This window comes from Canis aureus, chromosome 11, assembly GCF_053574225.1.
Source record: "Canis aureus isolate CA01 chromosome 11, VMU_Caureus_v.1.0, whole genome shotgun sequence".
Taxonomy (NCBI): Eukaryota; Metazoa; Chordata; class Mammalia; order Carnivora; family Canidae; genus Canis; species Canis aureus.
In genome coordinates this window covers 30,489,636-30,772,963 of record NC_135621.1, presented here as the reverse complement: position 1 = coordinate 30,772,963, position 283,328 = coordinate 30,489,636, and the positions used below count along the sequence as shown (strand labels likewise).

Below are 283,328 nucleotides of genomic sequence, written 5' to 3'. Positions count from 1 at the left end.
CTAAATAAATAAAATATTTTTTTAAAAAAGTGTCTCTCTCTCTCTTTTTTTTTTTTTTTTTAAGTGACAGCTTCATTTCAAACCGTAGCTCTGCCACTCATGAGCTATGTGACCTTGGGCAAGTTTCTTTCCCTTTCTGTGCCTCAGTTTCCTTACTTGTGAAATGAAAATAGTAAGAGCACCTTAGTCAGTAAAAGGATGGTGGGGTTTCGATGCTTCCATACCAGCGAAGTTGCTCAGAGCAGCACCTGGAACCAAACAAGCACTCAACGGTGTTGGCCAGCGTTATGTTCATGCTGGTCCCTGGAGCCAGGAAAGGAAAATAATGAGTCTTTCTTCTCTAGTCTCCCAGTTACTTTCCTTAAGTTCCGCCAACCTAAGGACACTGAACTGTCTGCGCTTCAAGCCACAGGGTTGGCTCACAGGAAAGACGAGCGTCACGGCCACCCACTGAGAGGCTTCAGTGCTGCCCTGCCACCTGCTGCTGTGCAGCTTTGGGCCATTTCACTGACCTCTCTGTGCCACATTGTCCTCACCCAAGAAACGGGTGAACTACTCCCCATCTCACAGGTGGAAGTGAGGATTAGGAGAAGGAACAAAAGTGCTCGGGCCTAGCCCCCAGTAGGCACCAGCACAATCCACCCCCTTCTTCTCCCACTAATGCACAGCCAGGGGCCAGGGCGGTGTGTCCCCTCACTTCTCGGGCTGTTGCTGGTTTGTAAAGGACCCGAGAAGTGTTGTCTCCGAGAACTTCAGTCCCTGTGACCAGGATGAGAGCCATTAACAAAAGGCCACCAGCCCTCCGAGATTTTCAGAAGAGCTCTTGTCTTCCTTTTAGGGCCACAGATGGGGGTCAAGGAGATGGCCAGGGTGATAGATAAAGAGGAAGCAAAAATAAAACGAAAGAAGTGTTTACTCTGAGATGAAAGTGCATTGCTAAACCCTAACCGCAGGGACTTTTGTACAGATACCACATGGCGGGGATGCTCTAGAATGTCCCAAGCTGCAATGGCAATTGCAAGACGGCCGGGCCGGGCTGGGCCGGGCCAAGGAGGCAGGACCGGGCCAAGGAGGCAGGACCGGGACTCCTCAGGAGCAGCCCTGCCAGGCGCCCTGGCGTCTTCAGGCCCCAGTGCCGTGATCTCTTGCAGTGGAGCCCCCCGGCCTGAGCCATCCGCTACTCCCGCCTCTCCCCCTCCTCTGGGGACCCCTCTGCCCATCTGGGCGTCTTTGCCTCCCACTTTCCTTGGTTTTGCTAACTCCAACTCATCCTTCAAAACTGTGTTTAGACACCAGGTCTGCTGGTGCACCGACCCCGCCCCACGCCCAGACCCTCACAACCCCCCAGGCCCATCTCTATGGTGATGACTCTCCCAGGCACATGGGTTATCCCTACACTTGCTTCTCTGCCCTACGAAGCTGCAAGCACTTAAGGGCAGACGTCAAGGACGTGGACTTGGAGCCAGACAGCCCTGGACTGAACCCCGCTTCTGGCTCTGTGACCTTGGGTGGATGAATGAATCTCCTCTGCCTCCCACTCCCTTCTGTGTCTGTGCCAACCACGCACCCTAGAGCTGGGGATATAACCATGGGATGGGTCTGGGCACCCATTTGGCCAAGTGGGAGACACACGTGAGCTGACGCTCCATTGATCACCTGATCTCCCCAAAGGCCCTTGCTCCGACTGGTGGATCATCGTGATGCTCTGGGTCTCCTGGAGTTCATGTCGGTGCAGAGCCAGAAAAGTCTGATGATTTCCTTTCTCTAACGTGCACTCTGGTAAATGGCTGCAAGTGCCCTTGGGGAATCCTGGGAGAAGCTGTAGAGGGTAAGTTGATTTGTTTTTAATCTGTCTCTCTTGTCTCTCTCTCTTTTCTTGAATATTTTATTTATTTATTCATGAGAGACACAGAGAGAGAGAGGAGAGAGAGAGAGAGCGGCAGAGACACAGGCAGAGGGAGAAGCAGGCTCCATGAGGGGAGCCAGATGCGGGACGTGATCCGGGGTCTCCAGGATCACGCCCTGGGCCGAAGGCAGTGCTAAACCACTGAGCCAGCTGGGCTGCCCCCTCTCTCTCTCTTTTCACAGAGCTCCATTTGAAATCAGACTCAGTTACTTTATTTATTCTTTACTTTCCGTTTGGTATATGTGTGCTGTGTCCATTTTTCTTTTCAGTCCTAAATTGGCTAAATTTCTTCTCCTGCTGGAGATATGACACGCCCAATTTTCAATGGCCCACACTGCTTTTTTTTTTCATTATTATCTTTTAAATTTTAATTCTAGGACAACTAACATACAGTGTTATATTAGTGTCTGGTGTACAATGTAGTGATTCAATACTTCATACAACAGCCCATGCTCATCCTAAGTGTGACCTTAATCCCTATCACTCGTTTCCCCAATTCCCCCACCCACCTTCCCTACCAGTGACCACCAGTTTGTTCTCTGTAGTTAAAGGTCTGTTTTTTAGTTTGTCTCTTTTTTCCTTTGCTCCTTTTTTTTTTTTTTTTAAGATTTTATTTAATTATTTGAGAGAGAGTGAGAGAGCATGGGGGGTGCGGAGATCAGAGGAAGAAGTAGACTCCTTGACAAGTAGGGAGCCAGACTTGGGACACTGAGCCTGACCTGACCCATGACCTGAGCTGAAGGCAGGTGCCCAACTGACTGAGCCACCCAGGCACCCCCATTTACTCTTTCTTAAATTCCACATTCGAGTGAAATCATACAGTATCTGTCTTTCCCTGACTTATTTCACTTAGCGTTACATTCTGTAGCTCCATCCACATCATTGCAAACGGTAAGATTTCATTCTTTTAATTGCTGAGTAATATTCCACTGTAGATACACACCATATCTGCTTTATCCATTCATCAGTCGATGGACACTTGGGCTGCTTCCATAGTTTGGCTATTATAAATAATGCTGCTCTAAACATAGGGGTGAAGAGGGTGACTTTTTGGCAGTGCAGTGGGGCCCCTCCTCAAGAACCAGTTCCCCTTTATTCAGGGTGTCTAAACCGATTCATAAACGGGTTCAAGTCCAAGAACTGATTGAGGGCGGTGACTTTGTTTTGGTCAACCAAGGTAGTCTCTGTTCACTTGATAAAAAAGTCTTCCACTTCTTTAGACCAAATACAAATTCAGTAGCCCCTCCCTCCATTTCTTTTCTGGGGACACCAGGATCGACTAGCCAATGTCGTTAGTCTCTGTGAGGTTAGACGGGTGTAAGAGGGTTGATGTAAGCAAAGTGCTAGAATGAAGCCTGCCATGCTGTATGCAAAAATAGAGAGGCTTTTGGGGATCCCTGGGTGGCTCAGCGGTTTGGCGCCTGCCTTCAGTCCGGGGCGTGGTCCTGGAGTCCTGGGATCGCGTCCCGGGATCGAGTCCCACATCCGGCTCCCTGCGTGGAGCTTGCTTCTCCCTCTGCCTGTGTCTCTGCCTCTCTCTCTCTCTCACTCATGGAAAAATAAATAAAATCTTTAAAAAAAAATAGAGAGGCTTTTTTAAAAAAAGAGATTTATTTATTTATTTTGGAGAGAGAGAGAGAGCAGGGGAAGGGGCGGAGGAAGGGGGAGAGGGAAAATCTTAAGCAGATTCCATGCTGAGCCCAGAGCCCAATGTAGGACTTGAACTCACAACCCTGAGATCAAGACCCTACCAAAACCGAGTCAGATGCTTAACCACCTGCACCCCCAGGCACCCCAGTAGAAAAGCTTTGATCACTGTCATCCCTCTTGGAGCTCCTATGCCCCACAGCAAGCAGGCACTAGATAAATTATTACAAAAAGGCCAGAAAGGAGTCCTCTTGGCACATAAGCAGTGTTCCCCTATGATTCGGGTAAGACTGGAGGTCCTCAGGCATCCACCACCAGCCTCTCTGTATGGGGCCGAGGAGATTTCCAGGAAAGAACTCACTGGAAGCTAGAGTCCAAGGCGGAGGGTTGGTTTGAGGGTTGACCAACAGCAGAGGGGAGTATTTTAAACACAGAGCAGAGCAGCCTGAGGTGTGACCCTCAGGTGATCTCCCCCGGGCTTAGTTGTTTGTTGACGAGTATAGTCCTTTGTTTTTATCCTGCTTCTAAGAAACTCTATCTACAGAGAGTTGAGTAGACCTGTCTGCAGGGTATAGCAACGATCTTTGGTGGTTTACGCAAGATTCTTTTCTTATTTATTTTATGCTTTCCTTCCTCCTTGGTTCCCATTCATCTTTCCCAAACATGCGTGAATCTTGCAAATTTTCTTTTAAGGATTTCTTGTATGTGTTTTATTATTTTTTTCCTTGCATGTGTTTTAATTTTCAAAAATTCAGTCTCACTCTGGAGCACCTGCACGGTGCAGTCAGTTGAGCATCCAACTCTCGGTTTCGGCTCAGGGCCTGCTTCAGGTCCTGGGATCGAGCCCCATTTCAGGTTCAGCGCTGAGCATCCAGTCTTCTTTTTTCTGCCCCTCCCCATCCACCTCTGTGCCTGCTTGTGCTCTCTCTCTGTCTCTGTCTCTCAAAAAAAGAACTCTTTTTAAAAAATCAAATCCAAAAAATAAAATTAAATTAAAAAATAAAAAAATAAAATCCTTCTCTGTTTACTACTTTGAGATCCATCTCTCTGTGTTGCTGTATGCACGTCCTCCTGTTCCTTGTTGCTGCTCCAACTTCCCTAGAACGGATCTGAGACAGCCCGGATTCTCTGAGGGATTTTTATGAGTGTTTCTCCAGATTACCCCGGGGTGGGATTTCTGGGTTATGGAAATCTGGCATTGCCCAGATTTGGTTTTGCCAGCTACTGCCTGGTTGCTTTCCAGGACAGCTGTGCCAGTGCACATGTCTGCAACCGGGCTTGAGACCACTCATCTCCCCACGTTGTTACCACCTCTTCAGGGTACTGACCTCTCTCACTGCTGATGCATGTGAAGTGGTATCCCACTGTTTTAACCATTTTAATGGCTGTCTTCCCTCCCGGATTGTGTGTCTATGAGGATGGCGGGTCCACACAGAAGGTACGTCTGTGTCCTTAGCATTCTGCTCAGTGCCTGCCACACGAGGTAATTCAATTATCCCTTGAAGGGATGAGCAATGACTCTCCCGAGCCCCCCTCCTGAGCTCAAGCTTGACTCCTGGGGAGGAAAGACATGACCATGAGTGAGTAAAATGGAAGAGCTGATCTACTAAGGCCTCAGAAAGCCACTGGTCAAGGGGAGTTCCCTAGGGACTCCCAGGCGCAGCTGGAGGGAATGTAAAGGAGTGGACGTTCCCACAGAGCCAGGGAAAGGGACTGGGTTGCAGACTGGGTGTCTGTGTTCATCCAGAAGGGCTCTGCCGAGATCAGGGGAGACAGGCAGGAGCTGCCAGGCAGAAGGGGCCCCCTGCCCACCACCACCGAGCAGACTTGCATATCAAAGGGAAACAGAACCGCTGCTGCCAGGTGGTGGTTGGACCAAATGGGCCTTGCTCACACGTTATTATAATGATGATTATTAAAATTTGGGAGGGGGGCACCTGGGTGGCTCAGCGGTTGAGCACCTGCCCCTGGCTCAGGGCGTGATCCACGGTCTCAGGATCCAGTTCCACATCAGGCTCCCTGCATGGAGCCTGCTTCTCCCTCTGCCTATGTCTCTGCCTCTCTCTCTCTCTCTGTGTCTTTAATGAATAAATAAATAAAATCTTAAAAAATAAAATAAAATAAAATTCGGGAGAAAGGGTACCTTTCTCCAGGTGGCTCAGTCAGTTGAGCACGCGATTCTTGATTTCGGCTCAGGTCATGATCTCAGGGTCATGGGATGGAGACCCATGTTGGGCTCCTAGAGTGGCCGGGAGTCTGCTTGAGATTCTCTCTCTCCCTCTCCCCCTTCCCTCTCTCTCTCAAATAAATAAATAAAATCTTTTTAGAAAATTGGGATAAAATGAAAGCCACATGCCTCTGAACTATTCCAAGCAGAAGTGGTGTTTGCACAGAACCAATGGCTGTCCAGGGTCTGGAAGATACTTTTTTGAGGCTGGCAGCCTCAGTTTCTCATAAAATCTTTAAAAAAAATGAATAAAATGTATAAAAAATAAAATAAAAATGGTTTTAAGAAACTTTCAGGTGAAGGTGTTGTGCTCTTAGCCCATCCTTTGAGCAGGGAAAAGAATGGGGGCAATTGGTAGGACAGGGATGGGGGTGAGATTTGGTTGCCCATCCTGCTTCCTAGACTGCCAGGATCTGAGTGATGGGAGCGTCAGGAGCAGAAGCTGTCTTGCCCTCACCTCGCCTCCCAGAGATCAAGGAGCTGAGGGGCTGGGGACGCAAAGCTCGCTGCTTCAGCAAAGGGACAGTATTGGTTAGAGGGTGGACCAGGCTGCTGTCACAGAGCAGAAAACCCCGTTGCTTCAATAAGACAGAGATGTGTTTCTCTCTCACGTAACAGTCCAGGGAGGTGGTCCATCGCCGGCAGGGCAGCTCCCCAGTGCTGGGCGCCCAGGCTCCTTCTATTTTGTAGCTCAGCCATGCCCTTAGCCACAAAACTGCAATTCATCTGTCATTCCAGGCAGAGGGAGGAGCGAGAGAGGGGACTGACGCATTCCTTTCCTATTAAGGACATGTGGTGGCCAGCCTCCAAGACTGTCTCCATGATCCCTGCCTCTTGCATTGTTCTTTCCCACACCAAATAGGGATGACTGTGTAACCAATAGGATATATATATATATATTTTTTTTTTTTTAAGATTTTATTTATTTATTCATGAGAGACAGAGAGAGGCAGAGACACAGGCAGAGGGAGAAGCAGCCTCCCTGCGGGGAATCTGGTGCAGGATTCGATCCCCGATTCCAGGATCACGCCCTGAGCTGAAGGCAGTAGCCCAACCACTGAGCCACCCAGGTGCCCCTATATATATATATATATATTTTTTTTTTTTTTAAGAATTTATTTATAAAAAAAAGAAAAAAAGACTTTATTTATACATTTGAGAGAGAGGGAAAGAGTGAACATGAGTGGGAGAAGGGGCAGAGAGAGAAGCAGGCTCCCTGCTGAGCCAGGATCCCAATTCTGGACCCATTTCAGGACCCAATTCAGATCCCAGTTCAGGACCCAATTTAGGACCCAATTCAGGATCCAGAGATCATGACCCGAACTGAAGGCAGATGCTTAACCAACTCAGCCCCCCAGGCCCCTCAGTGGGTATTCTGGAAAAGACAGAGTGTGCCTCCCGAGGCTAGGTTATAGAAGAGATTGCAGCTTCTGCTTTGCTCTGTCGTGGGTCGCTCATGCTGGGGGAAGCCACCTGCAAAGTCCGGAGAACACTCCTGCCCTGCGACCGGCCCACACGGTCGGGGCCTGAGGCCTCCCCCAGGCGTGAACCTGGGGCCCGGGAAGGAGCCGCGGGGATGACCGGTGGTCCCAGCCCCGAGCAGCCTGCAGAGACCCAGACCCGGTGGACACCTTGCGGGGACTTCCTAAGAGTTGCTGAGTCACTCAGCTGAGCCATTCCTAAATTCCTGACCCCCCGCAGCTGTGTGAGATCCTAAGTGTCTATTGTTTCAAGCTGCCAAGTGTGGGAAAACCTGTTACTCAATACTAGGCAACTCCCACAGGTCAGGCTCAGAAGCCTGGGCCTCAGATTCATTCAAGTCTGTTGGCCTCCACCCAGCCCCCTGGCCACGTGTAGCTGCAAGGGAGTCTGGGAAATGTAGTCTTCAGTTGGGCAGCTATGTGGCTAAAATTTCAATGACCCAGGTCCTTAATCACACCTGCAAGGTCCCTTTTGCCATATAGGGTAACATATTCACAGGCTCCAGGGATTAGGACATGAACGTCTTCGGGAGCCAATATTCTGTCTCTGTGATGCAGAAGCTTGGACAGGACTGCTCACAGCAGCTTTGTTCGTCACAGCCTCAGAATGGCCAAATATGCTCAATGGATGAATGGTCTAAAAAAACTGTGGTACTTCAGGGGCACCCGGGTGGCTCAGTGGTTGAGTATCTGCCTTCAGCTCAGGGCATGATCCTGGGGTCCTGGGATCGAGTCCCGCATCAGGCTCACCACAGGGAGCCTGCTCATGTCACAGGTTTTCGAAGTGTTATGTGTAACAGCGAAGCCTTACGTGTAACAGCGAAGCCTTTTGCTCTGACGCAGACACGGGTAGCTCCCAGTACTGTGGTGGGCCCTCGGGCTGACCTCTGCCAGCACCCGCGCCACCTCGCTGAGAGCTCTATCCGCGCTCGGGGGAGGCTGGAACGCCCTCTGACATTACGCGTCCCTTTGGGCCCGATGACAGGGTGGGGCGTGTTCTGCTTGGGCTCCCAGAGGTGCCCTGGCCTGCGGTGGACACTGGCTTGACGGCACCTGCTTTGTCGCTTGGCAGGCCTTCCTTGTCTCACTGTCCCCTGTCCCTTACCTACAGTGCCTGGGAACATGATCCAAGCACATGACTTGTATTCAAATGCTTGTCTCAGGATCCACTCTGCTTCCTTCCAACCACGTTAGAATCCCCAAATGCTACGCCCGCAGTCCTGTGGGGCAGGAGGTCAGCGACGGCCATGCCCTGCGGGGGCGCCCCAGAGCCCTCCTATATTTTCATAAGGAAGGGAGTCCATAGGGTAGCACAGGGGAGAGGAAACCTCATGAACCGAGATGCCAGGAGGGAGCCTGAGACGATCACTTGCTGTCCCCTCCTCTGGGCTCACCCAGTCACTCGGGAGCTGTTCTTTGTGTATCTTTCCTTTTCACTCGAGACCATGTTCCTCCTTTGACCAAGAAAGTCACCCAAAAAGGATTGTGGTCACTTTCTTATCGGGCCTGTGGTGGGGACGGGGGACAAATGTCAGACCTTTCCCCAGCTCCTGTGGCCCCTGGCAGACACCAGAGCCCCACTGGAGGTCACCACTGGGCACCCCCCAAACCCTGAGCCAGATGAAGGAACCTCAGCCCAGTGTCCTGAGGGTAGGGCCCAATGGGAAGCTGGGTAGCATGGTCGTAGGAGAGTGCACTGGAGGGGGAGTCCAGTGCCTGCCCTTGTAGTTTGTCCTTCCGAACTTTAGTCTCTTTAACAGCATCCACACACTGGGATCCTGGGCAGGGGGTGTGAAAGTTCCTCGTAGACCACAAACCATAAGCAGTTGTACCATTCAGCCACCAGTTATCCTTCTAGCGAGGGCAAAGCCCTCCTTCCACACTGTGTGCCGGCAGTAGGCACAGGGCCTGCCACGTGGGAGGGGCTCAGTAAATGCTGGCTGAATTAATTAGTTGGTGAATGAATGAGAGCTGGGATAGGGCATCCAGTTTGACAATTCCATCCAACCAAGTATCACTAATGGGCCTACTATGTGCCGGTTGCTGGGCAGGAATCGTGAATAAATCAAGAATAACAAGATGGGATTTCGGGACACCTGGGTGGCTCAGCGGTTGTGCATCTGCCTTAGGCTCAGGGGGTGATCCTGGGGTCCTGGGACCAAGTCCCACATCGGGTTCCCTGCAGGGAGCCCGCTTCTCCCTCTGCCTGTGTCTCTGCCTCTCTCTGTGTCTCTCATAAATAAATAAATAAATAAAATCTTAAACAAAAACAACCAAGATGGGATTTCTTACCCTTAAAAGCTGATCGCACAAGAGGGCACAACCTCTGGTGGAGGCCCATGTGTGCTTTCCTGCGTATCCTCTATCTCACTGGAAGCTCAACCCTAGGTCACTGCTCAGGCAGTCAGTGGTGACTGAACTCTAGGGCACCCCCAAGACCCCTCCTCCTGGGGTTCACACCCTTGTGTAATAGTGCTACCATTTGCCGCTAACCAACCGAGTGAGGCAAACGTGATAGGATGAGCGAGATTACGTGTAGGTGGCTCCATTATTCACACTCGTCTTATGAGGAGGCTCTGTCTCCCTGGCTGGCTTTGATGGGGCAGAGAGCCACGTTGGGGGGACCAGGTGGTCACTGGGAGAGAGGCTTCCCCCTGACAACCAGCAGGGAATCGAGGCCCTCAGTCTGACAACAGAAAGGAACTGCATTCTGCTAACGATGGTGGGAACTCAGAATTTGACTCTTCCCCGGCCAAGCCTCAGATGAGATGGTAGCCTCACCCAGCACTCAAGCTCGCAATTGTGCTGTGCCCATATTCCAGCCCACAGAAACTGCAAGATCATAAATGTGTGTTGTTTTAAGCCTCTGAGATTGTGGTTATTTGTTACGCAGTGATAGATAACTAATACATCCTTCCTTCTTCCTGAAATGCCCTCTTCCCTAGTTACCACCTGCTCTGTCTTTGGGGGAGAAGGTGCATATTGTTTTTTGCCCCCTCAGAATCCCATTCTTCCTCTGATAACACAGCCCAACTTCTGTGCTGGGAGCCCCCTCTGTCCTATGGTCAGTCCATTTCGTTCATGTGGGGCTGACTCCACTCTCTAGCTCCAGAGTTTGACACATGACCTTGAATCAAGCCAATCAGAATTCTCCATTTGCATGCTGATAGGTGGTAGGTTCAAGGTTGAGCAAGCATTCCAAGCTGGTGCATTCCGAGTTAACCCTGGACTTCTCAGTTTGCTACACTGATACTTTAGCTTTGTGGGCAATTGGTGTCACCTTGCAGAAAGAACCCACTTCTGAATGGATCCAATAGGAGGAAAACAGAGGTAGACATGGATGGAGACAAAGCGTTCATGATATCGCTCACCTGAGTACCTGGATCCAGCCATGCCTGAAACTAGTAATCTACCCTTGGACATTCCACTCATGTGAGTGAATAGATTTTGTTGTTTCTTTAACCCAATCGAGTCAAGTTCCTGTCATTTGGAAAAGAGAAAGTCTTGATTAATATACTCATCTCTACAGGTATAGTTCAAAAACCTCCTTCCTCCAGAAAGCCTTCCCTACCTACCTCAGTAGCTTCTGCACACACTATACCACTCTCCCAACTTAGCCTTTTGCTTTATCCTCTCCTGTTGTTCTTTTTTTTTTTTTTTTTTTTTTTTAGTTTTTATTTATTTGAGAGGGAAAGAAAGGGTGAGAGCATGAGCAGGGGAGGGGCACAGGGAGGAGCAGACTCCCCGCTGAGCAGGAAGCCCAAGGCGGGGCTCGATCCCAGGACCCTGGGATATGACCTGAGCTGAAGGCAGACGCTTAACGGACTGAGCCACCCAAGAGTCCCTCTGCTATTGTTCTTTAGAGTCTTGAGTGTGAGTCGGGATACTCCAGCAAGATTTGAAGCACTTCTTTTAAAAACTTTTTTTTTTTTAAAGATTTTACTTATTTATTCATGAGAGACACACACAGAGAGAGGCAGAGACACAGGCAGAGGGAGAAGCAGGCTCCATGCAGGGAGCCCGATGTGGGACTCGATCCTGGGACTCGATCCTGGGACTCGATCCTGGGACTCCAGGATCACACCCTGAGCCAAAGGCAGGCACTAAACCGCTGAGCCACCCAGGGATTCCTCCCTGAAGCACTTTTTAAAAACCTTTCTCTTGGGGCACTTGAGTGTCTCAGTGATTGAGCATCTGCCTTCGGCTCAGGTCATGATCCTGGGGTCCCGGATTGAGTCCCATATGAGGCTCCCTGTAGGGAGCCTGCTTCTCCCTCTGCCTATGTCTCTGCTTCTCTATCTCTCATGAATAAATAAATAAAATATTTTAATAAATAAAAATAAATTAAAAAATAAAAACCTTTCTCTTGTGCCAAGCACATAGCATGTACCAAAACAAAACAAAGCCAATCCAAACCAAAGACTACCTTTTGGGCCCAAATGCCCAAAAGCCGAAGAAAGCCTGCGGGTCCAGGAAGCACAGGTGTCTCTCCGGGCCTCCTGCCCAGTGTGTTTCTCTTTGTCTAGGTCTCTTTCTCGGCCTCCCACTCGCCATTTTGTCTCTGGGTGTCTAACTTGCTCTCCCTCTCCTGTCTCTGGGACTCTCTCCTCTTGCGTCTTCCTCTGTGCATCTGACTCCCTCTCTCCCAGCAAGCTCTGCCTCGCTCCCCTCTGCCCTGTCCCTCCTTCTCTCCCTGTTCCCCCTTCCTCTCTCCTCTCCCCCCTCCCTCCACCCCTCCCTGCCCTCTGCTCCCCTGGAGCTCAGGCAGAGACCCAGCTGGCCTGGAGGCAGCACCAGGCTCCCCAGGGGCCCCGCAGGAAGCGCAGTTTCCCCTCTGACCCTGTCAGCTGGCGCAGGGGATGCAGCTTCCCTCCCACTCTGAGCCTCCCTGGGGCTCAGGATGGAGCAGCTCACTTTTGAGGAGGACAGCCTTCACCTGGACGGTGGAGGGCGAGCAGGGGCGGAGAACCCCACGTTCACTGGCCACCTCCTGGGTGCTGGCACCGCACCGGTTGCTGTGGTGGGGGAGAGGGGGAAGCGTCACAGGCCGCAGTCCAGTCCCCTTCCTGGAAGACAGCAGGGTACATAGGGCAAGGGGCTGGGGGACCGGGGTTGGCCAGAACTGAAGCCTGGCGGGGGGGTGGCGGAGGGGAGGGGGAGAACTGTCTCTGCGCGGAAGCAGGGGCCTCCAGCCCAGTCCAGAAGGATAAGAACCACCCCCATGAATTCACAGGCCATAAGGGTACTTTTACATCCACTGGGTGACTCTTGGGAGACGCAGTGTGCCGTGTCAGCATCCAGGGGGCGGAGGTGGAGGCCTAGTTTCTGACTCCATTTCCACCTTGCTGCACGTGTGACCTTGGACACGTCACATGACCTCTCCTGGCCTGCTTCTTCATGTATGAAGTGGGTGTAAAGGGTCTGCCCATCGCGGTGATGCAGAGCCCATGGGAAACTAAAGATGCTGGAGCCTGTGAAGGAACGAGCAGGGGACCGGGAGCCCGGCTTGAAGCCCCACACACTGAGGATCTCAGGGATGCAGAGGTGGGGAGTCTGGCACCGACCTCTCTGCGCAACATCAAGGAGCCACTGGGCTCCGTCCCTTCTGGAGGCTCTGGGGGGCAGCGTGCTCCTTGGCCCCTTTCTGGCTTCCAGACGCTGCAGGCTTTGCTTGGCTCCCAGCCCCTCCCTCCATCCTCTGGACCACTCTGCTGGAGCCACAGCTCCCTCTCCCCTGTTTAAGGGCCCACCCAGGTAATCAGGATGATCTCCCGATTTTAAGGGCAACTAATTCGCAAACTTAATTACAGCCTCAAGTCCCCTTTGTGTGGCACCTAACTGGTCGCAAGTTCCAGGGAGCAGAACGTCCTCATGACCATCTTTTGGGGGGCATTTTTCTGTTCACCACATCCTGGAAGGGGGACGGTTTGTTTGTTTGTTTGTTTATGAATGTGTGTGTATTTAAAGATGTTTATTTATTTATTCATGAGAGACACACACAGAGAGAGAGGCAGAGACACAGGCAGAGGGAGAAGCAGGCTCCATGCAGGGAGCCCGACGCGGGACTCGATCCCCGGGATCAGGCCCTGAGCCGAAGCAGATGCTCAACCACTGAGCCACCCAGGCGTCCGTGCAGAGGATTTAGAGTGAGCTCTACCTTCAGAAGAATCTATAATCTGGGGGCGGGGAGGGGGCAGGGCACATCATACCCCGAAGCAGGGGGGTGATGGAGAGGCAGGGTAAGGGGTGGCAGGAATGACTTCTTGGTGGCTGATTAGGTCCCCAATGTGCCAGGGTCCTTCCTGTCGCCTTACTGCCAGGAGGGCTTTGCAAATGGGCTGATCCTGTGGGTTTCAGTGCATTTATTCATAGCAAACCATTCCTCCAAGGGCACCCTCCCCGGAAGGTCCCCGGACGGGACATGTGGAAACGGAAACTCCTCACTCTGGCCTCTGAGGCCCTTCCCAACCTGGCCCCTGCCAACCCATCCAGGCTCCCCACTCTCTGTGGTCTACCCCATTTTCCCCACTGCAGCCCCACCACCTTGGTAGATAAGGCTGTTCACTCCCCCCTTCTGGGCCTTTCCTTCTCCTCCTCCCTCCCCTGAGGCCCTGGGCCTAGTGTTCCCAAGCAGGGACTCTCAAATCCCAATACTGACCCCTGCACTTATGTGCTGGGCGCCCTTGGACAAGTTACTTACCCTCTCTGGGCTTCTGGGCTCAGCCTTCTGCTCTGTGACATGGTATGTGATAGATCGTCTAGTGGAACCGGGCGTGAGGAGTAAATAGGAGATCCCAGAGCAGCAGCCCCCCCCCCGCCCCGGCCCCCACATATGCTCCAAGCTCACTATGGACTCAGGTCACAACACAGGTGTGGGGCCTCACAGAGGGGTCCTCAGATACCCCACGTCTCCCTCCCCTGCCCCCGCCTCCCTCCCTGAACCACAACCGTGTAGGAGAAGCCCCTCAGCGCCAGGCTGGGCATCAGGGGGAGACTCACGGGAATCAGGCGGGAGCCCAGATGACAGGAGTCCAGCCTCCAGGGCGGGAAGCCCCAGGAATTTGTTCTCCAACATTCCTGCCCCCAGGGTGAGGGAGCAGGGCCTCAGCCCACCAGCCCCTAGAGGGCTCAGATCTGACTTGAGAGGCCTGGGAGGCTCATCTGCAGGCGCTGCAGCCGCAGGAGCCCAGGACAGGGGCCTGGGGGGGGGTGGTGGGGGTGTCTGAGTTCACACTTAATTTTGCTCCTCTGGGTCTGGCCCGGTGCTGAGGGAGAGGAATGGCCCCTGGTCTCTTGACTCAGGAATGCGGAGCATTTCTTACCACTTAGAAGGAAGAGGTCAAGGCCTCCTATCCCAAGCTCTAGAAGGATCCAAATTGTTTGCTGAAACCACAGCCAGCCCAGGAGAGGTTAAGGGGAAAGGGAGGTCTGGGGGTGGTGGGGGGCAGAGATCCCAGCTCAGCTTGCCCCCCCGAGGGGTGGGGCATGCCCTTGAAAAGGACAGTTTTGGGGGGGACAGAGGCGGGAACAGAACTCTCTCCCTCCCACACCTCACTGGCTCTCCAGGGGTGTGGGCAAGTCATGTGGGTGGGCTGCCCCCCACCCCCGCGCTTCCGCGCCCCCAGGCACCCCACCTCCTAGCCTGGCCCCCACTCCCTCCTTTCCTCTGGTCTCAGATCTTCTTTGTCAAACGATGCCTTGTCTTCTGGCCCCTTTTGGCCAGGCCTAGTCTCCTGTGGCCTTGCTTTTCCAGAGCCTATGGGCCTGCTTGCTCCCCAGAGACCCCCACCCCCACCCCAAGCCAGGCCCTGCTCTTCCCTCCCACCTGGACCCTCCCCAGTTCTGCCCTCCATCCGTTCCAACCCCTGTATTTGTTCTGCTGCCTCTGGGGACTGCACCCCGGCCCCACCCCACCCCTGTTGAGGGGCACCTGACCTTCCAGACCATTCTTGAGACAGCTCTCCTGCCCACCACGACTTCATTCTGAGTGGTCTCCCAATATGGACCCCAGAAGACCAATTTCCCCTGACTCCTGTTGGCCTCAGGCTTCAACCAGAGAAAGAGAACCAATAGGATACCTATGTATTGAATGATTGGTTGATTAATTGATTGTAAGGCTTATGAAATGGTGGCAGCTGGCTAGGCAGATCCAAAATCTGCAAGGCAGGCCTCAGGAATGGCAGGCAGGACTTTTTTCCCTCTCCAGAGCCTTAACAAACCCATACCTGCAAAGTTCCTTTTGCCATATAAGGTAGCATATTCACAGGTATCCAGGATAAGAATTTATTTTTATTTATTTTAGGGAGAAAGAGAGTGTGTGCTCATGAGATCAGGGGAGGCAGAGGGGGGGAGGGGGGTGCAGAGGGAGAGAAATTCAAGCAGACTCCCTGCTGAGCGCAGAGCCCGACTCCAGGCTCCATCCCAGGACCCTGACATCATGACCCCAGTCGAAATCAAGAGTCAGACGCTCAACCAACTGAGCCCCTCAGGCACCTCAGGTGTCTGGGGTTAGGACATGGCCATCATTGGGGGGCCACCATGCTGCCCACCGTAGCACACACCGCCGCCGCCCGCCCCAGGCCACCACCCTGCCCATTCCTTCACCATCTCAGTTTTTCACGTGGTGCACATACGGCTGAGCCTGTGCGGGGGCGCTGGGGGCACAGAGGGGGGCAGCCTGTGGCCCTCCCCACCAGGGAGGCCACAGTCGGAGGCCAAGGCAGCCACACAAACAGATGGTTGTGGTATAGAGTGATTTTGTGACAAGGTAGGGGTCAGATCTGAGAAGGGAGGAAGGGAAGACTGGCTTATACTCAGGGGCCAGGGTGTCTGCTGGGGCCTCTCATCCAGGGGGCCTCCCCGCAGGGGTCGGTGGGGACACTGCTGTGCCTGGCTAGCAATCCTAGCTCCCTGCGCTGGGAGTCACTGCGACCCTTTATGGCAGGAGGAGAGGGAATCGCGTTATGTTAAAACAAATACAGGGGCACCTGGGGAGCTCAGTGGTTGAGCGTCTGCCTTTGGTTCAGGGCGTGATCCCGGGGTCCTGGGATCGAGTCCCACATTGGGCTCCTTGTGCAGGGAGCCTGCTTCTCCCTCTGCCTGTGTCTCTGCTTCTCTCTGTGTCTCTCATGAATAAATAAAATCTGTAAAAATAAATAAATAAAACAAACACCGATCTGCTAAGGAGTGGATGCAAAATTCACAAGGTTTCTTAAGCAAACAGTGGAGACCTGAAGGTGAGTGATCGACCTTCCCCTTCTACCTTCCAGTGTCCCCCACCCCCCGAAGACGCTGTGCTGGGTTTGACGGGCTAGAAGGGCCCAGCTGGGCCTGGACTGGGAGTACTGGGCTGTGTCCCTCCTACCACCTGGGAGAGAGGCCCAGCCAGCTTCTCCAGGCCTGGTGCACACCTGAGCGCAGGGCGGGGCCAGGTGGGGGCCTGGGCTCCTCCTTCCCCTTTGGCTCCAGGGCTCCCCTCTCTCCTTCCCCAGCTTTCTCCAGCTGCTGGAGGACTCTCAAGTGCTGGGGACTCGAGAGAGAGCCAGGGGGCCTGTAAAAGCAGACCATGTGGGCAAAGCCAGGCTCCAACCACAGAAGCGAGTAGACAGGGCAAGTCTCCTTTCCACTCCTGTCACGTTGGGGTAACTCCCTGCCCTCCTTCCGGGCCAAAGGCCACAGGCTTGGGAAAAATCCTGCCTTCAGTTACAAAGCTCCAGTTACTTATTTTAACCTCCTGCTGCAATGAACCATAGCTGCAGCTCTTCGAGAAAAATCTCCAGGAAAACGGCAACTCTATCTGCCTCTTCTTCCCCAGTGTCCCCAGTGTCCCCTACAGGGTCTAGCACATGGTGGGGACACATTAAATACCCCCTCTCTTCCTTCCTTCTTTCCAACAATGCGTATTAATCAGTCTACTGTATGATGGGTGGACACTAGGCTGAGACTTCAGCACACCTGTCTTCACCGGACAGCTGAGGAAAGGGAGACTTGGGTTAAGTGACTTGCCCACGGTCACGCACCAGGTAACTTGTAGTAACTGAACCACTCAGTTCTTCGACCAGACATTCCCCCCTTGACAAAGTATCCGAGTGTGGAAGGAGGAAGGGAAGGAAGGGGGGCCTGCTGGGGAGGTGGCCAGAACAGCAGGGGATAAGCCGGAGACCTGGGCCTGGGCAGGCTCCTGGTGATCATCCAAGGTCAAGTGAGGGACCAGACAGAGTTTGGTTTTCATCCTAAGGGCCACAGGGACCGGAAGTTTGTTCCAGCTTTGGGCCCTTATAAAACCAAAGTGGCCTTGGGGAAGGGCTTGTCACAAGTTCTGTTTTCCACCTGAAAAAATGGCCCAGGTATGTAGATACGTGCTCACAATCCCGGTGGAAAGGGTTTGTGCCTTGGAGTCAAAGATATCTGGGTTGAAATCCCAACGCTGCTACTTCACAGCTGGGGCATCTCCGCAAAAGAAATCACTTATTCTTTTCTTTTTTCTTTTCTTTTCTTTTCTTTTCTTTTCTTTTTTTTCTTTTCTTTTTTTTCTTTTCTTTTTTTTCTTTTCTTTTTTTCTTTTCTTTTTTTTCTTTTCTTTTTTTTAACTTTTTTTTTTTATTTATTTATGATAGTCACAGAGAGAGAGAGAGAGGCAGAGACACAGGCAGAGGGAGAAGCAGGCTCCATGCACTGGGAGCCTGATGTGGGATTCGATCCCGGGTCTCCAGGATCACGCCCTGGGCCAAAGGCAGGCGCCAAACCGCTGCGCCACCCAGGGATCCCTTTTTTCTTTTCTTTTCTTTTCTTTTCTTTCTTTTCTTTTTTCTTTTCTTTTCTTTTCTTTTCTTTTTTCTTTTCTTTTCTTTCTTTTCTTCTTTCTTTCTTTTCTTTTCCTTTTCTCTTTTCTTTTCTTTCTTTCTTTTCTTTTCTTTTCTCTTCTCTTCTTTTCTTTCTTTTCTTTTTCTTTCTTCTTTTTTTTAAAAAATATTTTATTTATTTATTCATGAGAGTCAGAGAGCAGAGAGGCAGAGACACAGGCAGAGGGAGAAGCAGGCTCCCTGTGGGGAGCCCGATGCAGGGACCGATCCGGGGACTCCAGGACCAGGCCCTGAGCTGAAGGCAGACACTAAACCGCTGAGCCACCCAGGCATCCCCTCCTGCTTTTTTGTAAAGATTTTCTTTAAAAAAAAGGTAATCTCGATACCCCCTTTTTAAAAAGACTTTCTTTAAAAAAAGGTAATCTCGACCCCCCCCCCTTTTTTGTAAAGATTTTCTTTAAAAAAAGGTAATCTCGGGGATCCCTGGGTGGCTCAGCGGTTTAGTGCCTGCCTTCGGCTCAGGGCCTGGTCCTGGAGTCCCGGATCGGTCCCTGAATCGGGCTCCCCACAGGGAGCCTGCTTCTCCCTCTGCCTGTGTCTCTGCCTCTCCGCTCTCTGACTCTCATGAATAAATAGATTTTTAAAAATCTAAAAAAAAAAATTATTAAAAAAAAAAGGAATTCCCATGAAATACAGCAAGAGGAGCCAGATTTGGCAAATGGAATTATGGAATGCCTGGTTAAATTTGAATTTCAGATTAAAAAACAAATAGCTTTTTTTTTTTTTTAGTAGAAGTATGTCCCAAATATTGTATGAAACAAACTTATACTAAAAAGCTATTTGTTCTTTTTCTTTTTTAAGGTTTTATTTATTTATTCATGAAAGACACACAGAGAGAGGCAGAGACACAGGCAGAGGGAGAAGCAGGATCACTGTGGGGAGCCCAATGTGGGACTCGATCCCAGGACCCTGGGATCACGCCCTGAGCCAAAGGCAGATGCTCAACTGCTGAGCCACCCAGGCATCCCCCAAAAAAGCCATTTGTTCTTCATCTGAAGTTCAAGTAATTCAAATTTAACTGAGCATCCTGCAGTTTATCTGGCAACCCTAAACACAGACAAATTAAAAAAAAAACAAGGAGGCTCTTTATGTGCCAATATGAAATGTTCTCAAGGACGAGTTCAGGGTAGAAGCAAAGCAAAGAGCAGCTGATATGCGTCTCTGTCTTAGCAAGGGAAGAAAAGAATACAGGAAGGTTGTATGCAGAAGCCCCTGGAAACACCGGCCTTCTGGGGAGAGGACCTGGGTGGCGGGAATGGGAGGAAGAAAGACTTCACTGTGTCCCCTTTGTACCTTTTGAATTTTGTCCGATGTGAATTTTTTATCCAGGTAAATAAATAAATACATAAATAAATAAATAAATAAATAACATAATCAGGCGGTTTTGCCCTGACCTAGCTCCCCGCACCCTTAACCTCCCGCATTCTAGAAATACTCCAGGGCTTGTGTTATCCTTATCAAAATTCCTTTAGGCCTTTGGACCCGTCTCAGCCTGTCTGCAGCATCCCCCGGCCTGCAGAAGAGGAGTGAGTCACAGCCACCCCCAGCCAGCTGGTTGCCAGCTGTAGGCCTTGCTGGGGAAGAGCCTTCCAGCTGTGGCCCCCATCCCTGCAAAGACTCTGGTGTTCCTTTCTTCTCTCTCTTTCTCTTCCCTTAGACTATAACTCAAGTGAATTCAACCCCCCATTATTGGGTGTGCCAGGCACTGTTCTACGAACGAGTCTGAAAGGGAGGGATGACGAGAGCCAGGTGTGGGGGTGGGAGGAGCAATTCTGTATGTGTGTTGCAGGGAGGTGGCATCTGGAAAGGCTTCCTGGAGGAGATGGCACCTTGAAAGAAAAGTGCTGGGTAGCCCTGGTGGCACAGCTGTTTGGTGCTGCCTGCAGTCTGGGGTGTGATCCTGGGGTCCCGGGATCGAGTCCCATGTCGGGCTCCCTGCATGGAGCCTGCTTCTCCCTCTGCCTGTGTCTCTGCCTCTCTCTCTCTGAATAAATAAATAAAATTTAAAAAAAATAAAAAAATAAAAAATAAAAATAAATAAAAGAAAGAAAGAAAGAAAGAAAGAAAGAAAGAAAGAAAGAAAGAAAGAAAGAAGAAAGAAAGAAAGAAAGAAAAGTGCTCTCCTGGGCAATGCCAAGATCTTTGGGAATTTACCAGCCGGTCTTTTTTTTTTTTTTTTTTTTTTTAAGATTTATTTATTTATTCATGAAAAATTCAGAGAGAGAGGCAGAGACACAGGCAGAGGGAGAAGCAGGCTCCCCCCCAGGGAGCTCGATGTGGGACTCAATCTCAGATCCCAGGATCACTCCCCAAGCCAAAGGCAGAAGCTCAACTGCTGAGCCAGCCAGGCGTCCCTATCAGCAGGTCTTTCTTGAGGAAAGGGTGCATGGAGCTCAGTGCTAAGTGGCAGGCTGAAGGCCCAACGAGAAGTCACAGACACAGGGCCCTTCCCTCCAAGAACTTAGTCATTCGGGGGAGAAAATAGCACATCTCATAGGAGGCTGCGAGACAACTCAGCAGGATGTGCTTCATCACCGTATCTGGGAGGACAGGCCCGGTTGCGGGGGGAATCCGGGGGACAGTTACGAAGCGAGTGTGGGAAGGGCCTTCACACATTCCTACATCTCACTCGTCTTTCAGGCAAGGCCTCAGGCCCAGAGAGGGACAGGGAATTGTGCAGGTCCCATCACGAGTGGGCGGCAAAGCCAGGACTGCCCACAGGGCTGAGAGCCCAGGCCGGCATCAGGGAGGGCTTCCAGAAGCAGGGATGCTAGACACTGTGACCCCAGCATTCCTCTGGCAGGTGGCACAGATGGGTGGTACAAGGCATTGTCCCAGGGAGAGACCTGCCTAACCTGGGTGACTCTGCCCTGGTCGGGCTCAGCTCAGCGCCACCCGCCAGAGCAATCTAGACAGGAAAGGGCCATTTGATAAAGGTTATCTCATGTAACCGTTTCTGTGGAACTCCACGTAGGAATCATGCCCATTTGCAGGAAAGCAGATGAAGGTGTAGGGCAATGAAGTGACTTGCCCAAGGTCGCTAGGCTGTGATGACCATGACCCAGCCATAAGCAGTGCCCTGTGCTGTTGCCACAGGACCATTCTGTCTGCACCTGGGAAATCCATAGCCCTCCCATCAACAGACACACACACACACACACACACACACACACACACACACACGGTTCCTCCGGGCACGCCTGACAAGGTGCTAAAACCCCACCAGGAACTGCTTTCCTCCTGCTTACCACAAACACCTGCTTAAAAGGAGCAGATAACCCCTGAAGGCCCTATCAGCTATTTATACTCGAGTATAAATTGGTTATCAGACTCTGAAACTGGAGCTGAATGTAGAGCCCTGCCCCAAATGACACACGACAGGTGAAGAGGGAGAGGTCCCTGGGCTTGGGTTGCGCCCTGGGAGTGGCTGGGTGGAGTTTTCCCTGAAGGACCTGGGTGTCGGGCACTGTGTCCAGGTGGCACCATGAAGGGAGGCGCCCAAGGGTGGAGGTGCATGGTGATGTGGAAAGAACACCAGCCTTGCTCAGGTTCCAACCTGCGCTGTACCACCTCCTACCTGCACCGTCTGAGGTCAGCCACTCACCTGCCTGGGCCTCACAACCGACTGCACCGGTGCAGTGGGGATACTTCTCGCAGGTGGGGGTGCATGAGAAAGTGCTCCATACTGGGGAGCATTGGAATGCCCTGGAGGGTCCCTAAAAACCCAGACTGGGACACCTGGGCGGCTCAGTGGTTGAACGTCTGCCTTCAGCTCAGGGCATGATCCTGGAGACCTGGGATCAAGTCCCTCATCAGGCTCCCTGCATGGAGCCTGCTTCCCCCTCTGCCTGTGTCTCTGCCTCTCTCTGTGTGTCTCTCATGAATAAATAGTCTCATAAATAAATAAATAAATAAATAAATAAATAAATAAATAAATAAAACCCAGACTGCAGGGCCCCAGCCCAGAATATTTGTTTCAGTTAGTCTGGGGAGAGGCCTAAAACTAACTAACTAACTAACTAATCTGTCCTAATGTTCCCAGGTAGCTCCGATGCTGCTTGTGCTGGTATCTGTCTCTATAAAAATCAGGTGATTGCTCTGAAAGCCCAGAGATTGCAGGGGGGCGGGGAGGAGGAGAGACACAGCAGAGCCTAGAAAGACCTTCAGTGCAAACTTGGCATTTGGCAGGGATTTCATAGACCAGCGCCTCGGTTGGACCGAGGGTGCCCGGGAGGAAGAGAAGAGGTGGCCCACAGGGCCAGGCTCAGGTTGGGATGCTGCTGAGCTCTCTCCAAGGACTGCTCCCGTGACGATCTCCACTAAGTGCATGACGGCCAGTGCTTCTTTCTGTGCCAGGCGCTCTGGCCAGTGCCTCGCGTGGATTGTCTCACATGATCTTCCCCACGAGTCTGTGATGTAAGTTGTCAACACCCCATTTCACAGGTAGGGAACCTGTGGCAGCAAATGATGCCCCACTGCAGAGGTGGCCGTGTTCCATGCCCCAGGTCCTACGAACACTTACCTTGCATGGCAAAGACCTTTGTCGGTGTGATTCTGATCCGGGTCTCTGGCTGGGGAGGTTCTTCACTCTGGATGATCCAAGTCAGCTGAAGGACTCACGGAGGCCCTCATCGCAGGGAGGCAAAAGGTCACTGCCTTAGTCCATGCCGGCTGCCAAAACAAAACACCACTGGCTGGGGGCTTATAAACACCAGAGAGTTATTTCTCACAGTGCTGGGGGCTGGAAGTCTGGGATCAGGGTGGCAGCAGGATCATTTTCCGCTAAAGGTTCCTCTCCCCAGTTCACAGATGACACCTGCTCGCTGCGTCCCCACCTGGTGGGAGGGGTGACAGAGCTCACTGGAGCCTCTTTTAGGAGGGCACTTATCCCATTCAGGAGGGCTCTGCTTCCTAACCTAAGCCCCTCCCCAAAGGCCCCTCGCCTCCAGATACCATCATCTTTGTGGGTTAGCATTTCAACAAATGATTTGGGGGTGGGGCAGCAACATTCAGACCTCAGCAGTGGGAGTCGGAAAGGAGGTGTGAAAAAAAAAAGGAGGTGTGACAATAGAAGGTGAGGTTGGAGACGTGAAGGGTGGAGGGTCTCTAGGAGCCAGACGAGGCAAGGCTCTGCTGTTCACCTGGAGCCTCTAGAAAGTACAACCCTGTGGACACTCTGATTTTAGCTTCATCAGATTCATCCTGGACCTCTGACCCCCATCATTGTAAGAAAAAAAAATTTGCCTTGTGAGGCACCTGGGTGGCTTAGTGGTTGAGCATCTGCCTGGGGCTCAGGTCGTGATCCCAGGGTTCTGAGATCGAGTCCTACATTGGGCTCCCCACAGGGAGCCTGCTTCTCCCTCTGCCTGTGTCTCTGCCTCTCTCTCTGTGTCTCTCATGAAGAGACAGAGGGCGAAGCAGACCCCATGCAAGGAGCCCGACATGGGACTCGATCCTGGGACTCCAGGATCATGCCCTGGGTCGAAGGCAGGTGTCAAACCCCTGAGCCACCCAGGGATCCCCTAAATCAAATTTTTAAAAAAATTTTTGCCTTGTTTTGTGGCACTAAATTTGTGGTAGTTTATCACAGGAGTCATGGAAATTTCATCCCAAAGCAGGGGCTCAGGAGGATGCAGCGATAAGACTCCAATGCAGTCTTGCTGTCTACAGGAGCGGTGCTCAGACTCCTAACCACAAAGTTGACTAAACAGCCAACCAGGGTCAAGAATCGAAGGCACCAATGTCATTTGCCCCCGCGGAGCAGAAATGACCCTGAGCGTGAGCATGGGAGGATTCTGCTGTTGTCATGATGTCAGAAGAATCTTTACAGGAAAGAGGGTGTTTGGGGCCAGGCAGGGCAATTCCAGCTGATGAGAACTGGCCGCCCGGAGCTCTGGGCGGAGCAGTGTCTTGAGGCCGAGCCCAGGTCCTGGGAATGTGTGCGGTGGTCGATTGCTGATGCCTGCCCGGGCCTCGCCTCGCCCGGGGCTGAGCCGCAGTGTGTGCATCTGAGTTAAATGGGTTCCCCAGGGCTGGCCCTGGGTCTGACTCATCTTTTTACTCCCAGGGCCTAGCAATGTGCCTGAAACAAGGCAAACCCTCAATAAATATGTGGAGGAGGGAGGGGGAGAGGGAAGAAGGGGCAGGGAAGGCAGAGAAAGAGGCGTGTGTTCTCGGGAGGCCAGGAGGAGGCCCAGTGGGTAGAGGAGAGAGCTTCTGATTCCCCCCACCTTTGTTCTGTTCACAGCAATCCCTTCCTTCGAGGGATCCCCCCACCTCATTGCATCTGGTGACGGCAGTGCTGCCGATCACCAGGCCCTGCCCCTCCTCGCCTCGTCTCCCCTGGGGCAGGTCTGGACTCAAGCCAGGCAACAGGACTCTGGTTCCCAGAATCGGAGCCCTGATGAGAGACACCGGGGAGGAGGGAGCGTCTGACGGCCACATCCTGGAAAGGTGGTCCATAAACTCAACCAGTGAAGAGGAAGTGGTGGAACTGGGCCAGAACCCTGGTCTGTGAGACGCCTCGAGCCTGAGCTTAGACGCTCCTAGCTTTAAAGTCACCTCTTGCAGGACGGCCAGCGGAAGGCACAGAAGCACCCCACGGGGTGCAGGCATCCTGCAGTGGCAGCACCAGTGTGTTCCAATGAATGCCTCCACCTCTCAAGTTTAGTTATTCGGAGTCAGTTTCTGTGAAACTGAAGGACCCCAACCCTGTACAGTCTTTCTAGAAGGAGTAGCTGGCCGATCATCAGAGCTACTCCCCTTGGGAGAACCTCCTTAGTTGGAGACTTGGAGAAAAGAGAAGTTCCTCTTCCCCCAGATTCATGTGTTGGAGCCCGAGGGGATGGGGTGGGATGGGATTTAGAGGTGGGGCCTTCAGGAAGTTGAGGTTGAGCCCGGGTGGTGGGATTACTGCCCTCTGGATGAGAGGGAGGACACTAGTGAGGATACAAGACAACAACCGGGTGTGAACCAGGAAGAGGCCTTCACCCAGGACCCAACCTTGCTGGCACCCTGATCTTGGACTTCCAACCTCCCAGTCCCGAGGGCCTGGTACAGCGGCCTGCCCTGAGACACGCGGCTGGGGGCCACTTGGTGGGAATGCTGTGGAGTCAGGTGGGGAATGAATGGGAGGGAGGCAGGGAGCCCTGTGGCCGGCGAGCTGGAGGTAGGCTCCCTCTGTACTGGCCGGGGGCCTGACCAAGTCCCTTTGCTCTGGGAGCCTCAGGAAGGCCCTGAAAATTATTTATCTCATTGGGTCTCTGCATTGTCACATAGAGACAATGCAGGTGAAGCCCTTAGCATACGTCCAGGCTTCTCTCCTCTCCCCGGTACTCACTTCATGCAGAGTAACACTAGATTAGTAGACCTGTGCAGCATTAGTGTGTGCCCGCAGGTCACCCAGCAGGTCAGCAGGGGCTGGGGCTTGAACCCAGGCACTTACTATCAATCGCCCGGATATTAACCGGTATCCATTCTGCCCCTCTTAGGCAGAGACCCAAATTCTCCCACTGTAAAACCCCTTGATTTCAGACGCAGGGTGTCAAATCCTGCCCTGAGAAGCGTGTGGTCTAGTTAGGGAGGAGATGCCCATGTGGAAAAGGAAAGTGAATTGAGAAGGCAAATCGTGCATGGCCAGAGCCCAAGGAGCCAGGAAGCCCAGTGGGAGGAGGGCCCTTCTGCCTGGATTTCAGGCCATATCCACTGTCTCCAGAAAGAAAGGACTAGAAGCCACCACCCTAATCCTGAGGCCCCGGGGGAAGCAGCAAGTTCCTGGGAGAAGACAGGTTCCCACAGGCTTTATCTCCCCTGTCACTCCTCCAGGCAGCTCTGGCTCAGGGAGGGGGGGTCTTCTCTTATCTCGGGGTGGGGGAGGGCAGGCTCCCCCCAACATAGGAGAGGAGAAGGGAGGCAGCTCAGGCTCAGAGCTGGAAGGGCTCCAGGGTCTCGCCTGGTCCTGTTCCCTCGTTCTGCAGCCCAGATAGCCCCCCAGGCAGGGGCCACAGAGAGAAGGTGGCAGAAGCAGAGTGAGGACGCAGGTCTCCCAGGCGGGGGCCTTGCAAGACACCTGCTCCCAGCCAGGACATTTCTCCAAGCTCCTTCCCGAGCCGCCTTTCCCTTTCCACACACCCTCAACCTACCACAGTGAAAAGAAGGGAAAAAAAAAAAAAAAAAAAGAAAAGAAGGGGCCTGCATTTGGGGCCGGGAGACCTGAGTCTCTGGGACTCACTCCAGGGCTAACTCCTGTGTGAACTTGGGTGACTTTCCTCCCCTCTGGGCCTCAGTGTCTACAAATATAGAATGAGAGGGTCGGACTCCATTTTGAAGCTTCCTCTGGCTCCAGTGTCCTGAGGGCCAGGAGTTATGAGTTGGGGCCACCCCCCTAGCACAGGTCTCCCCCATATCCCCAGAGGCCTCAGAAATCCCAGATGGAAGAGGAATTTAGCAGGAAGCTTGGCTAGGGGAGGGGCTCCGGCCCCTGTATTCACCCTCTGCTAAGCCAAAGTGAGGGCCTGCAGACAAGGTGGATGGCACAAGGAAGAGACCAGAAGGGAGAACTGACCCCTGGTGACCACACGGAGCCCAGCGCCCAACTGGGGCCTCCACCACCCCTCCTCCCCATCCCATCCCCCGGGGCCAGCGGCATCCTAAGCCAGCCCGTCAGGGGAACCAAAGGCCAAGTGGACACTTCTGAGAGTGGAGGTCAGGGCGGGAGGGTGTGTGTCAACAGGTTGGGGAAAATGTGGTGGGTTGTTCTTCTCATTTGGATCTCAGACCCACCTGGGAGCTCCACCCGGGAGCATCCAGCAGCCATAGGATCCTGATGGGGGGTGGGATGGGCACCTCCTCCCGGGATATGGAGGAGGCTGGGGGACCCGGCCCGCCCTCTGGGGCTGCTTTACAGGTGAAAGTAGCTGTGGAGTGAAAGAGCCTCTCTAAGGCTGAGTTTAAATTCTTTTTTTTTTTTTTAATATTTTATTTATTTCCGAGAAAGAGGGAGAATACAAGTGGGGGAGGTAGGGGGAGAGGCAGAGCAAGAGGGAGAAGCAGAGCAGGGAGCCCAACATGGGGCTCGACCCCAGGACTCTGGGATCATGACCTGAGCAAAAGCAGTTGCTCCACCGACTGACCCAGGTGCCCCAGGAGTTTAAATTATTTATGAATCTAAAAGGGCCTCTCGACTACTCCTAGACCCTTTGGTAGGACGCTTGGATCCATTGTTTTCAACGTGCAGGTCAAAGTGCAAGTAGACCTTGAAGTTAATTTGGTGAGTCATACTCAGAATTTCATAATAATAATGATGATGATTAAAAAAAACACACAAGAGAAACCATCAGAGTGAATGCTGGTAGCAAACTGTCCCATGATATGCCTGTTTCAATTTTGCACGTTGCGCCAGGTTGTGACGTGATGTGGATCTTACTGTAGGTCCGTTGGGCGGTCAGGAAACTCTGAAAAGCCACTGTCTTAGATGATGATGCGCCCTTCGTTCTCCAGCGCGAGGAAAGTGAGCGGGCACGCAGGGCCCTTCCTGTGGGGCCCCAACCTACCCACTTTGGCTCTTGCTCCCACACCCATCCAAAGGCTCGGCCACACCCAGCTAGGGCCCCACCCCAGCAACTGCACCAGCTCACACCTCTCTGCTTCCTTCCAAGTTCCTTTTCCTTCAGCCCGAAGCCCAATCCCACCTTCTCTCAAGGAGGCCCTGTTAACATGACACTCCCTCTGGCAGTTGTCCCCACAGAGGGCCAGGCAGGATGACCCATTCCTGGTTGGCTGCCCCACAGTCTGCCAGCACAGAGCTCACCCTCTGTCAATCAACTGGTTCACATTAGGGGCTTGGCGCACTCTGATTTTTTTTTTTTAAGATTTTACTTATTTATTCATGGGAGACATAGGGAGAGAGAGGGGGGCAGGGAGAGTGAGAGAGAGAGAGAGAGAGAGAGGCAGAGACACAGGCAGAGGGAGAAGAAGGCTCCCTGCAGGGATCCCGATGTGGGACTCGATCCCAGGACTTCAGGATTACACCCTGGGCCCAAGGCAGACGCTCAACCGCTGAGCCACCCAGGCGTCCCATGCACTCTGATTTAATGGATGAATGAACGAATTGAATGAAGGCCGAACTCTCTGGGGTGCGGTCCCGGTGCGGAGGCTAGCTGCTATAATAGTAGGCCCACCACTGCTGTGCACCTACTAGGCACCGTGCCCCCCAGCTACTGGCGACACCACGCCAACCAGACCAAAGTGACTTTCCCCGAGGAGCTCGTCCAGTGTTAGAGACAGGCACGTCCATTACCACCCCGATATGATAGGAGCCCCCAATAAGGATATATGCAAGGGGCCCCACGTTCCCAGTGACGCTGTATCAGCAAAGACTACCCCAGGGCAAGGTGGGGTGAGTGGGGATCTTCCTGGCAGAAGGCAAAAACTCTCTTGGTACTTCCTAAGTCCTTTACAGCACAGGACACTTTAAAAACTGTTTTCACACTTATTTCTTCAACTCCCCCACTAACCGGTGAATGCCGGGAGGACGCGGAGGACACGGAGGACACGCAGGACCACGGCTGCTGAGCTCCTCACCGCTACTGAGCTCTTTCTGCTGCTGAATCCCCAACCCCAACGCATTCGATATTTACTTAATGAATATTCAGGAAGCTGCAAATAGCTCAGGTTAAGAGTAAAGTGGAAGGAAGCAGTGCTAGGAAAAGGCACTGAGAGGTCTGTGGGCCCCAGACCCCGGAAGGCACACCAGTGCTGCTAAGGTCTGGGTCTTTGTCCCTGGGCACCGGGGAGCCCTGGAGGGGTTTCAGCAGTCTAGAAAATTCCTTTGGCTCTAGTGTGCAGGGCAGGGGCCTGCAGCCCAGGTGGGCAGTGGAGAAAGCAAATACAGAAATAACCCAGGCGAGGAGACTTGAGTCTAGAGGCAGCCGGCTGGGGCGCACTGGTGTGGAATTTGCGTGAGGCAGGTGCTCCCTGGGACGCCCGGAGCCAGGCTCCGAGATCTGGCCCCCACTCACCGCCACTCCACCGGTGGGAGGGAGAGGCCCCAGTTCCCTCCTGCAGCACCACGCAGCTCCTGCGGTCCCTGCCAAACTCCAGGCACTGTTAGCCTGCTCCGAAGCCTTGCCTCTGCACTCTTGGTACTCTTCTTCTTTCTACAAATCCGCTCCTATTTAACGCATTTATTTATGAACATTAGATGAATGTTGTACTATCATTCTCTATGCCCTTGTGTGCATTTCTGCACATTTTCATACTAAAAACAATATGTGAATATTATGTCACTACCATGTATAGAAAGCCAAGTGCCATAAAGAGTAATTCTAAACTCTCGATGGAAACTCTGAAATCACCCAAACAAGTCGTGTTATTAAATTTACCCAGCTCCTATCTCCTGCCCGGGACCTCCCAGTCTGAGGCCTGTCTCTCCTTTGCTAAAAAGCGAATCTGCTCAGGGGATGTTAGAGACGTTTTAACAAGACTCTCCTTGGCCCTAACCAGGATTTACAGAAAACTGAAAACTAAATGCTTTTAAAAACCGCTTCTAAGCCCCCTGACACTGGCAAACAAGACCAGTAATGAGGCCGAACTCCTAGGGGTAAGGGTCTCACTTCTCCCCCTTCAGGGCTCGATTATTTATCAACTCCACCCCAAATGGCTGAAAACCACGAACTCATATTAACGCATTTAGTGCTCACTCCGACCCTGAGGAATCAGCCACTATGTCCCCATTTTACAGATGAGAAAACAGAGGCACAGAAGAATTAACTTGCCCCTTGCGCACAAAGCCAGTAAGCAACCAAGCTAAATGGAACCCAGTCGTGTGGCTGCAAGTCCTGCTCCTACTAAGCCACATACCACGCAAGCTGGCTGCAAGCTGGCTGGGCGATTAGCTTTGGAAAAGCCCAGTCTAATGCTTGGCATTTAGCAGGCACCCGGTTGGGGGGGGCGGGTCCGGAAGAGAGGATGATCTTCCTCCCACCCCACCCCGGCCTGCGGGAAGCCCACCTCCCCGCCCCCAGTCCGGGCCCCCCAATGCCCCCGCTGGCGGCGCGCGGGGGCGCAGGTGCGCGGTCCCCCCCGCAGGAGGGCGCTGGGAGGCGCGGCCCCGGGGGGTGGGGGGTCCCGGCGGGCGGCGCCGGGCTCGCCGTGTAAGGGCAGGCGCTGTATAAGGGCGCCCCTCGCGCTGGCCCCGCCCCAGTCCCGACTGCCTGGGGTGGACCTTCCTAGCGAGGCGGGGCCCGGCCAGTGATGCCCCGGGGTCCCCGAGGTCCCTGTGGGGTCCCCGCCGACGCCGCGAGGCTGAGACTGCGCGGTGCAGCCCTGCGGGGCTGCCCCTGACCCGGCGCGGCCAAGCTCCGCAGCAGGTGCTGGGGGAGCAGGACCCTTGGCGGGACTTAGGGCCCTGGGGAGCCTCGCGGGCGGAGGGTGCGCCTCCAGGCCGCCTGCCCCACGTGGCACCTTCCCGGATGGGGCTTAGAGCGCCTCTGCAGCCCCAAGCGCAGCTCTGCGAGGCACAGGCGCGCGGCCTTAAAAGCAACAGGCAGTGTCCAGCGCGAGTCAGGGGCGTGCGCCTGGCCTCCACTCTTCTCCCTTCCAGCTCTCCTCAGCCCCGAGCCTTTTGTTTTTTATTATTATTATTTTTTTAATTTTCATTTATTTATGATAGTCACACAGAGAGAGAGAGAGAGGCAGAGACACAGGCAGAGGGAGAAGCAGGCTCCATGCACCGGGAGCCCGATGTGGGATTCGATCCCGGGTCTCCAGGATCGCGCCCTGGGCCAAAGGCAGGCGCCAAACCGCTGCGCCACCCAGGGATCCCTCCCCGAGCCTTTTAAAACACGATGTGTCCCGTCGCTCTTTTTTGACCTCTGCTCTACTTTACAACCTCCCAGACAAGTACGAACCCTTTAAAAAAAAAACAATTATTTATTTGAGATAGAGAGCCCAGCAGGGAGTGGGGGCAGAGGGAGAGGGAGGCTGGATCCAGGACTCGGGGATCTTGACCTGAGCGAAAGGCAGACACTTAGCCCACTGAGCCACCCAGGTGCCCAGGTATGAACCCCACCTCAGTGTGCAGGCCCCTGTGAACTGGCAGTTCCCTGGAGGCATCACGCTATTCCATGCTTCCCAACCTTTGCACCCACTTTTCCCTTCTAGAAAGCCCTTTTTCCTTGCGCACACGGAGACATACACTCATCCTTCAAAAAGATGCCTCTTAATGCCCTCTCTCTGACTTTTGTGCTGATTCCTTCATCTTTTTAGCCTCAGTTTGTTCATATGCAAAATGGGGAAAAATAATCTTGCCCTCACTGAGTTATTGTGAGGGTCCAATGGGTTAATGCCTGTAGAACGTTCGAGAAAATGCTTGGCACCTAGTAGCTGCTCATGAAAATGTGTTGCCAAACAAATTCTTCTTACCATGTTCTCATGCCACAGGCATGCGCCCTGAGTTCCGTGGGCTCAGGGCTCTGCGTCCCATCCGTGCCTGGCACGTAGTGGGTGCCCATTAGCCTTTGGCAGGAAATGAGTGAATAATAGGCGGTGGGAGGTGGGGGGAAGGAGGAGGAGATTCCCTCACCAGATCAGCCAACACTAACAGTGAGAAAACAACCCTTACACGTGCTGGGAGGTCACACATTCCAACTTTCCCCCCACAGGCTTCTGGGAACTTCATGTGAAGGACGTTGGATGCCCGTTGTCGCTGTGTCCCCCCCCCGCCCCCCCGCCACTCACTCTGAGGCCTGCAGAGGGGAACTGTCTTAGCCATGGGCACCCAGTGAGTGGCAGAGTCAAGACTTGGCCCACTTTTAGCTCTCAAACCCCATGAGTGGTGACAACCTCCTTGAGCGCAGGCAAACCAGGATGATTGGTCATCTCAGATCAAATTCCAAAGCCTAGTCTCTGGAGGCCCCCCATCCTCTGCCCCCCTGTGGGACTCCTCCACTGTCCTCAAGCTTTGTAATGAATGTTTTGAAGATACAATGCTTTCCAACCAGAAGTTCTGGGCAGCTTAAAAAAAAAAAAATCTGTCTCCTACTTCCCCAAAATCACTCATGGCATCATGGGGCTGGGGAACGGACGCATCTGAAGGACCCAGACCTGGGCTAGGAGTACAGGGCACTGACACAGACGGGCTGGCCAGTCCTGGACGAGGCCAGCCCCGCCCTCTGGGGCTCGGGCTCCTGGAGGGAGGCAGTGTGAGGACACATGGCATCGGTCTGGTTTTGGACAGCTGGGGAAGGGAGGGATGCCTCAGTGGGGGTTTCTGAAGAGCCACCACCTCCTGACTTGGCCACTCCCCAGCTGGCCTCAGCACCGCCCTGACCTCCTCCCCTTGCTGGGGCCTGGCTTCCTCAGTCAACCCCGGGGGTGGGAGCTGGTCTCTGGGGACTTCGTGCCCTGAGGTTCATGACTTGGGGAGAGCAGAGTTCTGGGAACTGCAGCCTCCAGAGAGGAGGCCTCAGAGGCCAAGCACGGCTGAGTGAGTGAGGGCGCGAGCCTGGCCCTCCTGTGCACACACAGCCTCATCTTCCCAGGCCGCCCTGGCCCCGCCTGCCTTCTCCTCCGGGGCCTCATTCAGGGAGGCCAGTTCTCTCTGCCTCCTCCCCAGGGCGCAGGGGGACCAGCACCAGGACAAGGAGGGCCTGGGCCTGGCCCCAGGACAGCCCTCCCTCCCTCTTTTTGCAGGGGAGGAACTTGCTCCTGTGGCCTGAGCACTGCAGCCCTCCAGTTGGCCCAGCTGTGCCTCAGCGGTCAGGGCCAAGCGCCAAGCAGACACCAGGCCCGCTGGGCAGCCGGTCCCCCCCCACAGCCACTGCTCTGCGCAGTCATCCCTGGGCCATGTGGGGTGCTGAGTGGGACCGACAACGTGGAAGCACCGAAGGGAGGGTCTCTCCTGGCTCCAGGGACTCAGCAGGGGCAAGGGACCCCGAGGACCAGTCCCTGCCCCCATCACCTCCTCTAGAAGGAATTGGTCCCCCTGAAGCTCTCTGCTGGCCTCAGGAAAGACCAACCGCAGGACCAGCAATGGGAACCCAGAGCCACTTCTGGATTCTCTCTTCTTGCTTGCTGGTTGACCCCAGGCCAGGCCTCTACTCTCCCTGGGCTTCCATTTCCCTCTTCTCAATCCAGACTTGGTAGCCTTCTTCCCTTCTCTCGACATCACTAGGAGCCCACGAGAAGGAAAACAAATATGGGAAAGAACGTGGGTATCATGAATACGCTTGTTTCATAGGGAGGGAGGTCACAGTGGCTCAGAGACTCAGGCTGATGGCCAAAATCATGTGGAAAGTGGCAGAGGTGCCGGGGTCCAGCTGGGCCTCCTTGGTGAGGAGAGAGGGGCCTTGGCAATGGGGTCTGGGCTGTCGGGTAAGGGTGGGGATCAGACCAGGAGCAGGGCCTGGCAGAGAACAACTCCTTGGGGGGTTACACACTTCATTAATACGTTCATGTTGCAGGGCATGGAAGGCTGCTCAAGGCACAGGTGCAATGGGATGGGCTTGGAGGGGATTCTGGTCACAGGAAGGGCATTTCTCCGAGTCCAGGGGCACCTGCATCCAAATCACTAGGGCTTTAGAAATGCACGTTCCCAGGTCCCACCCCAGACCCAGGACCCATCCCAGACGCATAACCACAACCGGACCCTCATATGAATGGTTGCTTTGGACTCCAGTTCACAGAAAGGCCAGGATTGGGTGGGCGGGGACAGGGGCTGGAAGTTACTTTATTCTTTTTTTTTTTTTTTTTTAGTTACTTTATTCTTATTCTTTTTTAAAATTGAAGTATAATTGACCAGGGCCTGGAACTTTCTAAGGTAGAGGTGGCCGGAGCTGGGGCAGGTTGGATGACATTCCTGTCGCTCACCCTCCCCTCCCCCAAAGTCAACCAGCAGGTGGGAGGTGCAGGAGCTCGCTCAGAGAGAACCTAGCTCAGGTTTCAGGCGCCGGGGACAGTCCTTCCAGCCTCTCAGTGACAATAAAATGCTCCCTTTGCCCAGAGAAACCTGCATCCATAAAATCCAAAAGAAGAAAGAAGCTCTATGTCCAAACATGGTCAACTGCGTCCAGTCTCATTTATAATGGACGGAAATATTAACTGGAAAATACCTGAATGTGGGACAGTAGGGGAAGGCAAATGGTGTGACCGTCGCTGAGCGGTCTGGGATGTGGGGGAGATGCTGCTAGAGGTCATGGTAAGGCTCTAGGGAAGGGTGAAGAGCAGGGCACCAGTCAGACAGTGGTGGGGACCCCTGGCTCTGCACCTGGGGTCATAACTAAACCATCTGTGCCTCAATTTCCCCATTCATAAACTGGAGCTGATACTGGAATCTACCTCCTAGGGTTTTATGGACGCTGAAGCAATTAATACACAGTGTTAGGACAGTGCCCGCAACCGCGGTGTGTTATTCATTGCTATTAAACCTCTAGGGACGCCTGGGTGGCTCCGTGGTTGAGCATCTGCCTTTGGCTCAGGGCGTGATCCGGGGTCTGGGATCCTGGGAGCCTGCTTCTCCCTCTGCCTGTGTCTCTGCCTCTCTCTGTGTGTCTCATGAAGAAATAAATAAATCTTTAACAAAAAATAAAGGAGGGGAGAGCTAGGATTGGAGCCGGGTCTACGTGACTCCAAGGCCTCCATGGCCGGTCAGTGGGCCCCGCCGGCCTCCTGCCTCCCAGCCTCCGTGCCCGGACAGAGGTGCTTTCCCACCCCTGTGCCTTTGCACCTGCTTTCCCCTCTGCTTGGAATGCCCTTCCCCCTGCTTGCTCTTCAGACTCCCTTCTCGTCAGTTCTTCAAAACAAAACCCGTCTGAGGTAGCCCTTGCAGATCTGCACCCCCTTGAGGACCCGCAATCATTCCGCACTTTTTCGTCATGACGCGCGTGTCCTGTGGCATCCATGCCAGGCCGAGAGAGGCACTCACAGACACCAGCCGGCTGAGGTAGGGGTGAGGTTGTCATGTTGGGACTGGAGAGAACGTTCCAGCCTTAGGAGTAGATCCTGAGGACAGGGAATCTCCTGTCTCTGGCCAGGGGTTGGTGATGGGGAAGCAGAGAAGAGAGGCCCAAAGTCCCCGCACTTGGCGGGATCCTTTGCCCCCTGGGGACAGCAGTGTGGCAGAGGGGGAGGACGGGGGATTGGGTCAGGCCACCCCGGGCCCATTCTCCGGGTATGCCTTAGGCATGGCACACCACGCCTCTGGGCCTCAGTTTCCTCGTATGTGACCCGGGAAGGACAATGGCTACGTGGGGTGTTAGATTGGGCGGAGCACCTGGCAGTGCGGGCGCCGGGGAGCGATGCTGCGGCGCCTCTGCACCGGGAGCAGCGGACCAGAGACAGACCGCTACCTGCCTCCGTTTCCCAGAACGCTGGGACCAGCTCACCCCCAGTGAGTAATTAGCAGCCGTGCAGCAGCGGGGGGCGTTCCTAGCCCGCAGGAGGTGCTCCCCGTCAGGGGCTGCGGGTGGCCCGGGGCCCAGGGGCGGGAGCCAGGCCAGAAGGCGCGGGGAACAGAGCGCCCAACTCAGGGTGAGTCCCACTGGGCAGTCTCCGCGATGAGGTCGCCACCTCTAGCTCCCCGGGGCCACAGGTGGGATGACGAGACCGAGCCAGCTCCAGAGCGGGAGGGGGTGGCGGCAGGGGTCGGGGCCAGGGCAGGGGGCCCAGCGTAAGACCCACGGCCCGCTACAGCGCCGGCCCAGCCCATGGTGAGCGCCGGGTCCTTATCTCAGGAAACTTGGTGCTTCCTGTTGAAGAGGTGGCTGCGGGGAGGGGAGAGCCAAGCAAGGGACACTTTCTGAGCCCCGGCTAGGTACCAGAGCGCTTCTGCACGCCTGGCCACGCATCCCCACGTGACCTCATGAGGAGGGGGGTTATGGCCCAGCGTGCAGAGGGGCCACTGAGGCTCAAAGTGGTGAAAAAACCTTGCCCCAAAGGGGAGGCACGCAGAGACTTTAGAGTCAGACACACCGAGTTCAGCGCCGAGCCCTGACACCTGTCAATGCCGGGTCACCGAAGTGCTCTGGGCCTCAGTTTCCTCATCAGGAAAGCGGTGATGGCCAGCCTCGCCTCTCGGGCTTGTTGAGGCCCAGTGAGATGATGCACAGAGCACGCTCCCCGAGAGCTAGCTCCCCGGCGCCTCATTTTGCTGATGTCACCATTGCGCTTCAGAATGGGGGGCAGCGTGCCCAAGGCCACACACCTAGAAGGTGGCACAGTCAGGACTTGAACCCAGACCTGATTCTTCCTGCCCCACTTAGAGCACCGTGCAGTAGCTGCAGATGGCCCTTGGCTTCCAGAAGGCCGTCAGGAGGTGGCTGGGGAGCTCAAGTTCCTTGGAAGAACCAGCGGTCCGGGTTTCCTGCAGAGCCGGGCAGCCAGCGCTGGGCCCGGGGTTCAGGGTCACCCCTGCGGCCGGCGTTCCAGGCAGCAGAGAGGAACTGCGGCAACATGCCTGGAAGCCTTGCTGGCCACCTGGCGACCTGCCGGCCACCGGGGCCCCCACATTGTTCTCTGTCCTTCCCAGGCCAGGCCCGCACATTAGGGATTTCCGGCCGCCCTGCCAGAACCGCCTTCACTTTCCGGACGAACTTTCCCCAGGCGTCTGGGGCAGGGGCTGAGCCCCCCCAGGACCCCTGGCCTGGGCAGGGACTGCTGGGAAGGGTGCTGGCAGCAGGGTCAACATCCCCTGGACCCAGCAGGTCCCGGCCCCAGAGCCTGGCCTCTGCAGAGACGCAGCATCCTCTTCACCTCTCCTGGAGCCCGGGAAGAAAGGTTGTGCGACTTTCATTTTAGGGCCGGCTCAAGTCAGGGCACTTGGCCTCGCATCCCTGCCACAAACTTGCTGTGACCTGGGCAAGTCACGCTGCCAGGGCCCTTATGAGGAAGACTGGATGACCCATGGGTCACAGGGTGACACCCTGGCATTACCTCCGGAGTGGCCTGCAGCCCCTTGCTCTGCAAACTTCTTGAGGGCACGGCCAGGTCCGGCCCCATCCTAGGGCTCGGCAGCCCCACTGGCGCTCCTTGATGGTGCATCTTGGCCATTCCAGACATGGCTCCGTCTCAGTCTCCTGCCCTGAGAAATGGGGAGAACTGCCTGGCGAGGAGTGGTGGGGGTCACAGCAGACAACGTACATACAGCGCAACAAATTCAAGCTTCCGTCCTCCACTCGTCTTGGGGCCAATTGGATAAACTTGGCATCAGGAGAATATGGTGTAGAAACGCCCCCCCCCGGGAGGTCTTGGGGCCCCGGGGACCTGTGGCCATGCCCCCTTTCCTGGGGGGGTGTCTGTGCCCGAGGAGGCACTCAGAGGGCAGCAATGGGGCCACAATGCAGAGCCAGCAGCGTCCCGGTGAGGTCAGAGGCATGGAATTGGTCAAATGGGATCACCCCGAGGATTCTGTGCTCACAGCCAGTGACTCATGCCACGAACAGCCGCACTGGCAGAGACTGCCAACCTGGGACGGCCGAGGCCACCAGCTTACCTCACCCCACAGCACACCTTTTAAGGACAGGGAGCTCGGGGCAGCGCAGAGGCCCCGCCTCTGGCCCCAGGGCCCTTTGGCAGCCCTTCACTGGCGAGGCCAGACCCCCCACCTGGGTTTAAATCTGGCATCATCACTTTTGAGACATGACCTTGGGTAAGTCCATTTCTCTGAACCGGTTTTTTCACTTGTCATATGGAAATAAGACTTGCCTCATAAGAGAGGAATTAAATGAGGTAATTTTGTGTAGAAAGTGCTTGGCAAAGGGCACCTTTTAAGGAGCGGCGGCGGCGGGTACCTTGGCAGGACCCGGGCTCGGCGTCACAGCACCGTGACCCTGAACTCTGGCCCACCCCTTACATGCAGGGCGTCTCTGGAAGACACTCAACGTCCGCATCAGCGTCTCTTCGGTCAGGCGAGCCGCCACCGCCTGCTGTGCTGGCCAGCTGTCGGCCTAAGATCGCACGTATGTTTTGTACCACGAGGAAGAGGTGCAGGGACGGCCAGCCTGCCTGGCCTCGGACCCCCGCCCAGCCGCCTGTGCTCCGTGATCTTGCGCGAGGTCCTCAACCTCTGAGAGGGTCTCACGTATAAAAGGGAAGGATGGTGAGGATGCTGACCTTGTGTGGCTGCTGTGGGGTCGGGTGCCTCGAGAGGCCTGGCACCCACTTAGTGCCCTCGGAGAGCTGGCTGCTGTTGCCCATCCTCCCAGAGCTCTCGGCCTCCCTCTAATGACAGCTGCTGGTTCATCTCCCCTCCGTATGCCTGTGACGGGTCCTGGGTCAGAGGTCTTTCAGGGGCTGCTCTGAGGCAGCCCCACTCCCCACAGCAGCCTTCCCGAGGCGGTGCTGGGGTGGACCCCTCAAAGACCCAGGTATGACACAGGCACTTTTTTTTTTTAAAATATTTTTTGTATATTTATTTATGATAGTCACACACACAGAGAGAGAGAGAGAGGCAGAGACCCAGGCAGAGGGAGAAGCAGGCTCCATGCACCGGGAGCCCGATGTGGGATTCAATCCCAGGTCTCCAGGATCGCGCCCTGGGCCAAAGGCAGGCGCCAAACCACTGCGCCACCCAGGGATCCCGACACAGGCACTTTTAATAGGAACATGAGAGTGACTGAGGGCAACGCACCCGGGAGTAGACACGGCACCCCAAGGCTGAGGGCAAGGGTGCCAGGATACCCCTGCTGTCAAACACCTGTGGTCCCTAGGAAGCTGGCACCTCGGCCCCACGAGGGAGATGGGGGTAGGCTCTCTTGGCTGGCAGGCCTGGTATCTTCCTCCTTGGGCCCCAGGGGAGCTGGGAACAAGGTGGGACAGAGCCTGGCTCCGAGGCTGAGGGTTCCTAGGGCACACACAGGAAACACAGCCCAGCCCCTAGGGGGCCTGGCTCCCACAGGAGTGGCCGTGTGCCTACTGCCTGGTGGAGAAGGAAGCCCCAGAGGTACCAGAGGGATCAGCTGGAGGAGCCCAGGCTTCAGAGGCAACCATACCTGGGTACAAGCCCCGGCTCTGCACTGCACAAGCCTCAGTGTCCCTATCTGCATAAAGGGAACAAGCATCCTCTTGCCCTGCTTGCACATGAAGGTGGTGCCCGGACAGCGGCGACCGTGACAACAGCATCAGTAACAGGAGCGGCTGGTCGAGGGCAAGAGGGTGGCAGAGCCAGAGGACGCAGGGCCAGCAGCCCAGCAGCCTGGGGAGGGGTCGCCCCTCATGCTTCCAGAGCCCAGACAGAACGGAAGCCGCCAACAGTGCAAACCCTAGCTTTATTGGTCCAGGTTGTTCACAGTGAGGCTTCCCAGGGACAGGGGTCTGGGGACACCCCCCTCCCCCTGCCCGTGTGTTCTCTGCCCTGGCACCTGGGAAGAAGGAAGGGACGTGGCTCTGGGGGGTGGTGGCTACAGGGTAATTTAGCGTGGGGCCCAGGGTCTGTTCTTCAGAGGAGGAGGTAGAAGGGATCACATAAAGTTCTTTATTACAGACCTACAAAAAATGAGAGAATTATATATTACTCTCCCTTGTTTGGGTTTCTTTTTCCTTCTTTCTTTTTACAAAACAGCAGCAGGAAAGAAAAATGCAGGAGACAGATGGGCCAGGCACCAGGGTGCAGATCAGAAGGGACCAGGGCGACGTGGACCGAGCTGTCACCCGGCACGGGGCACTGTGGGCTGGCCTGGGGCTCTCTCCAGCATCCTGGGAGGACAGAGACAAGCCCTAGTGGGAGCAGACAAGACAGTGGGTAGGAGATGGCTGTCCCCAGGTCAGTGGCAGCACCATTCCCCGGGTAGCCACCCTGGAGGTCAGCCGGGCACCCATGTTTGGGGGCCTGGTCTCCAAAGCACGGGCCCATGGGGGCCGGGCAAAAGGGAGGAGGCAGGAAGGGCCAACACGGAAGGGCTCAGAGTTCTCACGGGGCCCCTCCTCGAACTGCAGGGGCCCTGGTGGGCAAGGGCAGCCAGGCCTCTTCCCTGCTTGTCAGCCAATCAGCTTCTTCAGGAAGGCCTCCAGCTGGTCCTCGTCCTTGATACCCACGAATTTGTCCACCACGTCCCCATTCTTGATGGCCAGCACAGTGGGCACAGCGGACACCTGGGGGAGGAGATGGAGGGAGACCATGTTACCTGGAGGTGAACTGTTCTCATCGGCCATTCCCCAGCCGTCGTGGGGAAGGCTGGTGGTTTCTGCAGGGCAGTGACTGGCCGAGCGGCAGGCAGGGCCTGTTCCCTTGGTGCAGGGGTGCTGCAGGGCCTGGAGGCCCGCCCACTGGAAAGACTTTTCCACTGTGGGCTCCTGGCGGTCCCCTTCCTCCCCGAACCGCAGGACTGACTCACTGGCCCAGTGGTTTGGCTGCAGTGACAGGAGGGATGAAAATAGCCCACACAGCTGCAGGCCAGGGCTGGGGGCAGGGAGCAGCTACGGGGCCAAGAGAAGCTCCCCAAGGGGCAGCCCAGCCTGGGTGGGGATAGGGGGGTAGCCCGGAGACGTGAGAGCCTGAGTCCTGGCTCTGCTCCCGGCCTCGGCACCCTCTTCTGTAAAATGGGGGTGACAGGATCTCCCTTGAGGACATCCTTGAGGGTTTAGGACAGAGATGAAAGATTCGTATGTAGAGCTGAGCGGCGAGGAGCCCAGGCTCTGGCAGTGGCTGACCCCAGCGTCTGCCACTGGCTCACGCTGAGCTGCTCCAGGCAGGCCCCGTCAGCACGGTCTCTGTGTTCCCATCAGCAAAATGGAGCTGCTGGCAGCACTTACACCAGGTCTGGGGCTGCATGAGCATGGCGAGCAGAGTCTAACATGTGCCCTGCACCTGGCAGGGCCCTCAAGTGTCAGGACCTGGCAGAGGGCCCAGTGTGCAGGAGCCCCCGGCAAGTGGTGGCTACGGGGAGCACGTCAGGAGCTTCTAACACAGGCCCCATGTGAGCCACATGAGCTCGTGGCCGTTGAATGGCCAGCAGGGTCCAGAAACTCAGTGACTCATGCTGGACGGTGTGGGATGAAGGCCTCGGCCATGTAGGAGCTGAGGTTTATTTATTAGGGGGATGGAGGCAGCATTCTTGGCCTATGAAGCATGTTCTCAAGTTCCCTCAGGGGACCCGTACGGATTCCATGGCATGTAATGAGGCCCACTGCCCACTCTGGCATCAAGCATTTTCTGTGCCCTGGGCTCCCTGCCTGACATTTGTAGACATTTTTTTTTTTTTAAAAGGGTAAACAGAACAAGATAAACATTCTTTTCTTACACATGTTAACTACAAAGTAACAACAGCAATTTACACAAACATCTCAAGTCTTCACCAATTCCGAGTACTGTCCTGCCCATGAGTCATCCTGGGAAGCCAGACTTAGGAGTCAGGATGTTCAAACTGTGCCCAGGTCAGTTACAAAAGGAGCTGTGGGCCTGACAGGCCGCTCTCACACCTCAGCTGGGTGCCACCCACCAGGTGGCAGGCCCTGCCCTCCTCCCCTCCTCCCCTCACCGGCTCTGGGTGTTCTCAGGCTCTTGCAGGGAGTGTCCTGGGGCTGATGCAGGTGGTAACTGACACACTTCTCAGAGGGAAGATGCAGGCAGACCCATCTGGCAGGGGCCTGACCGTGGGTGCTGCTGCTTGTGGCCCTACCACTAGCTCCTGCCCTCGTTGTCCATGGCTGTAACACAAGAGGTGGCAGGAACTGCAAAGGTCCAGCATGTGGCTCACCCTGTCTCCGGGCACAGGCCAGGACCCAGAGTTGTGTATTTATTTGTTTTTTCAAGATTTTTTTGGGGGGGGGACGCCTGGGTGGCTCAGTGGTTGAGCGTCTGCCTTTGGCTCAGGGTCCCACATCAGGCTCTCTAAGTGGAGCCCGTTTCTCCCTCTGCCTGTGTCTCTGGCTTTCTCTGTATCTCTCATGAATAAATAAATACATAAATAAAATCTTAAAAAAAAAAAAAGATCTTTTTCCCAAGTAATCTCTACACCCAACCTGGGGCTTGAACTTACAACCTGAGATCAAGGGTCACACACTGGGGGTGTGCCTGGGTGGCTCAGTTGGCTGGGGGTCTGCCTTTGGCTCGGGTCATGATCCTGGGTCCTGGGATTGAGCCCCGTGTCCAGCTCCCTGCTCGGCAGGGAGTCTGTTTCTCCCTCTCCTCCCCACTTGTGCTCTATCCTTCTCTCTCATATAAATAAATAAAATCTTTTAAAATAAGGGATCCCTGGGTGGCGCAGCGGTTTAGCGCCTGCCTTTGGCCCAGGGCGCGATCCTGGAGACCCGGGATCGAATCCCACATCGGGCTCCCGGTGCATGGAGCCTGCTTCTCCCTCTGCCTGTGTCTCTGCCTCTCTCTCTCTGTGTGACTATCATAAATAAATAAAAATTTTAAAAAAATTGTAAAAAAAATCTTTTAAAATAAGAGTCACGCACTCGGAATGGGCCAGCCCGGCTCCCCAGCTGTGTTCTTATGCGCCCTCTAGTGGCCTGTGATGGCAGCTAGGGCACCTCAAATCCAGCCCCTCAACTCGGGGACAAGGTGCAATCACTAACTGGATCTTACCCAGGCCCGTTTCTTCAACTGATATAAAAACTATGTCGTATATATGAGAAGCGGTCTAACTGTTTTTGCGTGTCCTCTAAGTAGGACTATGCTCGCAGTGGACTCCATTTTCAGACCAGACCAGCTCTGTCACGATCACGTTTGTGTAAACTCATGTGTGTGTAGGCGTGCACACGCGCGCGCGCACACACACACAAACACACACACGGCCACACTGCAGTCAGACGTACAGCAAACTCTCCAAGGTCTAGTCATGACTGACCAAGGGCATTCTTTGAAGTGTCAGTCTAAATCAGACGAGTACACACAGCAACAGGCTGGCCAGAAGCTGGTTTTCCAGGCCACTGCTGTAGTACCCGGGGTGGGACTGGACCGACCTCCCTCCCGGCAAGGAGGAGGATGTGGCTTTGCCGATCCTGTGTTTGGCTCACAAATCTGGAGGGGCTGGTGCTTGTAAACACTGCCTTAAATGGAAGTGCACAGGTCCCTGGCGCATTCCTCTGGAATGTGATCTGAGTGTGAGGGGGCCGTGGTGGAGCAAGAATGCTGCTTCCCTCTGAACTCTAGCAGCACCAAGGGGACTGAGTGGCTGGAGGAAAGGTGAACAGACATGTTAGGATGCGCTGCTTCTCCTGCTCTGTGACGCCACCTGGAGCCTTCGAGGCTGAACCTGAGACCCTGAGAAATCAGGGCGGGATGAGTGTGTGTGTGTGGTTGGTTCCCACTAACTGGCAGCTCTCGGGCCGCACTGCCACTGAGCTCGATGGTCCTGCTCAGTCCTCCCCTTCTGTGAGGGCCTACCGAGGGACAGACACAGTGACAGTTGTCACAGCAGGCTGGCAACCTCCTCAGCTAAGTGCAGAGCTGACGCGAAGGAAAAGATCACTGTCGGCCAGGCTGCTAGACCGGGGGTTCCTCAAGTGTCAGGGGTGACACTAACCACTTGCATCCTCTACTTCATGAATTCTCACCTCAAGGTGGGGCTTTCAACATGAGAAGACGGAGGTACAAAAGCTGAGTGACTAAGTGACAGAGCTGTGGTCTGACACAGGATCCGTCTGGCCCGGCTGTCCGTGACGTCTAACTGCCACACGCTGGCCTCAGAGCTACTGAGTCCCAGCAGGGCGAGGAAGCCCACGTAGGGAAACACGGGAAGGCTGACTCCACGCTTCTAATGAGAAGCCTCTGGACACAGGAGGATTCTTGGAGAAAGTTATGAGTATGATTATTACTTTTTTTAGGATTTTCTTTTTTGAAGTAATCTCCACACCCAATGAGGGGCTTGAACTCACAACCCCAAAATCAAGAGTTGCATGTGCCACTAACTGAACCAGCCAGGCACCCCAGGAAATAATTATTTAAAAAAATCAAATAATGGGGCACCTGTGTGGCTTGGTTAGTTAAGTGTCTGACTCTTGATCTCTGCTCAGGTCTTGATCTCAGGGTCAGGAGTTCAAGTCCCTTGCTGCGTTCCGTGCTTGGCACGGAGTCTACTTAAATAAACAAACAAAAAAATCAAATCCAACTATATGACATTCTGGAAAAGGCAAAACTATGGAGACAGTAGGAAGATCAGTGGTTGCCAGGGGCCCAAGGGGAGGAGGGAGGGAAAAGGTGGGGCACAGGGGATTTTTAAGATGGTGAAACTCTTCTGTACAAAACCGTAACGGTGGATGCATGTCACTGTACGTTTGTCCAAACCCACGAGATGGACACCAGCAGGTGTGAACCCTTGCACGCCCCCAGAAGGCTAGCATAGGACTTTGAAACTTTTGCATCTTGATGTTTGGTTCCAAACTGCTGGCAGTGGTCACAGAGAAGATTGTAGAGAAGCAGAATCCTGGGCTCTTCCTAGACCTACTGAATCATCCATCATCTGTTTTTAAGCAACATCCCAGATCATATGCATGATTGTGAAGCACTGATTTAGAATACTTTCAAAATAGGGGGATATAGTAATGATTGAATACAATACTTTCTAGCACCAAAACATAATTATTCAATGAAATGTCTATGAGGTTAGATGAAACACTAAGAGGAAAAAAATTCAAATAAAAGCTTAAACCACTTCCCCCAAATCCTGACAGTGATTGTGTTGGGATGGCAAGATGACAGGTGACGTTTCCCCCTTATTACTTATTACCTGGCTGTTTTTCTAACGTTTTTTAAAGGCCTTCTATATATGAGGAAAAAGTAAAAGCATAACAGCTCCAAGCGTCAAGTCCAAAAAAGCCCCAGAGGAAAGCATAAAGGCTCAAAGGTCCACATCTGGATCTGCTCTTTGCCCCCAGTAGCTGTCAGGGTCTGAACGATCAGGGAATGCCCGGCCATTCAGTGGGGACGAAGAGATGAGAGAGGAGAGAGCTTTTCATTTGGCCAAGCCAAGGCAGTGTGCAAATGGGGGTGGGGTGGGGGACACTGAAACCCTGAGGCCCCCAGCCTTTCCCTTCCTTCTCCTTTGGGAGACAGTGGAGTCCTAGGGTGGATGACGAGCTGAAGCAGAAGTGTGGTACAAGGGGAATGTGTGTGAGGAGGGAGACTCACCCAGAGGGTGTGTGCCTGGCTTGGGGGAGGTGTTCTGGAAACCTCAGGTAGAGGCACCAAATTCCTTGAATACAACTTAAAGCAGTTTCTCCCACATGTTCACCCAACACTTGGAAAAGGAGGAAGCTGTCTCAGGAGATACTAGGGATCTCTCAACTCAAACATCTCCTTCAGGCTCTCTTCCAAAAGTACAGGTGTGAAGGAAGGAAAGGGCTGGGGGAGGGGGTCAGGAAAACCCTTGCTGGAGGTCCTTAAGCACAGCAGTGACATCCGCCCGGGGCTTGGCAAAACAAGGGGGCTGGGACCAGGTGACGTGGGCCCAGCTGTCCTGAGGTCCTGTGTGACTGACACACTATCTGGACTGCAGAGCACGGAAGGAGGGAGCCAATCCTGTAACACACGCTCTCCAGGCCTCATCACAGGACCTCGGTGGCCAGCCCAACATCACCAGGCTCCCTAGAATGCAGGTGGGGATGATCTTGGGAACCTTATCACCAGTGTGACCACTGTTGGAGGGAACTGGGTTCTTCTTGCCATCTGCACCGGCTAACCACAGATCCTGGAATATGGCTGGGGCTCACGGCGTGTCCACTGAGAGTCCCACTGGCTGAGGCTGACTGCTGTGCTGGCAGGAATTGGCCTAAGACACCTTATGCCTGCCAGTTACCCCGGGGATGTCCTAGCCGCTCCAGCCCTAAGCTCCGCCTCGTGGCCCCTGTGGGCCTTGGACAAGTAGGACAAAGGGAGGAGCATCTGAGTGGCCAGTAATTGCCCCCACCCCCCGAAAGATCGGCAGGAGATCTTTAAAAAAACACCTCGGGACACCCAGCTGGCTCAGTCAGTAGGGCATACAGTTCTTGATCCTGGGTCTGTGAGTTTGAGCCCCACACTGGGGGTATAGTTTACTTAACACAACAACATCAAGTGATCCCTCCCCGACAAGCCCTTGTAAGCAGCCCTGAGTCACTCAGTGCCACGGATAGTCTTCTTTCGGCAACACCCCTCTCCCAAATGCAGTGGTCACCAGCGGCTTTGCCTCTGGCTGGGGCAGCCTGATGTTCGGGTGGGTGATCACTCCCACTCCAGTGCAACAGGCAGCCAGCCTATTCTCACCCTCGCCCCTCGGGGGCTGGCTGGAGGTGGCACCTCCACTTGAGCTGGTCTCATGAGAGCCGAGCCTGGACTTATAAATCCTGACAAGGGAACAGGCCCCCTCTTTCGGTCACTGGAAGGAAGGAGGGATGAAGGTTCACGCTGGCCGGGTCCAAGTACCTCAAGAGAACCAGAAATCTGGATTTTGACATGAAATCTCTGTTATAAACATTAACAGCTGGTTCAGTATTTAAAAAAGAACCCAAGTTAGATCAAATGTGCCAGGGAGCCAGATCTGGCGACGGGACACTAGGCATGACCCCGGCTCTGTAATAACAGTATCCTCAGCATGGCTGTCCAGACCCCTTCCCCTCGGTCTGTGGCCGACTGTCACCCCCTGTGCTCTCACTCCCTCCTCAGCTTTCCACGCTGGCTACTGGCCACAGTGCACTTCTCCCCTTTCTCCGGCTGTTCTGGTCTCCAAAGCTGGAGGGTATCCCCAATACTCCATGCATCCCCTGCTCCGGGCACACATGCACTGCTATTCTATGAGCAAATCGGGTTCACTTTGACCACAGGGCCTTTGCATTGGTATCTGCTCTGCCTGGGTTGTTCTTTTTTTTTTTTTTTTTTTAAAGATTTTATTTATTTATTCATAGACACAGAGAGAGAGAAGCAGAGACACAGACAGAGGGAGAAGCAGGCTCCACACAGGGAACCTGATGCGGGACTCGATCCCGGGTCTCCAGGATCACACCCCAGGCTGCAGGTGGTGCCAAACCGCTGAGCCACCAGGGCTGCCCCCCACCCCTTTAAAGAGATTTTACCTATTTATTCATAGACACAGAGAAACAGAGGCAGAGACACAGACAGAGGGAGATGGATTGTTCTTCCAAAGTGCTGCCTGGGTCATTTCCTTACTCCCTTCAGGTCTTTGCTCAGATGTCAGGCTTCTCAAGGAGACCGTCCCAAGCCTGCTTTTATTTTTTAATTTACTTATTTTTATTTATGTATTTTTAAACTAAAGCTCTACATTCAACATGGCACGTGAACTCACAACCCCGAGATTAACGGTCACATGCGCCACTGAACCAGCTAGGTGTCCCTGCCACACCCACCCTTTTAAAAATGAAACCCTCCCCAGCCCCATGGTTAGCCCCATCTCCTTTTCCTGACTTATTTTTTCCCCATAGTTTTTTTTTTTTTTTTTTTAAGATTTTATTTATTTATTCATGAGAGACACACAGAGAGGGGCAGAAGCAGGTTCCCTGCGGGACTAGATCCCAGGACCTTGGGATCATGACCTGAGCAGAAGGCAGATGCTCAGCCACTGAGCCACCCAGGTGCTCCTTTCCCATTGTTCTTGTTATCTAAAGCAGGCATCAGTGAACCATGGCCCATGGGCCAAACTGAGCCTGCTGCCTATTTGTGTGAATAAAGTTTTATTTGCACACAACTATGCCCCTTTGTTTATATACTGTCTCTGGCTGTTTCTTCCTTCCTTCTCTCTCTTCCCCCTTTCTTCCGTCCCTCTCCCTCATTCTTTATTTATTTTTATTTTTAAAAAATTTTATTTATTTATTCATGAGAGACAAAGAGAGAGGCAGAGACAGGCAGAGGGAGAAGCAGGCTCCATGCAGGGAGCCGGACATGGGACTCAATCCGGGAACCCCAGGATCAGGCCCTGGGCTGAAGGCGGTGCTAAACCGCTGTGGCACCGGGGCTGCCCCTTCCGTTTTTTTAAGGAAAAAAAAAAAAAAAAGAAAAAGATCTTTACTTATTTATTTGAAAGAGAGAAAGAAAGAGAAAGAGTGCACAAGTAAGCAGATCACGGAGACGGGGAGGGAGGAGCAGACTCCCCGCCCGATGCAGGGCTCAATCCCAAGACCCTGGGATCATGACCCGAGCCAAAGGCAGACAGACATCCAACCAACTGAGCCACCCAGGCACCTCGGTCTCTGGCTATTTTCAATGGCAGCTGAGTACGTGCAGTGGAGACCAATGCCCTGTAAAGCCTCAAGTATGTTCCACCTGGTCCTTTAGAGAAAAAGTGTGCCGACCACCCATCAAAAATACTAGAATGCAGGCTCCATGAAGGCAGGGATTTTCTCAGCCTCGTTCACTGCCTTATCAACAACCAAGTAACAGCACCTGGTATTTAAGAGAAAACACACCTGCTGAATGAACACACCCCCCAACCAAACACACGAGACTCCCTCCTGTCTCAGTGTGTGCCGTGCTCTTGGCGTTGCTTCTCCATGCATCCTCCGTGGCCCCACTCAGAGGTCCCCCTAATGGGAAGCATTTCCCTTGCACCCCAACAATCAGTGTCTTCTTCCTTTGTGCACCTCTGCTCTCAGCACTTCTCACCATACAGTGAAACGATCTACCTGTTGTTCTCTTGCTAGACTGAGAGTGCCTGACACAAGGAGTTCATCTTTGTTGTGCCAGAATCATGAATGCCTGGCACATGGCAGGGCTCCCACACAACTGCCAAATGAATATGTGCATGGATGAATATATGAACGAAGGAATGCATCAATGTCCCAAGCCTTAGAGAATAAGCTGGTGTTTTGGATCATACATTCCACTTCCTAAAGGTGGTGAAGAGACATAAGCAGCTCAGAGGACCAATATAGTCACACCTGCAAAGTGCTCTGAACTCCTGAAAGCTCCAGAAAAAAACTGAGACATCCCTTATTGGCTACCTGGTGGTCCCCAAGACATGTCCCGCACCAGCTATCCCAGGGTCACAAGCACCCCCAACACCAGCTGCACAGCGGCAGTTCCCCGCTGATTCATACCTCATATTCCAGGGCGAGGTCTGTGTGGTCATCAATATCCACCTTGGCCATCACCACTTTCCCATGCTGCTTGGCCACCACCTTCTCTAACCTGGGCCCCAGGATCTTGCACGGGCCACACCACCTCAGAAGGGGAGAAAGGAAGCATCTCGTCACAAGAGTGCTCAGCAATCCATCTTCTGTCTCCCTAGAACCTTCCTTTGACCCACATCTTTCTGAGGGGCATTTTGTCCTTGTCAGCTCTGTTTACAACCTTTGAATATTAACCTGTAACGTTGACATGCCCAATGATAAAGCCAGAACTCTGCAGCAGGGGGATTTTCAAAGGTCCCAGGCTTCTAAAACACAAGTCCTCATTGGAAGACGCTGATAAAGGTTATTTCAGCACGCGTAAGAGAAATACACCACCGCACAGAAAAATATGAAAGTTGAAGTTAAAAGGTTTGGGTTCCAAAAGGGACTCCTCACCAACCAGCTGACTGTTCTAGAGTCTCAGTTTCCTCTTTTGAATAAATGAGATTATGTCTCTCAAAGCAGTGATGAGGCTGTGGAGTTATTTCAGACAACCTCATGGACCCAGAACTACAGGGAGAAGCCAGTGCCAGGGGGAGTCTACAACATGCTCGTCGCTATGCTGGGATCTTCTCACCTTTTACTGCCCAGAACCCTCAACCCCACAAAGGAAAACACCTTCCTAAGAAATGAAGGATCCTACAAGTTAAGGAACTCATGGCAAGGTCCCAGAGCTGGTTAGAGGCTGGTGTTGCGTTCCAAATGTCTTCTTTCATCACTGGGTTATCCTGTGTCCTCCCCCAGGCCCTGGGTCAGCTGTTAGCACTGCACCGATCACAGGTGCTCCCCTCTGGGTGGTGAGCCCTGTGAGGACAGGTGGTATGGATAGTGCCGGGCACTGAATGAACAAACTCACATCTTACTTTGTCAGAGAAGAAAATGAGGCATAATCCCATTTATCATTCATTTTGGAAGTCCTCTCTGGAGTGCTCACTATACCAGGATGGGAGAAGGCTCTGCCTGCCATGAACCCCCGGCCCATGATGGTTATTTTAGTCTCAGCCTTTAAAACGCTTTACATTCAGAGATTTCAATTAATGAACTCACAAATTTGCAACACCTCATCTCCTATTATAAGTGAAGAAAGGGAGGCATGAGGACATCAATGGCCAGCCCAAGGCAACATGGTGAGTGAGAGAAAGAACAGGAAAGAAAGCAAAACAATCTGTCAGAGATTTGCCCAGAAGGCCTCCCAACGTCTAACCCAGGCTACACCAGGATGCCTCAATCTGAGGGGTTTGTCCAAGTTCTTTTGTAGCTAGGTGGCTAGTCGGGACCCAAAGTCCAGAAATGAAAAAGGCCAAGCTAACAATCAGGTGGCTATAAGCATTGAACTACCCCTACAACAAACTTACATACAGCACTGAAAAGAAAACCCTGCCCATCCCCTGCGTGCTTGGGCACCACTGTGGTGCCACTGATAACTTTTTGCCAGCCCTTCCCAGTTTTGGTGGCAAGATGTTAAAAATCAACTCATCCGCAGGGTCAGGAACTGGTATACACCCAAAGCCAGAAAATGAGATAGTTAGTCCTATTTTTCTTGCTTTGGTCCAAGCTGAAGGGGGACTCTCAGCCATTTGGGCAGCAAGACACAGAACATGAGTGTTTCTCAGCTTGCTCCAGTGACAGTGAGCTCTAAAGACTGTTGACTGGTCTGTGTCCTATCAGACTACACTCCATCTCTGAGAGCCAGGACTGGGTCTTACCCGTCTTTGTAATGAGACTATGCACGTGAAGCATCAGACGTGGGACTGAGACATGACAGCTACTCAATAAATCACTTTTTTTTTTTTAAGATTTAATTGTTTATTCATGAGAGACAAAGACAGAAGCAGAGACACAGGCAGAGGGAGAAGCAGGCTCCTCACAGGGAGACTCCATCCCAGGACCTAGGATCACGACCTGAGCCGAAGGCGGATGCTCAACCACTGAGCCACCCAGGTGTCCCTACTCAAATTCCTGAACAAGTAGCACCACGTTCTTCTGCTGACCCCCAGGACTCACTGTGCATGGAAGTCCACAACCACTGGTGTTTCGCTGTTGACAACTCGGTCTTGAAAGTCAGGTCCATCCTGGATGTTGAAGGTCGTTGTGCAGACTCTGGTGGTGTATATTGACCGGGCTTGGGTGGGTGTTGCTGTCAGGTGACCAGGGCTGCACGGCAGGGCCCTGCAGGTGAGAGGTGCCCATCGACCCTGAGGGGGCTTCCTGGAGATGACGGAGGCCAGGAACCTCCTCAGGAGAAGTCGCTGAGCCATCTGTGAGGGGGAAAGGCAGAAAGTTCGGGAAGCCAATTCACCAGGAAAAGAAAGGTTATTTGGGTGGTCCTGGGGGGAGAGGGGCGCCTCAGGATTTCCGGGCCTGAACAAAAATGCCAAGAAATGACATATAAGATTTTGAGAGTAGAGGTTAAGCGAAGCATCAGAATCAAAAAGCAGAAGCAATCCTACACCAGGACAGGAACACTGGGCTGGCAATCAAAAAGCAGTCGGGATATGGACGGGACTGGATCAGAAGGGAGGGCGGGAGCTCCGCTGGTGGAGCCCCTGCTGGGGCAAGGGCAGCCGCGCCCTCCCGCGCCCGCGCGCCCGTCCCCCGGGGTCACCCGCGGGCAGCCGGGCCCTACCCCGGCGACGAGCCCGGGCTGCGCGCGCAACCAACCCAACTACTAAAGGAGCGTCAACACTGGAACCCAAGGCCGTCTGCAACTCTCTATCACTCGTTTAGGAGGCCTTCTAACGGGAAATTAAGGGGAAAGGGGGTTGTCCAAGGATCAGGAGAGGAATCGCAACAGCTCGAGGGGAACGAAGGGGCTCGGCAACAGGAGGGAGTGTGGGGTCCTAAAAACCAAGGGACGTGTCTGACGGACGGAGTCCGACGCCACCGGGGATCCCGGCTCCGCGGGGGGCAGGTCCCCCCGCCGCCCGGGGCCTCCGCCCGCTCGGCCGCCGGCCAGCGGAGGAGAAGGCCCGGAGCGTGTCTCCGCCGCGACACCGCCTCGAGCCACCCCCACGAGCCTCCTACCTCCCTGCAGCCCGAGCGGAGGGATGCACTCACTGCCCGGCCCTCCCCGCCAGTCAAGGGCACGCCCTTCGTCACTTCCGGGGGGAGGGCCTTTCTAACGTCACTTCCGGGGACAGGCAACCCGGAACGCTTCTCTCCGCAGCTTGAGGGGTGGCTTGGATTTCCCACCAATGGGGATGGCGGGAGACGGCACAGCGGAAGGGGTGGAGCCTCAGTTAGGGACCGGAAGACGGGCTTCTGGTGGGGGAGGGGAAGAGAAAACGGAAGAGGAGGCGGGTTCACAGGGGGAAGGACCGGAAGAAGGGGCGGGCCCTCGGGCGCCCGGAAGAGGGGTGGCCCTCGGGGGCGGGGCCGGAAAAGGCGGGCGGGTCCTAGAGGAGGGTCCGGAAGAGGGGGCGGGGGAGGAGTCCACGAGCGGAAGGGGCGGGAGGGGGCGTGGCTCCGGGCGCTGCAGCTCCTGGGCCGCCCCCCTCTGCCTCGGTGCCCTCCGGAAACTGGAGGAGCCGAGGACCCCCGCCCCGTTCCGGGGAAGGCAGGCTCGGTTCCGGAGGCGGAGTGCTGGCTGCGGGCTAAAGACCCCGAGGAAGGAGGATGCTCCGGCACGACCCCGAGGTTTCGGGCAGCCGCCCTGGCGGGGGCCCTGGCGGGGGCCCTGGCGGGGCCGCTGTGCCCAGTCGGTGACCTGGCCAGCTGGGCTTGCCTCCAGCCGGTCTCTGGGAGTCGCTGGGGCCCGGGTCTGTCCAGGGGGCCAGGCGGTGGCGGTGGTGCGGGGAGGGCCACGCGGCCCCGGGGACTCGCTGCGGCCCCGCCTTCCCCGCACCCGCCGTCGCTGCGGTGGACCCCGCCGGACCCCGACATCGCCACCCCGCGAGGCCTCGCCGATCTAGGACCATCACTGCCTTTTCCTTCCCTGACTGCTTAACCCGAACTGCCTTTGCGGGGGCGCCCGGTGGCTCGGGCGGCTAGGGTCGGCCTGGGGCTCAGGGCACGATCTCAGGGTCCTGGGGTCGAGTCCCGCCTCCGGCTTCCTGCCCGGCCCGGAGTCCAGTCCGCTTCCCTGCCTGTGCTCTGGCAAAAAGAAATAAGAACTTTAAAAAGAGGAAGAAGAGATGCCTTTTTTCTCTCTCCGCTTGGTGGAACACCTACTCATCATCACTTCTTTGAGCAGCGTTACTTGCCTCCTCGTTTTAGGGCTTTGTTCCTGACTCTCGCGTATCCGTCCTTGGTGCCATCTCTTCCCCCAGACCACAGGCTTCCTGACAGTAGGAGTTCGTGGCTCTTACTTGACTCCCCGAGCCCCGCAATCTGATACAGTGCCTGGCTCACAGGGGATGTTCCCGAGAAGCTTAGTAAACAGAATCTCAGGGAAAGGTTTACAGAAAGGTTACGGACTTGTCCAAAGTCAGGGGGCAGGAGAATAGGCAGAGCCCCGTCTCACACCTCCAGTGGGAACCCCTTAGAGCTCCAGGGTTTGCTTAAATGTCTCTCCTGTCCCTGAATGTTGCAGTTGCTGCGACGGCTGGAAGGGGATTCCGTGTACTCTCCATGGGAGAAAATGCCACCAGATGCCGGACGAGCATCATCTTTGGAGACCCTTCCCTGAGCCTCCTTGAGCGGGAGAGATGCTCTTCTCCAAGCTTCCCTAGCCCCTGTGCACCTTATCAATCATCACACTCAACACGCTGCGGTTACTGTCTTTGTTTCCACTGTCTTTATTACTAATATTTAAAAAAAATGTTAAGAAAAAAAATGGGGGTATCTGGCTGGCTCAGTCGGAGAAGCATGTGACTCTTGATCTCAGGGTTGTGAGCTCAAGCTTCGTGTTGGGTGTAGAGATTACTTTAACATAAAAATGAAAAATCTAGGGATCCCTGGGTGGCGCAGCGGTTTGGCGCCTGCCTTTGGCCCGGGGCGCGATCCTGGAGACCCGGGATCGAATCCCACGTCGGGCTCCCGGTGCATGGAGCCTGCTTCTCCCTCTGCCTGTGTCTCTGCCTCTCTCTCTCTCTCTGTGTGACTATCAAATAAAAAGAATAAAAAAAAATGAAAAATCTAGGGGTCCTGGGGTGGCCCAGTCGGTTAACTGTCTGCCTTTGCCTCAGGTCATGATCTCAGGGTCCTGGGATTGAGCCCTGTGTGGGGCTCTCTGCTCAGCAGGGAGTCTGCTTGTCCCTCTGCTTCTCCCCCCACTCACGCTCATACTCTCTTTCTCAAATAATTAAAATCTTTTAAAAAAAAATGAAAACTCTAAAAAACAAAGAAACCTAACTCATTCTCAGTTTTCCAACAGCTCTCATCCTTCCCTCTGGCACACACAACTCCTGACCTGTTTTCTCAGGGCCAGTTCATAACTGAACCTGTTCACTGGGTCCCTCCCCTGCTTATCTCAGGGCCTGGTGCCGTAGTAGGTGCTCGGCGATTATTTGTACCACAAGCAGAGAGCAGGAGCATGAATCACATCTCCTTATCCCAAATCCCATTTTCCCCGCCGTATAACAGGGCTCCATTAGACCCTTCCAAAATCGCTACCATAGTCGGTTTTGTTTTGTTTTTTTTTCCCCCACTTTGTCTTGGCCATACATGTTCTCTGTGCAGTTGGCGGGCTCATGCCCTCACTCCCCTGGTGTGCACAGCCATAGCGTGTAGGCCTCCTCCCCTGGGATGGGCAAGGAACTCTTTGGAACAGGCCTATCCCCCCTCTGGTCATCGGCTGTGTCAGCCTTTCACTTTTCTGAGTGTCCCTCATGGGCAGGAGACCAGGAGAGTACGTGGGCAGGCCTGGCCCTCTCCACTCTGTCTTGCTCTGCTTCCCCCGGCCTAGGACTGGAGCCAGTTGTGGTAATCCACAGCGGGAGCCCCAGTTCTTCTGGCCCCTCTGACGTCAGCGCCCCTTGTGTGCAGCTGTTTCTGCTAATACAGATGCCATCTGGTCGGGGTGCTTGCTTCCCCTTTGCCCGTTATTTCTGTTTCCCTGTATCTCCTGCACTTTTTCTTCCAGTCACCTATTCATCCTATTCATCAATGTCCACTGCATTTTCTGGAAGGCCAAGTTCCCTGCGTAATTCACAGTCCAAACTCCAAAGGGGGACAAGTCCTGTTTATCCTTGTTCCACAGTCATGTGTCCTCTTTGGCCTCTGTCTTCTCATCTGAGAAATGGGAAGAATGATGCCTTCCTCCTAGGGCATTGTGAGGTTGTGGGAAGAACTGAGAACAGGGCCCAGCACATTGTCAGTGCCCGAGGAATGATGAAATCTCTTCCTCTCTCTTTCTGCAGGGAGAGAGCCTCTGACAAGGCTGCACTCACAGTAAGCCACAAAGGGGCTCCTCAGCTCCAGGCTGGCGTGGCTGCCCATCCAGAGCCAACCTGGCGTGGGTCCAGCTCGGGCACCACGCAGGCTCAGGGCACAGGTGTGAGAGGAAGGGAAGGGAGCCAGGGCTGCTGCCTGAGCTACGGGGTAAACCTTCTCCTGCTGTCTCTTGCAGAGATTTATTGCAGTGCTTTTCAGACTGCGGTATGTGAGCCATTGGTGGGTTTGTGAAATCCATTTAGTGCATTGTGATCAGCTTTTTTTTTTTTTTTTTAAGAATTTATTCATTTCTGAGAGAAGAGAGAGGCAGAGACACAGGCAGAGGGAGAAGCAGGCTCCCTGCAGGGAGCTTGATGTGAGACTCAATCCCAGGACCCCAGGCCCTTGAGCCATAGGCAGATGCTCAACCACTGAGCCACCCAGGCGTCCCTGTGATCAGCTTTAAAATAAACAAATGGAATTGAAAATGTCAGAGTACGTTATAATACTTTATATTATAAGTATTATTTTGTGGAGCAGTTGTCGGTGTTAGGTCTATATCTGTGTGTCCTGGGTTGTGATGTAGAGCGTGTTTCTTACTGTGGGTCATGGTCAGAGGGTTTGAAAGCTACTGATATACTGGAGAGTTACCAAACGCCTGACACTGTGCTCAGCACCCTACAGGTACCAACTTATTTAATCCTACAATCCTGTGAATCTCCATTTCGCAGATGGGGAAAATGAGGCATAGAGAGGTGAAGTAGCTTGTCCAGGGTCACCCAAATAGTAAGAGGTAGAAGCTTAGAAGTGCTCTATAGCCCCTAGTAAGGGGCTGATTGGATTCTAGACAGGTGCTACCCCCGCTCCGCCCCCAACCCCCCCCCCCGCCCGACCAGCCAGCCAGTCTAGGCCATCCGACTGCAACTGTGGGGCTTGGACCCCCGGGCAGGGTGGGCAGTGGGCAGCCGTGGTTTTCAGCAGCGAGCGTCAGCATCGGTGTCCACACGGTGGCAGTGTGGCTCTCACAGTGTCCCCAGCGGGCCAGGCAAGCTGGGCCCAGCCCTGGGGAGCCAGCTGCCTCGGGTCCACAGGGCAGGGACGGGTGTGGGAGGCAGGTGCGTCTCAGTGACCGCGCATCCGAGGATCTCATAGCCGAAGGGAGGCACTTTAGAAAAAAAACACCGCAAAGAGAGGTAGTGGGCCACAATCTAAGCTCAGAGTGTTTCCAAGAGGTGTCTCTCCTAGAGTATGTGCTTTCAGTTTCCATTTTGATGGTAATTTTTTAAAATTTTATTTATGAGAGACACGCACAGAGAGAGAGAGAGAGAAAGAGAGAGAGAGAGAGACAGACAGAGACACAGGCAGAGGGAGAAGCAGGCTCCATGCACCGGAAGCCTGATGCGGGACTCGATCCCGGGTCTCCAGGATCAGGCCCTGGGCTGAAGGCAGCGCTAAACCACCGAGCCACCTGGGCTACCCGATAATTTCTGTTTTAAAAAAATTGTTTTTATGTGGGCAGTCTGGGTGGCTCAGAGGTTTAGCGCTTGCCTTTGGCCCAGGGTGTGATCCTGGAGTCCTGGGATTGAGTCCCACGTTAGGCTCCCTGCAGGGAGCTTGCTTCTCCCTCTGCCTGTGTCTTTCATGAATGAATAAATAAAATAAAAAAAATTGTTTTTATGCTTTTGCAGAACAATTAGAACTGTAATGTACATTTTGCAGTTCAAGAAGCCGGTTTCCTGTTCCGTTGTGATTCATGTTCTGTCGTGTTTCCAGCAATCACAAAATGTCTCCTCCTCACTCCTTTCTGAAGGTGAAAACTTGACACCAGGGCAGCAACGGAACCCTTAACTCCCAGACTGGCCACTGCGCCTTCTTGGGATGGCGGGTCTGGGGTGCAGGGACTCTCGTGTAGGTGGGTGTACGCTGTCGTCCCCACATGCCCACCCGGGTGCCCCCCTGTGGACACTTGCGGGCTGGGGTGCCAGGGCTTATTCCAGATCCCGCCTGCTGTTGGGGTGAGGCTCCTCACGTGCTCTTGCCCAGGCAGGTCTGGTGGCTCAGATTCTGCTGATGTGGTTAAACAACTCGGCTCTGCTGTGCCTTTATCTATAAATAAGAGTTAACATGTACAAAACTCTGGAAAGGTATCCTTTAGAATCAGCCTTTGGCCCTGTCATGGACTTTTCTTGGAGGTGCCAATCACAGACCCGAGCTGGGAAGGTGGGCCCCAGGTGTGCTGGCGTTAGATCAGTGGAGCCCAGGTTGGTGAACACACGTGAGCTTGGAGTCAGATGGACCTGGATAGAAATCCTGGCTCTGCCCCTTACACGCATTGTGATGTAACCCATGTAAGGCTTGGTTTCCTCATCTATAAAATGGGGCCAGCAGTATGTACCTTAGGCACTGTTTATGGATGGCAAGTCAAGTCTTAGAGAGGTCATGTGACTTACCAAAGGCACACAGGTAGTTACAGGTGAGGGCAGGCTCACATCCAGATCTTCTGACCGTGTGTCCTGAGTTCTTGCTGCTGATTGCAAGGATGTGGTGCAGCTAGGTCTGAGGGTAAGTATATTTGTCTTTAGCTTGTGAAAGTGTCACTGACAAGAATTATAACAAGGTCCAGTGAATAAGAATGACTTTCGCTTCCTGAACCTTTGTTTGTTTGTTTTTAAGATTTTATTCATCGTTTTATTTTAGAGAGAAAGAGAGCGTGAGGGGAGGAGCAGAGAAAGAGGGACAAGCCGACTTCACACTGAGTGCTGAGCCCAATGTGGGGCCTGATCCCACTACCCTGAGGTTGTGACCTGAGCCAAAAGTCAGACACCTAACCAACTGAGCCACCCGGACGCCCCCTGAGCCTTTGCTTTACATGTAAAATTGGACCAATAATAATTCTCACCAATGTCTTCAGGTTATTGTGAAGTATTAAACAGGATAATGCAAGTAAAGGGCTCATAGTAAGTGCCCTTAGATTTCAATCTTGAAATTTATGGAGGGTCGCATTAAGGTCCAGCCTATGGTATGTCTTTGTGAATGTGTACCCAGAAAAACTATCTATTCTATAGCTGCTGAGTGGTGTGTTCTATAAATGTCAATTAGGTCAAGGTGGCTGATAGAGTGTTGGTTAGCTTCTCTTTGTCTTTACTGAGTGTTCTGCTAGCTGTTCTATTAATTGTCAAGAACAGGATGTTAAAGTCAGGTATGATTGTGAATTTACCCATTTCTCCCTTTAAATCTGTCTACTTTCTCTTCATTTATTTTGAAGCTTTGTTATTAGGCTCCTGCAGATTTAGGATTGTTGTGTCTTTCTGATGTATTGACTGTTTCACTATTATGGAATGTCTCTCCTTAATGCCAGCAATGCTCTATGTGTTGAAGTTTACTTTATCTGCTATTTATTTTTATTTTTTTTTAAAGATTTTTATTTATTTATTCATAGACACAGAGAGAGAGAGAGGCAGAGACACAGGCAGAGGGAGAGGGAGAAGCAGGCTCCACGCAGGGAGCCCGATGTGGGACTCGATCCCGGGTCTCCAGGATCACACCCCAGGCTGCAGGCGGTGCCAAACCACTGCGCCACCGGGGCTGCCCCTTTATCTGCTATTTAAAGAACCACTCCAACATTCTTAGGATTACTGGTTGTTTAATATATCTTTTTTGATACACTGTCAGCTTATCTGTGAATTTATATATAAGTGCATCTCTTATAGTGGCATATTGTTGAGTCTTGCTTTTTAAAAATTTTTAAATTTTTAAATTTTTTGCTTTTACTTTTTAAGGAGACTCCACACCCAACGTGGGGCTTGAACTTACACCCTTGCAATCAAGAGTTGCATGCTGGACTGATTGAACCAGCCAGGTGCCCCTGGGTCTCACTTTTTTTTTAAATTTTATTTATGTATTTATTTATTTATTTAGAGAGAGAGAGAGAGAGAGGACACAGGCAGAGGGAGAAGCAGGCTCCATGAAGGGAGCCCGACGTGGGACTCGATCCCAGGTCTCCAGGATCACACCCTGGGCTGCAGGCAGCGCTAAACCGCTGCACCACCGGGGCTGCCCCGGGTCTCACTTTTTAATACATTTTTACAATCTCTGCCTTTTAATTGGAGTATTTAGTTCATTGACAATGAACATAATTATTGATATGTTTGGATTTAGATCTATTATGTGACTATTTGTTTTCTGTTTGTTCCATATGTCTTTTGTTCTTCTGATCTCCCTTTCCAGATTTTCTTTGGGTTAACTAAACATACATGTCTTAGAATTCATTTAGGGGATCCCTGGGTGTCTCAGCGGTTTAGTGCCTGCCTTCGGCCCAGGGCATGATCTTGGAGTTCGGGGATTGAGTCCTGCATCAGGCTCCCTGCATGGAGCATGCTTCTCCCTCTGCCTGTGTCTCTGCCTCTCTCTCTCTCTTTCTGTGTCTCTCATGAATAAATAAATGAAATCTTTAAAAAAAAATTCAATTTTAATCTATTTACTGATAAATCTATTTGCTTTTTTTTTTTTTTTTAGTTGCTACGCTAGGGATTGCAGTACAAATCCTTTGCTTTCCACAATCAAACAGAATTTTTAAAAAATATTTTTATTTATTTATTCATGAGAGACACAGAGGAGAGAGGCAGAGACATAGGCAAAAGGAGAAGCAAGCTACCTTTAGGGAGCCCGATGCGGGACTCAATCCCAGGACTCCGGGATCACACTCTGAGTCAAAGGCAGACGCTCAACTGCTGAGCCACCCAGGCATCACTCAACTTAGAATTAATATTAATATTGTGCATGTAAAATAATGTAAGAATCTTGTAAGTGGGTACATCCATTTGCCATCTCTTCCCATCTTTTATGCCATGTGGTCATATGCACTATATCTCTACACTAAGAATCCTATAATTCAGTGTTGATATTTTTGCTTTAAATTATTACTTACAGATGATATTAAGAGGAAAATGCAATCTTTCATATTTACTCTTTTTTATTTTTTTAATTAAAATTTTTTAAAAAGTAATCTCTACACCCAGTATGGAGCTCAAATTCACAACACTGAGATCAAGAGTTGCATGCTACACTGGTTGAGCCAGCTGGGCACCCCTAATATTTACTCATATATCTGTCCTTTCCGGTGCTCTTCAGTTCTTCTTGAGGAGATCCAGGTTTTCATCTGATATCATTTCCTTTCAACCCAAAGAACTTAATTTAGTATTTCTTATAGTTCAGGCCTGCTGGAAATTGGTTCTCTTCATTTTAGTTTATCTAAAAATGTCTTTAATTTGCTTTAATTCTTGGAGAATATTTTTATTGGCTATGGAATTCTGGTTGATGTATTTTCTTCCCTTCCTGTTAGCATTTATTTTTTTTAAGACTTTATTTATTTATTTGACAGAGCACAGGCAGGGGAGCAGCGGAGGGAGAGGGAGAAGTAGGCTCCTCATTGAGCAGGGAACCTGATATGGGGCTCAGTTCCAGGACCTCGGGATCATGACCTGAGCATCATGACCTGAGCTGAAGGCAGATGCTTAACCCAGTGAGCCACCCAGTGTCCCTCTTGTTAGCATTTAAAAAATGCCCTTCACTGTCTTCTGGCTTCCATAGTTTCCAATGAAATGTCACCAGTTCCCATGTGTATAATGTGTTGTTTTTCTTTAGCTGTTTTTAAGATCTTTTGTTTGTTTATCTTTGGTTTTCAGCATTTATGTAATATGCTGGAGTATAGTTTTTTGTTTTTGTTTTTGTTTTTTTTAATTTTTATTTATTTATGATAGTCACACAGAGAGAGCGAGAGAGGCAGAGACACAGGCAGAGGGAGAAACAGGCTCCATGCACCGGGAGCCCGATGTGGGATTCGATCCCGGGTCTCCAGGATCGCGCCCTGGGCCAAAGGCAGGCGCTAAACCGCTGCGCCACCCAGGGATCCCTGGAGTATAGTTTTCTTTGTGTTTATCTTGCTTGGGGTCACTGAGATTCTGGAATCTAAATTTATGCATTTCATCAAATTTGGGGAAAATTCAGAACATCATTTATTAAAAAAATGTTTTTATTCCATTTTCTCTTTTCTCTCCTTCTGAAACTCTGATTACATACATATTAGAGCGTTTTATATTGTCCTCTCATAACTGAAACTTGATTTCCCAATTCTCTTACTCTGTGTTCATCAGATTGGATTATTTCTTTTCCTTTTAAATATTTATTTAAGTAAGTTCTACACCCAACCTGGGGCTTAACTCATGACCCCGAGATGAAGAGTCACACACTTTTCCAACTGAGCCAGCCAGGTGCCCCTAGATTGGATTATTTCTATTGATCTATCTTTACATTCATTGATAATTTCTTCTGTCATCTCCAATATGCCGTTAAAACTGTCAAGTGAACTTCTGATTTCAGGTATTATATCTTTTTAGTTCTAGAATTTCCATTTTTATAAATAGTTTTTATTGGAATGCCTGGGTGGCTCAGTGGTTGAGTGTCTGCCTTCTTCTCAGATCATGATCCCGGGGTCCCAGGATCGAGTTCCGCATCGGGCTCTCTGCATGGAGCCTGCTTCTCCCTCTTCCTGTATCTCTGACTCTCTCTGTGTGTCTCATGAATAAATAAATAAAATCTTTTAAAAAGTATTTTTTATTTCTCTATTGATATTTTCTATTTATTTACTCATTGTGAGCATTCTCTTATGTCCTTGAGGATATTTATATTAATTGCTTTAAAATCTTTTCTGATATACCCAGCATCTGGGTCAACCCCATGTCATTTTTAATTAGTTGCTTTTCCTCTTCAGTATAGGTCATATATTCCTATTTCTTTATATATCTAATAATTTTTGATTATATCACATTGTGATTGAAATATTCATTGCAGATACTCTGGATTCTGTACATTTCTCCAAAGAATGTTGATTTTGTTTTGTTTTGTTTTGTTTTAGTGGAAAGTTAACTTGGCTCAATTTAAACTCCCAGCTCTGTTTCTTTTGTGGTGGGCAGCACTGAACCCTGTTCATTTTTCTGCCTTAGCTGAGCTATTTATTTATTTATTTTTGTTTTTTTTTTTTTTTAGCTGAGCTATTTATAATTCACCCTACACATGGTTAGTTTAGGGGTTAGCCAGAGATTTCTACAGGGTTTACATGCAGAATTTGGGCCCCTTTTCTGTGTCTTCAGGTAATTTTTATTTTTTATTTTTTTATTTTAGTAAACTCTACACCCAATGTGAGGCTCAAACTCATGACCCTGAGATCAAGAGTCACATGCTCTACTGACTGAGCCAGCCAGGAGACCCCTTCAGGTAATATGCATATACTGGGATCCCCAGGCGGCTCAGTCAGTTAAGCATCTGACTCTTGATTTCAGCTCAGGTCATGATCTCAGGATGGTGAGATAAAACCCTGCATCAGGTTTTTATCTGCAGCAGTATACCCAAAGCCTCCTTCATCTGCTTCCCCTCCCTGTTCATACTCTCTCTCTCTCTTTAAACAAACAAACACGGGGGATCCCTGGGTGGCGCAGCGGTTTAGCGCCTGCCTTTGGCCCAGGGCGCGATCCTGGAGACCTGGGATCGAATCCCATGTCAGGCTCCCGGTGCATGGAGCCTGCTTCTCCCTCTGCCTGTGTCTGCCTCTCTCTCTCTATCATAAATAAATAAAAATTTATAAAAATAAATAAATAAACAAACAAACACGGGCATCTGGGTGGCTCAGTGGTTGAGCGTCTGCCTTTGGCTCAGGGTGTGAACTCAGGGTCCTGGGATCGAGTCCTGCATTGGGCTCCCTGCAGGCTCCCTGCTTCTCCCTCTGCCTATGTCTCTGCCTCTCTCCTGTGTGTCTCTCATGAATAAATAAATAAATAAAATCTTAAAAAAAAAAAAACCCAAACAAACAAACATCCATATGTTGGGGCATCTACATCCACACTGGGTGTAGAGATTGCTTAAAAAGTAAAACCTTAAAAAATAAAAGAAAATATTCATATATTATCCAGAGTTGTTGTCTGTGAGAGGATTTGGTCCAATCAGGGATATTCCACCATTATCAGAAGTGAAGCATAAGTGCTTAGAAATGTTTGCTATTATTATGAACATAATGCTTTTTTTCTTTAAAGATTTTATTTATTTATTTGTTTGAGAGAGAGAGAGAGAGAGAGCCAGGGAGGGGTAGAGGGAGAAGCAGACTCCCTGCTGAGCAGGGAGCCCAACACAGGGCTTGATCTCAGGACCCTGGGATCGTCTCCTGAGTCAAAGGAAGATGCTTAACTGAGCCACCCAGGTGCCCCTATTAACATAATTTTTCAATATTTTCTGAGTAGCCCATAAACTTACCACATGAAGAATGTACTCAGTTGTTCTATGAGACAGTAATTATTCAGCTCTGTGACACAAGAAGCAGAAGTTGGGGTCAGGTCAGGTTTCATGTCCCTTATTTTTACTTTCTGTTCACTTTTACACACATGATCTATATCACCACTATTTTATGTTTTCTGAAACTCAAAATTCCTGGAGCACAGTTATTTCTTTCTTGGAATATGGTTCGAACTATTTTTATGTTTAGAAAAATGGTTTTCTTTGTTTAGAGCTTTCCTTAAGCTTTCCAACTAGATCCAAGTTGAAATTGGCCTTGGAAAGCTGACCCCAAGTCTAGGGGTCATAGGGTAAGAAGAAACAGGGGCACCCAAGATGGCTAAGTTGGTTAAATGTCCAACTCTTGATTTCCTTTCAGGTCATGATCTCAGGGCTGTGAGATCGACCCTTGCCTCAGGTTCCATGCTCAGCCTGGAGTCTGCTTGAGATTCTCTCTCTTTCTCCCTGCCTCTCACCTTGCTCTCACTCTCTCTCAAGTAAATAAATAAATAAAATATAAAAAAAAAGTAGGAAGAAACAGCTGTTCTGGGTGAGTTAAGATGTTTAGGAGCCTACACAGTTGGCATACATAGCTTCCCCCAAGGAACCGGTTACCTGTCTGTAAAGATGACTCAGATTATTCTCAAAGGAATCAGTAACAGCTTCTAAGGAAGTCATTTTGTTTCTATTCTAGAGGCCAGGGCTTGGTCCAGTTGTTCTTATCCAACACAAAGATTCACTGAGGTATATGTAAGGGAGAGAGCCCACTGTTATGGGTTAAATGTTGTCTCCCCAAATTTGTATGTTGAAGCCTTGATCCCCAATGTGATGGTGTTTGGAGGTGAGGCCTTTGAAGAATAATTAAATTTAGGTGAATCTTGAGGGTAAGGCCCCCATGATGGGACTGGTGTCCTTACAAGAAGAGGAAGTGCAGTCTATTAGCCGTGTGAGGTTATGAGAAGGTAGCAAAAAGGTGTCCATCTGCAAGCCAGAAACAGAGCTCTCCCCAGGAACTGAAGCTGTCAGCTTTTTGACCTTGGACTTTCCAACCTCTATAAGTATGAAACCTAGATATCTTTTGTTTAAGCTACTCAGTCTGTGATATTTTGTTACAGTGTCCTGAGCTAAGACACTTACCAAGAGTTAAAAAAATATATATATATGCACATACATATATATATACACACACAATATATGTATACATATTACAAATATATGTTATATATTAAACAAACAAACAAACAAATAAATAAATTTTTTTTTGAGCCAGGATACAGTGCTATAAAAGGTTGGTTGAGGTCTGACTTCAGCTCAGGTCATGATCCCAGAGTCCTAGGATGGAGCCCTGCATTGTGCTCCACGTCAGCAGGGAGTCTGCTTCTCCTTCTCCCTTTGCTTCCCCCCCACTCACACTCTCTTTGTCTCTTAGATAAATGAAAAAAATCTTTAAAATAAAAGAAAGATTCTTTCTCTCCCTCTCCCTCTGCACCTTCCCTTGTAAAGAAAAAACAAAAGCAGAAACAAAAATAGTAGCTGGAGTTAGTAAAAATCCTAACTCAAACCATGTTTTTGACCAGAAGATTTTCAAGTAGGTTATTTAACCTTTCTAAACCTTGTTTCTTTAAATATGTAGAATGAGTATAAAGTTGAAATCTTATACAATTGAAGCATTAAAATGCAAACATTCTTGGCACGTAGTAGGCATACACTAAAGGATGCTTTTGTCTATGAGAAACAGAATGCCTATCCAAAAGTGGCTTATATTTGAGGTTTAGGACCTTATAAAATGAGTAGTCTGAAGGTAGGTAGTTTCAGGGTGATTAATTCAGGGTTCAGTGATGTTAGGGCTCTAGGTCTGCTTTTCTGCAACTTTCTTGGCTTCTCCCACCTCCACGATCACTGGATGGGTTTCATGGCTGCAAGCATCATATCTTCCCATCACATCCTCCCAAAGCAAGTAGATTTTCTCGTCCCACATTATGTGTCTTTTAAAAATCAGGCAGGACAAGGGCGCCTGGGTGGCTCAGTCAATTGGGTGTCTGACTCTTGGTTTTGGCTCAGCTCATGATCTCATAGGTTGTGGGATTGAGCCTCCAGTCAGGCTCTGTGCTCCAAGATTGGGGGGAGTCAGCTTGAAGATTCTCTCCTTCTGCCCCTGCCCCTACTCATGCACGTGAATGTGTGCATGCGTGCTTGCACTCTCTCTCTCTAAAATAAATAAATCTTTTAAAAAAGAATCTGAAAAAAATAAAAATAAAAATAAAAAATAAAAAATAAAAAAAGAATCTGGCAGTACAGTCTTTCCCTGAGACCTTCCTTTACTTTTCCATGACCAGAACTGGGTGACATGGTCACTTCTAAACCAATAACTAGGGACAGCTGGGTGACTCAGTGGTTGAGCGTCTGCCTTTGGTTCAGGGTGTGATCTTGGGGTCCTGGGATCAAGTCCCACATCAGACTCCCTGCAGGGAGTTTGCTTCTCCCTCTGCCTGTGTCTCTGCCTCTCTCTGTGTGTCTCTCATGAATAAATAAATAAAATCTTAAAAAATAAATAAACCAATAACTGGCAAATGGGGATGGATTAGACCAATTGCAGGGCTCATTCTCTGGAGCTGGCCCACTTGTCCTGAGCTCCTCCAGCCATACCATTCTAAACAAAATCAGGAAGCTGCTAGCAAGGAAGGAATGAGGGAAAGGCTACTGGCTAGGTAGCTAATAATTACATTATTTAATAATTATAATAATACATATTAATTATATAATAAATTATATAAATTATAATTTATATAATAAAATGCTGGAAATTTATAGAAAACAGTAAAATAAAGTACACCTAGTCTCAGTAAATGAGGGGTTCAGACAACTCAGTGATTCTGGTGATGCAGAGATCAGGAGAGAGAAAAGCCAGAGGCAGAACTTATGGAAAGGTTGTGTGGTGGAGACTGTTGTCTTCCGGAGTAACAGAATTTCAAGTTGAGCCTAGACTCTTTAGCTAAAGACTGTATCTCCCAGCGTCCCTTGTGGTTTCCCCTGGCTGTGTAACTAGGTTGTGAGAATGGAAGTCATTTGTTCAACTTCCAGGCTGTTCTTTTAAAGTCAGGGCCAACAAACTTTTTTTAAAGGTCCAGATGATAAGTACCTTAAGCTTTGCAGGGCCTAAAGTCTCTGCTGCAACTGCTCAGCTCTGTTGTTGTTAAGTGCAAAAGCAGAAATAGACAATGCATAGATGAATAGACATGTCTGTGTCTCAATAAAACTTTATTTACACAGATAGGCAGAAGGCCAGATTTGGCCCGTGGGTAGTAGTTTACTAAATTCTGCTCTAAAAGGATGGAGCAGGGATGCCTGGGTGGCTCAACCGTTGAGCGTCTGCCTAAGGCAGCCCAGGGCATGATCCTGGAGTCCTGGGATCAACCCACTGTCAGGTTCACTGCAGGGAGCCTGCTTCTCTCTCTGCCTGTGTCTCTGCCTCTCTCTCTGTGTCTCTCATGAATAAATAAAATAAAATCCTAAAAAAAAAAAAAAAAAAAAGATGGGGTATGCCATCCTTTTCTCCTGATTAGAAGGTGGGTGCATTAGCTGGAACCGGAGTAACTACTTTGGACCATAGGCTTTAAATCATGTGTTGAAAATGGTGGAGAAAAAAGGTAGGAGTTGGAGTCCCTGACCCTGCAGAGCCACATATCTTCTCTGCACTGTTCATGCCAACTGTCACTTGGGAAGGACTAAACATATCTTATTTATATCACTTGGATTTTGGGCCATGCAGTGGCCACCATAGCTATCTTACTCCATAGAACCTGAGAGATGTAAATTGTGCAACTATTTCAGGTATCACTAAGGAATAAAAACACTTCTGTGCCCATTATTAAGCTTTGTTTCTCAACTCCAGATCCACTCTTACATGTGTTTTGTGATGACAGCGCTAGAAACCTGTGAACCATGGTGCCTCTGCCTGCTGGCCAGCTTCTGCTGCTAAGGATCATTTGAAGGAGACTAGAAGGCAGGAGGATGGAGAAGGGACTTGTTCCTACCTATTTACTTCCCATTCTTTTTTTTTTTTAATTAATTACTTTATTTTAGAGACAATGTGCATGAGTGGGGGGAAGGGCAGATGGGGAAGGGAAGCAGACTCTTCTGAGCGAGGAGCCCCGAGGCAATGCAGAGCTTGATCTTCCCACCCAGAGATCATGACCTGAGCCTAAACCAAAAGTCAGATGCTCAACTGACTGAGCCACCCAGATGCCCCTTGCTTCCCATTCTTACCACTGTCCAGAGCGCTTGCCCCCCACCCAGGCAGCAGCCATCACCTCCAGCCTCTGGTTTTCTTCAGGATCTCAGAACCAGATTCATTGTACCCCTCCACTAGGTAAGCAGCACCTCCTTTTCAGAGGTTTGAGTCCCAGCTACTCCCAACAGTTAGCACATCCCAAGGAAGTGGTGGTGCTGGTTTTACACTTAGTATTCCTGAGTTATCTCTGCATTCCCTTTGCCTTTTCGGTCTTCAGTGCCTGTATAACAAATTCTCTATATTAATTTTCCTCACTTGAAATGTGTTGTGTGGCTCCTGTTTTTCTCATTGAACCAATCATAATAAAACTGTCAGTTATTACACTAGACACAATGTTTCTCATTAGAGTTCTTATTCTACGCTTATTGGAAGAGCTCTTTTTGATTGAATTTTTAAATTTTTATTTATTTATTTAAGATTTTGTTTATTTGGCAGAGAGAGAGAGAGAGCACAAGCAGGGGAAGTAGCAGGCGGAGGGGGAAGCAGGCCACCAGCTGAGCAGAGAGCCTGATGTAGGACTAATCCCAGGACTCTGGGATCATGACCTGAGCTGAAGGCAGATGCTGGACTGACTGAGCCACCCAGGTGGCCTGATTGAATTTTAAAAAATATTTATTTTAGAAAGAGGATAGAGAGAGAGAGAGAGAGAGAGAGAGAAAGAGAGAACGTGCGTGCATGTGGTTGCACAAGGGGGGAGGGGGAGAGGGAGAGAGTTTTAAGCAGACTCCTCACTGAGTGCAGAGCCCCACTCAGGGCTTGATCTTATGACCCTGAGATCATGACCTGAGCCAAAACCAAGACTCCAAGGCTTAACTGACTGCACCTCCTATGTGCCCCCAACTGATTGATTTTTTAAAGATTTTATTTTTAAGTAATCTCTATTCCCAATGTGGAGTTCAGATTTATAATCCTGAGATCAAGAGTCACATGCTCTACTGACTGATCCAGCCAGATGCCCTTCTTTTTGACTTATCTAAAGAAAACTTAATATATGTCTTGTGCCTATATAAAAAAGAAAACACTAGTGAATATGTTTGGTAAGAAATTTCTAAACTTCACACATTCAGAATCCAGTTCTTCTGAATAATTCTTGATTCATTGACATCAATATCCATATTTTCTCCTAAAAAATACCATCCTCTGTGCCAAAAAGAAGGTTGGTGATATAATAGTTCTCTTGAGTGTTCCACTATTGACTCCAGAGTTTTCCCCAGTTATTGATATTACTTCTAAAAGTTTTGATGTTAGCATTTTCTTCATCTTACCAAAGTGTCAATAGCAGGTTTTTTAGCAATAACCAGAATTTGTGTTCTAGCATTAAATAGACCCTAAGTGGTGTATTGACCAAATACATTAATTGAATGAGGGCTGAGGCTGTTCAGTCTTCCTCTAGCAATAACAACTACATCATCATTGCCACCTCATTGGCCATGATTGTAAAACCCATTCCTAGTTTGAGAGTTGAATCTAGTGTGAAAAAGGCATATTTTACAGTCCAAGAACTGCAATAACATGGGTGGCCTCATGTGTTTTTTTCCAACTTCAAACAATTAAATCTGACATTATCTACCTGAAGGTAGTGTGGGACCCCACAGGTGAATGACTTAGTCCTATAATCCCAGCCCCCACCCCTTCAGACGCCAATCACAAGTCCAGGTATCACCTGTCCTTCTGACAACTGGCTATAAATTGGAAGTTCCCATAACTCCCATCCTTGGTTTCAGTTAATTTGCTAGAGTAGCTCACTCAACTCAGGGAAACATTTCCTTACATTTACCAGTTCATTATAAAGGATTTTGTAAAGGATACAGATGAACGACTAGATGAAGAGGGACATAGGGTGAGGTATATGGGAAAAGGCACAGAGTTTCCATGCTCTCTGGATTGCCACTCTTCCCATATCTCTCCATGTGTTCACCAACCAGGAAACTCATTGCATCTCTTTGTTCAAGAGGTGTGTGTGTGTGTGTTTTTAATTTAAGATTTTATTTATTTATTTATTTGAGATAGAGAATGCAACCGGTGGGGTGGTGTGTGTGGGGGGCAGTAGGAGAGGGAGAAGCAGACTCTCTGCTGAGCAAGGAGCCCGATGTGAGGTGGGGGCTCCATTCCAGGACCCCCAGGACTATCACCTGAGGTGGAGGAAGATGCTTAACTGACTGAGCCACCCAGGTGTCCCTGTTCAAGAGTTTTGATAGAACTTTCTTTTCTTTTTTTTTTAAAGGCAATCTTTTTTTTTTTTTTAATTTTTATTTATTTATGATAGTCACAGAGAGAGAGAGAGGCAGAGACACAGGCAGAGGGAGAAGCAGGCTCCATGCACCGGGAGCCCGATGTGGGATTCGATCCTGGGTCTCCAGGATCGCGCCCTGGGCCAAAGGCAGGCGCCAAACCGCTGCGCCACCCAGGGATCCCTTTTTTTTTTTTTTTTTTAAAGATTTTATTTATTTATTCATGGGAGACACACAGAGAGAGGCAGAGACACAGGCAGAGGGAGAAGCAGGCTCCATGCAAGGAGCCTGATGTGGGACTCCATCCCGAGACTCCAGGATCATGCCCTAGACGAAAGGCAGGCGCTAAAGCGCTGAGCCACCCAGGGATCTCCTTGATAGAACTTTCAATACAAAGATATGATTGATGAGAAATCACTGGCTGTTGAACTCAAACTCCAGCTCTCCTTCCCTGGAGGTCAGGGGTTGGGGCTGAAAGTTCCAGTCCTCGACTCATGTGCTTGGTGTCCTTTCCCTCCCCCATCCCATCCTTAGGGACTTTCCAAAAGTCCCCCCATTAACATAAATTCCTGCAGGTCTCAAAAGGGTTTTTTTTTTTTTTTTTTTTAAGGGTTTGTTAGAAATGGCAAAAGACACTTTTATTGCTCTTATCACTTAGGAAATTCCAAAGTTAGGAACTCTGTGCTGGGAATGGAGATGAAGACCAAATATATATTTCTTATGGTAAGCCACAATATCGCAAGTGGGAATAAAGGGGAGTAGTCAGGGCATGGCATTTATGTAATCCCTCAGCACCCCTCTTTCTTTATCCTGAGGACTTCTTGTTTAACATCTGTCTTCTCTGTTGGACTATAAGCTCTGTGATGAAAGGTATTCTGATTCTTTTATTCTCCATTTTAGCCCCTGATGCGCAGCACAATTTACTATCACTTTTAATCTGTTATGAATGGAAGCTCCGTCATTCATTGATGTAGGACCTAGTCCTGTGCCAGAACACAGCCAATGTTTGTTGAAAGACAGAGAGAAAAAGAATGAAGTGAGAAGTGGCTTTAGTTTTTGGTGTGTGAATGGGAGTCCTGTAACCCGGCCCCCAAGGATGGCCCTCTTTGAAGCTTGTGGTAGTTGGGACTCTAATGCAGCAAGTGTCAGTGTTTGAGCAGGCAGTGAGTTAGGTTCTAACAGGATGCCTGGTAGCCAACAATGAGGAAGTGCTGGCCGACCATTGGAGCATCCCGTTCCTGGCAGCCCTGCCCAAGAAGCCAGATCAAACCAGGCAGGCCCACAATGGTGGATGCCTGGACAGGAAACCTCTGACCATATTACGAAGAAAAAGCATGAACCCCTGCTTCCCTGCTCTAAGTGATGAATATCCTGCCCCTTAGTTCACAAGTGCGGCTAAAAGAAACCCAAACCCGGGGAACTCAGCTCTCTTTGTCTTGAACCTGCCCACGCACACATCTCACTAGTGTGCTTTCCCTGTAATGAACTTTTCTGCTTGTGTTGCTGGTCCGCTGCGCTGAGTGTTTGTCCTTGAATTCTTCTCAAGACAAGACAGAGATCATTTGGTGACTCCTTTGAGAAGCAACTCAAACCTGCTCATGGAAAGGGTCTTGTTAGCTTGTACAACTGGCATGCTCAGGATGCAGCCAGCTGGCTTGGGCACAGGAGGATCAGAGCCCCAATAACAGGAGCTGCAGGGCTCCGAGGGCTTTTCTTCACATGTTTTGGTTTTCTCAGCATGTTGGTTTCATTCTCTATGTGGTGGGAAAGATGGTCATCACCAGTCACAAGAAGTCTGACTCTGGGTGCACAGTCTGAGAACAGGAAAGTAACTCTCCCTCTCAGTGTCCCGGCGTCAAGTCCCAGGCAAGGCTCTGATTGGCCCTGTGTGGCTCTCTTGTCCAGCCGTGGCTCATTCTCTGATTGGCCAGTCTGCATGATGGGGTCTACCCCAGGGTGGGTGGTCCCAGAGCACTGGGTGGATGCCGAGTGGGTTCTCCCGGGGAAGGCGTGCAGATCACAAACATACTTGTACTAAGGAGTTTTTGCTTCAGGTCCAATAACAATCCTTCCATTTGCCATATGACTCCTTGATCTGTTTGTGTCTGACAAAGTTGGGGAGTCTTTGATGCTGGAGGATGGTCCCTTGATCAAAACCAGTTGTGTTGGGCCAGTTGAGGTGAAAATCCCTTTCAAGGGCGGAGTGTTTGATCTCAGTGAAATACTGGTTTGTCTTGTTGACATGCACACAGGACTCGGCAGGCTACTTGTGGTTGTCCTGAGGCAAAGGTGGACATCAGACTCCAGAGTTTTCCACTTTATTTCAGGCAACTTCCTAACAGCTGCTGAGTCTCCGTGCGCTCTCTTCTTTTAACTTGCTCATGCTTCTCTTTCCTTCATTTTTCTTTTTTTCCTTAAATAAATTTTTAGAAAGTATTGATTGATTGATTGATGGATCAGTTGAAGTACTCTCTACATACAACGTGGGGCTTAAACTCAACCCCGAGATCAACAGTCACTCGCTTTTCCGACTGAGCCAGTCAGGCGCCCCTCACTTTTCTTTATAACTGATCCCTCAGTGTATGTACACTAAATGGCGCAATACCACAGCTATATTTTACCAAGAGTTTTTCCACGAGTGTGCTTTGCAATTACCTTTGTGATACACTTATTAGCAATTGTCAGCACAGGGGCACCAGAGTGGCTCAGTCAGTTAAATGTCGGACTCTTGATTTCGGCTCAGGTCATGATTTTTGTGCTGGGTGTGGAGCCTGTTTAAAATTCTACCTCTCCCTCTGCTCCTACCCTCTCTAAAAAAGCAAAAACAGAAACAAGAAACAATGCTAATGCAGATAGTGGACCTGCTTTAGAGGTGTACCTTCACTGCAGCCACCTTCTAGCCTCTCCATGGTGTCTGTCCGTGTTATCTGCTGCTGTGTAACAAGCCACCCCAAAACTTAGTGGCTTAGGACAATAAGCATTTTCCTTACAAATATGAAATGTGGGCATGACGTGGCAGGGATAGCTCATCTCTGCTCCACATGGGGACTCAGCTGGGACTGGCGGAGCTCTTTCCAAGATGGCACATCCACGTGGCTACAAGTTGGTCTGGGCTATTAGCTGGAAGCTCAGCCAGGTGCCTCACTTCCTCTCTACATGGGCCTTTCTCAGTATGGTGGCTGGGTTCCCAGAGAAGTAGTGGAAGCTGCCAGTCTTCTAGGGCCTGTGCCCAGAGGCTGGTGCGGCATAGTCCCAGGAGACACCTTAGTTCAAGAGGAGGGGACATAGATCTCACATCTTGACAGGAATTGTCAACATTTTTTACCATCTTTAATGTACCACAGTGCTTCATAGTGCAGGCTTCTGGACTCTTCTTCTTTTCCTGGTAGACTTATTTAAAACTTAAACAGGGGGATCCCTGGGTGGCTCAACAGTTTAGCGCCTGCCTTTGGCACAGGGCATGATCCTGGAAACCCAGGATCAAGTCCCACATCAGGCTCCCTGCATGGAGCCTGCTTCTCCCTCTGCATGTGTCTCTGCCTCTCTCTCTGTGTCTCTCATGAATAAATAAATAAAATCTTAAAAAAAAAAACCCAAAACTTAAACATAGGGGCACCTGGGTGGCTCAGTGGTTGAGTCTCTGCCTTTGGCTCAGGTTATGATCCTGTGGTCCTGGGATTGAGTTCCGCATCAGGTTTCCTGGGAGGAGCCTGCTTCTCCCTTGGCCTGTGTCTCTGTCTCTCTCTCTGTGTCTCTCACAAATAAATAAAGCTTAAAAAAAATAAATTTAGACATAGCTGGTGTTAAGGGGGCTCATCGCATACATTTTCGTAGTTGCTTTATTTCTAAACTACAATGACGGATTATAATACACTGTGAACATTTTATGATAGATTGTTGCATTGTCTTTTTTTTTCTGGGGGTGAGACTTTTCTGCATCTAATTGATTTACAATGATTTGGAATGACTTGAGAGATTGGGCTGAGACAGTAATATCTCAAAAAGAATAAAAAAAAACCCAAACAAACAGGTGACAGACTTTTGAAACATTTTGCAATGAGCAGGAAACTTGGGGCTTTCTCCAGAAGTGCCGGCAAATCGGTTTTACTTCTGCAGAATTGAGAAAGGAGCGAGACAGGATATTCTGCTGGTCTTTTTTTCCGTGCTTAAATACATCTGCTATTTTTTATTTCAGGATTGATGGATTCGTCGCATGATGTACTTGGATTAAATACTTGGGCTAAGCCTCTCGTATATTTGCCCATCAGCTTCACTTGGTGGCAGATTTATATTCCGTCTGGATGCCAGATTGAATTAAATGCTTCTTTAAAGCCTGCAGCCTGACAAAAACCTTTCCCCAGTCAGCATTTTTACTGTATTAAAAAAATTAGCATCTGCAGGGAAATGATGCAGCCTACAGTTTCTTTTCTAGGGAAGAATCCAATTTAGCTTTTGGGGGATGATATTGTAATTGGTCAGAGAACTGAGGATCCTAAATGAGGCTGGAGCCTGGAGGAGGTGGTTGCTTCAGACTCCAGAGCTTTCCTCGTCCCATCTGAGTCACCCTGCCCCACCTGAATCACAGGAGATCTGGTTGACGTTGTGGATGAACACTCTTTGAGGGTAACTTTTGGCGTAATCAGCATTTCAACACTTCCCTGCCACCCTGTGGGACCACACACACTTTATTTACTGTTTCTTAGGTTTGAGAATTGCTTAGTCCCTTAATTTCTTGTTAGCCAGTGTTCAAGAGAAGGAAACTCATAGGTGACATGGCTGCTTTAATGATTTAATATTTAGATAATGGCTGGAAGGAAGTGGATTCTGGAAGCACCTGGCCACTGACCTGCTGTGTAATTGTGCTCAGCATAAGAATGGGGAATAGGATAGGAATAGGGGATAGGATTATCTATCTTTTAGGGTTGTGGTGACAAATTAATGCAGGTGGCTCTTCAGTGCATATATTAGTTGTCTATTGCTGTGTAATGAAACACCCCCTACTCTGCACCCCAAAACTTAGCAGCTTAAAACAACACACATTATTTCAAAGTTCTGTGTGGCAGGAATCAGGGAGAGGCTGAGCTGGGTGGTCCTGGCTCGGGGTCTCTCATGAGGCTGTGTTCAAGGTGGTGGCCAGCACTCTGGTCATCTACAGGCTGGGTGGGAGTAGGATCTGTTTCTAGGCTTATGCACACGGCTCTTGGCAGGCCTTAGGCTCTTTGCCACATGGACCTAACCATACCTGGATGCCTGGATGCCTTTGCAACATGACCCAAGCAAGTGATGGGGCGGGGGGGAGGGAGGGGGGAGACAGTCTCTTGGTGGGTGAATGCTAGTTTTTTTATGACCTAATTTTGGGGGGACACCTGGGTGGCTCAGTGGTTGAGTATCTGCCTCTGGCTCAGGTCGTGATCCCAGGGTCCTGGGATCGAGTCCCGCATTGGGCTCCCCATGGGGAGCCTGCTTCTCCCTCTGCTATGTCTCTTTCTCTGTGTCTCTCATGAATAAATAAAATCTTTATAAAAAAATTCCCTTCTCTAGAGGGCGTATATCTTCCCCCTCAACACTGGGTGCGTCTTCCCAGCCTGGGAGGACAAAACCATGGGCATGACCAGGACTGGAGCAAAGCATATTTCTTGGAGCTCCCTGCTCCTCTTGCCCCTAGCAATTTAAAATCCCAAAAGGAGATGATTTAAAAAAAAATAAATATTTATTTCACTATAGAGTGTAACCACAAATTTTGACAAAAGAAGAAAAAGGAAAGAAAAATGCCTCCATAAATCTAATACAACTACTGTTGACATTTTCTGGTATATCTTTTCCAGAGTCTCCCCCGCCTGTGGCTTTCTAGTTTTATAATAATAAGTAGCTCACAACTATAATCTCATAGCTTGCTTTTCACTTGACTTTGTCACACATGTAGCTTTGTGGCATGATCTTTCACCATCTCTGAGTTTTTGAGAGCTGTGTTGTATTTTCTTAGGTGACTGTCCCATAATTTGTTCATTCTTTTTTTTTTCTCACTAACCCCATTCAGTTATGTATTAAAGATATTTATTATTTATTTTTATGTGTTATTATGCTGGCACTATTTTTACCCATGCTATTTGCCTTTTAATTTTTATCTTTTTCTTTAAATGGTCACATTAGTCACATCACTTAAGTATAGGGGGTGGTGCAAGGGCACCTGCCTGGCTTGGTCAGTGGAGAGCATGACACTTGATCTTGTGGTTGGGAGTTCGAGGCCCACATTGGGTGTAAAGAGTACTTAAAAAGAAAGATATTTCACCTGAAACTAATACTCTGTATGTTAACTGGAATTTAAATAAAAATGTAAAAAAATTAAGTACGGGCTGGAACCGTTAAGCCTTCTCCTTTGGTGAATTATCCCATTGCTTCTGAAGTTGGACAGTCCTTTATTATAACACCCTGTCACTTCCAGTTTCTAAATGGCTTTTAAAAACTGCTCTGGAATTAATTTTGAAGTGCGGTATGAAATAGGGATGCAAAACGAGGTTTATTTTCTTTTCCAAATTGCTGCCTGGTTGTACAAGGAGAACCAGGGAAGGCATCTCTGATCAGCTGAACCATGGAACCATGTCTAAGGAAACACAAAGAAGGCTGGCTGAAATGTTGGTACAATTAACCACATGGCAGATGATGGGAGAAGCAGCAGATGTCACATAGTTGGGCATTCGTGAATTATTTGTTGCAGGACCTCCAACTTGATGGGCACAGGGCGCTTAGCTGCCTTCAGTGGCTGGGAGGTGTGATGTGCGTAGCACAGGGCTTGACATTATGGGAACAGTCCTAGTGAAGAGATTTGTTTTGAAAAAGGTCTTGGGAAAGGAAGGGTGGGGGGCTGAAGGGGCCCGAATCTGGTTTATGTATCATCTTTATGCATATGGTGAATCCAGCTTTCTGGATTTAGGGAGACATCTTTACATGTTTCGGCCCTGGGGAAACTATGCCAAGTACTGTTACAGGGTAAGCACCTCTGGACAGGCTCAGGCTGTCGAGTGTCACTGCTACAACTGCACGCGGCTGGAGGGAGAGGTGTTTGCACATAGGTCGTGGGGCCCAGTGGTTGAGGCCAGGAGGAAGAGGACGTTTCCAGAAACGTGGATCCAGAGAGCTGCATCCCTTGAATTCTGAGTGGATACAGGGCCCCGCAGAACTGGTGAGAAAGTGATCATCAGTTATTTCATGTACAAATGCTTTCCGCAGCCTACTCCTAAATGGGTCAAGAGTGCCTGATGGGAGTGTGTAGGAAGGCAGCAGAGTCCTGGCAAGGGAGAGAGTGAGAAGGGCTGGAGTAACCAGGAAATGCAGTTAGAAACGCCTCCTTGCCCACGCTGAGCCGGGCTCTGTACAAACAGCCAGCGAACCACCTTGGAAAAGATCCTCACTGAAGGACGGCATGGTGACAGTCTTAAAAACTTGCTCGGGCAGACCAGGGTCACGGCGTTGTGCAGGAAGCCGGAGGGCAGGGGCAGGGCAAGGTGCCCAGTAGGAGAGAGAAGACGCAGATGTTGAAGATTGAAGCCAGGGAGTGCAGTTGTGGGGCGGGAGCCCCTCAGTGCTGCTGCTGAGGCAGAAACCTTAGATAAGGTGGCCTTGCGGGAGCCGTCCTATTTCTGTCTGGTGACAGCAGCCAGGCCTGTGATGATAAGCAGGGCTGCCCCCACCTTCATGGCTTCTGGAAACGGGTGGGGGCGGGGAAAGGCAGACTGGTCAGGTGAGCAGAGTGGCACAGGCCTCGGGGCTGTGGGATGGGGCTAGGGACGCCTGGCCGGACCCCTGGAGTCGCCTAACTTCTCTGAGCTGTCTTCATCAGGGGTGACAGTCCCACCCACCCCAGGTGGTGGAGGGTATTAGAACTTCTGTTTGAAGTGCCTGCCACAAACCCTTATGAAGATGAGGACAGCTCCACCTGTGCCATGGCCCACGGGCAGGCAGGATCCCGGTTCATCTGAAGAGTGGACCAGAAGGAAATGGGACTGCTGGGCACATGATGGGGAGAGAACCGAGCCAGGGTGAGAGCCGGGTGCTCAGTGGCAGTTTACTTGCAGACAAGCCTGGCTTGTGGAAGGCGGCTCTACCTGGCAGGTGATGCCCTTCCCTGGACCCCGCCTCCTACGCACTGAAGGACCGGACCAGAGGGGAGACCGCTGCACGGCCACCCCTCCACCTCGACACGCTCTCCGTGTGGTCTGGTCACTGTGAAGACCTGAATGGTCTTTGGCAACCATGTGTCGGTGGGACAGAGGGGCTGGCTGTGGGCCTGGGTGGGAGTAGTATGGCTGTCAGAGCTCCTCCTTGTTGCCGTCGAGGGGCTGGACCGGAAGCCCTGGGGCTGGGGAGCTACCCACTGGCCGCTGGCCCCCATCCTCCCGGGGCCTGCCCACGGTGGCATAGTCCCGCAGGAGCCCGCTCTCTATTCCGTGCCGCCGGAGGCTCTCGGTACCCATGAGCCCCTGCATTCTCAGGTACCCTTGCTGGCAGAAGGGTGGCAGCTTCTGGTGTGTTAGGGCAAACAGGAAGCAGGATTCTACACAAAAGCAAAAGGAGATGAGAGGGTAAGATAAAGAGGTATGGGGAGAGGTGCAGGATGTGTGGGTGCTGGTGCCCCGGGGCCTCACCCAGTGCCCTCCACCCCTTAAGCTGGGGAGCTGACTTCTGTAGATCTCATCTCTGACCTGATCAGCCACGGATCCTGACCCTCCCCGAAGTCCCAAGAATAGGAGGCTGCCCTGACATTCTGGAAGGACGAGGCTCCAAATGGAAAGCAAATCACAGAAATGACTCAGCTCCCAGAGATCAGGGCCCAACAGGCTGCTCTGCAGGAAACCGGCACCGGCTGGGAGCTCAGCCACTCAGGAGCAAACCCTCAGCCTCTCCTTCTGGAAGCTGGCCTGGCTGGGCTGGGAGCTTGGGGCTCAGTGGTATTCTGAACTCAGAGCTGCCTGCAAGGAATTATTCCCTCAGCGATCTCTGGGTTGCAAATACTGCGTGTAAAGTGTTGTTGTGAGCACGGTGGGTCATGGAAAGAGAAAACGTGTGAGCCCCGGTCTGTGCCACGGTGGGAAGCTGGTGCAGGGGTCCAGGCAGCTCTACTGGGAAACAGCTGTGGATGTTTATCATTCAGACACATGAAGAAACCACCAGAGAAGCTAGAAGTAGTTCCTTCTGGGACTGAGGGTGGAAGTGAGAAACAGTCTTTTAGCTGAGTGCTTATATAACTTTTCACTTCAACAACAGAAAAGATGAAACAGTCTTCTTGGGGATTTAGAGACAGGATAGGAAGGAGCGAACGTCCAAAAATTATTCTGAGTCGTTTCTCTCAAAAGAAATGGGCACCTTACAAAGGATGTTGTGAGGCTCACATGGGTGAACAGGCTGCAGAAAGCCACACAAATGGTACTTCCGACTTTCTGACCTCTGGCACCGACGGCCCCCGGCAGAACAGGCAAGGCCAGTCCTCTCTGAGCAGGGAGGACTGCAGATGCAGGGGGAAGATGGGAGGGCAAGTACCACCTTCTGATGACCTATGCTGCCCCCTTTTGCAGGGGCCAGGGGCAGAGGAGCCCTGCAGAATCCAGGGCCAGAGCTAGCTGCTGCATGTCAGCTAAGTGGGCAGAGAAAAGCCCACTCTCTGCCAGCTGGCTCCAAGTTGGGAGAATTCTTCCAAGCTGGACACGGTGATGCTCAGAGGTTTGTAGTGTTGAGCAATACCTAGGGAGCGGGAGCCAGGAGGCTCAAGGGTCTGGATGATGCAGCCAGAACCCAGGGCAGGATACGCCCCTGACCAGCACTGCTTTGTGTGCTCCTGACACCTTGAGAAACAGGCAGAGGTTTTTTTGTTTGTTTACAGGGGAAGGTTTTGTATGGAGATCTCTAGAGCTGCGTCATGTTCCATCCTGGGTGAGCGTGTGGTCACAGCTGACAGTCTGCAGAAAGCCAGCACTTCAGAGCTGCTTAGCCCTGTGCTATGAATCACCTCTAGGTTTATTTAGACTATGGGCTTGCACTACTGTTTTATGCCATCTCTCTTCATGTACACATTTTTTTATTTCAAAGTTGATTGGATCTGAAACAAAGACACTTGCTCTCTGACCTGCAGGCCAGAGACTGACCATCTGTGAGCTGGTCTTATTTGAGTAGTGCCTGATACACAGCTAGTGTTGTATGATAGAGAAGAGTAGGTAACCTAGGCATTCAGGGTGTTAAAAAAAAATAAAAGGCAAAAATTTGGCTTGTTTAAGTTGGTTCTCCCTCTGGATCATCAGATTTCTCTGTCAGCTACTTTCCAGTTCATCAATTCTCTCTCCATCTCTGTCTAATGTGCTACTTTATCTTTGAAGTTCCCCGTCCGCATTTATTTATTTATCCCCTCTGCCTTTTTAAAGATTTATTTATTTGAGAGAGAGAGAGAGAGAGAGAGCGAGTGAGCATGTGAGCAGGGGAAAGGGGCAGAAGGAGAGGGAGAATCCCAAACAGACTCCCTGCTGAGTGTGGGGCCCCAATGGGGCTTGATCCCAAGGACCCCAAGATCACGACCTGAGCTGAAATCACGAGTTGGACGTTTAACTGACTGAGCTACCCCAGCGCCCCTAGGCTGAGTTATTACATTTTTTTTTCATTTTCCAGAAGTTTTATTTGGATCTTTCTGAATGCTGCCCCTTCCATGTTTCTGATAACTTTTTTCATTTCTTTACATATTTTAGACTTTGTATCCTGTTTGTTACTATTCCAATTCCTGTAGTCTTTTTGGTTTAATAGAGAAGTTTGTTGTTTCTACTGACCCTCCCTCATGGCAATTTGTATCCTTATGTGTTATGTGCTTTTTCCTTGGGGGGTGGGGGTGGTATTGGTTCAACTTACTTGGAACTTTATCTGTGGGAATTTTTTGACCCCTGTTTTGTATGTATGTACATATGTATTTCTTCAGTTTTAAAGTTGGTTTCTTCACAGAAGACTTGCATTTACTTCTTTGGTTTTTGCACCATGATGATAGTATGAGGTTTGGCCCCAAACTCACATGAGTGAGGCAGTTAGAAATTCTCAGGGGAGGGATACCTGGGTGGCTCACTGGTTGAGTGTCTGCCTTTGGCTCAGGTCATGATCCCGGGGTCCTGGGATTGAGTTCCACACATCAGGTTCTCTGCAGGGAGCCTGCTTCTCCCTCTGTCTTGGTCTCTCATGAATAAATAAAATCTTAAAAAAAAAAATTCTCAGGGGAGATTTTCCCTTTATCTACCCAGGGCCAAAAGGATGAGTCTCCACCATCTTCCTCTTGAGAGTGTTTTGTGTTTTCTAGCTGATCCACTGAGATCCAAGCTTAAGAGAAGGTCTCTAAACAGACCTCCTATCCTGTTCCAGCCTCACCTTCTCACCCCCAAGTGCTGGTCAGTTACCCAGACTCTAGGCTACTGATTTTTGGCAGATATGCCACATCTAGTGGTAGCTTTATACTTTTCCTAAGAGTTCCCCTTTTCTCCTGCCAATTCTTTGAAAATGACATCCTATTCAGCAACTTCAAGTGTGCGGCACCAGGAAGGGTTTCTGTGAACATCTGATCTACCTTGTGGATAACAGAATTCTTGGTTTTGGGTTTCTAGATATGAATCCTGAAACTCCACAGGGCATTGGTCTATTTGGTCTTTTATCAATCCCCCTGCACAGTTCCTTGGCCCTTCTAGGAACTTAGGTTACCTGCATAGAAGCTTCGCAAATCAGTGTCCAGACAGTTCTCCAGGAAGCGCCTCAGAGGTAGGATGTGCCCCACTGGGGCAGTCCAGTCGGTCAGGAAATCTTCCACAATGTGGTGGATGGCCGTGGGCCGAGGCAGGGCCCAGTCAGCAGGGCGGAACCTCACCTCCTGCTCTGTGGGGAGGAGATGGGGAGCCGTGTCAGAGTGTCAGAGCCCCGAGGCTGGGCTTCCCATCCTGGAGCTGACCATGGGATCCCCACACATTCCAGGCACTTCCCTTGCCCCCTTGTGCTCGGCTCTCCTGACACACTCCCTGCGGGCAGTGGCCAGCCTCTTCAAGGGTCATCTCTTGTGTCTATAAGCTCGGCATGAGGAAGAGGCTACATTTGTTCCTTGTGGTATCAGAAAGCAGAACCAAGAGTAATCACTCGCACTTAGTGTTTTTCTAAGATGCATGCGGACTCAGGTGCACTGAGCCTGTCTCAGAACTGTACTTTCTACGAGGAGACTCAAAGGCCCTGCATCAGAAGGGGTCTGAGAGCTCACCTAGTCCAGCTCCCGATCTGGTGGGGCCTCACTCCTGTGGTGTCCCAGGCACACGGCCACTAAGCCATGATTCGACCACCCTTGTATCGGGAAACTTGGCTTTAGGCAACCCATTCCATGTCGGACAGCTTTGACTACTAAGCCTGTGTTTCTGTCACTTCTTCCAGCTGATACTATCTCTGGCTGTTTGTAGAGCATCATCTTCCAAGTGATAGCTCCTCAGTTTCTGAAGCAGGGGATGTGTTCTGTAGGGGGGTTCACCTGCTGCTAGCTACTCTGGGCCAGGGACTGGGCTTGTGTTCTGTGCTTCTTTAAAAAAAAAACAAAACACTTTTTTTTTTTAAAAGTAAGCTCTATACTCCCTGTGGGGCTTGAACTCACAACCTTGAGATAAGAGTCACATGCCCCACTGACTGAGCCACCTAGATGCCCTGCATTCTGCATTTTTCATCTCATTTATCCTCACACAATCCTATGGTTATTCCCATTTTGCAAGTGAGGAAGTGGAGGCTCAGAGAGATTAAGTAATGGTCCAAGGCCACACAGCACAGCCTGAGGACACCTGAGAAAGCACATCCTGAGGACACTGCCCAGCTCATATGCATTTAGGCTGCATACTCCTATTAACCACCCCCAGCTTCTATCCCTGTTCCCTCTGGGAGTCAGTCTCCAGGTTTCCTCCCCCTCCATGCCCAGCCTCCTTTGGCGACACATAGCAAGACAGTGTTCCTCTTACTATGTGGCGCCTGGAGGAGGTCACAGCACTGTGTAGCCTGCCCAAGTCACATGGTATGCGCCAGAATCTGGGGACACCGTGTCTTATTCCTAGGCCTTCCGCCCCATTTGGTTTCTGGGTGGTGTCCCCCAGTGTCCTTTGTCAGCTGGGAGAGTTGTGTGAGGGCTTAGTGATGGCAGGTGATAGACCGTGGGGTCCAAGCAGTGCCTGGTCCTAAAGCCCGTGCTCGGGGTACAGCAGAGGCCTGGCTCACCGGTGGGGAGGTGCCGGTAGTAGTAGATGACGGGATGGAGGAAGTTAGACTGCCAGGCGTCTTCTGTGTGCCCCACAGACCGGTCATAAAAGAAGACGTCCTTGTCGGGCCCAGAGAAGTTTCTGCCGTACTCCATGTTGATGACGAAGAGCCCGTGCTGGGCCTTCCTTCCTGTGATGGTCTCCAGCTGCGCCAGCATCTGCATGGGAAACTCCTCCAGGTACTCAAAGGCTGTGGCGTTCCTGGCGATAAGAGCAGTGTGGGAGGGCCAGAGCCTCAGTGCTGCAGCAGAGGAGAGAGGGGCCTGTGTGCACGTGCATGTGTGTGTGTGTCTCCTGTACAATCCAACAGCATACAAGCTCTGGTCATCCCCACGCATCTCATTTTACAATTACTGTAGCAGCCGAGCCCTGGCTTACACCTGGGACAGACTCCAGAAAACTCTGAGTAACCCGAGATGTACCTGGGGGAAGGAGGACCCAGGCTGAGAGAACTCTCGCAGAAAAGCCCTGGGAGGGGGTGAGTGCCTTGGTGTCTCTGAGGGGCAGGAAGGCGGCCAGCATGGCCAGAGTGGTCTGGCGGAGAAGCAGGTAGAGGAGGGCTCATGTGTGCAGCGGCAGGAACTTTGGGATTCACGTGGCCCGAGAAGGGAAACCCCGGCCCCTGGAGAGTACTGAATAGAGACGAGTGTGTGTGACTTGTGTCTTAGGGGCCCACCAGGCCGCTGTGTTGAGCCGGCCGTGGGGCAGAGGTGGGAGGACAGTTAGTTCAGGTGAGATGCTGGGGCTGGGGAGAGGCGGTCAGATTCGTGACACAACGTGAAGGGAGAGCTTACGGGGTTTGTGGAGAGCCTGAACGTGAAGGTCGGGTATGGCAGGAGGAGTCAGGGTGACGGGAGGTCCTGCGCTGCGCACTGGGACTTCCTTGCGGTCCCTGCACTAGGTGCTGGGTCAGGCTGCTCCCCTCTTACTGTGGGACTCCCTCCCCCGCTTCTCACCTGCCACCTGTCCTCTGAGTGCCCTCACCTGCAGCCCTTCTCCCTCCCAGCTCTGCCGGGGGTCATCTGTGATCTGCTACCCATCACTTAACTGATAAGGAGCCAACATGGTCCTGGCCCGAGGGAGTCCCTTTGGGCCACCCTGGTGCTACGCATCATTGTGGTTTACTGCTCACCTGCTCGGTGCCAAATGCTCTACCAATTCCCTTTCCTCCTGTCTGCGAGGTGATATTATCCCCATTTTGCAGATGAGAGGAAGGCTCAGAGAAGCAGACTGACTTGCCCCAGGTCACACAGGCAGAGCTCAGATGCACACCCAGGTCTGTCCGTCTGCCTGCAGAGCTCGTGGCGTTGATGTCATGGTATGTTTTCCTGCAGAGCAGATCCCCCCTGCCCCCCACAGGCTTCACCTTAGGAGGGGAGTCCGGGGCCACTCCACATGTGGAGCAGGCAGAGAAGAGCTAGGACAGGGTGAACGGTGAGGCTGGGCTACTCACTCCTTCAACAGGATGATGTCGGCCAGCACGCTGAACATCTGGTAGAGCCCAGAAGCCTCGTTCACGCGCCGGACGATGGAGTTGGTCAGCTGTGAGATGGGGTGCTCGGTGGAAGGCCAGGGGACGCGGTGGTGGCGGTGCTCCAGCAGGCGGTGAACAGCACGCACTGAAAAGACCGGAGGGAAGAACAGCACACCGCACTTGAGATTTGATCTTTCACCACCACATGGAGGGATGCACGGTCCCCATTGCCTCCTTAGAGCTCAAGACACGCTTGTAAGCATGGCTCCAAGAGGATGCCTTTGGAGCAAGGTCAGCACAGGCTTCCTACCAAGGGCTGGACGGGCCATGGTCCAGGCTTTGCTTCCAGTGTGAAGGCGGCCCTGGACAGGAGCTGCAGGGATGGGCGTGGCCAGTGCAGACTCCAGGGCCCTGTGAAATCCCCGCACAAGCCTTCCCAGGTCTGCCAGCACTGGACCCTGCACCTTCCTCTCACCCTGCTCCCCTTCCATGGCTCCCGTTTCTCCTGCTAGAGACTCTTTCAGTGCCCCCTCCCTTTCACGTCTATATCCAAACCATCACTAAATCCTACTGGGCTAAGGCCAGAAGAGCGACAGCTGTCTGAAATGACAGAGACATGTACTGCTGCATGTCTGGTGCTGCCGTACACAGTTGGAAATCGGGCCTGCTCTTCCCAAGCCGATCAACACAAGGCCCTAGTCCAAGAGAGGCAAGGACACAGACAGTGCACATGACGGGAGACTCCGCAGGCCAACGGTCTCAGGAGAGCCGTTCGGCCCCACCAGACATCTGGCTCTGGAGGAAACAATAGCTAAGCTGAATTCTGCACAGGGGTCAAGGAACAACACAACACAGCTGGTGGGGAAGCGGGAGGTGGGGAGCCGCTGAGAGAGGCTTAAGGCCTAAGCAGAGGAAAGATAAGATTTTTTTAAAAGGGGGTCTTGGCGGGGACCATGCAGCTGGATGGAAGCCAGAGAGACCCTGAAGACACAGGAATACCAGTCAGGAGAGACGAAGGGGATACGTGTCAGATGGAGGTGGGTGGGCTGACAGAGATATAGCAGGGGGACAGACAGGCTGGGCGTCTGGCATGTCCTTCCACACGGTTATGGTCCGTGCTGTCCATATTTTATCTTCTGTTGGCTTTCCTCTGCCTTACTGAAGGCTCCTGGTCTCCCCCGGGACCGGTTTCTCAGGTTTGAGCAGGATGTGCACAGCCACACCAGCCCTCCTGCTGCAGGGTCCTCGCGGGTAGTAGTGGCCACACAGCAGTGGCTCGCTGGACACGTGGGGCGGTTTCCTATGTGCCTGGAGCACAGTGGACGGCTGTGAGCTTAAAGATCAGCCACCGGTGGATTTAAATGACCCTTGTGCCGTCCTCTGGCTGGGTGACTTTGGGGAAGTTACTTAGGTTCTCTGTGCTCAAGGGACAGGCTCTTCCACTTCGGGTTGTGGGGCTGGGTGTGATCTGCAAATATTTTGGTTTACAGACAGCTAACACTCTCTGGTTTCCTTCTCTAATATGCATGGGACGTAAAATATACCGTCTGGAAACAAAACACGGTTATTTTTCCCTGCCAAACTGGAAGGACAGTAAAAGGCAAAGCTCATAGAAGTCCTCAAATTAAATACAGAAAAGCCAAGATGCAGGACGCAGGACCCTTGTGGTGTTTGTGACAAAATTAATAGGCCCGTGGAACACTCGCTACGCATCAGAGCATCCACCCTGCAGCCTGCCTGGAGCACAGAACACTTACACCCTCAGGACTCATGTGATCCAACTGTAGTTTTTATTGGAATTTGTTGATACCCAGAGAATCTGTGCATGATGTCTTGTAGCTTCAGGGTCCCTGGCTGTTGCCTTAGTTTGTACAACAGCTCCTCAAGGGTGGAGAGCTCATCTTATTTACATCTCTGACATCAGGCTGTCCATGGGAGGCTTATAGAGGTCACGAAGCCTCGCCTCTCAGACCACCAGCTAGGGAGTAACCCCCACGAGCACTCCTCAAGCTCTGCCTTCTTGCCAATACCTGGTGCTTCACTGGCACAGGGCTGAAGTATGTAACTGGCCACCCTCAGATGTACTTACTTTCACGCCTTACCTGATACTTTTCTAGATCTAGCCTCAGACCACGAACACCTGTGGCCATCTGTCCCAGACGGGGAATTTAAGGCAATCGACGACCCAACGAACCCTCCCATTAAGACTGCTGCAAATCAGGAGTATGTTTACAAACTCTGGGGATGTTTCTCTCTGTCAGGCTCACCTGTGTATCGGAATCCATGGATGAAGCCCCCGGCAGATTTCCGGTAATCCACAGAGTGGCTGGCGGTGCCCAGGACAAAGAGACCCCGGCTTCCTTTGGATTCATAGCTAGCTTTGACCAGTGGGTACTTCTTGCTGAACTCACCACTGGAGGACAATCTGAGGGACCTATAGGGTGGAAAGGGTGGTTAATAAAAACTGCTGGGGGCACCTGGGTGGCTCAGTGGTTAGTGTCTGCCTTTAGCTCAGGGTGTGATTCCAGGGTCCTGGGATTGAGTCCTGCATCTGGCTCTCCGCAGGAAGTCTGCTTCTCCCTCTGCCTGTGTCTCTGCCTCTCTATGTCTCTCATGAATAAATAAAAATAAAAAAAATACAAATCACTGCTGTGTACAAATCACTAACTTACACACTCAGCACTGAGCTAAGTAAACGTGCTTTATATTGCTTATTGTACCAAAAGAACACTGGGACCATAGTAGCTGGGTAGGGTGATCTCTGTTTCACAGATGGAATAGCTGAGGCTCAGGCTGAAGATGTGGTGCGTCAGGGACAGAACTAGGATTCGAGCCACACGTGAGGCTGGGCTCTGGGCTCCAACCGGGTCCTGTGTGACCCGCTGGGACATGGGTTTGCCTCAGGCTCTCAGTTTCTCCTTGTCTGCCTGTGTCCTGGCCAGAGGAGAGTGAGGCACTGGATGGATTTTTTGATACCAAGCCTTGCCAAGGGGCTGTGGCAGCAATATCCACAGCAAAGCAGTTGAAAACAATTATAAGTGATGTTGGCAGCAACCGTTTTATTAAGTGTATGATACATGCTGACTGCTTTCCTATGTTAATCCTCACGATAACTGTAGGAAGGGAAACTATGATCCTCATTTTAGTGATGGACAAAGGGGGCACAGCATGGTTAAGTAGCTTTCCCAGAGCCTGCAGACATGGTCAGTCGAGAATCTTAGACTGACCCCAGTGCCTATCCCCTTTGCCACTAGGCTACACTGTCTTTTGGCAAGTTCACTTCCTCATTCTGACTGAGCTCACTCTGCCCTCCCTCGGGTGGAAGATCACAACGCAAATGAAGTCCACTGTCCAGGTCCTGCTGCTGCTTCAGGACGGAGGGGCTCAGGGCCACCTGTCCTTGTGAGGACAGAGAGCTCAGGTCCTGGGCGGGACTCTGACAGTGGAGTCCTGAAAGCCCTGCCGTGGGCCGCTGGATGGGGACTCTCCCCTCCCCACCCCAAGGGAGGTATTAGGAGGGGTTTGCAAAGTGATCTCAGCTCCACCCCAGTTTGAACTCACTTATTGAAAATGGAGAAGTCGAACTTCCAGCCCAGGCAGCGGATGACCCGGTCATAAGCCACACGCATGGCAAAGTTGTCGTTGTCATCCTGGGGGAGGGTGATGGCGTCGGCACTCTGGTTGCTTTCCTCCAGAAAGAACTTCAGGGTGACGCGGAACTTGCCCTCATGGTCCTTCACGACGGCCAGATCTGTCAGGTCGGACTCAAGCAACCCATCCAAGGACTTCAGCTGGTAGGTGTCCAGCAGGCCATTGTTGATGGCCCTGGGGCCCAAGGGAAATGCCAGGAGAGAGAGAGAAAGAGAAAGAGAAAGAGAGAGAGAGAAGTCTGAACAGGGTACCAGGGAGACTCCGAAGAAGGGGTGGTTGTGCCAGTGGGGTCAGGAATGGCTTTGGAGGGGGCTGGCAGGAGAGAATCCAGCCCCTGGCATACCTGAGGTCTCCAACGTAGTGGGTGGCCCAGGATAGCCGGACCCGGGAGCGGCTCAGCATGTGGATGAAGTTGGTGACACCCAAGATGTTCTCTGCCGTCTCAAAGGCAGAGTTCCCACGCCCCAGGATCAGCACATTTTGACCCTCGAAGTCCCTGGGGTCCACGGACACAGACTCATAACCCTCCACGTGTTCAGAGCCAGGAAAGTCAACCTGGTTGGGGACCCACAAACCAGTGGCTACCAGAAGCACACTGTGGGGAGGAGACAGAGGGAAGACAGCTTAGTTTCGTAGCTGTAAGACTGTGACATGAAAATCACTCCCTGGACCTGCTGCCTGGCTCACTCACCTCACCCAGACTGCCGGTTCCTAAAAAAAATCACAGAGGAAGGTCCATTCATTCACCTGTTGACTGACTTCCCCCACAGCACCTGAGACACTGCACCCCTGCCCCTGACTGAGCCTGCTCCAGGGGACAGTTTCCCTTACGCCTTAGTGGGATGATGTCAAACACGAGAACTAATCTAGCTCTCTGACCGGGGAGAAGGTGACACATGACAAATCGAATAATTCACCTAATTTTGAACATAGCAGCGAGGCCAAGTATCGCCGTCAGTGGGGAAAATGAAACTTGGTGGTCCATTTTGCCTTTTCGGATGGCCGGGCTGATGCAGGGGACTGCCCAGCAGAAATTCTGCCCCAGGCTCCCTACCAGGTGTTTCGAGCATCATCTCGCTGCCTAAAGCAGCCCTGAGTTGGTGTTACTTGGCCTGCTTTATGGGTGAGGAGACACAGGCCCTGCAGGCCCACCGCCTCCAAAGCTCCTGCGACAGCAGAGCCAGAACCTGAAAGCGGATTAGCCTGACTCCCGACTCTTGCACTTCAACTAGTGGGCATTACAGTCCTGTGCGGGGGCAGCCGGGAGCTAGACCCTGCTGTCTGCAGAATGGTCTGATTACGAGTGGTTTTGAAAACAGAACTGTGTGGCCTGTAGAAGACATATGAAACCCCCGTGGGTGCTTGTTTTTGGACCCTCATCCACCCAGCTCAGATCTGACTCCCCTGTGTTGTCGCTGGGCTCTCTAAAATGCTTGAAAGTCCCAAGCCGGCACAGTCCTTCTTTCCCTCGGCTGTCATGAGCTGGGAGCAAGGCTGGGCCTCCCACGAAAGGCATGAGAAGATGAACTCTGGGCACCTGCTTGGAGCCAGGTGCCTGACTAATGGCTAGGAAGGGAGAGGCAGTCGTGTGTAACAGAAAAAACAGAGGCTTTGGGGTTGGGAACACAGGAGCTCAGATAACGCCAGTGCTTACTAACCTACTACTGTGACATAGCATCAGTGACTCAACTTCTCTGGGTCTCAGCTGTTCATCTGTAAAACGAGGATTAGTGACCTTTCCCCAGAGTCCTTGTGAGGCCTGAATCAGGGCAGTAGAATGTGTGGTTCTGAGTTTGGATTGTCTATACAACGTTAAGCTTTCTCCCAAGCCAAACCAAGCTAAAGCTGAATGCTGGCATCACTGCCTGTGGGGCCTCCCACTCTAGCCCAATTCTGAAATCCCACCGAGCCCATCTAACACTTGCAGGACACTTTTCCCAGAATGTCTTTTGAGGAACACTAGGTCTGGGAGATGCTCTTCAGAAAGGGCTTTGTGCGTACATAAGCCACATGATGTGGAACACCCAATGCTGATGTCACAGCGAACGTGTTATTAAACGCTGACAAATCCTGGAGGAGGAGCTGGGTCGTATTTTCCAAGCACATTTGATCACAATTTTCTTTAGGACGCATTTGGGCAATGATGGCTGAGCTGAATCCTCTCAGCACTGGATTTCAGTGGGAGCAAAGAATAGCAGAAATGACATTCCCTTGGAGCGCCTGGGTGGCTCAGTCGGTTGGGCGGTGGACTCTTCATTTCGGCTCAGGTCATGATCTCAGGGTCATGAGATGGAGCCTGGAGTCTGGCTCGCACTCAGCCCAGAGTCTGCTTGAGAGTCTCTCTCCTCTGCCCTCCCCCCGCTTGCACGCTAGCGTGCCCGTGCTCTCTCTAAATGAATACAATTCTAAAACCCCCCCCAAACCCAAGAAATGGCCTTGTTCTCTCATTTTTTCCACACCTACCGGCTGATCAAGGGGTGCCAGCAGGTGGGCTCTGGGACCGGTTCCTTACCTGCACCGGTGTGCCTGGCCCGTCTGGTCGGTCAGGATGAAGTAATGGCCATTCCAGGCCTGCCGGTCCTTGTCCAGAGTGACGTGGGCAATGGTGGTGTTGTAGAGCACGCGCAGCCGCAGCCGGTCTGCGAAGTCGCCCAGGTAGCGCACCATGTCGCCCGCGTCGGGGAAGTAGGCGCGGGAGTAGTGTCTGAAGAGCAGCTGCGGGTCGTGGCTGAGCAGAGAGTTCCAGTCGTGGCGCAGGTTGAACTCGGCGTTGGCCTTGCCCGTGTGCCGCTTGTTGATGCTGATGAGCCTGCGGTGGCGCGGGTAGCGCGCGAAGAAGCTGCCGGGCCGCGGGGCGCGCTCGAACACGGCGTAGTCCCTCCCCGCCCGCTGCAAGAAGTAGGCCATCTGCAGCCCCGCGGGCCCGGCGCCCAGCACGCAGTAGTCCCGGTGCGGGGGAGCCGCCGTCCGGCCCGGCCGCAGGCACAGCGCCGGGTGCAGGGCGAAGGTCAGGAGCAGCCCCGGCGGGCCCCACAGCCGGGCCGCGGCCGCGAGGCGCATCCTGCAGCAGCCCGGGACGTGAGGCCTCGCTCGGGGTGGCCCCTCGAGGCCGGGGGGGCGGGGGGGGCTGGCGTGGGCGCTCAGCGCCAGGCGCGGTCGAGCCGGGACCACGACCCAGGGGCCTCCGAGCTCATCTGCCCGCCTCCTTCCTTTCAAGCTCGAAACTGGGGCTCCCCCCAGGGAATCCGAACGCCTCCATCGCCTCCGGGGCCTCGGTTGCCAGGGGAGCCACCCCCCTACTCATCGCCACGGTGGCACGAGGGTAGGTGTTCCCCCGTCCTCCCCCTAACTTGAGGGGTGCCCAACACCTTTCCCGGGTCCTCGCGGCTCACTCTCGGGGGGCTCCAGCCCGAAGGAGGTGTGGCCCGCAGGACCGCCCCCTGCAGGTGGCCGGCGCGCCCGACCGCTGACCACGTGACGGGGACGGCCCGGCACACCTGCCGCCGCGCGCGCTCTCCGGGGCTGCTCTCCGCGCGTGCGCGCTGTCCTCGCCCGCAGCGCCCGCAGCGCCCGCCTAGCCGCACGGAGCGCGGACCGAGCCGCCGGGACGCAGCCCGCGGAGGACTGAGGCGGCGCTCCCCGCAGGCGCCGCGGCCACCCCGCCCCTCCCCTCCCGCGCGGCCAATCGCAGGGGCCGCGGTCACGTGCGCGGCGCGCGGCACGCCGGGAGGGGCGGGGCGGGGCGGGCGCGGGCTCCTGGCGGCGCGGGACGGGCGCGCACGTGCTGGCCGCGGGCTGCGGGGCGGGCGCGGGCGTTCAGGCTCAGCCTCTCCAGGTGCGGGGAGGCGCGGGGGCCGATGGCTTCTGGAGATCAGTGCGGTGCTTCCACCCCGCCGTTAACGTAGCCAAACCCCTGCGGGCTCCCCACCTTTGGGGGACGGGAAGCCAGGCCGAAGTTGGCACGGAGAACAGCAACTAACAGGTGCTTGCTGACTGACAGGCGTGGCTGGCTGGGTGTCCCACCAGCCGGGAGAGGTAGGCGATTGTTTCCCGCATTCTGTAGTCACCGGCCAAGTGGAGGTTTAGCGGCGATTCGCAGAAGAGAGCAACCAGTTCAGCGGAACCTGGAATTCATTCCCCAGCCCCCTCTTTACTCCAGATTACGAGCTCTTTCCTAAGTGTTTTATTCACGAATCTTGCTTTGCATTCTCGGTAATGTAAACAAAGTGGCCTACGATAGGCCAGTGTAGACGCCAATCCACTGCTCATACACAGGTACCAGTGGAGCTGAAATGGAGGGAATGTGAACAGCAGGAAGATGATCCTGAGCCGCCATTGAGGTAAACTGGGTGATCAAGGCTGGCTTTGCACGGGTGGAATGTGGACCCTGGCTGGAGTTACAGGGGCAGAACCTAGGCTGTTTTGAGAGGAGTACAGAAACCTTCAAGGGTCGTTATATAGTCCAGTGAGATGGGGCTGAGGGTTCTCACGGGAAAGCAGCCATGCCTGCTGTGGAAAGAACTTGATGGTCTATGGTCTAGCTTTGCATGGCTGGAGCTTATTAAAAATTTTCCCTGGGGAAGAAGTCTTCCCTGACCTCTCAGAACAAAGTACCCATTAAGGAGTGCCACTTCATCTGTTTATAGCCAGTATCCGTATCAGAGAAAAGGCCCATAGAGCAGAAATGATCTTATTCTCTCGTGACCTCAGTGCTTCCTCCAGCACCTGGCATACAGGCCACCAGTAAGCATCTGTTCAATCAACACTGAAACCAGACAGGCTATGCAAGATACCAAAAATAAGGTAGGAAGGCCTACTTCTTGGTGGTTGTGAAGATGTGAGATTGGGTGCTGGCAAATAATCAAGTACCTGAAACTAGATGCTCATCTTACCTGATGAGTAAAGGGAAGGCAGGACTGATAAAATATGGCAGCGTCTGAAAGCTGGGCTGAAAAGTAGCAGGGTACAGTGGGCGGTTTGAGTCAGCACTGAAGCATCAGCTTGATGGCCCCAAGCAGGACACATACAAGTTGGGGATAAATTGAATAAATGAAGCATGTGGAAGCTGGTGCAAAGTTTTTAGGGCCCAGGGCTGAAACTGACTTCCACCTGCCCACTCATCCCAGCTAATCCTGCTGGACTGCATCATGGGTCTGCGAGAGGCAGTCTGGTGACGACCAGGCCCAGTTCTGAAACCCCATGGCACTTGTTACATCACTGTAATGTGTACTTTTTAACAATCTACCTATCTCAAAGGCTCTACAATAAGCATGTTTCAGGGGCACCTTGGCGGCTCAGTGGTTGGGTGTCTGCCTTTGGCTCAGGTCATGGTCCTGGGGTCAAGTCCCACATCGGGTTCCCATAGGGGGAGCCTGTTTCTCCCTCTGCCTGTGTCTCAGCCTCTCTCTGTCTCTCTCATGAATAGATAAAATCTTAAAAACAAACAAACAAAAAAACAGCAGCATGTTTCGTGTCCTAGTTGTTTAGCAAAACCAGTAAATGTTTGGTAGCTTTCTTAGGCTCAGTCATTTTAAAGATTTTTACTTATTTGAGAGAGTGCGTACACACACATAAGCAGGGGGAGGAGCAGAGGGGGACTGAGAGACAGACTCCCTACTGAGCAGGGAGCCCAGTGTGGGGCTCAATCCTAGGACCCCAGGATCATGATCCATGCCAAAGGGAGACACTTAACCAGCTGAGCCACTTGAGCGCCCCTGAGGCTCAATTATTTTGATTAAAATAGTAACTTCAAGAATGTTACTCAAAAGCTGAGCCTGTTTCCTCATCAGTACAATGGCATCATTTCGACCAATATTCCAGTTCTGGGTCAGGCTCATGAGGTTTTTATGGAAAGCTTAGTACAATACATGGCAAAGTAATTACTTCAAACCATCAAGATTAGAACATTATTCACTTATAAAAAGTTTATATAACTGAAGATGTATAATTGATTTATGACACATTTTATGAGGGCGCCAGCTTGGGACTGTCATCGCCCAAACCAAAACAATTTACAAACAGCAACACCACCCAGTGGAATATCTGTCAGAATCTCCTGGGGCCCATTTGCTTCAACGTGGATGGAACTGGAGGGTGTTATGCTGAGTGAAGTAAGTCAATCGGAGAAGGACAAACAGTGTATGTTCTCATTCATTTGGGGAATATAAATAATAGTGAAAGGGAATAGAAGGAAAGGGAGAAGAAATGTGTGGGAAATATCAGAAAGGGAGACAGAACATAGACTCCTAACTCTGGGAAATGAACTAGGGGTGGTGGAAGGGGAGGAGGGCGGGGAGTGGGGGTGAATGGGTGACGGGCACTGAGGGGTACACTTGACGGGATGAGCACTGGGTGTTATTCTGTATGTTGGTAAATTGAACACCAATAAAAAAATTTATTAAAAAAAAAAAAATCTCCTGGGGCATGGCCCTCATGAACAGCAAACCCACTCTAGCCTTCAAAGACCATGCCCTGCTCTGCCTTTTATGAGTTATTTGTGTCTCTAAGGGCAGCAGCTGGGTCTGGCACACAGCCAGCAGGCACCCACGTCTGTACAAATGGACATCTTATGGGGACCTCCATCACACGCTGACACATCCCCAGGGCAAAATCCCCAGGAGAGGATCATGTCAAGTGGTTCTAAGAACAAAAATATCGAGGACATTCGCCCTCTAACAGGACTATACGATGAATGATGCTCAGGAACAAACTAAGGAGCCCTGATTATGAACTCCAGATAGTAAACTGCTGTTGCAAACTCTCCCTCTCCCAAGAGCTCCTGGGGGAAGGCACAAGGGCTGTCAATCACAATGTAAGCATGTGACGAAGGTAGGAGACTAAATGGTTAGACTTTATTCCACCTTCAAACCTCAACAATAATCAGACAAGCATTCCACTGGGCATCCAAAGCCTTCTAAGCTCAGTGGAATCACAAACTCCAGCTCCACGTCACCATCCGGTTTAAGTTTCTTCCTCTGAAAGACACAAAATGTCAGAGAAATGAGCCATGTCCTACTGGCGCCCTGCTTGTGATTTTTTTTTTTTTTTTTTTTTTTTTTACCATCTCCACTTGGAAGTTAAGCCTTTTGGACTGTTGTGGGGCTAAGGGGAATTTCCTTCAGTCACGAGCTGGAATAGCAGGCACGAGGCAGCTTTGAGCCTGTGAAACTAGCACAGAGCATCTTTTCTCCTTCAGACCACTGGCTAACCATTCCACTGCCTTTCTCTAGATGCTTCTTCCTCACTCTAGCCTCTCAAAGGCCACTCTCCCCCTGAGCCCCTCAGGTGATCTAAAGGCTCTTAAAACAGCTTCTGGCTCTATAGAGTGAAGACTTCTCCAAAGTCTAGTCTCAGGGAGCTCTCCGGCAGTTCTATACCAGGGCTACAGAGCTCAGTCCCTAGCTAGCCTATAGCCACCCTGGACCTCAGAAAGAGGCCTGCTACACACACCTTCCTCCTCTTCCTCCTCCTCCTCTTCATCCTCGTCATCCTCATCAGAGCTGAATGTGCCATCAGGCAGGCTGTAGACGCGGATGACCTGCTTGTTGGGGTCCTTGAGGATGAGGTACTTGCCCTCCTCGAGTTTCATGCAGATGTCAATGACGCAGCGCAGGATGCCCCAGGCGTTCTCCACACTCAGGTTGATCTGGCTGGCAAACTCATTGGGCTTGAACTGCTGGGTGCCCAGGATGACATGGCGTGAGGAATCTTTCACGTGGTACCGGGACACATAACTAGCGGGAAGAAAGGGGTGTTGGTGGTGGAGGCAGGCCTGCACAGAGCCACAGCAACACCCAGGGCCAAATAATCAGTGCTTCCCAAGGGAGAGGGGAGAGGCAAGCCCTGCTCTCCCTGCCCACAGACCCCTCCTTGTAGCAGATGCATTCATGATCCCTGGACACAAAACTCACCCAAGCTTGAGATACTCAGATCCGGCCAGCAGAGCACAGCAGGTCCATCGGGCCAACTTGTAGCTGTTGTTTTTCAGCTCAGTGGCAATGACAGCCCCTCGCTGAGAGTCCAGCTTCTGACGCCAGTCAACGCCATTACAGTGCTGTGGAAGGCAAGCCCAGCACAAGAGTGAGGGGGGGCTCCTCCTGCCCGAGGCCTGGGACCTTCTCCAGCAGAGAAGGAACTCCCTTGTGGGCTTGACTTGGGAAGTGGGTTAGTCTGCAGGTAGATCCCAGGTAAGACTATCACCTCTAAAACAGCAAAGACATGGTCCCTCTGCACGCAGCCTCCCACACAGCAGGCACCCAGCAAAGTGTAACTCCTCTTGTCTAGACAAGGACACATCTTTTACAAGTGAACAAGTACCATATGAATGGCAAGGACAAGCGTTCAGCATGTGTTGTGTGGTAAGGAATGGTTCCATGGAGGAAACAGGATAGCTAACCAAGGGGAGGACATGGACAGAGGCTGGAGGTGGTGTGATCTGAGAGAGACAGGGAAAGACAGGTCATAGGCCGGGTCAGCCTTGCATGGAGGTGGAGGCCAGAGTCTGACCCTGTGTATATGCACGTGCATAAAAAGAAGGGATAATCTTCTCCAACCACCTCTCTCATACATGTAGGAACTTGGGACTCTGAGCGAAGTGACTAGTTGAGGGTCACATGGCAGAGATTCTCAGATTGCCTTGGTTCATGGAAACCAGAGGCTAATAAATACTAGAGTTCTTTTAGAAGCTAGGCCTAAAAAATTCAGAGATAGATATGTTTCCCTCAAAAATCACCCTTACGAGATTGCTGTAGCATTTCATGAGCCTCTCCACACATCTGTGGACAGAAGCAGCGTGGGGGGGTGGGTGGAGGAGGGTGCTCAGGAGGTCAGTAAATGCGCAGTAACAGGCATGATTAACAGTGTCCTAAACTGGGGTGATGTTGGCAGAAGCAAGGGAGAGGAGATGTTTGAGGCTGAGCCTAAGGGAGCAGGAGAGAAATGAAGACATTGGAGGGAAAAGAGATTTCAGCAGAATAACAATGGAAAAGGAATCAGAGCAGATCTGAGGAATCACTGTTAGAATTCCCTGTTGAGGCTTTGAGTAGGCACAATTCTAAGATGACCCCCAATGGCCCCTTCCCATGTGTGCATGGCCCTGTGCCGCTGAGGAAACATCACGCCCACAATTATGCTACCCCTTCTATGTCAAAGGTTTTCTGTACACATACTTAAAGTCCCTTAACAAAGGGAGACCACCTGGGTGGGCCTTACGTAACCATGAGTCTCTTAAATCCAGGTGTAAGCCAGACACAGATGTCGGAGTTTGGAGGCAGGAGAAAAGTGCTGTGCTGTTGCTGATTTGCAGATGGAGGGGACCCTGGGGCAAGGAATGTGGGTGACCTCCAGGAGCCGAGAAGCCGCAGGCGACAGGTAGCAAGAGAATGGGGATGCTCAGTCCCACAATGGCAAGGAACCCTGAATTCTGCTAAGTAGAATGAGCCTAGAAGTTTCTTCCACAGCCTTCAGATTCATTTTAAGCCTGTAATTTGTTACAGAGCAAAAGAAAACTAATATGAGGCGGTATTCAGAAGTAATTGTGGCAAAAAGAACTCCCTGAAAGAAGGATCCATTGGAGGTCAAAAAGGAGAACCAGCAGAGAAAACAAGTGAAGGGAGGGAAGAAACATATGGGTCCAGGTAAGGTAGCAGCACAGGGGGCAAAGCCACATGGCTACAGTGATGCCAAATGCTATGGGGAGGCCTGGTGGAAAGTCTAGGATGAGGCCACTGGCCCCAGAGCTAAGTTTGTAGCAAGGCTTCTGGTGTGCTCTTTCATCAGGTGACAGAGGCTGGGGAGTGGGAATCAGTGGTGGTAAATGCTAGCCCCAAGGCTCTAATGAAGGCAGAGCAAAATGGCCCATAGACTCCATCTCATCAGACCCCGTTTGACAGAGGCTCAGCCTGAGCCGTCCTTCCCATGGAGGACCCTTTATTTGGTACACAGCCCCAGGAGCACTGCCACCCACTGTAGTCAGGCACATAAGCCTGGGCAGCTTCAGGAAGGGGAGCAGCCCAACAATCACAGAGCACTAGCGTGAGAGGGCAGCAGAAGCAGGAAAGATGAAGGAAGCACGTTTCTTTCAAGAGGCCTCCTGAAGAGTCAAATCTTCACTGATCTGAGAATCTCTGAGTTCAAGAAGTGAAGGAGTTGGAAGAAGAAACCAAAAGGTTGGAGAGAAGGTAGTGGCTGCTTTCAGTGAAAGAACAGATCAAAAGAGCTCCAGGGCTTCCAGGAAACCCGCCAACCCAGACGATGAGAGACCAAACCCCCACGCTTGCAGAGGGCAGAAGCCAACAGGAGGGCAGACTGGAACAGTTTCAGATGAAATCCCATGAGAAGGCAGTTACTACCGCTTCCTATGTGCAAAATAAGAAAACTTCTTAAACTGTAACCACATTCTCTACACATAGACACAAATCTCCTCAATGAGGAATTATGGGGAGGAAAAACTCAGATGGGGAAAAAAAAAATTCCTGGTAGCTGTATGATGCCCGGGGGGGCATGAGACCAAGGCTCAAACGCTAACCAGGGAGTTCGCCAGTGATGGCACACCCTGCAGGAAGAATGGCCAGGGCGACCAAACGCGCCTCACCCTGGAATCCCACTCGTTGAGTGTCTTGATGTTGATGAAGGACACTTCCCCGTTGGCTCCAGTCATGACACCATCGTGTTCACAGCGCACAATAAGGTCAATGTCGTCTCCAAGTTTCCACCTGCGGTACCTGCAGAGCCAACAAGGAGCCCGTTTGGTACCCAAAGCTCCCGGGTTTCAGAGAGGCCGCCCTGCCCAGGTGGCTGACATACCGATAGGCGACAGAGGCGACTTCGTTCTTGTCCATGTCGTCCTCCACAAATGGGTTTGGGTTAGGGAAGTTGTATCTTTCCTTCCCCTGCCAACAGACAAGGGTGTCACGAGACAGCAAGCACCCGTGGCTGAGCCCATGGACCAGCCCCTGCACTCAGCTTACAGTCCTGGCTGGCTCCCTGCAGCCCTTGAGGGGGTGGTGGGCTCCACATGCACTATGTCGTGGGCTGCTTACTCCTCCCAACTTCAAGCACAGACCCCCTGTATCTGAATTCGCAGCCATGACTGACCACTGTCCTGTTTCACTTTTTCTAGAGTACATGCCACCACTCGACATGACATAGGTTTGTTTAGTTTACTATCTTTCCTTTCTGTTATAATGAAGCCTCCTAAGGGCAGAAACTTTGCTTATTACTACTAGATCTCCAGCACCTAAACAGTATATTGTATAAAACAGCATGGGGATCCCTGGGTGGCACAGCAGTTTGGCGCCTGTCTTTGGCCCAGGGTGCGATCCTGGAGACCCGGGATCGAATCCCATGTCGGGCTCCGGGTGCATGGAGCGGGCTTCTCTCTCTGCCTGTGTCTCTGCCTCTCTCTCTATCATAAATAAATAAAATTAAATAAATAAGTAAATAAGTAAATAAATAAATAAATCAGCAAGTTTGTCAAACACCTGAAAGAACCTCTACATCCTGTCTGGCTGAGACAGGTATGCTTAGTATTTTAACCCTATAGAGAAGAAACATACCACACACCACAAAGCTCTGAAGTGGTGAATCTAGGGTTCAGTCAGGCAGTCTGACCTCAAAGCCACAGCTTGGAGCTCTTCTGTGACAGGAAGAGACCATGCCTGCCCCTGCTCAGTCCCACAACCCCACAGCCTACCACAACGCAGATATTCAATGGGGACACTGGGAAGGGGACAAAAGAGAATCTGGTGCCCAGATGCTCTCTCCGCCTTACCATTCTCAAGCACTGCTGGGAGAAGTTGTGATTGATGTAGGTTGCTTCCATGGCCAAGTTGCGGGGTGAATTGAAGGAATTGCCTTCATCTTGTGGGGGCTCATTGGCAGTCTCACTCACTGTCAGGAGGTCTGCAAAAGTGGCAGCGTGGTCACCCACCAGCGAAACCGAGTCATCAACAATGTGCCTGGCACTGCAGGGAGGGGCCACGATCCCAGCAACACAGGCCCATCCTTCCAGCATCTGCTAACCCAGCTCTCCCAAGCGCGGGGTGCAGAGGCGAGGAAGCAGGAAGCACTACTGGGTAACTTCGGATCCTCTCTAACATTAAATTCAAGCACATCATAAGACAACGATCCCCTTTCAGTCCCTTTGGATTCCTCAAAATAATATCTGATTTTGTCAGCTTTTTAACAAGAAGAAGGTCCTAAGCCTCTGGTGCGGAATGTAATTATATCATTCCATCTCACTGCTATCAAATTTCAGTGACATGGTTTCCCTTCATGGTGTGTCTATACACATTTATGTTGTTATCAAATACATGCACATGTAATCTTCCCTTTATAAATACACTGAAATAAAGGTAAAAGAAACATTAATTTAAAGAAAACATGGAATAAATGTTAAAGGTGGTATGGAGCATTGACAGAAGCCAGGAAAATGCCATTCAAATGAGTAACACCTGCACACATAGTATTGGGGCTATGGGAGGACTCAGAAATCTGGCACCTCGAGGAGGTAGTGCATGACAGGCCTTCGCTGAGGAGGCGGGGAGGGATTCAGCTGCAGCCATCAGTGCTTGTGAGGACACAGACCACTTCCCGTCCACTCTCTAGTAGCAGGGACTTGCTCGAAACCAACAGAACACCTGACACCTTGTGCTGCTCCCAGACAGGCTTCTTACCAAAATCAGAGTTGTCCCTTTTATCAAAGAAGAGCTTGGACCCAACTCTTTGCACAACAATGTCCCAGGAATACACGGAGCGGGTGCAACTCATCAGTGTGGCCAGAATGGCATCAGTGGCAAACACATTACCCTGGGTTTTTGCCAGCTGCAAAGAGGACAGAGAGAAAGAGAGATGTGAAGATACACTTAGGCCAAACAGCCCACGTGCACGGAGGACTCCCCTGCAGGGAGCTTTCTTGCCTTCAAGCACACGTGCACACCCCTCTAACCTGTCTTAAGGGGTGAGTCCGGCAAACCAGCCCACAAGCTTCCATGGCCAGTCACCACCCTGGGATACAGGGACTGCAGCTCTCTGAGCACTTGCCATATTCCAGGATGGCACCTTGCAGTGCTTTCGTCCTGCCTCCAGTGGCTGGTGGTAAGCACATTCAACCCATCTCATGGGTAAGCAAAGAAGGCCTCAGGTAGGTGGTGCGGGGGAGCCCGGTAGAGCTGGGATTCGAGTCCACCTCCGCTTAACCCCAACATTATGGTGTAGCCAGCAAGGTGCCTGTATTCCCATCTAGTCCTGTCCCGTTTGGGAGCATCTTGTCTAAAAGGGTTTCTGAGGTCCCATGATCCATGGATGTGCCTGTGTGCTGTTCCTTCTGCAGCCTCAACTGTAGAAGCCAGCAGCACTCCTTCAGGGTGCCCACCTTTCGGATGACAGGGTCATCTGTGGTGGTGACAGTGTGGAAGATGCGCTTGATGCTCCGCAGCGGCTTCTCGCTCCTCGTGGTGATGCGGTCGAAGGCTTTATCGTAGTACTCCAGGGCACCACAACACTCGCTGACGGGACAGTGGAGAAGACACACAAAGGAAACGGGAAGATCATCAGCTGCTTTTGTTATTTTTTGTTTGTATTTTAAAAGCCATTATAGAAGGGTGCCTGGGTCGCTTAGTCCACTAAGCAGCCAACTCTGAATTTTGGCTCAGGTAATAAACTCAGGGTGGTGAGATCAAGCCCATATCAGGCTCCACACTCAGCAGGGAGACAGAGCCTGCTTGAGATTCTCTCCCTCTCCTTTTGCCCATCCCCTTGCTTGTGTGCGTTCTCTCTAAAATAAATCTTAAAACGAAAAGACATTGAATCCAAACTCTTATCCAGAAATCTAAAAAATAAGAAATGGTTTTTCTTTGATGAGAACAGAAGACAAGTTCTCAGAGTTCACTCAGGGCCCGTCCCCTAAGCTCTGGATATGGCCCCACAGAGCAGCATGAACAAAACTGATTGACTCAACCTCCACATTTTAATGACATGGTGACTGAGGCCAAGATGAAGAGACAGGTAGTTCTAGAGGCCTCCAGATGCACTGACTTCTAACCTGGTACTCCGGTCCCCACTGACATTGATCTGCTACTTGAGGTAAACAGCTCTTTGTAATGTCAGGAAAAGCTTTGCTTCTGACAAACTACTCTCTCTTCTTGCCAAAAGAGCCACACAACTTGATTTCTCTTTTGCTCACGATGCCAGGAAGTGGAAAGAAATCTCTCAAGTTTAACATCAGCGAACTTCTTTCTCCTAGTCTCGCCTTAGCCTTGATTTTTAAAAACACATTAATCTTGTGCAATGTCTTAGCAGCTTCAAATTCTCTTTTGGAAATACTATGGCTTAGGAACATAAGTCACCAGCAGCAGGTCCACACACCTAAGTGCGTGGCGGAAGGTAGCAAACGATGCCACTTACATGTCCTGTGGCTCTGATACTTCCAAGTAGCGCATCTTCATTAACTGAGGAAAGTCCATTTCTTCTTTTACCTCCCAGTCACTACGGACTTCAACTGAAGAGTCTCGGGGTTTCTGCAGTGCAAAACCAGTGGAGGGAAAAGAATTACAACTAGGGCATAACACAAGCAAAAGGCATGTTAACAGTGTGAAGGGTTTTTAGTCAATAAATCTCTTCAGAACATTTGCCATGTGTTGGCTGCTTTATAAAAGAATCCCTGACTCTTTGGAGTTTATGATCTAGAAAATGACTGAAGGGGTCAAGAAATAAAAATCAATCAGGACTTTTACTTGAAGGTGATGTCAGCACCCAGGGAACACCAGCTCTTTCACGTGTATGTATTTCAGAAAAGAAGCTTTAGCAGTTTTTTATTTCTCTCAGGACATTAACACACAACGAGCATTGTGTCCAGCAAAATCTTAATTGCTGCCACTGAAGCTTCTCTCTTGCTTACGGGTGTCTTCTATCCTCACAGTGCCCACATAAGCACCTGTACACGAATGCTTATGGCAACATTTTTCATAACAGCAAAAAGCGGAAACCATAGTGAACCGATAACAAAACGTGGTATATCCATACAAGTTTGGCTGTAAGGAGGCATGAACAAACACCATGAGGTGGATGAACTATGAAAACATGCTCAGTGGGAGGATCCAGACACAAAAGACTACATTCTGTTTAGGATTCTGTTTATGTGAAATGTCTAGAAGCACAAATCCAGAGACAGAAGGGACTGTTAACAGCCAAGGGCTGAGGAGAACAAGGACTAAGTGCTGAAGGGTACCGGGCTCTTTTCAGAATGAGGAGAATGTTCCGAGACTGGCTGTAGTAACACTGGCCCGTATCTGTGAATGTACCAAAAACCACTGAACTTGTATGCTTTAAGTAGGTGGATTGCATAGCATGTGGATTTTGTTTCAATAAAGTGGTCATAAAACCAAATAAACCAGCAAAATTGAGTTTCTGGAGAAAACTCTGGTGTGGATACACTACCTGTGACTTCTGGTCCCACTTCTGCCTCACTCCGAATTGTTTCTGGAATTTTTTCTGCAGCCGTATGCGCTCTCTAGAAAGGTAAAAAGATTGTGCTGTGGGTGCAGACCTTTAAGTCAATGGCTTCTCAAAAGGCAGAAGCTGCCCTTCTCTTCCACTAAACCTCGTCCTCAACATCAGGACTTCTCGCAACAAAGAAAATAGGGGCTTAGTGAAAAAGAGTCTAGTGAAAGCATGCCATGTTAGAGTGCTAGAAGTACGCTGCTCCCCAGTGCCGAGCAGGTAGGCTTTGCCCCCCCTGCAGAGTCTACTGGCAGCCCCAGCCTGAGGCAGGGCTGCTGCATGACACAGCTCCCAGGGCCCAGTGTGAAGGATGCCCCTGGACTTGTGCCACAGCAGAACCGAGCCTACGTGAGCCCCAGGGCTTGACTTACTTGCCCTCATTTCCTACCAGTGTGCATGGCCACTGCCAAGTACCATCCAGCTCCTCTATCTGCCAAGAATAGCCCTTGGAGGACGATGGCAGGCTAAACCAGTGGTTTCCCTGGAATCAGGGCGGTTTTGTTTTGTTTTTTTTGCAATTATGGGGAAGACAACCATCCTCCTGCTTTGGCTCAGTGATTTCAGAGTACAGTCAGTCTTGAAGAACAGCGTGTTCCAGGAGGATGGAAAACCTCACCTCTCTTTCTGCTTGGCACTCTTAGGCAAGGTCTGCAGGTTGAACTGCAACATATTCCGTCGATCTTTGTCTCTGCGGAGGTTCCGCTGGGAATTAAGAAAAAACACCCATGTCAAAATCTTGGGGATTTGACAGACAAAAGGCAGTGCTCAATGGGAGCACTTGGGTTTAGCCTAGACATACATTTGCACGTTTTTTATTGAAGTAGGCTTATGGGCTTTTATTAGAGTTACAGTTTGCCTCTTTACGTAGTAAGATGCAGCCCGACTGGACCTTCTACTTAATAAAACCTGCACACGGCAATCAAATGAGGCAACAGGCCCCTTTCTACGTGACATAAACACCTTCTCTTAGCACAAAGGCATGATGCCCTAGCCACTGGGCAACAAAAACCGAAACTATCTGAATGCCAGGGTGGTTCATTTGGTTAAGCACCTGCCTTTGGCTCAGGTCATGATCTCAGGGTCCTGGGATCAAGTCCTGGGTTGGGCTGTGCTCAGTGGGCAGCCCTGTTTCTCCCTCTGCCCCACCCCCTCACACCCCTGCTCATGCTCTTTCTCTCAAATAAATAAAACCTTTAAGAAAAATGCATCTTTGGACCCAGTGTAAGTTTACTTTAGCACAACGTGTCACTGGTCAGCTACTTGAAAGTCACTGGAAGACCTATGAGAATGCACTTTCCTCTCACCAGTATGCACAAGGTGGCAACCAATGGTAATGGCTCCAAGATGGTAAGATTGCTGGCCCTTGGCCTACCTGTGCAAATCGCATCCGATTCCGCTGGTAGGCAGTCTTCTGTGTGCGTGCTGTGTCCACCAGTTGGAAACTAGTTTCATCCTCTTCATGGAAATAAGCATACTGACTTCCACCACCAAACTGAGAGGAGTACTTATCTGTAAGCAAAGGCAGTGATGTGTAACAGCTACCACCTACAGACTTTACACACATGCTGGTGTAAAGCCCTGCTACTTCAAGCATGCACTCAGGATCCTTCGCAGAAGCGCATGCATATGGACTCGCCCCAGATCCACTCAATCAGAATCAGCCTCTTAAGAAGATCCCAGGAGATTCATGTGCACATTCAAGTTTGAACAGTTCTGGTCTAAAGAACTTTTTGAGTCAAAACAGAGTCTGAGGACCTCAAGCCCATTTCACACCCTGCCTTATTCTGTAAGAACAGGAGTTAAGATTTACTCTCCCAGAAGGGACAAATATGTGGCATGCATAATGCAAATATGCAATTATCTGCATCAACTGCCTAATGGGTTATGATATACTTTACTGTTGACCTCAATCCTGATAAACTTAACTTAGTATTCCAACTAGCCACTTCCAACAATCTCAACTGGCACAGAAAAACAAACAACAACCCATTTAGTCCATCAGGATCTTAAAATCTGGAGTCTACTGATTGGCTTCAAAGGTTCAGTAACTCCCAGGCACTGGAGTGCAAAAAGGGAATGAGTTCAAGGATCTGTGAAAAGGTTCATGGCTCCCTAAAAGTGGGAGGAAAAAAATTCCACTATAACAGATTAAACCTCTTTAATGAACAATCTAAGTTTGGAGTCCATTAAAAAAAAAAAGTAGGTATTGTCTACAGTTCAGACTATGCCCTTAAAAACCATGAATTATCATTAGCATTTTGTTCCTGTTCTAGAATGCTTTTGGATGGAGGTTACTAGAAAAAGTAACAATCCTCCCAAGGCCCTGATCTGGGTAGTCAGTTGAACACTTACTCGTGTACCTCTTATCTTGGTATGTGGCACCTGTCCAGTCTGCAACCTGTAAAAGCAACAAGAGAAGAAAGAGCACACAGGTCAATCAGACATGCTTCTCCTAACCCAGAAACCCCTGTAAGTGAAGACATAGTCTGGGAACAATGTAAGAAGGACCGGCTCCCAAGGCCTTTGTAAGTGCCCAGCTTTCCAATGATGACTGCAAGTACCCAGATGTGAGAACCTTCCCCAGCTGGTGTCCCTATAAGGAACTCACAAGTTATGCTTTTGAGATAATACAATTGGAATTAACTAACAGAGAGTAGCAGCTATAGCTTAAAAGATTTACTTTAACAGGTGAGTACCTTTCCTAGCCGATCTCCTTTGCTGAATGGCTGGTAGGGCATATCCCGAAACTGCTCGGGCACCGCACATGGACCCCAGCCTGATGGGTTGTCCTGGATCACGGGTGTCATGAACTTTGCCATCTTCTAAAACCTTAAAAATACAAATAATGTGAGTAGCTTCACGAAGAAAGGCCTCCAAACACAAAAAGCCTACTGAGGTAATCTAAGACACAATGATAAAATTCAAAAAGCAACACACAATATGGAACACCCAACTGTTGAGCTCTACTAACTATTTTCCTATAGATAATATTGGAAATACTTAGAAGACCACTAACAAAACCAAATTACCATATTGCATTGATTCTGTGACACCCGCTTTTCCCACTATAATGTCTTTGAAATGAGGCTGCATCTTATGCTTGATAGGCTGTCTTAATTGGCAGGTGTTCTTTTTTAGTGCTACATAACATAGTAGTGCTTTTTAAACCGAGTGGTGTCTTAGATTTGATGGAATGAGTAACCTTGTCTCAAGTGTAATAACCTCATTCTAGTTCTCAGAAACACCTCTGCCAAGGTATACAATTTGTAGCTTCCTCAAGCCTTGTCTTTTCATCTGTAAAATAAATCAAGACCCTACAAGATCATTGTGAAGGCCTTGATAGTTACATGTAGGAGAATAGTTTCATTTTAAAATGCCACACAATTACAATTGGGACTTGCAAAAATATATTTACATGCAGAGTGCTGAGAAAAAAAGGAGTCCAGAAATATATCCTGATATCTAACTTTTCTTTCTTGTTTTTCTAATTTTCTATCAATATAAATCCTTATGCAGAACAAGTGGACACAGAGCCAAGTTAAAAGCTGGTCAGAAAGCTGAGGTTACCATAAACTCTAGGTCATAAAAGTGGCCATACATCACATGTTTGTAGATATTATCAGTACCAGTTAATGTTCTTATCTACCCTGCATAAAGTCAGTGAATGCCCCCAACAATCCTGAGGGAGCGGCTAGCGTCATCCCCACTTTTCAGATAAGAAAACTGAGGCACACACAGAAGCTAAGAAATCGTTCAAATTTGCAATGCTAGTTGATGAAAAAATTGAAAAAAGCAGTCTGGCTGGAACCCACACTCTGCGTAATGCTATAGCTCCTCCCAAGTGAGTAAAAGTCACGGGCTACAGAACAGATCTTTGCCTGACAGTTCCGATCAAAGACCTATGCACTTATCATCCATCTGTCGTAATCCTCAGGTTGAGTTCCCAGAGGAAAATTCATTTTGGGAGCCTGGAGAGTAACCACAGGGAACAGGTACAGCGACTGTAGTAAGTTCTCCTCCGTGTCCCATACTGGGGAGAGTCAGGCTTCCTACAGAAGCGACACCGGGAATCAGAGCAACAGGGAACGTTCCTGAGAGCTCCCTCCTCCGATTCTCAGCTTAAGCTATACTAGGGGAAGAGGACTGAGAAGAGGGGTGGCAGTTTCACGACGATTCATGTTAAAATGAGTATTTACTGAGCTCCTACGATGTGTCAGACACTATGCTAAAGAAGTTAACAGCACTAACCACACCCACACGCCCTTTTTGGAGATTAAAATTTTGCAGCTCGGCCAATTAGGTTGTCCATCTGCCCACTGCTTCAAAACACAGTTGATTTCCAGGGTTGTCTGTCTTAAGCCCAGCATTCTTCCCATGGTTATAGCTGGGGAGCAGCCCGAGAAGAAACGGGGCTTTAGGCGGTACCTAGTAACACACTAATGATATTTAAAAAATCTGGCTGTTCTGCCACAGTTGACGAAGGAAACAGACCCAAGGCTTGGCATGCATTTTCCAGCGGGTGGGAGGAAGTCCCTTAGCTTCAACGCGTGTAAAGTAAAAGTGAGCAGGATGGAACCAGAAGCAGAAACAGCCGGTGAGGTGCGCCGGTGACAGCCGTACCGGCTACAGGGGCGGGGGAGGCCCCTCCGGGCCTCGGCGGGGGCGCTCGGCGGGGGCGCTCGGCGGGCAGGCCACTACAGATCAGAAGCCACCGGCCCCGGGGGGAGACCGCCTCAGATCAGACCAGACCTGCGCCGCCACCGCCGTCCATTTCGCAGAAAAGGGAAGAACCTTTGGGCTGGGAACCCCTGGGAGCAGGTCGAGCCCTGCTCAGCCTGGAGCCCCCCATAACCTTCACACAAACTCAGCGAGCCGCAGGCCCCTCTGAAGGCCCGGAGACCCAACGGCGCTAAGAGATACTGTCAAAGACGCTCAGGCCGTGGCCGCAAAGCGGCGCCTAAGACGGGGGACCCCACCCTCAAGGCCGCGCCCCGCATCCCTAAGTGTGTCGGGCCCCGGGGTCCCCGAAGGCGGAGTCCTGCCCCGCCCAGCGGAGGAGCAGCGGCGGCCGCGGGGTACGGGGGTCTCTTCCGGGAGGCCTCCCCTCCGAAGGCCGGGCCCAGCGCAAGCCGGCTCCAGAGACCCGCGGAGCCCTACGGAACACTCCTCTCACCTGTAAAGGCCTCCGCCGGCCCCGATGGCGAGAGATGGTCCGGGCCGGAGACCGCGCACCCGGGTGCCCTCCGAGGAACCCGGTAAAAAGGGAGGAAAGATGCGCGCGCACCGGCCGGCGCCGCAAACACCATCGGCGCTGTCGTAAACTGCCCCCTAGCTTCCTCCGGAGTCGACCGCGGAACGCACGGGTCGTAAAGCGACGGTCTCCGTCGCACGCCCGGAAGTTCGTCACTGTTCTCTGCGAGGTGGCCTTACGGTCTCCGAGGAGCCCAGACGCCGGAGGTGTGTTTACAGTTACGTCACGGGCGCGTCCGGCGGCGCCCCGAGAGGGCGTCCCGAGTTTTTGAAACGTGGCGGCCGTGCCCTGGAGGCAGGAGGCGGGGAGCGCGAGGGCAGCTCCGCGTCCCTGTGCTTCCCCGACGCTCCGGCGCCTCGGTGTCCGCGGGGACCGGGGCTCCGGCCTTTTCCAGCCGTTCGTGGGGCTCGGGTCCCACAGCAGGGGCCAGGTCGAGGCCCAGAGGGCGGAGGGGTCCCAGGGAGCCCGGGCCGCGAATGCAGGCGGGCCGCCCGCCGGGGTCGGACTCCGCGCACGACGACGTCCGCCGCTGACGTGGAGGATGCGGCCCCCGGGCTCGCGCCCGGGATTGTGCCACCGCGTCGTCCGGCTGGAGGCCGGGAACCTTGCGTGTTCGGTAGCGGTGGGGACTCAAGTGCGCAGTGATGTGCTCGCTGTCCCGTCTGCGACTACCGGCCTCGAATTTCTCCTGGAATCCTAGTCGGCGATTTCAAAACCACCGAAAGAGAATCCAATCCGAGGATGTGTTTTTATTCCAGCCGCAGGTCCTTTGCTATCCGGCCGGCTAGGGTTCCTTACCAGTCTTCCAGCCTGACCTCTTCATTGGAAAATAAATCCCTTAGATCCGATTTCCTGCTCGGCTCTGCCACTCACTAGCTGTGCAGGCTTCACCTCTCCGGGCCTCAGTTTTCTTATCTGCAGACTGGAGATAATAAATAATATTGGGGCCCTATGAGGGTAAAAATAAGTTCGTGTGAAAATAGTAAATGACACCCACAGGTTATTCCATCTCTCTCAAGCTGTTTACTCATCTGCAAAATGAAAATGTTACTGGGTACTCTTGTTTCCACAGATTGTCTCCCAACCTGCTCAGTTTCCAATTTTCCTAATTTTTGTTGATGGCACCCACTTAATGGTGCTCGGTGCAAAGCCTTGTAGTTATCGCTGGTAGTTCCTTTTCCCTTTCCGCCGTATTCCCACATTCAGTCCTTAACCCGGGGCTGCTCTTTGTTCTGCTTTCAAAATACATCTTGAACGCTGGCACCTCCCCCACCAGCACCAGCGTCCTGCTTGGACTCCGCGTGTCCACTCTTGCTCCTCTAGGTTCCTCCCCCAGTGGTACCCAAAGCGATCTGTTGACAGTCCCCTAGCAGCTTCCTGTTACGCGCTCAGAGTGAAACATGAGTGTCCTCCTGTGGCCTGTCTGGTCCCTGGCTACCTTTCAACTTTATATCCTTTTTTTTTTTTTTTTTTTTTTTTTTTTAAGATTTACTTATTTGATAGCAAGTGAAGCAGGGGTGGGGGTAGGGAAAGAGGGAGAGAGAATCTCAAGCCGACTCCACACTGAGGGCAGAGCTCCACAGGGGCTCCGTCTCACGACTTGAAATCACAACCTGAGCTGAAACCAAGAGGTACTTAACCAACTGTACAACCCTGGTGCCCCTATACCTGCCTTTCCATGTGCTGTAGCCACCCTGCTCATTTTTTCTCTGCCTCAAGTACATCAACTTCATATCCAGCTCAGCAGGGCCTCGGCAGTGGCTGTGCCGCCTGCATGGAACACTCTTTCCCAGATTTAACTGTAGCTGCCTTGTCCCATCATTTACATCTCTGTTCCAAGAGTTCTCTCCTCCGTGAACGAGATCTTCTCTGACCACCATTTCTAAGGAGGCTGTTCCTCCCTGCGTCCCTCCTCACCCTCTTACTCTGCTCCATTTCCTTCGTAGTTCTCATCATGCTCTGAAAAATTTTCTTAAAAGATTTTATTTATTTGAGAGAGAGCATGAGCGGGGGTGGGGAGGTAGGGGGTGCAGAGGGAGAGAGAGAAGCAGACTCCCCGCTGAGCAGGGAGCCTGATGTGGGGCTCCATCTCAGGACTCTGGGATCATGACCTGAGCTGGAGGCAGATGCTTCACTGACTGAGCCACCCAGGTGCCCCTGAAATATTTTTGTTTTCTTGTTTAGGTTTTGTCTCTGCCTCTAGAGTATAAACTCCATACGAATAGAGCCTTTGTCTGTCTTACCTAGAGTAGGGCCAGTAATACATACTTATCGAATTGTTGAGTGAATGCATGGGGATTTTATGAGAATTGAATGAGAAATTTATCACATTAGCCTTGGCACATAAACAAGCACTCAACATTAGTGAAATTAAGATCAATATTAATTGTAAGGTGTTTTAAAATGTAAGGGGAAATGTATTTTTGCTCAATTGCTTAGAACATGTCTTTCTTTTTTTTTTTTTTCTTTTTTTTTTTTTGCTGTGGGTTCACAGGCCATCTGCTGCAGTCTCTCCCTTGTGTCAGAGTTTAATCATCTTTCCCATATTTTGGCCCAGACGTCTCCCCAGATGGAGAAGGATTTGGAGTGTCCTGTCTCATTCTCAGTAGTGGGCCTATGGCTTTGGGTTGGAGATCTTGCCTTCATTCCTCTTCTCAGCCCACACCTCTGCTGCTTCTCTGTCTTTCCCACTGTCCACATGTAGCTGGGATGACCCTTCTTTGCATTAAATCAGAGTGTGCCCGACCTGCCATCTTCCTCCTTCAAAACGGTTTAGTAGCTTACCTCTAGCCTGGGATAAAATCCTGCACTCTGTTCTGTGGCCTGCAAATTTCGAAATGGCAGCTTCTCATTGGCAGTGTTCTCTTTCTGGGTCATACCCAGGTTCATTACTGCCCAGAGACCTTTTTACCTGTGGTCCTCTGGTGCCCAGAATGCATCTCCCCTAGATCTTCATGCACTCATGTCTTCATCAGAGATTTCCTGACCACTCCTCCCAGTAGCCTCATGCTGTGCTTATTTACTTTCTCACTATCACATGCCTGGCACTATTCCAGGGATTTACATTAACTTATTTAATTCTCACCACAGCTGTGTGAGGTCAAGCCTACTATTCCCGTTTTGCAGATGAAGATAGGGAGGAGTTCTCTAGGCCGAACAGTATATTGTGAAACTGGGGTTTTGAACTGAGGAGGCCACGTGGCTCCTGCTTCTTTTTGCTTCTGTGTTGGTGTTTTGCTGGATGACTAACATTTGTCTTGTAAAAAATTATCTTGTTTGTTTTTTTTATCTCCTTATTAGAAATGGAAGCCTCATAAAAGGTGGGATCTTACATGCTTTGTTCACTGTTGTATCCTCAGCATCTAGAATTACCACACCATTGGTGCTTGAAGATGTTTGCTGGATACACAAGTGACCTCTGTGGACAGGTCCTTTCCTCTGTGTGTCCACAGCACTTGGTGGAGCCCTCCATTGCTGTGCTTACAACATGTCTGGTTCTGGTACCTGTGTCCCCCACCTCTGATAATCCAGACCCTGAATTTGCATTGTTTCATGAGCACAGTGCCTGGTACGCAGAGCATGCCCAGGAAATGCTTAATGAATCCAGGGCCTCTGGATATTGCCTTTAGAGGCTGTAAAATTAAAAACCTTAACATTCTTGCCAGAAAAATGTAGGTTTGAGGGCAGATCCCCATTTCTCAAAAGATTTCACAGTGTCTTCCCACTTTGGAGAGGCACAAACACTGCCTTTGGGCAATTGAATGACTGATTTGTCATTATCAACAATGGCTATCATCAGTCTTTCAATTTGTGACAAGGTCCTTAACCTCATGACTACAATATCTTTTTCTTTTTTTTTTAAAGATTTTATTTATTCACTCATGAGAGAGAGAGAGAGAGAGGCAGAGACACAGGCAGAGGGAGAAGCAGGTTCCATGCAAGGAGTCCAACACAGGACTTGATCCCGGGACTCCAGGATCACGCCCTGGGCTGAAGGCAGGTGCCAAACCGCCGAGCTACCCAGGGATCCCCACGACTACAATATCTTAATAAAAATTTTACAGTTGGTCCAGTGAGGCTCAGAGAGGTAATGTCACTAACACAAGGTCACACAGCTAGTGAAAGGCAAAGCTGGGATTTTATTTACTCATTCAACAGACATTTGTGGAGCACCTTCCATGTGCCCAGTATAGGCTAGGTGTGGGACACAGCAGGGAGCAAAGTGCACGAGGGTCTTGCTCTGAAGGAGGGGAAGGTAGACATTGGGCAGATGTACAGAGATGTGAGAAGTAGGTAAAGATGCTGCACCAGGTCTCTGTGTTAGAGAATGGTCTGGGGTGTGGCACTTATAAGGGGGGAGTTCAGGGAGGCCCCTCTGGGGAGGTGACTTTTGAGCAGACACTGGAGAGTATGAGGGAGTGAGCTGGGAGATCCTGGAGACCAGCATTCTGGAAGAGGGAACAGAACCCTTCTCTTCCCTTATGTGGCCTTCTGAGGAGGGAAGGACAAATTTTTGTGTGCCAGGGACTTCAAGAGATTTCCTTAATCATCCATCCAGTCCAGCCTTCACTTTAGACAGGCATCTCCTTGTCACACCTGTCTAGCTGGTTGTGTTACGTCTGCTTGGATGTGCCCAGTGCTGGGGAACTCATTCTCTGATGCCACTTTACCCTCTATGGACTTTTCGGTAAACATTTCCAATTCCTTTGTCTATTTCTTGGTGTCACTTCAAGTGCCACTTGGTCCTCATTTCCCCACATTGGGGAATTTTGTCAGAATTCTAACAAAATGGCCACTTCTGGAATCACTCCTCCCCTCTTCTGGGTTCTCTGATTCCTGCTTGGTTTCTTTCTTCTCTCTTTTTATTTTTAAAAGATTTTATTCATTTATGAGAGAGAGAGCACAATCAGGGTGAGGGGCAAAGGAAGAAGTGGGCTCCCTACTGAGCAGGGAGCCTGATGGAGGGCTCAATTCCAGGTTCTGAGATCATGACCTGAGCTGAAGGCAGATGCCTAACTGACCAAGCCAGGTGTCCCTCCTGCTTGGTTTCTACCTACCTTCCTTTTTGGAGACTTAACTTCCCTCTCTACACCCCCCTTCACATGAACACATTCTCCCTCTTCTGACCTCTCTGTCCAGGCACCCCTCATCTTCTTGGAGCTTGCTGTCTGCCAGGGTGGATGAGCTACTTCTCAGCTGCTGGCTTGGGCATCTTCATTGAGTTGATGGCCCACATTCTTTTCAGTGCCTGGGTTCTATGACTCTTTCTTCCTCAAGAATTCCCCAAAAGCTATCATCTCTGCATGGAAGTCATCTCTATTCTTTGACTATTTTTTAGCTCTTGGTTAAAAGGCACTTCCTGGGGGACACCTTCCCTTCCACTCCCTGTGCTTCCTCCTCTGAACACTTGTAGCAATGGTAATTAAATGATTATGTGCATACATATTTGATCCACATGTCTCTTCCATCACATGGAGCACCCTGAGGGAGTGGCGATAGGGCTTGCATTCCCATTTGTTAGAACAGTGCTTGACGTAGAGTAGGTCCCTAATTAGTATTGGTTGACTAAGTTAGTGGATAAGAGGATCAAAAATTGGTCTGTGATCATTCATTCAATGAGTATCATTGAGAGCCCCCCTCTGCAGCAGGGCCCTATATGTGTAATGACTGATAGTAAGATTCTTGTTTTCAAATAGCTGCAGGTCTAGCTGAGTCAGTGACTACAAAGCAATTTCTAAATTGAAAAAAGAGCCACAGGTGACTGCCAGGCCCTCCATTAACATCCTCTCGCTTCATGTCTCTAAAGGTGAGGCATCGTTATTTCCGTTTTCTGACCAGACTTTTGTACCATTCTGGCGTGTCCCTTCCAGATAAGGCAAAGGCATTTTCTAACAGGAACCTCTACTACCTTCAAAAGAGAAGTAGCATTTTTGAGTGCTTTATATCATTAATAATCTCTTTGATTCTTTCGGAGAGTTCTCTGAAACAGGCATCAACCCTCCCATTTATGCGGGGCGGGGTGGGGGAGGAGAAGCAGGCTCAGGCCAGTTGGGCCCATCGCCCAGTGAATAAGACTGAGACAGGATTTGAGAGCAATTTTGTGGATTCAAACGCTCCCCTCCCTTACAGTGTGGGGTGCGGAGGGGAAGGCCTTTCCTGAGGTTTGGAAGGCTCTTTTTCTCCCTCTCCTCCTCTGTCTCTTGCCTCTGCTATCTCTAATTTATTCAGACCCTTACTATCCTGAATATCAGTGGCAGCTCCAGAATTTCCCCATGGGAGGGGCTTAGTGACAGGAATCTGGTGAAAAGGGGGAACTCTGGGCTTGTCTTGAAGCTGTGTTTGTGTAGCAGGTGCCCTGTTTTCACTGAGGCACGTATATTAGAGGAAGGCACTCGAGCTTGCGAGGGGGCTGCGCCTGACGACATCCCTTGGCAAAACTGCTGAGCATTCAGACAGAACAAAAAGGGAGAAGGGGAAGGGACAAAAAAGCAAGCATCCATCTCTTTGAATGCTGCCTACATGCGAGGCATCTCATGTATTTTGATTATTCTAGACTGTGAGGCAAAGCGTTGTTAGGATCTAGGGTATGCTCAAGAACTTGAACATATAATTTACCATTTTGGGGAGACAAAGGGGTCACTATCAAGAATTATACCAGACAAAAGGTATAAATTGGGACAGCTCCATGCCAACTGGGAGTTTGGTCTCCCTAGGCAGGAGGGAAATAAAATTGCCCTCTGTTCTGGTTATCTATTCCTGTTCAACACATCCTTCCAAAATTTGGCAGCTTAAAACAACAATAATCCTTTCATTATCTCTGTTGGTTTCTATGATTTCAGAATTTGGGAAAGAGTTGGCTGGTAGCCTGGGGTCTTCCAGGCCATATTAGTTGGACGCGGGTGGAGTTGGAGTAGCTGGGGGCTGGCCAGAACCTTCTCTTTCTCTCTCCATCTAGTCTCAGGGTCTCCTTATGGGGCGAGTCCATGCGGAGAGATGGGGTTTCTCACAGTGTGGTGCCCTCAGGGCAGCCAGACTACTTCCATGGGGGCTGAAGATTTCCAGAGCAAGATTCTGGCTGACAAGCTGGAAGTGGTGGCACGGCCTTCTACAACCTAGTCTCAGAATCAGGCAGCATCAATTCCACCCCTTCTCTTGGTGACTAGTGAGTAACGGGCCTGCCCAGAGTCAAGGCACAAGGTTCTAGAAGAGTACGTGGAGAGAGAGATTGTTGTGACCATTTTAGGTGCCTAAAATCTGCCACAAATGTAAGCTGGTCTGGTCTTGCCTTGCCTTGCCTTTTCTCCCCTCCTCCCTTTTGGGTAAGATTTATGTATTTATTTTGAGAGAGAAGAGAGATTGTTTGCTCAGTGGGGAGGGGCAGAGGGAGAGAGAGTCCCAAGTGGATTCCACACTGAGCCCACCATGGGGCTCGATCTTACGACCCTGAGATTACAACCCAAGCTGAAACCAAGAGTCTGACACCCTGGTGCCTCAAACTGGCCTTTCCTAAGAGTCACCAGTTGGTTGTCAGCAAATGTGTGACCAAAGAGTTTGGGACACATCAAATACCCGAGTTTCTGAGGAGGTCAGGCTGGGAGGAGGGCTGGCTGTGATCATGGTTTACTAAGGGAAACCTGCTCACGGGGAATGGAGGAGTGAATGGAAACATGGGAATGGGAGAGTCACAGAGCCAGAGGCTGGCCTTGTCTGGGGAGCGGGTTCTTGGCTGCACTGGCTGGCACAGCATCCTCACTTCCTGGGCGAGGCTGTCCTCTCAAGCTGCCTCTGCTGAGAAATGCTTCTTCAGAATAATGCCGTCCCTTGTTCTGACTCCCTCCCACCCAGCAGCCCTGTGAGACCGTGAATCCTCACAGAGCTTTCATCGCAGGGCAGTATATGCTGGTCAGGCCAACAAAAGCTTCCTGTCCAGCTGATGGTTGTATTTCTCGTGCTCTCTGTTAATAGATGGATCATCTGTTTATATGGCAGCCTTAGGAGATTGGTTTCAGGGAGTCTGCCCCTGCCTTGTGTGCAGATAGACCCCAAACTGTTCTGATGGATTCACCAAGGTCTCCTGGTGGTAACCTGTCAGCCTGGTTAGCAAACTGCACCTGCTTATGTGGCTTCCATGAACCTCCACAGGGATCATTGCCCCATTTTCTAGGTGAGAAAACTGAGATACAGTGAGGCGGTGTCTTGCCCAAGGTCAGCCAGCTGGTACAGGTGCAATTAATGGTAATCCAGGTGCACCTGAAACCAAAGCTGGCATTCAAATACAATCCCTAAATCCAAAACTCTGAAAACCAAAAGTTTCCTCATGAGATTGGCGCAAGCACTTGGTGACAAACCTGATATGAATTGGACATGATGTTACTTATAACCTTTATCCTATCCCCCCTACTATGACTATTTATACATTTTGTTGCATAAAAATTGAAGGGTTTATGGAGTACCCTTAATACATCCCAGAGCTCTCTGGGCATATTCCATAATATATGGTAGACTCTCTATAAAACTTTCATGAAAAATGCAAAGAGCTCTAGGTTAATCAAACACATCGAGTCCCAAGGGTTTCAGATGAAGAATTGGGAATGCATGCCAAACTTTGCTGACTCAGCATCAATGCGAGACCACTGTCCCATTTTACAGATGAGAAAGACTGAGAGTGGGGACCATAGTGGCCCAGGCTGACTCCCATAGAACCACAGCATTTTATCATCTGTTGGAGGGAGTGCTGGGAGGAAGGGAAGCCTTTGAGTCACCAGCTCACTCCGAAGAGCCTTGTTGCCCCAGCAAATTTTTAAAAATAGAAAACCTGGAGGGATTAAAGCCCTAAAGGATGCTTCAAGTCCCCCGGAAGAAAGGGAGGCTTGCTGTATGTTCTGATGGTCTGCATTCAAATTTATTTTTTATCTCAGCTGGATGTACACTCACCCATCACAGGATCAGCTCTCAGAATAGAGAGCTACCTGTTGAATCATCCACCCCACTTCCTGCCTCGTGCGGGCATCTCTCCAAGTGCTGAGCCATCCGCTTCTCTGCCGGGGCCTGAGATATATCAGGATTTGCAGCCCTGGTGACAGGAGACAAAATAGACTCCCATTTCCTTCGGAACCATTTAGCTGGTTTAGAGACTGCTTGATTATTTCAGTGGGATGAACAACAACCAGGCCTCTCCTTGGCTCCTTCACTCCACCTTAAACTTGCTCTTCTGTTGGAAGTTGGGATGTGGTGTCTCCTGGGGACAAAGGCAAACACTGATTTTGGCTCAGTTTGGCTGTGGAGCTAATGGGTACCCCTCTCTGAACCTCAGGCCCACTTTCTGCGGCACAGACTTTGCTCTCTTTCTCTGTTCGAGCTACCTGCGCTGGCTCCCAGTGGCCTTAGGACTAGAAACTGTGCCTGGCGGGTGCCTGTTGGGGCCAAGTGACTGTAGGGGATCTCGAAGGAGGTCTCCTAGGGTAATACGGTATCATGGCATTGAGAACAGACATCCGTGGAGATAAACTGCCTGAATTTGAATCCAGGTTGTCACTAGCTCTATGGCCATGGGCAGGTCGTGCAACTTTCTGAGTCTCAGCTTCCTTATCAGTAAAATGGGTGGCATCATAGTAGGCAGTAAGAATTAAGTCAGATAATATGTGAAGTACTTAAAGCAGTGCCTGATGTGCAAGAAACTCTTAATCCGTGACAGTTGGATTAGCATGGGCACTGGAAGCCTGTGGGGGTTTTCTTTCTGGGGCAAAATCTTGCAGCATTTCAAAAGCAATCGTTGGTCACTTGTGGGGATCCGGGCCCTGAGTTGTCCACTCAGAGTTCAGAGACAGAACCAGGTATGCTCTCAAGTAGCTCAAAGTCTAGTGGGAAAGCAGGTGTGGCTGATTCAGGGGCTGCAATACCTATAAAGTGCTTAATGAAAGATATTTTGAGTCTATGTTTAGAAAGCAGATTTCACATAAAGATCCAGATTTTTGGCTTCTCTTATGATCTAGCAACACCAGACTGGTTTTTGTGCATGGTGGTAAGAAGCTGGAGCTAACTAGGTACTGCTATCTGGGGCGGAGTCTCTCTACTTTGCCCCACTCCCCACTCTTCCCTATTGCACCCCATCTGCTCATCTTCATGTTCATGTGTGCCTGCTGCCTGGCCTTTCGGGAATTTGCAGGTAATTTACAATGTGATGCTACGAATGCAGTGGGAGCATGATGAGGGATAATAACTCAGCCGTGGGCAGGGAGGAAAAGCTTCCCAAGGGAGGCAATGTCCCAGCTGCTTCTCTATAATACCTGCAAGTGCTGCTGAGCACCCTTGTCTTTATGGCTCAAGGATGTGAATAGAGGACGTGAAGTCCTCTGAGCTGGCAGGGATCCCTGCCATAGAGCATCCAAGGCTCAGTGGCTTGCGTGGTCACACAGCCAACTGATGGCATACCCCAGCTGGAACCAGGACTGTCAACCAGAAGCAACTGTGGGCTTTGGGATTCCAAAATTGGTCTTCTGGACTCTTAATCCTGTTTCTGCCACTGACCTACAGCGTGACCATGAGTAACTCATTTAATCTCCTTAAACCTCGGTTTCCTTGTCTGTAGAATAGGGCTAAGGATTCTGACCTCAAGGGAGCGTTCTGGGACACGATAATGAGAAAATGGGTAGGGGAGCACTCCTAAGTTCAAAGGGACTCTAGACCTATGATGGGCATCTCAACTGTTGATAAATAGCCACCTTCTTCCAAAAGCTTTGGCACATCTGTTCAACAGACACCTTGAGGCGGACCTGTCCCCTGCCCCCTGCCTTTGCCACTCCCACATGTGGGAGCACACATGGCCCTTTTCCAGACATGGGCCCAGGAAGGGAATGTTTTGGCATTCCCTGACCTTGACTGTGAACAGGACAGGACTCTGGGTGCAGAGCTCAGGGGCTCCCCTCTCTCAGGAGGCTCCAAGGTCAAAGGAGATGTTGAGATACAAGAATGAAGCCGACTTCCCTGGGAAAAAGAGGAGAAATGTCAATAATTACTTGGTTTTCTCCAAGATATCTACCACTGCATATCAGGGGCTACCTTTAATTAATCAATCAATTAATTAATTAAGATACATTTATTTATTTGAGAGAGAGAGAGAGGGAAAGGGCATGAGCAGGGTGGGCAGGGAAGAGGGAGAGGAAGGGAATCTCAAGCAGACTCCCTGATGAGCATGGAGCCCCATGCGGACCCTGAGATCACAACATGAGCCAAAATCAAGAGTCAGACACTTAACCGACTGAGCCACCAGGCACCCCTATTTATTTTTTATCTTTTCTTTTTTTATGTAGGCTCCATGCCCAATGTGGGGCTTGAACTCATGACCCTAGATAGAGAGTCTTGTGTTCTTCCAACTGAACCAGCAAGATGCTCTCAGGGGCTACCTTTAATGTTTGGTGACTTAAACTATTAAAACAATGTAGCATTGTAGCTGTGGGGATTCCACCGTCCAGAGCTCAGATACTGACTTTCCTCCTTATTAGTTGAGTGTGCCTTTGGACAAGGTTTTAAACTTCTCTCAATCTCAATGTCTTCATCTGCAAAATGGGCCTCTTAAAAGTACCTATTTGGTAGGGCTTTGTGGGAATTAAATGAAAGTATATGGTGAGGGGTGTAGCATAGTGAGAAACTAAAAAAAATGCCAGATATTACTATTATCGGAAATAGTAATAAAACCGTACATCAGGTTTGTACAGTATTTTACCATTTATGGTAACTGGTCAGGCTTTTCTTATCCCCTTTGACCTTCACAACTCTTTGAGGTGGCCAGTGCAGGGGTTATGACCTCACTGCAACAAGATAAAACTGGAGCCCAGAGAGGGCAGCAGTCTACTCGAGGTCACATAGCTTGTGAGTGGTAGAGCCAGTTCAAGTCTTCTTGGATGAAGGATGCATGGTGTCGTTCACAGGGCCAGGCTAGACCACCTGCACATGCAGTTGGGCTGCTCCTTGGGTGCTCTGGTTCTTTCCAAAGACCCTTTTAAAGGGAACTAATCCAGAGTGTTGCTTCAAACCCTTGTTGTACCTACTTATACTCTGAGCCTATACCACCTCCAGGTGTGAAGAAACTTCTTGTGCTGGCGCTTCAGGCTGACTTTTCCTTGCCTCTGTCCTGTAGAATGACCTCTGGGGGCGTTCCCAGCAGCCCCCTCCCAGACTGATCCGTTTACCAGAAGGTCCCTGTGTTCTGAGTTCTGGCCACAGGGTGGCGCTGCTCTCCAAGCCATGAAAAGTCCAGCCCCTCACCAGGACTGCTTTTCAATGGCTTAAATGTGGATTAGACACCTACTGTGTGCAAGTCACCATGGTCACTAAGGAGAGGGCTTCAGTTATTCACTATTGTTAAGATACATGAACAACAACAGCAATGAAACCAATAGCACTGGAACATAGACTCCTTGGTTCCATTTGCTAAATAATCCTGATGTATCTGATGAGGAGAGTCTTTCCACCCACATCTGAGGAGGAAATTGAGGAGGTCACGGGGCTTGCATAAACGCACAGAGTAGAGTGACACATGGTGGGCACTCAGTGAGTCATAGGTGGTAGGTTGAATGGGGGAGACCAGGCATGTCTCCTCCTCCATACCAGGATCTGTCTGCGAGGACAGGGGCTGTCCTGTTTGCCTTTCTGTCTCCACCTCTCCCTGTCCCACTCACCAAGGGCTTCAGCAGACATCTGTGGCAGGGAGAGGAGAAGCGGGGGGCTCCCTCCATGCTGCAGTGCCCAACAGCATGCCAGCTGCAGCTTCCAGGCCAGGTCTGGAAGTCTCTCCGGGGCACTCAGGCTGAGAGGTGCAGCATCTGGGTTGGAGCCTGTGAAGAGACCACAAAGAGAGGTAACCACTTTCACCGCGAGGCATGGGCAGGGTGTGAGTGACTCACCGTAATTTGGCCCCTGAGTGATGGCTGAATGGTCAGGAATGATTCATTCATTTGTTCACTCATTTCTTCATTCAACAAATGTGTCCTAAGTGCCTGCTATGTGCTCAATACGAGGGATACAGAGACGGAAAACATAGCCCCTGTCCTCCTGGGACTTTCAGAGCAATGGGGAAGACAGAGGCCAAATAGTGAACAATACGGTTTGGTAGTGTTGCCTGGAGATCTGTTCTAAGTTCATGGATGTGAGTGAGTCTACCCAGGGCGAGAGAGCAGGCTACACAGGGGATGGAGCCTCTTGCAGGATCCTGAAGGATGACACAAGTTTGCATGTGAATCAGGCACTTGACAGGATGAGCACTGGGTGTTATGCTATATGTTGGCAAATCAAACTCCAATAAAAAGAATACCAAAAAAAAAAAAAAAAAAACACCAAAAAAAAAAAAAAAAAAAAACCAAACCAGGCAAAAGGAGCCTGCAGGTGGATGGAGGGGGAAGAGTTGGGGATAATGATGTGTGTACAGAGGCAAGAGCTGTCAAAGGTCACCGTGTGTTACTGGAAAGAGAGCAGGACAGCTGCAGAGGGGCCTTGGAAGTCATTCCAAGGACAGTGGATTGTGTCTTACAGGTGAAAGAAAACATTTCAGAACTTTTAATCATCATGCTAGGAGCCACGCTGAGCTTGAGATCCAGAGTTGAACACTATGGTTCTTGGCCGTCAAAGAGCTCAGAACTTCATGGAGAACATGGACAAAGAGAAGACCCTCACTCACACTGAGCGCTATTTGCACTCATGGTGCCAACTGCTTCCTGAGCGTTGACTTGTTACCTACCTTACAAGGTGGGTACTGTTATCATCACCATTTTTGGGATGAGTAACCTGAGGCTTGATGTGCTTAAGCAAGTTGTTGGACGTCATAGCACTAGGAACAGTGGAGTCAGGACTTGCCTTTTTTTTTTTTTTTTTTGCTTTTTAAAGGCCACCTTCACTAAAGCTCATTCATTAATTTTGTATAGATTTTTTTATGCATATAGTATGAAATTCAGAAGGTGCTCAGTAAAAGTGCTTTTGCTTACAATCCAGCTTCCAGCCCTCCCTCCCCAGAGGTGACCACTCCTAGTAGTTTCTGGTGTTTTCTTTTAGAGATGTTCTGTCCAGACTTAAGTCCCCAAAGTAAGAAAAGACAAGTGCATGTTAATCACACACCTGGGCTTTGGGAGCAGCCTGCTGGGGGCTGAATCCAGACTTTTTTGGGTGATCTTGAAGAGTGTTACAACTCAATTATTGTTTGAGCAAGGGGCAAGGCTTGGAGGGAGGGGAGAACATGACAAAGGGATGTGTATGAGGGCAGAGAGCTGGACTTGGTGGGAAGGGTGTGGTGACAGGATGGAGGGAAAGGAATGAGGACCAGTGGGGCCCAGAGAGGGACTGGGTGAGGGCCAGGCTGCAGGCTGGGGTGGGGGCAGGGAGGGGGTTGCACAACAGGCGGCTGTTTAGCAGGGCAGGAGGTGTGCTGAGAGGGAGACAGGTGGCCCGTGGGCTGGGACAGTCCCTGTGTGAAGCCTCATGCTGACTCCTGGAGCAGTTCTGCTCTTCTGGTGCACACCAGAGCTGAGCTGTGGGCTGACTGCAAGGCCATGGACTCAGGAGTTCGGGAGGTCCAGCCTGAGTGGCCAGCAGGGAACTCTGGGCGAGCCACTTCCCTCCCCAAGCTTCAGTGCCAGTTAGCACTTCACTGAGGTTCATCCACCCTGTCGTTCCTCTCTGTGGAGGTAAAGGCTGGGTGGGGGTGTTGGAATGGACTAGGAGCCTGGGATCCTTCTCTGGACATTTCCAGGCTGCATCTGAACAAGCATTCACAGCTGCAGAGCTCTCCTAGGCAAGATGGGAGCCTGTATGTAGATACACTGTTGCACATTAGATCTCATACGTTTATAATACATGTAATGATATGTAATATATACATTATTTTGTTTGTCACCTTCTGTTTTGAAACCAGTTTTCAAAATAACAACCCGGTTGTGTGGTGTCCTCCCCTTCTCCATGCTGAGATGGTCTTATCTCTAGCCCATGGGAGTCCCTTCAAGTTGGACACTGAGCCTTGAGACCCAGAGACCCAGCCTGCGTCATCTTGGAGAACTTCCTGGCTTTCTGGAAGAACAAAATGTTCTGGACTCATCTTTTACTTTTCCCTTCCCAAGTCCTGGAATCTGCCATTTCTCTGAGGAGCCCTGGTTCCCTTGCATGAGAAGTGCTGTTGGGAGGCCACAGTCTGGGTTGGGAAGATGGAGGAAAAGCAGCAAGCTCTGGGCCAGCAGCCCATAGTCAGGCAGCCCTCTCCCCCCACCCAGGGGTGGGGGATTAGAGGTCCAGTTAAGTTCTTTCCAGACTCCTCTGAGGCTGAGAACAAAGACGTGGGAAATATTCACACTGTGTACCCTTGGGCTGTGATGGCACACTGGAAGCCCGTGGACCTGGATTCAAGCCCCAGCTCTGGTGCTGTGTGTCTGAGTGACTCTGGGCACGTGATTTACCCTCTCTGAGCCTCTCAGGAGCCTCATCTATGAGATGGGGATAATGCACTCACCGCACGTGGAGGAAGGTGGCACGAGACAGCACGCTTAGATTTCGGACTTATCTCACTTACAGCAGGTGCTCAGTGAATGTGAATTCCCTTCTTATCCATCCTTGACCATGTGACTTCAGCATCCCAGGAGGCCAGGACTGGATTACTGGATACTTTGGGACAGGCAAAGGGAGGTGGCTAGGGAGGAGGAAGAAAGTGGGAAATAGAAGTCTGTGGACAAATAAATGGGAGGGGAGGTCAATTCAAAACGGGGAAGTTGGACAGTCAGATCTGTCCAACAAAGGAAGGTTCAGTTTGCTTGGGAAAGGTGGAGAGCCTCCTGCTGCTACAAGTGTGTAAGTCGAGGCTGAGGGACCACTGCCACAGATATGTTTTTGTGAAGACTCCTGCATTGGCTGGGAGGTTGATTCAGTCACTCAGCAAACTTCTGGAGTCCTCCTCATCCTTGCCCAGCCCTAGGATGGGACAGGGGATGCCAAGGTGAATGGGATATGGTTCCTGGCCCAGGGAGCTCCCAGTCCAGGAGATGAACTGACCTTTCAGGTCCATGGGCTTCTACTCTGCGGTTCTGTGCTTTAAAGTGTCCAAGCCTTGGAGGGAATTGGCTGAGGATTTTCAGTGTGTGCCTTTTGGTATTGATCCACCGGAGCTGGAGCTGGCTGGGGAGCGGCAGGAGGACACCGCAGTGTTATTAGTGCGGAGGACACGCTGTAATCTGTCAGTGTCACCCTGGTCGCAGCTGGTGGGGGAGCCATCCTGCTGTTAACTCCTCCCCTCCCAGCAGCCACCGAGCACACAACTTGTATAGCACCCTCCCCAGCACCTCCATTTGTCCCTATAGGAGAGAGAATTTTTTTCTATTTCTCCTTGGCATGAGCCCTCTGCCCCTGTCATACTGATTTAGTCAGTGTTTCCCACATCTGTACCTTCAGTTATCAGATTTCTCTACCAGCTACAGTCACTAAATCCACATCCATCCATCCATCCATCCATCCATCCATCCATCCATCATCTTAGCATCTACAAAATCTATCCATTTTTCCATTTATGCACCAATGATTCATCTAAATATCCATCCAATCATCCATCTCTCCACCCATCCATCCAGCTAACAACCATCCACCTATCTATCCATCTGTCTATCTACTCACCCTCCATCCATTCAGCCTTACAGTTCAGTTCATTCCAATTCAATTCAGCCCAACTAAGTTCACTTCAATTCAGTTCATCTTTATTCACTTCATGAGATTATGAGGCCTTGCCACGTGCCAAGTTGTGATAAGTGAGTCATGTCTCTGTTGTCAAGGAGCCTATGAGAAGAAGAATCCTTGTCTTTCATGGCCAGCTTTGCAACTTACCTCTGTTAGCCCTTTACTGCTCTGTTAGGCAGAAGCAATTGACTCTAAGGGACTATCCTATGGAAAAAAGTTTAGCCTGGTTTTCAAAAGCTCCATTGGGCAGAGCTAAGGCAAGGAGGGAGGGAAGTGAGTGTGAGGTGAGTTAATGGGACAGGGATTGGGGTTCTGTAGAGGGAGGCACATCTGTTCAGGTGTGAGCTCTCTAGATACTGAGTGGATAGGTACTGGGGGATAAAGAGAAAGTGAAGAGGAACAAGAGACCACCATTAGAGAAGTGGGTTAGAATGGAAGTTAGAATGGGAGATCCAATAAACTGCCTGGCTTACTGTCCCAGCTCCACCATATTCCTGCTGTGTGACTTTGGGCCTATATCTTAATCTCTCTGATCTTCATTTCCTCATTTGTAAAATGGGGCTACTAAATAGAATCTATGTCATGAGGCTGTTATTAGCATTAAAATGTCAAGTGTTTAATGGTTGGCACAAAGGAAAGGCTGACTAGATTCTAACCATGATTAGTATGACTCTTCACTGAGCACTACCCACATCCAGGCTCTGTGCTAGGAGCTTTCATGTTCAAGGTCTCTTTCGGGTGTCCTGGCTGCTAATCCTATGTAGGGATTATCAAACCCATTTTGCAGATGGGGAGATGAAGGCTCTGGGAGGCTGTCTCTTACTTGCACCACCATCACAGCTGGCAAAGTTAACTGGGCTGCAAATACAGAGGTCTTTGTAACTCTCCTGCCTGGGCTCTCCCACCTCCCCTTTGCTGCTTTCAGAGGATGGCTGCCCTGAGACATGAGGATACTGGGACTTCCATCTTGAGTTGTTAATTATCATTTCATGTGTGTTTTCTTTCTTCTTCAGAGAGCACAAGATTGAGAAACAAATTTTTCTTCTCTGTAGCAACTGAAGTGTTGACTTTGATAATGAAAGCTACAGAACTTGTGGTGTTTCCCTTCTTGCCTCGCCTGCCAGGAAGCTTGTGCTTTTTGTCATATTGCTTCTTTTTCCTTTACAAGGTTTGGTTTTCTACCTTTAATATTGTCTTTATTTGTGGATCTTTTTCTATAAGCTCTTCTGCTCATAGAAAGAGCTGCTGCATAAATAGAGCTTAATTGAATGGAAAAGGGCAGTTTGCAAATCCCAAGTCTGTAATTCAAGTAAAATTATGAGCTTCAGGAAGGAGATGTACCTTACTTATATCTATCCCCCTGGAGTGTTCAGCCCTGGCTCTGGCTTAGTGAAGTTTGTGCAGAAAGCTCAGTGGTGATTTTCCTTGTCATGTGTGGTCAGGGGCACTCCTTTACTTTAGAATAAGATCCAAAGTCCTATTCCATGAGGACTGAGCCCTGCCCACGTCTCCCTTCTCATCCCATGTCACTTGTCCCTTGTTCATCAGGGATAACCATCTGGGTCATCTTTTCTGTCTACTAACGGTCCAAATTCTTTGCCTCAGGAAAAGGAGCTTTGCACATTTTGTTCCCTCTGCCTGGAACTGTCCCTCCTTTCCCATCCCCTGTTTTTGCCCGCTCACTCTTCTTACCCTGCAAATTTTAGCTGAAAGTATCAGCAAGAATCTCCACTGACTGCTCTAACTGAAGGGGTTGCTGTATCTAACCTTCAAAGGTGGTGCCTGATGGCTCTTCCCCTCTCATCTGCACACTGTTAATTCCATCAGGGGGTGGACCCAGTTTCTCCTCTCTGTGGAAATGGCCTTGGGATTTGCTGTGACCAACAGAATATAGGGGAGCTGATTGCTGAGATTTCTGAGGCTGGGCTCTGGGATGATGAGCAGCCTCCCGTTTCTACCGCTTGGAACCCAGCTGCCAGGCTGTGAGAGGCCCAAGACACATAGAGGAGCCACAGGGGGCAGAAATGAGGGGTTCAGGTTGACAGCTTTTCTGAGCCCCCAGCGAACAATCAGCATCGATTACAGCACATGCGAGAGTCCGTTTGGTTGTTCCAGCCACGTCAAGCCCTTGGATGACTTTACCCCCAGGCGTCTCCCTGTGGTGCAGAACTGTGGATTTTGAGGGATAAGAAAACAGTGATAGTGGTTTTAAGCCATTAAGTTTCAGATGACCGAAGGCGGGGTCAACCCCTGTGATGTTTTTAAGCCATTGCCCCAATGCATTTACTTTGTAACACTCATGAAAATTTGTGATTAGATGATTATTGGATTCTGAACTTGCTCATTTTCCTGCTTCTCCTCTGGAACAGGACTTACAGGAGGCTGGAACCGGGTCTGTCTTGATTATGACCCCTACTCCCACCACCAGGCATTGAGGACAGAACAGCATGTAATGGGAGCTGAATGAATGGGTGAATGGAGGAATGAATGAATGAATCAATTAATCAATCAGAGTGGTCCTGTCATATCCCTGAGAATCAGGCAGGGCCAGCACCAGGAAGGACGTGAGTATGGCTCAAGCCTTAGCTCTCAAGGTCTTTCACAACTCAGAACTGTGAAGCTTCTCCTGGTACCACCCTTGTACCCTGGACCTCGAGGCCCCTGCCAGGGAGAATTGCCCCCTCCCTTGTCTTTCCCCCTGTGTACAGCCCTTAATTAAGGCACTCTATGTGCGTTTTGTGTGTAGGTGATGCAGGCAGGACCGAGGAGTGGGCCTTTGGACTCTGGACCCAGAGACCCTGATGTCTGAACCTCCACTCTGCCACATTCTCGTATGTCTTGTACCATGGCTACATTTTTTGAGCGTTAACTCATATAGAGGTGCTGTTTAAATGGTATTATGTATCAGGCACTGTTTTAGTGCCTTTAGTTCATTTAGTCCACATAATGATCTTATCACATAGGTGTTATTAATATTATTTCTCCTTTACAGATGAGGAAACTGAGTCAGAAAAACTGAGTCAGAAACTGCAGATTACCTCTGACTCAAGGTTAGGCTGCTAGTAAGTGGCTAGAACCAGGACTGAATCTGGGCAGTGAGACTCCAGAGCCCACCCTCTTAACCCTCATACCTTTCTTTCTCTTTTTTTTTTAAAGATTTTATTTATTTATTCATAATAGACAGGGAGAGAGAGAGGCAGAGACACAGCCAGAGGGAGAAGCAGGCTCCATGCAGGTAGCCTGATGCGGGACTCAATCCCGGGTCTCCAGGATCACACCCTGGGCCAAAGGCAGGCGCTAAACCTCTGAGCCACCCAGGGATCCCCCCCTCATACCTTTCTGCCTCTCTGCACTTCAGTTTCCATATCTGTAAAGAAGGTAGTAATACCTGCTTAACATGGCTGTGATGATGTATGATTTGATAGTACCAGGCACATTGTAGGCTCTCAGTAAATCCCAGTTTGCTGTGGCAGTGCTAACCAAGAAGGACATTGACGGCTTTACTGGGAGGGCCCTGGGGAGCCATTGAAGGTTTTTGAGTGAGGGAGTGATACAAACAGTGTTTTAGCTCAAGTGCTCTCCTTTCCCTCTCCCTGCACCCAGGACCCACCTCTGGCCACTAACTACATCATGCCTGAGTTTCACCCCCTATGTCTTATCTCCCCTGTAAGAAGAGGTAGAACTATTTAAAGGCCATGAGAGGTCATTCTAGACTTCCTGAACTGAGTAGGGTAGGAAGGGATACTGTCCTCCTCCTCATGACAGATGTTCTTGCTCAACTCAGAGCCTCAGAGCCTGTCTGTGGTCCTCTTCCTTCTCTGCTTCCAGCACTAGCCACTGAGCCAGGTACCTGAGCTGTTCTCACCATTTACTTCCTATTCCCTGGGAATCCTTTGCACAGCAGTGTGGGTGGGCTGAAACAAGACTGGTAACTTGGTGGGAGAGGGAGAAAATAAGGGAGAGATCAGGAGAGCCCATGCAGGAGAGGGAGCCTCAAGGAGAGAGGGGTTGACCGGGACATGGATAGATACTGAGAGGTTGGGGTTGGGGAGGAGGGAGGGAGGCTGGGTTCACTGCTTCAGGGCTGGTGGGCCTGGTGACAAAAATGGGCCATCTCCCCCTGGACCAGTGTTCCTTCTTTCTAGGCCATGCTTTGAGCATGTATGGGTGCACAACATAAGCACACCCATGCACACATGCTAGTGGCTGATAGACACACCTCATTCTCACCTGGTGCAGGAGATGCACAAGTAAGTCTATGAGTGCATAGACTAAGTGCAGAGAAATAGGTGCAGTGGGTAGGCATATCCTTGCTGAAGCACCACCTGTTCTGGGCCCCCACCCTGCGTCCTGGAGGAGGTTCCACTCTTCTCCATGCCGTTTGTACAGCTTTATCCTATTTCTTGGCAATCCTCTGTGTCTCTTCCGGCAGGAAAGCTCATATCCTTGTCATGTCAACACACTTGGGACCAAGATCAAGGACTAGGAGAGAGGACGTGGTCAATAAAAGCTGACAGACTGAATGAATATGCTTATGTGAGTGGGTCTAACTCCAGAAGTGTGTGCGCGTGTATGTGCATAAAAATATGTACATGAACACACACACATGCACACATACTGTGAGGGGCGTATGGATGTATCTCGAAGATAGGCAGGAGTGAACCTATGTGCACATGCCATATCTACTGATTTATGCAATGGTATGCCAGTAAATGTTTGATAGTCAGCTCTTCTTTAAAAAAAAAAATCCCTGGTTTACAGCATTTACCCCCTTCTGTGGTGTAAGCACTCCCTCCATGCCCATTTTCAAGGTGGCATTCTGGACACAGAGTTGAAGGGATGTGCATGGCTGGCTCATGTAAGCCTGTAGGAGGCAGCCCCAGCACATTGCTGGATTAACACCTGTGCCAGCCCAGGGCAGGGGGAAGGCAGTCGGTCAAGCTCTTCCCGCCTGGAAGAAGTCTTCCGCAAGCTGGCCCGGAGATACTTCTTTCCAGAACCTGTGTACCTGGGATGTTGGCTACCAGCCAGCTTTCTCAGTGGCCGGCTTGGAAGCCAGTCCAAATGGATGCTTCTTGTTAGGCAGGTCTAGACACTCACTGAGACATCAGCCTTCCCTCCCTGTGTCTGCACCCCTCCTGCAGACACTCCCAAAGCCTTTGGAGTTTGGGGAGGACTGCACTACTGTGGCCAGGAGACAACTCTAAGCTTGGAGTATGAATGGAGAAGGAAGGAGAAAGAATTCTTCAAACCTCCATCAGAAGGGGTGGCTGAGGACTGTGGAGTTTGGAGGTCAGAGGTCAGGAGACTGGGGCCTGGAGCTTGCTTGAAGCAGTTCACTGTGCAGATGTGCACACATTGCTTGCCCTCTCTGGACTCCAGCAGTACCTTTTTACATGAATGGATGGGTCTTTTGCATGAAGGAATCAAAAGAACCCCACACTCAGACAAGAGGGACCCCTGCTTTGGACATTGGGCTTTCTGGAACCTTACTCCAGCCCTCCTTGGGTCATGCCCCCCTCCATGGCAGGAAGAAGAGACCATAGTCCAAGGGAATGTGCTTGCCCTGAGCCTATGCCCCTCTCTCAGGCTTCTGTCTGGTGCCTGCTACTCTAGAACTTCTGCCCAAAGGATGCTAAGCCAGCCTCCAGAGTTGGTTACCATCCATCTTGAGGGTGGAGTGACCCAAGGTGTGGCCAAGTGGAGCTGGAGGTGGGTAGGGAAGAGGGCCGGGCTGGGGGCCAGGAGCCAGGGTGGGTTTGCCCCACACCACTTTTTGGGTACAGAATTCAGACAAGGTTGAGATTTCCAAATTCAAACCTAGTATTTTAGGTCAGCATAAAGAAATGTTTGTCAGGAGAGAAGGATGGAACATATTTTAAAGTTTGTTCATTTGATTCTTAGGTGTTAAATATTCAGATTTATGCTATGTGAGCTCCATTTGTACTCCTACTCTGGGGCCTGTGAATATTAGGGGTGAGCATGGAGGAAGAGATGCTTGAGACTGTATGGAAGGGCTTAGTGGTGTGGCCAGAGGGGACTTGGGCAGAGCAGAGACTTCTAAATGTTGGCCAATTCCAGGTAGAGTTTTCTGAGACCTCATGGGTGGGGATGGTCTTCTGTTAGATCTGTGTCACTTGGGTCTCCTCCACATACCATCTCCTTTCTCTTGGCCCCCAGGGAGACATGTACAATGACTAAGCCTCCTCCCCACATCTTATATAGTGTCTCCCCTCCCAGAGATCCCATCTTGCAGAGCTTATGAAGAAGCTAGATCCATCCATGTCAGGACTGGGGTCGTGACATCTGGGACCCTCCCCAGTCGCTGTCACTGTATGTTACCATGGCTGTTTCTAAGATCACACCCAAGTCACCTTTCTGGCTTTCCAAATGGAAACATGAAAATAACCAGGTCAGTAAAGCCCAGCCATTGTAATGAATGAGAATCTCTGTGCTTTTATTTTTTTGGTCTGTGATCATGGATGTCAGTAGGACAGAATGAAGCTCTTTTCTCTTTTCAGAACTATGTGACTTCATCTTAAACAAACTTTGGTCAGCTTTCCATTTTCCTGTTTGTCATGTGTTCGGTTGTGGGTCTGTACCTGACCTTGCTAGTTAAGGATAATAAATTCAGTAAGGTGGTGATGGGGAAGGTGGTCCCAGGGAAGCAATAGAAGAAGGAGGAAGGAAGCATTTTACAATTTGCCAACGGATGATTTCTTTTTTGTTTGTTTTTTAAATCTTGATTTGATTTGAAATACCTTCCTTCCTCCCCTCCTGTTCAGTATGACAGTTTTTTTGAAAGTTAAAAGGAACTAAATTAAATGTATTTAATGGATTTTTGAGAGGTGTTTACCTCTTTCAAATAGCTGATGCTGGCAGTTTGACCAGACCAGGGCCAGACATGGGCGGGGTGGTTCTTTAGCTGCCTGCAAATAGGGCCTTTCACCAATGTCAAGGGTCCAGTTCTCCTGTTGGCATCCTGTTATGGGCTGAATGTTTGTGGCCCCCTGAAATACATATATTAAAGCCCTGACCTCCAGTGTAAGGATATTTGGAAGTGGGGGTCTTTGGGTAATAATGGGTTAGAAGAGGCCGGGAGGGGGCTTCCATGATGGGATTAGTGACCTTACAGGAAAAGCAAGAGAGACCAGAGCTTGGTGCCACGTGAGTCCACGAGAGAAGGTGACCATCTGCAAGCCAGGAGGAGAGTTCTTACCAGGCACCGAATCTGCCAGCACCTTGCCCTTGGACCTCTTAGCCTCCAGAACTGGGAGAAGTAAATGTCTGTTGTGTAAGCCCCCCAGTCTAGGGGGTGTCCTTAGAGCAGGCTGAGCAGGCTAGGACACATCCCATTTTGCCTTTCCTAGTTGTTCAAATTGGGAGAGTTCTGGGGTCCCTGCTAGCCCTTCTCCATTTGTCTCCCAATCCACAGTCCTCACCATCCCCTCCCTCAAGGCCTAGGAAGTCATCACAGTGGGTTAAGGACCATTAAGGATTGGGAGCTTGAGGGCAGCCCGTGCATGGAGCCCTCTGAGTACACCAGTTGGGTCACATTCATTCCAGGCTGCATACTTTCATGGGGAAAACTGAAACCTGGAGTGTCACTGGGATGTTGAGTGGGGCTGGTTTTTTCTAAAACAGGAAATTCTACGACATCGTGCTCATGCTTGAAATCAAGTATTTAGAGACAATTGTGTTAGAAGGGGAAGGCATTCATTCAGTGTTGCTGGATTCAAAGGAAGATGTGGATTGAAATTCGTCTTGTAGAGGAGACTTTGACCAATAAATGCTGCCTAGCCAGGGCTGGGCTGCCTCTAGAGGGGATGAGCTTCCTGTCACTGGAGGTGTGCAAGTATCCTTCAGGGATATTTCAGAGGACACTTACGACCTGGAGAGTGGGGTCACTACTGCAATTAGCTTCTAGGCCTCCCATCCCCCACCTCTGAGAACCTGTGGCTTTAGCATTGTTTTAAATGAGATGCCAAGATCGGGAAAGCAATTAAAGAAATCCAATGACGTGAGGACCAAGCTATAAAAAAAAAATCTTTATTTCATGTACCAGGATTTTTTTCTTTTTTTTTTCTTTTTTTAAGTTTTCTGCTTTTTAAAATTTTTTTTTTTCTGTTAACAGTCTGAAAAAAAAAAAGGACCCACCAAGAAAATAAAACGGAGGTTGGTTTCTTGAACTGGTTTGAGCTGGACATGAGCAACCGTCCACCCTGGCAAGCAGTGCCCTCTGCAGTCCCGCTCCCGGCTCCTTCCCCCTAGCCCTTTCTCAGCAGTACTGATTTCACCCCACACCCAGAGGGCCTTCTTCCAGCAGGCCCAGGACCCAAGGCTCAGCCTGGAAAGAAGCGCCCGTTGCCATCCCAAACACCCCGCTGGAACTGGGACCAATTTTCCTCTTGGAACAGCACCTGCTTGCTTGCTCTGTTCTTGGGGCCTCTCCTTCTCTCTGGTCCTTCATCTTTTTGGGTTTGGGTTTGGAAGCTGGTGGGGCGAGGGAGAGAGAGATTGTGATTTCTGCCCAGACTGAAGAAGTGCTAGGTCACCCACCACACTAGCCTTGGCCGTCAGTGCTCTGTCCAGAGCCTGTGACCTGCTGGGCTGGCAGATGCTCTGCCTCGTGGCTCAGGCTGAGTTTAGGGTTCCAGCTGCAGCTGACTTGGAAACAGAGCGTGGGCAGCTGGGAATGTGCAAGCCCCCCAAGGCCTTGATAGCCACTCCCCACAACTCCCCAGGGCTCAACTTGAGGAACTTAGGCCAGGCCAGTGTCGAGGAGGCAGAGCAAGACCCACTGATGGGTCTAGCAGGTGCCCTTCCCCTTCAGCAGAGTGGCTGGCAGGCTGGGCTGAAATGCACTCTCGAGAAAGCTGTTGGGTTTCTCTCAGTCTCAACTGGCCCTTGTCGCTCTCAGGAGAAGGAGGAGCAACACGGGATGCCCCAGACTTCCGTGGTGTGGTGTCAGCTTTATTTTGGGGGTTGGTCCTCAACCTGTGACCAAACTTTGTCAAGCCGTCCCCTCCATCCCTTTGACCTTGACCCCTCCCAGCAAACCTCCGAGGATCCTCTTTTTCTCTGACCCCCAGAGATAGCGGGAAAGGCCTGGTGGCTGATCTCTTCCCTCAGAGAAGCCCTCTTCACTCTCTGTGACTGGGTTATGGCACTAAGGAAAGGGGATACGAAGTGAAGAGTGACTCTGGGGACCTTTGTGCCTTTTCCCCTCTCTGTTTGAATGGCAGGATACGTTTGCTCATACATGCGTATATTTGCTCTGACATTGGATGTGGGGGCAGGGGTTTGGGAGCACAGTGAGGAGGCATATGGGGTGTGTGTGTGTGTGTGTGCGCACGCGCGTGTGTGTCTGAAAGGCTGATGATTTAGGAATGTTCTCAATGTCTGGGGGCTGGATGGCTGCTATTTTGGTCATCCCTGGCATCTTCCTCTGGGCAGGTGGCAGATCTTAAAAGTCATTGACACTAAGATTAAGAATAGGCCTTTGGAGCTCATCTAGGTCAATCCACATGCTTGCATAGGAGGAAACTGAGGCCCAGAGAGACCATTGCAGCAAGGGATTCCAGAATCCAGAGCTGGATTTTAGACAGGGGCCCTTTCCATGCATGCAAGTGGTGTGTGTGTGTGTGTGTGTGTGTGTGTGTGGTGGTTGTTCTTGTCAATGGCTTTGGAGGGCGGGAGTCAGCGTTCTCTGAGCCCTGCCTCTGGCTTTGTATGGGGAGGGAAGTGTTTAAACTCAGTGTGTATCCTGGTGTATTGGAGCTTGGGGCCTGGAGGGCTGTGTCTGTGTGTGTGTGAGTATGTGGAAGTTGTGTACGATCTCCTTCGTGTAGACCGGGTTCTCCATTGTGATTCTCTCTCTCTCTCTTCCACATTAGCAGCACCTTCCTGGTATAAGGAAGAGATCTCTGTCATAGAACCTCCCTGCCGCTCCCCAGGGCCTTCCTCTTCTCCCTCCATCTTGAGCTCAGCCCTGATCTCTCCCAGCAGGTTTTGTTTTATTTATTTTTTTAATGGATTTGTATATTTGTTTTCTGTTTTCCCTTTACAAGTTCCCTGCTAAATTTTAAGTCCCCCACCCCACCCCATTGTTTTGTTTTCACAGTTTAAAGCTGGAAAAGAATTAAAAGAAAAATACTATCTGATTTTCTTGCAAGTAAATCCACTTATTATATATTTACATTTATTTATAGTCTGTGGTTTTTTTATTAAAAAAATCACCACTTGTTTTTCCTTTTTTTCTTTTGTAAAAAGAAACCTTTTTGCAGTGTCATTGTTGGACCTGCTGGGCCCCAGGGGGGCGTCAGTGAGTCCAAGGACCCCCAAAGGGTCAATGAGCCCCCTTCCCAGGGGGCGGTGGGGGGCTTATGAGTTTGGGGGTCCACCATCGCCCCAGGGTCATCAGGTGGCCCTGAGGTGAGAGGTGAGGAGGGAGAGCTGCTTTATGTCCCCCCGGGGGGGTGAGCATCTCCTGCTCCCAGGGGCAGGAGCTTGGGGTGGTGACCCCAAAAAGCTCACCCTGAGGATTCCAGGGTTTCCGGGCATCTTGCAAGCCAACGGGCAGCCATCCCCTCTCCGTCCCCTCCCTCAAGGCCTAGGAAGTCATCACAGTGGGTTAAGGACCATTAAGGACTGGGAACTTGAGGGCTGGGCAAGCCCCAAGTGCACCCCCCTCCAGGCACCTTTCGGACAGGAGGGACCAAGGACTTGAGTCACCTGGAGGCCTACAATTGCCCCATAAGTGCCGGGTGGAGCCGGCTCACAAGCCTTGGAGCTTGCCCAGCGTTCCTGGGGCACCCATCCAGAGGCTCCAGGGACCTGGCAGTGACCGAGGGGCTTACCTGGCCCCGAGGCCCCTGAGTCTCCACCCCCCACTCGCCCAGGGAGGCAGAGCCCGCTTGGGGTTAAAGAGAACAGAAAAGTAACTCTCCCGCATTAAAACAAAAAGTAACAGAAACTCCTGATAAATGCAGAGAACATTCCGCTTCCTTTCTGCTCTTCGTTTTTTTTTTTTTTTTTTTTTTGCTTTAATGTTAGTTAGCTTGGTTCCCTTTTATTTTTTCATTTAAATTGGTTTTTATTAAATGTTAAAATAATGGTACATGGGAAATCATGCATTTTCTTTTAGATTTATTTTCTATTTTTAATTTTTTAACCTCTCTCGCTGTTTTTTTTTAAAGTTTATTTTGCGTTCCCTCGGTTAGTGTTTTTTTTTTCACATCTCCTGTCCTTTTGCTTCTATGTTCCTCTTATATTTTGTTCTTCTTTTTTTTTTAAATTTACTTGTTATGTTTTTCTCTTTTTTTGTTTTTTTGTTTTTGTTTTTTTTAATGCTTTTTTTTTTGTTTTTTTGTTTTTTTTGTTTTTGCTTTTGGAAGGTCTCCCCCCTCCCGCCCCGCCCCTGGATGGTTGGGATCCCGCCCTGTGCCCCGCTTTCCCCGCACCTCTGGGCCCACTGCGCGGGAGGGCGAGGGGGGCACCCCGCGCGCCCCTCCTGCGGCGCTGCCAGGCTCTGTCCCCATCCATCCCCCATCCCCACCCCGCCGTGGGCTTCATACGGGGGTGGTCCGGCGGTTGGCTGTGTTGGAGTGGAGAGAGTCTTTGTTCTCCTTCTGGATACAGTTGTGGACTTGGAGGAAGCTGTTGTCTCTGTCCGAGTTGTAGGTGGCGGTGGGCGTGGTGGCGGCCTTCAGGGGGTCCCTGCTGAGGGTGTACATGGAGATCTCCGTGGACGGCAGGGTGTTGAAGCCCTTGATGCCCACGGGAGAGGCGTCCCTGGAGTGTGAGGGCTCGGTGGAGCGGGAGCTGGAGCGGCTGCGGCGCTGGTAGCGGTAGCGGTAGCTGGGGATGCGGGTGATGGCCGAGGCCTGGAGGTAGTCCGTGGCACGGGCCGTGGCCCGCAGCTGTTTGTGCCGGTCGATAAACATGTGTACCGCCAGCACCCCGACCATCTCGGCGATGATGAAGGACAGGGCCCCAAAGTAGAAGGACCAGCCATACGAGTAACTATTCTTTTTGGAGTCGCTCTTGGAGGGGTCTCCGGCATTGGCAGATATGTACACTATGATGCCAATGATGTTACTCAGACCTGCGGGCCCGGCGGGGGAGATCAGAGAGGGGTGGTTAGTGTCCCAGGCAGTGTTGGCCCCGAGCTGGACTTACAGGGGAGGGGACAGCTGGAGTGGGGCCTTCCCCTCTCCAGGGCTGCCAGCACCAGTGCTGTAAGGGGCTGGTGGCCAGCATCACCTTGATAGTTATTTGATGAGCCACAAGGGGAGGGCTAATGGAAACAAAGGTATGGGGGGGGGGGAGAAGAGAGAGGCATTGTACCCCCCACTGAATAATAGTAACAATAAATATTGTTTATGGAGCATGTGCTACCTGCCTTCACCGTGGAGTGCTTTCCAGGGAGTTTGCCAATGAGGCAATGGAGCGCAGAGAGGTTAGGTAACTTGCTCAAGGCAGCACAGAGGTTTGGAGCCAGTATGGCAGGGGGTTGAGACTGGCTCCTGGAGCCAGACTGCCTGGAATCCAAAGCCTTTGTAAGGGTAACCTGAGTCAGAGTTTCCAGGTCCATAAAGTGGGGAGGATGATAGGGCTCGCTTTTGCAGGGCCATAGAGAGGATTACATGATTTAGGACTACCTGTGTGGGGCTGTTGGGGGCCGGGGTGTGGTATGTGCTACTTAAACATTCATCATTCTTATTAAATGGCTCATGCTACAGCCGTGTGCTTTTTCTGGCATCTGAAGTGATACGACTTGTCCCATAAGGGGCTGAGGTATGCGGTTTTAGGTCTCTGCCTGCTCCCACCGGGGTGGGACAGTGAGGGGACAGGGCAGGGAGGCTAGGCCGGTATCCTGAGAGGGACCTGGAATTTGGGCCCTTTTCTAAAAGGTGGGAAGAAGGTGGTCCACTGGGCTGAGAGACGGGGTTCGGCAATGTTTCTAGAGGATGCAGTGGGGGCTTGGCTGTTGCTATGGGGCAGGAGCCCCAGCACAACCTGCCTTCTCTGTGATGTGACCTGTTGCAAGTCCTGGAGGTTCCTCTTCTCCTTCCCTCCTCTCTCTGCCAGTTCTTCCCAGCGGCCCAGCTCCCTAACCTCGGCTTCCTCCTCGTGGTGAGCCTGGGCTCTAGCCTGCCCAGCTCAGAGCCCATTACCTGCAGACACGAAGAAGATGCCGGCACTCAGGATGATGTTGTGTCGAGTCTTGTAGAACTCGCTGGCTGCGATGCAGAGTCCACCCATGAAAAGCAGAATCACACTCAGGATCGGGAAGATGCTTGAGGCCCTCACGGCCCCTGCGGGACACCGAGAGTCAGAAAGAGAGAGAATTGCACAGCTGTGAGGCAGAGGGATGCATGGAGGAGGAGGCAGTGGCCCACAGAGCCAGGGTTTCATGGACACAGGGCCAGAGCTATGTTCGCTTAGGGAGGGAGGGAGCCAGTGCCCAGCTCGTAGCCCTTCAGGGGCTCCTCTTTGCCTACAGGCCAAACTCCAGTGCCTCATGAAGTCTTCAGGGTCCCTGTGTGACTTGGCCTCTGCTACCTCCAGCCCCACGGCTCCTGGTCCCCTCCCCGTGTTCCCTCATGTCTAGCCGCAGCATATGTCATATGTCATGTCATTAATGCTTCTGGCTTTTGACATACTTACCCTTCTTACTAGAATGCTTTTCCTATTCTTTCTGACTCAGCAAACTTCTCTTCAACCATCAAGACTCAACTCAAACTCGCCTCTTCTGTCAAGCTTTCCCTGACTTCCCTGGGCAAAGTTATCCGTCCCTTCCTGTGTGGTTTGGGACACCTGGGGCACACGGAGAGGCAGTGTGTCATCATGGTAAAGGAGCCACATGGCTCTGAATCTGGCTTTCGCATGTATTAGCTGTGTAGGGTTGGGCAAGGTGTCTCTCTGTAACTCAGTTTCCTCATCTATAAAATGGGAATGGTAATAGCACCTGCCTCCTACGATGGCTGTGAGGATTAAATGAGTTGATGTTGATAATGCACTTGGATAAGTCTCTGAGGACATGTAGTGAACGCTGGGTAAGGGATAGTATAGGAAAAACTTGTTCTGTGTATGCTTCTACAAGCCATGGGGCCCCATGAAGGCGGAAACTGTGGCTTTTTTTAGGGGGAGGGTCTCTCTTTTTATTCTGTCCCCACCACCTCGGTCAGGTCAGTGCTGAAGACACAGTAGGCCCCCAATGCAAGGTCATTGAGTGAATAAACAAGGTGAGGAGGTCCAGAAAGAGGAAGAAGCAGACATGCCCAGAAAAGAAAAAGTGAAAAACAAAACTCCCTAAAAACGCCTTCAGGGTAAGGTGAGAAGAAAGGACCGACAAACAGGCACAAGAAAAGAACACCCTGAGGAACATTTTACTCCCACATATGGGAGGACAGGAGGACAGAGGGACGCAGATGGCTGAGGGCGGGGGGAGCAGGCCAGGCTGGCAGGAGGCATCTGTGGGGGACAGTGTCCAGATGGGGACCCAGAGGTGTGGGGTCTCCACGAAGTGTCTCTGGAGGGTAAAACAGTCTTTCTCTCCAGATTCAAATAGGCGGTGAGTGACCTCAGGGCTCTGAGTCCTGGGAGCTGCGGGCCAGGCTGGAGGCAGAGCATCTGGAGGCTCACGGGAGGGAAAGGAGGTTTTCTTTACATGTTTGGGTTGTTTAAGTGGCTTCTGAGGAAGTTGGGTCCTGGCTAGAGGGTGGGTTGGCAGGATGGGGCAGGGTAGGGGTGCATCTTGGAGAGGAAGGTGCCAAGAGTAGAGCCTCCCCTGGCTCCCTGCCCCTTTTGGTGGCAGTGTGGCCACGAAAATCTGTGGAGAAAAGAGGTTTTTTTCAATACAGAATTGGAGGACTTTTTCCAAGAGGATTTTAGGCAGTTTGCTGTGATGTGTGATATAAAACTCCTCCTCTCTCTTCCCCATGGATCTTCAGGAGATCCACACAGCTTATTGATTCTGTTGGGTGAATGGGTTATTTTAGGGGGACTTGAAGAAGAATGAACCAGCACTAGGGGCCAAAGGATGAGGCCCATGGGGAGTGGGGGGCGGGTAGCAGCTGGGTTACTGGGCAGTTGGACTTCCTCTCCCGCGGGTGGGGATGGGCCATCTCCCCCCAGGTCTGAGTGGACACTCTCCCCCAACAAGCCATTTTAAGGTAACAGTTGTGTCGCCAGCCCGATCCCCCAGCCCCCACACCCCTACACACACGTACATAATGCCTGGACATGCACACCTGAGTGCTGCCTGAATCCTTATCTTCATAAGCACAGGGGGACAGGGGAGCTTATTAGAAGACTCACGAGAAAATAAAGAATCTTTGATAAGCACCTACTCCGTATCGAATCTTGAATGAGTACCTAATATACATTCTCTAATTTAATCCTCCTAAGAGCCCCATGGGCTGTGTTTTTTAGCCCCAGTTTATAGACAAGAGACCTGAAGTTTAGAGAGGCAAAGTAACTTGCCCAAGGCAGCCCAGCTAATGAGTCAGGATTCAAGTTCAGATCAGCCCAACTTTTGGACCACCCTATACTCTTCCTACAAGGCTCCCAAGGAGCCTGGGAAGGGTGCTGCAGAGTACAGAGATCTGGGTTTGGGGTCCCAGCTGTGCCACTCACTTGGGCAGAGACCTCACCTTCTCTGGCTTTCCCGTGTGTAAAGCGGGTGTGGACCTTTAGATGATTTCTTATGCTTCTGCCCTCTCCATGTGGATATGATTTCTGACCAGCTGGAACTGGAGGGTGACAGCAAAACGGAGGCAAGAGAGGTTGGTGTGACCTCTGAGGGGCAGCAGCGGTGGTTCAGTTGAGCAGAGGGGAGGAGGAAGGTCTCCAGTCTTTTCCCTCTCAGAAAGCAGGTGTCTCCTGCCCACTGTATACCTGTATTTGGCAAACCCAGCCTGCACCCTCTGAGCAAATGCCTCACAGGCAGCCAGGGCTTGATGGTGTCAGCTCCGTCTGCTGCAAGAGCCCCGGATGTCCCAACTCAGCCTTCCAGCCAGCAGAGAGAGGGAGCTGGGATGCTGTGTGTGTGTGTGTGTGTGTGTGTGTGTGTGTGCCTGCCCATGTGTGCAAAGACAAGATGGAAGAGGGCAGGAGAGAGAGGTCTGTTATGTTGCAGCCAACAGAGAGTAATGTGGAGGAAATGGGACCACTTCGGAAGGTCCTTTAGCAGCTAATGATAAGCTCTAGAGCATGGCAGCCAGCAGGCAGTACAAAACAGAGGCCTCTCCGGCAGAGCCAACCCAAACACCAGCCTCTTGGAAGAGGTTTGCCCAGTACGAAGGAGACAGGGGACAGCCAGTAGACAGCACCATGCCTAGGAAGGCTAATGTTTTTAGGACCCAGATTCAGGCTGGGCAGGAATTGGCTTCAGAGCAAGCAGGGACACCTACGTTGGAGAAGTTTCTTGAAGGAGGTCTTTCCGGCTGGGGGTGGGGGGGTGGGGTGGATAATTTGGGAATTTACTGCACCTGAGTACTTATCCTGGCTTTGTCACTCACTCACAACGTGGCCATGGGCAAGGGTCTCTACCTCTCTGGGTCTGTTTTTGCGTCCTGTAGAACGGGAAAAGTAACCCTAATAGCCAGCTCATGGGAATGTAAGGCTCTGCGACTCAAAGGGCAGTCAGCGAGCCAGCCAGGGAAGCATCACGGGAAGCTTGTTAGAACTGCAGATTCTCAGGCCTCCCTCTGCAGCTGCTGAGTTAGAATCTACATTCTCCTGAAAGTGCTTAGCACCAGCAAATGCATGGGAAAGTTTGAGAAGCCCTGTTGTCAAGATTGAATTGTATAATATCTTTACTGATTCTACCCTGGAAAGTGATAAAAGGTATGATTTTTGTTACTTCTATTGTCCACCCCCTCCCCTTCATCCAGATGCTACTTCCCCACGAATCGTCTTGTTGATTCCCACTGAAGCTGGTATGGTTTTAGCGCTAAAATCTGTCATGAGGAGCAGAAGGTATCTGATTTATTCAATGAACAAATATTTATTGATCTCCTATGAGTAAGCATATGGGACTACGCAGTACCTACCAACACTTATGGAGCTCTTCCTATGTGCCAGGCCCCATCCTGGCACACGGGTAAACCCATTTAGACTTCATACGAACCCCATGAAGCCATTGCTTTGGCTTCAAGGAGATTACAAATACCTAAAGCAGGTATTGGCAGACTTTTTCTGTAGAGGGACAGCTAGTAAATATTTCTGGCTTTGCTGGCCATATGTTCTCTATTTCAACTACCCAGCTTAGCTGTTGAAGCATGAAAACAGCCTTAGGCAATATGTAAACAAGTGAGTGTGGTTCTTTTCCAATAAAACTTTATTTACAAAAACAGTTGCTGGGCCAGATTTGGCCTACTAGCTGTAGTTTGGCCATTCCTGGTTGAGAATGTAATATGCTGGACTGGGGAAAGGCTGCATGGTTAGAGTGGGGAAATGCTGTGTTTTTGACTAGCTGTGAGTCTAGTGAATAAATAGAGACCAAGTGCCTGCCGCTGTGCCAGGTTCCATGCTGGGCATGGGTTCACCCAGTGAGGAAGTAGAGACATTGGGCTGTGAACCCAGGCCGTCTGCCTCGAGGGTCTGTGTGTCTAACCACTGTATTCCCCTGTTTTCAGTCCTGCCTGCACTTCCCACCCCTCAGACCATCCTCTGAGCTCATGTGGGGGGCGAAGAGGACTGCCCTGAGGGAGTGATGTTGGAGCTGGCATCTGATGCATAAGGAGAAGCTAATGGGGCTGAAGAGAGGCAGGGTGTGGAGTGTTCCAGGGAGAGGAAGCAGCATGAGTAGGCTGGAGGAAGAATCCTTGCTCACAGTACTGGAAGACCCTCAGTCACTAAGAGCCACTGGAGAGCCTGGGCGGGGGGGGGTGGCTCTAAAGGAAACGAGGCAGGCCAAGGCCAGGCCGGAGTTGGGGGTCTCACAGGGTAGATGTGCAGGCTTGGGGCCCAGAGGTAGGGTCTGGGCTAGTCGTAAATGGGGGGTTGTAGACACAGAGGTGAACACAGGAGAGCCTGCCTGTGGAAGAGTAAGAGGGCTAGCTAGCTTTAGGGTTGGGGGATCCCCAGTGTTTAGTGATGGCTCAGGAAGAGCTTGTGCAAATCATGCAGTGGTGTGCCTGGCTTCCACTTCCATGTCTGGATTAGATGATCTGTAGGGTCCTGTCTGCCTTTGATGGTCCTGTGCACCCCAGAACCTCCCATCAGGGTCCCCTTGGCCAGGCCAGTACACCGTCTTAACCTATTCCCAGTGCCATTTGTGGCTTTTGATCAAAATGTTTGTCATTACCGAATATATGGAGCGTGGGCTCCCTATTTCCTGGGCATGGTGCTCAACTCTTTTTTTTTTTTTTTAAAGGTTTTATTTATTTATTCATGAGAGACACAGAGAGAGGCAGAGACGCAGGCAGAGAGAGAAGAAGGCTCCTTGCGGGGAGCCTGATGCAGGACTCAATCCCAGGACCTCGGGAATCACGCCCTGAGCTAAAGGCAGATGCTCAACCACTGAGCCACCCAGGTGCCCCGGCGCTCAACTCTTTATGTCTATTATCCCACTTGGGATTTGGTCCCTTCTCACAGGATGGGATCACCCAGGAGTGGCTCAGGAGTTGCTTTTAGGGTCTTCCTTGCTCCCATCCACACTGTGCTGGATGGGGTGGCCAGGACCACAAATGTAGGTGTGAGCATGAGTGTATGAATGTGAGGGGAGCGGGGAGAGACAGTGGAGGAAGGAGAGGGAGGCGGTGTTCCTGGAGGGGAACAGACTCGGGGAAGGAGGAAGAGGGGAGAGAGATGAGTTGAGAGTAGTGGTTAAGAGTCTGGGCTCCACACATGGCCTCCCTGGGGTCCCATCCCAGCCATGCCCCATTGGCAGTGTAGCCTATGTGCCTCCCCTTTCTCATCTGTGTAATGGGGACACCAACAGTACCTGCCTCACAGGATGTTGTGAAGGGCAATGCAGATAATGTATAAAGTAGTCAAGTGTGCAGTATATAGTGACATAGGAAAAGAATTCCGGAAGCTCTGTGAGCTTCCTTGGGGATTGCCATCTGCACAGGTGCCAGATGTTGTCCCAGTCTTCATTGTCTCCAAGACTGGTGATCAGTGGCACCAACTCAGGGAGAGGCGGCCTACGTGCTTCTCTTGGCTGTGCTGCCTGCCCTCCTGAGTCTCGGTTGTCCCCCTGCCATAGGGAGATCATGAGCACAACCAGCTCATAGCCTGCGATGAGGAGTAATGAATCAACACATATTAAGCAATTACAACAGCACCTGGGACATGCCTGGGATGTGCCAAGCACCAGGAAATGTTAGTTCTTGTGGCAGAAGGGACTGTTGCAGTTTTTCATGGGCCCGGGGTTACCTAGACTGTGTTTATCACAGTGCAGGTTGTGAGTCAGGACGAGGTGATGAAGTCAGCGTGCCGGGTGCAGCCAGCACTTAAAGAAATGAACCAGGACAGAATTGAAAGTGTCAATGTGTACGGCGTGTGCGAGGTCAGCACCGTTTTGAGAAATGTTTGCTCCGGTTGCATGATTGTGAGTGAGTGTGGGTGGCAGCTTAGGGTGTGTCCAAATCACACCATGACCACTGGGGAATACCAACTCCTATTTCCTGGACACACAGACACACACCCTGCAGGGACCCGCAGACACAAGGCAACACACAGCCACTTTCATATTCAGACAGACACTCCAACGTATGGACACACAGGCACCAAAAGACACAGAACACAGCATAGACTCACAAAGGCAGACACACGGACACATGCTGACAGTCAAAGGAAGTCACATCCAGGTCACCACTGTCTCTGTTCTTCACCTGCTCTCAAGCTTTGCTAAGGAGGGATAAGGATGAGGAAGCACCTGAACAGACACACAGGTGGCCCCTCAGAGCTCACTGGGAAAAGTTCTGGTCATCTTTTGTTTCTGGGTAAGCTAGCGATGGGTGGGTGAGGGCCACACTGGCCACACCTTCCTGGGGCCCAGATGTCAGGAGGCCCAGGGTGGTGACCAGGGCCTGTCACTAGAAAGCCCCTGGACTCTATGGTTCAGAAGAAGCCATGGAACTCCTCAAATATGCATGGGGTTTGCGGGGTAAGAGCATTCATCCATTCATTCTTTCATTCATTCACTCATCCCATCAGATATTGATTGGGTGCCTTCATCTGCCAGGGCCCCCAAGAGGCGCTGGACAATGCCCAAAGCTTGGCCTGATGGCCTGACAGCAAGTGATCCCCACTTTCTTTGCCACCCCAGGAGATGAGCTCTGCACTCCCACCCAGCCATGCCCTGCTGGTCTTCTCTCTCCTCCCTCTCTGCTCTAGATCCTCAGTCGAGCTGGTGGAATAAGGATGGTAGGGGTGACCCAGGGCCACCTACTAGCCACCCTCCTCAGCCTCCTTCCCTGGGGCCTTCTCATCTTCCTGGTTTCTAAGCCTTGGCATCCTGGGGCTCAGACCCTACACCTCTTCTCTGCACCACTGCCCTGGTCCATTCATCAAGTCTTCTGGCTTTAGACACCATCCACCTGCGGACAACTGGCACACTCCTGTCTTGGGGCAGGACTTGATCTGGGAGTCCCAGACTGCAGGGCATCTCCCCAGGGAGTCCCATAGCTTCTCTGACTTAATGGAGCTGACACTGAGCTTCCCATTCTCCCCAATCCCAGCCTTGGACTCAAACCTTGACTCCTTCTTTCCCTGAGAAATCCACATGCAGCCTTTCAGGAAATCCAATGTGCAGTTCCTCAGGAATATTTTCTGGCTCTGACCCCTTCCCACCTCCTTCAACTGCTTCTATCTTGGTTCAGGACGCCACCTCTTGTCTAGATTATCGCCAGCAAGTTCCTAACTGTTCTGCCTGTTTCTGTCCTTGCTCTATTTCAGTCTCTTGTGAATGTGGCAATCAGAGGGTCCTGTAGGATGTGAGATGGCATCACTCCTCTGCTCAGACCTTCCCATGGCTTCCTGCAAAACCCAAGCCCTTTCTATGACCCACAGGGGCCCTGAACCTCTCTACACTGACTCTTCCTTGGCTCCCCCTTGCTCACTCTACTCTTGTCTTTCTGGCCTCAGTCCTATTCCTCAAATATTCCAGACCTGCTTCTGTCTCAGGGCCTTTGCACTTACGGTTCCCTCTTCCTGGAACATTCTCCTCTTGGCTTTCCACATGGCTCCCTCTCACCTCCTTCAGTCTTTGCTCAAACTTCACAAGGAGGATTTTTATTGACCTCTCCCCCGACCCTGGAACTTCCTATCCCTGCTTTCCTGCTGGATTTTTCTCCATGTCACTCCTCACAGTTTAGCAGACTATATAATTAACTTGTTAATTTCATTTATCATAGATTGCAAATGCCATGAGGGCCGGTCTTTATTTTGTCTGCAGCCAAAAAGGACCCATGGCCCCTAGGGAGCTCAGATCTCTTCTGGCCTCTTGAGTACCAGGATGCTCAGCCCCACAGAGCCGAGGAGAAGACCTCAGAGGGTTTTCCGGGAATTATGGCTCTGCCAGGCAAGGCCCACAGTCCCATATGGTCAGGCCTTGGTTCATTCCACAAGTGTGCTGGCCCTGTGTCAGGCTCTGAACAGATCCTGACCCTCGGTTGAGCAGAGTCCGGTAGATTGTGTCCCCGACCTGGGGAAGAGCAGGTGCTCCAGCCACCTTTCTGGAGCCCACCCTGCCTGCCCCGGTGCCCCTCTGAGTCTGAGGCAGGCTGGGTGTCAATGGTCAAAGCCAGAGTGTCTCTCTTTGCTGAGCGCCTTTCCACTCCCTAGGTCGCCTGCTCCCATCCTGTTCCTCCTCATGGTCCTCTGCTGTCCTTTGGAAATCCAGCAAGGGCCTGTCCCTGGGCCCCCACCCCCATTGCCTGGCCACCCCACTCCTCTCAGCCCTGGCTTCCAAACAGCCCCTCACTTCTTGCCATCCCCACAGCTAATGCTCTGATCGAATGGCCAAAGCCTGTCACCAGGATGTCTGGGATGTCTGTGAGGGCTGTAACAGCCTCCACTGGTCTCCCTGCCTCCCTGGCCAGCAGCCAGAATTGACCTTCCAAATCTATCTCCTGCCCATGGTTCCCATCATACTTAGAATGAGATCTGATTTCTTCCCAACATGATTAGGCTCCTCTACTCCCTCTCTGACCTCCTGCTGTGGGATGCCCTCCATTTGTGCATTGTGCTCAGCCAGTCCAGCCTTCCCCCCACCCCCAAACACTCCCTTCTCCGCCCTGCCTTAATAAGGCCTTTGCTCTTGCCATTCCCTCCTCAGGCACGCACTTCTGCTAGATCCTCTTAGCTCTTTTCATTTAGAGAAGTGACACCCCCCTGCTCTCCACCCGCCCCCTCACTCTCTGTGCCCTGAAAGCTCTGAGACTATCTCGGGGTTATCTGTGCTCCTGCTTACTGCTTGTTTCCTTCTTCCTGCTTGAAGAACATCCCCTTCGCAGAGGTGCCAGCTTTGTTTTGTTCATGCTTGGGTCCCCTGTACCAACAACAATGCCCTGCACGGAGAGTGCTTAGTGAATGTCTTATGAAGTAAATGAGTTGAATGCCTCTAGAGGCCAAGTCTCTTTCCTTCTGGAATGATCTCTGGTTTGGGTTAGGGACCAGGCTCCCTCTAGCACCACACTCTTGCTTCTATCCCTGCCTGTGTGAGGACATGGGCCCCTTTACTGGCCTCCCATGCTGCAGACTTGCAAGTGAGGATGGGTGTAACAGACCTGAACTGGGAGAGGCTTGGGCTCCGCCCACCCACCTTCAGCCCCGCCCACTTCCATGCGCAGCCCCGCCCACCTCAAGTGTTCCCACTTCTAGAAGAAGCTCCGTGGGCCTCTCTGGGCCTTAGCTCCACCCACTTCAGGGGGACTGGGGATCCTTCTAGAAGAATGATCCCTTCCTTCTAGCTTCTTTAATCAACCAGGTTAGAGCTTATTAAGTATGAGAGAATCTGGGGCACCTGGTTAGCTCAGGTCATGATCCCAGGGTCCTGGGATGGAACATTGGGCTCTCTACTCAGCAGGGAACCTGCTTCTCCCTCTCCCTCCACCTGCCACTCTGCCTACTTGTGCTCTCTCTCTGTCTATTATCTGTATAAATAAATAAATAAATAAATAAATAAATAAATAAATAAATAAATAAAATCTTAAAAAAACAAGAAAGCAAATCTAATTAGAATCTATTAGGATTAGAATCTGTTAGAGAATGATAGGAACTCACATCTTCCAACTTTCAAAAATTACTTTTGTTGCTTAGCCCGAGATTAGCACATTATAGATCAGGGGTCAGCAAACCACGCCAAAGGCAGCCTGCATATGTCTACAATACTCCAAGGCTGTATGGCCCACAAAGCCTAATATATTTACTGTCTGGCCCTTTATGTAGAAAAAGTTTGCTGACTCTCATTACAAATACTCAAAAAATACTGTTGGATTAAGTAGGCTTAAATCAGAGCCTTGGAATCCTGCCCTGTTAACACCACCACTTCAAGTCTTTTGTCTGGGGACACCAAAATGAACCAAACACTCTAAGCTCTTCTCTCTTTAATAATAAGGATATGGAGGTATGGAATAGGTAGTAATAGCCACTGAAGAATCCTGCATCTGTCCTTTAGTTAACAGACAGGCATTTATGGAGCACCTCCTTTATTCCAGAGGCTGTTCTAGGCATAAGCAATGAAGTGACAAAATTCCTACATGGAGCCCCCGGTGTCTGGCTGATTATATATCACATCCTTGCTGTGCTCAACCAGTGTGGCTCCCGGCGTGAGGCTCAGCTTTCGCCTCCCACTTGCACCTCCAGCAGCAGGTGGCATCTGTGCCATTGCCCCCGTCGCCCAGGGTCCTCCCTGCCAGCTGGGCCTCCGCCTGGGGCCACGGATCGCACACCGTTCTTTGACATCGATGTCCCCAGGGCTGAGCACAGGCCCCAGCACACAGCCTCAGCCTGCCTTTCTGCCACCACCAGGCTCCTTCAAGAGCCTCGACATGGTAACGGGGGATGACAACCAACCGGTCTTTTAGGAATTCCACTTAAGAGCAGTGTCTTTTGGGAATTCATCAAAGGAAATGATGAGCATTGTAAGATATTTTCCTCTCTTTAAACAGAAATCTATAAATTACATCGTGTTCCCTTCCTTTCTCTGCCTCGCTGCCTGGCTGACTTTGTGTTCCACGGGCTTTTCAATGAAACCAGGTTGATTCCAGGCTGACCCAAGAGTTGGCTTTGATGTGAGGAGTAGTTATTGAAAGAGACAGGGTGATCTGTGTAATGAAATGCCTCCTACACTTTCCATAAAAGTGATCGGAGTGTGATGCTGGCCGTTCTGCTGTGGGGGATGGGAGGGAGGCTCTAGCAGCCTCTGAGCAGCTGGGAAAGGCACCGGGAGCTGAAGGTGGGCACGCTCCCGGGAAGAGAGCAAACCTCTCCTGGAATAAGCCTCCTGAGAGCAGAGCTTTCAACCACTTCTGCTCAGGTGGCTCTACTGTCCCAGGCGTCAAGGACCCTCAGCCCCTCTTCTGGAAATCCCTTTCTCGGGGAGCATTTTACCTTGTTAGTTTTTGCTGATTCTTGAGAAATTTTCTTTGGGACTCAAAATGCTTTTTCTGATAATATGCCTCTGGTGGATTTAAGGTCACAGCTATTACTTCAGGATTTAACCTGGACTCAATTGTGGGGAAAGAAGAAAAATCTCATGTTTTGTCTCAGTAGAAGTTCCAATCTGACACTGCCTGATGAGTTTCTTCATTTGGTTATTCAATAAATTTTACTGGGTGCTTATCATTGCTGGGAATAGGAGCAAGTAAACAAGATAGGGAGGATCCTTGGCCTCACAGAATTGGCAGGACTGCCAGGGAGATGTTTACTCGAATAGACAAGGAAGGACCCTACAGCATGATAAATGTGCTGTGCTCTGGGAACCCATTCAGGGGCACGGAGGACTTCCTGGAGGAGGTGATGTTTCAGCCTGAGACCTGGAAGATGAGTAGTAGTTTATCAGACAAAGAGAAGGGAAGAGTGTTGTCGCAGAGGGAACAGCATGCTTGAAGGTTTTGGCCTCCGGGCAGGAGGAGGGGAGGGAGGCTCAGCTTTTTCCTGCCCTCTGCCGAGACAGGGATCTCTAGACAGTCCTGGCCTTTGACTCTCTGGAAGTTGCAAGGACAGGACCGACCACTAGAAGGGAGAAATAAATTGCATGCACTCACGGAGGAAATATTCTGCTGTGTCAGCTTCGTAATCTGCATCCTCTGGGAAGTGATCGATTTGCTTGCAGAGACCTTTGAAGTTCCCTGGAAAACAAGAGGAGAAAGGACACTTGAAACATCAGAGTCTCTGGGGGGCTCAGCGCCCACAGGCCTCTTGCTGACTTCTCTCCCTCTTCTGAAACTGGCTCAGCCCTCTCCCTGGCCCCTGAAGGAAGGTATCACTTGGTCTGTTTGGACATCTGCCCTGTGAATCAAAACACACACCCCCGCGGTGCCGCGGAGAGGATCTAAGGCCCAGGACTTCAAAACCCAGCCTTCCATCCCTGCGCCGAGGCTTCTGAGGATTAGCTGAAGCTTGGCGGGCAGCAGAGGTTTGGCTCGGGGCTGGGGACTGCCACCGAGCAGGCTGTCGGAGCCGGTCAGTCCTCAGCCTCCCCGCCCCGGCTGGGCTGGGAGTCACCTCGCATTTTGCATGCCAGAGAGCAGATCGCTCCCTCCGCGGAGAAGGCGGACCCGCGTGGATGCTGACAAACATTCCCACAGCCTGTAAACGAGCTTGCAGAGCGCCTTCCCATCTGCAAAGCCTGGAATTCACTGTGCCCAGGCCCCAGCTGCGCTAAAAATGCTCTGGGGTGGGGGTGGGAAGGAGGTTGAGCCCCGCCCTGGGGGCTGGGCCCTCTGCCAGGCTCTTGAACCTGGGCTCATCATGGCTCTACCACAGGCCTCTCAGAGGGGTATTGTCTCCTCCACTAAACAGATGAAGAAACTGAGGCTCCTCCAGGAGGCTGCGTGATCTGAATAAGTACTCGGGGGCCAGGAAATGATGGAAGCGGGGCTCAAAAGAAGGCCTGTTGACTCCAAATCTTTCCTGGGGCGATGGCTGAGAAGGTGAACAGGGGCACAGGTGAAAACCCAATGTCACAGTGCCCCCCCCTCTCCCCACCGCCAGCAACCACTGTGATGAGTGAATGAGCGACCTATTGAATGCGATCTTCCTTAAGGACCGATGGCGCTGCTCGGGGTAGAGCTTGCGAGTAGGTCTGCTTGGTGACAGCAGAAGCTTTGGTCTGTTGCACACACCATGGTACCCCCGGCAGCAGCCCAACTACAGCCAGTGTCGTAGAACTTTCTCTGAATGCATGAATAACCCACCCTGTGCTGGGAGAGGGGGCAGCTCCTGTAGCTGGGCTGCCTGGAGGAGGTGCCTGCTTCCTCGTCTGAAAAGTGGAGACCAGAGCTCTCCCTTTGTGCATAGTTGGGGCGATTGGATGTGCTGACGCATATAAAGTGCTCAGAGCGGTGGCTGGCTGGTCGGGAAGAGTGCTTGGAGGCATCACTGTGAGGGAGAATTGGACACTGACTGTATTCAGCCACTGACATTTGGGATTTTTCTGTGACAGTAGCTAATATAACCTAATTAATACCATCCTCAGTACGAGTTAGCAATTTATTTTCCTATAGAGTGCTGAACCTTCAGTTCCTGCAAAGTAGGTTTTCTTGTGTCCTATAGATATTATTTAGGACTTTTAAGGCATTCTTACGTAGACCTGTATATATCATATACACCTGCTTGTATAGGATACACAGGTGTACTTACATAAAGATAGGCGTTTTAGGTATTTCTAGCTATTATATGTTGTAGAAAAGATGGTTGACCCCCCATTTGCTGTCTCTGCACCAAATTCACCCCCTTTCCTGCCTTCTACAAGAAATCAGTTCCCCAGAGTGCATTGGGGACTTAGGGTTAATGTCACTGAAGCTTTGTGGCATCTACGGAGAACCTTTGGTTCACTCAAAACACTCCCCTGGGGCAGGCTTCCCCTCTAAGTATTCTGGGCGGTCCCTCTTCTTGTTCACCGCTGCTCCCCATGTCTCAAGAATTCACCGGAGGCCTCAGTTCCCTCTAGGACTTCTCCCTTCCTCGGACCACACATCCTTCTCTCCCGAGATGTCTTTGTATCAGCTGCTAAGAGGATAAAATATCCTCCCTATTGTTCAAATGACAAATCAGTGTATTTGTAGAGCACTTTGCAAAGCACTTTCATTTTCTCTCAATTCAATCTGACAAATATTTTGTCAGTGCCAACCCAGATCTTTATAAGGGGCCTGTGCAGGAGGTGAGGTGCAGATCTCACTACTGATGTGCCCCGAGGCTCCTCACAAGTCAAGGACGGTGCTCCATCCTAGACCAGGGCTCCTGAGTGGTGCCTCTAGTCTCTCCTCTAAGGGCCCCGTGCTTTGCACTGGCAGCCCAAACCCCTGCCTGCTCCTCTTGCAGTCTGGCTGCTCCTCTGCAGGAGCTGTGCCCAGCCCTTCTTAGACCATGGGCTCCTAGTGCGGTGCCCGGCACAGAGGAAGGGCTCAAGAGATGCTATGGAGAGGCCGTGTGAAGTCACCAGCGGCCCAGACTCTCCAGGGTGAGCCAGACCTGGTATCTGCCTGCCTACCTGATGTGTCCTGGCACAGGTTTCAAAGGCACTGTCCATTCAGTACAGCCAACTCTGAACTTCTAATCCTTCCCTCAAGCCTGGTCTTCTGGAGGCACCAACCAGCTCAGGGAATGCCTCTCCATTGCTGCCTGTGCCAGCTCGAGCCCACTTGTCACTGCCTACACCTCTTCCTCCTCACTGCAGGCTCCATCGCTCAGGATGCTCTCAGTATCTCTCAAAACTGTCAGTTTCTCTCCATTGGCAGCAACACCCACGGCCAGGCCACCCTCCTGGCTTCCCTGCATGGACTATAGGGGCCTCCCCACCCATCATTTTGTACCCACTCTTATCTCTGTCTGGCCCTATTTCCTGCCTACCTCCCTCTCTGTGCACATGTCATCTCAGCTCTTCTTCATGCATGCTCCCTCCTACCACAGGACCTTTGCACATACTGGTCTGGCTGCCTGAACCCCCACCACATCCTTTGTTATCTCCTTCCCTCAACCTCCCTCTGCCTCCCTGCACTGTGCTAGTGGAGTGTCTGCTGCCCTGCTGTCCATTCTGTGTTGGGGGAGATGTTAAAGCATGAGCAATGCTGGTGGGAATGTTCTAGTAGAGCGGGAAGACGTGATGACCAGAGAGAGGAGGGAGCAATGCAGGAGCAATATGAGAGGGGATGAGGTCCAGGACAGAGGTGCAAGGGTGGCTTCCTATGGAGTGGATGGTGGTGTGTCTACTGTGGCAGAGGGGAGGATGCCACTTATGGGTGCAGGTGCAGGGGAGGAACAGACATAGTGGGAGCTGTGACACTTCTGGTTGTTTCTATTTTCTTGAAGAAATGGGAAGCAGGATCATTACTGGAGCATGAGGAAGGGGAGGCAGCGTTGGAGATTTGAGAATGGAGGAAAGGAGTGGGATTTTTCTCCAGGAGATGAGGGGAGAGAGAATGGACCAGGCCTGAAACATGAAGCATGTGTGTCTGGGCCTTGAAGATCCCTTTGAGATTCTGTGGTTTTCTCTAGTGACATTTAGGGTGTGGCTGAGTCTGGCTGGAGGGTTGCCTGTGGAGTGGGGGTCTGTGAGATGAGGACAAGAGCAGGGGTAGGGGAGGCAGTGATTATGAAGATGGGTCAGACTCTAAGCTGAGGGAGGGGGCAAGGTGGTGGGGTCAGTGCACTGGGAGCCTAGGTTAGGGGTCAAAAGACTGTCAGGGGAGTGGGCTGATGAGGGTGAGCTGGAAGGCTGGGGCATGGGAGTCAGAAAGTGGGTGCCAAAGATTGAGATTGTTGAGGAGTGTGGTGATTGGACATGTCAGGTCAAGACAAGACCATGAACTGGGTGGTTCAGGTTGGGTGGAGGTAAGGATGACATTCAAAGTATCTAGCGACCTGAAAAGTCATACCAATTAACATAGACGACAAAACCAAACGTTCACCTGGACTCTGCATATGCGATCAAGTACGTGTTTGGAAACTCCTTACCAAGTTATGGTTGATATGCAAAGGATTCATCACATTATTCTGATAAACCCTAAGTCCTCAGTTGGTTTTTAGAAACTATTGGTGTGAGGCTCTTTCTAGCTGAATGATGACCCTGTCTAGACCATGATTTGACACAGGGAACTGTTCCTGGTGCTTCCAACGCTCCTCTGTTAGAATAAGACTTGTTTCATCTCAGTGAGTACAGAATTCTCTCCTGCCTTGTCCCATGCCATTCCACGGGGGACTTCTTCCAGAAGGTAGCTCTCCGTCCTGGGCCACCCAGGAGGTGGGGAGGGATGCTCCTGGGGATGGTTGGGGAGTGGAGGGTGGGGAGGAGAAGTGCAGGAGCTCTTATGGAGAAGTAGTGCTCTCATGGGTGGTGGGCCCAGCCACTCTGGCCGAAGGAAGGTTCTGTTCTTCTGAGGCCCTTGCCCATCCCCGCAGAGGCAGATGTCTGGGCTGGGCCCACGGCTTGGAGAACTGCAGGGCCTGGAGCACAGAGCTCAACCCTCCACCCATTCTTGGGGAGAGGGGAGAGGAGATGGAGCCTCAGTTCCAGCCCCTCCTGCCCTGTCTGTCCCAGTCAGGAGCCACCCCTACCCAGCCCAGACCTCTTCCTGTGCTTCATGGGGCTGATTGGTGAGCAAGATTTCAGCACTTAACAACCAGGGAGGCAGGACCGGTATGGGCTGGCTGAGCAAAGGTGGGCCAGGCCAGGTACCGGGGAGGCCTGTCTGCCTGATTGTGAAATCCACGAGGGCTGCGGGGTGGCCTTGGAGAATGAGGCAGGCCAATGCTTGACTCCTCAAAGAATGAGGGGGAGGCCCATGTTGGGAATGGGAGGAATGAGTCGGGGAAGAGAAGGCTGGGTGAGTTTCAGAGAGGCAGGGCTTTAGGGAGGAGGCAGTGAGGAGCAAGGGAGCGTCTTAGCACCTAGGGGTTGTGGGCCATACAACATCCCCTGTGAAGGATCACAAGGGGGTGGTGTCCTCAAGGGACAGCACAGTTTCTATCAAAGTGAGCTGAAAAGAGCTTAGGAATATGGGGAGTTTGCTGACATCCAGAGAAAATGCAGGCAAGCCCAGGGCAAGGATTTGGAAAGCTGGGAGAGTTGGAGATTGCGTCAGATTGGGAGGTGAACAGAGCCCCGAGGGACACATGACTGGTAGTGGGGGGACCCAAGCCATGATGGGATCCGTCCCAGTGAGGCTGATGGTGGCGGTGAGGCGGTGAGGGTGGGCTGGAGGTGTAAGGGGTCTCCAGGAGCCCTTGGAGCTCTGTGGCCATGGACTCAGTCCTAATAAAGTGGTGCCGAGGTTCATGAAGGGGAGTTGGTACCAGCGGTACTCAGTCACCTTTGCTGAAGTTTAAATTGGGTAGAACACCTGTGGGACATCACAACAGACAAAGAAGAGGGTGTAATCTTGCTTTCCTGATGCCAGCCTGGATGGAGTTCTGCTGTATTTCTTTCTGGTTGGTGGTCATCAAACCCAGAGGATGTAAGGCTTCAGGCACAGATGGATCTAGGTGCTCAAAAAGCAGGAGCATCCTTCCCCACCTCCTGGGTGGCCCAGGATGGAGAGCTACCTTCTGGCATCTCTCTCCATCTCTGGTTTTCCTCTCAGTTGGCTTCATCCTTAGGCAGGGGTTCTCCCCAAGGTAGGGACTAAGAGCCGCCCCAGTGCCTGGCACTGGGGTGGTGGAGGGAAATCTAACCCGATCCCTGTTGTTTGGGGGCTCACAGTCTGGGGGGAAAGACTGCACAGAATTTACTAGAATGTAATGTCTTACATATTCTATTAGAGAAATGTACAAGGCCTTCTGGGAGCAGAGTTGTTCGGCTAACATTTGTGTGGCACTGACTAGAGGCCACTGTCTGAGCAAACTGCTGAGGACACAAGAAAAAATCTGCCTTCTGTCCCCAAGGAACTTGTAGTGTGTGGTAGGAGGTGGACGATAGATGCCGTGGTGTATTGGGATATATGCTGTGTCAAAGCAGAGGGTGTCTGTCTGGGAGCACACAGGAGGGGTGCACGTCCAGGTGTGTGAGTGAGTGTGTGTGTGCCTGTGTGTGCATGTGTGTGTCTCAGGGCATGATGTGGAAGTGATAGGGGTGAGAAGAGATTTCTAGGAAAGGGATCAGCAGAAGAAAAGGCAGGGAAGACAAGACAAGAGGGGACAAACTATCTCAGGGGGTCAGGAAGGTTCCCCAAAGCAGAGTTGGGGGTACAAGGAAGCCTGAAGGCAGAGGTGTGCTGGAGCAGGCTTGCACCAGCTCCCGGGGGCTGCTTAGTAGCGTCTCTTCCTAACTCACATGAGCAGCTGGAAACCAGCCACAGTGGGAGGATTTGCACCACGGGAATTGGCACACACTACAAATCGAGGTCCCCTTTCCCTGCCCAGAGTCAGTTGTTAAACATTTACAGGTGCACCGCTGCATGAAGGGCAACCTGTTTGAGGGGTCAGCGGGTGCGGATACAATCTCCTAGTGGGATTGGAGATATAAGAAGATGGGGCCCCTGTAGAGGCTCGCTGGGTGAGGGGGACAAATGCTGGAGAGGAGGCACAGGCCAGGCAGGTCCCCAGGGGCTTGTGGCCCAGACTGAACCATCTTACCAGCCACTCAACCTCCCCCAAAGGCTTTGAGCTTTTAGCTTTGAGCTTTTAGAGGATGAGGATGTAGGGGGGACTCTCCTACCATGATCTATAAAGGATTATTTGGCCAAGGGGCCCAACAATCGTGAAATCTCTCCTGAAACCCCGCCGCCCCCCCCACGGGCAGCAGTGCCCCGCAGATCTCACAATGACTGCAGGGCAAGCAGAGACAGAAAGACAGAAAGGCTGAGGGCTGTGCCTCAGGCTGCCGCAGCTCTGCCTCTAGGAATTTGCCCTCAGACTGAAAATTTCAGCTTGCAGGTATTAAGTAGTTTAAAGAAGGTTTCATCAGCTTTGTAAAAAGCACATTAATATCTCACAACACCAACTGCTGTCTCATTTCTTTGAGATACAATAAGCTCTTCATAAACCTGGTCATTAGGGGCTGAACAGACGCTGTTTTATTTCCCACATATTCATGCGAAGCTGAAGGAGCAGCGCGGAGCTGGGCTGGTGCACGGAGGGAGGGGGCGAGGCAGCGGCAGGAGGCTGGCTAAGTAATTTTTTAAGTGAAGCAAATGAAGGGTTTGGTGGGAGCTGCTTTCTCTGTGTTTTAAACCTTTTCTGCTCCTGGCTGTTTGCTTTGCTGGCAGGGCCCTCCCTGCCCGTGGGGATTCAGGAGACCTCGGGGCGGGTGGGCAGTGCCGGGCTCCTCCCTGGCTGGAACCCCAGCACCCCCCCGCCAGGCACAGTGTGGGCAGCAGCTGGTGCTGGAGGGTGTGAAGCGTCCTGGGTGGGGTCTGTGAGTTGGCCCCTGTGTTCATGCATTCATTGGACTGTTTGGAACACCCACTATGTGCTAGGTCCCTACCAGGCACCGGGGCAGGGTGAGAATGCGGTAAGGTGTCTGGCTGCCTGCCTTCCTTCCTCGACTCTGCCCTTTCTGTTTGGTCTAAGTGCTTACCTCCCAGAGGTCCTAAGCACAGCAGGGAGTATTGTATCCTGTGCTGCTTCTGGTCTCTACAGCTACTTTGTAAGTTAAGTTCTTTCCAGGTGATGCAGAAGAAGAGGCTGGACTCCAGACTCCGAAAGCTCTGCCTTCTAAGCCTGGTTCTGCTACTATTAGCTGTGTGGCCTGGAGCTAATTATGTGACCTCTCTGTGCCTCTGGTTCCTTAGCTGTAAAATAGATAGTAATCCCTGCCCCGTGGGGGTGATTCCAAAATCTTAATGAAATAGCAGAAGTGAAGCTTCCTAACCCAGAGCAGGCACTCAAGGAATATAGTTTTTCCTCTTCAAATGATGCCTCTTTCAGGAAGCCTTTCTTAATTGGTCCTCTACTGGAGAGACTCTTTCCCTTCCCTATGTGCCTCCGCCTGCTTCTTAGACTTTAGTCGGTATGGGAATCACTTGGGGTTCATGTTAAGCCAGATTCTAACTCTGGTTTTGGGATGGGGCCTGAGACTCCATTGCTCACAAGCTTCTGGGTGATACTAATGTCACAACATCCCTTGTGGACCACACTTGGGGTTGGGTAGTGAGGCTTTTAAACACTCTGTATCTGCTTTGATCATAGTCTGTGTTCTGGTATCATTGGGAACTAGTAGCTGCAAGTCTGTAAGCTCCTAAGGGCAAAATTTCTTCTCGAGAACTCCCCAAATATACTGTATTTCCCTTGATTCTAAGATGCTCATGTACACATTCCAGTGTTTCTGAAATTGGAATGTGTCTTATAATTGATGGGTTCATTTACTGCACTCTGTTTCTTTTCTTCCTGAAGAATCATTATTATATGGATGGTGTGTCTTAGAATTAACGATAAAGGCTGCATGACAAATGTTTATTGAACAAATGGACAAATAAATGAGTTTGTGTGTGTGTGTGTTTTATGTGTACACACACATGTGGGTGGGCAGGGAGTGTTCTATACATTTCCATCCTCCTAAATGGATGAACACTATCCCAACTATTAAACCTCTGGGAGCACTGGCATCTTCTGCACCTGTCTTCTTAAAAGCCTATTTGGCAATATGAAAATACGGGTATATCTCATAACCCAGCAATTTCTCTTAGAAATTTGCCTTGGAGAAACCCTAGCATGTAGGCACGGGGAGAGATATATGAGAATCTGTTCCTAACAGCCCTGCCCATAACAGCAAAACTCCCGCAGCAACCCACATTTCTACTGTTGGAAGAAGGATGGCACCTTGAGCTACATTAATCAGATGGAATATTATACAGCAATGAACATGAGTGGATTACAGCTATTCACGTCAACACCGTGATTCCCACTCACATAACACGGAACACAAAATCAAGTTGCAATATATATATAGACACACACACACATGTATATGGTATGGGATTGCATTTTCACGAAGGTAAAAACTTGTACAACTAAGCTGTAGATCACTTAGAAATACACATTTGTGGTGAAATGGTAAAGCCAGGCTAGGCAACGAGGGACCCTGAATTCAAGAGGGTGTGGACCTGACGTGGGGGCTGTGGGTGGCAGCAGGGAGGGCCCAGGATGGCTTCAATGCCCTGGGTGCTCTAGCTCTTAACCTGGTGCCGAGGGCACAGGGGCTCATTTTATAGTGATTCTCTACACCGGGCAGTGGCCCAGTTCCCTAGCGCCGTGTTTTCTACCTCTGGCCATGTTTTGCCCACACAGAGGGCTCCCAAGGACCTGCACTGCTCCCGCAGCATCCTGGACATCTCCCCTCCAGAGCTGAGTGATGAGGGAGAAGTAAATCATCCTTTGTATTTTTTAGTTAAAAAATAAAAGCCCTGGGAGCCAAGCCTACTGCTAATGAACATAATTGTACATGTTAAAATAGTCTTTCATATGGATTTGTTACTAGTCAGTTTTAGAAGGCAGCTTATTGAACCCTCGGTGCTTGCATATAGCAAGTGTGCCCTGAGTATCTAGAGACGATTGGATGAACGAACGAATGAATGAGGAGGGGTCTCAATGTCCCTCACCCTGTCCTTGTTCCGGATGAACTTCGCTACTGATGGGCCCAGCCGTGGTGGTGGAGGAAAGGCAGGGCATTGCCAGGTAGTCTGCCTTGGGCAAACCTCAGGCAGGAAGAATGTGACGGACCCTGGTGAAGACCAGGAGGCCTCGAGTTTAGAGACTGGGTCAGCGGCATCACAGCTGGAGGTGGTGGTGATGCGGGCCCCGTGCTGTCTGACTTCACTAAGACTGAGGACGTGGGAAGATCTGGGTCCTGAACTTCCAGCGCCCTCATCCCAACTTTGTGCCCTCCCCCCTCCCCCCAAGTGTTGACACAGGCCCTGGAGACAGGAGAACCTCTGGCACACTTTACTCCACAATGTGATGGAAAGCCTGCTCCACATCAGGCTCAGGACCCTCGCACAGGTAACAAATCGACCTAAAACGTATTCTGTGGAGTAGACCTTTAGGCTTGGGTGTTGTCATAAGCCATAAGGAATCTTCCCAAAATATAGTTTGATGAGTTCATTTTCTACTAGTAGGGAGGCAGTGAAGGTCAGTGGTCAGCCTCAGAATCTCAAGGTGGTTTGAGTCTGTATCCTAGTTATTCCACTGGACTTCTCTGAACCTCTGTCCTCTCATCTGTAAAATGGGGAGGCTGTGGGGCCTGTCCGATAGCATCATGAGAATTGCCTAAAGCACTGTATTGAGAGGGCTTAGTGCAGCTCCTGGTATTTGGTAAATGCTAGGTAAGTGAGTGGTAGGTGCTATTGCCTTTGCTGGGCTCCATGCTGGGGGGCGCAGTTGGATCACACAACAGTCCCTGCTCGCAAGAACTCAGAGACTAGTCGAAGAGAGTGGTGATTACACTCCCAAAATGTCAAGAGAGGTCCCTGGTGGAGGCATGCCCGGAAGTGTGGGAACTGATACGCATGGATCCTAGGAAACAAGATTGTTCAAATGACTCTGTCAACCCTGGAGTCCTAGGAACAGGTGGATATTGAATAAATACTGTCATGTGTCAACAGCTCTATGTTCATCTTGAGAGGACTTGTGGTGTAGTGGAAAGGTGGGCTTGCCATTTAGAGCATTCATGTTTGAGCCCCCTTTCTGTCATTTGTTAGCCATGTGAGCTTGGGCAAGTTGTACATTTTTTGACTCATTCAGTATTTTGGCTGGTCCTCAACTTTTACTGAGTGCCTGTGAGCTATGGGCTGGGTACCACGACAGAGAGGAGATTGATACAGCAGGATTTCCTGTTCCCAGGGGCTGAGTCCAGGAGGCACCAGCACTAACTTGTATGACTTGGGGGTGGTGATGGCTGGCCCCTTGGAGAAGCTCCCATGATCCAGCTCAGTGCTTTACATTGATTCAATCCTCAAAAAACCCTTTCATTCTCCAATTTAAAGGTATGGGAATGGTGGCGCAGAGGTGAAGGAATGCATCTGAGGACTCACTGCCAGTGTGAGTGAAGGAGCTAAGATTTGACTCCGGGCAGTGGGTTTCGAGATGATCCCTGTGTGATATTGCTACAGCAGAGCATGGGGCACTGGAGCATGGGGCACTGGAGCATGGAGCACTGGAGCATGGGCAGAAGGGTGCGTAGCTCAGGCTGGGTGATGGTGGGTTGTCAGGAGGGCTTCCTGGAAGAAGCCCCATCTCAGATGAGCCATGAAGGGTAAGTCGAAATTGGCAGATGAAAGGCAAAGCAGGCAGATGCTAGAAGGAGGAGGAAGGGTTAATAATCAGAGACAAAGGACAGGATCCTGAAGGACAGATGGTTCTGCTGGATATAATCGTGTGTGTGTGTGTGTGTGTGTGTGTGCAACCAGTTGGGAGAAATAGTGGCTGCAGTCAGATTATTCAGGGTCTAATAAGCCATTCAAAGTATGGATTTAGGAACAATGGGGAGCCACCAGAGGGTTTCAGGCAGGGGGTTAATGTGACCAGACTTGTGCATTAGGATGTTGGTACCAGTGGCCAAGTGGGGAACGGGCAGGAGGGGCAAGACGGGAAGCCACCAGCCCTAAGGGAGTCACCAGGGCCTGTTGCCTGGATCACTGTGGCAGGTGACCAGGGGAGAGATGGAGGCAGCCCCGGGAGGGCAGGGGCAGTGGGGATGGAGAGAATGGATGGATGTATAGCCGGCAGAGATTTGTGTGTCCTGTCAAATGGGGACATGGCCCGGTCCTGCTTCCCTGATGGTATAAGGGAACAGATGAAGGGAGAACTAATCAGCCCACTTGATAAATTGCAAACCCTGTGCAGATGATCAGCACGGCCATCCCTTAGTGAACAAGACTGGGCTTGACACATGTCTCTCCCTCCTTACAGACACTCCTACTTGCTGGACAAATTGCTACTCTGAAGGTCACTAGTTGTGTGACCTTGGGCAAACCACTTCCCCCAACCAAAGTTTTTCCTGTGAAACATGGGGTGAGGTTGTAAACATGAACGAGATAATTTCCAAAAGTGCCGGACACCATGCCTACCACATAATTAATACTAGAGAAATAAAAATCCCTAAAAGGGATTTTTAGGGACAGTGTCTTTTTCTGCTACCCCTTGCACAAAGATCATGGGGCCCAGCTGCCTGGACCCCATGGACATTTAGATAGCATTTCATGAAGATCTCCAATATGTTGCTCAGATTCCTCCATGGAGTGAGAAAATGCCAGAGTCCTTTTCTGCTTTGCATAATCCACCTTAATTTTCTGACAACTGTTTTCCCCAAACCCCCTTTGGTTCATTTTCATTGCTTCGGCACATTTCAATTTCATGGCAGAGATCCAGGCCAAAGTGGTCAAATGCCATCTAAACCACTGACCCATGAGGACTGAAACGTTTTATGCGATGAGGATCCATGGGATCTGGGGATGCCCACCCAAGCAAACTCTTGTTCCCAAGCCAAACATACTCCCCCACTCGGAAATCTGAAAGACCCTGAGAGCCTGTTGCACAAAGGGTGACATCTGGTGAACCAGACATTCCCAGCTATGTTCAGTGGGACCCAAAGCTTTTTACCTTATCTGCTCTGACTCTCCTCTCCCAGCTATCCCTGTCTCAGGAAAGCATTTGCCCTTGTCCCATTGCTAACCTTTGCTTATACCTTCCCTCCCAGGAGAATCAAGCTCTTTCTTCTTCACCTAAAACAATACCAGCTTTACTGCAGAGGGACAGGTAGGAGCCACCATGGACAGGTAGGCGCCCCAGGTAGGGTCTGAATCTAAGAGGTGCTCACTTTTGGGGCTGTGGGAGGGTGTAGCAAGCACCTCCTTTAGTTTTGCACCTCCACCTTGCCTGGTCCTGTGTAGGGCAGGAGATAACAGGTCAGTACTGGGCCAGTGTGGTGGTTTTCAGAACCACCTCCCAAGGTAGTGAGCTACCTGTCCCTGGAGGCATTCGAGCCGAAGGTGGTCAGCTGCCTCTTAGAGATGTTGAAGAGGGCATTTCTTTAATAGCTGGAAGCTGGAGTAGATGATTCTGAGTGGGGTCTTCTACACCCTGGAAGCTAGGATTGAAGGAGCCTTCCCTGCTGGTACATCTCAGAGCTGCCTCTTTCCTTCCAAATCTGCTTTTACGTCCAACACTGACCGTTCATCCAGCCGTCAACCACAGGCTGCCTCATGACAGCTCTTGTACCGCTGGCCTGTCTTGTTATTTTGAATTTCACGAGTTTATGTGTTATTTTCCTAATAGTGTTCTGCATGCATCAAGGAGAGGAACTGAACTACACCCTTTCATTCTCCCAGTGGGTGTGGGAGACTCTCCTATTTACTGAAAATCCTCTCTGTGCCAATACTTCACGTCTCACCTGATTCAATGATCATATCAACCGGTTGACTAGGTTCTATTAATGAGCCCATTCTACAGATGAGGAACTGGAGGCTCGCAAAGCTTGATAGGTACTAGTTACTGGATAAATATTACCTGAGTTTCATAGAAACTCAGGAAGGATGCTGTCAGAAGGCCTTGGTGTGTAGCCTCGGGCAAGTCGCTTAACCACTTTGGGCCTCGGTTTCCTTTCTGTAAAATGGAATAATAAACATGACCTATTCCAGAATTTGTTGTGTGGGTTAAATAAGTTTAATGCACAGGTAAAGCTCTTAGAACAGTGCATGTTGTGAGCTGCAAATACACATGACCTGTTAACATTGCTGTCAGAGGAGTGGTGGGTCCTATCATGTCCAGAAAAAAAAACGATCAGAAGTTGAGCCTTAGCACTGCAAGGTGTTTAAGGAGACCTGGATCGGTCACCCAAGCGGGAGCTTCTGATTCTTCTGAACTGTTTGCCACCAGGAGAGAGAATTCTGCTCAGGGGGCATTTGTAGGAAGGAAAAGGTGGGTCTCCCAGGAGTCCCCTAGAACTTGATCGCCTTTGGGAAAAGTGCAAAGAGAGTTCTCAAAACTATAACGCTGAGGACAAGACCTGGTCTTTAATTATTGAGCCATTCATCGATTGAAACACATCGGCAGCCTTTTTTGTGCCTGGCACTCTGCTAGGGAAGCAGGCAGGGATGGAAACACTAGAATCTGCTCTGAACCTTCAGCATCTGGGCGTGGGGGTGGGGTGGTGGGCAGGGTGTGGCCCCGTGAGCCCCGGCCCCCCCCCCCCCCCCAGAGCCAGCCTGTGCTCAGAGCAGGGCAGCCCAGAGTAGTTGCAGCTGATCCAGACAGCTCCATGAGGCCTGGGGAGATGGGAGGAAGGCAGTGTGTCCAAGAGCCCGGGGCAAGCTTGGGGCGGGGGGCTCACCGAGGCTTCCCCACCAAGTGGAGGAAGAGCATGCTCTGGAAAGACCTGGCCTGTCTCTGGTTGGCTGCTAAGAGCAGGACTTTGGCTGCTGTAGGGAAGGCGCACGCTGTTTGCATTTCTGTCACTTAAAACAATGTGGTGTTGTGACACTCTGGAATCTGAAGATAAATGTTTAATAGAAGGATTCAATTTGAGATGATGTCAGAACTTAATTAGATCCACAGCACACGGAGGGCTTTGTGGGCCTTTAGACAGGAGCTGCTTCAGGGACTGGCATGTGTGGATCTGGGGCACCTCGAGGGGCTGTGTGGGCTAGGTGGGATGGCACCTCCCAGCCTCGAGGCCTGCGGGCTGCAGGTCCCAGTTCTGAGGCACTGCTTTTGGCATCTGTGTGAGAGATGCCGCAGGGTCCTGGCCAATCTGTGCAATTGCAGGATTGGGGCTAGAGCATGTGACTATAGAGAGGGCCCTGAACTTGACCTACCTCAGGCTTGGGGCTGGGACCCTGGGTCAGGGCAGGACTCCTCAGAGGAGGCCAAACTTGCATGGGAAAACTGTCTTGGAGCCTACCTGGCCCTGATTCCTGGGGCACTGAAGGTCAAAGCTGCTGGAAACTGGTAAACAATTACGTTTTTGGTCCCAGGCAGGGCTCACAGGCCGTAGGTATGTACTGATACAGCCACACTGGCTGTCAAATACTGGTCAGGAAAATGATTGCTCTCCAAGCAACCCCAGCTCCCTTTCTCCCTCTGCCCTGGCCATGCTGGCCCCTCTTTGAAGACCGTACCCCTAACCCCATCCCAGCAAATAAAGGGTGGGAGCCTGTGCCACGCGAGTCTCTGGGATGCTGTCCTACTACAGGCGGTGTCCATGCTGCCTGTCAGGCCACCAGGCCTCCACAGAGGTGAAATATGCTGACTATCACCTCAATTCCAGCCTGTAAAAATGACCGCAGTCTGGACAGCAAGACATTATAGGCCTAGGAGTGTGAGCTTTGGAGTCAGACCCTCCTGAATTCAAGGGCCTCTGCGCTGCCTGCCATGAGCTGCGTTAATACTCCGAGCCTCCTCTGTAAATGGAGTTTATAACACGTACGTCAAAATATTGGGAAGATGAAGGAACATAAACAATGTGGGTGGCTCCGGGGTATAACGGTTGGCACTTTAGATTCAGACTCCGGCAATCTAAGTTCAAGTATCAGTGGGATGTTTTAAAAGGGTATAGAATGCAGAATTGAGAGAGTAAAATATCTGGAGCAGACTGTCTAGGTTCAAATCTCTGCTCTGACACTGCTAGCCGTGGCCTTGGGCGAGAAGTGTCACCTCTGATTGTCTCTCTTGCTTTATCTAGTAAATGAGATAATAAATATCTACTGGGTTGTTGGAAGGATAAAAAAGCCGATAGACTTAGGAGAATATCTGGCGCAGAGTAGGGATTCAATAAATGTTAGCCATGATTATGTCCTTATTATGTAGCATGCCCAGCACATGGTAGGTGCTTAATAAATGGTAGCAGGTGCAACCACTGAGAGACTAGTCATTATCAGTATACTTCCTGGCCTTTTTCACAATATTTTCCATGCTGTTTTTAGTTCCCCAAACCTCACAACTTCTTGGAGGAGTGAAGGCCGCCTCATGGAGGCATTTCTTCCCTCATCCTGCGACACTGGCGGTCATCCGCCTGGTTATTTGGCTGGCCGTATCCTCTACCGGGAACATGCATGTCCAAAGAACGCCCTCCTTGTCCCTCCTCAATTTCTGTCTCCCCAAATGTGCCACGTTTGCCACCCTCCAGGCTATGCCACCACCTAGTAGGCACCCAGTGCATTTTAAATCAGTGAATGAATGGGGGACTATTATACCCCCCACAAGCTTGGGAGAGGATGCTTTTCACCAGTGATTTACCAGCTGCAGAAATTTCATCAGACATGCCTTTTTCCATTAACACTGCTTTTTCCAAAGCTCGTTTTGCTGATGCCAGCCCAAGAGATGCTAGTGGGGGATACGCCAAATGGGATTCCATTGCCAGATAAGTTTGGGAAATGCTGGATGAAAGGAGGTTAAACAGGTTTCTTTACCACTGGGCTTTTTCAGAGGCTTCGCTGTGCTAATTGCATCGTCAAACCCTGATGTGAGAATATAGAGCGCGACCCTTCTAAACGTGCGATCGCTACAGACTGTGTGTGCACATGTACGCATGTGCGGCTTTCATCTCCCGGGGCTGGATTCCTCAGATCATCCTTTGGGAAACACTGCACGAAATGAATCTTGGATTTTCTACCTGTACTTTCATGGAGAGCAGAGGGTCATGAAAAAGTAGGGTACAAACATTTCCAACACTTTTTTTTCCTTTGCGCGCTAGCATGGGAGGCTTTTTACACATCTTCATGCCTCTGCTGTGCCCTGTTGGCATCATTTGACCCAGCCTAGCACTCTGGCCTCCCGACATGCCTTTTTCCCTGGGCGCCTGGGACAGCCCTGTTGCTGGGTTTTTTGTTTTTTTTTTTTTCCTGTTCATTTTCAGACTCTCTTCCTCTGATTATCTAGTAAATTTGATGTTCTTGGGACTCTGCCCTTGGCCTCTTCACGGTTCACTCTATGAAAGTTCCTCATGTTGTGACTTCAGTTTTCCTCTGTGCAGTGAGGACCCGAGAATCTTTATCTCTACCCCAGACTTGTCTCTCAGCCCCGACTCGTGCACTGGTGTCCCCCCACAAATATCCCACAGTTACATGAACTTACTGTCTGCTTTCCCTGCAGACCCTCTTCCCAGAGGCTCCCCCTCCACACACCAGCCTTCATCTAGCTGGTTTCCCAAGCTGCAGATCTGGGAGTCGTCCTTGATTCTGACCTCTCCATCCCCACTCTGGTCTAATTGCCAGTTCCTTAACAGGTCCCGAATCACCCACGCCTCAGTCCAGCCCACTGCTGACTTTCCCTGCATTATTAGAACACCTCCAAGCCCCAGCTGACTTCCCTGCCTCCCTCTTGCCCACTTCCAATCTACTTTCCACTCTGTAGCCAATGTGATTTGCAAAAGGCAAGGTCTGGGCTTCCTCTTCTTTGCCCAAGGACCCTGTCTGCCACCCTGTTCCTCCAGGATAGGATGCGGACTCCTTAGCCAGGCTGGTGGGATCCACTGCAATTTGCTGCTGCTTGGCTCATTGCTCTTCAGAATCTGCTCTCCAGGGATGCCTTGGTGGCTCAGTGGTTGAGCGTCTGCCCTCAGCTCAGGGTGTGATCCCGGGGTCCCGGGATCGCGTCCAGCATTGAGCTCCCTGCATGGAGCCTGCTTCTCCCTCTGCCTGTGTCTCTGCCTCTCTCTCTCTCTCTCTCTCTCTGGATGTCTCTCATGAATGAATAAATAAAATCTTTAAAAAAATCTACTCGTCGGCCATCGTGAGCTGCCATGACTCCCACCCTCTACTGCGCACACTCCTATCTCAGGCTTTCTCACTGGACTTTTGCCTGGACTCCCTTCCCTACTTCCCTACCTCTCCTGCCTCCCCGCCCACCCCCTGGATGCCTCCTATTCATACTCCAGCTCTCCGTTGACACATACGACTCTTTCCCTCATGACCCCAAAGAGCGACCGGCCCCTCTTCTGTTTCACCCAGCTCAGCCCTCCAGGCTGGCCCATTCTGTAGAAGCCACATCACACTGAGGTGGCACGTTGGCCTGTGTCCTTGCCCATCCACCCCACCCCCTACCCTCACAAGAGTGCTGCCTCTTAAAGAGCTGCTGTGTTTACCATCACGTCCATAGGCAAAAGGTAGCCAGTCCGCCTTCTGTGTCTCCAGACAAGCACGCACACCATCTCACCCTTAGCAGAGAGTGGACAGAATAGGGAGCAACAGGTAGCGGGGACTGTGGTGCCACAGTCAGTTTTGCTGGGCTAGAGTAGCTAGTGAAAGCTTCAGAGGGAAGAGATTGCAACTATTGACTCGGTGAGGTTTGGGGATTTCTGTGGTTTGCAGGGATCCATTTGCCCGTCACCAGCTGTGCTGTGGAATTGGCAGCACTGACATATGGGCCCGACCTACTGCACAGGAGGGGAGGGAGCTTCAGAGCCTGGAGGCACAACCTGGTTCTCCTTCTCCAGCTTTCCTTGTGCCTTCTCTAATGTCCTGAGCGGTGCCAGACGGGTGGCAAGGGCCTTTGTCACCAGGCACCATGACTCAGTTTGCTTCCTCTCTCCCTCACTAGGGGATGCCCATCGTCGGAGCAGGGACTGTAGATGTTTTATTCACGGTGTATCCCTGCCGCCCAGCAAGGGTGTTGGCTTGAACGCCAGGTGCTCAGTGAGTGTCTGGGGAATGAATGAACGGAACGGTGCACTCACAGCCATATGCCCACTACAGCATGGAAGTCCCCATCTGACTGTTGAAGAGGGAAAGTGTGTGCACAAGATTGGCAGCGATTAGCTTGGGGTCTCACAGAGAAGACCCGGTCAGCAAACTGCATGGATTGCTGCCCACTGTATACATTTTGTGTATCTCGCCAGTGCCATGCCCACAGAGCCCCAGCTGGTTTAGTGGGGATTGACAGCTGCCCCTCTGCTGCTTCTCTGCCCTATTTACTCGGCTCCAACCACACTTTGGCTCCAGCCAAACTCCAGCCAGTTTGTCCTTAACCACACAGAGCAGGCTTCCCCCTCAGGGCTTCTGCTCTTGGGACTCCCTGCCTGCCACGCCCTTGCCCTGTGTCCACTTGGTGGCCTCTCTTGCTCCATCCTGGTCTCTGAGCAAAAAAATCATCCTCTACTCCCTTAGCTGGATTTACTTTGCTTCTTATTTAATCACTAGCTGATATCTGATTGCATTTTGATTGTTTACATGTTTACTCTTTGTCTCCCTCATTAGAATGGAAGATCCATGAGGGCAGGGCTTTACTTTGTTCATTTTGTAAAAGCTCCAGTGTTTATTTTATTTTATTTTATTTTATTTTATTTATTTTATTGGAGTTCAATTTGCCAATATATAGCATAATACCCAGTGCCCCCCTCAGTGCCTGTCACCCAGTCACCCCCACCTCCCACCCACCTCCCTTTCCACCACCCCTTGTTCTTTTCCCAGAGTTAGGAGTCTCTCATGTTCTGTCTCCCTTTCTGATATTTCCCATTCTTTTTTTTTTTCTTCCTTTCTCCTTTATTCCCTTTTACTATATGTTTCTCATTCATTTAGGGAATATAAAAAATAGCTCCAGTGTTTAAAACAGTTCCTGGCACTTAGTAGGTACTCAATAAATACTTGTGGATTATATGAATAAATCTTTTGCTTATTCTGATTTAGCCTTCTACTTTCTGAAGAAATAATGTCACAGGGGACACCTGGGTGGCTCCGTGGTTGAGCGTCTGCCTTCAGCCCAGGGTGTGATCCTGGGGTCCTGGGATCGAGTCCCACGTCAGACTCCCTGCAGGGAGCCTGCTTCTCCCTCTGCCTGTGCCTCTGCCTCTCTCACTCTGTGTCTCTTATGAATAAATAAGTAAAATCTTAAAAAAAAAAAAAGAAAGAAAGAATGCCACAGTAGAAATCAGTTAAAAAAAAAAAAAGACTTTACTGGAATACTGCATTTAAAAATAAGAAAATGTGCTTATGTTCATCCCCCCATTTATTCCTCACCACTACCTAGTGGCTAGTAGAATTTTCATGTCCCATCATCCTAACCCAGGGCTCAGAAAAATAGTCATCTACCCAAAGACTCCAAATCTGCTATCTCTTGAATAACAATATCCTTAAATCATTTAAATTCTTGTTACCTTGGTTTCCCCATCTCTGCTATGGAAATAAGAAAAGTATGTGCCTCATAGATTGCCGTGAAGGAGTTAATTTGGTCAAATGCTCAGAGATGAGCCTGACACATACTAAGAACTCTTTAAATGCAGTTATTTTTGTTGGGTTATTCTCCTATTGAATTTGTATTGAAATTCCACTGTATTAGAATTCCATCTTGAATTTCTTATGTATTTTTCATGCAGTTGCATTGGAGATTTACATTAAAAAGTTGTCTTTTATTATTGAGCTTTATCCTGGTGAGAGTGTGTCATATAAAGTAGAGCCTTACAATTCACTAGATATTATTGTCTCCAGTTCATGTCACTTTGTTTTCCCAGTGAGTAAGTCCCCAAAGGTGAGAGAGTGTGTCACTACTAGAGGTCTAGATGAAGCATTATTGCCTTTCCTTTCTCATTTAGATCTGCAATCCATCAGAGATTGATTTTTTCCTGTATGGTGTGAGGTAGGGGTTGGCTTCCATGTTGTCCCCATGTGGCTATCCAGTTGGCACAGCGCCATGTGTCCTGCTCGGTTGGCTCATAAGGTGCTCCCTTGGGGCACCTGGGTGACTCAGTGGTTGAGCATCTGCCTTTGGCTCAGGGCGTGATCCTGCAGGGAGCCTGCTTCTCTGCCTATGCCTCTGCCCCTCTCTTTGTATCTCTCGTGAATAAATAAATAAAATCTTAAAAAAAAAAGGTGCCCTTTCCCTGGATTATCAACTCCCCTCTCGTGATCCATTTGTCTCCCGTATTCTTCAAGGCGCGACTAAAATCCCTTCCCTTCACAAAGTCTTTCCTGACTAATTCTTATTCAACTATTGTGCCATGATTTATTTGTCTTCTACTCTTCTTTATATGTTTATTGGTACTCTTCAGGCATTGTGCCATGCATTGGGAATGCTAAGCACTGGGGAGAGAGTGAATAAATCAGGGGCTATCCCTGCACTCAGGACACAGCCCAATGTCTGTGTCTCTGGTGGGAGACACAGACATTGGGCAAGTTTTGGTGCATGTGGAGGGTACCAGGAAGGAGAAGTTCTGAGAATCCTGGGGATGGGTAACTAACTCCTGAACTGAGTTGGGCTTTCAGTGACTTCCTCTCTGAGGAAGCTCCATCGAGGCAGGGACCTGAAGGATGACTAGGACCTAGCTAGGCAGAGGACAGGGAAGTGGGGAGACTGATGTTTCCCCATTGTCTAGTCTTTTAGAGCACTGAGATATTTACTATTCTCTCTTCATGTTTCATGTTTTATCTCCCTGTCTGGATAGGTGTTCCTCGGGGGCTAATTTTTTAAAAAAATTATTACAGAGCTAGCATAGGGTCGGAAGCAACATCGGTACTCAACGTAAGTTCCTTAATGGTAGGTAGAGTTATCCTAACAATCTAGTCTTGTTGAGAGTGCTGTAATCTGGACAGTTGCTCAGAGGAGGGACTGGAGAGAGGGAAGTGCAGGGACTTTGGAAAGCAGACAGACCTCATGGGAACCTTGGCTTTTTCACTTACCAGCTAGTTTATGTTAAGCTGCTTACCCTATCCATTTGAGTCTTAGTTTCCTCCTCCAGAAAGGATGTATAATCATATCTACCTTATAGGTTTATTATGGAGATAAAAGGAAAAAAATCTATGTAAAATCCCAACTTCTGGCACTGAGTAGGTGTTCAATAAAAAATTAATCTCTTTTCCCCTCTTAAATGCAGATGGTAATATGGTGTGGTGGGAGGTATACAGGCTTGGGAATTGGATGGTCCAAGGACTGAGCTGTGCCTTCATCACCCTTCTGCTCAACCTCTCTGAACCTATTTGATCACCTGTAGATGGGATAATAGCTCCTGCTTTTGAGGATTTCTAAGATGATTAGCTGAGATAATTTATGTTGAACACCCACCACATTCTAGGGTCTGATAGCTCTGTTAGCCATCAGTCTAAAATTTAGAAGCCTATATGTTTTAGCTGCTTGCCAAAAATATAAGCATAAGAGCCTTGCAATGTCTCTCTGGCCACAGCAACTGACCAGTACACATGCGCTGAATGACCGTCTCTGATTTTAGGTGGCTAGAAGCCATCCTCCATGGAAGTGGAGCACAGAGGGGAGGGACAGGTAGTGAATTCTGAGTTGTGTGCCCATGACACCTGGCGGCCTTTGGACGGGTTCCAGGACTCCGGGCCTGGGGCCACTGCCGGCTTCTCCTCTGTGACTTTGTTCCCTTGGGTTTTGGAAGGGCCGACCTCCTCTTTCTTCCCGAAGAAAAGCCTGCTGCCATATGGCTGTGTCTTCAGCTGGGCTGGAACCTGGGTAGAACCCAGAGGAGAGCAGCCAAGTGTGCCTGCAGGGGCCCCTCGGAGGCAGCTGCTCCTCTGTCACATCCCAGGCTGCAGAGGCTGCCCCGATTTGCTGCCAGGTCTGCTCCCTGCCCTCTCACCAGTGACCGGCTTTCCCCTTCCTGGGGAGACAGGTGGCAGCTATATGTGCTCCGTGTCCCTCCACCTCTCTGCCTTCCTGATGGCCACCAGGGCTTGCCTGCTCTGGTCTGGACCAACATGAAATGAGAGTTGTCACGGACAGTGGATGTGGTTGCTATCCCTGGCTTAGCCCCCCACTTTCGAAAGAAGGAGAGAAACAATAGAATGGCATGCAGATGGGGATATACAACTTAGATCTAGAAAAGGACAGGAAATTCACTCTTAGTATCTACTGCATGCCTGGCACGTCCCGCAAAAGATCTTTTAAAATTGTAATGGCCAGCTTGGGAGGCCAATGCTATTATTCCCATTCAGATGGAGAAACTGAGTCCCAGAAAGGTTAATAAAGGATTGGCCAAGATCATGCTGGGGCTATGTGGCGTGGCCAGGGTTTAGACTCCATTCAGTCAGGCCCCCTGTTCTATGCTCATTCTACTGCCTTTAGGGGTTCTCAAACTCAACCAGTGTAGGGGTGTGTTAAATGCACAGAATTCTCACGGCTCTGCAGGATGACAGATTTTTTAAAATTCTGATGTGTAAAAAGTAAAAGCATATTGCCAGTTTGCAAATTTCTTATGCTCACAGCCTAAGAGTTTACAGGTCTTATACTATTGTAAAATATATAAACCAAATCTACCAGGGAAAATACAGAGTTGCAGTATTCATCGAATTCAAATCAACAGCACTGATTTAAAGTGATGGATGACGTTGTTTTGCTGGAGCCTCTTTTGAGTTCATTATGCATTGGCCAGGATGTGCCGAGTCATTACTCTGGTTGTCGACCAGTGTTTTCACAGTGAATTATCTCAAGACCCTCATACATAAAGGCCACCAGTTCACAGGAGCTCGTCATCCATGTTTGCTTCTCGTCCTTTCTCATTAGTCTATGATGATTAAGGTGGTACATTTCCTGCCCAAAGATACTACTTTTGTGACGGAAGAGCAAAGTCTCAATTTATCAAATAATTTAAGTGAAAACAATATTCTGCAAACAGAATATTTCCATTGAGCAGATGGCAAGAGAGAAGTTGATAATGGAAAAGATTTCAAGCTGAGAGGCGATCGTTGTCACTTGAAAGTTGGTCATACCTGTCACTGTAGGCTGGATATGTCTATCAGCCTGTTACGGGTTAAATGGTATCACTTGGGGTCGTTGCTCTATATAAAGACAAGCTCCAGCACTACAACGGTGTTCAATGGTATCACTTGGGGTCGTTGCTCTATACAAAGACAAGCTCCAGCACTACAACGGTGTTCAGAGGGGCCTCTGCAAATCCGCATAAGCCAGTTATGCATAAGTGGATTTTAAAAGATTATCATCAACTAGAGAACACATATGTACGTGTGTGTGTGTGTGTGTGTGTGTGTGTGTACACATGTACAGTGCCTGGACCATGAGTCTAGGAAGGCCGGCACTCTGGGAAATCCTCCCCTGCCTTCTCCCCTGCTCAGATTAGAGCAGCAAAGACAAGTAATTGGACACTCAGCTTTCAGCACAAACCTTCCAAATCTGTTTGCAGAGGGCAAGCAGCTCAGAGAAGCATTCCCTTCCTGGCTTGATAACTTAAGGCAGGTGGTCCTCTGGGAGGCAATTGAATGACTCTCTACGAAGTGATAGCAAACCCTTGGTCCAGAGCAAGGCTGACAGTGTGGGGAGAAATATGTTCACAGGGATACACTTGAAGAAAAAGGATTCTATGTTTTTCCCCTTTTCCTTTAGTAATCCCACCTAGAAAACCTCTCTGGTCCCTTCTGCCAATTCATTTGTTCTACAGAGTGTTTAAGAGCGCAGATTTATGAGTGAGGGTCCCAGGATTTGAGCGCCAGCCACACCACTTGCTGACTGTGTGACCTTGGGCAGGTTACTTAACCTCTCTGATATTGTGATTGATAAAAAATATCTATTCGGTCCCTCAAATGACCAAAATATAGTTCTTGATAACTGATTTTGTCCAGGGCTCCTGGCTTACTCCTAAAACTCTTGGAATTGTCAGTGATGAGGGCCATGAAAACATCTTGTGTTATGTTAATGAGGTGACCTTTGGAAAGCCCTTAGGTAACCTGAGGGTGGGGGGTGGCCTGGAGAACCAACTGTGTAATTAGAGGTCAGAACTTCCAGTCCCAAGCCCCTTACCCTCAGGAGAGGCGAGAATGCCAGGAGAATGAATCAGCCAATAGTCAGGGATTTAGTCTTGACTATTCAATGAAGCCTCCAAAAACCCAAAAGACTAGTGACAGGGGCTCCCTGGTTGGTGAACATGTGAAAGAGCTGGGACGCTGGTGCCCCTGGAGAGGGCAAGGAAGCTCTGCACCCTTTCCTCAGACCTACCCTAGGCATCTCTTCATCTGGCTGTTACTCGTATCCTTTATCATGACCTTTAATAAACTAGTAAACCTAAGGGAGTGTTTCCCTGAGTGCTGTGAGTTGCCCTAGCAAATTAAAAGAACTCAAGGAGGAGGTGGTTAGAACCCCCAATCTGTAGTGGGCAGGTCAGAAGCACAGGTGCCAGTGAGGGGCTTGCGACCCACATCTGAAGTGGGGGGTGGGTCTTCAAACTTGGACCTTGGGCTGCCTCTGGGTAGATAGTGTCAGAATTGACTTGAAATCTTCAACACCCTGTTGGTGTCAGAATTGCTGGGTGTTGTGGGTGTGGCAGGGTGGCACCCACACCACATTGGAATTGGGTCTGGGAACCTAAAAGAACTCTGCCTTTTTTGTTTTGTTTTGTTTTGTTTGCAAATCTGTAAAATGGTGCTGGTGGTTATGTGTGGCCACCAACTGGGTTGGTTGTGGAGGAGCTCACAAGAGGTGTGCATATTAAGTGCTCTGCATGGGTCTTGCATCATTGAGTCCTCAGAGCCAGTGCAAGATCACATTTGCATTATTCACCAACTTCTCTCTAGCATCTGGCCAGAGGCCAGTAGGAGCTCCAAAAGGAAGGGATATTTAATAATTCAAGTCCTTATCTTTCAAGAAAGCCCACTTGGGTTGCACCTCCTCTGGGAAGCCTTCCCACTTCCAGGAGCTCAGAGTGAGAGCTGTCTTCACCAAGTCTACGCCTGGCTGCTGCGTTTGCCTCGCAGTCCAAGCCTGTCTGTTCTGGTCACATATTTTTTCTTTAAGAATTTTATATATAATGAGATGGGAATAAATTGAGGACAAAGATGACTTTTGCTTTTGGATTACGGCTGGGGCCTGGATGAATGACTAATAATGATATTGCATAGGTATTGAGCTCATCCCTGAAACTGATAAAGGGGAGTTCAGGAGAACAGAATGAATTCCATCCCTAGTGCCCATATGTGCTTCATATTAAAAAGAAAATTAGGGCACCTGGGTGGCTCAGTGGTTGAGCATCTGCCTTAGGCTCAGGGCGTGATCCCTGGGTCCTGGGATCAAGTCCTGCCTCAGGCTCTCCGCAGGGAGCCTGCTTCTCCCTCTGCCCACATCTCTGCCTCTCTCATGAATAAATAAAATCTTAAAAAAAAAAAAATCAGTGATTAAGTAGAGTCTACGCACGTGCACAGTCCCCCCGTTCCCCCCCCCCCCCCCGCTCCATTCTCTCTAGGAGCCTTTCCTTTCTACTGTACAGCCACGAGTACTGTGACACATGCCTGTCCCCTGCCCCCTCCCCAAGTGTGGTTGCACTTGTCTCCTAGGACAGAGTCTTACTCCTCCTGGCATCACAGACTTGACATGGCACTGGCAAGTAATAGACGCTCAGTGATTATTTCTTGAATAGCTGAATTAAAAAGACAACAGGGGCTTCATCCATTTAAGGCAAACGTGGGTTTGCAAGGCAAGCCACCCTGTTTGCCACCGTGTTAAGTATGCACGTTGGCTCATGTACTTGCCTATGACAACAACAATTAAACAGCAGGTGACATTTACTGGGTACTCTCTGCTGCTCACTCTGCTCAGTGCTCTACATCTGTGATCTCGTTTAACCCTCCAGACATGATTACAAACAGGCACTATTGTCATTCTGCTTAGAAACCAGGAAACTGAATCACAGAGAAGTTAAGTGACTTGCCCAAGATTGCTTAGCTAGTCAGTGGAAGGGCAAGACTCAGACCTGGCCAGTTGGCTCAACCTACTTTTCCTTAGTCCCTACCACACACTGGGCACAGACTAGGTGCAGCACAAATCACCTCATCTATACTCCTCACTTGTCGGCATACCCCAGAGCATCTTGGAGGGCTTGTTGAAACACAGACTGTTGGACTGCGGCCCCAGTTTCTGATTAAGAGTGTCGAGTGGAGCCAGACAATCTGCCTTTCTGATGAGTTCCTAGGTGCTGATGGGCTGGGGATGCATTCTGGGAGCCACTGGTCTAAATCTTACCTTCCTTACCCCTTAGAATAGGAAAAGCAAGTTCAGCGAGGTATATAGACACAAGCCATCTGTGAGTGGGGCTGGGTGCCCAGCAGATGCTCAGTGAAAGCAGAAAATCAGCTCTGAAACTCCAGAGGAAAGAATGAACAAGTTCTAGGCCCCCACTATATGCCAGCCCTGCCTTACTAAATCACTTAAAAGCAAGGCAAGACATCTCACTCGGTCTTTGGAATTTGGAGAAGTAACAAAGGCACACGCTGGAGAGGCTTTCAAAGTGTTAAGAGTAGAGCCTTTGGCATTCACACACTGGGGCCAGACTCTCAGTAAAGATCATAGCCCTGCCCCTTCCTGGGGGTGTAATCTCAGGCATGTGGACTTCCTTGTCGTGGTGCTTTAGTTTCCCAATTTTGGGAATCGGAATAGCAGGAGTACCTACCTGATAATGCTCACTGTGAGCATCAAGTGAGTTAGAATAGTAGCGCCTGGCCTTGAGTTTGTCAATGACTTTGTTAACAGTTAACACAAAAAGGAGTCTGAAAGAGTATGGTTCACGCCACTGAAAGGGAGCTGGGCTGAGAGTCTAAGGGAATTGCTTACAAACTAATGTTAATAATAATATTAATGATGATGATGATCATCATAATAACTGTTATTAGTATTATTCATCGAGACATTTGTGGGCTAGTCATTGTGCAAAATTCTCCCAAGTTCTCTTACTAATGCTGTTACTTCTCCTGTCAGGATGAAGAGATTGGGGGTCCAAGAGGTTAATCCTTATAACACTGTGTGACCTTGGGCAAGTTGCCTAACCTCTCTGGGCTTCCAAGATGGGATTGACCTTGGTGTTCTCTAAGGGTTGTGCTGCTCCTGTGACTGCTCACCCCAATCATTAGGACGTTAGTTCTGAAAGCCTTGGCCATCCTTAGAGTGGGGAGCTCCTTTCCCTTGAGCTTTAGGTGTCAAAGGACCAGATTCCCTGGAATTTGTGATTTGGAATTCTAGATACCTCACGAATCCTATCTGCCATACAACACCTTCCAACCCCGGGCATCTGTGTGGGAGGTGGCGGGGTGGCCCGAACTGAAGCTGTGGACTGGGAGGAGGCTTTCTGGCACCCTCTTGGCCACCCTGATAGTGGGGGCAACTGCTGTCCTTTACATAGCACTGACTGCCTGATGGGCACCACATGTCATCCCCTTGAGCTCCCCAAGCCCTGTAGCAAGCCATCCCTTTCACAGATGAGAAAACAGGCCCAAAGAGGTCAGGCTGCTCGCCCAGAATCACCTGGCTCAAGGGTCAGAGGCGGGATTGGAATCCGGGCCTATCTGCCTCCCAAAACCATGTCAGTGACCACTGCTCCAAACTGTCTCTCTGGTCTCGTTCTTCCTCTTTCCTTTATTCCTAGTCATCCCTTCATCCTGCAGGTCTCACCTCTGAACCTACTTCCCGTGTCCTGGGAAAGGTCTGATAAGCTCCTTCAAAGCACTAAGAAGCAGTAAAGACACCAACGCCCAGACCCTATTTGGTAGCTCTGGGGTGATGTGCCCTCTTGATTATAAACCACTGGCCCAGATGATCCATGGGATCCCTTCTGGATCCAAGATTCTTTGAGACTAGGATCCTGAATGTGTTCAGAAGGGACCTCTGTAGCTCCCCTAGCTTGGAGAAATCCCAGGTGTGGGATGGCAGCACATTTCAAACTTTCAACTCAAATCTGTTCTTTATATAGAAGAAAGAGCATTGGATATGGAATCTGAAAAAACTCATTCTGGCTCTCCCCAAAACTCACTGTGTGACCTTGGGCAAGACCCTTCCTCTTTCTGGACCTCATAGGTGAGAGGATCCTACTGGGCTCTATAATTTGGAGGTCACATTCTGACTTCACATTGCCTGGAGGGCAGGGTCCTTCAAGGCAGGGCACTGACCCCCCTCATTTGCCTGGGTCAATGTCCCCAAGGTCCAGACAGCAGTTCTCACAAACTCTGTGTTTAGTAAATACTGTAGAGTGAATGAATGGGTTGCTCCAGTCTGCAAACTATAAATATTAGATCCAGATAATCACCAACGATAGTAGCTAATCTGGTCTCCGACAAGAAACCATATTATGTTTTGTCTGATTTGATAGAATAGCTCAGCTTTGGAGAAATCATGTTTATCTTTAACTACAGTTAAAAAAAATTTTTTTTGTAGCAAAACCTTCTGAAAATGATTTGACTAGATGGGTTTTTCTACCTCTAGTTATTTTCTTGGAGAAAAGCAAAAAGTGAAAACAAGTGTTAGTAATAGGCAATGCTGTTTGGGAATTTAAAGGCACAGACATGAAAAATTTAGCAGAGCGAGCTAGCTGCCTCTGGAAACCTGCACTGACATCTTTACAATTGGTGTCAATTGCAGACCAGCTAAGGTCTGCAAATTCTAATCCTATTTCTGACCCTGACTTGTGTTAGTCTCTGAAACGAGTCACTTAAATGCCAGACCCAAGCTTGCTCCTCCGGCAAAGGATGACAGCGGCGACCTACTTCATTCTTGCCTCTTGTTTGTTTCTTTTTTCTTTGTCTTTTGAAAGAATCATCTAATCCATATCACTCTTGCCCATTTTTATCCTCTTGTTCCTTCCTCCTCCTGCATCTTTACCTCCTATTCTTCTTTCTTCTTATTTTTTTAAATAGATTTTATTTATTCATGAGAGACACACAGAGAGAGGCAGAGACATAGGTAGAGGGAGAAGCAGGCTCACCTGATGCAAGACTTGATCCCAGGACCCCGGGATCATGCCCTGAGCCAAAGGCAGACACTCAACCACTGAGCCACTCAGGTGCCCTTTTCTTCTTATTTTTTAATAGGTGAAAGGTGGGATTAGAAGTTAGAAACTACCAGGCTTTTGTTGGTCTGTTTTCCTCTTTATCAATGAGGACAATGTTTACAGAAGATCTTGTGGATCTCACTGCAAAGGCAAGTTAAGAATCATAACCAATTGGGAGGGGGCTTTTTCAAGAGTCCAGTAATATTTCGGTTTTCGTCTACTCGCTGTTTTGCTTTTGAAACCAGATTCCCAGACCTTTGCAAGAGTTCCCGGCTTCAATGATAAAAGGCACCTCTTTGTGCAAGCAGAAAAGTCCCAGCTGATTAAGAGTCTGCAGCTACAGCCAAGACATCTCAGCCTCGGGCTCAGCCAGAGGGGAGGACTGGCAGTTCTGGGGAAGACTAAGGCCCCAAAGATGCTCAGTGAGCACATGGGGAAGGCATTTATTTGGTGCAAGCTTTCGTCAGAGATGACTTCATTTAATCATGGTATAATTGTGCAGGCTGGTATCCTTATCCTCCTTTTACAGATGAGGATTCACCTTTTACTGAGGTTCACACAGGTTAGGTGACCTGGCCAGGGCCACACAGACAGGAAGTGACCCAGCCCTTCTGACGTCAAGCCTATTTCCATCAGAGTTTGTCTCCTTTCTGCTAAACAGTGCTGCCTCCTGGCATCAGGCTTGAGATGAGTGGATTGTAGCCTGCCAGGAAGGGCCTGGGGATCAGGCAAAAAAGTCCCTTACTCCCACAGCTGCCTCCCCAGGACTGGGGAGACATGAGTCGGGGTGGAGGCTGTGTACCTGGAAAAGTGAGAGGGGCAATGGGCAATGGGCTGGGGAGGGGGCCTTTTGTTGGGGGGATGTATAGACAGAGAGAGGGAAAGAGAGAGAGAGAAAGAGAGAGAGAATGATAGAACCAAGGTAAATATGTAATTAGGTTAGGTGTTGCTTCCAAAATGAAAATAGCATTATGATTTATTTCTAATTTTAAAAGCAAGGCATGCTCATGGTAACAAATTTAGTCTGTACAGAAAGAAATAATAAAGGAAGTGAAAACAGCCCATAATTCCACAAACTAGAAAGAACCGTGACCCATAGCTGGGCTTCAAGTTCTGGATTCTTGGGCTTAACTACCTGAAATTCACCCCAATCTTGCCTGTTGTCGAGTTGCCATAGAGACCACCAAAAAGCAGTTAACATGAATAACTGATTTTTGAATTCTGGACTCACTTTGGGGTAGCTGGGTTGTTGTCACCTGATGACTTCTTTAGGATTTATTTTCTCTAAGATGGATTTTAAAGCTAGCAACATATGATTAGCCCATTAAAAGTCATGCTTTCCAAAACCTAGCAATATGAGAAAAATTTTGATATGATGTTGAGACAAAAGAGAACATAAAACTGTGTATCCAATATGATCCGACCCTGGATTCAGATATATATTTATATTCACACACACAAAAAAGACAAAGAATTTGCAGTAATTTTTCTCAAATGTTATCAATGAGTATTTCTGGGTGAATTATTTTAATTGTCTTCTTTATATTTTTCTGTATTACTGAAGTTTTTATGACGTGCGTGTTTTGCTATACAGTCAAAGAATAATGTGCTATTTTTAAAAAAAGGATAGATGTTTGGGGACGAGATGTTTTTGAAATACACAGTGACTAGTATGTGCAGAGACAAAATAAAGCAGGGTATTAAGCAATTTCCTGTTGACCTTAATCAACATTCTACCCTGGATGGTTGTTGGAGAGAGAGGCGGGAGTAACTGGTTGAGGGAATGTTCATTTGAGTTTCTGAAATATTCATTTCCGGCACATCCTCTACTCTGCTCCATCTCCTATGGAAACGCCAGTTAAAATGAGTAAGAGAAAGATTCTCTTTGTAGGAGCCTCAAAAGTCCTCATTTATAGTTAGGTTTCTGCTCTCCCAGCAGAGACTGGTGATTTTACCCATGGACATCTGCCAGAAATCAAACAAAAGGGACAGGTAGGAGAAAATGGTCTGTAATTTCGGTTCTATGGATGTATGTCATATAGTAAATTTCCTCAGCTTGGTGTGTGTTTCTGGTATGAAACTGTCAGGCCCTCCTGTGAAAGCTCCCACTGCTTGGGGCCACTGGCAGGGACAGTATAAGCCCAAAGATCCCTCCTGGGTGGACCTAACAAGCCTCTCCAGCCTCCCATTGCTCTGTCCTTTCCAAATGAGTGGTAAAGACAGCAATAAAAACCAAGAATCCTTAAATCTCAGGGGAGAATGGAGAGGTGAGGGAAGGTCTGTTTTATGGCACACCTTCAATAAAAAAGATTTACAGGTAAGTCATTTTCTCTTCTTTCTAGGTGTTAGATTGAGAGGATCCAGTAAACTAAACCCCAGAGAGAGCTTGGTATAAATAAAAAAATCCGACAACTGTCAAAACAAATAGCAACCAATCAGAAATACAACGTTGAGGGAAGCTCTAGTTCCCAAATAATTTAGAGAAGTGTTAGCCTGTTACAGCAAGAGTAAAGACTTAAAGGAACCTTGGGAGGCAATTTAGGATGCCCCCCCCACCCCAAATCTCAAACTTGGAGATTTGATTGAGAGAAATGGGTAATACAGGTCTAGTTTTATCTCTAAGGAATAATCAGAGCCTTAACTATCAGTGAAGGATACATTCTTTCATTCATTCACCAGGCAGTCACCGAGTGCCTTCTCTGGGCAGGCTGTCAGCTGGGTGATGGAGATGCAGAGTGGAAGGACACAGACTTGTCCCCACAGAGCCCAGAATATGGGAGGAGGAGCCATAGCTACAGTGCAGGGTGTTTTATACACTGATAGAAGTAAATACTGGCTGTTATTGTGGAAGATAAAGGAGAGGCAACTCTGTGTGTATGTGTGTGTGTGTGTGTGTGTGTCTGTGTGTGTCTGTGTGTGCTGATGATTGGCAGAGCTGAATTTGAAGGACAGGAAAAGTTAGGCAGGTAAAGGGGGCCAAGTGATAAGAAGCATATAAGCCAGAAGGGTAGAATGGTCATTTTTTTCATTCATTGATTTGACACATATATTGAGCTCCTTTTGTGTTCCAGGCACTGTTCCAAGAACTGAGTGAACAAGATAGACAATGTCCTTGCCTTCAGAGAGCTTATATTTTAAGGGATCAGGCAATGAACAAGTAAGCAAACAAGTCCACAAAGGAGAGGCTTTCAAATCATGACATTTTGTGAAAAATACAAGAAAGTATAATGTGATCTGAGGATGTGGTGGGCCCGAAGGTGGACAGGAACCATGTCAGAGAGATGACCTTCCACACTGTGCCCTGAGTCAGCAGTCCAAAACCCCAGGGAAGAACATTTAAGGAGGTGGGAATAGCAATGTAAGGGCTTTCAGGGGGAACGAGCTTGGTGTCTTCAAGGATCAGAAGAGAAGGAAGAGTGTGAGAGAGACTGTGGAAGGGGGTGATGTGGTCAGAAAAGTAAGCAGGGGTCAGATCTTGTAGTGCTTGTGGGCCCCAGTGAGGACTTTAAGAGTTGTTTGTAAGGGGCACAAGTGGGTAGCTAGACCAGTTGGTCAGCTATTGTGATAGCCCCGCTGGGAAGCCAGGGTGGCCCTGGTGGATGGGGTAGTTATGAATATGGTCAGAAGATGACAGTTTGGGATTATGTTCTGGAGGTAGAAGCAGCAATATCCATGGAAGGATTAGAAGTGATGGGAGAAGGAAAGAGGAGTAAAGGACACCTTCTGAGATGCTTTTACCTGAGCAGCAGGTAGATGATGGTCATTTACAGAGGTGGGGGCAGGGGGTTTTGTTTTGTTTGAAGTGGGGCATAGTAAGCATGGCATGAACCCAAGTTTATAGACAGGGATAGGAGGTGGCAGGAGGGGCAGTCAGAGGTCAGGGAGGACCGGTTGGCCCCATGAGAGTGCCAGACACCACACTGAAGCCTCAGGTAGCCAGTGAAGACTTTTACAAAGGGCAGTAACACTGTCAGGCTTCATCTTTTGGGGGAATGTGCTTCTGGGGTTGGTGTTTGCTTGCAAGGATGTAGCAGAAGCAGATTAGTCAGGATGCTGTTGTGTAATAACCCAGGTGGAGTTGGCGGTAGCTGAGGTAAGGGTGCACAGAGAGAAGTCGGCAGGTTCTCGAGCTGTTCAGATAGAAGATGCAGGACACAGTGGCTCACTAGACATGTGAGATGAGGTAGATCATGAACTTTCTGGGTTCCTTGAAGTTCGGGGGTGATGTTTGCATTCGGTGCAGTGCAGAGCGTGCAGAGCATGCAGAGGGTTGAGGGGTGAGGAGTTCAGTTACAGGCTCCAGTGTGGCAGATATGACGTGTCTCTTCCCTAGTAGCCATTTGGGTCTTCCTTCTTCCCTACAGAACACAGATTTGTCCATCAGTCGCCTCCCTGCCCCTCCTTCCATGCAGTCTGGTCCTTCCAGGGAAGCTGACCTTGCCCTCTGCTGCAAGGATGGACTTCCTGTCTAGGCAGGCACCTCCTCTCTGGCCAATGATTAGGATGAGAATGGTCATGGGACTCACTTTGTGGGATAGGAGGAGAGGTTTCCCGGGGAGCTTCTGGGAGAGCAGGTACATTGCTCTTCCCCGAGAGCACCTGGAAGTGACCGTCTCTGGGCCTCTGGGTGCTGCCCTGTGAGGACCGTGTAGCCCCAAATCAATGCAGCTGTCTTGCCACCACTCTGGGGATAATGAGACCCAGGCTCAGGCTGGGGCTGCCCAGCTATGTGAGGAAGCCGTTTCCATGTTGTGAAGCCAGTGTGCATTTCTCTGACTTGCAGATCAGAGCATCTGAACAGATACCAGGGCCAGGGGGAGTAGGGCATCAGGTGGAGATTTCCAGAAGGCATGTGAGCTTTCTATGGGGGACTGGAGCTCCAGTTAGAATCTGAGGTGGAAAGAGAATTCTAGCCCACACTCCTCTGAGGGTTGGGATTCATAGGATTATTTTCCTATTCAAATAAGACTTAAAAGAATTTTTTTTTTTAAAGAAGAGAGACGTAGAGTAGTAGGAAGGAACAACTTCCTTGAAGAGCACTCTGTCATACAGTAGTGTAGGGGTGGATTGTGGAACCTCTTTAATTAAAAATCTAAGGGAGAGATGCTAATCATTGGAATGATTCAGACTCTGTTCAAAGAGAAGCTGAATGACCTATTTTCTGAGATTTTTTAAAGTGGGAATTCATTTTGTGTTGGTTGCCCCAGACAACCTCTAAGAGATGAGGACTAGCCCAGAGGAAAGACGGGAGCTTTGGGGTCTGGCACCTAACGAAGGCCAAGTCCAGCTTTCATGCTTTAGGAGCTACTTTATCTCCCTGAGCCTCTTGTGAAGTGCCCCCCACTCCCCACCCCCTAAGGTGATCCTGTGAATTAGATTGGGAAACTCCTGTAAAGAGCCTGTACTGTGCCTGGAAAATATTGTGGGGGGGGGTGGTGGAGGGAGGGAGGGAGGAGGAGGGGGGCAGGAAGAGGGGGAGGAGGCGAGATCCCCCTTTTTTCCCATTCTCTCTCCATCCTCTCCCATGAAGCTTTCATCTCCAGCATCCTCCTCTGACAGACTCGGTTACCAGTGAGCTCTCCTTGTCAGATCTGACAGGTCCCTGTCCTCATCTTGTTGGCCCAATAAGAGTGGCATTTGCACTGGCCCATCACTACTTGTATTTCCTCACTTGCCTTTGGCATCCCCCAACCCAAGCTTGGTCTCTTCCTGCCCCGCTGGTTACTCTTTTCTGTCTCTGCTGGCTCCTCCTCATGGTCTAGACCCCAAGAGGTGGAGTGCCCTGGGACTCGATCCTCAAGCCCCCTCCTCTAGCTATGCTCACCCCTCAAGTGCTCCTCCTCTCCTTAAGCAGAAAGCCCAATGCCCTTACCCTAGGCCATCAAGCTCTGCCCAATCTGCCCCTCCCAGTCTCTTACCGCCATCCCTGGGCTCACCCGCTCTCCTTGCTGTTTCTGGAAAATGCCATACACACTCTCCCCTTTAAGCCTGTTCACTTGCTCTCCCCCCTTCCTAGCATCTCACTACCTTTCTTCTCTTAGGTCTTTGTTCCAATGTCACCGCTTCAGAGAAACCCTCCCCAGCACTCTGGATAACCTACCATCAGGCTGCATCCTCTTCTGCACCACTCAATGCATTATATATTTATTCGTGCATTTCCCCCATTAGAATGTCACCTCCATGAGGTCAGGGATCTTGTTTTATGCACAGAATCTCCAGCTTCCGTAACCGTGGCACGACATGGGCTCTCAACAAATTTTTGTTGAATGAACACATTCTTTGAAGGTTGTTGCTATTGTTATTACTAGCATCATTATTTTTTTTCTCAGCTTGAAGATTCTATGGTATATGCATGCAAAGAGGGAGCGCCAATGACTTCCCGAGGTCCCTCTTGGTTTTCCAAGTCCAGTAGACGCTCTGTAAATTGCTTACATGGGAACAGATCCAAACAGAATTACTGATGCTCAGGGGCCTCAGATCTACGCACTGCTGGGCGTCCTGCACTTCCTAAAAAGCCATCCTGAGCGATATGGTTAGACAGCCATTTAGACATGTCTGTTTTGGAGGCAGTTTGACCTATGGTGAGAATGTCAAATGAGACAGAAACATTCTGACATTTTAAGAGCTTTAATTTACTCACGATAAAAGCCATAGCATCTGAATATGTCAAGTTTATAAGGCATAGACTTTAGAACAGGAATATGCCTACCTAATGTGAGGACATGTCAGCAAATTGATTGACTTGTTGAAGGAGGACACTGAAGCATATTTGGAAGAAACAAGCTGCATCTGCAAAATACATCTGAAACTTGGTTTTAGGGTGAATCTGCCACTCTCAACACAGTTTGAAGTTAGGTTGTGAGCGCAATTAAACAATTACCAAGGTGATCCAAGTAGGTGCATCTCAGAGGCCCCAGAAGGACAGCACCCCGACGACTGCTGTCCATCAGTAGGGCATCGTGGAGAAAGCACGGACTTGGGAGTTATACAGTCTAGAGTGTGAATCCTAGCTTTGCTATATAACATCAGGAAAGTTACTTAACATCTCTGGGCTTTGGTTTCTCCTGTCACAAGGCAAAGATTACTGTGAACCACCCAGTCTGTTTTCCCTGCAGCCCAGTACTCAGCTGGACTGCCTTTCTTAGCCTTCTTCGCACTTAGGTATGACCACATGACTGAGTTCTGGCCTGAGGAATGTGATGAACATAATGTGAGTCATGAGCAAGCAAAGCCCATGAGAACCTCCCATGGGCTATCCATCCTGCTCTTTCCCCTTCTGGTTCGAGGCAGAGGAGCCTAGCACCTTCAGAAGCCATGTGCCAGGGATGGTGGAGCCACAAGATCAGAAGGCATGGGTCCTTGAATCAGTGCATCCAGAGGAGCTGCCTGTTTTGGATTTTGAGCGAGTGAGAAGCAAATGAGTGAGAGAAAAAGTGAGTGAGAAAGAAAGTTCTAGGGATGCCTGGGTGGCTCAGCGGTTGAGCATCTGCCTTTGACTCAGAGAGTGATTCTGGAGTCCCGGGATTGAGTCCCACATCGGGCTTCCTGTGTGGACCTTGCTTCTCCCTCTGCCTATGTCTCTGCCTCTCTCTCTCTGTGTCTCTCATGAATAAATAAATAAAAGCTTTTTTCAAAAAGAGAAAGTTCTGTGTATTAAGCCTCTGGGATTTGGGGGTTCCAGTTGTGATATCAGATACCACTACACTAACACCTTTGTAAAATGAAGATCAACCTCTTTTGGAGAGTTGAAATACATTTTGTGTTTGAAGCCCCCAGAACAGGTCTTGGTGTGCACCAAGGGATTAATAGGTGCCTGTTCTTATGATCCTCTTGCCTTGCTAGTTAATCTACAAGAGGCATTACATGTCGACCCTGTGAGGGTTTAGTAGGGCCTGTGGGGCTATCATGAAGTATAAAACATAGTCCCAGCTCTCTAGTTCTAGTATGGACAGTGGGGAAAACAATTACCCTTCACATATGTCTACAGTAGTCTCCCTTTATGCACAGTTTTGCTTTCTGTGGTTTCAGTGATGCTCTGGCAGCCTTGGGCTGGAAGCACATGGTCCTCCTGACATATCACCAGGAGGTCATGGATAGATGTCATCACCTATGTCCTCCACTGCACTTCATCTCATTATGTAGGCTTTTTTTTTTTTTTTTAAAGGTAGAGAGCATGTGAGCAAGCTGGGGGAGGAGAGGCAGTGGGAGAGGGAGAGGGAGAGGGAGAGAATCTCAAGCAGACTCCGTGCTGAGCACAGAGCCTGACACAGGGCTCAATCTCATGACCCTGAGATCATGACCTAAGCCAAAAACAAGAGTCAGATGCTCAACCGACTGAGCCACCCAGGCACTGCATCATCACGTAGGCTTTTTTTCATCTCACATCACACAAAAAGAAGAAAGGTAAGTACAGGACAGTCAGATATTTTAAGAGACCACATTCACATAACCTATTACTTGTTATATATATTGTAGATTGTTATAATTGTTATATTTTATTATTAGTTATTATTGTTAATCTGTGCCTAATTTATTTTTTAAAAAAGTTTTTTTAAAACAGATTTTAGTTATTTGCTTATTTGATAGAGAGAAAGAGAGAGAGAGCGCGCAATCGGGGGAGTGACAGAGAGAGAGGGAAAAGTAGGCTCCCCGCTGAGCAGGAGCCTGATGTGGGGCTGGATCCCAGGAACCCGAGATCATGACCTGAGCTGAGGGCAGACGCTTAACCTACTACGCCACCTCCAAAAAGGTTTGTATTTATTTATTTATTTATTTATTTATTTATTTATTTATTTACTTACTTATTTTAAGCAATCTCCATGCCCACTGTGGGGCTTGAACTCACAAACCCACGATTGAGAGTTGCACGCTCTTCTGACAGAGCCAGCTGGGTACCCCTTACTGTGCTAATTTATAAGCTAAACTTTATCATAGGTATGGAGGTCTAGGGAAAAAATAGTTTACAGAGGGTATAGTACTGTCTGCGGTTTCAGTCATCCACTGCGGTCTTGGGATATGTACCCCAAGAGAGGGGGACTTCCGTAGATCCTAAAATAATCAGACGTCTGAAGGATAAGAGTGGAGTGTCTCTGGGATTAGCCATTAGAATTCAGAGGAAGAAGTTCCCTTTGGTTGAGCTAGTTAGGGAAGACTTAATAAATCAGCAGGTATCAGAAGAGATTATTATAATGTTACCTGGGTCACCACAGATGGTGTTCAACTAAAAAATTCCTGTTTCATTTTGGACACATGATATATTTATTCTCTTAGCAGTTACGCATTGCCAACCGTGTTAGCAGGGTAGGCTATTAGAAAAGTAACCTAGAATATGGAGAAGCTGTAAATTAGGACAAGGATGCTCATTACTGGGACACTTAAAATGTCAAATGATCGGTAACGACCCAAATGTCCAATAGTGGGAGAAGGCTTACGTAGAATAGGGGCATCTTTTTGATGTACTCTGTCCTGCGAAGCTCCATCTAAGTGCACCGTGTACGTTATGGCCTGAGCAATGGCTCCTCCCTCCATCTGGGACTTCGGCCCTGACTGCTCCAGACTCCACTCCCGAATCAGCTGCCTACCAGGTCTCTCTAAGACATCTCAGTGTCCCCAACCAGAGCTTCTGAGTCACACCCTGTCCGAACCCCTCCGCCAGGCCTGTCCTCTGGCCTCTCCTGGTTTGCCATCTCCAATTGTGAGAGTTAGTATGCTAGAAACCTCTTTTAAAGCCCACCACAGGGATCCCTGGGTGGCGCAGCGGTTTGGCGCCTGCCTTTGGCCCGGGGCGCGATCCTGGAGACCCGGGATCGAATCCCACATCGGGCTTCCTGCATGGAGCCTGCTTCTCCCTCTGCCTGTGTCTCTGCCTCTCTCTCTCTCTGTGTGTGTGACTATCATGAATAAATAAATAAAATCTTTAAAAAAAAAAAATAAAGCCCACCGCATTCTCTGTCTCTGCTGCTGCCTCCTTGGGCTAAGCTGTCCTCTCCTTGTGCCTGGACTGTGGCTCAGTGTCCCACTCTGCCCCCCTGCAGGCAGCCTCGGTTCCTCTCCAGTCTGCTCCACGTCAGGTCTGAGCGTCTTGCCCCTGCTGTTCCTCACCCTGAAACTCCTCAATGACTTCCCACTGCTTTTAGAACAAAGACCCAAACCCTTCAGCTGGCCTGCTGGTACCTCCTTGTCTGAACCTTGCCTGTCCCTCCACCCTCTTGCTAGTCCTCTCCACCTCCTGCCCCACAATCCAGCCACAGGTCATTGCTCGGCTGTTCTGTTCTGAACGCACTTTCTAAACCCACTCTCCTGCCTCCACACACACCACTGCCAGGCTCACTTCTGCATATCCTCCAGATCCCCTGACTCAGTCACCTCCAGGAAGCCCTCCATGGTTCTGCATCTAGGTTCCTTTGGCACCTGCTCTATAGCTTACACACACACTGGACAAAGGTGGAGATGGCTCAGGGGCCTTCTGGACAGTGAGGAGCCAGGTGTTAAAAAACATTTGTCACTGCTATTGTAGAGTGGATACTCTACCTTTATCCAACCAAGTATGAAACCTGAGGCATAATCTGATACGGAATTTGAATCTGGGCTAGTCATTTGTGCCAAAAATATTTACTATGTGCCAGACACTGTGCTCTTTCCCTGCTCTCCGGGAGCTTACCATTATTTAACACCTTTCAGAAATCTGGGTATCAGGAGAGCAAATCTGTATTCAGGGAACTCCTGTGAACGTGTTTTATTTCCTTGAGTAAGACATTTAATTTTCTGGATCTCAGTTGCATTAACAGCCCTCACTGACTGCCCTGTAGTGACTGGGGCTGGCATTCCCACTGCTAAAATACTCAGACATCTTCAGGCCTTGGATGTGATGCAGAGGAGAAGTCGGGCTTTGAATCTGAGCAGTTGAAAGTGTGACTTTCCCAAGACCCCTCCTTGATCCCCCCAGAGGACTTGTGCTATTATGCCGGAGAGCAGAGCTGGTCCTGGCTGGCAAGGACCCAGGGATTAATGTCCAGGGCGTTAACATCATAATTGGCCCAGCTTTGAAGGCGGCAACATCTGCTGTGTGAGGCCCCGATGCCAGAGCCCAGGTTGAACCTCCCAGCTGGCCAGGACCCCTGTCTTGGGAGGCAGCCTGGGTGGCCCTACGGCTGCACTTAGCACATGCTCAATGGCTACTGTCAGGTGTCGAAAAGCTTTCATTAGGGCCAAGGAATTGACTTGTGTCCTGGCGTCTCAGGAAAACAATGGGGACCCATAGGAGCGGCTTTGTGCCGGAAGGTGCCCAGGGACTGGTAATTGAGTTACTGCTAAAGTGATGAGCTGCTGTGGCCGTGACAAGAATTAGTGGCATGAGGTTGGCGGGCTGTTGCAAGGCCATTCTGCACCTTCCCTTTGGCATGGAGTATATGGGGATTAATTCCGTCTTTAAAAATGTTTGCTAGGGCCATAGAGCCCAGTATTCAAGAGGGCAGCTGGGTAGTCAGACCACTAGGATCTGGAAGTGGCAAAGGGGGAAGTCTCTGTGCTCCACACAGTCACATGCATTATCTCAGTGACAAGTTTCCTGGGGGCCTGGAGGCTCCGACAGGCTTCATGGCCTGCCTGAAACCACACAGGCACCAGAGAGAGAGCGTGGGTTAGGATCTTGTCTTTTTGCAAGCCGCCTCTGCCCTTACTACTTCGTGAGCGCATTTGTGGACACAGCCAAGTTAGGTCAACCTTGTTTTCGGCTTCTGAATGAGATCTCGTATGCATCCACTTCCCTACCGCACCTGGCCCTAGAGGCTCTTCTCTGCACAACTACGGCCTCCTAACCAGCCTCTCTGCCCCTTCTCTGCTCCCCCTTGCCCACAGAACAGGAACAGATTTCAGGATGGCACTTCTGTGCTTCGCACCCCTCAGAGGATTACCATTGCCATGAGGCTGGAATCCAAAATACTTAACGAGGCCTGCAAGGGCCTCCTGTGTCTTCTGCTCCTTCTCCTTCCATTTCCCGACTCTTGGCTCTACTCATGTAGTCTTCCTGCACTTTCTGGAAGGCTTTACGCTTAGTCCTGCCTCGGGGCCCTCACATATGCCATTCCTTCTGCCTGAAACGCTTCCCTGACTTTTTCCTCGGTGACTTCTACTCAACCTTGAACGTTTCTTCCTCAGAGAATCCAGCCTACCAAAGCCCTCTCCTTAGAGTCCCCACCCTTCCATCACTTCTTGTTAATTATTTGCAAATATTTTTTTTCTGTGACATTGCTGGCTGCTTGCTTTGGTCTTGGTCTTTCTCACCCTCTGTTTTATGAGCTTCTTGAGGTTAGGGACCGGGATCATTCTCCACAGTGCCCCCGAATCAAACACCTTGCCTGACAGTGCATTTCCAATCAGAATGTGTTTCCTTTGTCAAATGAATAAATGGTTCTCACCTCACATCTCATCAGGGCTCCCTGCTTAGTGGGGAGCCTGCTTCTCCCTCTCCCTCTCCCTCTTCTGCTCCCTCTGCTTGTGCTCTCTCACTCTTGTTCTCTCTCAAATAAATAATCAAATCTTTAAAAAAAAGAATAAACAGTTCTCAAAAACTGTTGGCATTATCTCTGACAATGTAAGTGCACACGAGCATATTTATAGAAGCTGATTGGTTCATTCTAAGGCATTTCCCATCCGTTTATTCATCCATGTGCCCTTCCCATCAATATTTACTAAGTACCAACTGGATGCTGAAGATGCAAAAATGGATGAGAAAAGTTGCCAGTAACTCAGTAAGTTGGGGGCGGGGTAGGGCGAAGTAGAGACAAAGCCTGAGCTTCTGAGTAATGTTGGGGTCACTGATCTTCCAGCTACTCAGTGTGTGACTTTGGGCAAGTCACTTCACTTCTCTGAGTGGCTCATCTGTAAAATGGAGATAAGCAGACTCCTCTTGCAGGGCTATTCTGATGCTAAAATGAATGAGATGAAGTATATAAAAGCAGAGCTCAACAATAAGAAGATGTTATTTTCATTTTTATTAGCTGGGTGGGGCAGAAAGGGGGAGCTTGGTCCTCTACCTGAGTGTGGGGGGGAAGTAGAGAGGCTCAAATACAGGATTAAGGACCTTTGAGGCAGGGTGGAAAAGGGGGGCTTTTCGTGTGGTAGCAGAGAGGTACTTCTTGGGGGGATCTGGATTATGGTGTTTTGAGAATCAGCATTTCCTCATTTCTTTCTCCTTGTGGGGGGGGCACACATCTTTTCTCAGAATAGTTCAGTTTGTCTTTGGAAACCCTGCATACACCCCACCTCCTCCACTCTCATGACTGTTCCCATACTCTGCCCCTGCCCTAAGCCTGTACCTCTATTTCCCCTTTCTTCTCAAAACTGGGAAGAATGGGGGATTGGAAGCATCTCTGTCATCCATCAAATGAAATTAGAAGCTGACAGCTATGGTTCTATTGATCACTACTCTCCTCTGCCGACATCTGGGAGACTTGAACCCGGGATGGACAAGCCAGGGATATAAGACTTAGCGACAACTTGGAGGTGGGGACTCCAAAGCTCCCTTATCTGGTTCCCATCCCAGGTGGGGGCCCCTGGCAACATCTTGAGGAGGGGCCCTGCTGGGCACTCTCCACTGTGCCCTGAGGTCACACCTGGTGGTCAGTTTCTGTATGTTATCAGTCCTGTGAACTTGAGTCTCCGAGCCCAAAATTCAGTAGAAAACTACTGAAAAGTAAACATCTCTTCAAGGAAGAAATGGCATGATATTGAAGGGTTGGGGCTCTGACAACCTCACTGCCAGGATCCAGATCTCAGCTTTGTCACCTCGAACTGGTTAACACAGCAGAGCCTAAGTTTCCCGATCTGTAAAATGGGAACGATAATGATAGTCCCTTCAATGGGAGCTGTTGTGGGGAGGAGTTGCACTAACAAGTTGGAAGCCCTTAAAACACCGCCATGTCCACAGTAACGACTTGATGCATGTTGACCATTATCATGAGATCTTGGTGGGACCCTGCCAAAGCAAGGGCCCAGAAAAATCCCCAGCCTCCCCAGATTCCTCTTTCTGCTCTTGGAGGACTAAAATTCCTTCATGCTGCTTTCATTGTGTGGCAACAGAGAAGCTCGTGGCAGAGTCAAGAGAGCCAGGCCTCTGCAGCAGGACTTGGTTTGGCTGTTCACTAATCACCTGGCCACAGGGGTTACCTACCCCTTCTGTGCTTCTCTTTCCTCACTTGCCAGGTGGAGACCATCCCCTCCACGTGAGAAGGTATGGTCTGACCTTTCAGCATCACCTCCCCTGGTTCACTCCTGTCTAGGCTACCTCGATTACTGGTTATAGCAGCTGTCTCCTGATGGGCCTCTGTTTCCACGCGGGTTCCCATGTAGGCTGCACTCTACCCACCACCCAGAGCAAGCTTCTGAAAACCCAAGTCAATGAATGTGGACTGTTGCTCCATTTCTTAGACCCTCCGATGGCTTCTAATGTCCCTGAGTCAGTAAATCGTCCTAGCTTACAAGTACTTCCTGTTTCCTCCGTGTCTCTCCACCACCCTTCACCCCACGCCTTCCCATGTGCCTCTTTCTTGGAACACACAGGGCCTTTGCTCTTGCTGTTCCCCCATCCTTCAGCCTGGAGTGCAACCCCCAGATAGCCACGTGGCTCCCTCCTTCTGCTCACCTGTCACCTGCTCTAAAGAGAGTCCCTTGCACAGCCACCCTGTCTCTCTCAGCATTCCCTTTGGGGCACTCTCTCTCCCCCTTACCCTGCTGGATCTTACTGCACAGCACTTATTAGGGCCTGACCAATGTTTATCTATTGGTTAGTTTACTGCTTCTTTCCTCTCATTAGGCTGCAGAGCCCAGAGAGAGGAGAATCCGACTCTGATCTCTGCTGGATCTCTGGCACCTGGCACAGGGCCTGGCTCAATGTAGATAGTCGTTTTTGAGTGAACAAGGGCAAAGTGTGCCCAAGGATTAACATTGTTTGTGAAAATGGGCCTGGTCCATTGTAGGTGCTTGATAAATGTGAATTTTTAATCCCTTCATTATCAAACTAGAAAGGACATTTAAAAAGCAAAAACCCTTGGGAGGGGCAACACGTTGATTTCAATTCACAGGGGGTTTCTGCAAAGGGGAGGATGGGAGCTGGGAGGGTGGGGGTGGGCGGGGAGGGAGGCAAGCCCAGGGCCCTGTAGTCACACTCCACTTACTAAGCAGTTTTGCCTCTGGCCAGCTCTGTTTATGCCTGTGTTTCCACGATTCTCCAGGCAATTGAATTGAATTACCCTTTTCATTCTAATAATATGAACAGAATTCAGATGTGGTATTTGATGATGTCTTGTCTATTGAACGACTTCAGGACTGCCTGGCACGTTGCAGCAAATTACTGTCAACTTGAGGGCTGCCGTGCCTCCACCGAAGTGCCAATATTTCCGTGGAAAATCCCGGTCATTTACAGTTTATGTCTCAAAAATGAATTTTTATTTCATTGGCTTAATCTTTAGAGTTATCAGAAACGTGTGTTTATTCCCAGGGAGACTTCAAATGCGTGATTCTTATAACAAGACCAGAGCTGGAAGATTTCCTGAAGTGGGAGAAAGAAAAGCGCTCCCTGCCTGGTTGGAATTGCTGTGTGCACGGTGCCCCGCAGAGAGAGAGAGAGAAGAGAGTGGGCTGGATGCCTTCCAAAAAATCAGAAGGGAAGCTGATTCCTACTTGGGAGAGTGTTAAAATCTGAAGAGCAAGGCCGACAGACCGAGAGGGGAGAAAGTGGAGGAGAGGGAGACGTGTGAGCATCGTTTCCAATTTTTACTGTTTTCTTACAGCCAAATGCCTGGAAGTGTGCAGCATCCAGCAATTCCCAGCCGTGGCACATAGTAAGCACTCAGGAAATGTACGTTGAATTGGAGTTGAATTTGGCTGATGAGGATTTGGATGTTGTGTTAGCTGCTGTGATCTGATTCGACCAAGTCTCCCCCGCCCCCACTCCCACCACCCCCCCTGGTATATTCATATCGCCTAATAATCTGTCACAAATAGCAGCAGCACTGAAGCCTTTGGCTGTGTCACAGGGAAGGATCCACCCCTTCCCGGGGGATCTCCCTGGCACAGGAGACTGCCCTACTCCACCCACACACTGGGTCTCTGAGTCAGAAGGGCATGTTTTTTGGAACTAATTTTACTACTCTTGTTTCTATCCCATTGGTCAAAACTTGCTAGCTTTTTAGGGAAGGGGTCTGTACCAGCTGAGATCCCAAGATTAGTTGATCCTGATAAAGAGGAATTTCCCTGACCAGCCTCCCATCCTGCTTCCTCATTTTCTGTCCTTAGACAACGTGGGAAAGACAGACTGTGCTGTAAACAGCATCGTCACTGAAACAACTCCTGCAGCTCGTCAGCCTGGCAAGGACTCTTGGAATTACAGATAATTAGTGAAGTTGTAGCAGCCAGCTAACTCAGCACCAGTGCAAAGCTACTGGGTTAGTGATTGTAGTATATCCAAGGAAAGGGATTATTCCAAGTGTCAGTTATGGGCAGATGCAATTGCCTTGTACTGTCCCAGGCTTTTGTGGGTATAGCAACGAACAAACCAGACAAAACTCTTTGCTCACTTGGGGCTTATATTCTAATGATCCATCTGTCTATCCATCTTATGCATTGACCTGAAATAACATAGACAAAATTACACACACACACACATCAGGAGCAAAGAATATGTCAATGAGAAGGGAAGGTCAACATCAGAGGAGAAGAAAAGAAATACCACTAGGCAAGCCATAGGGTCCTATAGAGCTGCCAATACTAAGTGGGAACTTTGGCCCAGGGCTCCCTGATGGCCAAGGTAGAAAGGGAAAGTGTATCTGTCACATGAGTCTCATTGTTCAGAAAGGGATATCATTACTTTCCCTATTTCTTGTCGTAATAAAATCTGTTATCTACTCATACGACCTTATTTAATAAGCCTTAAAATAATCTTATGACTCAGTGGCCACTCTTAACTCCATTTTATAGACGGAAAAACTGAGTCTTAAAAAAGTTGTGTGCCTTTTCCAGGGTCACCTCTGGAAAGTGGCAGAGCTGAAGTGAATTTTCAGGCAGTCTAGATTCAGAGCCAGTGCTCTTAACCAGATACCACTGACCCTTGAACCGCCCAGTCAAAAATCTGAATATAACCTTTGACTCCCCAGGATGCTTGGGTAGTTCAGTTGTTGAGCATCTGCCTTTGGCTTAGGTCATGATCCCGGGGTCCTGGGATGGAGTCCCACATTGAGCCCCCCGTGGGGATCCTGCTTCTTCCTCTGCCTGTGTCTCTGCCTCTCTCTGTGTGTCTCATGGATAAATAAAATCTTAAAAAAAATAACTTTTGAATTCCCCTCAAACTCAATTACTAATAGTCTGCTGTTTACTAGAAGCCTTACTGATAACATAAACAGTCGATTAACACAGTTTGTAGGTTATATGTAATCTATACTGTATTTTTTAAATAATGTAAGCTAGAGAAAAAAATGTCAAGAAAATCCTAAGAAAGAGAAAATACATTTACTGTACTGTGCTGTGTTTATATAAATAAATTCTACACATAAGTGGACCCACATATTTCAAACCCATGTTATTCAGGGGTCAGCTACTCCAGTATCTCTCCCCCAGGGCAAACTGAAAAAAGTACATGAATGGTCCTTGGGCAAAAGCCTAATTGCCCTCGGAGATGGTCTCTTGCCAGAGATCAGGGAGGGGGAAAAAAAAAGGGAGAGGCACATCCACATGAAGTGGGAACATGATATTAAGTACTTAGTTCATCAGCTTCTAGGTCCAAGACATCCCAAGAATGGGAAAATCAGAGGTGTTAGGTCCCGGGCTTGAGATGGCTCAGGCTAAACTTGCCTGATAATCTTGTACCCATTTCTTGTTGTCATAAAGGCAGAAATAAATAAAAAACAACCCCCTTCCCTCCCTTAGCTTGGCTGTGCCTCTGCTCAGGCTCCTGCCTTACCCTGGAGCCTGGCAGGGGTGCTCTCCTTGGTGCTGAAGCAAGCGGCTCTTTTCCTTTTCAGGTGGGCTGCTTGTCTCAGTCACTATTCCTGGTAACCATGTGAGTGAAACAAAACCACTCCTCAAAATAGGAGACAAACCCCATGACCAAGTTGAGAAAATGTATCTATTTGTACCCGTTCAAGTTTATTTACAGGTGATGCCAACCCTGAGAGGTAGCATAAGGTAAATAATACAGGTTGTAGCATGGGCTCTGAAGCTGGACTGCGTTGGCTCAGCAACTCGCTAGCTGAGGGACCTTGGGCAAACTCCTTAATGCCTCCTATGCCTCATTTCCTCACCTGCAAAATGGTGGTAGTAGTAAGATAATAATCATAATCATACCGATCCCAAAAAAGAGTTGCTGTGAGAGCCAAATGCATTACAAGTTACTAAGCATTTTCAAAGTGCCTGGCAAATAACAAGTCCTGTACGTGTATTTGTTAAGAAAGTCCGTTACATCTCTTAGAGCAAAATGGTTTGGTAATGGGGTCATTTCTGGGATGATGAACCTAGCAGTGTAACTGCGTGCTGTGGGGTAAATCCAGCCCCAGGGGATGCAGTGATGGCGGGTGACATAGAAAATAGCGTCTCACTCTTATCTCTGTCACATTTACATGACAAGGCAAAAAGCCTGCATCAGACGCAATTTTCTCTTGCATCTTGGACTTCTGAGTCCCACAATTTTCTGAAATGTTGAATTCTGTTTGCTCTACAGTTTTTAAACAACAGCTGTTCATCCACCCCAGAGGTGGCAGCGAGTCTGTGTTGGGGGATGTTCAGCACATACCCACATCCCTCGGCTCCTCACGGGAATGTTAGGGGGTCTAATTAATTACTGTTAGCAAAGCATTGAGAAATTCTCTAGTGGAAGTTGCTATAGAAATGCGAGTTACTGTATTATTATTACATGTGCTTGTAATTGTTTTCAAAGTTTACTTATTGGGCTGGGAGAGAGGGAGAATGTAGTTTTCTTTTCCTTGATGGCAGTGGAAAATGCTTTGTAAATTGGCATTTATAGATGTCAAATCACTTTATGGAGACATCTCCAGAGCTACAGGAATCTCATAATGGGAAATGTACATGGAGCATTTCTTCTTTTGCTTTTGTGCCTCCTCCTCATTCAATTCCTATTTCCACAGTGAAACTAATGTGAAAAGAGACATTGTAAGAAGCAACCATGTGTATCCAAACTCAAAAAACCCCAATACATATTTCTACATAAAATTTCCCACATAGAGTCAGTTTTTTCCATATAGAACACTCTTCCCATTAATTTATGCTAAAGGTTGAACAACATTAGGTTGAAATAAAATTTTGAAGAAGAAACAAAGAAAGTTTAGGGATTGATGTAAACTCCAACAATTAAAATTTTATATCAACTCCTCCAAGTCTTGGCTTGGTTTGATTTTGTAAAAAAAAAAAAAAAAAAAAAAAAGAAGAATAGTGAAATGATTAATAGCAGGCTCCCACCTGAGAAATATCTTTCCACGGTTGTGTATGCATTTGTTTTTTTCTTCACTATCTACTTCCCCTATTTTTTAAAAAAGATTTTGTTTATTATGAGAGACACACAGAGAGAGGCAGAGACACAGGCAGAGGGAGAGAAGCAGGCTCCCTGCAGGGAGCCCGATGTGGGACTCGATCCCAGGACTCTGGGATCACGACCTGAGCCAAAGGCAAACGCTCAGCCACTGAGCCACCGAGGTGCCCCTACATTCCCCTATTTTATAGAGAAATACCTTTTTTTATGGGAATGGTTGACCACTCAATAAAGCCACCCATCTTCCTCTACTGTATCAGTTTCCTAACTCAAGTTTGAGATGGAGATACCAATCTCGGCATACTAAAAAAAGAAAAAGTTGACTGGAATGAGAATTTAACACTACACAGAAGCAGTGCATAAGACCTTGTTTGCAAGCCGTTTAAATGGTGATGAAGGCTGAATCAGATAAGAATGCTATCATTGCTGCCATTAGCTGATCCTCTGCCAACTTTTATCTATAGCCTCACAAAAATTGATTTTCAATCAGTTATATTTGTATTTAAAAATCCCATAAAATCTAAGAAGCCTATTTTAGTCCATAAAATGGAGCAAATAATTTCCTCTTTTATGTGAATAAAGTGTAAAACCCATACCTGGACTAATGGCCATTTTCTTATTCCTCAGAAGGCACTTTGAGCTCCAGTCACACCACACACCTCCTTGATGTTCTACTTTTATGCTCTTTTATTTAGTTTGGGATTCTCCATCAGCCCGTTACTTCCTTCCCCTGCCCTGACGCTTACCAGCTACAGACGTTGATGCTCTCTGCTCTGCGATCCCCTACTATCTTATATGTTATGAGATTTCTCACACACTAATCAATAAAGAATGAATCCATGTGCTGGGGCTTACTTCATGAGGATGGGGACCCTTATTTTATATTTGCTCATAGCCCTTGGTATGGCGGTCTGATGGCAGAGGGCAGGTAATGATACTATTTATTCCAACCATCCAGTGCCTGTCAGCTCACAACAGCTCTGGATGGCTTTTGTTCCTAGTGGATTAGCCATATTGCAAATGATCAATAAGTCAAATAATCCTGGCAGATCTTCACTTAAAATTCTCAGGGATGCTGTCACTTACTTAACTACATGCAGTCCTATTGATTTACCTCTCACATCCTTCCACTTTTCTCCCTTGCTACTGACCATCCTAGTCCCGGCCACCACCATCGCTCACCTGGACAGCTGCAGTGGCCTCCTCACGAGTCTGCCCTCAATCATTCAAGCTCCTTCTTATCTCTTCATCTGCATTGTAGTCAGAGGGCTCATTTAAATGCAAATCTTATCACCTTGATTATGGGTTTCTTAAGACCCGTCAGTGGCTCTCATTGCTTTAAGGATAAAAGTAAACATTTGCCTTTTTTTCCTCCATCCTCAAGTCTTGCTTCACTGTCTTTGCTGCATCCACTCTACCTTTCTTCCTGGTTATTAATGATCTCAGTTTGCTTCCCTGCCTCAGGACCTTTGAACATGCTGTTGCTGCTGCCTGGAACACCCTTCTTCTTCACCTTTTGCCTAATTACCATGTTATTCCTTAAAGCCCAGCTTCCCCAGGCAGGCTAAACCTTTGCTTGCACACTCTTCTACCTCCCAGTGCTTTTTCCTACACAATACTTAGCATAGTTTTAGGTATGTGTCTAAGCTCCATGGGAGCAGGAACTGGCTCTGCTGTTTGCTCCTCACTCTATTCTGAGAGTTTGGAATCCCCTGGGACAAAATAAGGATTTAGAAAAAAAAAAAGTTGTTGAATGAATGAGTAAACTCCAGGATAAATTTAAGATCTTTGTCTAATAAAACAGGAGCCAGAGAAGAAATTTATATGCTTAAACGTCTGTTTTCCAACTGCTGAGAATGTGTGCCATCATCCAGGTAATAGGATCACCTGCTCTACCATCAGCAAGTCCTTGGTATCAACCTGAGAAATGATGTGATTTTACCCCCAATATAAGTTCAGCCCTTTATAAAAGAATTCCAGCACATCGTGGCAAGTGTCTGAGAGGCCCATAATCAAATACAAGCAAAAAAAATTAAAAAGAGTATATGATTTCCAAATCAAGCAACAGAAAAAAAATACCATACAATTGTACAATGATGATTCCTTATCAGTGAAATAAATAGTCCAGAAGTCATTGATGTGGAAATGCCCCGAGACCCAGCACTCTTGGTAAGGTGAAATAAGCGGCCCTCCTTCACTAAGTTCCCACTGGCACATATAGCTGGTGTTGCCGTCCGCCATTCACACCTGCTCCAGCACAACCTTAGAGCACCCCAAACAAGTCCATGTGGGGAAGGGGGTTCTTCTTCCTCAAACGGCCTACCTTTCCCATCACCTTCTTTGCCCTTCCATTTCCACACCTCTGGGGCAAACATCCATCCCTGCCCAAGTAATACCGTATCCAACAACATTTCCTTATCCAGTTGAAATTTCAATATCGAGCAAAAGGCCCTTCCACACCCTCCATCGGCTCACGATAGAACCTGGGGGATCATCCTTGCTTCTTTCTTCTCCCTCCAATCCCGGGAGCTTCACATCCATCAGCAAGTCCTGCCCCAAGTCTGGTCTTTCCTGAAACTCCATCCTCTTGATCTTAACCACCATCCTCCCTGCAAAGGTTTTCCGATGGGCCCTCCCAGTCCCCCCTTCCCCCAGCAGTCAGCACAGTGTTCAGAACATAAAGTAGTAAATTAGCTCATACTCAAGACTCTTCTTTTGCCTTTTGCCGAGGAAAACATTCCAATGCCTCCGTGACCTACAAAGCCCCACTTGAATGGGTTCTTGCCTTTTCCATTCTTGCCGTCCTCACCTGGTGGCCTTCTGATGCAATATCTCCCCCTCTGGTGTCTCAAACTTGCCCCTTCCTAGTGGAGCTCCCGACCCCCTCTGGCCCCCAGTCTGTCTGTCCCCAGCAAACTACCTCACAGGTGCTCAGGCCAGAAAGCTCAGAGTCCCCCTTGCCTCTTCTGTGTAATAGATGTCCTGTTTGCAATCAGCCAGCAAGCCTTGTCAGCTCTGCTTTCAGAATGTGCCCCAGAAATGGCTGCCCCTCATGGCTTCTCCTGTGACCACCCTGGTGCAGGCCACCACCAACATAGTGACATGGACCATGTTGCCAGGACCATGGTGACAGCCTCCTGGCTTGTCTTTCAGCTTCTGTAGTCCTGCCCCATCACCACCTGTCTCCTTTCATTAAACCCTCATTCCAGCATCTGGAGTCCTGGTGCTAAAACAGGTCAGGTTAGGTCACTCCTCTGCTCAAAACCCTCAATGGCTCTCACCTCACTCAGAGTCAAAGCTGGCATCCTCATAGTGGCTTCTAAGGCCTGATGTGGTCTGCCCCCCATTCACCTCAATACCTATTTAGTCTTGTCTACCTGCTTCTGTTTGCTTGCTTCATTTCAGCCACACTGGCCTCCTTGCTGTTCCCCAACACAGCAGGCCCACTCCTGCCCCAGGACCTTTGCACTAGCTATTTCTTCTACCAAAGACACCTTTCCCTAGATAGTTATTATTTATTTATTATTCCCTAGATATTATTTGGTCCCTTTCAGGTAGTCTTCCAAACATTACCTTCCCACTAAGGGCTTTCCTGTCCAGGCTCTAAAAAATTGCAACTTCCTTGCCCCAGAAGCACACTAGTCTACTTCTCTGGTGTATTTTTCTGCTTAGAACGTGTCTATCTGCAGTATGCAGGGCTGGCTTCATGGGTGTCCATGATCCTGTGTGATCACACAGCCCCTGTGCCTATAGGGGTTCTGCACTTGGCTTAGTGCAGCCTGTGTTGCTGAGTCTAAATTCATAAGATACCTTGTTTAAACCAGGGACACTGCAAACTCATTTTTGCCTTGATCCCACAAGTTGTGTGGCTGGTCCTAGCAATGTGCTATATATTTCATTTATTTTGTTGCTTACATCTCTTCCCACCAGAGAGTGAGCCACAAGGGCCAGGGTCCTCACCTCTTTTACCATCACTATAACCCTAGACCTAGAACAGAGCCACGTATGGGGTATGCTCAAGAAAGATCTGTGAATAAGAAACAACAGGTGTTGGCGAAGTTGCAGAAAAAGGGGACCCTCTTGCACTGTTGGTGGGAATGCACACTGGTGCAGCCACTCAGGAGAACAGTATGGAAATTCCTTAAAAAGCTAAAAGTAGAGCTACCTTGTGACCCAGCAATTGCACTACTGGGTATTTGCACAAAGGATACAAAAATACAGATTCAAGGTGCACCTGCACCGCAATGTTTACAGCAGTATTATCAACAATAGTCTAATTATGGAAAGAGCCCAAATGTCCATCAACTGATGAATAAAGAAGACGTGGTGTACAAACACACACACACACACACACACACACACACACACACACTGGAATATTCCTCAGCCATCCAAAAAACGAAATCTTGCCACTTGCAATGATGTGGATGGAGCTAGAGAGTATAATGCTAAGTGAAATAAATCAGAGAAAGACAAATACCATATGATTTCATTCATGTGAAATTTAAGAAACAAAATAGATGAACATATGGGAGGGGGAAGAAAAGAGAAGGAAACAAAGCATAAAAGACTCTTAACAATAGAGAACAAATTGAGGGTTGATGGAAGGAGGGGGAGGGGATGGGCTAGATGGGTGATTGGGTATTATGGAGGGCACTTGTGGTGAGCACGGGGTGTTGCATGTTAGTGATGAATCACTGAATTCTACTTCTGAAACCAATATTGCACTGTATATTAACTAACTAGAATTTAAATAAAAAGAAATATTTGTGAATAAATGAGTCCTCCCAGTTTAACCATCCAGGAATCTGGGAGTCATCCATGTGCTCTCTTGATTGGTGCCTCTTTTGCCCACAAGACCATAGGGTCAGAAGGGCAGGGACCACACCTCTGAGACCTTTGCCTAGCAGGCAGTCAGCAGGCACACAACAGGTGCTCAGTGATGCTGCTCAAGTGAGTGAACCTGGGCAGGATGCCTTGCTGAGCAATTAATTTAGGTTGGGTCTTCACTGGCTAGTTAGCTTTCAAGCTTGGGGGCGTGCTATAGGGCCAGGATGCTGGAAGGCTTGGGCTATATGCAGAAATGTTTTGTTTGGCCAGCACAGAGTTGGTCCACACAGTATTTCTTTTCTTTTTTTTCAATTTGATTGAGTTGCTAACATTGAAAGATGGGGAGATTTCACATAAAAATTTGAATATTTGGCTTCTTTTGAAAAGTTGAAAGATCCAGCAACCTTGGTGCCTGCAGTGCAGCAGTTGGCAGGAGCTGACCGAGGCTGCCTTGGCTGGGACCTGTGTGGGGCACTTGCCCACAGTCCTCACCTGGTGGGGTGGGGGAGAGTTCCTCCATTAGGGCTACCTCCCTGGCCTCTCTGTGGTGTCAGCCTTGGCTCAAGGAAACAACAGAACTGGGCTATATGAAATTAGAAGGGCTCCAGGGGTTGCTGGAGGTCAAGGAGAGCCAACCTGGAGAGGCCAGAGGTGTTTGCTGAGCCTAAAGGCTCTGGGCTCTGTGGGGGACCAAGGCACTAGGTTCCCAGCCTGGCCCAGTCTTGTGTCCACACTTGTGGAAGTAATGGAGCCGCCCACCTTGAGGATGAGATGGGTTTGGACAAAGAGATGACCTGGAAACTACAGGCTCTTTCTTTTAGGTTCTTGATGATGTCAGCCCTAAAGGATTCTTGCAAGAAAATAGGGAGAGAAAGAGGCATCTCAAGAACACAACTGATGTCAGATTTGTGTGTGTGTGTGTGTGTGTGTGTGTGCGGGGGGATACTTTCAGGGTCAGATTTAAGTAGTTTTATAATTTTTTATTATTATTTTAGATCTTTTTAAAAAGATTATATTTATTTATTCATAAGAGACACACACACAGAGGCAGAGACACAGGCAGAGGGAGAAGCAGGCTCCCTGTGGGGAGCCCGATGCGGGACCTGATCTCAGGTGGGATCATGCCCTGAGCCATGGGCAGATGCTCAACCACTCAGCCACCCAGATGCTCGTATTATTTTAGATTTAAGTAGTTTTAGAACAAATAAAATAATGCAACTTTCTCACATACAAGAGCTGTGGTCCAAACTCATACATGCCTCATCTAAGTGGTATTTCCTAATTTCTCAAAGGACAGTCACCCTTTCTCTTAGAGGAACATTTTTCATTCCCTCCTCAATTTGTTTGTACTAATAAATGAATTTGGGCTTTATCCCACCCGTTTCCCTTTCTTCTTGTAGTTTTAAAAACTGGACTTAGAAGAAGTCCATGATAACCCTGCTCACGACATGTATTTTGGAGAGCCTGTGGAAAAAGCTGCCTTAATGTCAACCTTATAAAAATGTTCCAACTTAATTCAGGCTTGTTATGGTGTCAGAGTGATCTTCATCTACAAGAATTTCAAAAGGTTATCTTAGAACCTGAGGTGATCGAGTTTCTCCTCCTTGTGAGGCCGTCCAGTTGTTAAGGACAGGATTTCAGATTTTTTACACAAACGTGGTGGGACGCATTCCTGCTCTTCTCCGTCCCAACTTAGCTTTTGCCAAACTGGTGTCTGGATCTTTGTTGTGCAGGATCAGGAAAAGTTGAAAGCAGCAGGGAGGCAGGAAGAAAGGGGATGTGAGCAACATAGTGTAGCTGGAATTCATCCCCACCAAAGGGAGCTGTGGTGCAGGAGGGGAGAGAATGAATGCTGGGGCCTGGGCTGGGGAATTTTGGGGTTTGGTGTAGGAGGCCCTAGACATGAGAGCTATTTCTGTGGGTTGGAAATTGGATCCTCTTTCATGGTCTTTAGGGATCAGGAGTAGACATTGGATTAGAATTCTTTTAATTACCCTTTGACTAATATGTGACTTTTTTTTGCAGAGCTGAGCCACTTGGAGCTCTACTATTTTCTAGGATTCTACAAGTTTAGTCTCTACTAGATTTACGACAGAATCGTTCCTGTAAGGAGAATATCAACTTTTCTACCCAAGGTCTTAGTTAAGCAATTTGAGTCTGGATCCAGGGAAGCCTTCCTCCATCCTTCAGCAATTAGCAAGCTCCTTGACATCCCAGCACCAGTTTGGTTATGGCTCTATTTTAGAGTTCATCCTCATCCCACCCTCCTTGATATGGTCATTTGTCAGTTTATGTGTTTGTCTCCCTTCCTTGGACTGAAAGCTCTGGAGAATAGGAACCAACTATGTTTTATGGCTCTTTACAGATTCAGCCCATAGTTGAGACCATACATACTTGCTGGTACAACACCAGGTAATTAGTAAATGTTTTTTGAGCAAATGTATGAGGCTACCAATGGCTGAGATTTGCTTGAGACTTCTAAATCTCTCTTTAATTAAATCCAACAGCTGCTAGAAACATTCAAGCAGTATAGGATGGAATAGTCTAATAAATAGACTCTAACTTGTTACCTCTGGGAACTGATCTAACTTAGGAAATGCATGTACCTGAGAAATGGTGTTGGGCTCCTGTAGTCGACTTTCTTATAAATGATTTGGGGACTGGAAAGATGGTGCCTTGGTGAGTTTGCGGCCGATTCTAAGCTGGCCCCCAAACTTAGACTCATCCTCCACTTCTGTTGTTCTCTTGGAACCCACAATCAATCCACACCACATCCTGTTGGCTTTATCTTCAACACATAGCCCAAATCCTACCACTTTTCACTACCTGCCCTGTCCCTAGTCCACCAATCCCAGTCAGGTTCTCGCTCACCAGGACTGTTTTAATGACCTGCTGACTGGTCCTACTTCCACCTGGCCCCTGTGATCTGTTCCCCACCCACCAACCAGATCATGACCCTCCTCCACTCAAAGCCCTCCGATGGCTTCCATTGTGCTCAGAGCAAAAGCCCAAGAAAGTTCTTTCAATCTGGCTCCAGGAACACTGGCTTCCTTGCACTTCCTCAAATGCACCGAGCACATTCCTATTTCTCCTGCCACACAAGGCTCTGCCCCAGATATCTATGTGGCTTTTCCCCCTCACTTCCTTTATGTTCTTTCCATTGAGGCCTCCCTTCTCCAACCTCCCCATGGCAGATTGCAGCTCCTCTGCCTGGCCTGCCTCCTTCCCTATTGAATTCTCCAGAGCACTTACCTCCATCTGACCTATATTTTGCTTTATTATTTGTTTCTTGTCTATCTCCTGGAGCATGAGGGTACGACATGAGGGGGAGGACTTTTGTTTGCTCTGCCCACCATTGCATCCCAGTGCCTGGCACGGCACCTGGCACAGAGAAGTGCCCAACAGCAATCAGGGAATAAATATCGAGAGCTCTCACGAGTGATAGGCAATGGGTGGGCCGCTCTACATGGCACAAGCCTTGGTTTCTAATCATGATAATCATGACAAGATGATCGTGTATACATGTGGAATGTCCGTGGCTTAACTGTTGAGGATTAATATGTAATTCTTGCCTTGTTGCCTTCTTTAAGGGAGGTCAAGTAGCTTTGGGCATGGAAGGCTAACTGAGTAAAAGAGAGCCTAGGTGTCCATTGTCTGGAGTTCTAACAGTGGATGGAAACCAAAGCAGGTTATGTTTTGTGGTTAGACCTCTGGATACACAGAACCTCAGAGGAAAGGCCCTGGTCCCGGAGGACACATTTGGCTCAAGGGTAAAGGACAGAGGAGCTTGGCCCCGAGGAAGCTTTGCCTGGGAGGAGAGGGGTGTGGAGGCTGCTCTAAGAGTCAGGCTGGGGCTGGAATTGCCTGCACTTGGATCAAGTTTCCTGGATTGAAGAGCTTATTTGTTTCCTAAATTGGATGGGACTGGACACTGGATTTATACCCTGTGCCCATAATTTTTTTTCAACTTTACAGAGTTTTCATTTTAATAAGTCTTAAACTTTTTTTTTTTTAACTGGACAATAAGATTGGCCTGGGGCTGGGCAGTGCTGCAAAAAGGAAGAATGTCCTGAAGTTGGGGTGTATCTTCTGCAATGACCCAGGGAGTAGAAGTTTTTGGTTCCAGCGGTCTCTGGGACCCTAGTGGACCAGGCAGATGGCAAAACCCTGATATGGTTCTGGTGCCCGGGGGTGCAAAGCAGTTCTCAAATTCTCGTCCTCTTCCAGCTGCTCTGAGTGCCCAAGGCCCTACAGAGGTTCAGTGAGACCAAGGACGGTCATGGACTTTGTGTTTGGGGGGATCAGCCTATAGGCTTGTCATTTCTTGGGGGCCATCTCCCTCTTGGATTGTCATAGGTACGCATATTATGTTGGAGTATTATAGCATGTCCTGGTTTGCAGTAGGTACCAACATGGTCCCTGGGAATCCTAACAAAACAAACGCAACAAATAAGAACAAAGGCTTCACAAAGCCACAGGAGTGAACGAAATAATGGCAGGTGTAAAGGGAAAATACTCTGACCTTTATTGGGAGGAAGATGGGCCCTGGACTGCAAATTTCAAACCAGGACAAGAACCAACGTCAGGGCAAATTCCTCCCTTACCATTAGGGGACCTGCTGCCCCTGCCGGAAGAGTAGGGAAGGGATGGTCACCACTGGACAGACTGTTGGAGATTATTGTGGGACTGGGCGGAGGGAGGCCAAGCAGAAAGGAGCACTCAACGCGTGCTGGGCATTTCATGTTCCCATTTTACAGATGAAAACAACGAAGCTCAGAAGTAGATCATTTACTGCCTATCTCGCAGCTTCCGAGTGTTGGAATGGAGTTCAGACTGAAGGCTGTCCTCCTCATCCATTTCTTATCCAGTCCCTTCCTTCTTTTAGGACATTTGTAACCAGGGCCCCATCATGTGCCAGGCTGGGTACCCGGCCGTGGCCAAAGCAGGAATTTTCCTGTCCTCATGAGGCTTCTGATCTCCCAGGAATATTGACAGTGAGCAAGGCAGACATGATCATCACAGCTGAGATAGCGCCACAGAGGGGGCCACTGGGTTGCAGTGATGGGGAGAGAATGGGATGGGCTGTCCTTAGGCTGGAGGAGTCGGGGACAGAGAGAAGACAGAGCCCCACGTGGGGAGGGCCAGGTGGAGGAGCAGCAGTGATGCCAGGGAGGGACAGGGTCTGCATGTCACAGGAGCGAGCAGAGGGGAGCGTGAGTCAGAAGGTGTGTCTCCAAAGTGTGTGCCCGCTTTGCAAGAAGGGAGCTCCAGTCAGAAGAGGAAATGCCACACTGCCCAATGGGTAGGGAACTTCCCGCCTTTGGAAGTCAAAGAGATGATTGGGGCCAGAAAATATCAACAGCTTCCCGAGAGGTGTGGATCCAGTCCCACTGAGAGATCATCAATGAACGCAACATTAAGGCAAACCGGAAGGCGGGGCTCCATCCCCTCCATGGGAACATCTTGGCCAACTACCTGTCTTCCCTCGGCACCAGCTCTGATCCCAGATCAGAAAAGAGGCTGGGGTGGGGCCCCGTGGGAGTGGGAGTGCGTGGGGGTCCAGTGTGGGAGGAAGCCCATCTACCATGGAGATCCCGAAGGCATTTCTCACCGAGGAGAAAAGGAGAAGAGGAAGGGAGGTAAACCTGGTCAGATGCCTTCTCTGCTGAGAACTGGGTGTTAACCACTCCCCATGCCTCACTCCCTAGAGGCCTCTCAGGTCTCCACCTTATAAGAGGGAAACTGAGGCTCAGAGAGGTTAAAGTAACTTGCCCAAGGTCACTCCGCTGGTGAGGGTGTGCTGACTTCCTGACTCCCAAATCCAGGTCCTTTCCTGTGAACTGGGCTGAGTGGCAGCAGATCAACCGGGAGGGAGTGAGACCAAAGGAGCAGCACCTAGGGGTCATTCTGGGGGAGGAGACCGAAGGCAGGAAGGGGGATGGTGAGAGGACCAGGTGGCACAGTTGGAACTCTGGGGTACTGGGCTGGGCTTTGCTTTCTGGATCAGACTGACTTGGGTTCGAATCCCCTGGTGCCAGTTGCTGAAATCCAGCAGGGAGAGGGGACATCTTGAGCACCCTAGTTTTCTGTGCTGCCCTCCCCCAGCCTGCCACCTCCAGAGGAGGCCCCCACAGCTCCTCTTGCCTCTGGCTGCCTGAGTAAGCAGTCCCCCAGAAGAGCCTGACTCATTCGCCTTGGCTCCCTGCCACCTGAGCCGCAGGGAGGACAGTGGCCCAGTGGCCGCGTACCTTCTAGCTTGGTCCAACTGCCCAGCCCCCTCCGGGGGACAGAATGGGACAATCCCATCAGGACTCTGCCGCTGCTACCTGCAGAGGCCTCGGCCGTCCAGGTGGTCCCTCACCACCCAGCACATGCCTGTGCTGCCTTCCTGTACGTGGCTGCATGTCAATGTGTCACTGTCCCTCACTAGACTGTGAGCTCTTACAGGGCAGGGATGAGCCTGAGTCATCTCCTGTCCCCGGTGCCCACGACAGGATCTGGCACGACATAGGGGCTGCTCAGCAAATATTTGTTGAATTCCCTTCCTAATCGAACGGGAAATTTCCCCACCCCTGCCCGGGGACGATTGCTGGTGGAGACAGAGCCCTGTGGCCGCAGCTTGTACTCGGGAGGCTCACCCCGCTGCCGCGGCCCCGGGGTGCAAGACGCGCAAGGCACCTGCCACATTTCGGCATTGTCTCCTCCTGAGGCTTTCGTTCCGGCCCATTCTCACTTTCTGTCTTGGAAAATCACAAGGAAACTCCACGCTGCTCCTGGAATTCTTGCCAACGTGATTCAAGCAGAATGGAGCACATGGCACTGGGTTCCCACACAAACAAAGACGTTGCCACTTTCAGCTCGGTGGCTTCCTTCCTTCTGCCAGCCTGGGCCCCCCACCTTGCCCAGGCAAGAGGGGGCAGCCTGCGTGCCTGGCTGGCCACGTTCTCAGCCACAGGGCGCCCCAAGGTGGGGGCACCTGGGGTCGGGTAGTGGGTAGTGAAGTAAACAGAGGCCAGTTGCCTAGGAACAGCCCGGACACTCGCCGCACCCCGTCCCTACTCTCTGGTCACTCACCCAGGGTTTCTCAATCAGGCCTCTTTCTGGATTCGCGCTTAGCTGTGTCACCTGGAGCAAATGATCTACTGTCTCCGTGCCTCGATGTCCTCCTCTGGGGCTCGGAGATGGTCATGGCACCTGATGGCTCTGGGGATTCAATGTGATACAATGAAAGTGCTGCGTCGTGCTTGGTATACAGTGAGTGCTAACTGTTGGATGCTGAGGTCGTGGGGGTCGGTATTAGCACTCGTTCTGGGAGCTCATGCCTGCCCAGGCCAGTGCGTTCCTGGGCCATACATCCCTGGCCTGTGAGGTCAACCGTGTTCCCGGGCGCGCCGTGTGCAAGCGGGTTTGGATTGCGGCTCCCCTCCAAATCCAGAGTCAAGAAATGGAAGAGGAGTGGGGTGGACCAGTCGGTAGACACATCACTGGCCTACCCGTGGTTCACTCCAGTCCCTCCCTGCAGGTTGGCGAGCGATATTCAAACGCAGGGCTCCTGAGAACACATTTTAGGCTGAAACACATCTACTACTTTGTTAGGAGATTGTAGGGTCTCCAGGGAGGAAAAGGGTGGCATTTGTCGCTTCTGAGCAGAGTGGCTGAGGCTAGATGACTCCCCTTCTCCGGCGCCCATGCCCTGGACTGTGAATGGAGTTGGTGACTGTACCTCACAGGGGGTGTCAGGGACTCGGGGCCATCTGGGGTGTCAGAGGCTTGGCAGGGGTCTGTTCCTAAGAGCCGGCAGCTTGACCAATGATGCTGTTGTCCTGAAGCCTCTGGGGTTTAACCGGAGCCCCTTTGTGAAGGGTTGTTATCCCCGCTGGGAGGTGGAGCCCCACTGCATGTCACCAAATGGAAGGGACACCAAAACTGATGGTCCCCAAGGTGGGGGGACCCGGCCCAGAACATGTCACAGGACAGAACTTCTGGGATTAGGGGTAAAGTGGCCTCATGGGCTGTGGCATCGGAGTGACTGGATTTGAACGGTGTTTCCACGCTCACCCCAAGGGGGGCCCCAGAAGTTCTCTAATATTTCTGAGCCTCCGTGTCTTCACCTGAAAAATGGGTGTGATAATATCCTTCTTTGTGAGACTAGAGAATGTATAACAGCTTATTAATTGTATTCTAAGGCACTATTCTAAGCCATCCCACGAGGCACTTCACAGTTGGGGAAACTGAGGCACAGAGCAGTCAGTAACTTGCTCAGGGTCACTCGTTCATGCCATTTCCTGACCTGGTCCCTGCTCCCTCCTCTGCTCTCATATCCTGCTCACCTGTATGTGGGGATCATGACTGAATTGTTCACATTTCCCCAAACTCGCCAGGCTAATCCACGCCTCTCCATCTTTGCCTTCCTTCTGCCTTCTACGACTGTCTCCTCATCTCTACCTGACTCGGTCTTGTGAGTCCTTCAAGCTCACCTTAGGTGTCGCCTCCCCCAGGAAGCCCTCCTGCCTAGTCACTAGAAGTAGGTGCTCCTGTAGCCTGGCCTCCCCTATACGCAGGCTCGCACCACCTGCACAGGACTAATGGATTCAGTTTCCTTAGCACTTTCTTTCTCCCGGCTGTGCGCCAGGCCGTTTGTGCCTGTCTCCAGTGGGGTTGCCCTTTTCTCCGTTTCATGGTTGAGGAGACAGGATTCGAACTCAGGTTAGTTCCCGGAGGCAGCTAGGCATGCACTCCTTTTAACTTGTCTCTTCTGCTGGACCCTGGCTTATTTACTCTGTGTCCCCACACGGCCCTACACCACATAGGGATTCAAACAATAGTTGTTGAATGAATCCCGAGCGCTCATGGTTTCTAGAATAATAATAGTTAAAAAAAAAAAAATCAACCCAGACAGATCTCAATCAAGTGCCCCAAGTTCCTATCCCATCCCATCCTCCTGGCTGGTTGAAGACAAGGCCTGATGGGGGCAGAAGAGCCCAGACCGCGAGCGCAGACCCCTGCCTGCATCCATCCACCCGTGCCCATCCCGGGGCCTGGCCGGAGGAAGTGCTCAGAATACACGGAGGGCGCGTGGGTGTGTTTCCCGGTCGTGGGGGCGTCGCCGACAGCTCTGCTCTCTGGGAACCCCGTCAGCTTGGGGCCCTCCCAATCTGAAGGTCTCTGCTTTAGGCCAAGGGGTGCTTAGAAGAATGAGTGATTCCCTGCCTCGCCCCGACCCCCAAACCAGAGAAACTGGAGGTCCGATGAGCGCCGCACGCACCAGTGAGAAATGACAAAGCGATGCAGGAGTGAAAGCCCGCAGAACACCATCTCCTCCAGCATCCTGGGTTTTTTTCCTTTTTAGAGCAAAGCCCTGTAATATTAATAAACGGCAGCGAGAAGGATAGAAAGTGACTCTTTCCCTTTGACATGGCGAAGATCACAGGGACTGGAGGGACCTTTAATCTTTATTAATGCGTCTCAGGGGGGCCTCTCCCACAAGCTGTGGGAAGCAGACATGCAAAGAGTGTGCTTGCTCGCGGTCCTCAGCATCCCCGGGCGCCTCAGATGACTGCCTGATACTGTTCAGAGTCCAGCAAAGCCACGTCACGGGGACCTGCTGTGTCCCGGGCAAGAACAAGGCAGCCCTAACCCAGCTCCCATCTGTGGGGGGCTGGATGACAAGGGAAATTCAGGACACGGGCCTCAGTCACATGGGCCCCGCTTCTAACCAAGGGCACCCGATGCCCTGAAGAGGCTCGCGGGCAACGAGGCTGTCAGTGGCTGTCGGTGGCAGGGACGGGCACAAAGCATGCCTGGGAGGGGCCGCACCTGAGTTCACCAAGGAGCACAGCCAATAATCAGCACCCTCATTTCCAAGGGCTCCCCGCCGCACTGCCTGGCTAATGGCTTCTTCCCACCCCTCCTTCCCTCCGGCTGGGCCTTGGCGCGCGAGGTGGCCAAAGAGGTCTGTAACTTGATATCATGCAGACCTAATTCCACAGACTGGAGTGAGTCAGGAATCGCAAGAGAGGTTCAGGCGTGGGCCACAGAATTGAAAAGTTTTATAGTAAGGATGTAAGAGCCGAGAAAGTTGCGGGGTCTCTCTCTCTCTCTCTCTCTCTCTCTCTCTCTCACACACACACACACACACACGCACACGCACACACATGCCTGTGCATGTGCACGCTGAGAAATAGAAAGGCACATTTTGACATTTATTCTTTCAAAACCGCCTGGGTGCTAAGCACCGTTCCAGGCACCGGGGAATCCAAAGGTGGACAGGGCCGCCGAGCTCCTGTTCCCCTGCACGCAACCCCCCCCCCAGGTTTATGTTCATCCCAGGGTCCTCGGGGGAGTTTCTCCGGGAGCCAGGATGGCCCAGGGTTAATCTCACTAAAGCCACATTATAATACAAAGTGGGCGGCCACCCCCATCACCCCTACTTTCTGGACAAGGGACCCAAGCTCAGGGAGACCCGCCTGTCCCAGGCCGCCCACTAGCTTGGGGACCGGGGATCAGAGCCTGGTTTCCATGTCTCTTCCCTTTCTACTCGCTGCTCAGAGGCGACAAAAGAAACCCAGGCTGGGAGGGCTGGTGCAATCCGGGAGGAAGAACCCGGGTGAAGTGTGCTCAAATAAAGCATCACCTAATTCGATTATGTTTGCTAGACTGCAGTGTAATAAAGCGGAGTTCCTCATAAGCATCATCTTCTGATGTTTACAGAACAAGAAAGCAGAATTAAGATAGGAATTTCCAGGGAGAAAAGTGTGTGTTTTGCGCTGAAATGTAAAGAGAATAGACCCAGAAGAAATTGATTCCTGATTTTACAAGTCAGCTCTGATGAGGGGGTGCTGGGTGCACGGGGCGGCTGGCTCCTCGGGGAGGGCTGAGCCGGTGCCCGGGGGCGCTGCTGGGTCGGGGGGGTGGAAGGTCCCCCTGGAAGGATCTCCGGATGGGGCAGAGGGGCCAGTGGGAGGAGACTTGTTAGAGGCAAGAAGTGCTGCCAAAGCAAAGGCTTGGGGGACCTGCTGGATTTATTCCAAACATCTCGCTCCCCTCCAGCCTCTGGCTGGTCCTCCCGGCGTCCACCCTCACATGCAGACCAAGTGATTTTTCTAGGCAAGAGTAGAGTCTGCTGACTAGCGTGTGGATCCTGGGGACACGCTGCCTGGGTTTGAAGCCTGCTGTGCCACTTCCCGAGCTGTGTGGCCCTGGGCAGATTATTTGCCCATTCTGGAAATCCATCTCCTCATCTCGAAGTGAAGGTTAAAGTGGTGCCAGACTGGCAGTTGCCTTGAAAATAGAATGAGCCAGTGTGCCTGAAGCACTTAGAGCAGGGCCTGGCACACAGTAGGTGTTCAATTAACTTGTGCTGCTCTCATTATTTTAAATCTGCATATACCACTCCCCTTTCTAAAACCCAGGAATAGAGGCTGTTGATTGCCCTCAGAGGAAAGCCACACTTCCCAGCCTGGCATTCAAGGCTTTTGGCGATCTGGGCTCTGAGGGCCCTTCCAGAAGGTTTTTTTAAAAGATTTTATTTACTTATTCATGGGAGACACAGAGAGAGAGAGAGACAGAGACACAGGCAGAGGGAGAAGCAGGCTCCATGCGGGGAGCCCGATGTGGGACTCGATTCCAGGACACCCTGAGCCAAAGGCAGATGCTCAACCTCGAAGCCACACAGGTGCCGTGGCTCCCTCCCTGCCTTCCCACTGGCCCCCATGACCAGCAGCCCCTGCCAGCACTTTGCTCTTTCCCTCCTCTGGGCCTTGCTTGTACTTTGGCCTCTGCAAGGATCCCTGAGCCCCTGACCATATGCAACATGGAATTAGCTTTCAGACTCAGCTTCTGCCCTGGAAAGAACTATCAGGACCCTTGTGTCCACCCTGGAACTCACCATTCCCTCTTCTGTGCCTCTACTGAGCCCCCTGTAGAGTCTGGTCCCTGGTCCCCTCATGATTTCATTGTTCCACCCTGTTCACACAGCCCCCACTCACCAGTTAGGGGTTGGCCCTTTCTGAGCTCCTGGGCTTGTCTGGTACGAAGCCCTGGGCCTCAGCCACTGGCTACTGAATGAATCTGCCCATTTAACAAGGAGAAAGTGAAGGTCAGAAGGGGCACTTGCAAACCAGTTATTATGATAAAGTAAGCACGTGCCTAGTGATGGGGAACGTTAAGTCCACACAGAACGTGAAGGGGCTGTTCAGATGATTCCCTGGTTAAAAACCCTTTGAGACAAAGAGTCAGAGGGGAGGAAATGCTGCATTTTGCCATCACATCGCCTCTGGATCAGGGAGGAATAAAGCGAGGGTTCATGTTTCTCCTTCGAGAAATTAGGTCACTGGGTGTTGTTAAGTGTGCCTTACAGAGCTATGCTAATCAGTTCTCTTCTGGCCTAAATATCTGGTAATTATCTTGGTTTTTTTGCTTTGCCAGACTTGGCTTCCTAAAGCAGTTCATCCATGCTGTTACTTCTCAAGATCTTCAAGGGTAATGTTAACCATCACCACCACCACCGCCACGACCAAATGGCAAGCACGTCCGGCTCCTGCCTGGTGCTGGGCGCTGTTCTCAGCAGTTCAGGCACCCAGACGGCTCAGATCTCTGTACAATCAGGAGGCAGGTGATACTATCACTCCTTGTTTCTGGGGCCTTTGCCATCTTTGCTCAGCTCCCAGCCCTCTCTTTCTGCTCCCCCTGTTTTCTACTCCCTGCTCCACTCCTCATCCTGGCCACATAGGGCATCCCAGGCATAAGCCAGAGCTCCAGGGTGATCCGGGCTCCCTGCCTCCTGGGTGCCCCTGCCCACCACCCCGGGATGTCTGCCTGCCTCTGGTCTGTACCCTGCATGCACCTTCTGGGGTTGGCTTGAGTCTAGACTTTGCCAGAAAGTTCCGTCTGAACTCTCATTGCACTCAGAGTCCAAACACCTGCTTTAATGTTTAGCGGTTCACTGGTTGTGTGTGCATGTGTGTGCACGCACGAATTTATGTGTGTATGAGTATGCATGCATGAGCATGTGCATATGAGCATGTGTGTGCATATCAGCATGTGTGAACATATGCATATGCACGTGCATGTATGAACACATGCACGAGTGTGCATGTGCACATCAGCATGTGTGCATGTATGAACACCTATGTGCCTGAGTGTGCATACATGTACACGCTCCTGTGATCACTCTCTTTCCATATATGGATTTTATACTATTTGAATACAGGGATCAAGTCTCCTTCTGTCTCTCAGCTTCCATAGAACACTGATCCAACTATAAGATTCTCCTTATAGACTTTGTTCATTCGAAAAAAAAATCAATAACAAGATGTATTAAACATCCATTGTGTACCAGATACTGTGACCAGCTCTGGGGCGTCAGGCTAGACCATGACTTGCTGCTGATGGGAGGGCAAACATGATGAAAGGGTTAAGGAAAAACCCAATAGGTTTGGGGCAGTTCATCTTTTGAAGCTCAAGATTCCACAACCCAACTTTTGACCTAACATATCAAATTATGTCAGTTACAAATAACATTCAACATGAAATGTAAACGCAGATTCCATAGCTTAGCATCTTCTGACAAGTTGGCTTGTTCGGAGGGATCTATTTTGTATCTTCATAACCCGATGATCTTGCTGGGCCATTACAGAATGAATGATTATCATAATAGCCAAATAATTGAGCTCTAAAATAGGCTCTACCTTCAATGAGTTCAGTGTCCAGAATACTCTCAGGGCAGGCCTCCTCAGACCTGTTTCTTTTTCTTTCTTTCTTTTTTTTTTAGACCTGTTTCTCTGAAGGAGAAACTGAGGCTCAGAGATTAAGTCATTTGCCCAAAGGGCAGGCAGGGCAGGCAGGGCTGCTGGGATCGCCACCGAGTCCAAAGTGTCTGTTCTTTACTGTACTGGGTTTCTATGCCTACGCTTCTAAAGTTCTAAAATTATAGAGAAAGAAAGAAATGTTTTGACCTTGTGCTAATACATTTTCTATAAGGTCAGAAATAAATAAGTGAAAATTAATCTGACAATCTGCAAGCAGGCTGAAAAATACCACTCTACTTTCCCCTTGGATTCGACCCCCATAATTGCGCCACTCATTGACAGCTGATTGGTTTAAATAATTCATACCCTTTCGTGAGGCCTATTGCTTGGAATTGGCATTTGCTTGATGAGGTCTGTGACTGACGGGCGATTATAGGCTGACATGTTCTAGAGACGGGCTCAGAGCTGCTGCCCCCCCCCCCCGCACCCTCCCCCCAACGTCGTAAGGCAGATCTCTGTGTGAGGACCTCACTGCTCTGTAAAGCACAGACTGTGGTCAACCGACAACTTTTTGGATTTTCTGACCAAATGTGCATTCCCAGGCTTCCTGTTGACCGAAGGGAGAGGGCTGGCCGTGTTTCCTGGGACACTGGAGACACTTGGGCTCTAAGTTACAGATGGGACTGGACCTATGTGCTCCAAGGGGCTCTTGCCTCACCTCCTGCAGGAAAAAGCTCCCATCTCCTTTCTGGGCCATCAGGAACCCAGAGCTTCTGCTAGCAGGGTGGGACTCCAGTTTGTCCCAGCCCTTCACCCAGGAAAGAAGCTTCCACTAGTGGGAAAAATGACTAGCCTTCTTGAAGAGCAGAGAGGTATATCCAGAGAGAAGAGGGTAGGGATGGGGAGGGGCTCAGAGGGGCAGGTCAGTGGTAACCCCAACAAAAGGCAAGAAAGACGGGCATTGAGGAGTGATGGGGAGTACAACCCAGATGAAATTTGCAGAAAGGCTCAAACCCTTTCCTTGGATCCAAAGTAGGAGAGGAAGGGAACACAGATCTCACTTAGAGCCACAGCTGCTGGGAGTGTGTGGAGGGGAGGCCAGAGAAGGGCGGCCTTTTGAACAGATAGGAAAGGGAAGGGGTGTGGGAAGAGGCTGTGAAACCATAAGCACAGGCGTCCTCCGCCTGGCTGGCTTCAGTGAGACTCTGTGCAAATAGATAGTGGCGACTCTCATTAGCTGGGTCTTAGGATGTTAGATACCCCCAGCTTGTTGGGGTGACCGTGAACCTGGGAGCAGTTTTCTTTCCCTCCCAGCTCTCCATTCACATGGTCAGTCCTCCATCCCCACGTTCCCGCTGACATGCTACCTCCCACATCATTGCCACCATCTGACTCCACCAGACCCCCTTTTATACATGGTTTCCCCACAGCAGTGGCCCAGCCAGACCCCCTGAGTCTGAACCTGTGTTTTAACCAGACCCCTGAGGGGCTTGGTGCCACTGGGCCAGGCTGCTGTCTTGGCTCTACCACCCCTGAGCAGGGGGAGGGGCCACCACGGGGAAAGCTACTTCTCCTCTTCCTCAGCGTGGACCCAGGATAAGCTCATTTCAGCCTCGTTTAATGCTTAAACCACACCCACGACAAGGACCCTCTTAATCCCCATTTTACAGATGAAGAAGCCAAGGCCTAGGCCAGGCCGCTGAAGAGTTGAGTTGAACGCAGGCCGTTGGAGTCCCTAGACCATGCTCCGACCCATGGTGCCCGTGCTGCAAGGGCTCAAGGCAGGCACCCTGGGGGCAGACTTGTAACCTGCTCTCTGGCTGTGTGAATTCCCCCAGCCTCTTTCCTCATCTGTGCAACTTCAATGATAGGACCATCTTAGAGGGCTGTTGTGAATCAGAATTCAAAAAATCACGCAAGCCAGTCATTTCGAACAGCACCTGGCACATAGTGAAGTGCCCAGCGAGTTCTGGCTCTCGGTATTCGTAGGCTTGGGGAGGATGGAATGTGGCAACTTAACAAGATGAGTGATAGAAACAGTATCCATCCTTTCCCCGTTCTCCTTCTCACACCCAAAAGGTAAGCTCCGGCGAGTTTCTGAAGCCAGATGGAAGTGAATTCCATCCTGTGACACCGGTGCTTTTGGATGTTGACTTTTTTCAGAGAGCTGGCAAGTCTCATGTGTATGGATAACGGTCCTAGGAATTATGTCCCATCAAACAACCACGGGCCTGCTGGGCTACATTAAGTCTCTGGGGTCACCCTGCCAGCTGAAGACACGGCTGTCATTGCGGTGTCAGGGGCTCTGCAGTGCCTAGCTCACTGCTCCCTCCCTCTCCGTAGGGAGATATTTGAGAAAGAAAGAGAGGGGGGGGGGGAGAGAGAGAGAGGGAGAGAAAGGCCGATCTGAATATTCTGTGACTGCCACTGAGCACAGAGGCTATCAACAGGAATAACAAGAGGGTAGTGGCCTCCATCCTGTGCTACAGGGCTGGACCCGCACGGCGACCCTAGGAGGCAGACATGCCCACGCACTCCTCATTTTAGGAGGCACAGAGAGGGAAGCAGATCTGTGTCCACGTGCCTGGGAGGTGGTGGGGACTTCCCAGTCAGTCACACCTGACCAGTGGGGTGCAAAGGCTCCCTTGCGGCCCCTCCCCAGCCCTCGTGGAGTGGGCTTGCCCCGTGCTTGGAGGCCAGACATGGGACGTGGGCTGCCACACATGAGTTTTCACAGACACAGTTGATCGACCCTCCCTGTAGCCATAACCACACACCAGCAGTCTACCCTTGGACCATACCTTAATTACTATGGTCTTGGAAGTGCCTCTTAACCTGACTCTTGGGTGGCAGCAGCAGATCCTTCTCCGGTTGGGACCACGGCCCCCTCTTTAGGGGAAGGCTATCTGCCACCTGTAACTAAGGCGTGTTTCTACCACTCACGGTGTACCTGTCATGTGTCAGGCACCTGTCGCAGGTCAGGAGCTCACTGGCATTGCAATATCATTCATCTTGCAAATGAGAACAGCAAGGCTCAGAAAGGCTAAGCCACTGGCCTCAGGTCACCAGCTGACTTTATTTTAAGTCACTGGAGTCTCAGATCCACCGTGCGAAGCCCGGGCCTTGCCAACACCCCCTTTCCTGGGAGATGGCGGGGGGGAGGCGCTCTGCCTCTGCGGGAGGGTCCTCTGTGGGCTGTGGCTCACTCCGGAGGCGTTAGGGATCATCTGCCCTCTCTGGTTTACAGAGGGACAAAGGGCCTCGGAGGGTGAAGAAAGGGCCTCCATCAAGGTCACCCGGCCCTGAAGTGCAAGAGCAGCCCGCCTCTAGCCCAGATTTTCTGCCTCCACACCTGGTGCCCTTTCCCCTACCCCGCTGTCTGGGAACATCTGCCCGCCAGCCTCGGCGAGTGCCCTGGGAAAAGGGCAGGGACCTCATTTCCCTCAGCTGCCGATCGGAAGACCTGTCTGTGTCTCTTTCTGCCTCTTGTAATATGAAGTGTGTGCGCGTGCACGCGTGTGTATTTTAAAAATCTTTTGTCAGCACCGAATTCATCTGAAATTGCAGCAGGAATAATACTTCAGTGTCCTCTTTACGCTCTTTGGTTCTAACAATCTCGCAGTATCAAACGGCCTCCGCTTCAGAGGAAAAATAATAATGAATGACTTAAAATAACTCTGCGGAGGAAAATGAAGGTTTGATTTGAATTGCAGAGGGAATGGCTCTCTTTCGGTCCCTCTGTCTTCACTTCCTGGGAGAAGGCTTTCAGACTCTGCAAGATCCTTCTGCATTCAAAGATTCCAAGAGCCCAGGAAAACCAGAGTCAAATTATTCCATCTAAAAGTGTCTTTGCTGGTTGTCTATCCCGGTGATTCCAAAATACCCCCAGTATCACCTTAAGAATCCTATTCCTAAGCGTTGGTGCTTTGGTCTCTCCTTTCTTAAACACTGTACGGGCTACAGAGGATGATCCGGTTTCCCCATCACTGTACTGTCTACACGAGCATCTTCCTCTGGGATGTGTCCGAGCGGTCCACACACCGCAGAAGCCTATCTCATTAATCACTGTGATCTGTATCAATCGAAGGGAATTCTCAGAAGAAGCTGAGAGGCAGATTTAACCAATGAGGTCCTATCCGCGCAGATTCATCGTAACTCCTTACATAGGTCCCAAGAGGACATGGCAGGTCAGGAGTGTACCGCCCGCTTTAATAGAAACCCTACTTAACCCACATGGGCATAAATGAAGCTGAAATTACTGGAGAAGTTTATCCTGGCATGTGCTGACCCTGTGGCTCTGTTCAATCGTAATAAAGTTCTGCAGATTTAATACATTTTCTCCGTAGAGTGTCACAGCGGACAGAGTTGTGAACAGCACATTCTGTTTTTGCCTTGAGAATAGTTCTATTCAACCAAGTGGCCAATAAGAACTCGGTTAATTAATAAAATACCTTCCTTTTAAGTACGGCTTGAGCACTGTTGTGGCTTGGCGGTCTCCCGATTGCATGGACTTGAACAAAGCCAGTTTGGAGGTCGCTAATATGAACTTATTACTCAGCTGTTATTTACAAAATGTACTTTGAGGCTCCGAGTCATGAGGTCAGGCAACGATGCCAGCGGGTGGAAAGAAGAGAGAATTGGTGTTGAATTTGTTGATACCCTGGAGCCGACAGGGAGGGTGGCCGCTCACCAGGCTTACATTCCTGGGTAAAATGAGGCCACGCCAAGCGATGGACTTGTTACCTTCCCCAACGTCAGTTGGGGCTGGCTTGCAAAGCGCTGAAGAATGAATCACACCCTGTCCTGGCCGAGGCTCATGACACACAATTTGGGGTAGGAGGAGGAAGAAAGCCTGACTTTGTCCAATGTTACATGAGGGAAGCCAGCAAGTCACCAGAACTGGGAGAAAATGCCCATCGGTCAGAAGCTCAGTTTTTAACCCTTGTGTGAATCAAAGGTGCTTCCTCATCCCCTTCCCCTCTGATCTTAGCAAATCAGCCCACTCTCTCTATCACCTTCTACTACCCTCTTTCCACACACATTCACATTTGACCCAATTCCCCCTTCTATCCAAAGACGCGACCCAATTCTCGAGCGTTCTCCCCTACAGTTCTGACCCAATTCTCTCATCATTTCCACAAAGACGTGACCCAATTTGGCTCCATCCTTCCCCATGCACATGCGATAACATTCCCCCTACGCCTCCCCACACTACAGATCTGACCTAATTTCCACCTCCATGCTAGTCATTCACACCTGTTCCCCCCTCCCCCGGCCCAGTGGACCAGAGCCAGATGGTTACCTTCCCTTTCTACAGGTGGCACCAGCCCCTTCTTTTAACACTGAAGACACAGCTTACCCCTGGCAGCAACCTTTTCCCTCCCCAGGTCACTGCCTCTGTGGGAGGGTCCTCCTCAAAGGAACGTTCACTCCTCAAACCCTATCAGGCCATCGATGCCATCCGAACCCCCTCTTCCCAAAGACATGTGGTTTGTGTCGTTGCTGGAACGTCCAGCCCTCTGACACAGCTAACTTCCCCAAAGTTTTCAGCACAACCTGGAGCAGGACATTACTTTGGCACCTGGCATGGCCAGAGGAAACCACAGAGCTGCCCATGCCTTAACCTGATGTTCGGTTATTAGGTTATTTTTGAAGAAATCATTTGTTGGCAGCATATCCATCAGCATTTTGAGTTTTCTTTCTTTTCTTTTCTTTTTTTTTTAAATATGATATGTGAACAGTTCTGGTGAAGTGTTGCAGATAGTTAGGGGCTAAAGACCTTTACAAGAAAGGGTGGAAAAAAGCACAGGCACCAGCCACCAAACGCCCCCCTTGCTATGTCAGTAGGACTCCTAAGAGGTTATAGGAGATTGCTCTCCATGGACTCCTCATTCTTGGCTGCTACCTAATTAAAAAGAGAATACGTTTCAATTATCACAAATTATTTTTATTTAGCCACTAGGAACCAGATCACAATCATTTTTGCGTTTTATAAAAGCTCCTAAACAGCTATCAGGTGACAAGGGCATTATGTACTATCAATTTTGGGGACTGATTTGGGTGAATGACCTTGGGCCGGGAGCAGCTGGTTGAGGGAGGCGGGAGAGCACTTTCACAGCCTCGTCCTCACTTCCATAACTGTTTACTTGTCCCTGTCCAGTGGTGCACTTGTGTTTGATGCAGGAAGAGCCTGCTGCTCTCCTCACTTTTCTCTGAACTTGGCTGAGCTGGGGTGACACTCAGGGTGGAACCAGAATTGGAAATAGTTGTTGTTTGACAAATCCAGCATATTGCTGTGAACAGTTACTCTACTAAAATGAAGGCTTTGGATACTGTGAAGAGTGTTCCAAATGATCTTATTATAATGACAATCCTTGTGATCATCACTGCCATCACCATCTCAATCATCACCACTTTCATTACTACCTCTTCATCACCATCACCACCACCACCATCACTACCATCATCACCATTACCACCATCATCACCACCACCATCACCACCATTACTATCACCACCACCACATCACCATCATTACTGCCACCATTACCACCATCACCCCAACCACCATCACCCCAACCACCTTCATCACCATCACACATCGCCATCACTACCATCACCACCATCATTACCACCACCACCACCACCATCACCATTGCTGCCACCACCACCACCATCACCACCACTATTACCATCACCACCATCATCTCCACCACTGTCACTACCATCACCACTGTCACCACCATCACCATCACCACCACCACCACCATCACCACCACCATCACTTCCTTCATCACTACCTCCACTGTTACCAGCATACTGCATCTAACAACTTTGATTCTGTCCTGCACTCTTCCATTCTTTTTCTTCTGTCAACTTTAAAAAAATATTTTATTTATTTATTTATTCATGAGAGATACAGAGAGAGAGAGAGAGAGGCAGAGACACAGGTAGAGGGAGAAGCAGACTCCAGGCAGGGAGCCTGACATGGGACTCGATCCTGGGTCCCCAGGATCAAGCCCTGGGCTGAAGGCAGGCGCTCAACTGCTGAGCCACCCAGGCGTCCCTCCTGTCAACTTTTTAAAAATTTATTTTTTATTTAAAAAAATGTTGAAGTTTTATTTTATTTATTTGATATGGAGAGAGTGAATGATCAGGGGGAGGGGCAGAGGAAGAGGACTGTAAGCAGATTCCTCACTAAGCCTGGTGCCCAGTGTGAAACTGTCTCACAACCCCATGATCACAACTTGAACTGAAACAAAAAGTTGGATGTGCAGCTGACTGAGCCACCCAGGTGTCCCATACATTTATTTTTTTATAAAGAATAGGAATAAAAAATAGAAAAATCATTCCCTATGCTTTATTCTATGTAAAAATTTTCATCTGCCTTCTTCATGAGTAAGTTAGAAGTTCAAGATCTGCCTATCTATATCTATTGATTGATCTATCTATCATCTGTCATCTACCTATCATCTTTTTCTTTCTCTTTATGGTTATATTTCTGTGACTTTTTTTTCTTTTTCTTCAGACCTCCACCCTCACTTGCAGTGGTTTAGAGCTCAAAGCCTAAAGCTAACGGTGCAGCAACTTAGCACATAGAGAATGATTCCAAATGCCCTCGTACAGAGACCAGAATTTTCTTATTTGGAAACAGCACAGTGAAGATCAACTAAGTTATTTTATCTTTCTGTGGGGAAAAGAGTACATCTCTTTATTCAGCATCAAAAGTTCTAAAATGGAAGAAGGAAATAAATCCAAACCTTTGGTGGCACCTGGTGCTTTAGGGCCATGATGTGCACATTGTTGACAAGCAGTGAGTGCCTGCTGAATTGGATTTGACTGTCAGCTTTTGGACAGGAAAGGACTTAAATCCAAAGTCCCTTGGGCAGCTACGTTTATTCTGAGTCTCTTCTTGAGTCACAACCTTAATCTCCCTTAATTTCCCCCACTCCTTTCTCTTGTCCTTTATCAAAATTCATGACCCTGATACTGAAGTAAAATTGATTGCTAATGTTTGGAATTCAGTACCCAGAATAAAATCCCAACTCTACCAACAACTAACCTGAAAAGATAATTTCTCTTTTGGCCTCAGTTCTTTCATCTGTGCAATGGGAATCACTGCCATGCAGGAAACACTGTAGGAATTGAATGAAAGAAGGTCTATACAGTTGTAGCTCCCAAAGCATCCAGCCCATGGTAGGTGTGTGCCTGGTACATGTACACTTCCTGCAGAATGTCACTTCCTCCTCTCTCTGTGGTGTCCATTTCTGGTACAGCTAAAGGATGCCTCGGCTGCATGCTCTTGGGGATCAGCTCTCCTTCTACCGTCAGCTTATCTTTACAATGCTCAGCCATTAGGAGAATCTGATCATTGAATTAGGGAAGTGTAACATTGGCAGACCAGGGAGGCAGGATGCCCCTGTGAATTTGCTGCCCTTTTACTCACTGCAGGAAGGCTCTGAGACAACCCATCTCCACGGACAGGGATGGTTCTCACAGCATGGTGATGCCTGGAGAAGGAGCTACAGGGCGGGAAGCCCCCTGCTGGAGGCTGAAGAGGGAGCCGTGAACCTGACTCCCACCTCTGTACCTGTTAGCTATGCCTCTTTGGGCGAATTAACTTCTCAGCTCCTTAGTCTCCTCCTTGCTACACAGGGACCCTAACACAGATGCTGCGTGTTGTTCTGAGGATACAATAAAAGCACTTAACACCTGGTGGAGGGCAGGGGGCGTGCTCAGTAGATGCTTTCTTCTCTTCCTTCCCTCTCTAGCCTCGCTTTCTTTTTGAAGACCTCCTTTACTTTGCATTTCCTCCTCTTCCTAGACTTTGTGACACAAGACCTTGAGAAACGCTGGCTGCTCACTGGTAGCTTGTGCAGAAACTGTAGTTGCTGGAAGGATGGCCACTAAAAAAATCCAATAAGCAATAAATGTTTGATTGTATAAATAAGGAGAGCAACAACACAATTATTTGGGATCATTATTAAATTGTGAAATCAAATGAAGCCAAAGTGATAATAATTGCATTGAAAGTCAGTGGACAGCTACACCCTCTAATTTGTTGGAAAATACTACCCTACTTTATTATTGATGCTTAATCATGCAATTATTAAAAAGAAGACCTCCAAACTGACAATACTAATAATGGTGATAAATCTTCCCTACACGGAGGGCTCTCACTTTGTTTTAATTGAAGGGAAGCTATGGAAGTGTTTTCCCTCATTTGAAAAAAAAAATCTTCCTTTTTTTCTCAGGCCATCTGTCTGGCTATTAAAATCCCATCAGCTTCATTGCGAGAACGCTTACTTCCCCCACGCCTGCCATCCCAAAGGGGGCTCTTAGAGCCAACTAGTTCACGACAGCTCAGGCCCCTCCAAAGCGAAAGCACGCTGCTCTCGATTCTTTCTTTGATACATCCTGTCTTTCCCAGTCTCTCTGTTTGTGGCCACATAGATGGTGATTTATATCCAGGCCCCCACATTAATACCCAGCAATTAGTTTATACCTTTAATAACGTGTTGATTTGTTCAACTGTTTAAGAAATAACTGTCTCTTCTCAGCAGTCTAGGCTGTAACAAGACAGTGCTGGATCTTCAGGATAAACACGCTCGGGGTGAAGTTCAACACTACGATTTCAAGAGCACGCTCTACAGATGAGCCTGTGAAACTAAGTGGTTGAGTCAGGACCAAAGGTAGGGAAGGACATATCCTGTGTTCCTCTGCTCTGACCCAACACCTGGAGTCCTAACCCACATTATTCCATACCTGTCCTATATCCCTCCAAATCCTTTCTGCTGTTACTGTCATGCAAGACAGTCATTACTATTTCTACAAGGCTGGCCTCACCCCGGAAGGACAATTGTTTCTGAGAAATCTCTAAGCGCCTCTTCACACTGGGGGCAAATCCCTCAATGTCTGAGAGCCTCTAGGGTGGAGAAAGAAATCCCTTCACTTCCAGTAGATGCAGAGGAAAGAGCTAATTCCTCTCACTCAGGTGGTCTTGGAAGGGGGCATCTCCTGAAGACCCTACAGGAAAACAGAGGGAAAGTCCTCTGTCAGCAAGGGCGATAGGCTCTGGGCTCTAGTCCACATCATTGGATGTAAGAATGGGTCCAATTTTAACGAGGAGCTGAGTGTTCCCAATGCCATAGAAAGGCTCTTGGGGTCCAAGCAATTTTTGTGGATTGGCCTCTGACCTCTTTGCTCTCCATCCCAGTGTCCCTCTATCACGAAAGAAAAAAGCCGATGAGGAATGGGGATGAAGGGACACCAGTCTCTCCAACTTTTTCAAACCTGATGGATGGTTTATAAGCCAGAATGGTGCTTTTGCAAAGTGAATGATGGGCTGTTGTGGTATCTGAGATGAATTTACTTGGTATAGGGATGAACACTTCAACAGATTTAAGTGAAGTATTTTTAGTGTGTTAAAATTTTAACTGGCACATTAAGCCAGTGATTCCTTGGCTATTATCACTTAGGATGAGGCTAAAACAGGACCAGTTAAAGATAAGTGTTCAATTAATAACAATGTAGGTGGTACCTAAATATGGCAAACATAATGAAGGTGGTACCCAAGTGGCTGAAGAGTGGGAAATCTTTTTTTTTTTTTTTTAAATTTTATTTATTTATGATAGGCACACAGTGAGAGAGAGAGAGAGGCAGAGACACAGGCAGATGGAGAAGCAGGCTCCATGCACCGGGAGCCTGACGTGGGATTCGATCCTGGGTCTCCAGGATCGCGCCCTGGGCCAAAGGCAGGCGCTAAACCGCTGCGCCACCCAGGGATCCCTGGGAAATCTTGATTTACAATATCAATGATCTTTTGAGCCGCTGCTCTCTGTAGGAATCGAGTTTTTTGGTTTTTTTTTAGGATTTTATTTATTTATTCATGAGAGACACACAGAGAGAGGCAGAGACACAGGCAGAGGGAGAAACAGGCTCTCTGTGGGGATCCCGATGTGGGACTCGATCCCAGGACCCCAGGATCATGCCCTGAGCCAAAGGCAGATGCTCAGCCACTGAGCCACCCAGGCATCTCTATAGGGATTATTTTAAGTTTGCTAGACCGCTGCAGGGTAGGCATAATTATTCCTGTGTTCTGTGGCAGACAAGAGACGGCAAAGAATAACTCCCCTCCCCGAGGTTGCTGGGCTGGTCGGGACTCAAACCCACGCCTGGCTGATGCCCGAGCAGCGAGCACTCTTTCTGCTGGACCGCGCTGCTTCATCAACCAGGGAAGAAACTAGGGCAGGATGTGGTTGGGTTCTAGGGAAAATCTATGGTCCCAGGTTGCTCTGGGGTGCGGTCCTGTTGCCTGGCCTGTAATTTTAGCTCAAATCCTGGCCACAGGCTTTGCGGCTTTATCCCTCATCCAGGAACATTCCACCCCTGCCTGGTTGGTCTCTGCACTCTCTGGGTCTCAGTGAGTTCTCCTTCCACAGGGATTTCGGGGCTCGAAGGGGGTGTGTGTGTCCCCGGGCCTCTCTCCTCATTCTGCTGCTGCTTCTCTTCCCTCCGACCAACTGTCATGGACCCTCTGGCTCCCCTGTTCCATCTGCTCCGAGTGGGGATGGCCCCCATGCCCGGCGTCTTCCCTCCATCTGAGCAGCGGCCTGTGCCCATCCTTTGCACGCGCTCCCCCCAACACCAACCTCATTTCTCAGAGCTTCTGCTTCCCATTTGTTCCTCAGTCCCGCTCTCCCAGGCTCTCCCTTTTTAAGTCTTAGATGCGGAGGCGCGGGGGGCGGCTTCCCTTCCCCGGAGCTACTCTTCCCTGGCATGCTTCGCCACCCCACCTGTTCTGCCTCTGGCCATGTCCTTGTCACCCCGGTGTCAGGTACCGTGGCCACGGGCCCCTGGGAAGCCCGAGAGGCACCGTGTTCTCAGCTGGATGGGAGGCCCTTTGAAACAGACTCTGGGCCAGGTTATTCTGTCCTCCTGGGAGCTAGGTCCCGGGGGAGGGCATCTGCTATTGCAGGGCTGAGGCGGGAGAGCGGCCTGTTCCTGAGCTGCTGCTTCCGTGGCGGGCCGAGACTCAGACCAGCTGATCCCTCCCTTCCTGCGTCTGTCTTTCCATCCTTCCGTTCCTTCCCTCCTTATCTCCCTTTTTTCCTTCAAATGATTTGCTGAAGAGCCAACTATGTGCCTGACGCTGGCTTGGCTGTTTTTCTGACGGATGGGTCAGGCCCCCACTTATTGACCAAGTGCATGTCATGTGCCAGGCAACCCCCCCGGGGGGCAATGGGGCACAGAGGCACATCGGACAGCACCCCCGTCTTCCCGCCTGCTTGAGGAGACGGAGGCTTGAAGACAGAGAAGCCTGGCAAAGCATGAAGCATCCTTGCGCACACCTGACGCGGTCAGAGCAGCAAACCTCTGGCATTCGCGGTCTGGCCCGTGGGAAGCCGGAGAGGGTTGCCGCCTGGCTCCGGGCTTTACTCAGCTTTCGGCCCTGCGCTCCACCTGTGTCCACCTGTGTCGGTGTAAACACGGCCACTGCGGGACGCCAGGCAGCTTCCTGCCACTACCCTGCCTGGACCTAAAGCCCCGTCTCCGAGCAGATGCCCCGTCCCTCTGTTCCTCAGCGCTCCCTGAAGCTCTGTCTTGCCAGATCCTATTGCCCTCACCCCACCCCGTGTGACTTTGTAGGACTGGCCGAGAAGCCCGGAGCTCACCCAAGGGTGTGCAGAGGCTTAAGCGGGAGCAATCGGATAGAGGTCCAGGAGCACAGGCGGCCCTGCCCAGAGAGGCAGAGCGCATGGTCCCGGGGGAATTGCTTGGTGTTGTGGGATGGCAAGATCCCTTTGGCCCCACAAGCATTACTGAGCTCCTACTATGTGCTAGGTGTGGGGCCTGCACTAAATGCTGGGATGGAGCAGGAACGTACAGGTCCTAGTCCCAGCTCTGTCGCTGGCGGGCTCCATGGCAGGGGTGGAGTCTCTTCCCTCTCTGGGCCTCAAGTTCTTTGATCACAAGGTGAGGGTCTGGACCCAATGGACTCCCTGGATACACTGCTAGATACTTTCCCTCAACCTGGAATAAAGATTACATGTTTCAGACTTCCTTATAGTAAATGTATGGTCAGGTGACACACTTTTAGCCAGTGACACACTTTTAGCCAATGAGACCAAAGCAAAAAGGTTGTGTGATGTCTTTTAGGAAACTTCCTTAAGAACCATGTGACAGGTGCCCTCTGCCCGGGTCTCTTTGTACTATTCTATCCCTTGATGCCTGGAATGAGAAGTGGCTGGAGCACTGGCAGCCATTATGGACTGTGAGGTTGGAGGCCACACCACAGGGATGGTGGAGCAGGGAGCTGGTGGGCACCTGCATTGCTAACCTGTTTGTGGTGCCTCTAGACCACACTTGTACTACCTGTCTCCAGACTGGTTTCCTTACGAGAGGCTAAACTTTTGTCTTATTTCAGCTTCTGCTAATTTTATGTTTCTGTTACTTGTCAAATCGAATCCTTCCTGATACAAGCTCTAAAATCCCTTCCACAAGTACCATTCTGAGGTTGTAACATTAGGGGATCTTTAAACACTCACTTCTCATACCGGGCAGGATAATGGCCTCCTGAAGATGCCCACATCCCAGCTCCTGTAACCCGTGAATATGTTACATTGCGTGGCAAGGGGGAATCAAGGTTGCTAATCGGTTGATCTTAAGAGAGGGGAGATTATCCTGGATTATCCAGGCAGACCCAATGTAATCACGAGGGTCCTTAAATGTGGAAGAGGGAGGCAGGAGCATCAGAGTCAGAGGGATGCAACAGAGAAGGACTCTGCCTGGAACCTGCTGGCTTCGAAGATGGAGGAAGCCTTTCTGCCCCAATAGAACGTGGACAGCCTCTAGCAGCAGGAAAAGGCCAGGGAACAGAGTCACCCCTAGAGCCTCCAGAAGGAACACAGCCCCATTGACACCTTGACTTTAACCCAGTGAGACCAATTTCAGACTCCTGACCTCCAGAACTGCAAGGTGGTAAGTTGGTGTTATTTTAAGCCATTAAGCTTGTGCTGATTTGTTACAGCAGCCATAGGAAACTAATACACTCCCTCTGGTTCCCCCTGGGAAGCTAAGAATCATAACCCCCACACTATAGAGCACTGTTGTGGCCTAAGCAAGGTGACACGCATGTGGTCCTGAGGACACGGCCCAACACACAGGAGATCTTCAAACACCATCAGCTCTTAGGGAAAACCATCCATTCCTGTCACACCTGTGGGCACCACCTTTAACCATAAATAACATTAGCTGAAGCATCCTGATTGGAAGTGCCCATGGGATGCCTGGGTAGCACAGTGGTTGAGTGTCTGCCTTTTGCTCAGGTCCTGGATCGAGTCCCACATGGGCTCCCTGTGGGGAGCCTGCTTCTCTCTCTGTGTGTCTCTGCCTCTCTCTGTGTGTCTCTCATGAATAAATAAATAAAATCTTAAAAAAAAAAAGGAAGTGCCCGGGACTGAGCTAATGGCTTTACCAAATTCAGGCGCTCTGAATTTAGGCAGTGCTTCGGAGGAAGATCGTTATCTTCATTTTAGAGGTGAGAAAACAGGCCCAGTTGGCTGGTGGCAGAGGTAGGATTTGGATCCATATATTCTGGCCATGCTCCAAAACCTTGCTTCTCAAAGTGTGGCCTGTAGACCTGTGACATCAGCCTTGCCTGGGAGCTAGAAACAGCCCCTACTTGGACCTTTGCATCAGTACCCCCCCCACACACACAAGGTGGTTAGTGTTTACATCACAGTTTGAAAATGCTGCTCTAGAACAAGCTCTCTGCTCTCTCCTTGGCTCCCCTCCCATCATAGGGGCAGCTTCAGGTGGTGTCCTGTCCATCTTTGGGCCTTTTTCTTCCGATCTACTTGGCAAACTCTTATTCATGCTTCAAAACCCACTGTGGAGGCATTTCCTGAAAACCCCTTTCCTGACCTCCCCAAATAGGGTTGCTGCCTTGTCCCACCCCTTCCCCACACCTTTATCAGTGCCTGACCTCATTGGTGATGCTCTCGTATGTGTCTGTCTCTTCTTCTAGGCCCCGAACTCTTTCAGAGCAGGGGCATGTCTTCTATCATCCGGCAAACATTTACTAAGTACCTAATATGTGCTAGACGCTGATCTTAGTCCTGGGGTTATGGCAGTAAACAGGACAGACAAGGACCCTGGTCTCCCAGAGTTTTTATTCTGGTTAGAAGAGAAATAATACACACTCTAGACAAATTCAGAGAGTAGGAAGCATGATGCAGAAAATGAAATAGGAAGGAGAGGCTGGGGGAAGTCAGCAGGGGTGATTGGGGCAGGCCCCCTTCCCCGGGAGCTGACTGGTTTCTGAGCCCCATGAATTAGCACAGAGCCTGGCGTACCAGACATCCAACACATGTCCAACGGGATCACAGTTGACCAGTCTCCCAGATCAAACTGCATGTCTTTACGTTCACGTCCTACCAATTCTGAGCAATTGCCAGGTGCCTCCCGCCCCCCATTGAAGACTCTGGAAATGTCTCTCTCCTCTCTGAAGCTTTCTGAGGCAACAAGGGAAAGTAAGAGAATCCCCTGTGCCCCGGGTGCTCCAGCAACACACCCCCTCCTCAGCCAGGCCGACAATGTGGGCTGTCTCCCTGGCGCCTGCCATTTAGTTATTGAATAAAGCACACCACGTGGTCTGCACAACAGGGTGCACTTCCCGAACCGGGGTCAAGGTCAGAAAATGTCAACCTCTGAAAGAGAAGCTATGGGGGTGGCATAAAATGGGCGAGACCTCTCTTTAAAAGCATCAAGTTACCGCAGAGATGCTTTGTAGAAGGGGGCCGTGAGGCCTGCCTTCCACCCGAAACTCGAATCTCATCGGCAGGCACTGCTGGGAACGTTGGCTCTTCATGTATTTATTTACGGAGGCTCGGCTTGGTTCACTCCCTTGGCTCTGCCCTGCCTGGGCTGCTCTCTTGTTTTGCTTACATTTTCAGCATTTTGGGCCATCAGAAGACAAAGGCTCCGCCTATAATTTGCCATTGGCATTAGAGGAGCTTGGCATTCGAGGCGGAGCAGCCAGGGAGGACACTTGGGAGCCCAGGAGGTTTGGGGGGAACTGCAGTGCCCCTGCCACACCTGAAGGAACACCTACTGCCCACCCAGTCCCTGCCAATGGTGGCCAAACAGAAAAGGGGCCTGGGGTTACGAAAGCCTGCTTGTTTTTTCCAAGAGAAGCCCCAAATAGGGATTTTTGTAGGAAAGTTCTTCATTTGTGGGAGACTTGAGGGATAAACACAACTCATTTGCAGGTCACCATTTGCAAATGCTAGGTCAGAAAGCGTAATCTATAATAGCCACTTGACGGATACGTAAGGCAGCTGGCCTTTAGAGAGCACTTACTATGTACTAGCATGTTGCTGAACACTTTACATGGAGCATCTTACTAAAATTTCAGAACCAACTCATGAGTGAGATACAACTTTTCCCATTTATACATGAGAAAATTGAGTCAGAGAGGTAACATTCCTTGTCCAAGTTCACCTAGCTGATAAGTGATAGGATTGGGATTTGAACCCAGGCTGTCAAATGCCAGAGCTGACATGGGCTCTAGGCCTGGCTGGAATACCCTTGATTATGATGGTGCTGGAGAAAATCTGAGGTTAAATAGCCTAATCTCTAGATGCAAAACTATGTTCTTTGTCTTTTTCTATATTCTTTCCTTCCTTCCTTCCTTCCTTCCTTCCTTCCTTCCTTCCTTCCTTCCTTCCTTCAACAAACACTGACTGAGCTCCTTCTACATGCCCGGCACTGAGCAAGGCCCAGGGGACACAGGTATGGAATCACTCTACCCAAGATGAAAGGTCCCCATCTTCTTCTTTCTTTTTAAAGATTTTATTTATTTATTCATCACACACACACACACACACACACACACACACACACAGGCAGAGACACAGGCAGAGGGAGAAGCAGGCTCCATGCAGGGAGCCTGACGTGCTACTTGATCCTGGGTCTCCAGGATCAGGCCCTTGGCTGAAGGCGGTGCTAAACCACTGAGCGACCTGGGCTGCGCCTGGTCCACATCTTTTTTTCTGCAAATTTCTCCTGTTTGCCCCCCGACTCAGGTGAGGTCACTCACTGTCACATCTTATTCAACACAACAACAGTCTCCAGGTCTAATGGATTGTCCAGGGTCAGTCCCCTGCCCTGGGTCCCGAACCATGCTCCCAAAGTGTGAGTTTGACCATGTCATTCCCTTCTTGACATTCTCCTCTCTGGTCTCTTTGCACAGCAGAGCGGTCCCTCCACAATGTGGGACTGATCTTGTCCCTCGGTACTAATACCTTCGCCTCCCTCCCCTCTGAGCAATACCAGAAACTTTGTGAGGCCCTCTCACACCTCTTCCTGGGGCAAGGTCCCTACCCCGACTGAGTGTGCTTGCTGGGGTCCCTACGTCCCCCACTAGAGCACAGGCTCCTGGAGGGCAGGGGCCGCGTCTTCTCATCTTTTTTAAACCTGGAGCCTAGCATGGCATTTGGCACATAGCAACTGAGTGCATTTGGTTGATGAAGTGGGTGAGGGAACTCGTGGTCTAGAAGTGGAAATAGAACTGGAAACAAGCAACGGGAGGACGGAAGATGAGTTAGACGCATGCGTAGATGCTGTAGAAGGAAAGAGGGATGTCGGCGAGGTGGGAGGCAGCTGGGATGCTGGGGAAGCAGCCATTTAGCCTAATCCTGGAGACAAGCAGAATGTGGTTGAGAACAGGCCATCTTGGCAGAGGGTGCAGGTGAGGGACCCTTTCCCCCTCCAAAGTGAGAGGGACATCCATGCGTTTTGAGGCGTTCTTCTGTTCTCAGAGCAATGAGAGAAACTGGTGGTGCCCTACTTTTCCCCACTCTGCCCTGTGTAAGGAGCATATGTGAATTTAAGCTTCAAAGTTTTGAAAGACTTTCACGCGTGAGGTACAGACAGCAATTTCTGCTCAGGCTTGCCTTTACCCTTTCCAAGAAACTTATTTGTAAATTGGGGTGCTAGGGGAAAAGTGTAAATATAATTAGTGTTGTAGAAGGCTGCGCACAGGTTTTGGGGATGGACAGACTCGGCCTGGAATCCCAGCTCTGCAGCTCTGCTGTGTGACCTCAGCTGAGTTACCTAACTTCTCTGAGCCTCTCAAGATGGAGATAATGGGCATCACCACATGCATCTTCAGAACTGTCAAGGCTAACTAAGAGCTAACCTCCGGAAAGCATCTAAATAGTGCTTAGCACGAAGAAGCACTCAATGAGTGATTGGCTATTATTATTATTATCATAGTTATTATTGGTTTTGAAGTGATACCCGGGTTACCTTCTTTGCAAAATATGTTGGATGAAACCTGGAGAGAAGAGTTTCCCGACCTTAGGGAAAATTCCAGGATGAAGGATCGGACGTGTGCAGACCAAGGTAGAGGAGTGGGGAGTGACAGAAAGGAATGAATGATCCTTTATGCAGAAACAGGAGAGCCATGGGGCAAGACTGGAATAAAGAGAGGTCTCCCGGCCAGGCCAGGGAGAGGCTGGCGCCGGGGGATTTAAATGGCCTGGTGGATGGAGTAGCCGAGCAAGGTGCCGAGTCTCTGTACAACGAGGCTGTGGCGACCGTGCACCTGGGATCTCATACTTAATCCCCGGCATTCTTGTTAGCGGCTGGAAGACACCCCAAGGTCAGGGAAGTTCAGGGAAGAGTGAGTGAAGCATCAAGGGGAAGGAGTGGCGGCTCCTCAGAGCAGGCCCGGGGCTGCTAAGTCGGGGCCTCTGGGCCAGGTGATAACGAACAAGGACTCAGATGGAGAGAGAAGGGGACTGTTGCCCGGGAGGGAGCAGCTCGCAGCGGCAGCTCAGCAGCCCTGATGCTTTATGGCAAAGCCGTGGCCCAGAGGCACCCCAGAGAGCCTCCCAGGGTGCAGGGCGCAAGGGGAACACCTGCCAATTCTCACATCTCGCACAGCGTGGTTCCAGCCAAGCCCAGGAGAAGAGACTGGTCGGGAAGATGCTGGGAGTTTTGGTTTAGAAGCCCGTCCCCTCCCTCGGTGGGAGCTCCTTGAGGGCAGGAGCTGTTTCTTTGGTCATTCGTCCAACGTGTGGCTCCTCAGCACGCTCTCGGTGCCAAAGCAGACACGGCGCCCGCCTTCCAGGAGCACACCGTTACAGGGGACACAGATCACGGACAAGGAAATGCTAGAAAGGGAAAAGTCAATGTTAAAGGCTGAAGAGGGCAAAGGAAAGAAGGTGACAGGACCGGGGGCTTCTTTAGAGAGGGTGGTCAAGAAGGTTCCTTGAGAACACAACACTTGAGCAGAGACTTCCTGCATCTTTGTAACCCCGGGGGGTTTTGCCGGGGAAGTCAGAAGAGAAGCGAGGACCTCGGTGCACCTGTTCTGTGCATTCCTTACAGTCTTCTCGCTCCTCTCTGTTTACTACAACCAAGTCCGCGAGGTCACCTGCTTATGGCGACAACCTCCACGTGGCGCCTCACCCCTTCCCAGGGTCGTGCACCAGCTGCAGCCGACCCCTGATATGCCCCCCGAGCCCTGATATGCCCCCCGCGGGAACCTCAACATCCAGTGAGCTCACTGATGGCCAAGCCACTGGCTGCCCTTGCGTGCGCCTCTCCGGGCCTCGTGTTCTCCCGTGCTGAAACCCGCACGGCCCCGTGAGCCATTTCCAGCCCTTCGGGAGCACATCTCCACGGCCTCCCAGGCTCTCCCTCCCAGCTGGGCGGGGGACCCTCGGCGTGGCGGCCTGGGCATCTGTTTCTGCACCTGGCCCTTCCTTTGCTCTGAGACGCTTCCTCTCCCTACTTGCTCACCCCTATGCATCCTTCAGAACCCGGTCTCCCGCAGCATCCGCTCCCCCCCAGTCTCTGTGCTCCCAGAATCCCCTGTGCCTCTGTTTCCTGCTGTGCTGTCATCACAGTCTGTTCACTGGTGTGTCTCCTCTGCTAGACAGGAGGTCCCCTCCTCTCCAAGGGCAGGGACTAGGGCTTTACCTCTGTCCTGGACTCTCACATGCTACCTGCTAGTGCTCAGAGAACAGCTGTCAGACAGAGATCCAGTATCATCCTCTTGCTTGGCAAGAGAGGTGCTGGGAGGACCACAATCTTCTTCCCTCTGCTGCTCCCTGAGTCACGGGACAGGCACCAGCTGTGGGCCAGCGACATCCCTTGGGCTCTCTCAGCACCCTGCCTGCATTTCCCTCTGCCAGCAAGATAGCTTCCCATCTTCTTTAGGTTCTAAGGCACATATTTTAGGTTCCCAGGTTTCTGAACCCAGAGTGTGATTTACAATCGATGAGTCCGTTAAATTCCTTCTCCCCTCTCCCAAAAGCTGTTTCAGTACATAATTCACTTTATAACTGATGGCGCCTCAGAACCGAGGGAAGACAGGACTGGGAGAGGAAAGCCCTTTGGAGCCAGGAGAGGGGACCAGGATGCCGCGAGGCCCGCGCAGCTCAGCAACAGTCCCACAACGGTTGACATGCATTTCTTGGCATCGGGGAGCACAGTGAACATCTCTCCTCTTTCATCCCTATTTTCAAAAAGTCTGCTGGATCTAACTGAGCCGCATTCAAATTCCAGCTTAAATCCTCCATGCTCCTAATTGATTGTAAGAGACGCCAGGAATCTCTGAATCTGTGGGAGGGGGAGGCGTGGCGGCAACAGGCTATGTCAAATGTCTTGTATGGATGGAGTAGAGCTGCTTTGCAAGATGCCTGTTCTTGGGGATCCCCTGAGGGGACTCACCTGGATGGTCCTCAGGCAGGTGGGGGTCTGCTCACCACTGCCTTCCTGTGTTAGCACAGGCTGGCACCTGCCATTAACACCTCCACTGAGCAGGTTTTGAATTTTGCTGATTGGACTTGGGTCGATCTGTTCCCTCCCTTGTTTGCGCTGTCAGGGGAAGCTCGGAGGCCAAAGAGACCAGCACCATCAGATTGGGATGGAAATGGGAGGAGCACGACTAGAAGAAGAGGGAGTGGGGTTCGAATCCTCACGATGACCCTGGGGACAGGCACTGTCATCTCCACTAAAAGGATGGCACAAAAGAAGCACAGAGATGGAATTAACTAGTCCAAGGTCACACAGCTTATAAGCAAGAAGCCAGAAGTCAAAGAGCAAAAGTTTTTAACAAGACTCATAAGGCCCCACACCTTTGGGACTTAACTACTTCTGCACCCCCGTCCCCACACCATCCAGCACTGTCCCCCCACTACATACTCCAGCTCTTTACTCCAGCACCCCAGCCTTCACCCAGGTCTTGTCTTGCTCTTCCTCACTGATCTCTGCACTCGCTGCCTTCTGACCTGGAATGGTCTTTCTTCCTCTCTTCACCCAATTAACTCCTACTCCTCCTTCAGATATTCATTCTTGTGTCCCCTCCTCAGGGAAGCCTTCCCTGATTAGATACCACCTTAATATTCTGAACTCACAGCCCCGTGCGACCTCCCTTGAGAGTGCTTATCATAGTTTACATAGATGTGTGCGTATATATTCTTTGAATTGGGGCCTATCTCTGCCAGTAGGCTCTCCGGACTGACGGTGGTGACCCTGAAAGGAGTCCCTTCCCATCATGACTTCAACCTGGTGCTCTGCGGAACTTCACCAAAGATTTAACAAATAAATGAGTTGAAGGAATTGCCTAATCTGTACCTACAAACGAACCCAGAAACTTAAAATACGTCTATCATTTGAATACGGGTATTTTGGCCAAAATATTTATATTTGAGACTAAAGCGGAACCAGTGAATTTTGAACAGGTTAAAAATCTCTTGCACTATTCATCTGGTATCTTCTCCTCCCCCCTGACCTGAAAGCGAACACTCACGGGAAGCTCTCCCCGAGGATCTCTGTGACAGCCGCTCTGGATGATGTGGAGGCAGGAAAGCATGGCCAGGATCTATTTAGAGGACGCTCACCCCCCAGCACTTCCTTCTCAGGCATTTATTTTTTCTCCAAACACTTTCCTTTTTGTTATCTTTCTTTATTCTTGTCCCTTGTGTGTTGAACGCCACCCTCCCTTCTCTCTCTCTCCCCCCACCTCTCTCCTCTTTCACTACCTCCTCAACCCCCCTCCCCCCCAACTGCCACCATGTCAAGTTCACTATTTTCTGGAATGCCAAAAAAAAAAAAAAAAAGGATCTTTTGCCACCACTGATCACTGTGTATCACTGAAAGAACAATCCTTTGACGGTGTAAAGGGACCGCTACTTCCGAATCCCCACCCCCCAGCAGGCAGGGTGCGTTTGTTCATTCCCCAGCAAAGGCAGGGTAGGCATCTTGCAGCATCCTAGTTGCCGTGGCTACAGCAAAGAACAAAACAGACAGCAGTCCCTGCCCTCATGGAGCTCACAGTCCAGGGGTGGAGACAGACAACAAATATCACGAGTAGACTACATGTGCTACAAGGTGGTAAGTACTCTGTAAAGAAAAAGAAGACAGAGTAAGAAGAGTAAGACTGCAAGAGGGGTACGGGGGGGGGGGTTGTTGATTGCAACCACAAATAAGCCGGTCAGAGAAACCACCCCGTGAGAAAGCTATTTTGCTTTCTTTTCACAGAGAGGGAACCAGGCTTGGAGAGGTTAAATAACTTGCCCCGGATCTCACAGGCTGCAGTGCTTGGAATGAACCCAGGCCCATGTGGCTGCAAAATTCTTTCCCCCACACCACATGCCCCAAAGCTTCATCCGAAAACTTCCATGACTTACAGAGGCCATCCATTTGCTATTTTCTGAGAAAATGCTTACAAACATAAAACCAATGGAGAGTTTGGTACATTAAGGACGCTTCCGAAAATGAAAGGGCAAACCCAAAGAGGCACGTGGTTGGGTCTGGCCTGAAGTTCAGTGTTGCATTCCCTTGGCCTCATGGGAGTGGGGGGATCACGGCAGAACTGCAAGGCACAGGGCAGCGGGAGGGAGAGGCACACTGGGGAGTCAGGTGGGTCAAAGCTCAGATTTCCTGACAGGTTCAGGCTGGACCCTCGACAGGGGGGGTGGGGGGGACACTTAATGGGGCACAGAATAAAATCCAGTGCTAGCAGTGAATATGAGCACAAGGCCACAGTATGTGCAGAGAGCCCTCTGGAGGCTTGCAGGGTGGAAATGAGGGGTTGGATTCAAGTTCTGGCTCTGCCCATGTGGCCTCGGTATGTGACGTCACTCCTGTGTGCCTGGTTCTGCTCAGCTGTAAAGCGCAGCAGGCAGTGTGAGTGGGCAAGTTTGTTCCTCCATAAAGGGTTCAAGTTTGCCTTCTCAGGTGAGGATGCTTAAGAGTGTGCGGTCTGGATCTATGGAAAGCTGCTGGTCAGAACCTGAGACCTTGGGGGACTGTTCTCGGCGTCCTGGGTGGGTGGGGAGGTTTGCTAGAGAATAGAAGATTCTGGGGTATGTAAACGGGGACAGTCCATAATGCCCGCTCTCTACCTAAAGTGTCTATTCCAGTGACTGTTCCAATTCAACTGGACTTTGGGGTACTTTAAAAGCAGAAAAGAGGAGAAAATCAATTGGTTATTTTTTTCCTTGCTTGCAGAGACGGAGTCTACTGATAATTTTCTGCTAGCCAATTAGGAGCTGCAGAACCCTAATGACGGACTCCTTCTGAATTGAATTAATGAATTCGGTGACTCATTATTATTCTTTTAAAAAAGAAGCCCCAGGAAGAACAAACCAACCATCCTGACTTCCTCACCTCCTTCTTTTTCTCTTGATTACTCGCTTGGCACATATCCTCATGATGTTTCAATTAATTTAAATCATTTTAAGAATTTCGAAATCAATCCACAGATAAATATTTGTATGCACCTATTGTGCGCAAAGCACCTGTAAAGAGTCAAATTATCTTGGGAATTCTGGAGCGATATGTACATCACGTGACGGCCTGTTAGTAACTCCCATACTCAGCTCCTGCACACTTAAAGGTAAGCTAATCTGTTGGCGTTCCTAAAATAAAAGATGTATACTCTCCTTCTGGGGAACAAGAGAGCCATGGCTGAACCCAGTGTGGAGCACTCGCCACCTCGCAGGCCAAGCCAAGGGGAGGTAATCATAAACTTGGCAAAGACAGTGCAGGAAAATCGAGACACTTCTTGCTCAAAGAGAGAAGGGATGTAGGACGGGCGGCAGAGCCACCGGGAGCAAGCAGCACGTGGAAGCCAAGACGGGAGAAGCCGTGGATGGAAGAGGAGCTCAGAAATTCAGCAGAGAGAATGTACCAGTGGAGCCAGAGAGGAAGATTTCTGCGCTGCTTCACAGCAAGGGAAGGGGCGAGAGGGGGAGGGCGGTTTGTGCTACAGACCACGTTGTACCGCCAGGCGTTGGCTCCTCCTCTGCAGGGCTGGAAGTCCTCTGGGGGAGACGAGGAGCCCGAGCCCCGACAGACAGAGGGGAGGAAGGCGCAGGAGAGAACAAACACACAGTGAATTTCTTGCTGCCCCTGGAGGATTCCTTTCGGTGACAGCAGAGGTTAATATCCTGAGCAGCAAGCCACAGCGCGGCCCAGAGACGCGGCGCTCGGAAGGGCTGTTTTCCTGTCCTGTTGTGGATTTTATTGAACTATTCCCTGAAAGGGCCAATTCCTCTCTCTGTTCAGAGGCTATCTCGGCGCAGTTTTCCTGAAAAGTTCAAGGACTTCTCCTATCATGCTCCACCCACCAGGATCCACCTGCAGACTATCCCACCCCTTCCCGCTAAGGACCCCAGTCTGCTAGGGAGTTCAAGTTCACACACAGAGACACCGCTGTTTACTCTGCAGAGGGAAAAATAATAAAGGTTGTAGCTTCTTGGTTTCTCTGGTGTCCCACTGTGTGTCAACCCCTAACAGGTGGTCCTGTCCCACCTCATTCCTCAGCAGACTGATTCACTTCAAAAGCAGCTACAGAGGCAGAGAAATATTTTCTGATTTTTATTTTCATCAAGAAGTGAATGGAAATTAAGAAGGGCACTGGATATGATGAGCACTGGGTGTTATACTATATGTTGGCAAATTTAATTTAAATAAAATATTTTTAAAAAGTGAACAGGAAAAAAAAGCATCTCAGGTGATAAAAAAAAAAAAAAAAAAAAAAAGCCCGAGTGAAAACCAGAAAGTGGAAGAGGTCAGAAGCAGATAGGGTTGTTTTTTATCTGGAGTTATCAGCAGCATCTTGGGGGAGATTTGAAGTCTGTTTATAACTTTTTTGGGTATGGGCAGGAAACAAAATAAAGAGGTGATGAGGGAATCTTTTCTGAAAGCCCAATTTCTCACACACAAAAACATTAAGACTGGGGGAAACTGAACCACTGACAACCTGATTTCCATAAAGGCTGACCCTATTTTGAATGCTCCAAAAAAGCAAGCACAGAAACACCCCACGAGAACCATCTACACCAATCTTCGGAAATAAGTGCTCTTATGGTCTTGGGGAACCAGTGCAGTCTTTGAAAATAAGTGGCTTAAAATCTTTAAACCACTTCCTAAGTGGCCAAGGCCCAACTTCCTAAGGCGGTCTCAGGCCCGCAAAGCCCCATTGGGACAGAGGCTTTGGAAATTGAAGGCCAGGGTCAACTGGAGCCCCAAGCACCCACCCTTCCTGCCCGGGGCCTTGGCTAGAAGTGGAAAAAGAATAGCATCCTGAAGGGAGCTTGGCCCAGCCCTCCTCTCCCTGCCCGGAGGCCCCAGGCCAGGGAGAAGGGCCAAACCCACAGCTCCCGTGCACATCACACAACCCTTGGGAAAGTGTTGTAATCCTAACCCTTTGAGGGAGAATTCAGGGGTGGGGGGAGTGGCAGGGGGTACAGCATGGAGAAAAAGTTAAAGGGGGTGGGCAGCACATTTGGGGATGTAGACACCAAACAGATGGAATTTAAACAAAACTACTTCAGCCTTTTTAAATACACAAGTGATTTGAAGCCACCTCTAGCCCTCTTGCCTTCTGGGAATTCAAAAATTGTTTCAAAGATCACAGTACGGAGAATTTGCAAGTAAAACCCTGATAACAAACTATATTTAAACCAACTTACCAATTTCTGAGTATATTTCTCCTAAAATAATGTTCCGTCTTTCCTCTAATTTCTTGGCTACATATCTCCATCCATCTAACTAAAATCCAAGGAAGGCAAATTGCTACTATGATCATTTCCCTAAAGCAACTCTCATTCACTTTGCTTTTCTTCTCTTTTGGAATAGCAGTCTGCCATAAATGTTTAATTAAATGGAAGCCTTTCCACTGTTAATGACAAGCTGCTTGAAAGGCTTTTCATTTTTTAAGGACGGGTGTGTTTAAAACAGTCCCTATTAATTTCCTGATATTGATTCCCTGGCTGGGGAAGAGCATAGAGTATTCAGCATACAGCTCCTCTGCAGACTATGTTCAAGGCAGCGGTTTGGATTGAGAAAGGGCACCAAATGCAGTATGCGTCAAATAGACCATCGCTCAATGAAGTCACTTAGCTATTCAAAACATGTTCAGCCATCACTCAACCGTTTGCACCAAGAATGTTGGGAGGGGGGCACGAAACTGGTGCTCTTTCCCAGACATAACCATTTCCCAAAGAGCGGCTTTTGCTCAGTTTGGGTTAGACCCTGGGGCCACCTCAGTTTCTCCCTCTCCTGTCCACTTCCCTCTCTTCTCCCCCATCTCCTGGCTTCAAGTCCCTGCATCACTATCCCATGTTGAGCTTAACAAACAATCCTGCAGTCCCCGCTTCCCAGCGCTGCCTCAAACGGCCTCCGGCATTGGTTCATGTCAGAAGCAAAGCACATAAGCCTTTCTCTCCACACAGAAACATGTATCTCTCTGTTCCCCTCTTTCGATGGGTGGCTGTAGCTTGTACATCCACATATGGATATATATAGAGCCACTCAAATGCAGTCCCTCATATTCAAGTCTGTTGCTAAATGCAGGCTGTATGACCTGCAGGAGTTTTTTTTTTTTTTTTTCTGTGCTTATTAATGTGTCTCAGAAACACATGCCTTCATCTGTACCCTGATCTCCCAGGCTTGACACCGTGGGGACCCCTTGGCCCACAGCACATGCAAGGCACACATGACTCAGTGACCCTGCAAGATCAAGGCAAACAGCTAATACCCCCAGTCCACTGCACCCCCCCCCCCCCCCCCCCCCCCCCCCGCAAGCTTCCCCAAGCCCTCGCCTCCCTCCCGGCCTCCCTGCACAATGTCTGATGCTCAAGCTGGCTGCAATGCTGACTGTACTCGCTTCTGGATAACAGACATGTCACTCTGCGTGGAAGTGAATTGGTTCTCCGCCTAACCTGCAAGTGAATTGCTGTTTATTAGAACTTGGGCTTGTTTCCTGTGAGAGACGTATGTATTTTTAGACTTTGTAAATGTTAAAATACACACATACACACACGCAGCCAGTTGCCCCAAAAGATATGTGTGGTTCATAGACATTACGAAATGCTCTTGAACTCAGCTTGAGATCCTGGAATAATTAGGATTTACCAAATAAGGATTCTTAGAAACAACAGATTTTTTTTTTTTAAAAAGGAGATTTGCAGATGATGATGTGTCTGGGACTTTTGGGGAGTAAGGGGGAGGAGGAGGGGGAAAGGAAGAGCATTTTTGAATTCTTCATTACGAAAAGAGGAGCAATGTTGAGAGAAGCAATTATTTTCCCCCCTCGTAGATGGCAATGCTACACCAAATGGCAAATCCTAATGATTCCAAAGCAGGCAGAGCTCATTCGAGTTTTAAAGACAATCTCTTGTTGTTTTCATCATATCATAGATTATTCCAATGAAGAGGTTTAGGGGAAGGAGGGTGGTGGAGGCTTGAGAGTTGAGTATGGTTTTTGCTTATTGATTTTCTTTCCTCTGAAACTAACCCAACCAGCCTTGATCTGTGGTGGAAGGAGTGAAGTAAGAAAATGGTGGAATGTAAAGGGGACTTATTTGGAGGAGGGTGGGGAGGGGGAGTGAAAAGGGGAGGGGTGAGGTGGAGAGGGGGAGGAGATGGGAAATCAAATACCTTCTAGGCAGCAGGTTCTCCATAATCCAGAATGGGTCATAACTTCCTCGTTCTTTTTGCTGGTTTCATTCTCACTGACACTTTTGGTCTTGCAAACCCCTCTGGAGTAGAGCCAATAGTCGGTTCCCACAGCTATGGTCATCAGACTGAAGGCAGCGAAAGCACCAACGGTGGTTAAAAGCATTTGAACACCTCGATCAAACAGCCCCATAATTCTTCATTATATAAACACCCAACCGACTTCTGGTTCTCGGGAGAGTGTGTGTGAGGGTGCGAGTACTAAAGCAAAAAATAAAAAATAAAAAAAAAATAAAAATAATTCCACTACTAATATAATGGATATATGTGTGAATAGAGACTATGGAGAGATATAAAAACAGGGAGGTAAGAAAGCTCACGGAAAAGAGTGTAAATTATAAAGATCACACGGGAAGAGAGGCTTGCCTTTTGAGATCAGAAACTGTTCCAGTTGCAGTAAATTTTTTTTTTAAAAAAAAAAGGAAAAAAAAAATAAAAAGACACCCCCCACCCCCCCAAGTGAGATGCCTTAATCTCTTTTCCTAAAATTCTGGTCTCCAGTTTCCATATGTGACAGCTAATTTGGAGATGGCTTCCACAGTGAACCAGGGAACAGCCGCATTCTCAACACAATCTCTCATGGTCGGGACCTAGACAGTTAGAGATTGTAAAAGCCGGGATGCAACCTTCGGTCTTCGTGCTCGGCTCTGCGGCCTGCGCCATGAAAATCCTTTGCTTCGCCAGTTCTCTTCCTTGTTGGGGGGGGGGGGGGGGGGGTCTCGGGCGCTTTCGTTTCAGACCAGACTTCCCAGTATTCTGTAAGCCCTTGATCTCAGCTGAGCAGGTGCGGGGGTCTCGCCTTCCATGGTGCTGCCCCGGCGGCGGCGGCGGCGGCAGGGCGGGCAGGGCGGGCAGGGCGGGCAGGCACGGCGGCGGCGGCGGCGGCAGGACGAGCAGCGGCGGCGGTTATTGTTGTTGGCGGCGGGGGTAGTGTTGGCGAAGTGGGGGAGGGAGGGGGTTTCTCCCGGAGAATCGAGGCGGGCTTCCCTCCCCCTATCTGCAAAGCTCCTGGAAACGAGGGAGCCGGCGTCTTGCTGCAGGATGGGCCGCCCGCCCCCCCGCTGCCGGCTCGGCCCCCGGCGGAGGCGCTCCCACCTACTGCATTACCGGGTGGTGCTGAACTGGACAGCTCCCTGCGCCGCCCGCCCGGCGCTCCCCGGCTGCTGGGCGGCCCGCCAGGAGGGGGGCGCGGGCCCGTCCTCCTCCTCCCTCCGCCGCGGCCGGGGGCGGAGCGGGGGCTGCCTGCCTCCGGTTACCCCTCGCCCCAGCCCTAAAATGCGCGCTCGCTGGGCTCCCGGAGCTCAGAGGAAGGCGTAGCTAGAGATAGCTCGCTCCCTCTCCCTCTCCCTCTCCCTCTCCCTCTCCCTCTCCCTCGCTCTCCCTCTCTCCCTCTCTCTCTCCCTCTCACTCTCTCCCCTGCCCTCCCCCCCACCTTGGTGTTTCTTCCAGCTCAGCCTCCTTCTCATTCCATCTCTACGTGCCCAGAGCTTCAAACACAACCCTCCCATCACAGTCAGATGGCACAAAACTTCAACCCGCCGTTTCTCTGCCTGGAAGCGGTGAAAATATAGCCTGGATGGGTAATTACAAACACGGTCTATACGTGTTTTCACTTTGCTGTTTCGGGGGGTTTGTTTTGTTTTATTTTATTGGCACGTTAGCCGCGTCTCCTTTCGGTGGTTCCTCTCTCTGTCTCTTTGTCTCTCTCTCTCTCTCCCCGGCTCACAGGGGGTGTGCAGGGCACTGTGTGTGTGTGTGTCTCTCTGTAGTTCTCCGTGAAATTCTGAATCTGCTTCTACAAGCAGACATTTTGGAAAGATTATTCACGGGAAAGGGGGGTGCGAAAGGGTGAGTGGTGGCTGGGGCTCCGGCAATGGTTTTCATCCCGGGGATGAACATGTTTGCAGGGGAAGTGGGTGAAATGTGAATCCTTCTAAGTTTCCGTGTCATTCATAAACTGGATTGGAAGAGATAAAAATCTCCCTGCTGTGAACACTGAAGCACATCAGAAACCAGCCCCCCTCTCTTCCTCAACAGAATGCTATCTTGGGTTAATTACAGCGCTACCTCTTCTTTTTACATGTGCAACTTTTCCTTAATGTGACTCCGGGAGAAAGAAGCCCATCAGATTCCTGCTGTTATTGATTACATTTTTCTCTGATCAGTTTCGTAGTTAAGTGAGTGGGGAGCACATGAGGCGGCGTGATGCAGGTGCACTGTTTTTCATTTTTGCGGGGAGGAGCCTAGAGAGAGGTGTGAGTCTGGTGGGTCCGTTGGGGCTTAGAGATGTTTTAATTGCATAGCTCAATTATTCCATACTTCCTTCTCTTTTTTTGTCTTGAGATCATTTGTTTGACAATCTCTCAGTGATTTGATGATTATCAAAGAGTATATAATAGACGACTGAATTAAAAAGCCTTTTTTTTTTTTTTTGATGTTGCCTAACTTTTTTCTCTTAGCTGAGAGTTGGTCTGCAGGTATAACCAGCACATACTTCTTGGTATAGAAAGATGACCTGTTTCTCCACTCTGCATAAAACTTCCTTTTCTCATGCTCTGTTCCTTTCTCAGAAGGGAAAGACTCCTACAAGGGGCAATTGCTGTGCTCCTGTGCTCCGGGAGGTGGTCCCGGTGTCTGGAGAACAGAGGCACAATTTCAGCAAGTCCTGCTAAGGTGCCTTTAGGATATAGCAAGACACTTGCAGACTGAGGATTTCTCCAGTTTTGTTTCTTGTTCTGTGAGGACGGGGATGGGAATCGGGATGGGAGAGGGGCTGATGTGCTGTTCCACTGAGCAAGGAACTTAGCAAGTTCAGCCAGTGTTCAGGTGGGTGATTTTCTTGGCTCTGGTCTATAAGGAAAAAGTGAAGGACAAGCAGGAAGGCTCCTTACATGGGCTAGGCCTTTCGGGGGGAGTGGAGAGACACTTGGCTGCAGCCACACAAGACTGAGCAGCTTGCCTTCTCCTGTGCTTGTCACCTTGGTTGCCTCTGATCTGTCCATGAAGTCCCTTCAGACTAGAGCTAGAGCCCTCCTTCTTATCCGCCCATCCCATTTCAGACCAACCCCTAAGTCTTTTGCCCAAATGGAATCAGTAACAGAGGCTCAGAAACTTCTGTTTGTCTACAGAAGCAGCTAACGTCTTAGCCACTGACTGTAGCTGCAGCTTTAGCGGCTTTTGATTAATCTCCTGGCTAGATAATCATTGAGAAAAAGGAAAGGGGGTTGGGGGGGAGTGTAACAGCTTTGGGCTGTCAGTGTGGCCAGAGCAGACTTCTGGAGACAGAACAGGCCTGGAGCCACAGATCGCCTCTGCTGCTTAACTGCATGACTGCAAACTAGTTGGCTTCCTAGAGCCTCAGTTTTACAGTACCTGCCTTTTCCTCCTTTCTGGGGTTGTTCCTAGCACCTCCTATTTTTCACGGCTGCTGCCACCACCATGCTCAGGGGTCAACCGTCCCATTTCTAGCACTTTGTTGTGCATGCATCATCTCTCTCACTAACTCGTGAGCCCTTGGATGTGTCTTGTTCACTGTGATGTCTTTGGGGGACCTATCTGATGCTTGATAGCAATGGCTGAGTGATGCTAGTATGAGATAGGTGATGTGCCCCGCACAAGAGGCACTCCATAAATGTGGCTTCCTCTCTTTATCTCCCCACTTCCACAGCTTCCTTTGGTTCCCAGCTTCCTTCACTCTAACATCTGTTCTGCTCCCCTTCCCCTTCACTGACCCAGCCCTCTCCTCAGGTCCCTTCTGCAGACCAGACAAGGCTACCTGGGAAGAGCTGGCTTGGTGTGAGCCCTGTTACATGGTTTGGGTCCACCAGGCACACAATCTTAGCAGCTGCTGAATGGGTGCTCTTAGGGGAGCAGCTTTGTGTGCCTGCAGTTGGTTACTTGGGAAGGGCTTAGAGGAAATTAGCTGAAATGCCACAGGCCTATTTTGAGCTCCTTCTTTGATGGAGTGGAAATAACATGGGATTTGGGTGCAGCAGACCTGGCCTTGAAGCACAAGGCTGCCATTTCCTTATTTTTGACCTTGAGCAGTCTCTGAACCTCCCTGGAAGCCTCTCTTCATCTATCAAGGAGGACCATGGGAGGAGCCTCACAGTGTGGTTGTATCACAAGTTAATAGCAATAACAAAAGCTAACATGCCTGAGACTGATCTAGGCTGAACCCCACAATAATTCTATGGGACACGTATGGTCATGATTCCCATTTTACAGATGAGGAAACCAAGACATGTAACGATTTAAGTATCTGACCTAAGGCTGCCCAGTTAGTGAGTGACAGCTGGGAGTCTAGTCTAGCAGCCAAGCTTAACGACCTACGGCTTACCCACTGTTCCTTGACCCAAGATACGACCTCACACTGAGGTGAGGAGAATGTCAGGTGATGGATGCTGGGGGGCTATGAAGTAGGGAGACCAAGCCCAACCTAGGGGGTGAAGGACATCCCCCCAGGAAGACAAGATATGTAAACTGAGATGTAGGAATGAGAAAGAGTTAGCTAGGCCAGGATGGGGGTGAGAGGATGAAGAGGAGCTGAGAAAGGGAAGAGCATCCTAGGCTGAGGGAACAGCATGTGCCAGGGTTTAAAGGTATGCACAAGTGGGAAAAGATGATTGCCCCATTTTAGGAAAAACATGCTAAGTATGGCCTATCTAAAGACAGTGATGGGAAATGTTTTAGGCTAAGACCTGGAGGCCATGGAAAGGAGGTTGGAGCCTAAGAAGCAACCCAGAGGAGCTTGGGGGACAGGGAATGTGAGAAGCAAACCCAGGGGCAGGGAGACACCAGGGCAGCTGTGGCAGGGCCCCCCAGCAATAGACAGTGGTGGCCTAGACCAGCAGTGGCAACAGGGATGGAAAGAAGTGGAGGTATTTGGGGGTGTTGGGGAGAAAATTAATGCATATTGGTGTGTGTTATTGAGATAGCCACTCTGAGGAAGAAGCAGGCTGGGGAGGGAGTGGGTGTAGGGAGGGGGGTGCTGAGAATTCTGCTTTGGTCGTGCATGTCCTTTTGCCACATTCTGTTGCCTCTTCACTCCCTGCTCCCATTCTTCCTCTCCTCAGCATGTCCATTAATTAATTAAGACTATAAATCATTCACTCCATTACATTCTATCCCCCCGCCCCGAATTAAGCCTCACAAACTCAGGGATTTTGGTCTGTTGTGTTCACATTGTATTTCCAACACTCAGACTAGTGCCCAGCGCATAGTAGGTGCTCTATAAAAAAGAATTTATTTGTTGGTACACAAATCTAAATGCATGCATCCAAATGCATATCCGCTCTGTGTCAGGCAATGTGCTGGGAGGTGCTAGGGAGGCAGATGAGATTAAAATACCCAAATCAGGGAGGTTGGCAAGCAGACAGCTAATTCTGGGACAGTGTGACCAGCCCAGGGAAGATCTGGTGTATGTGGCATTCCCCGCTGTGTGCTCCCACAGCCCCCCAGGAGTTCTCCTCTGTCGTACTTATCTCCAGATTTGGAATTTCGGTTTAATGGTGGGCACATAGTAGGCCCACAGTACATATTTGATGAATGTATGAATGAATAATAAATGAATAAATTGAAGACACATGCTACGGAAGTCCAGAAGGAAGCATCTATTTCTCCCTTGGAGTGGCTTCGATGGCAAGCTCACTCTCAAAGTCCCGGAGGAGTGGTCACAATTGGTCAAGGAGGAGAGGAGGGCATTGAAAGCAGAGGAACAGCACATACAAATACAAAGAGGTCTGAAGCAGTGTGAGCACTCAGGAGGTCGGTGTGGCTGATGGATGGACAGGAGGAAGGCTGGGGCTGACTCCAGAGAGACTGCTGTGCCCAGGGGGATGGGCCACCCATTGGTGTCACTGCCCTTGTGGCCCTTGCCCGGGGAAGAAGCAATGAAGCTGGGTTTGAATCCCCACTCTGCTGCTTGCTCTCTATATGACCGGGGTGAGTCTCAGTCTCCTCATCTGTAAATGGGGGTAATAGGTGCCCAATCCTTTCCTACCTGAAGTCCTTTGTACTTACTATTCCTTCTGTTGGAATGTTTTCCTCCCTAAACACTGGATCCCTGGCTCATCATTCAGGTCATTCAGGTCTTCGCTGAAAGGCCACTTCCAGGGTCATTGCTGGTCCAACGACATGCCACTCTCTACAACACTGGCCTGTTCTGTTCACGTCATTGCACTTGTTGCAACTTGACCTTTCTCATTTATCATCTGAAGCCTCTCCCTACCCACCTGCCTCTCCTAGGATGTTAGACCACATTGGTCTTGTTCATTATAGTATCCCCACTGCCTTGAAAGTGCTGGAAATATTGTAGGTGCTCAGAGAATATTTTTTGAATGAATGAATAAGGTCATGGTTGTAAGGATTAAACAACAGGGGCCAGATATAAGCATTTGGAAGATAGTGGGAGCAAGCCTCTAGAAGTTCCTGACACTTGGTGGGTGGGGGTAGGGGGGAAAGGGGAAGGTGGTTCCAAGATGCTACAGGAGGCCTGAGGGGGCACATGAAGGGGAGCCAGTTCCTACCGGTGTCAGGTCTGGGGAGGCCAGGTTTGCCCGGCTTCTCCATGTTGCTCCTCCTGGGCCTGCTCTGCTCTCTTGACCCCACGCACAGGCCACCATGGGTGTTCAGAGCCTTCTAGCCCCCAGAGCTGCTCAGCCCCACGCTAGAGCAGGTGCTGCGGGGAGGCCCTGATGGGGTCAGGAGGGAAGGAGATGCTCGGAGACATGGCAGGTTTCATGCCTTGTAGTGCTGAGGGCAGTCGAGAGAGCCTCAGGGAGCCCCAAGGGTCTGCTGCCCGAGGAGGCTGGAAGAGTGGGCTCCCTGCCCCCCAGCTCGTAATAGAGTATGTGGGGTTAGCCCTGAGACTGGTGAGAACCAGAAGCTGAAAATCCACACGTGGAGATGGCCATGTCCAGAAATCCCACAGAGAAGGAGCTTTCCCACCCAGGACTTGCAACCCCAGTCCGAGCTCGGAATCTGCAAGGCTCTGTCCCACTCCGCGCCGTCCCCCCGCTGGTGTGCTAGTGCTCCAGGAGCTCAGCCACGGTAAAGAATCTTATGATAGAAAATCAGTCATAAAGTTACAGAGTAGAAAAAAATAATACAATAAAGAGGACACGTAAAGATGCAGAAGTGAAGGTAGACACAGAATGTTAAAGGGCAGAAGGGCATGGCGAGAAGGCGATTTCCAGGGACTCCTTAGGGAAAAGGAATCCAGTGATGGCACAGGTGACAGGGAGGCAGTGCTCCTGGATAAGCAGCTTTGGGAGGGGACAGGGAGTGGGTCCTGGGTGTCTTCATGACCAGGCTCAGCCAACTCGAAGCCCCTCCTCTGCCACTTCTCTCTCTCCCTCTTCTCCTCCAGTCAAACCAGACTCCATGCCTGGATCCCACCGTCCCACACCTACCCTAGGGCCTTTGCATCACAGTTTTGGTGTCTGAAATGCCTGTCTTCTGGCAACTGATTCAATCCCTCCTCCCCACAGCCATGTCTGCTCAGAGGCCCAACTGACCACCCGATAGAGGAGCCCACCCGCCCCTCTGCCATCATTCTTTACCTGCTGAAATTTTCTCCTTAACCCTTAACAGCACCCCCTGCCCCTGCAACCTTGTGTACACATTTATTTTCTGAATTCTAGTGTAAGGGTAGGGGGCTGGGCGATTATTATTATCCTCCTTGCCTCTCGAACGGTGTCTGGCACATAGTAGGTGCTCACCAAGCCCATGGGCCAGTAGGAGGAGAAACAGAAGAAGCTCCAGCACATGAGAGGGGGCAGGAGATCGGAATGGCCTGGTTGGAATATCCCGGGAGAGTTGGCCTGGAACTCTGCACAGGGAAGCCAACAGTGTCTTCAGAAGATCCTGGAGGTTTCTGGGAGGAAGGGGTGGGGACTTCCAAGGTTCTGGGGCAAAGTAGAGAACTTGGCCATGTGACAAGCAGGAAAATAAAAGGGAAGGAAGGCACTCCTCTCTGTGCAGATTTCAGGCGGATCAAGTGGTGGGGGTGCTGCTGAGGCGGCAGGGCAGGACCACGCAGGAGCCGAGGGGTGGGGTTCACATGCTTCCGTGCAGCCTGGCCTTGGGCAAGTGACCAGACATTCCCAAGTCTCGGCTGGCCTGACTGGAAAATGGGGCACCGCCACCAGCCTCAAGGGGCTGCGCTGACAATGAAATGAAATAAAAAAGTACTTCTAGTGCCTCCTTCGTGGTAAGCCCTAAATAAATATTAGCTGCATGTTGAGCTCCTATTGGGTGTTATGTGCTTTGAATAAAACACAAAAGTGAAAAAGATGTGGTCCCTGCTCAGAGGCAGTCAAGTGGAGAGAGACAGGCCAGCGGACCTCAGCCTGATGCCGATGGAGGGCGGAGGCGGGCACGCGGGCACCGTGAGCGGGCGAGGCAGTGCCACCTGGGTATAGGGCATGGGACTTGGTGGCAGCGGAGCCGGGGGGCATGAGTGGAGGACAGGAGCAGGCAAGGCCACGCACAGGTTTCTAGGCAGAGGCAACGGAAGGTCCAAAGACAGAGGAGGTGAAACATTCACTCACCAAGAATTTGCTGGAAAATAGACACTTAAAAAGGTTTAGAGAATCAGTCTCTACATCTTTTAATTATTTTTAGTGGAAGAAGTTTGGGAGAGTTTTGCAAACTATCTGTTAAAAATTAAAAGGACATTGTCTGAGACAATTTTTTTGGTTGAGCACCTGCTACGTGTCAAGGTGCATGAGTGAGGGAGCCTGGATCCCGGCCCCGGGATTGCACACGCCCAGGAGGCAGACCCTGGGGGATCAATTATAAATGGATTGTTTAATTGCAAGCACGTGTGTTTGGGGGGCTGCAGGTGATTCTGTTTTGCCAAAGCGCTGGGGTGGGGGTGGGGGTGGGGGTGGGGGTGGGGGAACCTAGCAGAGATCAGGCTGGCAGCGGAGGTGGGCCAGGTCAGGGAGCGCCTTGCATCAAGCACAGTACTTACTGGGTGACTGCTGTGTGCGGGGCCTGCCAAGGGGACACCAGGGTTGGCGCTGGCAGGAACCGATGACCCAATGTGCAGTGGCAGGAGCACAGCCTGGAAAAAACAGGGGGAAAGGCTTCCCGGAGGTGGTGACTTTGCCTCTTCCTCCAGTGGAATAGAAGTCCCAAGGCCAACTGGCCTGCCTTTCAGCAGGGGGCGGGGTGGGGGGGCTTCTGCACCTGCAGGCTTGAAGGGACACTAGTCCCGCCCAGGGGTGGCCCCAGAGCAAAGGGTTCTGGGCCAGGCAGAGTTCCTTCTCTAGGCCTTGGATGTAAGGGAGGGAGGAGTTGGCATCACACTGAGCTGTTGACCCAAAGACCAGAGCGTGGGGAGGACCAACAGGCTGCCTCTGTGCGGGGCGGGTGGGGGGGGGTGGGCAGAGCTAGAAGTCCTGCCTCTGCCCCTGCCTTAAGGCTGCGTGAGCTCCAGAGGGTTAACCGGCCTCTCTGCCTCTGCGTGCTCCTCTGTAAAATGGGCACCGTGGTGGCTTTATGGGGCTGTTGTCATCATGAAGACTGAGCGCCAGTCTCGCCTTGGCAGCTTTACAAATGACTCGTCGTGACGGCCTGCCGAGCGTACCACCCATTGTGCAAGTGTGGCTGACCCTGTAGGAGCCGTCAGGACGGCTAAGGGGTGGGGTGCTCCGTGGGAGGGGCGGGCAGCCCAGCGGAGCCTGCGGGATGCGGCCCAGCACCCCTGGCCTGCCCTGGGGCACACACAGCAGGTAGAGACCTTGCCTCCTGACCCGATGGTTCTACAGGTGTCAGGTTCCTCTTTCCCTAACATAGCGCTCCCTTCTCCAACCCCTGGGCGCCCGCGGGCCCCTGTCGGTGTCTCTTGCACGTTGTGGGCTCTTCTCTGAGCCACTACCTTCCGGCAGGATAACGCATCCCCCTGCCCCAGGGCCCGCGTGGACTTCAGGCCGAGGGGCTGCCTCCTGGAGGGACATGGGGCCCCTTCCAGGGACCACGGGTGGCGGCAGGTGCAGCCTGGCCCTCACCTCCTTGTGCTGCAAATACGGTTTGTCGTCTGTCTTGGTAAGTCCTGAGTCCTGGAGAGGCTGGATCCTTCTCCCTGGAGCTCGTCACTGTGTCCTTCGCATCTCGCGCAGACGTTGGCACAGAACAGGCTCTCAGCAAGTGTTTGCTGATAAATGGGGTGGGAGTGGGTGGAGGGAGAGAGAAGAGGAGCAGAAGTGATACAGCAGCACATCTTCTTCAATGACGGGGGTCCTCGTGACCAGGTTTGTTGAGCGCGGCCTCTGTGCCGGGTGTGCTGCGCATCTCGGATCCTCACAGTGAGCCCTCCAGGGGACGTCTGTCGTGGTTCTCATTTTACAGGTGAGAAATCCCAGCACAGAGAGGTTAAGCAACTTGCCCAAGGTTGCACAGCCAAGAAGCGACGGAGTCAAGATTCCAGCTCTCATGCTTTCAGGCTGTAGAGTCTCATAGCTGTTGATTGCCTACTGTGTGCCCCCCTCTTTGTCCTTTAATACTACAGAAAACCTGGGGAAACTGAGGCTCAGGGTGGTGGACCTGCCAAGCCAAACCGCCAGCAAATGGCAGATTCACGATGATTGGCACACAGCTCTGCCTGTATTTGGTTTCTGTCCCAGCGTGGGGAGAGGTCCTGTGGGTCAACCGTCCCTCCCCTTGCCTGAGTCAGTGGCAGGTGGGCATCTACTGGGCTCCTGCCTTCTTCCTGGCCTCACACCCAGGCCTGCGTCTGCTGCTAGGGGGTTATCACAGAATAGAGTATCAGAAAGAACATTGAGTCTGGAGCCAGAAGACCGGGTAAGAGCCCCAGGGACATTGTGGAAGATGCTTCCCCTCTCGGAGGCTCAGTTTCTTCAGCTTGGAAATGGGAGGAATCACATGGCTCCCTGAGTTTATGCCAGATTCATTCAGACCATGTACCCCGGGCCACATGGAACCTCGAGAGCGCCCGGGAGGAAGGGGTGAGATGGAGGCATCTCCTTGCTGGGAACCTCCAGTGAGCTCCACACTGTGAGGCCCGGCCCCGTGCCCTCCAATCTTGTCCGCTTTATCCCCCCCAGGACCCCGACCCCACGTGGACGCTGCGTCCCAGCCACACTCACCTTTTTCCCCTGGGATCCGTGTGGCGATAAGGTGCAGGGGGCTTAGCCGGGACAATACCACACACGCTGGATTTCTCGGTCTTTCCTTTTTCCTTTCGCTTGCCTCCCTCATCCCTTCATCCCCGTGTAAATAACCAGTGTATTTCCAGTATTTTTCCACATGTTCACCAATTGTAAACAAAACATCCCTGCAGCTAACGTGCACACGTGAACACACACCTGCGTCTGTTCCCACGCATATGCAGGTGTAGGGCCTGGGCACTGTTTCACAAAGGGGGGCCGCGTGAGGCCCCCCTCTGCATCTTGCTTTATCGCCCAAACAGCAACACCTGTGAGGCTCTGAGTCAGCTGCAGTAGCCCTAATTCATTCTCGTAATGGCATCATTATATTTCAGAGTGAGCAGTGACTATGGCTTCCTCATCCGGTCTTGTCCTGATGGGCATTCGTTCTACATCCTGTCCTCCGGCTGCACCCGAGCCTGCAAGCAGTGCAGCAGTACACACCCTGGACATGTGTCCTTCAGCGGGAGCTCTTCAGTGGACTAGAGCCCCAGGAGTCGCATAGTTGACGGGTGTATGTATTTTTTATTTCAGCTCGCTTTCCAACAATGCCGTACCTTGTCACCTTTCCAACAACAATTTTATGAGTCTACTTACCCGCATCCACACCAGCAATAGGTGTTAGTAGTATTTTTAGTTTTTGCCAGTCTGATGGGGACAAAGTGAAATCTCACAGTTACTCCAATTTCAGATTCCCGTACAATTAGTGAGTTAGTGCCTCTTTCCATATGTTTGTTGGACATCTGGATTGGCACCACATCCTGCCGAGTCTTATCTTTTGACTCAATCCTCCTCTTGAGTTTCTTATCAGTTTGTAAGAGCTCGTTGCATATTATAAATATTAACTTTTTATTTGACATCTGTGCTGGGAATAGTTTATTTGAAGGAAAATGGCATATAACCTTATATTAGTTTCAAGTGCGCAACGTGATTGGCCCCTTGTATACACTGCCAAATGTCAAATAGTTTTATAGTTTTATACTTGGATTCCTTATTTTCACATTGACTTCATGAATGGAATCTGTTGCCACAAAAGTAATTTTGGGAAGTATAATGTCTTTTTTTTAAATCATTTTTTAAAATTTTTATTTATTTATTAATGATAGTCACACAGTGAGAGAGAGAGAGAGAGAGAGAGAGGCAGAGACACAGGCAGAGGGAGAAGCAGGCTCCATGCACTGGGAGCCTGACGTGGGATTCGATCCTAGGTCTCCAGGATCGCGCCCTGGGCCAAAGGCAGGCGCTAAACTGCTGTGCCACCCAGGGATCCCCAGTATAATGTCTTTTTATGTATGACTTTTTTTTTTTTAGTTAGTTAGTTAGTTAGTTAGTTAGTTAATTAATTAATTTAACAGAATGAGAGCACAAGTGGGGGGAGTAGGAGAGGGAGAAGCAGGCTCCATCCCAGGACCCTGGGATCATGACCTGAGCTGAAGGCAGACGTTTTACTGACTGAGCCACCCAGGCACCTAATTTTCTCATTTTCTTATGCACTGAAACTGATCCTGTCCTCTTCTCCATTTTATCCCAAGATATTTATTGTTTTACTTTATTTTTTGGATGTTAACTCGTCAATCCATCCAACGTCAAGTGAGGTTTCCACTTTCTTGCAAAAGAGAGCTGGTTGTGCAAGGTTCATCAATTAAACAATTATTCCTTTTCCAACTGAATTGAAATATCATCTCTGCCCCATACTGAATTCCCGTGAATATGTTGCTCTAGTCCTGCTCTTTCTGTTCCACTGATCTGTGCATGGCTTCCCCACCGCACCAACTGAATTTGGTAACAGGGGCCTCCATAGGTTCTCACTTCTAGTAAGTCATGTTCTTACTTGATATTTTCCCTTGTGTAGGATCTGGTTATTACCAGGTCTCCCTTCTTTGCGAACTTTGAGATTATTTTAGCCAATGGCATGTTGGTCACCACTGGATCCCAGTGACTTACGTGGGGTCAAGTGTCCAACTGGGGAGCAAGAGATAGTTGTTGAATGTTGCAACTGCACTTCTCTTTCCACAATGGACACGATCCTTCCACCTTGAGGACTGTAAAAGGCATTAAAGAGTAACATTCAAGGCAAAAGTGAGCTAACATGAAAATGGGTACAGGGTAGACAACTCTAACTAGAGAAAGCCGAAGAGATGTTGAGACTCTTGGAGACATTTAAAGCAAAAGGAGAGAATCATTGGTTTTTCCCACCCCTGTTTATTGAACAATACTGTATGCTGGGCCTTATTCTAGGTCTGGGGATTTAGTGGTAGCCAAGGCCAAGACAAAAGTTTGGTTTCTGGGGTGTGACAGTGGTGTTGTGCTCCTTATTTTTCAGTGTGATGATGATATTGTGGTTATAAAAAGAGTCCCTGTATTTTAGAGATACATACTGAAATATTTCCAGATAAAATTATATGAAGTCTGGAATCTGTTTCTAAATAAGCTAAGAGTGGGAGAAGTGAATGAAAGTACAGCTCAAACAAGGCTGAATTGATCATTATGGAAGCTTAGTGACGGTTTCATAGGGCTTAATGGCTTCATTGCATAATATTTATTATGCCACTCTCCCTACTTTTATCTATGTTTGAAATATTCCATAATAAAAAAGTTTTAAAAATGCATACAGAGCTTATTATGTTTCAGGCATTATTCTAATTGCCTTACATCCATTAATTCATCAGGTCCTCAAAAAAGCCCTGTCTTCGTCAGCTGGGGCTGCTATAACAAAATGCAGGAGGGCCAAAATTAAGGTGCCGGTGGACTCGGTTCCTGGTGAGAGTGCTCTTCCTGGCTTGCAGACGGATACCTTCTTGCTGTGTCCTCACAATGCAGAGAGAGAGCAAGTGAGCAAGCTCTCTGATGTCTTCTTATAAGGGCGGTGAGTCCCTCATGAGAGCTCCTTCCACAGATCCCACCTCCGAATACTGTCACATTGGGGGTTAGGACTTCACACAAATTTAGAGGTGGTGATGACAGTGGGGGACACATTTCAGTCCATAGTAAGCCCTACAATGTGGATATTATCATCCAAGTTGAGAAAAATAAGTCCCCACAAGATTCAATAACTTGCCCAGGATCATTGCTGGTAGGAGCAGAACTGTCTGGCCCCAAAGCCCTGCTGTCAAGCATTGTGTTCTATTTTTTTCTTTTAAGATTTTTTTTAAGATTTATTTATTCATTTATTATTATTATTATTAATTATTCATTCATTCATTCATTCATTCATTCATTCATTCATGATAGATATATAGAGAGAAAGTGAGAGGCAGAGACACAGGCAGAGGGAGAAGCAGGCTCCATGCCGGGAGCCCGATGCGGGACTCGATCCTTGGACTCCAGGATCGCGCCCTGGGCCAAAGGCAGGTGCCAAACCACTGAGCCACCCAGGGATCCCCTTCTTTTAAGATTTTATTTATTTATTTGACAGATAGAGAGCACAAGCAGGTGGACCCACAGAGGCAAAGGGAGAAACAGACTCCCCACTGAGCAGGGAGCCCAATTCAGGGCTTGATCCCCAGGACCCTGGGATCATGACCTGAGCCAAAGGCAGATGCTCAACTGACTGAGCCACCCAGGCGCCCCCACTGTGTTCTACTTTTATGTCTCTTCATTCCAGTGAGCCTATAAATGAAGAGCTTTATATAAAACATATGATATAATATCTGTAATAAAATAATTTCATATAGCAGAAAGGGCTATGAAAGATTAAAAAATAGAATTGTGGGAGAGCAAGAAAGAAGGCCAGCAGTGGGAAGAGGAGGGTCTAAGGCGGTCGGGGGTGGGGGTCAGGATCCTCCTTCAGCAAGTATGGCCAGAGAAGGGTCCTCCAAGGAGCCAAGACCTGAACAAAGATGGGGAAGCCGTGTGGAGGTCTGGGAGAGACGTTCAAGCAGAGGACTGACAGGTGCAAAGACTCTGAGACAGAGACAAGGGGTTTGGTGGGGCTGGAACACTGTCGGTAGGGATGAAGGCGATGTAAGCAGGGTGGCAGGAGCAGATCTTACTGCAGACCGTGGTGAGGCACTTACAGGTTCAGACAGAGGAACTAAGAGATCTCAGTAGGATCAAAACGATTTATTGGATTTATTAGCCCAATGATCATTTAAATACATTTTCCTACATTTTGCTGTGCTAAATTCATCTGTAACAGAAGAATAATTTAATTCCGAAGCCAAATTAACTGCTCTTTGCCTTCTTGCGAAGTCACCCGCTTTAATTTTTTTTTTTTTGCATAACTTGATTCAATTTTTCCACTCTTGCCACATTTTCTCCAGCTCCTACACACTTTTTGAGGTGGTTATAACGTTATTATCTTATTATTAGTCACTACCAGGGATAATTCACTTTCCAATTGATCTATGCTGCTTATAAAATGCCAGATCTACTGGAAGCCAAGGAAGCAAGGGGTTAGTGACTCCTGAAAGCCAGTGTAAACAGAAAACTGTGCATGAGAGGCTGGGGGCCAGGCTTTGCCGATCTCTGATGAGGTGAATTTACCTGGTCGAAAAGGGCAAATGTCAGAAGAGCATCTACGTGGCAGTTTGTCATGGGCGTAGGTGGCGATAGCTGCTTGCCTCAGATTCATGTTATGTGTGCTTAATATTTCTCCTGGTTCCTGCTAGTTTGTATTTGTTCTAAGTATCCAGCAATGTCAAGTTCAGTGGATTCTGTAGATACACTGCGTCCAAGCACAATGTTTCCCTTGAAAAAAAATTGCTGGCAACACCAGGACATTTGTCCTGTAGCCTTCACACAAGCCACACATATGAGGGTCAAGTGGGAATGCGTATGTGGGGGCCAGCTGGCCCTTCTGCCGTTGTGATGCGAGCCTGGAGTGTCAGTCATGGACGAGCAAGGTTTGGGGTATAGACGTTTGCTGCTTTATTGTATGCCAGGTTCACCTCTGATGTTGCAAGTTGGAAAAAAAAAGGCTGAGGACCAGATAATAGATGGACAAAAAGAAGAGGCTATAAAATAAAACTTATTCTTTGGGTAAGGGGATACCATTGAAAAGACCTTTTATTCTGAAGGAGTGTTCCTGGTCTCTCCTTTTAGGCTGTTAGCTAGTGAGGTTTGGCTGAGGTTTTTTTTTTTTTTTTCCTTTCTGATTCTTGATTAGTTTTTTTGTCAGGGGGCGGGGGTGTGTGGAGGCCACAGAATCAAGAAGAAAGGGGCAGAAGGAAATGACAAGCCCTCATTTAAGGCTCAGTGGGGGGAATTTTTCAGGGTGCTGGAGGAAAGCATGTAGAAGGAACTGGAGAGGAGGTGAGAGAGACTGATGGGAATGGGAAGGCAGATTTTAGGAAATTCTGCTGCAGTGTGTGTGTCCCTCTGTGGTGTCGGAGACACATAATTAAGGAGCTTGAATTATCTTGAGTGTTTTGGTTGTTGGATTGATTCTTTGTTACACACCCTTGTAGACTGGATCACATGAGCTATGGCTACAGCAAAGCTCCAGGGAGCCAAGGCCTGGATGCTCCGGGAGGCTGCTCGGGGTGGATGGCAGATTGGCTAAAGATTTGGTGAAAGTTCATGTCAAAGAAGACAACTTAGACGTTAGACATTTGTCTTTTGGTTTTAGGTGCTACATAAAAGAAGAAAAAAGAAGCCAAAAGAAATAAATAGCTCTGGATAGAGAATCAAGAGACCTATATATCTGTCTTTGCTAATTCATTAGATGGTCCTTTCCTTCATTCCGTAGATCTCTGAGTGATCAGTTCTACATGCCAGGCTGGAGCTGGGGGGAGGGTGCATATAAAGATACATTGTTCATCTTTCTGGGAATTTTGTGTTGTGTGCTGAAGGGTGGTGGGAGCTTATAGAGAGGCAACGGAAGGAAGGGAATTTTAGGCAGAGGGAACAGCATGTGCAAAGACATGAAGTTAAGTTTAAAATGGCAAGTCTTCCAGAAGCAGTGAGCAGTTTGTTAAATGAACCTCAAATCTAGAGTCCCTGTTGTTGGGAGAATATACGATTGATTTCCTAATTGTTGGCATTAAGGATGTTTCGTTTTTCATGATTATAAAGAATGCTGAGGCGAACATCCTAATACATAAAATGGTTTCTGAATTTTGCTGTACATTAGATTCCTACGAGTAAGAATCACAGTGAGTTTCAGTGGGAGAGTAACCCGGTGGGTCTTGCCCTGTGACTTTGTCCAGGTCGTCGGCCCTTCTGGGTTTCCATTTCCCTGTCTCAGAACACGGATCCCAGGAATGAAAAGACCTTCCTAGCTCTCACACGCAGACACCTGGTGGCATCTTCAAACTGTGCTTTGTCCGGGACTTGCGAGAGATCTGGATTCCTGCCGCCTGAGACAATTATTCATTATTTCATCTCAAGCATGTCACATCCCTCCTGTGTGCCTCGATTTCTCTACTGGCTCAGCAAAGATCCTATAAAAGGCTTTGGGGGCCCCAAAGTGGTGTTCATGAAGCTTCTTTAATGAAAGAATTCTATAGTCCAGAGCACAGAGCTTCCTTCCACACCAATCCTTGTATGCAGCCTCCTCCTTCTCTTGCTCTCCTGTCCCCTGGCCCATTGACCCCCTTCCTCCTCCTCAGGGGGCTGGAGGAGGATGCACCCTGGGAATGACATCCTTCCTGAGGGTGGCCACTAGCTTTATCCATGTTCAGCAGCTATTCGTCACCACCAAGGCGCCGATATGCCCTGAGCTCCTCTTTCTGGAACCCGTTCTCCAGAGACTGCACCCCTCCTCTGGGGGGGTGGTTCCTGAAGCTCTAATAAGGGCCAAACTCACTTCTTTTTTTTTTTTTAAGATTTTATTTATTTATTTGAGAAAGAGAGCGTGTGTGTGTGTGTGTGGGTGAGAGAGAGAGAGAGAGAGAGAGAGAGAAAGAGAAGAGAAAGAGAAAGAGAAAGAGAAAGAGAAAGAGAAAGAGAAAGAGAGACTGCACATGAGCAGGGGGAGGGGCAGAGGGAGAAGCAGGCTCCCCATGGAGCAGGGAGCCTGATGCAGGACTTGATCCCAGGACTCTGGGATCATGACCAGAGCTGAAGGCAGATGTTTAACCACCTGGGCCACCCAGGTACCCCCAAAACTTACTTCTTTCATGTGTCTTCAGTCTTGGGATTGGCCCACCACCGTCAGACCGGTCTGGAGGTGTTATCTTCTGTCTGCGCTGAACATACACCAACCAAGTAGTCATTTATTCTCTGGGTTTGTTTGGTTAATGAGCCTTGGGAACTTACTCTTCAAGATTCCCAGCCCTTGCCTGGGTAGCTCAGTGGTTGAGCATTAGCCTTTGGCTCAGGTTATGATCCTAGGGTCTTGGGGTCGAACCTCACATTGGGCTCTTCGCAGGGAGCCTGTTTCTCCCTCTGCCTATGTCTCTGCTTCTCTCTGTGTGTCTCTCATGAATAAATAAATAAAATCTTAAAGAAGAAAAAAAAAAAGATTCCCAGCCCCTCCTCTGTGTTCTATGAACCAGATGATCTGGGCTTACATTTTTGCTCTGTCATTGAATAGCTTTGTGAACACATGTGAGTACCTCTGCCTCAGATTTTTCAGATGTAACGTGGGAACTTAAAGTAGAACTTCTAGCCTTAGTTATTGTGCATCAAAGCACTCCCAAACTCAGTGACATCAGCTACAACCATGGTCACTTCACTCATGCACCTGTGGGGTAGGCGGGCTTCAGTTTTGCTCCTGTGAGGGGCTTTCTGAGGGCTGAGCTCCGAGCTGTGGATTAACCACAGGTCTCTATTTATCTTTCATGCTCTTTGTATCAGTGGCCACCTGGGGTCATGTTTTCCCGGCAGAAGACAGGAGTGTAGGAAGGTGAGGCCAACTATGTCAGCACATCATCAAGTCCCTACTGAGTCACATCTGCTAGTATCCAATTGGCCAAAGCAGGTCAGTGGGGCAGGGACCTGTACTCCCTCCATGGAAGGCTGCTGGTGGTTAGTATTTGTTGAATAATAGTTTTATCAGATTAGGGGCACCTGGGTGGCTCAGCGGTTGAGCATCTGCCTTCAGCTCAGGTCGTGATCCCGGGGTCCTGGGATCAAGTCCTGTATCAGGCTCCCTGCATGGAGCCTGCTTTTCCCTCTGCCTATGTCTCTGCCTCTCTGTGTCTCTCATGAATAAATAAATGAAGTCTACAAAAATTAATTTATCAGATAATGATATGGTTTGCTGTGAAGGTTAAATAAGATAATAACTTGGGGGTCCCTGGGTGGTTCAGCGGTTTAGTGCCTGCCTTCGCCCCAGGGCGTGATCCTGGAGTCCTAGGATCAAGTCCCGCATCAGGCTCCCTACATGGAGCCTGCTTCTCCCTCTGCCTGTGTCTGTATCTCTCATGAATAAATAAATAAAATAAAATAAAAGTAACTTTTAAGTGCTTAAAATAATACTTGGCACTTATGGTCTCAGTGACAAATACACTGTAGCAAATATTAATACTAGGAACAATATTAATATTGGCATTTGATTAGGATATGAAGCTACTCTTCAAAATACACATTCACACTACAGTGTAAATGTCTGATAAGACAGCGTGACACAGACCTCAAATGTTTATCTCGGACAGCTGATGTTGAAGCCCAAGGGGTGAATGCCTAAACATGGGCTTTTTAAGAATCAGTAAGATCTAGCAGCTGAGAAAAAGGGTTCTGGAATTAGTCAAAAGTGGGTCATAATTCCAGCTCTGCCACTTTTTTATTGAGTGATCATGGGCTTGTTTCTTACCTTCTTTTTGTTGTTGTTGTTTGGCTTTGTTTAAATGGTGGTTGAAATATTTTTTTTAAGTTTATTTATTTAAGTAATCCCTACACCCAACGTGGGGCTCGAACGAGCAACCCTGAGATCAAGAGTCGCGCGCTCTTCAGACTGAGCCAGCCGGACGGTCCTGGTTTCTTGTCTTCTCAGTGACTCACAGAGCTGCTGGGCAAACAGGAGACGGTACTGTAAGTAAAGCATGCGGTCAAGGGCCTGGCACACAGTGAGGTCCAGAAACGCCCATGATGAGAAAGGTCTGGAGTAGAGGAGGGGGGAAGAGAAAGAAAATCTCCCATGGAGCCCTGACCCCTCCCAGCCGGTGGGCGCTGCTTCCCCCCAACAAACATTCATTAAGTACCTACTATGTGCCAGGTGCTCCTCTGTCCGGTCCGTGCATTCCCACAGTTCACTTCCTCCTGGTAAATTCCATGGAATATTAGTTCCACCTGAGGCCTGAGGCCTGTGACCGCAGACTCCCTCCTGCTGAAGTGTCCGGGGCTTCCTCCACCTGACCTGAGCACACATCTTCCTCTCCATCCACTGCCACCGCCTGCTGGAGGCGTGTCCCCACCTTACTGGCTGATATGGCTTCAGTCCTGGTCTCCAGCCACCCCCCCACTCCGCCCCCCCGCCAAGGGAAGCAGAGCTGGCTTTTCAAAATTCATGTCCTTTGAGCCACATCCTGTCCCCTGACACACATAGTGTGGGGACCTCCTCTCTCCTTTGCCTTGCCCGTTCTGTTCCCCTCCCAGGACTCTATCCCTCTAGGGAGACTCCTGCTGTCCGGGTCTGGGATGGGAGCCCCTTTCTGGATCCTCTTGGCCTCTGCAGCCACCCTCTCTCCTGCCTAACGGTACTGCCTGGCACCCACATGCTTTGGACTGTCTTCTTCCCAGCATCTTCTAGGGGCCTTGGAGTGGGGACCACGTGGCTAAGCCACTATGCCCTGTGGCCAGATGGTGGGGATTTGTGACTGTGGGCATCTCTCTGAGCCTCAGCATCCTGCTCAGTGGAATAGGAATCATGACCATAGCAGCTCGCAGGATGCCACGCGCAGAGTGGCTGTTGCTCTCCATTCCCTGTGCCCCTCCCTGGTGGGGTGTTGACAGAATGTAATGGAAGGAGCTCAGACCTAGAGCCTGGGTTCAAATCTCAGTTGTGAGACAAAGAGCAAGAGGACTGTACACCTTAAAACCTAAACTTCCCTCTCTGCCATATGGGATGATTCTGTTTCCCTTTTATTGGGCTGAACTGAGGATGACCAGAGGCTATGCACATACAAAGAACCAATAGAGAGAAGGTGTTTAATAGTTTTTTGTTTTTTGTCTTTTTGTTTGTTTGTTTGTTTGTTTTTAACCATTACAAGGCCTTGCATTCGATCAGCCCCACAGACCTGGGGCCTGTGGCTCATTGGGTCCCCTGAAAGCCAGAATGGGAAGGCCCCTTGGAGGACAGATGAGTCTACAGCCTCATTTACAGATGAGGAAACCCTCTTTTTGCTTCCCGTGTATCCTGAGCACAGCGTGAGGGTCACCTGCCTGAGGATGCAGGAGTCCAGGTTGTACCTGGCTGGTCTAGTGCGATTTGGTGTGGCTGCATCCTTCAGGGTCTTAGGCCCTCTCCACATGGCTAGGCGTGGTGGTGGCAGGAGATGGAGAGATGCCACATTCCCTAGGCCCTCCTCTGGCCTGGGTGCGGGTGCTGTGCTCCAGGCTCCCTGTACTGGCTAGCAGGTAAGAGGGCCGGTGTGAATCCTGGGATCACCACACCCCAGCTATGGGACCTTGGCAAGGTACCCTGACTTACCACATCTCAGTTTGCTCCTCTGTCAATGGAGGGATGATGGAGCAGTGGTGTTGCATGGATAGAAGGAGATAAAGCCCATAAGGCACTTAGCAGGGTGAAAGGCAATCACAGTCATCATTATTATCCTATTTATTACCAACCCTTAAAATTGGGGACCCAAGGGGGCCGGAAGACACACTCCCTGGTGTCTTTGGCCTCCAGGAGGGAAAAGTTCTATTACCATTTTGTCTCGTGCTCCCAGGCCCAGTGGCTTGTCCACGCTCGGGGGCATTCTTTTAAAGTTGTGAAAGGCACAACCCAGCAGCTCCCTGGTGTTTGCAAAACCACTAGTGCCCGGCACGGGTGTAGCATTTCATAGCCCACAAAGCCCTTTATCCTGCGCAGCGCATCTCTGCCCCTCTCACACCTCTGGCAAAGCTTTACAGCTGATCCATCACCAAGTGTCTGCCGGGGATCAGGGGCTCACAGTTGGGCCTGAGATCCTGTCTCTGGGGTGGCCCGAGGGGAGAGGCTCCCCCAGAAGTGAGGAGAGAGAGGTCCGATTCCGACTCTGCCCTGGGTGCCCCGGGTGTGCCGGCCCGGCCTCCCGGCCCCTCCCTCTGCCTCCCGCAGAAGATGGAGCCTTCCTGAATGAGGCTCGGGAACGCTGCCACCGGTCAATGAGCTAATGTTGAAATCGGAAACTCAAGGGCTGGTAGCAGAGGCAAAAAAAAAAAAAAAAAAAAAGACAAGCTTTGATTCACGGGCCGGAGGATCAGTGAATGGGGAAGACAGCCTGCGGTAACAGAGGAAAAGCCTGAGTGGCACATCCTTCTAGCAGAGTCCCTCCCAGGGAGAGGAAGGTCAGGCTGGCGGAGGCCTTGTCAGCAACCGAGCCTGACGGGGGAGGCGTGGGAGCACTGCACTCTGAGCAGCCCCGCGAGCCTCAGCTCTGAACAGGGCAGGGTGGGGGGTGGCTGGACTGCCTGTCCCAGGGCTCCCCCAAACGGGGTGTGTAAAGTTGGCTGGTAGGAGCTAGGCGCAAAATAGGGGCTTGCTTGCAAAATGAAAACACCCAGAGACTTCTTCTATTAGGGCAGAGCGGAGAGGGCATCCTGTCTCTTTAGAAGACGGGGATGAGATCTCTGGGCTGCCTCCACTAGTCTTGACTGAACGAACAAGGTCATTTTTTACACCATCAGATCTGGTTCCTAGTGGGGAGTAAGCAGCTGGGGGGCACGGAAACATTTAGAAAGGGAATGACACATCTAAGGGGGGCTTTCCCATCCAGGCTCTTCCATCTGCTCTTCATCCAGCGTCACCGAGCTGGGTGTTGTAATCACAGTCCAGGTGAGGACTCGGGGACAGAGAGGGGCAGCGATTTGTCCCAGGTCACACAGCTGGTAAACGGCAGTAGTGGGCCTCCAATCCCCAGCTCCTTCTCACACTTCGTCTTAACTTGGGAGGAGATGGAGATGCCGGATGGGCAGCGGGGACAATGTTACAGCATAAGGAGCATATTATTGTACCTTGACTAGTTCCAGAAGCTTCCTCAGCCCCTTCATACTGGTGAACTTTTCTGCAAACGTGCCTTTTGGCATGAAGGCAGCGAAGCTGCAACAAGAAAGCCTCCAGCTCCTTAAATTTTGGTTTACACATCAGTTTCCTAAATTAATGGGGACTTCCTCTGTGTGCTGGGAGGGCGGCAAGAAAACTTCCCGGTCCTAAATGGGGCAACGATGGTAATTAATGAAGCCGTTTTACACGAAGGGCCTCTGCTGTCGAGGTAAACAGGAAAAGGTGATAATGTATTTTACTTTCTCTAGTAACTGCTTCCACTGTGCTCTCTTGAACTTTGTCTTTCTGGCTGGCTTCCTTCAGGACACTTCAGGCCCATTCCAGGCGTTCCCCATCACTTTTGGTCATTAAAAAGAATAATTTCATTTTGATTGTTAACACTCAACCTGCTTCATTAAAAAAAAAAAAAAGATTTTATTTTTTTATTCATGAGAAACCCAGAGACAGAAGGAGAGGCAGAGACACAGGCAGAGGGAGAAGCAGGCTCCCTATGGGGAGCCCGATGTGGGACTCAATCCCAGGGACCCTGGGATCACAACCTGAGCTGAAGTCAGACGCTCAACCGCTGAGCCACCCAGGCGTCCCAAACCGGTTCATTTTCAACTGCCGATCTCACTCGAATTGTGGAGCTCCCCACTGGGGCTGTGTGTGTGTGTACATGTTGTGTGCATGAGCGTGTGTGCATGCCCGTGTACATGTTCACATGTGCACGCATGGTTGCATGAGCATACAAGTGTGCACACACGTGCACGTGCTTCGGTGTGTGCATCTTCTGGAGTCCAGGAGAAAGCTGGCTCTTCCTGTGACTGCCCCCTGCAGGTGGATTGGGCCCATCTGGTGGTTCAGACCCGCCGCCCTCTCTGCAGACAGGCCTGTGTCAGAGGTGGTGAGTTTGCTGCACCTCTGCCCCATGGTTTTGCCTGTATTTCTGTCCAACACACACCGTGGGTGCTGGCACCCTCTGGATACGGTAGCGGCTGGCACCCCTGGGAGGCTGGAGCCTGAGGGCAGCCTCTCTCCAGAGGAGGTGCTGGTTGGATGCGGCTCAGGCTCAAACTCTACCTCCTTCCTTTAGTGCTCACGGGCAGGTAGGGGTGCGCTCACAGCTCTGACTCCGAGGGGCCCCGATCTTGCAGGTTGGCTCACAGCTTCAGCTCCCAGGGTCCCTCCCTGATCTTGGCAGCGGGCCAGGATGTTGACTTAAGCCCTGAGTTTCTACTTTCATGTCTGCTGGTGCCATGGGAAACCCACGGGTCCTTGCCACACCGAGCAGTGGGCTTCCTCCTCTCTGTCCCGCTATCTCCCTGTCCCCTTCACACACCCCGGAAATCTCCCTGACTCAGGGGGGCGGGCAGGGGAGGTTGTACAGGGCATCCCAGGTCTCACAGGGGGGCGGCCGGATGCACATCCTGCACCCCTCCCCACACTCACCTCTAGCATGTCTCAGGGGGTAAACGCTGTCTCGGGGGGTAAACGCCGTCCCCCAGGTTGGTGTGTCCCACCCCGGGGCTAGGGGAGGTCCTAGGATGCAAGGAGTCAGACCTCCTTTGAGCTGGTCCTGGAGAATTCGGTCGCTTTGTTCTCTGCAGTGAACCTCTGGAGTCCCCTTCAGAGGGAGGGCACAGCCTCCTGTTACATGAGGTCCTAGGCCACGCTGGGCGCTGCCGGGGACTTCATAAGCGTGTCTGGTGATGCTTCTCGTGACCCTCAGAGCGCGTTTTGTCATCCCTGTTTTATGGGTGAGGAAACCGAGGCTCATACAGCATGTGGCAGGACCTGAACGGGAACGTGAATCCAGGTCTGCCTGTCTTCTGAGCCCAAGGCCCTGGGTGTGGGTTGTTGGCGGCCACCCAGTGATTGATCCCTCCTTCTCTGGTCTTTGGGACAATGATCTCTTCCCCGTTGGGTACAGTCTTGGGGGCACCATCGATTCAGGCAGCCTGCCTTTCTTAGACACCTGACCTAAACTTGACTTACTGCACCTTTGGTCTGGGACAGAGACAGACGCACAGGGACAAACATCCCCCTTCCCGCGGAAAGCCACAGAGATGGAGAGCGCACTCCCATGTCGGGCTTCCCAGGCTGTGGAGCTGCTGCTCTCTGGCCCTCAGGGAGCCCCCAGTTTTCTGGCTCCCCCATGGCTTCGGCAAGCTAGCCAAGTCTTCCCTCTACCCCCCACTCTGCCCGCTGGACACAGCTGGTTTCTGTCATTAAAAAAGTCCCATCTAGGGCAGCCCGGGTGGCTCAGTGGTTTAGCCCTGCCTTCAGCCCAGGGCGTGATCCTGGAGACCCAGGATCGATGGAGTCCCCCGTCGTGCTCCCTGCGTGGAGCCTGCTTCTCCCTCTGCCTGTGTCTCTCTCTCTCTCTCTCTCTCTCTGTCTCTCATGAATAAATAAATAAAATCTTAAAAAAAAAAATCCCGTCTGGTACCCTAAGTGCGGTGTCGGGGCTCCCACTCTTTGCCTGATGGGAACCCCTCTACGATCCAAGAAGCCCTCAGGACAGGGCCTGGCACCCAACAAGTGACTGTTGCCATTAATATTCTCATTCTCCTCTTGGGCTTCAGTTCACATCAGGGGCCAGGTGGGGTGCGCGGCCACATCTGCCCTCCTGGGCCTCGGAGCTGTCAGGGATCCTCACGCAGACCGAGCTGACCGGCCTTGGCTCAACTCCCTCCTTCACCCCACATCTAACCCATTAGGAAATCCTACAGTCACAATTGATCACTTCTCTCTGCTTTCGTCCTGGTTTGAACCGCCATCCTCTGGTGCTTGGATCATCCCATTGGCTTCCTAATTGGTCTTCCTGCTGTGATCCCAGCTCTACCTCCATCCGTTCCCACTGCAACAACTGAAATGATCCTTTTAAGATGTAAGTCAGGCCGGGTCACCTCTCTGCCCGAGCCTCGGCTCAGCCACCAACACTGGTTCCCTTGCCATCGCCCTGCACACCAGGCACACTCCTGCCTCAGGACCCTTGCCTTGGCCACTCCCTCTTACCCTGGATGCACACATTGCTCACTCCCTCCCCTCCTTTGAGTCTCTGCTCTACAGGATCCTTCCTCCCTGACCACCTAAGATTGCATCACCCACACCCACACCCAAAACTCCTGAGCCCCTTACCCTGTCCTACTTTTTTTGTTGGTTCCATAAATGCATTGCCTGCTGTCTATTGTCTGACTCCTGCTACTGGCGTGTTGGCTCCCAGGGCTGAAGCTCTTTGCCTGTGCTGCTCACCCCCATGCCACAGGCTTCGGGGACCCCGCCTGCACATAGTGGACACTCTGTGAATGGCTTCCTTATAGCTTCCCTCTGCTCCTCGACCTTCTCCCTGAAATTGGGGATCAGGAGAGCATCGGTTCATCCACCGCACTAGGTATTGTTAAAATCCCCAGGAAACCAAGTGATCCTGCCAAGTCAGTTGCAGACCCAGTGCCTGCCCTCACTTCTAAGGCTCACTCCAATCTTGTTCTCACCTTTAGGCTCTATCCTTGTTAAAGTCCTCGCAGGGCCCTGTGCTATCATACCTCAGGGCCTTTGCATGTGCTGTGCCTCTTCCACCCGGTTGGACTTCCAGGTGTCATCCACAGCCCTGGTTAGGTATTGCCTCTTCCCTGAGGTCCTCCGTGATACTCCCACCCTCCAAAGTCCTGAGAGACTCCTTCCTTCCTGAGTGACTTCTGTATCTCGTGTGGGTTTCTCCGTGTTTGGGTTCCCTGCCTCACGGGGACTCATCGTCAAGCCTGCTGCACCATCAGACCATGAGCTCCCTGAAGGCTGGGCTCTGCGTCCCGAGCTGGCCCAGAACCTGGCACACAGCAACTGCCTCGCCAGTGTTTGTTTGTTGGAGCAAATCTGACATGAGCCGGGAGAGAACAAAGACTGTTCGAAGACCCTTTCAAGGTCACTGGCTGGCAGGGAATGAACAATGTCTTATTATTTGATCATTTATTTATACTCTATTTTCAACTAGGATTTGAGGCAGCCTGAGATGAAAGACACAGATACGACAAAAACAAAGCCCTGTGCCTCACACGCTTCCCTCTCTTCCTCAACTGACTCTCCCTCCCTGGCCTATAAACACTCCCCAGCCTCTCTCCTCTTAACCAAAGCACCCCAGCACTCTGCGGTTCTCCGCACCCCTGCAGCTGGGCCTGCGACACCTGTCCCCCTCATCCCATCCGCTCGGCTGTCAGGGGAGCAGCTCCCAGGGAGGGCAGCAGCCCCCCTGTCACTGAGCGCTGTGGACACTTGCAGACCTAGGCCACCAGACCTCTTGACAGGCCCCCACTTCTCCAACCCCTTGCTCCCCTTGGCTTACGTGCTGCCATACTCTGGAAGTTTCGTGCTTGGCCCCCTGGTGGACGGCCTTCCTCTGCCCATCCTATAAACACCCGCGCCCCAGGCCCCCCTCCGCTCACCCTACACACTTTGCGTGAGCAGCTCTCTGTTCCAACGACTACGCCGAGTTAGGGATTAGTTAGGGTCGTTCTACACCCGCACCTCGGTGGCTGAGCACAGGGCTTCTGTCTCACTTACATGAAGTCCCTTCGGCAGCAAAGGGAGGGAGGAGGCCCCCTGCTCCCCTGCCCCTGCCCCAGCTCTGTGCTGTGGGAGGAATGTGCCTCCGGACAAGGGCAAGTGGAAGAGGGTGTGTCGTGGACGAGAGTGTGGCGTGGAGCACAGAGCGAGGCGGGTGGCCCAGAGTCCCCTACTCAGCCCATCCACGCGGCGGCCCCGCTGCCGGGGACAGTCACCTATCTCTCTGAGCGTCCTTTCTCTCTGGCCGGAGAGGAAAGTGCCGCTCACCTTTAGGCAGTTCTGAGGCCCTGTGAGAGCAGGGACTCATCATGTGCTGATTCTTGGGCCCAGGAGGGACCTGCCAGTTTGCTGAACCCGGGAGTGAGGCCTGAGGTCAGAAGAAGGATTCAGGAACCAGCCCTCAGAGGCTTGCTGTTGGGGACGGTGCAGGGACATCCTGGCCAGAGGGCCACTGTGTGCCCGGCTGCCCCTCTATAAATTCGTGGCAGTGTGGGAACTCACCCCGAGGATGGACTCAGCCTCCCGGACCATGCTCGGAGCCTGTCCTGGATGTGCGGCCTGGCTGATTGTCAAATCCATCACCCTCGGTCAATGGTATGACAGGGGGCATATGTCACTGGCTCTTGAAGCCAGACAGGCTGGACTCTCTGTCCTCTTTAAGGAAAAGGGAGCTGACATTGATTGAGCACCTACTGGGTGCCAGGCATTCTTCTAAGTGTCTACATCCGCACTCATTGAATTTTCACCACAGCCCTAGAAGGAGGGGCAGCTCAGCACCCCCATTCATAGGCCTTGGGATGCTGGGCATTTGGAAATTTCAGTAAAATCACAAGTGATGAGGAGGCTGCCCATAGATCAAGTGTTGCCAGGGTGAAGTGGCTGATGTTTGAGCTCTCACCCGACCCACATCTTTGACCCTATTAGGCCCATAAGCCAGAAAACAAGAGCCCTGGGCTGGGGATGGGAACACCTGGGCTTGCAACCTAGAGCCCAGCACTGACCAGATGAGCCACGTTGAAAAAAAACACTTCTACCTCTTAAAGCCTCAGTTTTCTCATCTGTCAAATGGGCACGATTATGCTTAGATGTTTCTTAGGGGCTTCTGTTTACTCCAGCTCCTTCCTCTGCAGCCTCTTCTCTGCATAGCAGCTAGAGGGATTCATTTCAGTTCATGTCACATCCTTGCTTAAAATCTTTAAATGGGTTCCTATGTGTTGCAGGTACCCTACATGATCTGCCTCTGCCTCTCTTGCCTGGGGTCTACCTCTTGCCCCTGCCTTTAGTGCTCTCTCACTCTTCAGCCCCTTGGCCACCTTTTAGTTCCTTCACTGCACTAGGCTCTCTCCTACCCCAGGACCTTTGCACATGCTCATCCCACTCCCTGGCACATGCTCTTCTCCCCCTCTGTACCCAGGCAACACCACTCCTCCTTCAGATTGCTGTAGACACTTCCTACTCTCAGGGATGTTCCTTTCTGCTTCTTCTATCTCATAAAAGACCTGAGATATGATATCTAAGCTTTGATTTCTTTGTTTGTACAATGGGAGTAACTGGGTTGGAAGGTTTGATGTGATCTGGTATGAAAGTGTCCAGCACAGTGAAGATATTTTAAAAATGCTGTTCCAGGGGTGCCTGGGTGGCTCAGTCAGTTAAGCGTGGGACTCCTGATTTCAGTTCAGGAGTCCTGAAATCGAGCCCCTTGTCAGGCCCCGTGCTTCGCAGGGAGTCTGCTTAAGATTCTCTCTCTTGGGGCACCTGGGTGGCTCAGCGGTTGAGCATCTGCCTTTGGCTCGGGTCCTGATCCCCGGGTCCTGGGATCAAGTCCCTCAATCAGGCTCCCTGTAGGGAGCCTGCTTCTCCCTCTGCCTTGTCTCTGCCTCTCTCTGTGTCTCTCATGAATAAATAAATAAAATCTTAAAAAAAAAAAGATTCTCTCTCTTGCTGTCTCTCTGCCCTTCCTTCTCTTTGCATGCTCATGTGCTTTCGCTCTCAAATAAATAAATAAATAAATAAATAAATAAATAAATAAATCTTTTAAAAATTAAAAAAAATTTAAGATAAAACTTCTATTCCGTCCCCATTTTACAAATGTCCCCACTCTCCCTGTGGGTGGTATTTCTCCCATTTTGTAGGTGAAGATGCTGAGGACCAGAGAAGGTTAGCAGGTAGCCCAAGAACAGCGACAGAGCAGGGCACGAGATGGGGTTTGTTGCACTTCATGTGACATCGGGCTGCACCGTCCACCTGCCAGCGGTTGGGAGCAGTTCCGGGATCCTCTGCGCAGGAACCAACCGTGCCCAGAGAAGGCCCTCTGCGCTCACAGGCCCCCCCGAGGAGAAGCAAGGAGGAGCCTCTCCTACCCTAGCCCTCTGGTCTGAGAAGAGCCACCAGCACGTCTGCCTCTCCTGCCCTGTCCCAAGTCTCCTCCTCACAGCTTCCCTCTGCAGAGCCAGCCCCAGGTGACCAGCTCTCCTCTCCTGGGGACCACAGGGCCCTGCTCCGCAACCGACCTACATTCCTCTCAAGTGCTATTCGCCGCCGCCTTAGTCCCCTCCCAGCCAGCGCACACCCCCACCCCTGCACAAACACCTCCATCCACCCAAGGACGTGGTAAAAATAAAATGATCACAACCTGGCCCGCTGGGAACCTTGGCTTTACACTGTGTCCTGCTCCGAGGGGGAGGCATTCACAATCTGGTTCGCAATAGAGGAGGAGGGAGCAGACGCAGGCCCCCCCACCCAGAGGAGAGGCAGGGCAGGTACTCACCAGCTTCCTGGGGCGCAGGAATGGGGCAGACAGGGCACGAAGACAGGGAGGAAGGGCAAGAGGAAGGGAAGTCACCAAAGTGGGTGAGAAGAAGCTACGGGGACCCCTGGGGTGAACAGAACCAGTGGAGCCTCAGAAAGGGTGCTGAGTGGGTGGAAGCAGAGGAGAGAAGGGTCCTGGAAGAAAACCTGTGGAAGGGGATGATCGGGTGAAGAGGGCAGAAGACAGGCAAGTGGCCAAAGCTGAGCACTCAGGGCAGGGGACCCAGCTTCTGTGGGAAATAGAGACTGAGGGCATGAGACAGTCCAAGAGGAGAGCGGCCTAAAGGCTGCAGGTCCCAGGACAGGCCCGGCTGGCAAGACAGGAAGCAAGTTCAGGCCGGTGGGAGCAGCTGGGGCCTGGGGGACCCAGTCGACCAGCCTCGGGGGCTGCATGGGCTGTAGCCCCAGAGCTGGCAGGTGCAGCCTGCAGAGCTGGCTCCCAAGGAGTGTTCTAGGGCTCCACCTGCCTGCTGTACCCCTGACGCCCCAGGTGGCGGTCCAGGGAGGCCTGCTGCCCTCAGAAGGCCTCGGTGGCTTGAGAACATCTCTGAGGCACTTTGAGGTCTTGACAGAAGGCTTTCCAGTCACACCTTGGATTCACCTTTAAGCTGTTTCCCTGAGAGTGACCAGGCTTAGCCTGGACCACATTTCCTCCTGTGGATAGATTTCGAGAAGAGTCTTCAAGCCCAGCAAGGCCTGGCTCTGTTACAGTTTAATAGTCTGTTCTTTGGCTTCTTTTACTGACAGAGACAGGATTTGTACCCAGGACCCTGGTCTCCAAGCCTGCGCTCTTGCTGAGAGACACCGTTGCCTCTGGTTACAGTGGAGCAAGTGGGGATTTGAGGAAGCCTTGAAGGAAGGTGGGGAGCTGAAGCAGGAGGGGGAAGGGAGGGCTTCCAGGCAGGTCCGCTGCATGGACAAGACCACGGAAATGCACGTGGTGGGGGGCACAGAGAGGCATCAAGAGTGCTGGACCTTTTGATCGCTCTCTCCTGTGCCGTAGCCGTCATAGATCGGCTCCTACCTCCTCATCCCCCAACGGCACCCTTTCTGTCCCCTTCTATATCTTCCACACTCCGTTCCACCTGTCAGCTGGCCGCTCACAGAGGTCCCGCCTTCCCCAAGAATGCCCCTCCTCGTCCCGCCCCCCTGGATGGTGCCTTACATACCCTCTAGGTGCCGCCGCCTCCAGGAAGCCTTCTGTCCTAGTTAAGATATGCTAACTGTTATAAAAACATCCAGCACCACGGCAGCTTGGCAGGCAAGAGTTTATTTCTCACTTGGAGCACAGTTGAGTGAAAATCGGCTGGGATGAGATGGGCGGGCTCTGCTCCAGAGTTAATGGGGGCTCAGGTTCCTCCCGCAGTGGCTCCACCACCCTCTGGGACACAGATTGGGAAACTGTGACCTGGTTTTCTGTAAACAAAGTTTCACTGGGACATACCCACACCCATTTAGTTGCATAACCTCTAAGGCTGCTTTAGTGCTGCCCGAGAAGCCACGACAGAGAACCATGGCCGTAAAGCCTAGAATGTTTGCCCTCTGGCCTCTCCAGAAATGTTTGCTGATCCTTGCTCTAGGGTTTGGAGGCCTATGAAGAGAGAGTGGAGAGGTTTCCATGGGGCCGGGCCACGAAATGCTGTGCGTTGCTTGCTCTCACATTCCCCCCGGTGACAGCTGGTCATGCAACACCCCCCACCCCACCCCGCCGTGCTGCAGGGAGCTGGTCAATGTATCGCCCCCGGTGCTCGGTGCTCGGGAGGGAGGTGAAGCGGGGTGTCGTGAGCACACAGCCTTGTCCCTCCACACCTTTCCTCCCTGGCTTTGCGCCTCCTCTCCTCCTGCTCCCCGCACGCGTGCCCCACGGGACGGGAAGCCCCGTGTCTGTGAAGGCTGAGACTGTGTCTGTCTTGTTTGTCACTGTCGGCCCCGGGCTCAGCACCGGGTACATCTTCTGGAAATAGTTATTGAAGAAAGGGATGAATTGGTCTGTCGTGCGTGCTCCTGGAGCACTTTGTGAATACCTCTGATCTGGCACTGACCTCACTGTGTTGGAATCGCTCTGTGCCTGCCCCCCCCGCCCGCCACCTCCCCCCCGCCCTGCCCATCGTCAGACTCCCATCTCTGTTCCACCAGCTTCTTTCCAGGCATCTCCTGTGGGGTTACACTGTGCCAGGCCCTCGGCACGTCTTTGTGAACAAAACAGACCCAGCCGGTCCTCAGGGAGCTCACAGTCCAGCGGAAGAGACCTGCAAGGAGCAGAGAATCCCACAGCCGTGCAAATAAATGGAAAGTGACCACAGTGGTTGCAGGCTCTGCAAGGAAGGGCCCGGGTAGGTGCGCTGAGTGCATCCAAGGAGAGGCGATCTAATCCGCGATGATTCAGGGGGGGCTCCCTGAGGAGGTGATGTTTGGGCTGCAGTCTGAAGCACACGCGGACGTTAGGCAGGAGCGGGGAGGCTGGGCAGCAGAGTATGCCAGGGAGGGGGAAGTGAAGGCCCGGAGGTCAGAGGGAGCATAACCTCACTCATAACAACAACAACATCATTAATGTCATTACAATTCGGATGCACCGACTGCTTACTATGTGACAGACCCTGGATTAAGTTCTTTATGTGTATTATGTCCGTTAATCTGCACAATGCTATGAGAGAGGTACTCACTAGAGCACAAGCTGCTAACGTCCAGCGCCTAGTCCTGCAGTCCCCCCCAGAGGTCCCCTGAGGATGATTCTCATGCTTATCCCCAGCCTCCCGGGTGGCTGTGCCACCTGCAAGGGGCGGGCTGGAAATGCCGGGGAGCCCACACTGCTTCCCAGGAGTGCCCTTGGCAGTGACACATGAGAATTGGGGTGGGGGGTGGGGGTAAACATCCCGGCTTCCTCGCCCCTGGGTGGGGAATTCGGTGCCAGGCCTGCCATGGCCTCTCCAAACCCCCTACCCCCACCCCCCAACCTGGAGGCCCTGTTGCCCACAGGAGTAGCCCCCCCAGGGCACCCTTCCCTGGCTTTCTCTCCCTCTTTCCTGCACTGCACCCCTGTATCACCCCCAAAATAACCATTTGCTCATGAACTATTGCTCCTGAACACAAAACAGGCTCTGTTTTGGGAGTAAACCAAACGAAGACTCTATAAAGTGTCCCATTTCATAGACGAGGAATTGAGGTACAAGGGAGTTAAGGAAACACAAAACTGACACTAAAGCACCGTGTGTGTGTGTGTGTGTGTACATCGTGCATGTGTATAAAGAATTCATGTGTGTGCAAGTGCATGCATGTGTGTGTGCATGCGTGCGTGTGCATGTCATGGAACGGGAGGCCGGTGAGGTGCGTGTGTGCAGGCCAGGACAAGGATTTGGGTCATTAACTTAGAGTCACAGGAGGCTGCTGGAGGGCTTTATGCAGATGGGTGATGGGTTCTGATGGCTGCCAGGACAGTGTCGGGGTGCTGACCCAGGCAAACCTGGATTAGAAGAGCTACAGCACATGCAGGGGGCGCTTGGCAGGCCCCGGGGGAGGGGCGCCCTGGGGACCCCCCAGGGCAGGGACACGGAGCTCACCCATTGGTCTCTGGAGCTCTGCAAGGCACCGTGAGAGCCAGGGCGGATCTGGGCGTCAAAGGGGCTTGGCTCCCAGTACGCAGCCCGGGGTTCATCTCTCAAGGGGCTGCACACACCTGGTGTCCCAGCTGCTCCCCTCCTCAAGCCCCTTTCCTGCCCTTTTAGGTCATGGAAACCCCTTGCACCCCTGCCTGCCAACCTGCACTCCGGGGCCTCCATCAGGGAGGCTCTATGCCTGGGGCCCGGCAACCCCTGCAGCTCAGCTGGGGCTGGCAGCTGCAGTGGGAAGGCCAGCCGGGCCTCCTGACCCAGCCTCCTGACCGGAGGCCAGCACGTGGCAGGCCGGGTGCCGGCCGTTTCTGCCCCAGAGCCCCATGCGGCCCCGCCACCGCCTGAGCAGATGGTCTTGGAAGTGAGGGCCGGCTGAACGGGGTCAGGAGGGTCCGCCGGTCCACCCTCTCCTCGTCTGTCTCTGCTGGGCTCCTCTGCCCTTGCCGCCGTCCTGGAGAGACGCCTGAGCCCGGCTGGCTGGTGGCACTGCGCAGCCTGGTGAGGTGTGACGCGGCGTGGCCCGGGCGTCCGCTAGTGCCGGGTCCATGGGACGTGGATCTGGGGCAGCTGTTGCAGGCCGGGAGCGTGGGAGGGTGGCAGGAGAGCTGCAGGGGGTGCAGGCCACTCTGCAGATGCCTCAGGGAGCCCCCCACTGCACAGTGAGCCCCTCACTTGTAGGACCTCCACCGGCGTTCCCAAAGGATGAGGCCAAGGGAGCTCGCATTTGTTGAGAGGCTGGTCCTCAGCTAAGCGTTACCTCAGACTAGCGCCTGCCCCTCCTCACTACTTCACACCTGCCTCCACCCTTCCTGGGGGGGGGCTTTCTCCAGTGCCCCCTCCTGTGGGTTCTAGCCCCCAAGATCCAATGTTAATTATGTGGTCTTCCCTTGCACATCCTCCAGGACAGCTGCTTCCCTGCAGGCCTGTCCTCGAATGTTCCTGGCTCTGGTGTCCTTCCTGGGCATGTGCTTGCCCCCTGGGCAGCTGCTTAGTGCCCCAAAGAGCACGGATTCCATGTGGATCCTACCCCAGGACTGAACTTGGGTAATTGGCTTTAGTTAAGTCTCTGCGTCCTCCTCCCTAAACATGGGGAAAACCATGCTCACAGGGAAAGGCTGGAAGGTTTAGAAGAGTTGCGGGCGGCCAGGTGCATAGCACAGAGAAGTGCCGCCTCGGGGGTCCTCTGCCTTTGCCTCTTGTGGGCCCTGTGGCTGGGGCAAGTCCTTCCACCTCCCTGGGCCTCAGCTTCCTCGGCCCTAAAATGGGTGCACTGTGCCCTGTCACATGGCGTGTGAGCTACAGGGGCTGTGCCCTGGGACATCTTGTGTCTGTATCTTCCCATCCAGGCCGTGAGAGGTCTGGGCAACAGGATGTTACGTCCCCACCCGGCCCAGCTACCGTCTGGGGTCTTAGGGCCTCTCTTGCTCCATGTGGCTCTCCCTCCCTTTGTCTCTCACTTCCAAGGGTCAGTGGAAGCCTCCCTCAGGCCTACACTCTGATTTTGCAGCCCACTGATGGGTCTAGTGGTCGGTTAGTCCTGTGTGGGGATCTCGGGGCCACCCAAGCTATGAGAGGGAGAGCTGGAGCCCCCTCTTAGCTTAAGGCTCGTATCTGAGCATCTCATCCCCAGTGTGTGGTGTCTGCTACCCTCTCGGGGCGGGAGGAGTGCCAGTACCTGGCCAAGAAGTGCATGTGGAAACCCCAGGAGAGTGAAGGCAGAGGAGAAGGCTCTACTGAAATCCACTACAGAATTGGGGCTGCTGCTCCTCTCTGCCTCAGGACCTTTGAACGTGCTGTTACTGCTGGCTGATAGAAAAATTTCCTGTTTTGCTGCCCAGCTCTTACTTGTTCACATCTCAACGTAGGGGCTTTTGCTGGACGACCCCCTCCCCAAATTAAGGTAGGTCTTTGAAACCTTGTTCAGAGAGCTCTGGTCTTCCCCTTCAAGGAGCTTTTACAACTG

General features: G+C 50.4%; 4 protein-coding genes and 4 long non-coding RNA genes across 11 annotated transcripts; 3 read left to right on the top strand and 5 right to left on the bottom strand.

Moving 5' to 3' along the window:
* Positions 1 to 13,266: 13,266 nt before the first annotated feature.
* On the bottom strand, positions 13,267 to 14,446 carry LOC144323005 (uncharacterized). The gene is made up of 3 exons (XR_013388565.1): positions 14,261 to 14,446; positions 13,962 to 14,019; positions 13,267 to 13,605 (listed from the first exon to the last, which is right to left on the bottom strand). It is a non-coding gene; the product is annotated as an uncharacterized LOC144323005 (long non-coding RNA).
* Positions 14,447 to 39,364: 24,918 nt separating this feature from the next.
* Positions 39,365 to 52,339, bottom strand: TXN2 (thioredoxin 2). Of its 2 annotated transcripts, XM_077914657.1 has the most exons (5): positions 52,183 to 52,339; positions 51,163 to 51,416; positions 49,087 to 49,210; positions 40,088 to 40,206; positions 39,365 to 39,602 (listed from the first exon to the last, which is right to left on the bottom strand). In XM_077914657.1, exons 2-4 carry the CDS (start codon positions 51,414 to 51,416, stop codon positions 40,093 to 40,095), a joined length of 492 nt encoding a protein of 163 aa, XP_077770783.1. In that variant the 5' UTR covers positions 52,183 to 52,339; the 3' UTR covers positions 39,365 to 39,602; positions 40,088 to 40,092. The 2 variants fall into 2 exon arrangements, with proteins under 2 accessions (XP_077770783.1, XP_077770781.1); XM_077914655.1 differs by having other exon boundaries at positions 39,365 to 40,206.
* A 176-nt stretch (positions 52,340 to 52,515) lies between these two features.
* On the top strand, positions 52,516 to 53,878 carry LOC144323795 (uncharacterized). 2 transcript variants are annotated; one of them, XR_013389134.1, is made up of 2 exons: positions 52,516 to 53,444; positions 53,690 to 53,878. It is a non-coding gene; the product is annotated as an uncharacterized LOC144323795 (long non-coding RNA). The 2 variants fall into 2 exon arrangements; XR_013389133.1 differs by having other exon boundaries at positions 52,516 to 53,450.
* A 22,931-nt stretch (positions 53,879 to 76,809) lies between these two features.
* FOXRED2 (FAD dependent oxidoreductase domain containing 2) lies at positions 76,810 to 92,233 on the bottom strand. Its single transcript, XM_077914654.1, has 8 exons — positions 91,238 to 92,233; positions 89,069 to 89,320; positions 88,636 to 88,899; positions 87,342 to 87,508; positions 85,054 to 85,219; positions 83,560 to 83,801; positions 82,027 to 82,197; positions 76,810 to 78,862 (listed from the first exon to the last, which is right to left on the bottom strand). The coding sequence occupies exons 1-8, from the start codon at positions 91,783 to 91,785 to the stop codon at positions 78,618 to 78,620; spliced, it is 2,055 nt and encodes a 684-aa protein (XP_077770780.1). The 5' UTR covers positions 91,786 to 92,233; the 3' UTR covers positions 76,810 to 78,617.
* Positions 92,234 to 92,497: 264 nt separating this feature from the next.
* Positions 92,498 to 100,627, top strand: LOC144323792 (uncharacterized). Of its 2 annotated transcripts, XR_013389131.1 has the most exons (3): positions 96,131 to 96,911; positions 97,961 to 98,094; positions 98,220 to 100,627. It is a non-coding gene; the product is annotated as an uncharacterized LOC144323792 (long non-coding RNA). The 2 variants fall into 2 exon arrangements; XR_013389132.1 differs by lacking the exons at positions 96,131 to 96,911; positions 97,961 to 98,094 and adding an exon at positions 92,498 to 93,065.
* Positions 95,555 to 109,557, bottom strand: EIF3D (eukaryotic translation initiation factor 3 subunit D). The gene is made up of 15 exons (XM_077914653.1): positions 109,397 to 109,557; positions 106,920 to 107,052; positions 106,576 to 106,621; positions 105,596 to 105,732; positions 104,840 to 104,925; positions 104,161 to 104,233; positions 103,129 to 103,241; positions 102,098 to 102,230; positions 101,400 to 101,547; positions 100,496 to 100,626; positions 99,529 to 99,614; positions 99,317 to 99,446; positions 96,636 to 96,778; positions 96,175 to 96,458; positions 95,555 to 95,699 (listed from the first exon to the last, which is right to left on the bottom strand). The coding sequence occupies exons 2-15, from the start codon at positions 107,040 to 107,042 to the stop codon at positions 95,686 to 95,688; spliced, it is 1,647 nt and encodes a 548-aa protein (XP_077770779.1). The 5' UTR covers positions 107,043 to 107,052; positions 109,397 to 109,557; the 3' UTR covers positions 95,555 to 95,685.
* A 24,648-nt stretch (positions 109,558 to 134,205) lies between these two features.
* Positions 134,206 to 248,465, bottom strand: CACNG2 (calcium voltage-gated channel auxiliary subunit gamma 2). The gene is made up of 4 exons (XM_077914652.1): positions 247,065 to 248,465; positions 151,399 to 151,482; positions 139,351 to 139,491; positions 134,206 to 138,278 (listed from the first exon to the last, which is right to left on the bottom strand). The coding sequence occupies exons 1-4, from the start codon at positions 247,273 to 247,275 to the stop codon at positions 137,743 to 137,745; spliced, it is 972 nt and encodes a 323-aa protein (XP_077770778.1). The 5' UTR covers positions 247,276 to 248,465; the 3' UTR covers positions 134,206 to 137,742.
* LOC144323790 (uncharacterized) lies at positions 248,016 to 277,596 on the top strand. The gene is made up of 2 exons (XR_013389130.1): positions 248,016 to 248,722; positions 277,082 to 277,596. It is a non-coding gene; the product is annotated as an uncharacterized LOC144323790 (long non-coding RNA).
* Positions 277,597 to 283,328: the final 5,732 nt, after the last annotated feature.

Bases quoted from the DNA above. Each gene is read 5' to 3' on its own strand.
- CACNG2 (XM_077914652.1), bottom strand. From the start codon at position 247,275: ATGGGGCTGTTTGATCGAGGTGTTCAAATGCTTTTAACCACCGTTGGT. The intron at 151,483-247,064 runs GTATTTGATTTC...CTTGTTTTCCAG, and splicing joins GAGAACCTGCTGCCTAGAAG to GGAACTTCAAAGGTCTCTGC. The intron at 139,492-151,398 runs GTGAGTGCATGC...GGTGTCCCGCAG, and splicing joins CACAGCAGAATATTTCCTCC to GGGCCGTGAGGGCCTCAAGC.
- FOXRED2 (XM_077914654.1), bottom strand. From the start codon at position 91,785: ATGCGCCTCGCGGCCGCGGCCCGGCTGTGGGGCCCGCCGGGGCTGCTC. The intron at 89,321-91,237 runs GTAAGGAACCGG...TCCTCCCCACAG, and splicing joins GGCCAGGCACACCGGTGCAG to TGTGCTTCTGGTAGCCACTG. The intron at 78,863-82,026 runs GTAACCTAAGTT...GCTTTTGTGTAG, and splicing joins TTTGCGAAGCTTCTATGCAG to AATCCTGCTTCCTGTTTGCC.
- TXN2 (XM_077914655.1), bottom strand. From the start codon at position 51,416: ATGGCTCAGCGACTTCTCCTGAGGAGGTTCCTGGCCTCCGTCATCTCC. The intron at 49,211-51,162 runs GTGAGTCCTGGG...TCCCCTTCTGAG, and splicing joins GTTGTGGACTTCCATGCACA to GTGGTGTGGCCCGTGCAAGA. The intron at 40,207-49,086 runs GTATGAATCAGC...CTCCTCCCCCAG, and splicing joins ACCTCGCCCTGGAATATGAG to GTGTCCGCTGTGCCCACTGT.
- EIF3D (XM_077914653.1), bottom strand. From the start codon at position 107,042: ATGGCAAAGTTCATGACACCCGTGATCCAGGACAACCCATCAGGCTGG. The intron at 104,234-104,839 runs GTGAGGTTTTCC...TTACCTTTCTAG, and splicing joins AGTGCCAAGCAGAAAGAGAG to AGAGCGCATACGGCTGCAGA. The intron at 101,548-102,097 runs GTGGGCACCCTG...TCCTCTTTGCAG, and splicing joins ATGACCCTGTCATCCGAAAG to CTGGCAAAAACCCAGGGTAA.